Source organism: Coturnix japonica, chromosome 1 (assembly GCF_001577835.2).
Source record: "Coturnix japonica isolate 7356 chromosome 1, Coturnix japonica 2.1, whole genome shotgun sequence".
In the NCBI taxonomy this organism is placed as follows: Eukaryota; Metazoa; Chordata; class Aves; order Galliformes; family Phasianidae; genus Coturnix; species Coturnix japonica.
This window is the reverse complement of record NC_029516.1, coordinates 110,632,906-110,921,263: the sequence shown is the minus strand read 5'-3', so window position 1 is coordinate 110,921,263 and position 288,358 is coordinate 110,632,906. Positions and strand designations below refer to the sequence as shown.

General features: G+C 41.0%; 7 protein-coding genes and 1 long non-coding RNA gene across 39 annotated transcripts; 4 read left to right on the top strand and 4 right to left on the bottom strand.

Moving 5' to 3' along the window:
- Positions 1-39,442: 39,442 nt before the first annotated feature.
- On the top strand, positions 39,443-75,235 carry EGFL6 (EGF like domain multiple 6). Of its 3 annotated transcripts, XM_032441246.1 has the most exons (13): positions 39,454-39,617; positions 45,014-45,126; positions 46,180-46,272; positions 48,061-48,180; positions 51,143-51,262; positions 52,795-52,929; positions 53,935-54,057; positions 61,409-61,738; positions 66,527-66,606; positions 69,349-69,442; positions 71,377-71,463; positions 73,121-73,386; positions 74,578-75,235. In XM_032441246.1, the coding sequence occupies exons 1-13, from the start codon at positions 39,550-39,552 to the stop codon at positions 74,671-74,673; spliced, it is 1,725 nt and encodes a 574-aa protein (XP_032297137.1). In that variant the 5' UTR covers positions 39,454-39,549; the 3' UTR covers positions 74,674-75,235. The 3 variants fall into 3 exon arrangements, with proteins under 3 accessions (XP_015703675.1, XP_032297137.1, XP_032297136.1); XM_015848189.2 differs by lacking the exon at positions 66,527-66,606 and having other exon boundaries at positions 39,443-39,617; positions 69,362-69,442; XM_032441245.1 differs by lacking the exons at positions 52,795-52,929; positions 66,527-66,606 and having other exon boundaries at positions 39,457-39,617; positions 69,362-69,442.
- Positions 75,236-79,028: 3,793 nt separating this feature from the next.
- On the bottom strand, positions 79,029-79,637 carry LOC116652482. The gene is made up of 2 exons (XR_004305545.1): positions 79,380-79,637; positions 79,029-79,265 (listed from the first exon to the last, which is right to left on the bottom strand). It is a non-coding gene; the product is annotated as an uncharacterized LOC116652482 (long non-coding RNA).
- On the top strand, positions 79,471-87,835 carry TCEANC (transcription elongation factor A N-terminal and central domain containing). 13 transcript variants are annotated; one of them, XR_004305539.1, is made up of 3 exons: positions 79,471-79,542; positions 82,348-82,441; positions 84,937-84,988. XR_004305539.1 is itself a non-coding variant. In XM_015848241.2 (3 exons), the coding sequence occupies exon 3, from the start codon at positions 85,785-85,787 to the stop codon at positions 86,853-86,855; it is 1,071 nt and encodes a 356-aa protein (XP_015703727.1). In that variant the 5' UTR covers positions 79,524-79,542; positions 82,348-82,441; positions 85,777-85,784; the 3' UTR covers positions 86,856-87,835. The 13 variants fall into 13 exon arrangements, 9 of the variants coding, with proteins under 9 accessions (XP_015703727.1, XP_015703696.1, XP_015703712.1 ...); XM_015848241.2 differs by lacking the exon at positions 84,937-84,988 and adding an exon at positions 85,777-87,835 and having other exon boundaries at positions 79,524-79,542; XR_004305537.1 differs by lacking the exon at positions 79,471-79,542 and adding an exon at positions 79,658-79,763.
- A 2,932-nt stretch (positions 87,836-90,767) lies between these two features.
- On the top strand, positions 90,768-100,199 carry RAB9A (RAB9A, member RAS oncogene family). 3 transcript variants are annotated; one of them, XM_015848277.2, is made up of 3 exons: positions 90,768-90,891; positions 94,821-94,853; positions 98,049-100,199. In XM_015848277.2, exon 3 carries the CDS (start codon positions 98,083-98,085, stop codon positions 98,686-98,688), a length of 606 nt encoding a protein of 201 aa, XP_015703763.1. In that variant the 5' UTR covers positions 90,768-90,891; positions 94,821-94,853; positions 98,049-98,082; the 3' UTR covers positions 98,689-100,199. The 3 variants fall into 3 exon arrangements, with proteins under 3 accessions (XP_015703763.1, XP_032297156.1, XP_015703769.1); XM_032441265.1 differs by having other exon boundaries at positions 90,783-90,879; XM_015848283.2 differs by having other exon boundaries at positions 90,790-90,905.
- Positions 100,200-101,940: 1,741 nt separating this feature from the next.
- Positions 101,941-105,746, bottom strand: TRAPPC2 (trafficking protein particle complex 2). 4 transcript variants are annotated; one of them, XM_015848418.1, is made up of 5 exons: positions 105,629-105,746; positions 105,297-105,401; positions 104,587-104,731; positions 103,960-104,045; positions 101,941-103,301 (listed from the first exon to the last, which is right to left on the bottom strand). In XM_015848418.1, the coding sequence occupies exons 2-5, from the start codon at positions 105,387-105,389 to the stop codon at positions 103,203-103,205; spliced, it is 423 nt and encodes a 140-aa protein (XP_015703904.1). In that variant the 5' UTR covers positions 105,390-105,401; positions 105,629-105,746; the 3' UTR covers positions 101,941-103,202. The 4 variants fall into 4 exon arrangements, with proteins under 4 accessions (XP_015703904.1, XP_015703913.1, XP_015703920.1 ...); XM_015848427.1 differs by having other exon boundaries at positions 105,634-105,742; XM_015848434.1 differs by having other exon boundaries at positions 105,524-105,639.
- On the top strand, positions 105,715-134,646 carry OFD1 (OFD1 centriole and centriolar satellite protein). 5 transcript variants are annotated; one of them, XM_015848335.2, is made up of 23 exons: positions 105,799-105,846; positions 106,769-106,849; positions 107,215-107,415; positions 108,221-108,289; positions 108,375-108,402; positions 109,037-109,144; positions 109,768-109,904; positions 111,504-111,677; positions 112,222-112,328; positions 113,212-113,331; positions 115,020-115,093; positions 115,772-115,863; positions 116,002-116,191; positions 116,893-117,023; positions 117,346-117,457; positions 118,862-119,473; positions 123,060-123,192; positions 126,185-126,285; positions 129,439-129,558; positions 130,532-130,683; positions 131,678-131,839; positions 132,585-132,655; positions 133,668-134,646. In XM_015848335.2, exons 3-23 carry the CDS (start codon positions 107,248-107,250, stop codon positions 133,711-133,713), a joined length of 2,907 nt encoding a protein of 968 aa, XP_015703821.1. In that variant the 5' UTR covers positions 105,799-105,846; positions 106,769-106,849; positions 107,215-107,247; the 3' UTR covers positions 133,714-134,646. The 5 variants fall into 5 exon arrangements, with proteins under 5 accessions (XP_015703785.1, XP_015703803.1, XP_015703794.1 ...); XM_015848299.2 differs by lacking the exon at positions 106,769-106,849 and having other exon boundaries at positions 105,715-105,846; XM_015848317.2 differs by lacking the exon at positions 106,769-106,849 and having other exon boundaries at positions 105,728-105,846; positions 107,221-107,415.
- Positions 134,647-134,822: 176 nt separating this feature from the next.
- On the bottom strand, positions 134,823-234,759 carry GPM6B (glycoprotein M6B). Of its 8 annotated transcripts, none has more exons than XM_015848386.2 (8): positions 163,369-163,583; positions 156,981-157,100; positions 147,749-147,935; positions 144,013-144,169; positions 140,885-141,056; positions 139,419-139,492; positions 139,048-139,113; positions 134,823-138,454 (listed from the first exon to the last, which is right to left on the bottom strand). In XM_015848386.2, the coding sequence occupies exons 1-8, from the start codon at positions 163,427-163,429 to the stop codon at positions 138,374-138,376; spliced, it is 918 nt and encodes a 305-aa protein (XP_015703872.1). In that variant the 5' UTR covers positions 163,430-163,583; the 3' UTR covers positions 134,823-138,373. The 8 variants fall into 8 exon arrangements, with proteins under 8 accessions (XP_015703872.1, XP_032297123.1, XP_015703853.1 ...); XM_032441232.1 differs by lacking the exon at positions 163,369-163,583 and adding an exon at positions 160,252-160,285; XM_015848367.2 differs by lacking the exon at positions 163,369-163,583 and adding an exon at positions 160,252-160,285 and having other exon boundaries at positions 134,823-136,817.
- A 10,971-nt stretch (positions 234,760-245,730) lies between these two features.
- GEMIN8 (gem nuclear organelle associated protein 8) lies at positions 245,731-273,494 on the bottom strand. Of its 2 annotated transcripts, XM_015848454.2 has the most exons (5): positions 273,364-273,494; positions 272,640-272,690; positions 269,095-269,130; positions 266,181-266,604; positions 245,731-248,239 (listed from the first exon to the last, which is right to left on the bottom strand). In XM_015848454.2, exons 3-5 carry the CDS (start codon positions 269,116-269,118, stop codon positions 247,983-247,985), a joined length of 705 nt encoding a protein of 234 aa, XP_015703940.1. In that variant the 5' UTR covers positions 269,119-269,130; positions 272,640-272,690; positions 273,364-273,494; the 3' UTR covers positions 245,731-247,982. The 2 variants fall into 2 exon arrangements, with proteins under 2 accessions (XP_015703940.1, XP_015703945.1); XM_015848459.2 differs by lacking the exon at positions 272,640-272,690 and having other exon boundaries at positions 273,364-273,483.
- Positions 273,495-288,358: the final 14,864 nt, after the last annotated feature.

The window sequence follows — 288,358 nt, the reverse complement described above, 5'->3', positions numbered from 1 at the left end:
CCCCGTAGGCTGCATTTCAGGGCAAATTCTCCCAAGCAAGCAGGGAGATGTGCAAGAACAACAACAACAAATACAAAACAACAACAAAACAAAACAAACAGCATTACTTCTGGTGACTCTGAAAGCAAACGCAAAACCTTAACACCTACAGCAAGAGGGATGACTGAAAGCCCCTGCTGAGTCCTGACTTGGTCTAAGCACCCTGCAGGGGGCGTGACTTCGCCAAGTGGGGTCGACAACTCACATTGTCTATCAGCAAACTTCCATCTGCCTTCACTGCTAAGAAAGGCATTCCTTCTGCAGGGCTGCCCTAGCATCTGGGAGGGCCTCGTTACACAGCCTTTAGCAGGGCAGCAACGACCTCTCTCCTGCACGGAGGCGTCAGGCATTAAACACAGCCCGGGGTTTGCACGAAGCGGGTGGACCCGGCTCCCCCTGCTGGCCGGCGGCCGTCATGCGGACAAGTTAAGCACGGATGACTTCGAGCAGGAGCGAGGAAGATGTTTTCCGTGCATCGCACGACAAGGACACCATTTTAGTGAAACCTTTCCCTGAATCACCCAGATAATATCACTGAGATCCACCAGAGCTGCCCAGCAGTCTTGTGTTTACTTGGCGTCTTCCTCTGTTTGTCCCCAGCTCAAGACTCACCTGCATGAGGAGGTACTTACTTGCAAGCTTTTGGAGAGGGAGTGAATATTATCACTGGTGGCCTTCAGAAGAAGCACATGTTAAGATCTGAGCAGAAAATAAATGAAAAGAGACGGTGGTTATATGGTATGGTACAGGCTGTTTTATAAGGGTGACGTTTTTTTTAAGCAAGTTTGTGTGGTTACCAGTATAGAGAGCTAAGACGGTGGGTGAAAAAACATGGATTCGATTGTGATAGATTAATACAGACATACGATCACAGTCATGCAGAAGTGAGGAGAGTTGTCTTAATGCGGCTAGGTCGTCTTGTATGAATTTCGCACGCCTGGTGCCTTTGTTATACCAGGATGCCACCATGGTTGTGATGAGGTTGTGTAGAATGCATGGAGGCTCACAAATGTAGTTCATGCATGTTTCCATGCTGATAGGTATAAGGAAAGGGAAAGAAACGGAGGAAGGGGAGAGGAGAGGAGGAGAGAGGAGAGTAGGGTGGAGGGATGAGATGAGGTGGGTAGGTAAGGGAGGAGAGGAGAGAGGAGAGAGGTAGAGAGGAGAAGGAGGGGGAGAGGAGGGAGAGGAGCCGAGAGAGGAAGAGGGTAGAGGAGAGGAGAGTAGGAGAAGAGGAGAGGGAGAGAGGAGACGTAGGGAGGATTGAGGAGAGAGGAGAGGAGAGGCAGAGGAGAGAGAGAAGAGAAGAGAAGGAAGACGAAGAGAAAGAGAAAGAGAAAGAGAAGGAAGAGAAGAGAAGAGAATGAGAGAGAAGAGAAGAGAAGAGAAGAGAAGGAGAAGAAAAATGCATGCTTATTTGCTTATTTTCAACCAGCCATAATGTTTGAATTCAATGAGAGATGGGAAAAGAGCCTGTAAGTAACAAGCCTAAGAGAATGCTGTTAAAGAGAAAGCACACCACATATTGAGTGCAGACGCTGGTATCTGAAATATGTACAACCCATAATGTTAAACCAGGCATCTGTTGTGCATATTCCATGTTCCTACTTTCCCTTTTGTGCTTGTCTTGTCCCTGCATCTGGGTCTCAGAGGGTGCCTTGCACACCCACATGGGCACGCTGCATCCTTTCCTGTTCCTGGAAGGCACAGCTTGTAGCAGTGATCCTAAGCAGAGACTGCAGCTCGCTGCCAGCACTGAAATGAAGGAGGAAGGCTTGCACAGATGGGCTCCCTCCTCAGCCGGGAAGCAAACAGCCAAGAAGCAGCCACAGATCTTTTCTTAAAACCCTCCTCAGCTGTGATCTGCTGTTTGACCCACACACAGATAGTTAGCTCCAGGGTCTCTGAGAGGTCTCCAAAAGCAAGTAAAAGGGGCTTTGGGCTTTGCACAAGGGCAAAAGTGTGGACTTTATGTAGATGTAACCTCCAGAGCCTGAAGCACTGCAAAGAGCCCTATCCCACATTACGTGAATAAGTTGGAGAGTAAACCAGCAGAGCAAGAGGTTTGTATTTCATTGCTGGTTCTACCACTGACCTACTGTGAGACATTTTTCACTTTCTGTGCTACAGTTGTCTCCATCTGCAGGTTTCTATTACTATTTACCTTTTATTAGATTTAAAAATCTTTTAACTTGCATTTCAAGAACCAGACATGTGGGCAGGATTCTCTTTCTGTGGCCATGCTCTTTCCCCCATTAGAAGTACTGTAAAGTATCTAACATCACACACACTTCTCATTGTAACTTAGGTGAAATCACTACAGACATCTGCCTTCTTTTTTAGTGGAATGTTAGCTTTATCCCTGTGAAATATCAGGATATGATGGACATAAATGTATGTGTTTACAGAACCTGTGCACCAGTGCAGTACCCAGATATTATTTGCAGTAATCAGGAATCAGAAGGAACTTGTTACAGTAGAGTTTATAAAGAAATTAATCGATGTAGTTTGTAACTACAAGAAAATACTAATGTAATCTTGGAAAATACCTTCGCTTTCCTCTTTATTTGAAAGATTCAGTTAATAGCAAATACCAAAATAATTAAGTTTTAATAGATCGCCTTGATAGTATGAAGGCAGTAATTAAAACTCAGTTGTTCTTTCACTTTTTTCAGTGGTGAAGATGAATGAAGTAGAAGGAAAGACAGATGGATCTGCTCGAACTGAGAAGGTTATTGCTCACCAAACACGTTTTCACCAGAGACACATTTATGTTTCCTGGCTGAGAGTTAGAAGCAACCATAAATATATGATAAGCCAGTCAATGTTGTTCAGTGACACTTCTGTTAATTTGCATAGGGTCTGTCTAATGATGTTAGTCCATAAAACATGAAGATTATATCTCCTGAATCACACTCTGTTCTGAAGATGACTCATAGTTCCAAAAGGTTGGTTTAAACTTAAACAAAAGCAAGAAAGCACAAGAGAAATATTATGGACCTATCTGCATTATTGTTGCTTTTCATGATGTATTTATAGTGAAACTTTCGCTCCAGCAAAGTCACAGAACGTCCCCAAGGCTTTGCACAAAGCCCTGAGTCTTTGTGTCTTGACACCATGTTTAAGCTTCCAGAAATTTCTTTTGAAAACTTGATACATTTTTTTTTTCTTTTTTAATATATATATTGTAGCATTGGAATTGCATCACATTTAGTCAGGTTGTTATAAGTAAAGCAAATCCTCTGTGATTCAAAGGAAAGGCAAGATGTGTGGAGACTGTGGCAGGTCTGCTCTTATGCTTAAAGAGAAGATTAACAGAAGGCATTCAGTATGCACAGTCTGAACAGTGAACTTTTCCTCAAAGAAATCACTTTATGCACATATGCTTTTGTCACTAAGTCAGGAGCTGGAGCCAATAATACCAATATATGTATGTTAAAAATGTTTGGTATGAATATTCTTTCCCTTTGCCCTGCAGTTCTTGAAAATACATGACTCTGTTTTTAATTTGAGTATCTTCCAATGAACAGCCTCTTCTGAGTGCAGTAACAATTCATGCTCTAAGGTATGGCCACATCTTAGATCCAGTAACAACCCTATATAAGAAACACAGCACTCTTTTCCAAACCTTTTTGCCTGCTGTCTTTGCTTCTTGTTTCTGGACGGTCATTAAATGTGTGCCCTCCAAGCCCATTAGCACTGGAGACACAGGAGGCCAATTCATTGTCTGGATTCCCCAGTCTGCCACGTGCTTGCTTTGTGATGTGAACCAAGCCATGCTCAGACCCTCCAACACATGGAGGAATTTCTGCCACGTAGGAGTCTGGCACCTCACTGTATTGTAGAATCTGAGCTTCTCTATTCTTCTGTTTTCTCCCCATCCAAGTATGATCCAAAAAGAAAAATCGGAGAGCCTTCCCTCTTTCACATGGACTTGAAAAAATAAACTCACCTTAGACTGAGACACTCAAATATTGTAGTAACAGAAACCCGAAGCTGTATTAACAACAAACAGTCAAGAGGGGGAAAAAAAGTCTATGTGAAAGACCGAAGTATGGGTAAAAGGACACCTTCTAAGAGGCTTAGCAAGAATTTTGCCCCACTGGGAACATATTTATTAAAACAAAGGGCTGAGAGTAGAGTGGCCCATGCAATGGCAAATGGTGGCTACCATTTCATATGCATGCTCAAAGCTGCTTTTCCAGATTAGCTCATGCATTAACAAAGCAGTAATCACTAGGGGCTTCCTGTGGAAGAAAACTGAGATGTAGGTAATAATTTCTCTGCCCAAATCTACCACTTGGGTTATTTTTCTAAAGTAACTCCATGGATTCATTTCCTTCCTATAAGAAGAGAAAATAAAAAATATTGATCTTAGCTGATGTAGGGAGGCTGATGTAAGGCTTTACCCCACAAGTCCACTGGGAGACAAGCACTATCATCTCTAGGCAATAAACTTCTTTTGTGCACCAAGGAACTCCAATTTCTTCACTGTCAGAAGCTTGGTGAATTCATTCACTGGTCAAATGATACTTCACTTTGAGATTGATTGTGCCTCAGCATTTGACTTGACTTACACAGATGTGTTTATTTGCTTTGAAATATTGCAATTATCTACTTGAATTTCAGTCCACATGCTATATTAAACAGAACAAACTGAGCTGCACACTACTCTTAAATTGCAAATTACAGCAGTCTTACTACAGCACTGGAAACCTGAAAGTGATGCAAGAAGATAAATACCTCAAACCAGAAGAATAAAGAAGAACTCACTCATCATTAGAGGGGTTATGTTGTTTACTGGAAAGCCTCTTATGGATGCCTGGAGACTTACTTCTGAGCTGGGTATGCTAAGCACCAGCTAACACCAGTCAAAGTGGCTGCAGTTCACTCACAGGAGGGGAGACATTCAGGCACCTGGATGCCTCTGGAGGTTACAGCTCATGATAATTTATTCATTATGAAATAGTAACATACATACGCTGCAGTTGGGTGTGAATTGCACATTAAACATACTTTGGCGAATTAACCATCTCATTTAGTGCAATAGGTTTTCGTTTATCAAAAACTAAGTGCAGCCATCACCTCGGTCCTTCAGCATAAGAGAGTACAGTTATACAGTAATCATTTCTTACGGATAGTCCAGCTGAGCTTGTATTGACATCTACTAGGTACGCTGCCTTGAAAGTGGTACAAATCCATTCAGAGGTGGCATTCTGTATGTACTGGCAGAACAAAAGCAATATATATTTTGTCTGTTTTCTTAAGGTTTGTTAACACTGCTAAGTAAAAAATAAAATAAATACTAAAAAAGACAGCAACGCAAAAACAAGCAAACAAGCTGAGCAAGCTCATGGAGTGAACTTCACACTGCTTAAATATCAGCCTCCTCCCCTGCTCTGGTTTGCACCACTACAGCTAACTGAATCCAGGACGCATGCTTCAGAGGGAGCTGGCCATAAGAAGTTTGGACCAGAGCCTGCCCATGCTCTTGGTGATGGAGCTGAAGTTCATAAAACTGGTCTTACTGCGTTTAGAAATGTATGTACAGCCTTGAGCTCTCTATCATTGTTTTCCCTTATAAAGATAGAATAATAAAAGAAATAAAAATCTCCAAATTAATACCTTTGAACATTAATGGGACAAGGGAGAAAACAATGACCATCAGTCAACTGCTGGACATAGAAAACCTATAAAGAGGTTTTCTAATCTACGAAAAGTAAACTTTTGGCCTCTGGAAGTGCAAAGAAATAAACAAACAGCTGCAGTTTCAGACACGCCTTAAGGAGAGTGGTATTCCATTCCTAAGGACCCCCTAGAAAAGTGAATTCCTAGACAAAAAGCTCATGCACTGAGATCTTTCTGCTATCCAGCTCCCGAGACAAAATCTGTGCTCTCACCTCCAGGTCATCAGCCCATATGAACATTCATTCTAGTTAGAAAGTATGCTGTGTTGCTTCAGTGAGACTTTTAAAGGTCATCTTTCATCTGCAGCAATCTTATGTAAACTGTCACTTCTTCAGAGCCTTGCAAAGTGTGAATTCAAGCATGCAAGCCACTAACAGTATAGAAGGATCTTGTACCAACATAATGCAGTTGCTGCTTTAAGGTCAGGAAAGTAGTTCACTGTCATACTGTCAGAGGTACCAGACACTAGCGCACTCCCAAATAACGTGTTCATTTGGGCTGAAAAATAAAAGGACAATAAAAGAAAAGTCACTTCAATTGTAGGAGTCACCATGTGACTCTCTTACAAAATTTACATATATCCACTATATATCCAAAGTAGTAAAACACAATAAAACCTTCTGAAAATGAAACAGGTAGGGGTCTTTGTAAGCTGATTTTGTGCTAAGGTCAACAGCACATGGCAAAGCCTGTAGCACACAGCAGAAGAGAAGCCTTTCCCTCCTGCACCTCCCTGACATATAATCACATTCCCACCATTCCTAGCCACCCGCACCCCACACCTGCCAGCTCTGAGCCACCCTTTGTGCACAGAAATTCCCTGCAAGTTTGAAAGGGGCTATGGGGAGCTCAGTCAGCAGACAGAGATGCCTCTCTTTGCTGCTGGGGGCAAAGGCCAGGTGGGAAACACCACCCAGCACTGTGGGAAAAATTAGGGGTCCAAGCAGCCCCAGGGAGGGGGCACAAGATAAGTGTTGCAGACAGCAGAATGGTAGTCACGGTAGTTATTTTTGCTATAGCTTGGTAACAGCCACATTTAAATGGTAACAATGCCCTAATACAGTTCTCTATTACCCATCTCCAAATTCTCAGTTATGATGAGGATTTATTTATTCTCTGTTTGAAAATGTTTACTCAACAAGCAATAATGATTCCGTGCTGCCAACCCTCCATGTCATTTGTGACACTTTCACAGGAACCATAATTTCCTTTCATGAAAAGGAAGAATGCTGGCAGCATAGTTCAGCAAATGAGATCATCTCTTCTGTGAGGCAAACTGCCTGGGAAAGAAAATCCCCAGCTCGTAAATATATTTGAGATGTTTTTCTCTTTGAGAAACACTCACAGTTTTCAATGAAAAGAAATTAATGCAATCAAAGATGAATTTCTACCACGGTGTTGGTATACATATGAGCTTTGTGTCAGCAGTACATAGAAGGGATATAATTGGTGTGTATAGTCCTGAAAAAGAAGCTTTGCTGTTCCCCTCATAATGATTTTACAGCTCAGTGTTTAAAACCTTCAGAATGGGCACAAGAACAAGAGTTCAACTTCTTTCTCCAACATGTATTCAAATTATTTGCGTTAACTCAAATAGCTTCAACAGCAGAAGCTAATAATAATAATAATAATAATAATAATAATAATAATAATAATAATAATAATAATAATAATAATAATAAATCCAACAACAAAAAAGTACTCTTGGTGCTCACAGCAACTTTCATGGCCCTTTGCAAACTGCATCAGACTATGGTCAGGCAGGGCAGGGTTGTGGGGAGCTGGAGCCCATCCCTGCTGCATTATTGGGGTTGGGGTGAGTGGCACTGGGATGACATGGTGGCTCTGGGCATGTCAGGGAGCTTCAGCAGTGGACAGAGACAAGCCATTAGTACCTTCAAGCCATTAGTGTGCTCAGGGCACTGATAGATATTTGAAATCTTTTCTGGTTTGGCCATAGGTAAGCATGATTAATAAATGCAGACTGCTCACTGTCCTCATTACCTGGAGACTTAGATGAAGAATCATATATATTTTTAAATTTTAATGATTTCTATGAAACATATCTAGCTTGCCAGTAATTGCATTAAGGTCTCATGTTGAGATAATCATGCACTCACAGAAGAAAATGTATTGAAAGGGACCTCTGAAGATCACCATGTGCCATCTCCTATTCAAAGTAGAGCCAACCTCAGGTTAAATATGTTGTTTCAAAAAGTCCTCTGGCATGGAGTTCCCTAAGCCTCCTCAGACAGCAGTTAGACTCATTGACTTTTACCCTTATCCAGGCAAAACAATCAGTTTATCTGCTCATCAGTTTTTCTTGCATATCATATGTTCACACTTCATCAATCAATATCTTGCTGGCACCAAGGAACCGGAAGCTAGGAAACGTATTTCAAATGTATTCTCAAACATGAAATGTGAATAATCACTACCTCCAGTTTGATTGATATACTTTTACTAGCATAGTTCAGTAGATGGTTGGTCTTCATCACCACAAGGGTACAAAGCTGCCTTATGTTCAACTTGCCTGTAGCATGCTTTCCTGAAGAGCTGTTACGCCTATGGATGCAAAACACCACTCCATCACAGGTGCAGGACTTTGTTAATATTCATGATGTCTCTACCAGCCCCGTTTCTCTAGCTGTCAAAGTTTCTCCAAGCGACAGCCCAGCCCTGCAGGGTATTAACTACTCACTCCAGTTTGGTGTTGTTCATGAAAGCAAAATCCTAAGCCATCAACTAGATTGTTGAGTAAGATGTTAAAAAACAATATCTCTAGCATCATTGCTTGAAGCATGCATCTTCAGCTGGTTGCCATTTAAACTTTTAAATACTGACCTCTACACTTCAAATGAAACAATCCAGCCCTTTTTTCACGAGCTTCTTAGTCTACAATCCAGTTCATACCTCTTCTGTTCATCTACAAGAATTCCTAACAAACTAGAACAAAAATCTAGCTAGAATCAAGGTAATCTACAGGCACTATTCTTATCCATAGAGCCAATTGTCTCACCATGGAAAGTAATCAGGCTTGTCGGGCACAAGAAATCCACACTAGCACTTTCCATTTACCTTTCTTTTCTTTACGCAACTGGAAAAGGTTTACAAAAAACAATTGGATGTAGTGCTCAGGGACATGATTTAGCAGAGGGTTGTTAGTGTTAGGGTAATACGGTCAGGTTGTGGTTGGACTTGATGATCTTTAAGGTCTTTTCCAACCTGAGCAATTCTATGATTCTATGATTCTAACAAGCTGAGGTAAGACTCACCACACTTCAGTTTCCAGATCTCTTCTCCTAACACTTTTGAAGATTAGCACGACATTTCTCTTTGTCAGATTGTCAAACAACCATGTTCACCATGACCTCTGAACAATAAAAGAGAGGTACCTGTTAATGACATCTGCCAACTTCCTCAGCACTTCCAAGTGCATTAATCCCATCCAGGCCTATCAACTTCAGTGCCTCCAGTTTAAGTAGTTTCTAATTTGATTGTCCTTTACCATTTGGAACACCTCTTTCTCTCAAGCTTTGCTCCTGGGCAAAAGCAGCCTGATAAATTTGAGAGGAGACCTTGCTAGTAAAAAACAAAGCAATGAAGACACTGAACTTTTTTGTATCCTTTGGCACAAGATTGCCTATTCCATTCGAGGTCCACACTGTATACCCAGGTGATACTTCCATGTTTCTTTTTTCTAATTTAAATAGAATATCCTTGACATCTAGCCAGTTCTCCTGAGTATATTTGCCCTTCAGCCTCTCATGAGATTATTCCTGCTAATTCCCTAAAAAAGCCGACAAAACCCTAAGTTGTCAGACTGTTCCCTTCTCTTAATTTGTTCAACATCTTTTTATGGTCAGTGTAGCTAAGTCTGCTGTCAAGCTTTTTCATTCTATACCAGCTCTTACATACTCAGAAGGTCAGGTCAGTGGAGCCCTTCTGGTCAGTCTATTTACCTGAACCACAAACTTGTCCCCCAGGTACTCCAGAAATCTCATCAGCTGCCTGTTCCCTGATGTGATGTCTATCCAGTAGATGTCAGAATGGTTCAAGATTCTACTTGAGAAGCAGGGCCTATGGGACTTATTTCAATTGTTTAAGGAAAGCTATGCTCACCTTCTCTTCTTGTCTGGGCAATCAGTAGCAGAATGTCTGCTTCATGGCTTCCCTTCTGATCCCATAAACTGCTGACAGACTTGTCCTTTCCATAGCAAATCTCTTTGCATCTGAGCTGCTTTGTTATATAGAGCACAACTCATTTTAGCACTCCAGTCAGGGGAACCATTCTACAACATTGTGACTTAACTACAGAATTATTGACTACTCAAATGGTTTTCCTATGAATTTCATCTGCTTTCTAGCTCTGACTCAGTCTCTGATCAGTCTAGTAAATGAGTCTGATAGAACCATGCAGGGAGATTGCACTTTTGCTCCTTCCTCTCCTTTCACTGCTTTCACTTTTTAGATTAGCATCTCCTCCTGTAGTTCAGGAAATGGGAGATGTTCTTAGGAAGACTGGAATAAATTTTCTCATTCTATAGCTAATGGAAACCTAACTTCTCTCAGTCACTCTAAGGTTGTGAAGCAGCATTCAAAAAGAGCATCTTAATCCACTATTTGGCAGTGCAAGTTGGACCATCTGCCTCCTGTTTATCCTCTTCTTTCATGGACGTTCTCTTTCACTCTCATTTCACATTAAATTTCTGGCTGAAGATAAAGCTGAACATTTGGTTCAAGCAGCAGAACCACCTGATGTCTATTTGCAGAAAACAAAACCAAACCACTGACAAGTCAAGGACCAGATTTTTTTATGTATTCATTTAATACACAGTTATTCAAAATAGTATTGCATAATGTTTTATAAGAGTATGTAATGTAGAAAACCTCTCACAGTTTTGTCCTAAATAGACTCCCATCACTGCTATTGTACTCTAAACACTTTTAAGAACTGTACGCAAGCCTTTCCTTACAGAATAGAATCATTCAGGTTGGAAAAGACCTTAAAATCACCGAATCCAACCACAACCTAACCATACTACGCTAACTAACAATCCTCCACTAAGTCATGTCCCTGAGCATCCAAACGGTTTTTAAACACATCCAGGGGTGGTGACTCAACCACCTCCCTGAAACAACCTTTCCTTCTTCATATCCTACCAATAATAACATTCTGTATCATCCACAAAAAATAAATCTAATTTTCTATCTTACATGATATTGCACCTATACCAGCAGTGGGCATCTGCATACAATCTACAGCTTTCAAGTGGCTCCCTCATTCTAAGTACAAAGGCATATATACATGCCACAGAAAAAAAAAAAAAAAAAAAAAAAAAAAAAAAAAAAAAGGCCTTGGGAATATTTGTTCCTAGTTGCTACAGAATTCACCATAAATACATATATAATGTAAGGAAAAATGATCCAAAATTCATAATAAGTTAATACATTCAATATATAGAAGAACAAGAAACTGGAGCTTAAACTGACACGACTCTGACACTGCTCTGACAAACGCTGTTGCATTTCCCTGTACAGCAAATCCTTCAGCTATGAAGTAGAGAATGCACTCAGAAAAGCTCTTTAAGAGTGATTTTTTTTTTTTTTGTAAGGCTCAAAGATAACATGAGTACCAACATGAGAGCATGCGTTGGGTAGCTACGGTAGTTTAATAAATTAAATAGCTATCGCCATCTAGTGGCTGTATTGCAATATTAATATTTTAAGTGATTTCAAGCACAGTAAATCAAATATGCATTTTATCCATACAAACATTATGTACACTGCTAATAGAACAATTCACTGGTTCAATCTTTTCCAGTGAGAATGTTATATTTACAGTTATCACCACTTTGCAAAGTATGTCAATAAAGCAGTGTTGTATATTCACAAATTCCATATTTGGATAAAATTTGACTATTAATAAATGTAATTATTGTCCCGGTCTGTCTGTACTTGCTTCTTTTTATATACATACTGGATGTCAGATGCAGGAACCTATTTTTGAACTAAAGCACAATGGCTCCTGATCACTGGATGGGTGTAGGTGTTACAAATATTACCATATATAAGCAAGGCTACGGCCATGAACTAAGTGAAGAATACAGTAAATATATTGTATCATTTGCACTGTTAGCAATCAATGGAATTAACTAACTGCACTCAATGCCCTTCTACTTCTCCCACATCTAAGCAGCATTGAAGAACAACATGATATTCTGAAGAAAATAATTCCATTTTTGGAACACAGTTAATCACAATTGCAACAGCATTTTTTTATATAATCCAAAGCAAAATGAACAAGATGTGTTTCAGGGAATTTTGGTAAATGATAAGGAGAGGATGCTGTTAATTCTGGTTCAGCCCATGCTGTGCTAGTGAAAACAAAAGAACAATGGCGAGTGAAGAAAATCACCTTCATTCACAGCAGCACAAAATTTTTATCTCCTGCTTTGTCAGCTGATCTTTGCTATATTATCTAATGCACATCAATCTACCAGTTCAGCCAGCAGAGCACTTCTTCAAAGCTTCTAAGCAAGTTATGTGACCTAGTCATTAAAAAATCATTAATGCAGTTTGCCTAAATTTGTACCCAAACAGGTCAGAGTTCTTAGATGTATAGGCTGTATAGGTAAAGGCAGCAGCCTTTGTCTTCTGAATGATGATGGTTTGTTTTGGGAAACAGGTTTCTTGGCTCAATTTAACCAGAATCACAAGAATATGTTTGCAAACACCTTCAATTAGAGTCAGTTACACAGCGTGGATGTTCTCATTCAGTTGTGAAGTAATTTTACCTTTTGGCTTACTATGCAATAAAATGAAATCACTCTACTCCAGAAAGTAATTATCCACAGGAGAGTTTGGGAGAGTAATTTAAGTGTATTGACTTTATGCATTCAGCCAATTTCCTTGCATTTATGGATTGTTCCTGTGCACACCAGCCCTCTTCACATATGGATATGTCAGACACAGTGTAGTCAAGAAAATTTACACATTCAGCAGTAACTCATATTAGATAAACACCCTGTAAAACTTGGCAGGAGCACTCAACATTTCAAGTGGGACACATACCAGTAAATAGTCTCAAACAAATTGCTATTTCCCTTTCAGAAACGGAAAACTATTCTATCCTTCCCTCCCGTTGCCAGGATTTACTTTGAGGATTCCTACTGAAAACAGAAGTTCCTGTATTAAGAGTGCACTAAAGCCATTCAGCAGAGAATGCTTGGAAAACAAGCCGGTGATGTTAGCTTATTTTAGAAAGCATCTGTAAAAAATGTAAATGCTATCATATCCCTAAACAACTTTAGGTATTCAAACCTCCCCTGTGAGAAACTACAGCATAGGGAAGTACTGCAATACAAAATTAGTGTAGCATTACAGTTTGTCTCTTTACCAAATAAAAACTACTTTCTGGAATTCATTTGGCCACAGCTCTGCTATAGCATTTAGCTTGGCAAACAAATGTAGCAGCATCCAAAATGTTTCTTTTATGATACCAATATAACTACACCACAGGTTCACAGCAGTCTGGCTATAAAATCTTTTTGTTTTATTCTTTTCCTGTGTCCTCCTGCCTTTTGCTAACTTTTCAGAGCCATGAAAATTACATGCCATAGGCAAGTGAAGTTGAAGGTTTTTGGCAGCTGGGGAGAGGTTTAACTCCACACGAAGCATGTCAAAATACAGCATTGAATATATGAAAGATGTGGTCTTTTGTTTCAGTACAACCACGCTACAAAGAAAAGTGGGCGGAGGATAATAGTCCCTTATCTCTCCAAGAACAGATCTGAGAGCAGCCATGGGATGGCGGTCTCGATTCACACTAGTACAGCTTAAATACCAACCCACAGCAAGACTCGCATAGACACAAAGTAAGTACATCCAGCCACATGCTCTTCATCCAGATTGTACAGAAAGTTAGTTCATTTCTTCAAATTTATATTCAAATCCTCTGTGCTCTTCAAATTCCGATTTGTATACTGTTTTCTATTTTGGTTTGCTAAGTTCTCTTCTGGGTATCAACTTAAAATACAAGGTAGAACAGGTACATTCATTTGTATCTTATCAGATAGAGAAACTGAGCTGTAACATTAGCAATAGCAGTAGGCTAAAGGAAGAGAGCATTTAGAATCTTGGTGATATCACTGTGATTGCCTTATAGTTCCCAGTACATAAATCCAGTTGTGATGAGTTTAATAAATCATGAGCTAAACAGTCTTCAGGTGTGTCACAGACAGCCTGGAGCTCTATGTAAAAGCAAGAGGTCAGGCAAACACGAATCACATGAGCAAGATCATGAAAAAATAGCAAACAAACAAAGCATAGTTAAAATATTGCAAGTTTCAGATCTACATTCTAAAACCTTACCAAGTTTCTCAGATCTTTTCTTTTCTTTTCTTTTTTTTAATTAAAGTTTATTCTGTGAAAGAACAGCAGGCTTTAGAACAAGAAAATCAAATATCTGCAACTGTGTGGGGATAGGCCATCAGTCTTTAATCTGCAGCACTACAGTAGGTCATACAAACAGTGAAAAAGAACTTCATTATATACTTTCAAATAACTGACTTGAAGGAACATATCTCAGACTTACTTGATTAGCTCCTATATCCTGAGGGATATGAAAATGTTTACAATGAGACACATAAGATTAGCTTAGGACCTAGCAGACTTGAAGTCCAAAGACTTTGGTTACTCTGTATCTTTTCAGTCCTTTGGAATTTCCCTCAGCTTTCTCTGAAGATTAAAGCAAGTTAAAACAAACACTTTTATTAAGTTCTGAGACTATACTCAGCCTCAGAATTTCCCCAAGGGGGGATTTCCAACACCCAGCTCCAGCATAAAAACCCAGTAAGTAGCAGAACATATTTTCCTAATGGCCACTGGTTGCTAGCATTACATTCAGATTTTCAGAACTACACCTATGTGAAGTGTTCCTACGGAGTGGATGCAGCTAATCTTATCAAAGAACTTGTAGCATCCTACAGCTGATTTTCCCAGTCATTCCTACATGCTTAATTTTTTACTAAGCTCCCAGTTCTTCAACAAGCACTATTTTATTTATTTTATTTTATTTATTTATCTATCTATTTATTTATTTATTTATTTATTATTTGCTTTATTCACACAAGGAAGTTAAGATACAGATAAGGAAGTGTGTGAATTTGCAGTTTGTCATCTACTGTATGCTTGAAGTAGCTGTCTGTGTTTTCTAAGGTAACTTACATGATGTAGTGCTCTGTAAGTATTCAAACAGACAGATAGTGTAACGCTTGGCTGTCTGTTAACAACTCAGTCTGCTGTGAACTGATATCCACATGTGAGGAAGTCCCAAAATCTGAGAAAAATCAAGATAAGGGTACTACTGATCTGCTTGAGGATAGGAAGGCACTGTAAAGGAATTGGGATAAGCTGGATCAATGGGCCACATCCAGTTGCAGAGCATTCAAGAAAGCAAAATGCCAGATGCTGCACTTGAGTCATAGCAACCTCAGGAAGCAGTACAGAGTTAGGGCAGAGTGGCTGGAAAGCTGCTTGGCAGAAAAGGGTCAAGACATCAAGTGGGTACAGAGAAGAGTAGCAACGCTGGTGAAGGGGCTAGAAAACAAGAGCTACAAGGAGCAACCAAGGGAACTACATTTGTTTAGTCTAGAGAAGAGGAGGCTTAGGAAAGATCTCACAGCTCTCTGCAATTACCAGGCTGCTGTGAGGCAGGTGTCAGTCTCCTTTCTCAGGTGACAAGTGATGGGATAGAAGGAAATGGCCTTACACTGTGCCAGCTTAGATTGGATACCAGAAAGAATTTCTTCATGGAAAGGCTTAAGCATCATACCTTTTTAAGAACTATTTTTCTTTATTTTCAACAGCTGTCTTGTACTGAAGGTGTAAATGGTAGTTCTGAGTTCTGTAAGAACTTCTTGGCATAATGATAGCCTTTATATACCACTTCACTCTTACTCCATCACTGTGAATAATAAATTCAAATTTTCATTTGAATCAGTCACCAGTAGCTGCTACCTTTTCACCCACTAAAAGCACATGCTCCAAATCTCAAAGTGTTACATGTTTTGTAAAGTCAAAGCAGAGAAGGGGCAACGTACCAATAGAACACCAGCCACTATTCTGTGTACAAAACATTTAATGGCTTAACATTTTGTGTTCTAGATACACTCTATTTGGAGGCTCACATCTAAGCTTGAAGTTTGTTCTCCGGACAATCATATAGTAGGTTAATTATGAACAATATGTACATTGCAATAGATACACATCCCTTGCCTTTCTTCAAAGGGCATTGAAAATACATGTAGACGTACTAGACCTAACATAATAGCAAGGAGGCTCTTCCTTTCTTTGTTTTTAAGATGCTGAATAAACAACAGAGGAATGTACGCATTCTACAGCACTAAGTTGCTAAGCTGCTTGTAGAATGGTTCCTTGCTTCTCTTCCATCAGCAGAGCTATTTTTTTTCTTCGTGAAGATCTTGGCTTTTAACTTGTAAGTCCTGTAAAAGCTTCCATAATCAAAGACAATACATTTGAAGATTCTGATCCAGTATATTTACTCAAGCAAACAGTAGCACAGACCACTATCTGATATTCCATCTCTATGGTTAATCCCTACAGGTGAAATGCTTCGACATTTCAAAATCATTACACAGAAACCTGGAAAAACATTGTTTTTAGATATAAATATATATAGATATAACTGCTTGCAAAACTTATGGAAGCACACGAAAAATATTCTGTCGCAATCTTGAGCAAAAGTACAACTTTCAGTAATCATCTTTGCCATTTAAGGCAAATGGTTATACCTCAATTCAGGTATTATTTTAATAGGATGTAAAACCCTGACGATGAAAAATTATGAATGTGAAATATGATTAGTGCTTTTCCAGTTACAGTTACTTTTTTTTTCTTTTTCATCAGCACTTCCCCAAATAACAAGGAGACTAGACAAGAGAAAATACTCATTTTTGCATGTTATTATTAGATGTTCCTTGACCTCTGCATCCTGAGCAGACTGAGAGCCACACTAGATCAGTCAGTCATTATGTACAGATTTTGTCTTCTCATATTCTTAGCAAGCAAAAATAGGTAAAGAGAAAATCTTCTATTGTTCCATAGTTTATCCCTAGTAGAACGGAATAGTTTGTATCCTACTGCCTTTTTAAAATTCATTTTTCATGTGACAATGGTTGGCTGCTGCCAAGACCTTCACAGTTCAACACCAGAACAAAATGGAAGGAGATTCCCTGATACGATTCCTTGAAGCTCTCTAAAATACAAATGATCACAAGCAAATCACAGGCTACTTCTTCATCAAGGAAATGGAAGAGAAAGGAAAGGAGCAAATGTGAAAGTTACAGATAACTTGAGGGTGGGAAAGTTGTCCTACTAGAGTAAAACTGAATAACTCAGTGATTCAGGGCAGTCAAAATAGATGAAGATGAAAAAAATATATATGGGAGCACATTTCCTGACTGCAGAAAAAAGGCAGAATATAACACCTTGTACACAGAATCACAAAGGATCACAGTTCGCTACCAATGCTAATAAAAGGTGTACACAACTGAATTTAGGTGATAGAAATCTGTATCACAGTGGTGTACTCCTCTGACTTAACGCAGTCTTTAAACAAGGCAATCCTTACAAAGGCAAGCAACTTTGTATTTGCTGTGGGGTCAGCAAGTACACAGGCAGTAGCCTGTGCTGTATAGAGAACACGTCTCCTACCCGTTCATTCTCCAACTCTCTCTGTGCTCACCTCTGCCTCCTACAGCTTTATCTACAAATACGATTATACCACTGCAACAAAAGAGTACAGTTCAACAACTGCTCTGTGCAAGGCAAGAAGCCTCCAAATGGGCTGCTCTGTGTTAATGGCTAAAAGGACCCACAGTATGCGCAAAGACTTAAAACACAGCTTCAAAAAGTCGCTGGATAACAAAAGAAAAACTGAAAACCTGGATAAGTGATTGCCCTAATTGCACATCAGTTTTGTTTTGCCTTATCAGATTATCTTGCACTTGGATGTTTGATGCTGTCAACAATGATTTAAATTGAAGTAGCACAGCTTCTCTATTAACACAAGCCCTCACATTCCCTGAGACTCTTCTTATCAAAGATTCGTATCTTTGACTTCTGATCCACAAAAAAGACATCAAAAAACAGGAACATTATCTTCATAAATGATAAAGAAGTATATAAATGGAACAAATTTTAAGTAAATAAGGAAAACTGCTGTGTATTCAAGCACAGGATAATAAAAGCAAGTACAAATACAATCACTCCCTTTTTATTCCATGAGTTCAACTCACACCATGAAGATAATTTTCAACTAAGCTGATGTCATGTTCATGCCACAGAAAAATTTTCATAGTAAGATAATAAAAGTTGCATTTTCCAGTCATTAGATTAAAAAACCGACTAAATTCCATTAATCCATGATGACAAGTTTTCAGTTGCTGTGAAAAAAAAAAAATAAAAAAATTTAAAAAAAAATTAAAGCTTCTGCTCTAATCTGGTAACCTAATTATGAAATACTCTGCTTTAATATGCCTAAATCACGTTGCCTCTGGAGACTAGATAATAAACGTTATAATTGCTCTAAATATGAATTGCTCTTTTCTACTTGCCATGTTTCAGTTCTAAAAGCTTAATCCTCATATTAAAAGACCCAGTTAAGGCATCAAAAAATCTTGTCCCTGAGGCTAAAAAGCCATGTAAGAGTCCATGGAGTACAGTAAAAACAATAGTATATATAGTACGTTTTAATGCTTTATCAGATGGCCATAGCAGATGCCAGAAAAAACAAAGTAGAGTCACATATACACAGTATTATTTGAACAAAACACTTTCCAGTCAGGACACAGTTGTGAATTGTAGAAAACCCATAGTATCCTGTTTTAAAATAGATGAATTGTGCTAATAGTCCAGATTTCAGAGTTCTCAAACAGCCTGATTCAAAGCCTACTGTATACTCACATGATTATTTTGTAGTGTTTACAATAACATGTACTCTGCAATATGTTCAGAAATAGTGATATTCGACCTACACAAGGACACGTAAGTACTGCTGATGCTCCTCTTCAAGCAAAGAATTCAAGCAGTGAAGTATCAGATACTTCTTGACTCTCAAAAATGCTATTGGCATCCTATGAGGGATTATCAATAAAAAAAACAACCAAACTGATGTGAAGTAGGATGTTGGTAGAAACACTTCTTGCTTTTTCATGCATTATCTTCATTTGGGAATTCTGTAAGAAAAATAAAGACTTAAATGTACACAAAAATATGTCATATAATCAACATAAAGAGATTATTTTGTAATACTATTTTATAAGTGGTTTTAAGGACATCCTCCTTAAGAATACTACCTATAAATATATTCTAAAGCATATTTGGCTAGTGAGCAGGATCAAAGTGTTTGGAGTGAGAAGCAAGAGTTTTGCTATGCTTATGAGTTAAAAATGCCTTGTGGATACTCAAACTGACTCAGGAATTGAGAGCAGAAGATGAACAGAGACCACCCAGTGGCTCCTGCCAACCTCTCCAGTTACCTGTTTGCAGGTCTTCTTTTGCATATAGTTACTTCTTTAGGAAAGGCCATAGAAAAAAACGTGGAAGTCACTAGTGTCTTGATGGCTCATATTAAACAGGAGCTCTGCCCTATGGCCACCTGACAAGATGAGGGCTAAGGGCACCACACAAGCCACAAGAGAGGATATCATGCACCTGCATGAAGCCCTCAGTAGTTTGCAGTGAAGTTCCCATAGTTTAGGGAGGAGTGCAACACCAGGTCTGGCTTAGAACCATAGAATCATAAAGGTTGGAAAAGACCTCTAAAGATCATCAATTACAACCATCAACCCATCATGCCGGGAGCTTGTAACAGTTATTCTGAACTCAACAGGATTTTGGTGTTTTACTCCAGCTGCCTATGATCCTCGTGATAAAATTTCCACAAGGCATTGATGAATTTCAGAACCAGAAGCAATGGTAATTTCTTAATAAGGATAGTATTAATCTGGGAGAAAAATGAAATGGATTTCCCACATCCATAGCACGAAGCTCTTCCCACAGTTACCTACAACTTCTTCCTGGAACCCCTTGTCACAAAACAAGATCCCTGCCAAGATGAGTGAATGAATAGAGGCAAAGGGCAAGCAGTGTAAGCTACTCCAGCCACTGAGTTGGAAACATGGATATCAAGAGAGCCTGAGCAACAGAAGTTTGTGCAGTGAAGGCATGAACAGAGCAGGTTCTTAGTGAGCCAAGGAGCACAAATATATTTTGTTCAGTGTCAGAGAAAGAGGCTAACTGTAGCTGAAGTCATGTTGCCATGGAAGCACAGGAAAAAAACAGAGCAAATATCCCTTCTCCTCATCAAAGTGTTGGTCAAAACAGCGCTGTTCTGCTGTATTCATATAGCAGCACAGCTGAATGGCAGTTCATTTCAGAAATATTCAGAACTAGATGAGGATCTTCTGAGGTCCTTGTCAGCACATTTTTCTTTGATTTTGTGTTGGGGAATTTGAGTTTTCTGATCTCATTCTTTTTTAACTGACACCCAGGAATTTACTTACTCACTGTGCCTACTCAAGGCAATTGTAGGCTATTGAGCTCAATGGACCTTGAGAAATCCTGAGAGCTCTCATATTTGTAAAGCCACATACAGAGCTCTTCACTAGTGAAAGTCACATGTTTGCAAAGATATGAAGGAGTTAATAGTTTTGTTCCACCATATATAATGGGAGCACAGAGAGTTGAGATATAATGAAACTCTATTAACAGCAAAGCAGAATGAAGGCTGGAAATTGTTTCGGTCTACTGCAGTGAGGACTGCAAATTTTGTTATAGCAAAATCCAACAGAGCAAGTTTAGTCTGTGCTTTGTGAGCTGAGGGACGGAAAGCAAAGCAGGGGAGTCCTTTACTCTGCTCCCTTATTTAGCTGATGTATTTTTGAGTAGTTTGAGGTGTATTAGTTTACTCTCAGTTGAATTTTTTTCCAAGTCTTGTCTGTCATGCAGTGTTTTAGACACAACAATTTTCTATGTTGCTTTTGAGGGATCCTGATCCTTTTGTTACAGACATTTAAAAACTAACAAACAAATCACAAACCAGCAAGGCCTCTAAGCCCATTTCCATTTGTGTCATGTATTTCAAACAACACATCACAAAACTGAAAAAGAAATACATATATACTTGTGTCCCATAATTACTTTTCTTGATATAGAAAATGTATCCACTACCATATCTAAAACATATATTATGCATATGTTTTTAAGACAGAAAGAAGCTATTGGTATAATGGCTTACAGTGGAATTTAACTATGCATTTCTTTATTCATGACCACAATGTACTTGGTAAATTAACTACAAATATTACATGTATATCCATTCATAAAATCACCTTATCGTTCAATGCCACACACTTCCCAGCACAGGGAGAGACAGATATAAGCATTTCTGTGCTAAGAAGAGAGACTGAGAAAGAACAGACAGAAAAGTTCAACTTCATTAACTCATCTTCCATATTTTTGAAGCCACTATTACACTCAATTTAACAGTATCAATTTCCAACAAATGACCATTTCATTTAAACTGGAAACAGCTGCATAAATAGCAGAAAGAGAAACTGTGTTTTTGAAAGCTGAATTTCACATCACTGTAGATGACAGTAGTTGCTAACACTCATAACTTCCTTCTCTTCTGCTGCCCATTGTTCTGGCTTGCACAAACTTCCTGTCACAACTGTCTCTGAAATGAGCTCAACACTGTCCAACTGTTCTCATTCATCTTCTGACTGGACATTGAACTGGGCTACAGAATGACAGCACCAGGGGACGAGGAGTGACAGAACAAGGACACACAAGAGACAAGCCTGAATTTTTCTCTGTGTTAGTTTTAATCCTTCTTTTCCACTTCTCACCATTTTTATGATATTGTTCCACAATCACGATGTGTTTGTGAGCATTAGAGATTCTTGTCAATGACAAGGCCATTCCAGAATGTTATTGGCACATGGAGCACAGAGAATCATACATTTGACCCTCTCAGGCTGCCTAATTGGTATCCCAAGCCACTTTCTACTAATTAAAGAGTAAAACCATAACAGATACCAGTGGGAGCAGAGCCAGAATTCATAGCTGAATAGCAGGAATGCAAAATTAACCGTTCACATACGATTCTGAAAATATGGAGATCTGTCATTTTAGCATTTCAGTTTGAGTCAACAGTGACAGCAAGTATGAACAAAAAAAGGTAATTATAAACATGCTATTTACTATTCCACACATATACTTTTCTCTTTCTTCACCAACCAGTCCTTTCATATTTCCCTTTCTACTTCGAAATATTCTTTCCAATCCGTTCTGCCGTTAAAGCAGACTGAAAGAAGGTTGAAGGGAGAAGTGAGGAGAGGCTTTATGCCCCCCCAGTTCATATTAATTTCAATTTCTTTTAAATAACATTTTCACGGGACATGTTTGCCCCACATATGTCCCTTACATATGTGTACATATGTCCCTTACATGGCAAGTGTCATGAACATAAGAAAAGGGGAAATGTGCAAAATTGTAAGATTTTTAAGATCTTGCTTCCAGATCCAAATCAGGCCACTGGTCTGTTACAAACATTAAAAGAAATTCTTCAGAATCTAAGGAACTACCAAAAAGGAAGAAAAAAAGTAAATTGAGCAAGCAATGGAATGGAAGTATTCTTTCACAAAGCACCAACACAAACGGATGTAGTAGAAATTAAACTGACAAAAGATAAGAGGCTTTTCTTTGGGGCCCTAAGGGAATCTAATTAACTGATTTTCCTGAAATGGGATTGAAGCATCACTCTGATTTTGCTGTCACATATTTGGCTAGAAATCAAGAGTTTCAAAAGTCTTTAATGGGGAAAAATGTAACATCTGATTATGAAGCAGGCAGACTCACATAAACCAAAGGCTCCTTAATTTAAAAAATCCCGAGAACATACTGAGAGTAGACAAGTGATGGACTGCAAAATAGAGTCTGAAGTAAGTACTGATGAAATGCACCAAAAAGAGATTATCAGAAAAACAGCAATTTCCTTTCCATGTTCTAAGAGCTACTATCAGTCTGAAAAATGAGCAATAAAGCTCAGAAAATAGGTTACTGGGTTTGCTCTGACCTGCCACGTCTGCTATAGGATTCAGGCCATCAACTTATCAGCATTCTATGTAAGTACATGGAATCATTACCGGCACGTAGGCACTCCACTCATTTTCATTTATTGCTTTTCAGCCAAGGTCAAAGAAGAATTTCTGATCAAGATTCCAGTATTCCATGTGATGTTATAATTCAGGTTATACACATTCATTCATTATTTGATATTACTTTCTCACTAAAGCTCTTTTCAAAGTTGAATTTTGGTGTGTTACCTTTTATAATATTCTGCTTTTTATTACATCTCATCAGAGCCACCTTCTACACTCAGAAAAGGTAAAATAAATTTACCATATGTAACCTAAGAATGTATTGTCAAATGTGCTTTTTTTTTTTTTTTTTTTTTTAAATAAAATCATATCAGAAATGGAAGAAGGTTGGTACTGGTACTATATACATTTCTCCCATAATAATAAGCTTTCTATAAGAATGAGATTAATAAATACAAATTAAGGTGCATTAACATAACCAGATTCACAGATCTGGTTAAGTACAGACTCTTTCCAAACCTAAATAAAATGTAAATTATGCATTTAAGTTCCCTAAGTACATTAGACTTGTGGTGATTTATTCAAAAAACAAGATATGATGGAGTTACTCCATTTCTAAGCAACATATCCTGAAGAAGTATGGAAATTAATTTTTCTGTTATAAATCAGAGTTTCAGTCAGATCTGTAAACAAGAGATGATTCTCCTAATAAAACTTATGAACGACCATTGGTTTGACATTTGATGATCATTTTCATCCCTTTCCATTCAACCTGTTTCCTCCTTACTGGGTATCTCTGCTCCCTCAAAGTACACACTGCATTGGATACACAAGACAACTACAAAAAGAGAAAGCCCCCAACAGCAAAATTTCTTCTGACAGAATTATGATTACCTCTATTAGTGTAATTGCCATGCCAGGTAATTCCCTGCTCCCTTGACTCTCTCTTACATTTTGCTTTCCTGTACAGATTTCATCACACTCTCCAATGTGCCAAACTCCATCTCTGCTATTTCCATAGTCATAATGTAATAGAGGTGGTAAAAACCAAGAGAGACAATAATAGCAACTGGATTTAACCTTATCTAATTATGTGTGCGTTGTTTTTTTTATTCCCCAAGTCAGTGATAGGCATTACTCATAAGAACTAACAAATATTCCTACTTTCAACAAACATAACTCATTTTAACACATAATTTTCAAATAGCTTCATTATTTCCACCACAGCTCATAGAATTTCTGCCCCCTATTTTTAATCAGTTGTTCATGCTGCATAAAAGTTTTAGTCCTCAGAGCAACAGAATACAGAAATTATGTAAAAGATCCTCGGAGACCTACAGAGTCAGAATAACACTCAAGGACAGAACTAAATGTGCTTTTCATACTATTGTCTGTACTCAGCAAAGTAATCACTTCAAGAGAAGAGCAAAGAAGAAATACTTTCAGACAGAACCAATATGTATTTAGTTTTCGTTTCAGAAAAGCAAAGTAGGTTATAGAAATAATTATTGCTATTGGCCTCTTTAAAATGTGGAAAAAAAAAAAAAAAGAAAGAAAGAAAGAAGGAAAGAAAATCCAACTCTTACATCACAGGTCATTCCACAGCAACAACTTCTAAGATAAAGTTGATGCACATTTTACTTGCAAAGAAACAAGCCACTAACTCAGCAGGATTAAATTAGTGCAGCAGCTCTGACATAGGTGGGTGTTGTGAATGCAAGATTTCTGCCAGGCTGATTCTTGTACAACCCTGTAGCAATTTTGGCAAACTCTGACTGTACACAAAAGCTGAGGAAGAAGCGGTGAGTTTTGCTGATGAGAACTATTCTAGATTTTGAAGATTTTGAATTGCTGTTCATACCCAACACTGAGAGAAGCGGTAGAAATCACTGAATGACTTCACTTTTCTTTCTCGCATTCTACTCTGAAGACAGGTTCTTGGTAACTTGCCCAGAGTTACACCATGTCTTTTTCTCAGAGTAGGAACCAAAGACAACTTCTTGCCAATGACATCCTTAAATAACGGTCAGTTCTTTGTTTCTAAGGCAAGAAAACTGCAGTTTCAAAACCATTTAGCCTTGAGCATTCCTGGCCACACTCCTCTGCACCTGGACCTGAAAGGATGTTTGTTGTTAAAAAATACATTCTTTCCAGGCTTTAAATTTCAGGATGATGTGAATTGTGATAAAACATACGATCATGTCTGTGAGCAACTGACAACTACTAACCTTGCATCTGCAAGAGTCATACTTACAGACATGGGTGTGAAGTTGAAACATGAGTATTTCACATGTGAGAATGTATGGCACAATACTCCGTTTGCCCCTTTCTCAGGAATCCAGCCACGGTTAGGCAACAATAAAAAGGAAAGAACGGTATAATCACAGATCACCTGTAATAATGAGTCAAGATCAACTAAATTTACATAGGAGTAATTCCCTTGACTTTAATGAACTTTGGTTAGGAACATGCTGCCCAGAGAAGTTGGAGATCTCCAAGGAGGAGGCTCTGCAAGTGCTACATGGACATGGGCCTGGGCCCCCTGCTCTGGGTGCTCATGATGGGGCAGGATTTGGACAAGATGAACTCAGAGGTCCCTGCCAACTTGAGCCATACCATGATTCTGTGAATAACCCTTTAAATAGAATATAATCCAGTTCTTCAGGTCTGGTGACAATCTGCTGATTCAAAGTTCAAAAAAAGAAACATTTTAAGCTTTGTGTTCACATGGAACAGTCTCAAACATGGTATGCAGGACCACCATAATAAGGATTAATAGTAAAATCTTAGTCATCTCAATTATTTGGTGCTGTTACTTAAAACTTACTTATCAAATTTTATGCTGAGATTTCTTTCCTTAAATGTATTCACTTTCCCAATCCTGACCTTAAAAGCCAACTCTTAAAATGGAGGTGTATGACAGAAAAATTAATACACCAATGTACTGGCCCTTATGACTAGAACTGTAGCAATATTTCTGTCTCCTTACAGTTTCACATAAAGTGCTATATGTTATAAAGTGCAGTCCTTTCTAATAGTCGGTCAGATAACAATAGCTGTAAAATAGACATATTATTCAACCTTATCTGATCACTTGAGTGTCATGTCTAAAATCAGACTGCTGCACTTAGACTGCAAACAGGCCTAAAGTGCAAGTTTCTTCAGAATACCCATGTATACATTAGCTCAGCAAACTAATGGGGAAGGCAAATGAGAAGAATGAGCTAAATAAGAGATGCATTTCACAGAAAGTGCATGGTATGGTTCACAGCTGAAGCATGCTGGCAAGTACTGTGCTGAAAATACATCCTCCGTTTTTCAGAGGTACATTTTATGCTGATACTAGGCAACAATAGCCAGGCTGTATTTTTTCCAACAGATTCTAAATGTCATATTTTCCCTTCTAAAAATGTTGAGTGTTACTGACATCTCTAAGCATTTGATTTGAAATGTGAAGACACGGTTTTTGGATGTAATTTTACACTCTCATTAGAAATTTATCTTCTGCACTGAGCCTCCAAGAAAATATGGTATTGACTTAATCCTTCATCTTTCCTGGGCATTAAGCCACAGCTAAATGCCTTAAGTTAACACAAATCTAATAGATCCAAGCCTACATCTTACAACATGTGGAGCCACTCCCAAGTAAAACCAAGTAACAGGTAGCAAATATTAGCCATTTATCTCCAGAAAAGCTACTGTGAACCAACGGTCTGCTTGTACAATGGCCTTGCAGTAGTACTGGGCTGCCTCTGTACGAGTTCTTCCATTCAGTATAACTGATGTGCATGGTGTATATAAATTCAAGGAAGAAGGACCTGTCCATTACATATCTTATAAGAGTGTTTTGAGTATGCAAGTCTCAATAACATTTCTGGTATACCAAACTAGGACACACACAGGAAAAGTTAACAAAAATTTCCAAGGGTTATAAGAAAAATGGTTTTACTTTTCAGAACAGAAAAGAGGAAACCTAGACAGTATGGAGACAGAAAAGCATTGGAAGGAAGAGAAGAAGAAATGTCTAAACCCTGTTACAAAGTTAGAGAATAGATTATTGCACAGATGAGGAGAGAGAAACATGTTTTGTTTTCCAAGAATAGTCCCACAACAGGAACAACATAGTTTATGAGTTCATCTCAGGAGGACAGTCACAGAGCCAGGTCTGAAAACCTTGCTGCAAGGCCAAATTATTCCCATGCACACACACAGTTATTTCCCCCTGAGAAGACAAAACGCAACATATCACAGACTAGGATGTGATCCTTTTCTGTTCTCCAGTCTCCTGGTAGCTATTATTGGGTCAACTATAATCAGAACACCCTTTGCTATTTGTCGGTTTTTTATTTGCATGCCAGACTAGAGCTGAATCAATAGTTTTCAGTGATAACATTTCATTTCCCCTAATTTAAAAGTCTGTTGTAAATTAACCCTGATTTGGTGAAGGAAGCACAGAAAAATACAAATGCACAGACACCCTTCATCAGCATAAGAACATCACAAGAAGTAAGCATTGAACAAATGCATTGAGCTAATCTATGTGTTTCTATATTCCCAACTCAATAATACTATGAATGCATTCTTCCTGTTCTTGTGCTTAAGAGAGGATAAGCATTACCTTGAGACCAGCATTTCACCACAGAGACACAGAATTATAGACATTTGCTATTTTACACCTGGGCTAATGTGTTCATAATTACCATGAAACATGGTTTCCTTATAGCTGAGGAAAGCAGCATTCCCCTTTCCCCTCTGCTTAAAACTATGTTCATGAGATTTATTAAGAACTCTGGCAAACCCTGACTCTAACAGAGTTACTCCTCAACAGGGGAGTGCAAGGAAAGAACATAGCCATATGTCCTATTTTACGGATAGTGCGGCATGTTGCTTCACAGCAGCATTCTCCACAGGCAACTCAGCATGTGTAAAATGATTCTGACTACAACTAACAACTACAACAACTTGGCTCAGATTTGGCTTGAAATGTGTTACTCAACTGATAATACATAGCATCATGGTCAGACATTCACAATCTGTTCCAACAAAGAACAGAACACAGGATCCTTATTTTGTTTATCATCTGCAGTAATTTCAGCAATGCTTTGGACATGCTGCTGCCATGTATCCTGAAGGAAAGAATATGACTTTGAACCTGAAATATCAACTTATTTGGTTTTGACTGGTGAATTTGATTTGAGGAAGATCAACAGCTCTGAAGTCTTCAGAACTTACCGTGCTCAAACACATTATTTTATTGGCAAATACTTCAGTAATAAAATAATCTATAAAATCTCTTGTCATTCATACACAAAAAGAATCTCAAGTTTTAGTTCAAACTCAATTTTTTAAATTTATGGACACAATTCACTAACTTTAGTACATACTTACCATAAAATGCTTTAGATATTAAAAATTACGATGATTCTATTCATAGAATTTTTACTGTATTCTTTTAAAACTAAAATTGAAGTCCATAAGGTTATTTTTTGTTGGAAGCTATCCTCTTATCCTATTATGTTATCCTCTATCCTTTTCTGAAGATACTATAAAAGCAAATTTTACAACAAATGCATTCTCGTTGCCTTTCTTGAATTGAAACCAACATTATTTTAGCACTGTGAAAGGAAATAGAAAAAAGGTAACATTAGTCTATGTAGAGTTTAGACACATTAAATAGTTTTTATTCAACCATGCAATCATCAACTCTTGAACTGAAAAACAGACTGCTCATTTCTTAAAATAAGAACTTCTCTATGTGAGTCCTTACATTTCTATTTCCCCCACACAGAAGTTTCCCCCACACAGAGTAATTTCCTTATGTGGCTTTACCGGCATCATAACAGAAACAATTGGCAGATCCAGGTTCTAAAACCACAAAAATTCTGAGTTTCTGTCCAAGAGCTTTAGCAAAATACTCCACCTTTTTTTTTATTATTATTATTTTTTTTTTTCTAAAATATACATGGGTCTGAATACCCTTTCATTATAAATTCGGAGCAGATACAAAATCCATTTTCATGATCTTAGGGTTTTGATTTGGGAACATAACACATACGATCAGTTCTGCTGTGGCAGGTAACCCTAATCTGTAGGTTTCTGTACCTTAGAGATAGTCTGTTGACTATGAAATTCAACAGTTTCCACCCTATGTTTAGTTGGTACAGCCCCGTAACTCTTTCTCAAAGATAATCCATACTAAGATAAGCAATAATGTAAGAGCAGGTTTACACAAATTCTGCTAAAAGGTAGAGCATGTATTCAGCATGTAATGCCCTGGATCTAATGGAAAGATCATCTCATTTTGACAATTTCAATGTTATAACTTTGCTGTTATGAAATATCTCCAATTTTACTAAAGCAACATTTACTATATAAACTCATTTTGAAAGTGATTGCTTTTGTAGTTTTAATAATACTCTTGGCAGATTTAATGGTAATTTTCAACTCTGTTTATTCCTTTTACTGTTAATTTGAGTAGAGTATTTTTTAAAAAAGGGATGCTTTCAGCTTAGTATCTCTCAAATTTCAAGAGAATTTAGTTACAGATGGCACTTGAATAAAAACCTTAAAAAATGCATTTTGAGAGTGATGTGGAAGGAATTAGACAATAATAATTCCCCCTTTAGCAACAAAGGGAAAATAGCCTTCCATCTCTTCTCATTCTCACTCACATCTTAGTGACAGTCATTCCAGTGTCTCTCCAAAGTGAAATTAATGAGAAAGACCTATCTACTTAGAGTCTATCAAAAACACAAAAGCAAAGTTAATATATAGACATCCACCATTTTGCTAGATGACAAAAATAAAGCTGTAGTGATAGATAATTAGGGCCTTATATTTTTCTAACTGTAAGAATCTTCCATGCTGTGATTAGGGAAACAATGTAAGTGTAAAACAACACAATTTTCCTTGCACATTTAGTAGTTTTCCCTGCATCTTTTAGTAACAAAGCTGAAAGAGTCTCAATTCCAAATAATCAAATGCAAATGTTTATTTGGCTGGCTGCTTTCATATAAATATCTTTAAGAAGGAAACCTGAAAAGAAATCTCTATTGAGTTGAGACCTGAACCTGTATACAGATCAACATGGATGATTGTTGTTTCGCATGCTTCAATTGCAGCAGAAAATGATAACTTCAAGTTGACTTCATTCATTTTTGCCATCTAAACCCCATTCTGATCACCTCACTCTGTGTTACACTCAGCACAGCTGACACACCTCAGTTATCAAACTTCCAAACTGAGCTTGTACTATAAGAGCTCATTATCAGTTTACTTCAGTGGGTTTTGGTTTAATTCTAAACAAACAAAGCACAAGCAGTAATCAAACAAACAGAAAGAATGCACAAAAGAACATAGGCTTTGCAGTAGGGTGGCTGGGATTTCTCCACTTTCTGTTTCCTGTCATTTTTTTCCTCACATGGGACTATTTTATCAATTAGCAGCACACCTGTGAAATAAATTTCAGTTAAATAAATAGAACCAGTACAAACATGCACACTAAAATCTTTACAGATGCTGGCATTTATTCAGTATTATAATCCTTTTTCAGAAATGAATGAATGGGAAACATAGTTATACAGTTTTTGAGAGATTTTTCCTGAAACCACTCTTGTTTTAAACAAGAGAGACAACTTAACACTCCTAAACAGCTTTTTGGGGAGAACCAGGGCATTGTGCAATGGTTTCTGCTTCCAAGAGACATAGCACAACATTACTTCTCTGTATGTTATTAACTGCTCAGATTTATACTGTAAAAAATTATAATCTTATGAAAAGAAAACTCCACGTACAGAATCAAAACACTTTAAATAAGCTCTTACTTACTCCTTTTCTCCTTGGAGCAAGATACCAAGACTACTCTAGACAGTCAGGAGTTCTGGATAACAATTCATTTTTCCCCTTTGATTCCTTATACTTGCTGCCCTTCTGCTCTCAAAGCCCACAGTCTCTGCAGTTTCTTTATTTTGTAAAACCAGTAGTTTTATTTTGTAGGCAAATTCTAGAATTTCTTCACTTTTTCATTTCAAACTAGAATAAAAAGTTACCATTTCTTGATGTGATAATCATCAAGAAACAATGCTGTAGTGCTAACATCTTAGTAAAACAAACTTTTACCCATTTCATTAGGAACATAAGATGTATATCATATAGTTGAAACTGATATGTCATCTCACTTTGTTGCTGCAAAACTGCACTTCTCCTGGTCCTGTTCCACATCATGTACTGGCAAGGGCTGTCAAAGCCATGCAACAGAATGCTATCTTCTGCAGCTTCCTTTTCTCATGTGCTACTAGCATGCAGCAAGAGAATTTTCTTTCTACTTGCCCCTCAGTTATGTTTCCTATCCCATCCCTTAAAATCCCTTACTCATTCATGTAGCTGAGTAATTTTTCTGGTATATAATTTAAGGTTATTCTTTAATTTACTGTGTCTGTACATTGTACACTACCATAATAATTCTGGCAATCAAGTGAATCACCATTTCCTCCAGCAAACATATAAGGCCTACCTACTAAATAAAAAAAAAAAAATCTTTGTTTCTGTATCAGTTCTATATTAGCTTCTTACTTCTCTGAAAAGTCAAGAGGTCTTGACACCTATGCTATTTTAAATAAACAAAGGTGTATGGGAAACTGGTAATCACAGCCTGAACCTCCGATTAATCAGCTGAGGGAAGTGTTGGGTCAGCTGTGGGAGCACAGGTGAGGGTAATTCAGCTGTGCTCCTGGAAGGGGTGGAGCTTGACTCCACCTCTCCTAGACTTCATTTAAGGGCTGACCACCACTTTGGCAGTGTTTTTTTGAGATTGCTCCCCTGCGGAGATTGTCTTGTTGTTTTCCAGTCAGACTGAAGGTTTCTGTACTGGTGAGTCTTTTCTTGTAGATAACCTTTTGGGTATTTAACACCATCCTTATTGTATTATTATCACCTTGATATTGTTTTCACCTTACAGAAGGGTTTTTATGTTTCTCATATCCTCTATTCTGAAACTCTATCATAAAGTTTTATAGGGTTCTTCTTTGAAAATTACAATGCAATCCGTAAGATACCTCTTAGTGTATCATCTAATATATTCATAATAACTTCCTTTTTCACTGAGGAATTTTTCCTATGACCTATATTCCTCATCAGTTCTTGAACAATGGCAAGGAACAGAGCTTTTCCATTTTCTTGAATGCAAACCACACAACACTATAGTTTAAACGAAACAAAAACCTATGAAGCAGGCAGAATGGCTGGCTGCTTACAAACTTCACATAGAATGGTACTATCCATTCACATAGAATGAACTGCTTGCTGGTGGTGTGAACAAGGAAATCCTGAACTATTGTTAGTTAAAACAACAGCTATTCTTCTAACTGAAGTAATTTTCCCCTTATTGTGGTAAGCACAGCACCCAATGTTACTTGAAGCCTGAAGAGTATGTGAATGAGATATTTCAGAATGTTTAGCTTCCAGACAAGCAAAGAGGAAATATGGAAGAGCTGCTGAAAGCCTCTTTGATAGTTTATGGTGAGAAAACAACAATGCTATTCACAAAAAGAAAAAAAAAAAAAGCTGGGAGCTCCTCTTTCTCTGACAGTTGCCATGCGAAGATTAAGCATGGAAGCTTCTTAATGAGCACTGTAATTGTTTTCTACTTAACAGAGTAATCAAAAGCAGATGTTTCCAAACCTCCACCTTGAATGAAAGGAGTGGAAGGATGGGTGAGAAATGCAGTGGCTTCAGAATCCAATTGTATTCACATTTAAAAAAAGAGAAGCCACAAATTGCAGCAAAAATATTTTGTAAGAGAGAATTAAGGCATACACTTTGCTTTATATTCTGAATACTAGCAACGGATAGATGTAAAACAGATGTTTGTTGTAAAAATATCCCTATTATATCCCCAGATATATATTTAAGAAATAATTGGCTCATATACACAACTTAAAGTAGAGGAATACATGTTGGGAGAAAGAGTTCCAGGACAGACTGCTTAAGTCCGAAGATATAGATGTCTACTCAGCAATGCAGCAAGAATAAGATTAAGTACCAGTGAGGAAGAGAGTGGCATACTGTAACAGTGTGGAACAATGAAAGGTCTCTGTCTTACCAATAGAAATAAATAGTTTTGAATTCCAAGAGCCTGCCATTTCTAGCATTGGAAAAAAGTAACATAAAAATGGTAGATCAGCATTAAGTGAATAGCTTTGATTCTACGTTAAGTGATCACTGAACTCTCACTGAACCTAGACCTCAGGCTGGGACCAAGCCCAGTGATAACAGTATTAAGAGCATTGACACAACAAAGAATGAAATGTGTGTACTCATAAAGCTGCATCAACAGAATGTTCATGTGAATAGTCATTACTGAAAAACTAAGTTTTTAAAAAATTAATAGATTTCTTTTTCATAAGACTTAACTCTGCATTGCTTGTCTTTGTTGGATATTCCATAGATCTTACTAAGAATTACACAGGGGCAGAAGTCAGAGCATTTATGACAAAAAAGATAAAGGGCACTGGCAAATATTGAGGGAATTCAGAAAATCCATGTGGATAGTAAGAACATTTCCTCCAGAACGCAGATTTAACATTTCAGTATCTTGCCTTACTAGACTCTAAATTCCTGAATGATTTCTGCATGGCAGTCAGTGCCTAGACTAATAAGGCAATAAAATTCTTGTAAGGCTCTTCCTTTCCAAGCACAATTTTCATCAGGAAATGTTCGCATGCCTTTTTATCTTTTTCTGTCTCATAATTTATAGAAAATGCAGAAAATGTTGGTTACATTACAGCCAGCTTTAAAAGCATCAGAAAATGGCACAAGAAAGATCACAAATTATGTTGTAATTGAAATATTACAATTGCAGTGCTCAGGGGCTGAGAGACATCTTTACAGAAGCTCCTGGGAGCCCAGAAAATTAAGAGGTATAATTTCTTTTGTCTTGCTTAGTCTTTTCAGAAGGAGAAAGCATGCAAAGTATTAAACATTGTTTTCTGGTCTGCCTACAAGAAATAGGAACAAAGAATTGAGCACCAGTCTGAGAAATGCAGCAAAATCATCGCACAGTCATCTTTTGGCCAGATGTTTGGGATGGCTTCAGTGATATCAGCAAGAAAACAAAGACAAACAGGAACAAATTACAAGAATTTGATGCAGAAGCAGGAGATTAATATTGTAAGTATAGTGATCAGAAGCATAAATGATGTTTTCATTTAACAAGGAAAGCTATATTAAGGTTATGTTGACTGATAAGGGAAGCGAACAAAGCAAGATACCAAGTTACTTGTCATCTAGAAAAAGGCACGGTGTACTCTTTATTTTCTGAAAGACAGAGTGGAAGTAGACTAAAGGGTTCACTTACAGGCTTTTTAGAACTAAAATACATTTTCCACACACGTGGAAATTCACAGTCTGGTTCAGTAAGGAGTTCTGGGATTTTTTGGGTGTTTTTGTTGTTTGTTTTTTTTTTTTGGGGGGGGGGGGGGGGGGTTGAGAGGGGAGGAAGATGATTCTGTTTTTCAGAAATACAATGATAGATAATTTTTGAGCACAGGAAAATAAAAATCTGGAGAATAGGAAATGGTTTATGATTGGATAAGGGTAGACAGACAGGTTAAAACAACTAAGGAGTTCCATTGGAAAGATGTTCTTCAGAAAGCAAGTTATTTATTATATATATCAGTACTGTCCATAATGCATGATGCTACACTAAATGCAACACTAAATGATTTTTCTCTGAGATTCAATCAGCCAAAACAGAAGACAATTCACAAATCATTTCTTAACTCTAACCCAATTCAGAAATTCCATTAATTACTTTTGTTTTTCTAAAGACATATATGAGCAAGAACTGGATGGTTTGCTCTTATTCTTCTGTTTATTCAGTTTATTGATTGCACTGCACAAGAACTCTGCAATGATTGAATCTGAAATTACTTGGTAAAACAAATGGGAACATCAGTAACCTACAAAAAGACATAACCAGAATGACTATTATAGTGATATTTTAATCCTTAATGCTGTAACTGAGCTATTTTTTTCACCCTAGCCAAAACCTAGTGTAAATGTTCTAATTCAGATGTTTCCATTTCCACTTCATGGGTCCTTCATGACTTCTTCATGAATACTTCACAACAACTACTTAAAGATTAGATAACTGACATTTCCAACATAGGGAAAAAAAATATCTTGGAACCTACTTTGACAGGCTATTTGATAAGGTGATCTCCAGTGGTCCATTCCTATTCTTAAAATTCTGTGCTTTAAACCAAGACCTGCTTCCAATAATAAGATACAGAGAGAAACCGCAATTCGTATGTGTCTGATAACAGAAAGTCAGTCCGCAGCTAGCATTTTAACTACAGAAACCTGCCATCTGAGAAAACAAGACCTAATGCCTTTGTGATGGGAAGCCACACAGATGTTCAAAAAACTCCCAGAGCTTTGCATAGGGAAATCAGTCTCTGGTACTCTTAAACTTAACTTATCTCTCCTATAAGATAAATTTATCTCCAGAACTCTTTGGATGCTCAAACAAATTAAAAATAGTCTGTTTACTTAACAGAATTATCGCAATGGGCTAAAGGGATTTCACTGTTTAGACAGATTTAAATCATAACCCTTCCTACAGTCAAAAAGTAACTTCAGCTACAAGACAAAATACCTGCTCTAGGAACTGAGTACCTTAACATGCGGGGGGGATTGATGAATTCTGCATCCTTCTTTCTCTCTTGCAATTTAATTTTTTTTTTACAGGTATATCAAGGGTAAACAGTACTTCCTGTGCCAGAGTCCATCATGGTTTTTAAAATAAAGTGCAACTAAGATGTTAAATAATAATAACCATTACAGTTAAAGTAATACCAATCCTAAGAATGTTGTGCGTAAATTTCCAAGAAAATCTCCAGAATTTTAAAATCAAATGTGTTCACAGTTTTTAAAACATAGGTAAAATCTCAGGTCCGTGACTTTCAGCCTCTTTCCTTTCAATCAGTTCTATGAAGTTAAAACTATTATGTGGAAAGCAGACCAAGTTTCTTCCTTAAGTGAAGCGTTCTGTATTTTTACTGAGCATGATCAAGGAAACATCTTCAGGGCTCCATGTAACAGGAGTCTACTGTCATACTTCACAAAATAATCTCAGCATCAAGTCAGCAAAAGCTGTAGCACAGAAGCTGTGACAAATTCAGTCTGGCTGTATCTGGTTTAATCCTGATGCTTTTTTCTTATTTTGGAAAACACTTAAATGTTACATTTTGATTATTTGAATGTAAAGTATAAATTGTTAAAATCTAAAGCTGCAAAGCACTGAATTACAGGGCCGCTAATTAACACTTGACACTTACTTGTATGACAAAATGAAGGTAGGTGTTACATAAGATTTTCTTCCTTTTTTGTTTTTATAGTACTGCTGGAAAACTGAAAAAATAACCATTATTCAGTCAGAAAAACTAATCTGATAAATTCCCGTAGAGTACCACATTACTGTGCTACCATATGGAAAACATTATATCTGAGAGGATCAACAGAGATAGAATTATTTTGTCGCAGGCTGATACAGTCAAGCAGTGAAAGACTTGCACTTTAATATGTAGAGAAATGATATGAGAAAATTGCCAAAATCTTTTTGGCCGGAGGCCTAAAACTAAAGAAAACCACGTCAAAAGTTAGGAATCTGTACTTGTAAAAATCCTCAGTAAAAACCACATGGTGATCTCTTATTACATTCATTCACCATGCTGCTGGAAATGGCAATCCCTGATGTATGCATGTATTGCATAGGAATCAAGTAAAATAGGCCAGGTGGGAAACAAGAACTCACATGGGGGACATTATGTATCAGTACTCGTTGTTAGGTTCTTTACTTGACACTTGCAGCACTCTTTGGAGTTCAGAGTTTAATCCTATTGGTAAGGATACTTGAAGCATGGGAAATCTCTATTCTCTTGCAGTTTCAATAAGCCATCTCCCACCCCATCCTTCCATCCCTAGGAGTACAAGGTTTTCTACTCCAGAGGAAAAATCCTAATAAAGCGTGGTTCACATGGAGTCGCACCATTACACAGACTTTGTGCACTCCAGCACACCACAGAGACTCCCACCCCTTTCCTGAATGCAAGTTATAGGTGTAAACAGCACATCCTCAGTAACTGTCGCAAGGGAATTAGCAGGTAGGAAAAGAAGGAAAAATCTAAGCATTTTTCTGCAGATTCTGACCTTTTTCTTTTTTTTTTGTCCTCTGCCAGCTCAATACAATTTAGCAGGGACTGTTATCCAGAAAAATGATAATAGAGGGCTGATTTTTAGAGGGTTGGCACACTTCCCCTGTGAAGACAGGCTGAGTGTGCTGGGCTTGTTCAGTCTGGAGAAGAGAAGGCTGTGGAGTGACCTCACTGCAGCCATCCAGAACCTAAAAAGTACAAACAGGAGGGGAACCAACTCTTTGAAAGTGTAGATAATAGCAGGACAAGGGGAAATGGTTTTAAGTTGAAGAAGGAAAGGTTTAGGCTAGATGTCAGGGGTAAGTTCTTTACAGAGAGGGTGGTGAGGTGCTGGCACAGGCTGCCCAGAGAGGTTGTGGATGCCCCATGGAGGTGTTTGAGGTCAGGTTGGATGGGGCTGTGGGCAGCCTAGTCTAGTATTAGTTATAGAGGTTAGTAGCCCTGCCAGCGGCAGAGGGGTTGGAGCAAAGGCCATCATTTTACATGACTGTCAAGTGAACTACCAGGTGGATGCTCCAAAAACTTCCTATTACCCTTCTCACCCAGCAGACAGGAGTGATTACAGCCCCAGTAAATGACTCCCTGGTAAATCATTGGGAGTGGATGGAGAATCAGGTCTATTCCCATTCCAGTGGGCATTCAAGTGAAATATTATTCATTGCTTAGCAGGGACCACCAGGGCTGACAGACCATGGAAAAGAGACCATGGTGACCTTTGGGAGCAGCCCAGAAAGGGAGAGCATTGCCACAAACTTTGCTTCGTACTTTTTCTATTCTTTTGTACAGAGGGGAATGATAGGTTCTTTCAATGAAAACTGTGAGTATAAAATAAATACAGACTCACAGGTACATAACAGCAGCACTGAGAAAAAACAAAAACTTCAAACACTTCTTTCCCAGCTGAATAAGTTCTTCGCTATCTTCTCTTAGCAGTATATCCAAAGCATAGGTTGGGCGTTTTGTGGAGTGGAGCATAGGAAGTTCCGCACGGATGTGTGCAAGAACTTCTTTATGGTGAGGGTGACGGAGCACTGGAACAGGCTGCCCATGGGGGTTGTGGAGTTTCCTTCTCTGGAGATATTCAAGACCCGCCTGGACACCTACCTGTGTGACGTGGTGTAGGGAACCTGCTTTGGCAGGGGGGCTGGACTTGATCTCTAGAGGTCCCTTCCAAACCCTGTGTTTCTGAGATTGTCTGTTATTTATTCAGCTTAATTTGCTGTCACAATCTCTTAAGACTGCTGATTTTTCTTCTTTCTCTTCTGCCAGGACAATAATTTTTATACTGAGAGGAAGGAAAAAGTATCTGCAATATTAGGAAATTACATTGAGTGTTTCTGTTTTGTTTATGAATTTGAAAAAAAAAAAAAAAAAAAAAAGTAAAAAGAAAGAAAGTCTAGGTGGAGCCTTCTTATCACTTCCTAACTTAATTTCTCTGTTTCTATACACGAGGCATTAAAGGCACATAGGTGTTGGCAGTGTGGAAGGTCAACACTGGCAGCATTAGCTGGGAAGAAGGTGGAGTGATAAATCACAAATGCATTAAACTTGTTCCACCTTGTCTGAGAGTTTATCAGTGTTCTGCTCTAATGGGGTTAATGTTGCACCCAAGGGCAAGATAAAATGTCCTGACGTCCACAAGCACTTTCAAAACTGCCGACAGCACACGTGCCTGGGGTTCTCTTACCTGGAGTTGTTTTCTATTAAATTAAAAGTCACTATTGAATATTATTCCCCAAAAGGACTGAAGGCTCATCTCACTTCTGTCTTGGACAGCTGTTTTACCAGTTCCACTAGCACTGAAAAGCGTGCAGAATGTATTCCCAGTTCTCTTATACAATCCCCAACTGTTGAAGTTAAAGTAAACAAGTAAATCAATGAACTCAAGTCTGAACTTCACTAGTACATTTGGATGAACTATGATGAGAAACTCAGGTTTTTCCCATTGTCTGAACTGTTCCTTTAGGTTGGAAAATACCTCCAGGATCATCTAGTCCAACTACCAACCCATCACTATGTCCCTCAGTGCCACATCTACTCATTTCTTGAACCCCTCCAGGGATGGTGACCTCACCACTTCCTTGGGCAGCCTGTGCTGCTGCCTCACCACTCTTTCCAAGAATAAAATACCGATATCCAAACTGAACCTTCCTTGGCACGACTGGGAACACACGCGCTGGGAGGATTTAACCACCGCGCTCGCTTCGGGTCCCCCCCGCATCCTCCTCCTTCCCCCGGTTCCTCTCGCCCCGCCCGGGGGTCGCCGCCCGCCCCGTCCCGGGCCGTGTGGGCCGCGCCAAAGCGGAGACGGGTCCGCCCCTCCACGCCAGGTTGATGAGCTCCGGCTCGCTGCCCGTCGTCTTACCGCTAGCAGAGCCTGTGCTCGCCGTGTCTGCCGCCCCACCGGCCGCGGGCGGGCCATGGTGCCGGCGCCCTGGGGCTCCCTGCTCGCCTCCTTCCTCGCCGCCGCGCTGGTCGCCGCGGGCAGGTGAGCGGGGACGGACGGACGGGCGGTGCGGGAAGCGGAGCCGGGAGAGGCTCGGCAGGAGCTGCCGGGATCTAGCGTCCCCGAGGGGGTCGGATCGGGGGATGCGGGAGGGTTGAAGACACGGTGACACCAAAGCTGTGTCTCTTCCTTCGGGAGAAGCGATAGTTTGAAGACACTCCTGAGGATGATGACAATTATACCAAGCGTAGAAAGGTGTGAGCTGTTCATGCCTTTACTTTGCTGGTGTAAGTAGGTACCTCGTAAACCTGACAGAGCAGGTGTTTGGTATATACAGCAGAGAGAGGTACGAGCCAGAAATAGAATGGCATTTCGGCATGGGGCTGTGCCAGGGGAGCAGCAGCTGGGGGTCAGGGAGAGGGTCTGCATCAGAGGGCAGTGGGCATTGGGCTGCACAGGGCTGTGGGCACAGCCCCAGTTGCTGGAGTTCAAGGTGCGTCTGGACAGCGGCTCTCAGACATCGGGTTTGGTTTTGGGTGGTGCTTTATGGAGCCAGGGGTTGGACTCAGTGGTCCTCGTGGGTCCCTTCCAACTCGGGATTTGCTGTGGTTCTGTGATGCAGTGAGAAAGGATAAATAAAACTCTGTACTCCTGATGAAGCTGTTACAGAATTTCACCTTGCAATGTAGATAAACCTAATAAAAACCCACAAATACAACAGCAAATGAGCAGCCAATAAGAGGAAGATTGACATCAACAGTCTTCAAGATGCTGTGTGGCTTCATTGCTTATTGTCAAGGCTGTCAGTTGGTTTGTTTGTGATTACAAGTGTAAATGTGCTGTTCTAGCATCTTTGGTGCCAGTATGTTATCCTCTCTTCAGGAATTCCAGACCTAATTTTGAAGAAAGTACTTTTACTCCTTAAGGTGAAAACACTTCAATGTTCACGTTGATTATTTCTTGAGATGTTGTGTGTTTACATTTCATACATACTGGAAGACAAATGCTGTGTCTTCTGTTGTAAGAAAACATAACCTTTTCACACTGAGTTGGAAAATCCTATAGAAAACCCTGCATAAGTTTGCTTCACAGCCTGTTTTGGCCACCATGATGTTGTGTTATCATGGTATCACAGAGCTGAAGGAGCTGGAAGGGACTTTTGGAGATCATCAAGTCCAAATCCATGCTAGAGCTTGTTCCTTACAGTAGATCACAAAAGAAAAAGCATCAGATCTTGAGTATCTCCAGAGAAGGAAACCCCACTACCTCCCTGGGCAGATACCTCCATCTTCTACTAAGATTATGATTCCCCTTTTTGTACTGGGGGGGAAGGGAAAGAGGGAGCATTTGAAACATCTTGATAGAAGTCTTGGATGACAAGAGATTCTAATATAAGAGAACAAAGGAATCATATTCACTCTGAATAGCTAGGAAGAAGGAACAGGAAATAGTAGAAATTAGAATCAGATTGGGGAAAGAAAAGAATTAATTATGCTCATTTCTGTATCTTAGAAGGGTGTGCCTTTCACATCTGGAGTATTAACTTCCCTGCTTTGAGCGCTTCCTTTAAGGAATGTGGTGATCACATGAAGACTTACAGGAACTTCTGTGAGCCCAAGCTGAGCTTTTTTTATACATTTTGGGAGAGACTCCCAATAAAGCAGAACTGTCATGTGGAGTGCCTGAAACTGACTAAAGGGATTTCAAAGGTAGCCATTAAAAGGTAACATCTTTTGGTCCTGAATAATCTTAGTGGTCAAATTGTTAGGTTTGGTGCTAGTTGTTTGCTAGTGACAATATTCAGAATCTTTTCGAAGAAAAAAATAAATGGGTAATATCCTGTCATTATAGTTAACTGGAAGCTGCTAATAATATAACAGACTTTTTTTTCCCCTCAACAGTGGGCAGCTATTGTGTGTGCAGGAGCTGGAAAAAGGTATCCTGTAGAGATCTTGTGGAAATAGTGCACTAAATCTATTCAGCAGATGTCTCGAAGCAAAATAAATAAGTAAATAAAAGCTCATAAGTGTTCCTCTCCACAATATTAAAAATAGACAGGAGATTAATAATAGCTGAAAACAAACAACTCTATTTTAGCTCAAACAACAACTGACTGTTGTATCAGTCTTTAAAAGACTTGCTCTCTTGTCATTTGCAACTGCCATATAGTTTTGTTCAGACGGGGAATAGATCACTCATGAATGCTGGTCAGAAACCTTTTCCATTTTTGAGAGTTTTATTTCCATTTACTTCAATCATTATTATTATAATCGCTGCTAATGGGAATTACAGTCCAACACAGCTATTAGCCCAGTTACTATCATAGAATCCTAGAATGGTTTGGGTTGGAAGGGGCCTTGAAGATCACTCGGTTCCAACCCCCTGCTATAGTCAGGGACACCTCCCACTAGAACAGGTTGCTCAAAGCCCCATCCAGCCTGGCCTTTAATTGCCTCTCTGGGCAACCCATTCCTGTGTCTCACCACAATATTGAGGATATTAGTCCTACTGTATCAACTAACCCATATCAACTGAAGTTAGAATCACAGCATCATGGAATGGTTTGTGTTAGAATGGACCTCCAAAGGTCATCTGGTCCAACTCTCTGCAGTGAAGAAGGCTATCTAGAGCTGGATCAGGGTGCTCAGAGCCCCATCCAGCCTGGCCTTGAAGGCCTGGTCTGCAGGGACCAGGTATCCACCACCTCTCTAGGCAGCCTGTTCCTTCACAACCCTATTTGCAAGCGAAGACTGAGGCAAAAATGTTACTGAGTACCTCAGCCTTCTCCTTGTCCACTGTTACCAGATCAAAGTTCTTGTTAGCCACTTGGTCCACGGAGCAAGTGAACTTTCTGAACATAGAATCACAGAATCATTACGGTTGGAAAAGACCTCCAAGGTCATGAAGTCCATCCCCAATGCATCCCCATTAACCATGTCCCTCAGTGCCATATCTATGTGTTTCTTGAACACCTCCAGGGATGCAATGCTCAGTGCTTTGAAGGAAGCTGTCAGATTCTGTCTAAGCTTTTGGCCAAGTTCTTCTTATCCCCTCTGAAGCTTTCATTCTTTGTAGCTATTATCACCATGCACACCATGTGTAGTTCACTTTTCTTGAACATGAATGTAAAGAACTATGCATAATATAACCTGATACAGCAGCAGTTAAACTTTCCTATCGTTACTGCAACATCAGCTGATATACCTAAGATTCCCATCTCTTTTCTTATGGCTGTGCTAGTGGCTCACAGTGATCTACTGCTAGATAAAATGACCATCTCTTTTTTGTCACCTCAACTAATGAGGCTGTAACTATAAAAGTTCTTATAATCCAATTTGAATATACTTTGCTAGATGTCATCTTACTAGTGTCAGCAAAGTCACAGCACCATAATACCAGTTTGGCCCTCTGTATGGCTCAGTTTGTCACTTGCTACCTATTGCCACAGTGCTGTAAGTTACTGAGTCTGAGGACAGAGTAATTTAGCAGAGATGTGGAGACTGATTTTGCCAGATGATCTGCACAATTGGTCTTCAGTCTCATATTTAAGCTGCAAATTATTCAAGTCCAGGCATTGTTCTCACGCCATGTGGTCAGTGCCAAGCACAGCTCTCATTTAGACCTCTCTGCGCTCCTTATGAAATTGTACAGAAATATCGTTTAGGAAGGGATCAGACATCTCTGGTTTGTATTTCTGCTCCCAACGATGTCTGGAAAAGTCAAAGTGATGTTCATTTTATTTGCAGTATTATGGAAGATCTCCCAGTTTTAACTAAAGTTTGTACTGACATTCCGTGGATGCTGTATACTTTGTAAAGGCATTTTAATTCATCTGATCCTGAGCTGAGTTATTAAATAAAGTTCCTGAGTGAGTCTGTCTTCCCGTGGAAATGAGCATCTTCTGGAAAGTAATAAGATCCAATTTCCTCCAAGCTTCAGGCAGTTTAACCTTCCAGAGGAGTCAAAGCACTATCCAGTTGAATTCAGAGGTGGCTTGGGAATGAAAGCAGAACACTTTTACTATTACAGATAAGTTCAGGGGAGCTTTCTAGCCTATAAGCAGAACATGATAGTTAACTTGCATACTCATAGGTGATGTAAGCCAGCAGCATTTGGATGAATAAAAGGAAAGAAGATTCTTTTACTGCCAATATATCTAGAGGTAGAGTGCTGATTTCTAATAGACATCTGTACAGGAGTTGTAGCTCTTCCAACGTACGCCTTTTCTCCTGCCTCAAAATGAGGTACATGCAGCCATTTAACTATGGGGCTGGTGGCAAAAGCTGTGTGGCTTCAAGTGTGTGTATATATTCACTATTTTTAATAGTTTGCATTAATGATGTTTGCAGTAACTCTTTTAGTGAGAGTGCAACCCATACAGATAAGTTCAGGAGAATGTGTGTGAAGTTCTACTGACAGGTGTTATCACCAGCAATACCATTAATGTGCATTAAGCTGGAAAAAAAAAAAAAGCAAAAATTCCTGACTTGTTGATTTTTTGTTAACTGTGGGACTTGCTATTGCTATATATTGCCCTCTCAGCACCCCCAAACCACTTGATACGAAACCCTCACAGATAAGGTATTTTCTGAGTCAGAAACAGCACTTTGGACTATCTGAAGAAAGTATGTTTTGAGTTATTGCCTGGAAAAAGCAACATAGGTAGAGGATTTGGGTTAAAGAAGGGAATTTTCAAAGGGAGACATGCATGTGGTATAGACAAGTTAAGCATCAGCAGCTGGGAAGTGAAGAAAACCAGGGTCACTGCACCCCTTGCAGCATGGACTAAGCCTAGAAGACTTAGGCTGGTGCAGATTTCCATCAGACTTATAATTTTGACAGCTAACATCGCAGCACTTGATCTGCAGAGTAACTTTGAACCACACTGAAGTACTGAGAGACTAAAATGGCTGTATGGCCAGGGAGTTGTGTGCAGCCAGAGCACGCAGGACTCTCTGCACTTCTGTAATCAAGGCACACATTTGCATTGGCTGTGAACCTTCAGGGCAGTGAATTTATGGAGCTGACTGGATGTTTGGGAAGGTGCTTTGCTGCAGATTCAGTGGTTCATAATCCAAAGCAAAACAGCATCCTGATGCAAGCTGGAATAGCCCTGCTGACTTCACTGAGATTGAAAAAGACTCATTCTAGAAAGGGATCTGGGTCTATTTTTGTTTGCCTTTGCCATGTTTCTCATTAGAAGAGATTGATGTTGTGCAGCTGATTTATTGTAGGTGAGACGCTCTCTTTACCCCTTTTTCCAACTGAATGCAATTTCACAATCTTGTCAAGAAACGCTATTAAATGTTCCTAGGTTCGGTGAGATGAAAATGCCTGACAGTGGATAAAACATGAGGGAAATGCATGGAGGACTGTAGGGCAGAAGGGACTAAAGTGTATTTGCCTGCTGGAGCATGTCTTTATCCTTCCTCATGCAGCTCAAGAGCTCGTGGGCAGCTGGTGACTGTGAGCCAACCGGGGCTGTGTCGCTACGGTTCTAGGCTGGATTGCTGTTATGGCTGGAAAAAGAACAACAAGGGCCACTGTGAAGGTAATATGAGCACTTTATGCTTGTTTCTTCTCTGTGGCTGTGTACTTGGTACTAATAAAGGGGTTTCATGTGAGGCTCCCAGAAGTCTGAGAAGGAAAGCTTGTGTGGGATTGAAATATCTTCTTTTTTGGGGAGAGTGAAGAAAACGTGTTTGAGAGCCTATCATGTCCTTAAAGAAAGAAAAATAAAGAAATAAAATTGCAGAGCTGTAGGTAAATGGCACCATGCAATAAGATGCAGATTCACAAATTCTTAAGTCCAGAAGGGACCATCTGTTCTAACTTCCTGCATACTCAGGCTGAGACTGGAAGCAGACAGTGCCTATGCTGTTACAGCTGTCAAATAAATGCTAAACATGCAACATCTTCTGGTGCTACATATGGATGTGTAAAATCAATTGATGCCCTTTATCTTCAGAAGTGCATGGCCTTGGTGCAAGGCTCCAGAGTAAGCCCAGCCCTCTCGTATAAACTTGATGAAATTGTAAATATTGGGATGTGTGGTAAGGACAGGTGTTTGATCATTTGACAGATGTGCTCTGGATGTTCCACTGTGGGATGGTTCTCAGATGTAAGTGAGGAGATCCAAGAGTCACCCTAGGGTCATCTGACTGATTTTCTGATGGCAGGAGACTGCTTCTGTCACTTGCCTGCTTCAGCATCCAGATGTAGTAAATGGAGATGCTGGCTAGCTGCTTCCCACAGCTGGCTTTCCAAAATAGGAAATAGGGAAAAAGGGCAGAGTATAAAACTAAATGTGCGTCAGATGTATGGCAGAAAGGAGCGTTGGGGAGGGTGCTAAAAGGAGCCCCTTCTTTTCCAGGTATTTACAGACTGGGAAAATTACTCACTTATGTAAGCTGAGCCGGCATCCCTGTTCTCCAACTGAAATAAAGCACTGATTGGTAGCTGTGGTGTCTAAACTAGAGGGAGAGATCTGGAGGAGGTTGAATTTCCATAATAAATTTGTGGGCAATTAAACAGGGGAGGAGTTCTCAATTAGAATGTTTCTAACTTCCTCTTTTTCTCTCCTTTCTCTGCCTGATCCCCTCAGCTATCTGTGGACAGGGCTGCAAGTATGGCGAATGCATGGGACCAAACAAATGCAAATGTTTCCCTGGATTTACAGGAAAAACCTGTAGTCAAGGTTTGTGCACATGGAGATATTACCCCAGAAAGCAGACTGGTGATTTTCTGTCCTCTTTTCTTTTAATAGGGGTTGTCACTTTCCAAACTTTTAAAATGAGACCTTTTCTTATTTTGCATAGAAGACTTTAGAGTAGTTTGAGGCTCTTATGGGTGATGCTAGACATGCAAGATGCAAGCTCTAAGTCTCCTTCAGCAAGCAGGACTGTGAATCCTCAGCCTGAATCTCCTGCAGGCTGCAGATAGGGCCTCACAGTGGCAAAGCAGAGAGGTACAATCCCCTCCTGCTCCCTGTTGGCACCCATCTTTTGTTGCAGTCCAGGATGCTGTTGGCCTTCCAGCCTGCAAGAGCATGTTGCTGGCTCACATCCTGCTTTTCATCTATCAGGACCCCCAAGTCCTTCTCTGCAAGGCTGCTCTCACTGGGTTCTTGTCTCAGTCTGTACTCCTATTGGGGATTGCCTCAACCCAGGTACACCACCTTGCACTTGGTCGTCAGATTGTTGTGTGCTTATTTCTCAAGCATGTCCAGGTCCCTCTGGATGGTGTCTCCTCCCTTCTATTGTGTCAACTGTGCTTGCAGTACTGCTGCACTTGCAGTAGGTTCAGAGTCTGAAGCTTCGTGGAAGTAATGTATAGACCTACACATGCAAATTGCCTGTTAGCTCCCTGGGCTGTCCTATCTTCATGGCCAGGAAATGTTTAGGAAAGTGAACTAAGCTGTAACAAATAGTTCTCTGCATATATAGGTACCACAAAGTTTATGAGTGTTCTGGAGTTCTTTTTCTCTGATCTACAGGGTGCACAGATGGTTGTGAACAGCTGCTTCTCCTATTAGAACTGGAACTGCACAAGCTCAGTGCTTGGAGTGTAGCATCTCTGCTAGTTACACTGTTGGTCATTTGTGGCATTAAGTGCCAGTTGAATGGGCTGTATATGCTGATGTATTCTGTTAATAATTTCTGCCTGGTTGCAAACCATGTGCCAAAATATTAGAGACAAAGTTGTCAATTCGCAGAAGTCACAAGCACAGATTTTGTTCCTTTGTTGTAGGACAAGTAGCATTCACAGCAGTGCTGCTGGTACCACATAAATTGAACTTGTTGGGATTCTGTTTTTCTCCCTGTGGAAGATAACCATGGGAGTTTGAAATCAGCTTAGCTTCTTGCAGGGTCTTAAATCGCACATTGTGAAAAGGTGTCGGGATGCTTTTATTCTCTGGGTTTTGAGAAACTGAGTTTTCTTGTACTGTTATTCTTCACATCACGTGTTTCTTTACATATACTGTGTTCCATCTTGACTATACATCCCTGCCCTGAAAACCCTGTTGCCAGCATGGAACTCGTGAAACTTCTTTGTTTCACTTTATCTGAAGCTGATTTGCAGTTCTTAGTCTAATGTTTTAGCCTTTCTAGTACAGAGGTCATCTGGAGAGCTGAAATCTCCAACTAGAATTTGAGAAGCCTGAAAGAATAACTCCCAGGAAATATAGCAACTGCATTCTCTCCTGACCCTTTCACCTCTTTCTAATGAGCTGACCAGACGTGGCCAGAGTTTACATTAGTTTTTCAGGTGTAGAAGTGTATGTGTAGAAGTCTATATGTGATAGTTTTCCAAGCATTCTTCCAGCCAGATGGTTCGCTACATTCTCATCTTGCAAGGGTCTGGCTCATTCTCTAGGCTCTTTTACTGTGGGGAATTAAAGGCATTAAGCAGTATTGTCAGCATATATGTATTACTGTATACTTGTATGTACTCAGCACTCACTTCATTTCAATGACTTCTGCAGATCTGAATGAATGTGGACTGAAACCACGTCCCTGCGAACACAGATGCATGAATACACATGGCAGCTACAAGTGCTATTGTCTCAATGGGTACATGCTCATGCCAGATGGCACGTGTGCAAGTAAGTGACAGAGCTGACACGGTAGGCACACCAAGATCACCTAATCATATTTGATCCCAGCAACATTTCATTTTGTGATAGAAGAGTTTAGCTCATTTAGGATAGGATTTTTGCCTCAGCAATTTTAGTAATGTAAGCAGCTGACAGAAGCTTTCAGTTTGACCAAATAAATTAGGTCATAACTGTATTTCTGGGGTTCAGAGGAATTTTTGTTCTTTTAGAAGTAAAAATATTTGGTAGTGCTACCTCAAATGAAAGACATTATATAAGCTTGATGCACAGCCCTGCTGTTTCATCTGCTGAACAGATGAAGCTTTCCAAGCAGTGCGTCAATACTGAGTATAGTTGACTGTGCTGAACTTCATGCCATTACTAAATTTCTGCACACCCTGACTAATGTATTTTCTGTGAGTGCTGATGTGCTTCCCACAGTTGCTGCTGGCATCTTGCTAACATTTGTCTGCTGTGCTAAGTCTTATCTGAACTGTGCTTCTGCCTATTTTCTTTGTGGATAAGAGAGTATTCTGCTTTCTCAGCCAGACTGATTTTCAGACTTCTTATTTTTCAATGGTAGTGTTTTGTTTCTGAAAAATACTTTTTTTTTTTCCCCCTAGTAAAACCACTTCATACAGATAGTTTTGCTTTGAATTTCACAGAACTCAAGGTAGCATGGGGACAGGCCATTTTAGAGTCTGCTGGGCTGAATGCTCTGTGCAGCCACTTGAGTGAACCAAGTCAGAAAACTAGATCCAGACTGTAACTAGGCATTCTTGCTGGATTCGTTTTAAGTCTTAGTTCTGGATGGGTTTCCTGATTTAGGAAACTGTGTTTGTGCCAGATTTGCACAGAAATCAGAGTTGCGCTGTCCCTTACAAAACACTGAATTTCTCACCAATAGTGGCCAGTTCAGAATACATATGAAAAAACTGCCTGAATAGCTGTAAGCCCAGAAGCTTGTATTTCTCTTTGGCACATAAACATTATTTTCCAAACTCTGGCAGATACTGATGCAGAATGAAACTAAATTTCAGGTGAAAAAAGTGTTTTTTCAATGGATGAGAAGTCTTCATGACTGTAATTTGGGAGACCAAGACTTGTGTGTTCATCCATCCTGAGCTGCTTTAATTTAATCCGTCACCTTCCACTTTCAAAGAGATTTTGTATACTTTTAAAGCAGAAACTATGAATATTGGAATATATTAACGGAATAATTAACTGTTTATTCAAGCAGAAGTTGTTCTTGATTAGTTCTACTTGACTCCTATCTCACTTGATGCCAACTTAAGCTTGTGCTCTTATGAAATGCTGGTTTAACTCACTACTCAACTCGCTTATTTACCTAATTATCATTTTATTCAGGCAGATGTTTTGAGTAAATGTTGCTTCTTTTAAATCAAATTCTCCATGATGTTAATCTCAACAAGAGGAAGTCCACCTAGTCTGAGTGTTCGGCCTTAGCTGGGGGACCATGCCAAGTACTGTGGAACCAGATGTAGGAGGGTATCAGAAGAGTTTGGGTTTTGACCACCGGGAACCACTGCTTCATGTAGAGGGTAGGTTAGTGCCTAACACAAAGTCATCTGAAACCTGCAGGACGTACAGTGCTGAATCATAGCATTAGTTTGCCTAATATTCTGTCTTAACTTGGCCAACAATAGAAGCTTCAAACAAAAGAGGAAGAAAACAGAGAATGACCAATTGAAGAAGAATACTTAGTAAGTTTCTTTATTGTCATTTAGGATGGATAGATAGGATGGATAGTAACAAATGTCCATGTTTTTTTATCTTCCCTGCTTCTACTTTGCACATCTTCATCAATACTAAAATAGAACCCCATTTCAAATATAGTCAATTTTATCACTTATTTGCAGAGCCTAAACAAATCAGCTTAAGAAAAACAATATTAACAGCAACAGAATATGCATTGCATTAATATAATTTGGCTGTATCTATAAGTGCACCTGCTCACATCAGTGGCCTTTCTATGCACTTTGTTACACACATTTTGAATCTTCTTGCTCCTCTACCAATGGACAAGTTGCATCTTGAAATAAAATTAGTATCTTTTTCTACTTAAGTGATGAGCCAGTACTCAAGGTCTGGCAATTGCTTTTGTCTCAGATAACTTGACAACTGCTCCAGGCCTTCTAGTTAGAAAGAACCTATATAAACTTGTGTTTCCCTGGATGCAGTAAAAGTGAAGTAGTGGAAAAAAATACCTTGGCATAAATCTCCAACTATTCTAGTAAATGCTTCCAAATGCTACTTCTCTCCTTGGCATTGTAGTACTAATGCATGCAGGGTATTTTCAGAATATTAGACTTAATCTCTTTATAAACTTAGTACATTTGGTCTGCTTTTCTAGCCACTCATAACACTCTCTCAGTCAAGGTCTAAACACATTTTTCTGTTTAAAGGCTAATCAAAATCATTTCCCTAGCCAATCCCAGACAAACAAGACTTGTGTACTGACTAGTGCCTCTTCAGATTCAAGTATCTGTTCTGTAAAGGATCAAAATAAATTGTGCTTTCAAAGTCCATCAGACTAAGTAATTTTTAAGTAATTTTAGGAACGTTAAATGTTAAGAAATAAAAATGTTTCTCTTCTGTACTGCATGATAAAAGGCTGAAGTGATGAAAAATGTAAAAAGCCTTTTTTCTAGTTTGAGCAGTTCTGTCTGTATCTAAAAGATCGTAGCAAGTCAGAACAGGTAATGGAGAAAAAACAAGGAATAAGAGCAGACAGGGAAAGAATAAAATGAAGGGAAGGAGAAATTTAAGATCTGTCTCGTGAGTTTCATTGTTAATATGTTAATGTATAAACAGCTTGACTAATGATGAGTGGGATTTTGTTGTTCTAATTAATTATTTTTCTACACTCATTCAAATCTAAATTAATGATGAAGTATATGTTAGCAGCCTAAATTTTTGCTCTTTTTGTTATTTTAAAACCTGTTTTCAGGCTCTAAGACGTGTGTCGCTGCAAATTGCCAGTATGGATGTGAGGAAGTCAAAGAGGAGGTACGGTGTCTTTGTCCATCAGCTGGACTCCGTTTGGGACCAAATGGAAGGACGTGTGTTGGTATGGTTAAAGAGCTCACTCTCAGCTTCTTTTCTGTTGGATCTCCAAACTCTTGAGTTTTTGGGAAGTAATGAGTGTTTACCCTCCTCACTAGCTTTACTAATTCTGCTTGTTATTTACAGTGTGAGGTAAAGTTTGCATGTTTTTTAAATAATAATTCTTCTAATACTGGCAATATAATTCTTTGGGCTAGTTCCATCCACAGTTAATAATTAAATGTTTTGACATACACTGTAGTCATTAAGGGATTCTCTGTTTCTCTGAAACAGCTACATGTAATACAGGAGGCTGTCCCACTGACATAATGCATTATAAGGTTTGGGAGTCATGTTGGGATGTTTTTTCATGTATTGTGGTGACCCATAATAGAAACTTCTGTATTTTTCTACAGAAGCCTTGACATCATTTTACCTAGGGATCTCCAGTGATAAGGCAGCATTGCTTCCTAACACTTGGTACTGTCTGACCAGTGCTGATAACAGGGCAAGTGACAAAGTCAAGTGATAAATCAGGTCCAGTGTCTGTCCAAAGAGTCTGGTCAACAGTTGGAAGACAAGATGGGAGATAAAGCTGAAACATACATCCAGGGAGTCTGTCCAGGAGACGGATCTGCAGAAAAGCTACCAACAGAGTAGTCTTGAGGTCCAAGCAGCTCCATGTCAGATGCTACTTACCAGCACTTACTGGTTGAATGGTATCTCTATACTAAAGAATGTTTTAAATGAGAAGTTTGACATGTCAGATATAGAAAGGAGTTTCAGCTCTAATGGCCAAAACAATATCATGCTTAACATTTCAAAAAACAAATTAATGCATCATCCAAGAGGCAGTGTTACATCTAAGGGCAGGTACTATATGAACTATTCTCCTTGATGTACAGCTGTAATATCAAGTCAGGTCTGAATGTCATATAGCATGAGGCTATTTTTTTCATTTTTAGGAACTATAGAGTAAGCCCATATGGATACTTCGCTTAATTTCTAAACTGAAAACACTCTATATGAGAACATTATTTCTCTCTTTCAAATGAAATGAATTTGTAGTTGGAAATATTCAGCTTTGTAGAATCAGTAAGGCTCTCAGATTACCAGCAAGCAAGTTAATTTTTGTTTGAATTGTTTAAGAGCTACTTGAAGGTGAACGCTGTTGACATATGTTATTAAATAGAATCAAGAAGATAAGTGGTTGTGTTCCTGAATTATTCAGGCAGTTGTTTTTATTCTCTTATATTGAGTCTATTTGCATTTATCTTGTTTGCCCAAATGGATTTGGAGGAATGCTGGTACATACTGATAGAAGATATAACACTCAAAAAGGTATATCCAGTGGTTAGAAATAGCATACCCCTTCTTCCTATACAACTTGTGTTAGGTCACCCTTTTCTATCACCTGTTTTCCATCTCTGAAATGAGAGAGCAACTTCCTGCTGTAGAGCATACTAGATGTGTAAAAAGTTCTAAGATCCCAACTAGTTCCTGCTTGACCATTTTAATTTCTCTTGGATCTGACCAGCATCCCTGTTCCTGCTCTAGATATTGATGAATGCTCCACTGGCAGAGCTGTCTGCTCTTTCAATCGTAGGTGTGTCAACACATTTGGAAGCTACTATTGCAAGTGCCAGCTTGGTTATGAACTGAAATACATCAGTGGCCATTTTGACTGTGTAGGTAAGATTTAGGCAATGAAATTTACTTTTCCACTTTCATTTTTTTTTTTTCCCACATAAATGCAACTTTCCTGTCATTATTTCATATATATTGGCCTAGTCTAGAAATTCTACCTTAGTAATGTCACTAAGAACAGTTTTTATGACTCTTGGAGTTTTTGCCTTGGTTTTCTCTGTGGCTTTATTAAAAACCTGATCACTGGTACTTGCAAATTGCATTGCCTCCTTGTACAAAGTCACCTTTAAGCCCTTGCAAATGACGTACAAAAGATGGTCGTTTGCTAACAACAGTTGACGAACTCCAAGAAAGTGGTGGTTTACTTGACCTACATTATGCCTGGAGCCAATCAGCTGCTAAAAATGAGACAATGTGGGTAAAATGCTAATGGTGCAAATGTTTGTGCAATGACTTGACTCCCTCATATGGGAGAAGTCAGAAACATGTTCGTGATGTAGCGAAATAGTGATAAAGGAGAACAAAATCAGTTACTCTTTGTGTTTGTACCTCTTCTTGTCAGCTAAACATAGTATTTCCTACTGAAACTAGAATTGTACCTTTTTCATGCAGCATCATATGTATGCCTCGAACATTAGAGGTAGAGAGATGATGTCAAGATCTTGGCCTGCCCATTGTTAGTTTCAATTTCATTTCTAGAGTGAATGAGTGGGGAAGACTTGGTGAATTATTTTAATTGATACTACACATTTTGAGGTGCATTTTGTTAACAGAATACAGTGTACAACCTACAGTTTGAATCCTGTTCTAATTCAAAAGACAGCAGCATTCACTTTGCCTCTACTGGGATGCTTTGCATAAACATAGCTGTACGACGGGAGCTGAAACTAAGCATTTTCTCTTAGTGTTAATTCTTCTGCCTCCAATGGCCTCTGGACCATCTTAGCACTAGTAACTCCAGTGCTTACAGTACAGCTACAAGCAGGCTGTCATGAAGCTTGAGTGTCAGCAGAGTACTAAGAGCACTAAGGCACTTCTGTCTTTCCCTAGATGTAAATGAATGTGTGACAACCGCACACAGATGTAACCTCCACGCAGAGTGCCTCAACACAGAGGGATCCTTCAAATGCAAATGTAATCAGGGCTACCAAGGAAATGGATTTGATTGTGCTGGTGAGTACCTCTGGATGCCAGGAACGGTTCTATCTTCCTTTTCTGCAATAATTTATGGTTACAAGGAGTTTTCTAGGAAAGAACGTGCTGAAAAGTGCTGTAATAACCACCAAAGCAAACCTCTGCATGAAATTGTATATTCATTATATGTCATTGTGTAGTTAGTACAAGTATTATTAGCTCAAATAAACTTTGCCCATGAATCCCCATAGTATCACTTGAAATCTCAAGTAGAACAGAGAAGAGGGTTATCCCTGAAGAAACGGGGAAAGTAGCTTTAAACATTAACTCCTGATTTAAATTTTCACAGCTAGCCTCTTGGAGGGCTGATAAATTCCTTCCAGAAGAGATTCAAGGTAACTTAGAAATGAAGTGAGAGAAAGGAAGAAAGCCATGACTCGTGTGCTAAATAATTTTCACTTAAAATTTCACCTTTGTCTAATGAATATTAAAGACTTCCTTTAAAGATGTCATTGGCTGTTTCTAACTGCTTTTGACCCTTCAAGAAGAAAGATGGAAAAGGCTGCCTTTTATGTTTAAATGAATGTTTTTACTTAGTATCTTTGCTTAATGAAATCTATGTAATATATAAATCTCTTTTTCCTTCTCCCCCACCCCCCCACACCCCCCCACACCCCCCAAGTAATCCATGATCAGATATGTATTATTACTATCCATGAACTCTGATGTCCTGTGGGTCTGTATTATTCATGTTCCAACTCTCATCATAATGGTAGTAGAAACCTTCAATATTACATCAATGTTGACACTTGCAGCATTTGGAATATGCTTTATCTGCATGAGAGTTTATTGATCCTAATCCTTTCTGCATTTCATTTTAAATATACCCTCTCTGTATTGGCATTGGTTTGAAATCAATGGTTCTGACTCCAAAGGCGTTTGTATCCTTTGGCTCTCAGATCTGAGTTATTTTACCTTTATTTTTTTCTAATATACTTCTGTAAGAATGTATTTGGCATAGATTTGGGGCTGGTTTTTTTTTTTTTGGTTTTTTTTTTGGATAGATTAAGAATTTGGTAGCGCTTTGCCAAAACTGTATACATGCATACATACATACGTGTATATATATAGATATATGCTGCATAAGTATGTGCGTGTATGTGTGCGTTTTCTCCTATGGTATACTCCAGGAACTCATTGCATTCTTGCTGGTGTAGAAGTTTTAGCTGTTTATTCTTCATAGTTTTGTTACAACGTCTCTTAGCAATCATGCCTTGGTGCAACCCTGAAACAGTCATTAAATGTTCCACACTTTCTTTAGAGTTATGCAAATACAACTTTTAAAACCCAAAATTTATCTAAGATCTGAGATATCCCAGTGAAAAGCAAAGTGAGTAATAAGCCCAGGGTTTTATCTGTTATTATTATCTGAAGTTATTTTAGTACCTATCACTGTAAAATTGGAGCATGTTAACATATGTTAAACACAAAGCAAGCAGATGCCTTAGTAGAGCTGAATCTGTATTTGGGAAAATAAAAGAACACAGAGTTTACCTCCTAAGTTAATTTTCTGCTTCTACTTCCAGTTGACTTTTGATTAGAAGAACTAAACACAAAAAAAACCCTGGGTGTTACTGAAAGGCTTAATTTGGACCTTGGCAAAGCTGTTTGGAAGGTTTGCCACTCTCAAATTCCAGTTACGTGCCAGTTTGCTTGCCAGACTTCATCCCTTGTGATTTATCACTGCAGCTGACTACAACAAAGGAAGTAAGCAATGAGGCTTGAGACCTGGGTGAATATCAGGACAAGTTGATAATACACATCTTGATGTGGTTCTGTTAAGACAAAGTGTATCATCAATAAATGTTGAGCAAATATATTTCTGGGCAAAAGGGCTTGCATTATTCTGCTTTTTTGTTTTTAATGGGAAGCTGAAAATTTCAAAGGAAAATCTCATTTTGTCCTAGTTATTATTTCCTCAAGCAGAAACAATGCAAGAGAAATGCTTGCTTAAATGTGAACAAAGGAAATATTTTGCTTATGGAAAGGTTATCACACAGTTTTTAGTGTCTGGCCCTATTTAAAAAAATAAGTGCTGAAAATGGAGTATTCCATTTTTTTCACTGGCATTTCTATTACATTCTTCACTCTCAACACACTTCCTCATGTCCTATTTCCAATTACTGTATCCCATTTGTCGTTTAGAAGAGGAAAAGGCATTGCATTCACGAACTTAGGACATACTAAATAGAAAATGAATGTAACACAGGAAAGGATAGAGGAATAAGACACAGCAATGAGAAATCAGAGACATTGGCAGAAAGTCAAAAAGCAAGGGACCAACTACAAAGAATACAGCAATAGAGAGAAGTCAGTGGTATGCTTTTCATACATGTGAAAAGCAGCAATGCTAAAAGGAGACTGGATTCTCAAGGTGGAAGTTCCCACACAAACACTGCCTTTCTTTGAGGGAGCAGTTGATTTTCGATGTTTCAATGGTTCATTTATACTAGAGTTGTCAAAAAAAGAAGTGAGCAGTGAAACAGAGGGGGACAAGATGAGTTTTATCTGAGCAAATGTGACAAAAACACCAATTAGATACAGCAATCTACACTGAAATGAGAATTTTTCTCCATGTTATAAGACAATTGTAGAAAATCACTGAAGTCAGAGGAGGTTTTGCTGCTGGGTTTGATAGACTGAGAACACTGTCCTCAGAATGTGGGGGATCGAGGCTGTGACTGTGACTACAGCTCCTGCAGCCAATTCCAGCTCCCAGCAGATGTGCCTGGGGTTCTGCTGCACATAAAAGAAGGGCTTCTCAAATATGCCCTCAGTTCTGTGTATAATTATTCCCATGGGTTCACAGTCCCATTTCTACAAGGAACCATTAGTTTTTCATGGCAATTGTCTGAAGTACATAAGGAACTGGTTACCACGGCAGCAGTGTTAACATAACAAATGAAAAACATTTTAATATTTTAATATATAGCTTAGTTTTCAGACAATGAAATGAGAGGAACTAAGCACACTTTTTATAATGAAACTTCTATGACCGTATCTCCTCCTGCTACCAGATAACGTAATAAGTGAGATGATGTCAGATTCATCTTTGTACAGAAGGTGGGGGGATTTATGCAGCTTATATATCAACATGCTAACTCAGCAGAAAGCTGCTGAGACATCAGGCTGCAATCAGTGCTGCTAGCCTGAATATGACCGGAGGTTGTTCANTGCAGACATTTCATTTGAGAATTTATAGAAGTGCAGGCTTTCCAATGCTCCCTAAAAGGATCCTAGCCATTTCCACATTTGGCCTCTATCTTGCTGCAATCTGTTGCTTTTCTCAGGTTCATATGCTTCCTGATTTCCTATTGTGAATTGAAAAACCACATTTCCCTCACCATATGCTTCAATGTGTATTCCAGCTTTTATTTAAGAATAGGGTCCCAGAAGGTTCCATAAGCAATTAAGATTCCTTGGGAAACATGAACCTATTTTTAATTCTCTTTTCTTATAGGAAGCTGCAAAATAACAGGAAAATGCAGAACTAGCTTAAAGCCTTCACCCTTCAGGCATTGCTCTTAAAGCGTTAACAATGGCACTCCTTTTAATGCTCTGCTGCAGACAGAGGTTTCTATTCTTTGTTATGCTTTTCTTTGCTGGATATCCAAATGGCGGTACAAAGCCGTGATGACTCTCTTTGTCCCTTTCATATTACTCAGGTTCCAGTTTTGCTCTCAGGGTAAACTATAAAATCTATATATGATTCTGTTTTCCTGTTAACTTGCCAGTTCTGAGAAAAGTTTGGGTTAGAATCATGCAATTTCAAAGTCTGAAAAGCCATTCTAGTAATTTCACTTGTCAGGCCCTTATGATTCAATTAAATATGGATTCAAATGCTGCTGTAATCCCTTGACATGTAATACTTAAGATTATGATGCTTAGAAGACCATAATAGTCTAGAATCTCTGAATTAAACTATATATATTAAGAATGTCTTAGGTTTCTCTGAAATATATATCCTTCACTATGAGCTCTAGAACTTTTTAGAGTAAATTCTGAAGCTGTTGATTTAATCTGTAATCACATCCGCAGTCCTTCCAGATGCTCTAAATGGTTGTCTGTATCACTCATCCCCTCTCCCACTTTTGTATACAGAAGCTACAGAGGCAGCTACAAAAGAACTTGTAGGGCAGTCTCCAGGCTTATCACCTACTAGGTTTTCAAATCTGTTGCTAGGTGCAAGGTGAAAGCAGTGCAGTGTCTGTGGGGGCAGTGTAAGCCATCTCCTGTTGCAGCCCTCCTGCACTCAGAGCCATGCTCAGCATCAGCTGCAGTCACAAGGCACGTGTGAGGAAAACAGATTACTGCCTGACCTTCTCCTGTACCATCCCCAGAGCATTTCCTTTCACACAGTACAGCACAGAGACAGGAGGTTGGCATCTGTTCTCTATATTTTTTCCAACTCAGCTTTCACGACTTAGTCATTAAACATCTTATATTATCTGTCCATGGTCTTATAGTCCTACACAGAAATATATGTTAGAAGATTTATTTCTAGTCCTCAGCCACCATTTGCCTTTGTTTTTCCACCTCTTGCTGTAATTCCTACTGATTCAAAGGAATAAAACACCTTTGGAAGCTGAGATATTTTTCATACAGTCTGTATCTATAGACAGGAGGTCTTGATCTGCTTGTTTCCCATCAGAAGGTGCATAAAGAGGAGTTGGGATGAAATGCATCACATTTCTTTTCAGTTTCTAAAAGTCTCTGTGTAGTCACAGAGATGCATAAATGCACAAATGTGTGTGAGAAATACCTGTCTATTTATGTAAATGCAGTGGCACAAAGGATCCTGAGATATTTCTGCCTCAGCTGTGGTATCTCAGCAACACTTGTATTCATGCAAGTACATGGGCTGTGGTTTCTGCGGGACAGACTGAGTTTTAGGTATCCTATCCTTAGACTGTTTTGTTCTTACTGCAATTTATGGGTAGACATAAAAAGCCTTAAATCCACACCTCAGCCTGTTCTTTAGCTGAATACAGATTAGGAGGATACTCATAATATATCCTGAACTATGCTTGGTGTCTGGTCCCTTGTTGTCCAGGATATAAAATACAAACATGAAGATTTTCTCATTTCCACCAAACAAGACTGCAAGCATGTGGGGATTATACACTTTCATCCCTATATTTTGTCACACCTGTCAGTTGATTTTCTACACTGCTTAGTTTTGCACATACAAGAAGATTGCTTTTCTGACATCACAAAGATTATTATGTTAAGCTGTAAGAATTCTTTGTTTCACTGGGAAGAGTTCAAAGTAGGAACTGAAAGCAGATGTTCAGCTTGCCAAGCAGTCAGCCTGGTGTGAAAACTTCCATAGCCTGTTTATCAACAGCCGGCAGTTTCTTGTTACTGATTGTCAAGAGGAAATTAGTTTGGAATGAGTTCTTCCTGATAATTTTTATTGCTGCGTTCTGAGGTTAGGCTCAGAAAACCACAGCAGTTAAATTGCATATAACCTTGAGAACCTCCAAATCCTCTCTTAGCGGAGTATTGGTAGAGTTAACTTGCAACTGTCTAGCAAGCAAGACTACAAGTTTTATTCAAAGGACAATAAAGACAAAATGTTCAGTTTTTATTTATTTCATGTTTTACTGATAGTTATTTATTTTATGCCTCCAAATGCAATCTCAGAGAATCTCAGAAAATCCGAATGATCCAGTGAATTAACCAAGAGTCTGATTGTACTGGGATACTAAGTAGAAAATGTAGCTACCAACTGCTTTAAATAAAATCTGACCAATTCACTTTGATTAGGGTTATATTATCCGGCAATTCATATCAGTTCTGGGATTTTTCCTCTTTTCCTACTAGACTACAGCTTTGTTTCATTAAGTGGTGGTTTTCTTCTTTTCTCTTTACTTATGTGAAAAGAAACATACAGAAAAAAGTAACAGTGAATCATAGACTATCCCAAGCTGGAAGAGACCCATGATGATCATTGAGTTGATCTCCTGGCTCCACACGGGACCACCCAAAAGGAGCCCTTTGCACTGCTTCTGGGTTTCATTGGTGCTGGAAAATCAATTCTGCCTCCCTGCATCAATGGAATTGTATCTTCAAATGGGGTTCTATTAAAAATAGTCCCTCATTCAAGCATCCCAACATAGTTTGATGACTGTGGAGAGAATAATTGAATTTGAAAAGAAACAAAAGGCTTTTGTCTTGAGACACAATATATTAAGAAAAAAAGCATAATGTGAAAATCATGGCTGCTAAGTAAATAGAAAAATGTCCTCTTATCGCTAAGTGTTCTGAAGTTTTCTGTCTGGTTGTAGACAATATTTGACTTCATTATGCTCTATTATGGATCAAAAAATGGGGAAAACCCACACATTCAGATTTATGTCTTTTATTTTACAGATTTGAACAATCTTGGTTGACTTTTACTCCACTCGAAGTTTTTCAGTTCTGACCTATGTGTTTCTGAGCAGGATCAGAAGTTGCAAGCTACCACAAGGCTAGATATCGTTTTAGTATTTGTCAGTCAAAAGGAATCATAAAATAGTAAAAATCTTAGGAAATTGTGTATTTATGTTCTAGTCCAAGTTGCAATTTCAAGATAATATTTTGGAATTCTTGGGTACCTCTCTGAAGTTTTAGTGTTTTATCCTTTAGAACTAAATGAGATGTGATGTATTGGCTTGATATATCTCACCTCAAAATATGCTTTATTTCAGTGTTTTTCAGCCTGCAGTAAAAGGGATGTTAGGACAGAGTTCACAAAAGATGTCTAAGGAAAATTCTCACTGCTAGTAGGATGACATTTGTTTTGTAGGGAGTCACATTGTGGACAATTTTTAGTAGTCCACAAAATGACGGAAGTTATTTTTTCCCTCCGATCTCTTGTATATAAATGTTGAATATAAGCAGCTGTGTGGCCTATGTTACACATGAGGCCAGCTGAGGTTGTAAGAGAGGGTCAATTTTGTGTTTTCACTATAACTCACAGTAAATTCTTTACTAGGAGAGTGGTGAGGTGATGGCACAGCTGCCCAGGGAAGCTGCGGATGCCCCATTCCTGGAGGCACTCAAGGCCGAGTTGAGTAACCCAGTCTAATGTATCAAAGGAGCTAGAATTAAATGGTCTTTAAAGCTTTTTTACAACCCATACCATTTTGTCCTTCTACAGTTCTAAACCAGAAAGCTGTCTGTACAGCAGAGGTAAAAGCATACATAGTACAGTACAGAGGTGAACTTATGTCTCATGGTAGAGAATTTAGGTGTATGAGTCTCTGGGTATTATCAAGGGCATTTATAAACATGTTTGCTGAATGATTCATTAGGTGAATATTTACTATTTTCTTCTGGTTTCTAGCTGTCCCTGAAAAATCAGTGAAGGAAATTCCAAGAATCCCCGGAACAGCTAAGGACACGATTAAGAAACTTATTGCACATAAAAGCAGTGTGACAAAGCATAAAGCAATCAAGAATGTGATCCCAGAAGCAGCCATGACACCAGCTTCTAAGACCCACTTGCAGTCATTGGACTACGAAGGCGGTTTTGATCTTGGTGGGAGTTACACTGTGGGAGAGAAAAAAACTGAAGTTACCATAGAAGAGGAAGTTGATGAGACAAGTGAGGAAGAGAAGGAAGATTATGAGAATCAGATTGACCATGAGCAAAGCCTTAGAGGAGATGTCTTCTGTAAGTTTCTCAGTGTTTATGCTAGTTTCAGTTTAAGTATATATATAAACATGAACAAAACAGTCACCAGACATTATAGCTGTTCTATCCTAATTTACTTGTAGGAACTGAATATCAATCTAGTATACCTACTGTGGGATTAGAGCTAGTGAATCTGCCTTTTAGAGGAAACTGTCTGCAGTCAATGTTTACAGAAGAGAGTGTGTCATCCTGGCAGGCACTCTATTCTGCCACCTGTTCTTTCACGGCAGCTTACATATAGCTTTTTCCCCATTTTCTTCACAGAAGCTCCAACAAAACAGGATATTTTGCTGTTTCGTTATGCTTAAAACAAGAACTAGCTTTGATTTGTGATAGACATATTTATCACTCAAATAGTGTGTATTGTTCATAGGAAAAACATTCACTTCAGTGTCTTTGTGTTTCAAATGATACAAAACATACAATAGGTGTCACTATTTTTTTTTGTGTCATTCCATCAGAAAAATAATGTTGTGAATCACAGAGGGTTTTTATCTCTTTTGTTTAGATGAGAGAGGTTATCTGAATGGGCACTCTCTTTCTTTGATGGTATTTGAGCATGCATCCTATGTATCTCTCTTAATATCTGACATTAGCCTCTTATCAGGAAGATTGACATATATTTTCTCAGTTGGATTTCATGTTTCCTTTTAATTGCTATCTTGTATGATATTCTTTGTATGATATAAGAAGAGTATTTTGTAAACCACAAAGCTGGCCAAAATTTGATGCAGGAATACAGGTGAAATATGTATCCTCAAAAATACTTATAATTTGATAGATAGGCCTCAGGCAATCTCCTGATTAGCAGTTCAGCAATTATAATTCTATGATTTTTTTCTGTTCTTTCAACATTGCATTGCAGTGTAGTACCAAAAACAGTGCTATCTAGTGTGATGAGATCTGCATTCTAACCTCCAGGCTGTACTCAGTCTTGATGTCTTATGAAAGGTTTCTGGCTGATGGTGCCATGACTCCAAATCTGATGATCCTATATCCAGGGCACCACTCTTGCTCTGGCCAGCCACACCACATACACCCTACCTCCTTACCCATCCTTCCACTCTTGGCAAGTTTATGCAGCTTTCTATCCAGCTTCTGAAGATCCCTTCATAAATAATGTCCCCAAAAAAGGTAGCAGGGGCAGAAGATGAAGTCAAGTTGGAGCTGAATTTTTCACTGGGTAGCAATCTACTCTTGGACCAGCCTCATCATACTGGTACTGCCAAATGCATGTGAGAGGTTCAGACAAAAGAATTAGATGTCTTACCTCCATTGTCTCAAAAGAAGCAATAAAGCCTGGATCTTAACTAAATTAACTCAATACGAATAAATAATATTGTTGTAAGTTACTGATACTTTTATTCAGTACTCGGTGCCATAAAGGAATGTGGGCTATTTCACTTCCTCAGGCAAAGCAACCTGATGAAAATATCATCAAGTCAGCCCTCGTATCTCTTTCTGCCTTTCTGTGATAGATGGATTGGTGGGCTGAGGGAAGCAACTCAGATATTACATACTTGGAAAGTCCTGAAAAAATTACCAGACTTTGAGAACCTGAGTATGGTTTGGTATTTTTTTCTAAGTATTTTTTGAATACTCGCTGCCACACTGTGTGGAACGGATTCATTTCCAAGTTGCCAATGTGACTGAAGACATATCAGGAAAATCCGTTGTCCACAGCGTAATTAAAGTCAAAATAATACATAAGAGAGTTCTGTGATGATCACAGAATCACAGAATTGTAGGGGTTGGAAGGGACCTCTAGAGATCATCGAGTCCAACCCCCCTGCCAAAGCAGGCTCCCTACACCACGTCACACAGGTAGGCGTCCAGGCGGGTCTTGAATATCTCCAGAGAAGGAGACTCCACCACCTCCCTGGGCAGCCTGTTCCAGTGCTCAATGATGTTTGATGAGGTTCCTTCTCAAGGACTTTTTCAACCAAGTCAGGATATTTGAAACAACTATGAAATAGCCTTTACAATTGACAGCAATGGCTGTTGCTGTTATTGCTCGAAAATACTATAAGCATTGTGATTTCTCTGTTTTTTTTTGTTTTTTTTTTTTCCTCTGCTCTCTTTGTTTTTGTCATATTTGACTGGAATTTAACGTTAGTAATATAAGGGATTTGTTTGCTGAACATGCCAGTGAGATGTTATTCTGCTGGGGAGCTGTGGAAGAAGATTGATGTGCTTCTTCATAGAGGGACACTACTGTGTCCCAGGAGTAGTTTCATTAAGTATATGGACTTTATTTTATTTACGGCTTTCTGTTTTGATCCCCATTATGTGCATGACTTAACATGTTTTTCCATTTCCATTTTTCTTCCAAGCTGGTTTGTGCTTATTAACTGTTTCCTTCCCTTTTAAATTTCCTTGAGCTACACTTGATCCTCACTATTGTACTAAAGTGTAGTCGATCCATCCACTTAACTGGTTGAACATTTGGCTTTAAAATAACTTTCATTGTTAATGTTATTGAATGGTCTCTGGAGTATGAGATTATCTCAAATTTACAGCTGGTAATTTTACTCATCCTTTTTTCTTCCTCTTCTGCTGCTATCTATTCAGCAACAATTCCCTTACTACCACATTAAGTTCCTCTGTGTAATCCCCTGAAGTACTTGTTCTGCATCTGCCTTTTCTATTATTAATATCAGTATTGTTTGTCTTCCAGGAAAAGGAGCCAATTAGGAAAAATTGATAGGTCATGTTTTTTCAGAGATCCTAATTATTATTTTTAAATGTATGCAGTATTTTATCACAGGACCTTTACTACATCTGAAATATATGGGCAGCCACAGAGAACTGCCGTAGGGAAAAAAAGGAATTAATACATGAAGATTTAAATTATTAAAATAGGCCACATAAAATAGGTTGTTTATGAGAAATATTCATCCCAGTCTTTAAAAAATGCAATAGTTTAAGATAGCAAAAAATAAAGCCCTCAACGCTGAAGAAATGTCAAAAGTACTGTTAGTTGTTACTGTTAGCTTACTTTTCCTCCTTATCTTCTTATGCCTTGTGATACATTCTTTAATGGATTTTAATGAGTATTTTCCATGGGGCTGTTGCCTTGTTCAGTGTGAAGGAAGGATCTGTCCTGCAATGCAGGGGGTGGTTCAGTATACAGAGCTGTGTGTTATTGATTACAAAAGTTGCAGATGCACAGAAAATGAGGCAGGGACTGCAGGGTATGAGGGAAAAAATTGTTGTTTCAGGTTCTGAGTTGTGTTTATTCCTTTCCTTATTTTCTGTGTGATATGGGATCCTAAGGTCTGATTTCCAGAAGTGATAAACACCCTCAACTACAGCTGTTAACTCAGTAGGAACTGCTTTTATGCAGTGATATGAAATGCAATGGGCATTGAAATGTCAAGTCCAGATTTCATATTCTGGATATGCACACCATGGTGTTTGAACAAAACAACTACTGGACTCACTAAGAGTGACATCGAAGTTAATACATTAATATTTGTAAAGCACAAAAATATAATCTAGCCGGCCGTGTTAACTTCCAAGCTCCTTCCTTTGATAGCACCAAGAATGGTAATAAAGTTTTGGCTTCCTTGTATATTCAGCAATAATATAAGGAGACTGCTTTATGCATTCTAGACTCTTAATTCTGAGCAAGAAAACTCTCCGTTAATCAAGATGTTTGCTTTTAATATCATTATTTTCTGATAATTAGATCACTGTGTGATCAACTAATGCTCAAGCTGCAGCTCAGTCCACAGCTATAGATAAAAAGCTCCAAAGATGTTGGGCATCTGGCAGATGTAGTTCTTTCAGAGGAGGATGGATAGCAGAAACGTAGCATATTCCTTTCAGTCTGAAGGTGATCTATGGTATATACAAGAAACCACTCTGCATTTTACTCTCTCTTCTATTCTGATGGATTTCTTTTACAGTGCCCACTCTAGTTTTGGTGGTGGAAGTGGTTTCTTGGTTGTTTTCTAGAGTTTCTGTTTGTTTGCTTACAGTTTTCATTGAGCTCTTAGCGTCAGAGAGCAGTGTTAGATATGCCACAGGTTTAGACACTGTGGGATTGTATGTGTGAGAATCATTGACTGTGAGTTGCTTCTCCCAGATACGGTGTTATTTCTACATGTAGACTAATTAGGCTACTTAGGCAAAAACAAGCATAGGCGTTTCCCAGGGGATAGAAAAATTATAACAGTCATAACAAGAAACAAAAATACACCTCAGTCCCCACAGTTAACTCCTTAAAACACATGGGTGCCTGTATTCTGCTGCATAGATGTTCTTCAGGTATTGTTGTCTCAGGAAGAGCTCATTCTGATGCTGCTGGTGATTTATAAGAAATACAGACCCACTACCAAGAATACAAGAAGAAATTAAAGCTTTAAGGATAGCACATGCTTTAGTGCAGACAACTAGAAAATAACTTTCAAGCTATAATCCAAGCTGTATTTTTTCAGATAAAACGTTATTTCCAGGAGTATAAAATACAGCATATGTAATTTTAAATGCAGTAGCTGGCAAAGTAGAAAGGTGAAACCAAGTGCACATAAAGGAAAATCTATCTGCAATGGTGTTCTTTTTCTGAAGCATGCCTGTAAAATAGTACTCCACAGATCTATTCTACTCACTGGGTTTGTGGGTTTTTTGTTTTAACTTTGGGTACTTTGGTGTAGTATCTTTTCCAGATGTGCTCCTGCAGACTTTCTGTTGCTTTTGTGATTTCTTTATCCCTTATTTTACTTCTAGACTGACTTGAGATTCTATATAAATGATACTTTGCAGGTGGACCTGTGCTCACTCCAAGCAATCTGAGTGCAAGCCAGCTCCAAACAAGAAGCCATGTAGTCCAAGTTGGTAAACTGGTAAATTGGTTGTATTTGGTTATATAGGTACCTCTGAAGACTAGGGTATTAGTTTTCCTTGCCACTAATTTCTGCCTGTAAGATCAACGCATCAAACCTCATAAGAGTATACTGATGGCGCCGGCCCTTAAGCACCCTGAAGCAAAGAACTATATATATAATGGCAGATAATATAATAGATAGTGCTACATATATGCAGGTGTGTGGATGCCAGTACTGCAGAAATAAGGGGTTGACTCTGCTGCACCAGAAGTGGCCTTTATGTGAGCTTTTCTTGGAGACTGTATTCTTAAGGATCAAGAGATTAAGACTTTTGAGGAAGTTCTGTATTTCTGCAAGTACCACTGAATAGCGGAAGAGATGAAAAAAGCAAGCCTGACTCCTGCCTAATACTTAGGAGGGAACGGACTTTGTATTCTGGTTATGTCCAGTGATGGCTCAATGTCAAATGTAGGCACCTTCCAAGAAGTAAGGATTCTTTCTGTAAGCTGAAGCATAGAGTTTCTCATAAGTGGTATCTTCCAGTAAGTGGAGAACCTGGCTGTAATGTCTGACACTGAAAGCAAAAAATAGATTTGGATACAAAATTTGACCTTTTTATGTATGTGAGTCATTCACTGGAAGCATTTGCAGCATAGCTACACCTGCATTTGTATCTCTCAAGTGTAATTCAGTAACTCTGTAAATAAATCTTCCTGGCAGCTGCTATCTTCTATTAAATTTCTCCACATTTCAAGATCTTTTCACATTTTAATAGCTTTCTTCATTTTGGCAAGGGTTTTCATAGCCTGAGCCTCTTTCATAAAATATGAGGCCAAGTTTATGGCATGATGCTAAACTTAACAACTAAACTGTATTTGCCTGTTCCTAAATGTGTATATGAAGACATAGATTAATTTGGAGAAAGATCTATTAATCTTTGCCTTAAGTAAGAATATTATCCAGGTGATGTAAGCAGTGTTCTGGGTGAGGAAAAGGCTGCAAGGGCAACAAGAGGGAACAAGCTCCTGGCAGTTCATCAGAAAGCTTGTAAGATCTCAGGAGTCTCCTTTCTTGGCTCATTTGGCCCCTGTAGAACAGCCTCCAGGGCCCCTTCATTGCTGTGTGTTTTCTCTGGTGTTCATAAAGAGCAATTTTTTGACAGTTTTGAAAGACGTGAAAAATTAAGAAATGGTATATTCTTTATGGTACTTGGAGGCTCTGGTTTGCAGTGGGTTGTAGACATGTTCTTAATATTGAGCATGTGCTTGCAACTTCAAGCACACTGGAGTATTTTGATGAGAATCTGTAGGTAAGTGGAACTCGTGAAACAAACTGGATTCTGAACTCTTGTCTGGAAAAATAAAAACAACAACAGGCATACATATGAAGTTCATGACTTTTAAAATACTTGGCATCTGCAACATCCTAAAGGCATGACTAATACCAAGTAGGGAAATGTAATTTTGATTTCCGTAGCTCCTACCACCTGGCGCTGCTGAGGAGCTGCTGCCCACGTGGTGTGCCTGAAAAGTGAACTTCCTTATGCTGGGCTTTCATAAGCACTTTTTGTAAGCGGTAATCCAAAGGATCTACCCTCTCTCCTCTAAAACAGGACATCTTATCTCTTCCTTTTTCATAGGGATATATGTATATATTGAAGGTATCATCTGCATATGCTTTTGCAAAGGATAGAGTCCTCTGCCAGTGAAAGCGTGTCTTGCCATCACCTTGTTTGTGATTAGTTATTTACACGGACACCACACGAAGAATTTGAAACCATTGGCTTTTTTTAGTGTGCACTTCTCTAGGTACCACTTAGAGTAATACAAAAGAACATTAACAACTGAACTTCAAAAGTACTTAGGCTCCCGGCTGACAGTCCATGGAAAATAAGAGTTTGCAAGCTTTGTAGCTCATCAAACCTAAGAGGTTTTGCCTTCCTCTGTCAGGCTGCTGCTAAAAAATAGCACTTCTTGCATAAATACTTCCTCTAGGCCAATACTGTAGAGAATGCACCTGACGTTTATTACTACCGTACTGACTCTTCCAGTTTGGCACAGGACAAGTCAACTAGTTTTTACAAAAGAGCTTTCTATGGAGTTTCTACCAAGCCTGATGATTGAAATGTGTGGCTGTGCTCGCCAACTGTGGCAAGGAGGGTGAGGAAGAGCAGAGCAATTGCCATGCCTTTCCTTCCCAACAGGAAGACGAGTCGATGAAGCCTGCATGTGCCCAGCTGAGCTGATGAGGCCTGCAAATGCCTCAGGAGAAAGTACAGCTTCAGAAGAATAATCTCTCAGAGCTCCCATTACAGCAGCGCAAATAGCATAGTGCGGGCCTTTGATTCCTGAGATTTATGGCTTTTACAAAGCCTCACACATTACCCATGTTTTGAGCTTCCTGTTTGCTGCCAAGCATTCACATCATTGTCTTCACCATCTCTTTCAGTCCGAATACTTCAACCAGTAGCTGAAATTTTGTAAGCAAAAAAACAGGTCGTCATGCTGAAGAAAGAGCATATGCAAAGCTCTTTGACTTCGTAAAACTTGCAGCTGAATTGCCTGCATCTTAGAAGGCACAGTGCTGAGGGGAATCAGCAATTTGAACAAAGTTTTACTATTCAGAGTTAGTTAACCAGGGTTAGGAAAGTAAGTTTGATGGAGAAGTGAAGAACACATACATTGGATTTCTTAAATGAATGACTGCAATGGGTATGGAGGAATAAATTTCTGCTTTCTGTTCCTGTTATGATTTGACAAGTTGTTTTCACCAGTTCCCCAGGGTAAAGAAGCAGCTGCCTTTGGCCCTCTCCTGGCACAAAGAAGAGTTTCGGTGACAAGACAAGAGCATGAAGGTAGATTCTTTTTATTTTGTAGTGTTTATTTTATCGCATATTGCATGTTTTATTAAGAACCTGTATCTGCTTTAGCTGAACCAGTTGAAACATACAACAAAAGGTTTCTGAGCATTTAGAGATGGTATATAGCCAAATAATTTCACCAATTCCACTGTGAAAACCTGGTTTTGTGTTCTTTTCAAAACATGTTAGCTCTTGCTAAGGTGTGTAAGGAAAGCTCCCCCACATGGAAATTTAATTTGCAAATCCATTTCATTTACTTTTTTCAGAAAAAAACATGAACTCATTTTGGTCATCTATAAAATTAAACTGTTTTCGAGAAATATTGCATAGCACACAACCATATCCCAATGCCCTTTAGCCATTTGTTATTGGATCTTGTCCTGGTTTCAGTTTCCCTTGAACGTGACTGAGTAAATATTTATCCTGGATCTTTAATAGCCTGTCTATAAATTCACAATAACTCCCAATTCATCAGTAAGTCCTGTGGATATCAGAGTAAGGTGATTCTTTGTTTTTTTTCACATTGAAAACTGTTGTAAAATCAGTTGGCAGCATATGCGGCTCAAAACAAGTCAATTTATGCATACAAATTAAACTTTGGCCATGACCTAGGAAATCACTCCATACATTTCCAAATGGAAAACTGCACTGCCTTCTGGTAACTATGACAGACTGCAGTGTACATCAGGCCAGAGCAGAGTGCGTGAGCAGATCAGAGGGCACTTTCACCCTCTCTCCTGATGGGAAACAGTTCTGTGATGCAATAACTTGATTTTAAGTTGTACAGCCTTTATTAGATAGGCAAAGATAGCAAGAAACTAAAAAAAAAAAAAAGGCTTTTGAGAATTACAAGAGCCAAGGAAAAAAGCAAAATCGAAGAGGGAAAAATAGGAGGGTTCATTGAGCAAATGCGCTTAAAGAACAGCAGCATTCTTCTGTGGAGTTAACAGCTAAGTGGGCAGTGACCGAAATGTTGGGATTCACTGTATCTGAGATCCATTTTAGGACAAGGTGGGTTTCAATCAAAAGCAATGGAGAAATGCTTCCCAGTCTTAAAAAAAAAAAAAGCAAATATGATGGCCGACATGTGAGATAATGTTTTTTCTTCTCCAATTCAGAGAGTAGTAGGTTTGAAAAAAAGACTTGGATTTATATAATAATGCTCTTTAATTGCTGTGTGCCACACTTCTCTGTCCCATGATAAAGTCCTTGCAAAGAACCAGAAGGAATTCCCCTTTCTAAGGAAATTCAGATAGCTGACATATTGATCTGATCTTGCATGCTAGCATTGCTAGTATAGTTATATAATTGTATTTTCATTTACAGTCACAAAGGCTGTCATATGCTCTGGATGATACTTTTTTTTTTTGCAGTGTGCTCTAAAGGTCAATATATTTGGGTTGCTCCCAGCTCCATATAGTATGAGTATTCAGTGTGAAGCAATGGATTCCTCTCATGGGAAGCCAGCTTCTCATTTTAATGGCAAGAACTAAAGCTTGAGCATCTCAGCTGATGCAACAACAGCAGTGTAGTTGCACATTTGGAAAAGTGTAGAGCTTGAAAATTTGCAGACCCCAAACCACTTACGGTGTTCAGATTAAAAACTGACATCTCAAACTACACCTGGAAATCAGCAGGAATGCAGTATACAGAAGTCATAGCATATAAAATCATGTGCACGTGGGAGACTGGCAGTAAAAGGACACAATAGGTTTTGCTGTGAGTTAAGGAAAGAATTGCTACATAAACTCCAATGTTTTGCTTCTTTTGCAAATTAATCTAGGTCAATGCTGCCTGAATTGAAACTGTGGGCAATTTTAGAATACATAGACTTACAACTAGGTGAATAAAGGGCAAATTACTTGTATCAATACTTAAGATGCAACGCTTCTCTTATCTGTGTGTCTCTATTGCCAATTTTTTTCTAGTTGACTGCAGTTTCAGTCGAGGAGTCTGCGACTGGAAACAAGATACTAATGATGACTTTGATTGGAATCCTGCTGATCGAGACAGAGGTATTTATTTAAATATCTATCCTCTATCTCAGCTGTGATTTGATGTCCTATCCTCTCCAAAAAAAAAAGTGGGTAAGGTAGAGTAGAAAATAGAATCAAGAATTAATTAAGGCAGCAGAGAAGGCTGGGAGTGGAAGTTGCTTTTCCAGTGGCAACTGCTATTTAGCAACATATTTCAGCTCGAATCAAAAGATAAGAAAGATTTTAATAAAACTGTTAAGATTTGCAAGTTGCAAAACAATTGAAACCTTATTAGTTACGCATTGTCTCTCTCCAAGGCTGGTAGGATATCTAACCACATCTACCATTTAGATGGATGTAGGAATGTTGTCACTCACATGGCTTAGACATAGCACTATGATAACTGTGCCTGGCCTTCTACAAAAGAGCACTGATATCATCTACCTGGACTCCTGCTTGGCCTTTGACGCAGTCCCTGACAATGTTCCTATCAGTAAATTGGAGGAATGTAAGTTTGATTGACTGCTAAATGGGCAAAGAATTGGCTGGATGCCTGTGTCTGAAGACTTACAGTCAGCACTTCAGTGTCAGAATGGAAACCTGTAATGAGTTGTTTAGCCTGGAGAAGAGAAGGCTCTGGGGAGCCTTTCAGTACTTAGAAGGGGGACTGAAAGAAAGATGAGGAGGGCTTCTTATCAGGGAGTATAGAGATAGGACAAGACACAATGAATTTAAACTAAAAGATTTAGATTGGATACAAGGAAGAAATTTTTCATGATGAGGTGATGAAGCACACACAGGCTGCCCAGAAAAGCTGTGGATGTCCCATCCACAGCTGATCTAGTAAAAGGTGTCTTTCCCATGGTATGGAGGTTAGAACTAGATGATCTTAGATGGTCTCTTCCAACCCAAACCCTTCTGTGATTCTGTGGTCTTCCTTTGTGGCACAGGAAAGATTGCAGAAGATGTTCCAGTAGAACGAGTGGATAATGTAGATCACTTGTTCCAGTTGCAACATAGACGTTCTCTTCCCATTATTTCATAGTCTTTCCATCTCAGTCTTTCGTTGCTAATCCTTCCTCTCCTGCTCCTTATATTTCCTTTTCCCCAGTACCTTTCTCTTTCCTGCAGCTTTCAGGAAGCCCTTACTCAGTCCTTGTTCCATTTTCACAACTAAAGCTCTGCTGATTATGTCCATTTATGGGCCCAGTTCTTTTATCCCTTTATCTCTTTGTGTGTCATCTCTCATTTTGTTGTTCCTCCAGGATTTAAGGAATAAACTGTTGGTTCCCTTATGAGTTTGTCATCACTGCAGAGGGGAGTGCACAGAGTTTTGAGCTGGCTCAAGTGCTGGAAATGGTCTGACCAGCGAGGCACAGCACCATGTTTCAAGCTATTGCATTTGAAAAATTGAGATGATTTTGCTTTTGAAATATACAGAAAATTGCAATGCAAGGAAGAATGACTGTAATTGCCAGTGAAATATGAACTCATCTCCTTTCTAAAGTGATCTGACTTCCAATAGCGAAAGCTTATTCCTTGAAAATTACACTCCCTGCTGTTTTTCTCCAGCCTGATTTGAAATTATTCAAGTAACAGAGCTTCTACTTATTTTCTTAGTAAAACTGCTTTCAGTGTGCTAATAAGTAAGTAGCACGTGTCCATTAAAGCTGCGTTTTCCATTTTTTGTTACAAGGTGATGGGTACTACATGGCTGTTCCAGCCTTCGTGGGTCACAAAAAGGATCTGGGCCGCCTAAAACTTCTCCTGACTGACCTCAAACCAAAGAGCACCTACTGCTTGATTTTCAGTTATCGGCTTGCTGGCGAAAGAGTGGGAAAACTCCGAGTGTTTGCGGCCAACAAAAAAACTGCTCCTGTTTGGGAGCAAGACAAAGGAAAAGATGAAAGGTGGAGAACTGGAAAAATAGAAATAATGCAGGGGATTGAAACAACTAACAGTGTAAGTCTAACACAATTTATAGCCTAACTACTATACCCAACACAGTAGGTTTTTTCCTAATCCTCATTCCAACAGCTCTTTTACAGGCATCATATGCTCACAATGGAAAAGCTGTTTTGAAATGGAAGAGTACAGGTTTTAGAAGGCTGAGAAGTTATTATGTGGTTAGAGTTTCAGAATAGAATTGCTCCAGTTTGCTAGGACACTACTGCCAGATAGACCCAATCATTTTATAAGAACTTCATCAGATCTCCAATTATCACAAACTATCAGAATCTCTGCTTATTATTTTACGCAATGGGAGGCGTAAGGGTAAGCTTGGAAAAATGAAAATTATCCCTGTTTCGTAGAAAATGATGCTCTCAAGCCATACTCACGTAGATCATTAGTGCAGAAAGAGACGCCATTATAATCAAGGTTGGGCAGTCACCATAGGTGCAGGGTATGTTTGGCCAGCAGAGAACACTGTGCCCCAGTAATTCTCTGAAAACTGCCTCATTAAGGGCTTCAGCAAGTTTCTTCTTGAAATTCTAGAGCCTGATTTCCATGTATATGACTGAATATTTTAAGCGCAGGGCAAAGGGTTATATGTACAATTGAATAATGGAAGCATAAAGGAAATTGAAGTCCTTTCTGAAGTATTTTGCACTGCCAGAAAGCCATAGAGGAACTGTTGCATAAATAAGAATCAGTCTATAAAATAAAAATCCCAGACACTCTATTGATAAAAACAATCTACTATGTGTGCATAGTACTGCAACTATAATTAGTAGCCTACCATATATACAGTAGATAGAAATATATGTATTTACCAGATATATGGCCTAATACTTAGGATCCAAATAGATGGAAAATGAACAATTGTAATGTCTCCAAGAAATGGAGCGCGCTAACATCACATACAGAAGTAATGCCACAATATTATAATGGGATTTCACTCAATTTGCATTTACTTTGTACAATGAAAATAAGCAATCTTATTAAATGAATCCATTTGGTATTGTAAATCTGTACAGGGAATTATCAGCCTAGTTTAAATTATATGTATAATTCTAAAAGCTGCAGGGATTTGAGTCATTAAGTCTCTCCTGGATTATTATAAAACATTCCTCAGATATTTAACTTGAAGAGTCAGTGACTGGTTGGATAAACTACATTTTCATTGTGAATACATCTCTTTTCTTGTGACAGATCATCTTTGAATCAGAACGTGGGAAGGGCAAAACTGGAGAAATTGGAGTGGACAATGTTATACTACTTTCTGGTCTATGCCCAGAAGACACCTGAGAATGGATATTTGAGTATACTGGATTTAACCCTATTTTTAATACTTGCCTTATTAGTAGTGTTTTGTTTTTTTTTTTTAATCTTTTCATTATTAAAAAAGAATGAAAACATAAATTTAAAAACTGTGCCTTGAACTTAGTGCAGCAATGCAAACAGGAACTGACATGTGCAAGATGCAGAGCGCACTTCTTTTTTGTGAGTCAGATCTAATACAGGCTTTGAATGTAGCACTACTGTATTTTATCATTCAAGGTTCTGAGGCATTACAATATTTGTGTAGCTTTTTTACAAACTCTGTACACTTTCATTTCTTAAAGCTCTTTTCAAGGTTATTCTTAAGTCTTCCATTGCATTTCTACTTCACAAGAACTCAAAGCAGTATATAAGAGGATGCTACTACTCCTGGTGATGTAATTTTAACTTCCTACTTAGTGTGTAGATATTAATTTTATTCAAAAAAAAAGAAAAAAAAAGTTTTTTTTCTGTCTTGACGGAGCTAAATTTTAAGTGGAGTCGTATCTTTGGGGAATATTTTAATTGCTAATAAAATATGTAAAATGTCCTCTTTGTCATCGGTGTCTTTGAGTCGCACAAATCACTGTTTAGGAAGTGATCTGCTTTTTTTTTTTTTTCATAAGTATTTAATATGCATCACACAGAGGTGATGTTACCAACTAATACTGAAAAAAAGTAAAGAAACCTCATGCTCTGTACTGACCTTCAGGAGCAGACAGGATTCTGCTGAGTTACAGACCTTCTTTACTGCACAGAGACATGAAACAACCATTTTTGTTTTCCAGTAGACAGGATGGTTTAGTGGCCACACAGTAAGGCTCATTCTTACACAGTCAAGAAATATATATCTCTTTTGCAAGTCTCTTCTTGTTCTTCAGACTTCTGTTAAATGGATAGAGACTACCCACTGTCCCCAGGAACTGAGAGGGAAGCAGACTTTTCTCCCGCAAATCAGAAGCTGACATCTTGCCACTCTCATTTGCATGTTAGGAGGGTCTGGAATCTACGTCCCCCTGCTCTGAAAAGAAGCTGAAGGATTGAAGGCTGGGCAAAAGACCATTTTCTCCCTCGTTATCTCTTCTGAGGATACCTAACACCTGCATCTCAAGCAGATGGGGATGCCTGAAACTGAGAAGATTAAAGGTCTGTTTTACTAAAATCAAGTTCTGTGTCTAGCTTCAACCTGCAGTAGTTTACATGTGCACAGTGCCCTTGAAGCCAAAGAATTCTGCACTTCATTGTTTGTACACTTCATGTACAAGCATGAGAACCATTGCAGAAGCAATACAGTTAAATATGTATTTAAAGCAAACAAAATCTGACTTCAAAAACAACAGCGCAGCTAGGAATTTCTTATGTGTGCGGTTATTTGGCATGTAAAAGTGGTTTCATCCTCTATACTTGCTCTGGGATAAATTCTGCCTGTGTAAGCATAATATCGAGAGACTATTTGTTCAGTGCACAAAGAATAGAAGATGGCTTCTGCAGAAGCAACAAAACGTATTGCATTATCGGCATTCATAAAAATCTCATCAATGCAGCAGCAAACATTGACGGTATCATTTGCAGCTCCTGAGGCTGATGTTAAACTTTGGATGTAGCCCTCTGCCCGCAGGTTAGTAAAAAAAAAAACACCACCTAATTACCTATATCTATACTACGTCCTTCAAAAACTACTCTACAAATGTGAGCACTTAATCCTGAATGATACGTAACGAAAGGTTTCAATCACTTTTCTTCAACAGCCAAAACAATTAAATGGGATGATTCATTTTGTCAACCCTGAATGTATGGAATGGCCAAGGCATGTTTGTGCATGACGATTATCTTACAGCTTGCAATTGAGAAGAACCTAACATTCTGCAGCTCTCAGATGTTGTTTTGATTCATTAAATCAGGATTCCCCACTGCAATCTTTAAGGATCATAAGGATGAAGATAATAGAGAGATACTTTCAGTGACTGATGATCACTCATATTTAATTTGTAATTGCTTGAATGTTTTGGATAGAAACATAAGCCTGCTTGCACTGGACAAAAGGAAATTCATGAAATATACTAATGAAAAGATTGACAGCAAGAAAATATTGGTGATATCCATGGAAATACTGATGCGTGTTAAAGGAAATAACATTTCCCTAACCCAACTTATAGTATAGTTTCATTCTTTTTTCTTCATATGCTTCTCTTTATTTCCACACTAAGATGGTGCTTCTCCAACAACCCCAATAGTGAGCACAAGTGCTGAGTAGCTCCAGACAAGCTTTGTCATGGCCCAGCTCTAAATGCTCTCTCATATGATTCCCAGGCTGAATTTGGGAGTCACAATGTTGCAGGAGCCACCCAAAGGAGGCAGTTTGCAGATAGCAACCGTTTTGCATAGCACAAAGGAGGTGGTACATTTAATTTGCTGCTGTTCCTTCTGTACTCAGACAATAGCAAAACCAGCAGCTCCTTCAAGCACTTCACATCTTCCAAACCTGATTTTCTGACTCCCCTGCTTTCTGCTGGCTGTAGATGGAATGCTGGTGCTAAACTTGGATGCCAAAACTCTGTTGACACCTCTGGAGCTATGACAATAACGAGTGTCTGAACTTTTGCCACCTCTCATTTGACTTTTACAGTCATGCTATCAGAGGGATTTAATACAAAACTACGCTGCAGCCAATTCAACACTTTGCAAACCTACAGAGAATGCTGTAAGAAGTATTAATAATAATAAAGACTACAGTTCTCTATGTGATTAATTGTATCTTTAGTATCAATATTTGTAATTCCGTCATTTCTTGATTTTCAGTCAGGAAGCAAGGGTATTTTTTTTACCATTTACCACAACTTTGGTGCTTAAGCTTTCTGATGAAAATACGGAGACAAATTCTTAGCCATGTTTGTGTAGCTTGTGGTAGCTGTTCTCAGCCACGTTTTGTACTCTTCTGATTTCATTACAGACACTTTGCTCTACAGTACTGTTACCAAGGGCAGAACTTAAGTTAGCCTCCCCCACTAGAAGCGATTCTAGCAAGTGATCACTTACCAGTTCTCTTTCAGGTCTTCAGGAAGGATATAATCTCCCCAATTCCATTTCATTGGAAACAGCTGCTCCCATTACCTGTACGCAAGGTTTCAGAAAGTTCAAACCACAGCTTTGGAGCTTGTGTCTAGGGATTTTACAGGAAATGCCTGTCCATCAGCCCTTCTGCCAGAACACATATTGTCTGGGCTGTTCTGAAGAGTCAATTGTTACAACTCCAAGAATAGGCAATAATAAGGACAGTCTAAAGCACATCCTTTGGGAAACAAATTGAAGGAAGAAGGTTTTAAAGGAATTCATACATATTTTCTTTCAAATAATTCCACTATAAATGTTTGTTGAATGGGAGTACATCTCTGCAAAATTTCACTGCTAATGCTTGACCAATACACAACATCTTCAGAACTGTTAGAAGAAAGATTTCTATTTCATTAAAAGGAAACACATTGTTCTGTGATTCTATTATTGCACTGTTCTCAGGAACTGCAAACTCTTTCATAAATGTACATCTAAGTTAATAAACAAAGTAATCATTGTGGCAATCTTGCAAGTTTCTTGTCTGATGGCACAGATTAACTGTTCACCAATTGTCTAACCAACATTTTCCCAAATATTTCTGTGGATATTTAACAATTTATCAGCTGGCAGAGTATCTTATCTTGTTTAATAGAAGTCTATTCTTTTTAGAGAAGTAGATACTTAGCACAGCCAACATTGAAATCTCAAGGAAAGCAAGCTGTTACTGTAGCACTGATTTTATCCTGGAAAACCCTGCAAAAACACAAAGATATGTATATATACCATTACACAAGTATATGAATATAACAAGTATATCATGTTTATCCCTTGGTTTACTTAGGAGTAACTGAAAAAGCATTATTGCAGAATCATAGAATTGTAGGGGCTAGAAGAGACCTCTAGAACTTTTCTAGTCCAACCCCCCTGCCAAAGCAGGCTCCATAGATCAGGCTGCACAGGTAAGAGTCCAGGTGGGTCTTGAACATCTCCAGAGGAGAATCCACAACCTGTCTGAGCAGCCTGGTTCAGTGCTCTGTCACCCTTACTGTGAAGTTCTTACACACATTTGTACGTAACTTCCTATGTTTCAGTTTGTGACCATTTCCCCTTGTCCTATCACCACACATTGCTGATAAGAGTCTGGCCTCATCCCTTTGCCTCCCGCACCTTAGGTATTTATAGACATTGATCAGATCCCCTCTCAGTCTATTCTCAAGGCTGAACAGACCCAGGTCACTCAGCCTTTCCTCATAAGAGAGATGCTCCAGCCCCTATATTTTCTGGAACAGTGATTAATTAGACCAAACATAGTTTAATGGAGAAGGCTGTGAGTAAGGAACCTCCCTCAAATAGTGGCATCCTTTGTTCTGATCTCTGTTCCTGGGAAGACTCCTCACACAGGGCTAATCATGCTCCTTGTGTCTTCCCTGCTAAAGGAAGACTGCGCCAGTTCTGAAAAGCCATGCTGTCTTCTTCCAGTTTTTCAGCTCCTCTTCTGTACAACTTCAGACTTGTCCCACACTTTGTTGCTGCACAAAAACAAGGCAAAAAAGGAAGCCTGACTTCAACTGCGTAACCAGTTGTGTATAATACACGGAACGAGGTTGACCACTGTAAAAGCATTACGTCACTCACGTATTTACCAAAAGGGCTGTTTCTGCCTGGGAATCGTCCTTGGTAAGAGGCAGGAGCCTTTCTTGTCAGTAGAGGGCAGCATAGGCCTCATCAGTGAATAAAACCAAGCTCATTTACGTAAAAATCATACGGATTTTCACCGTAATTGCGAATAAACCCTATCATACGCCCGTAAGTTTGCCAGAAATACACATCTTTCCCAGAATCACTGTGAATACTCTGCGTACAATGCATGCGAAAGAATAAAAGGCCGTGGCATTGCTCCCCCCGGGTCCCGCCGGCACCAGGCCGCGCTGCCCCCCCCCCCTACCCGGCCCGCTCGCAGACATGGCGGAGCGCAGCGCGGCCTGGGAGGTGGGGAGGGTTGCGCCGCATTGAGGCCCAGCGCGGAGGTAACGGGGTACGGGTCCGTATTGCTGCATATTCCCCAGCGACACAGCTTTCTCTTAACCGATATTGCTCGAGGGTGAGGCCGAGGGAGGCGGTGGGGCCTGGCGCAGTGTCCGAGCACCGCGGGATGGGTGCTGGGCGGGCCCGGTTGGGGGAAGAAGAGGCGTCAGTCAGTGTGTGACAGGTGACAGGAAGAGGGGAAATGGACTTGGATGCATTTTTACTCTGTCTTGGTTTATCAGTGGAAGTTTTCTGCACTAAGGAAAAGTGGACTATGGTTTTGAATCTGTGAAGGTGTATGGCTGGAGCAAGGCACTTACCCCAAATGATTTTGGAGAGGGCAGGTTTTTTTCCCCAAGGGTTAGCTTCTTAGTTTTAAAAATGAGACAGTGGAGATTTGGGTTAGATCTGAGGAGGAAGTTTTTCACACAGAGGGTGGTGATGCACTGGAACAGGTTTCCCAAGGCGGTTGTGGATGCCCCATCCCTGGAGGCATTCAAGGCCAGGCTGGATGTGGCTCTGGGCAGCCTGGTCTGGTGGTTGATGACCCTTCACATAGCAGGGGGGTTGAAACTACATGACCATTGTGGTCCTTTTCAACCCAGGCCATTCTATCATTCTATGATTAGTTAGCAGAAAATCTCTCACACTGGTTTGTTTGTTTGTTTTTCCCCCATGCAGTGATTTTCATTTTTAAAACCTTTGGATTCAGTACAATGTTTTGGGATGACTGTATTTCAAACCTGAGGTAGTCTGTTTTATTTATTTTTTTGTTTGTTTGTTTGTTTTCTCCTTAAAAGCAAACTGACTTACTAGATTTTTATTGATCACCATTGCTAATTCTTGTACATGCAGTGACTCATTATGCCATGTGGTCAAGTGTGAGAGATGGTAATGATTTGGCAAGAAAGTACCTCAGCAGCACAGTATTACAGAGCCTAATTGAAAATGCAAACCAGTTTCTATCTTCACTTAGAATTCAGATGGATGTTCCCATACTTTGCTGAAATTAAGCAGAATGGAAATGCCTTGTGTTACTTCTTGGAACAAGGAAGACAGCAGAAAACTGCTGACTGTTTGTTCAGCAGCATTTGCCAAATAGCATTAAATCAAGTGGGGTAGTGGTAAAATTCCAAATGTTTTAAATGTCGGATGAAAAAACAGTGTATGGCACAAAGACTGGATGAGGGATTAAAACCTTCCCTCCAGTCTGTGACCAGGCACCTTTGGGCCTACAGGGTGTTTTGTTGTTGTTGTTGTTGTTTGTTTGTTTGTTTTTTGAGGGTTTATTTTGCCAAATATTATGCAAATAGGTATCTTAAAAATGTAAAATTTCCTAAAGGCCATAGGGAAATCGTTTTATCCCCAAGGCTGGGCTTTCTCATTGTGCACTATTACACAAGGCTGCATGGGTTTGCTGTACTACAGCCCCCTCAAGTGGTAAAACATTTTCCCATTTAAAACTGCAGCCAACTCCACCACCTCACTGTTGTGCCATGCTCCAGAGAGGTGAGTAAGTTTCATTGTGTAAGCTTCATAACTAATAATGGATATTTGTAGACTACCAGCAGTTGTTTTAGACTTCTGTTTTCCTATTTGCTGAATAACTTGCTTCAATCAGTGCTTTTGCATATCTGACAGCAGAAAAAACAACAACCCCTTGGCGGCATGCAGGGTGTCTGACTGTTCCCTAGATTAGAACAAGCTTACAGAATTCCATCTACAAAACAACCAAAGAAAGTATTCATGTACCTGGGAGAAGAACATAGGCTGTAGATTTTTGGTTTTGCCATTATGCTGCAAAACATCAAAGCCCTGTTACACAGCAGAAACATCAGTGTTCAACGAATGTGTGAGTAAGAAAGAAAGAAAGGCTTACTCTGCTTAGGTTCAATGTGAACTTTGGCTAGAAAATACCCTCCAGTGTTGCCACTGCATCAGTAATTCTTTGTTTCTCCCTCTAAGAACATGGAAAACATGCAGTAGACTCAGAGTATTTACTTGTATCTGGATTCTAGAAATGTTCCTTGACATACTGACTTAATATGAAATGCTCTGCAGGATTCCCTGTGTTAAACACTCTGCCTCAACCTTTGAAGGAAGCCAGAAGTTTTAAAATGTACTGGGTTTGTGCTTGTTCTCAACATCAGCCTTGGTGATTAAAATCCAATTGCCACTTGTCTTACAGAGCAGCAGTGCAAAAACAGCATTTTTAGTTTCTCATCACACTGCCTTTTAATATGGAAGCTGAGATGAAATCTGTGATTGTCTAGGTAGTGGAATACTTTATGGTTATGGGTATGTATCACTTTTCAGCTTGAAGTATTTTAAGGTCTTTTGAAAACTGGGTACACACAGCAAAGCAGTGCCGTGCTGTGTGTACAATGCTTTCTCTTCAGAAACCCTTCTTCTCATTTGTCATTGATGAAGGCATACTTATTACTTTTACTTGGTTGTTTCCCTGCTGGTTGTTTCTTGTGTTTCTACTTGCAGATAATGAATATCCCACTCCGCTGAAGATGTTAATTACAGATTTCAATTCTGGTCTTGTCATGTGTTTTGATGACTTTTTTTCCTTTCACACAGTTCTGCTGAGTAAGAGGGTCACCCAGTTCTCTTTGCTGTTTGTCATACGAGCTGAGGAAAGCACTTCCTCAGAAGTGATTGTTTGGACATAAACGTGAGTAGTTTAGTGGCTAACTGAATTTCCAAAATTAGTTTTAAACTTCTATATTTTCATGCCCACATTCTGTTATCCATTTTTGTTCAGCTGCAACCATAACCTTTACTTGAATTTGCTGTTGGATAAGCTTGAAAAAGTAAATGCACCACTATGGAGATCTTAGGATTTCTAGGAATTTAACCACTGCATTACTGTGGGAAAAAGTCTTAAGGTAGAACATATATATTATATTTATCTAATCCAAGACAGACTACTAGAAGGTGAATGTTTGGGAGATGGGGAGCTGTCCTGCTGTAACCATGGCCACCCTGCTTAAGAAAACAATTCTTTCCACTCTTACAGACTCTGTGGTTGGTTACCAGAACAAATGAGGAAGGATTTGGCTATAGGTGCTTTATTTTATTTTATTTTACAGTTTTACAAATATATTTGAAAAAGCGTATCTCTGTTTTCTCTCTGTTTCTGAAACTGCTTTAGAAAAATAATTTCTGTTATAAACATTATTTGAGCTCTCACGGGGCTTCAAAATGTCAGGCAAGAATGAGCCGTTTCAAGACAAGTGAAGTGAAAGCAGACAGCGTTTGCTATGGAGGTCAGGCTGGTCTGTCGTCTGTGCTTGTAGAAACATAATGAAAGTTGATCCTCGCTGTCTTGTCCTTCTTTTCTTTTGAGCTCCAAGGCCCTACCTAATGTTTAAACTTATTTCTGGCATGCATAGTACAACTGAAAGCTGCGAAATGTGCAAATTGTCCAGCTTTCTTTCTTCCTCTTCTTTCCCCCCTTCCTGGGAGATTTCATCATGGAAATAGTGATGGTGCAAGAAATCTACTTGTGAGTTCCTTCAAATGTGCGTGTGTGTATCTGGCCTTGCATCAGTTTCCAAGTGCAAGTGACCTTTTATAGGGTCATGATATATACAACTTCAGCCAATAATTTTTTGCACAGATACTGAAGACTAAATCATAAGGAAAGAGGACGGGTGCTTACAACACACCACTCACTGTGCCTACACATTTAGTTCTGTTCAACAGCAGGAGAATAATGTTAGTAATGTCAGAATATATGGGATCATGCAATAAGGCTCTGGCTGGAAGACAATACATGTATCAGTATTAGGATACATGTGATGTGTCTTTAACTCTTAAGGATTTGCAAAAGTAGCAATTAGGAGTTTGCAGATGTTCTCAAATCAGTTTGTAGGTGTGACTGTTTTTGGGTAGCCTTGATGATCAAATTATAACGTAATAACAGAGCTAGAAAGGGAAAGAGCGACGACAGACATGTTAAAAGTTTACCAGTCTGATGTGCGTCCCTGGTTAGCAGCTGTGAAGAGATGATTTTGGAAGAGAGAGAATGCGTGATCTCTTGCATGACAAGTGAAAGGTTTAGGTACTGGTGGAAATCATGGGTGACGTAGGAGCCAGAGTGTGATTTGGGGCTTATGATCCACTGAGTTACATTAGTATCACTCCCTTAATCATACTGCAGACTAGTTCTTAACCTTAGCTTTACAGCTCCCAATAAAATGTTTTCAGCTACTTACTGTTCCTTAATTGTAGAAATTACCCATATTAAGTTGTGGTGATACTTAAAAGTTCTTCAGAACACCTGAAAATTCTGTTATCTTCAGTAAATGCATGAAAAAATTATTTAGGTATCTTTTGTTAGATCCTGTTCCCACATTAACTCGGTAGTTTTATTCTTTTGAAGTAAGAAGACTTGAGGAAAAAGTCTGAAATGAAGAATCAGTCCTCATATATCTCATCTGTCTGCACCAGAAGTTAATGTTAATTGGAGCTTGCATGTTTTATTGAAATCAAGACAACAGATAGAACAGATAATCAGACATCTCTGTGCTTAGAACAATTTATGAAAAAGATCTTGCCAAATGAGGGTGTAGTTACTGCAATGATTGCTTTAAAGAAAAGAAAGAGGAGAAAAAAAATGTGTTTTTTTTTTTTTTCCTGATATTCTATATCACTCCAGCTTGCATATTTATTTGTAGTAGGATGCTTGGAAATAGTGAAAAGTGGAGAAAGATGTTGAGATACAGGTTCATGGAAGTTGAGATTTAGAGTCTTTTTTTTACTGAGAAAGATTTATTTTGCACGTTTTAGAAAGATGGCAGCAGAATCTTGCTTGGTTTGAGGTAAATTTTCATGTTGTGATTTGTAACATTCAGATTAAATAAGTTGTAGTGTTTACTTCTAAAAGTCTGCCCTTGGAGGCTATCAGGAAGGTAGCAGTACGGACTGTATTCAGCAGAGTGAGGACATTATGTTATTCAAATAGCTACTGCAGCAGAAGGACGGGATTTTTCATACGTTCATATTTTGTGCAATGGAAAAACGAACCTTCTTCAAAACCAACATTTTCAGTAAATTGAATCTGTTGACACTAATCCTGTAAAAACTCTGATATTTTGCTGCCTTATGCGTGAGGAGGGGATGATACGTTGCCTATAAAGCTTCCTTTTATATGTTTTGGAAAAGGTATAAATTAATCACAGAATCACAGAATTGTAGGGGTTGGAAGGGACCTCTGGAGATCATCGAGTCCAACCCCCCTGCCAAAGCAGGCTCCCTACACCACGTCACACAGGTAGGCATCCAGGCGGGTCTTGAATATCTCCAGAGAAGGAGACTCCACCCCCTCCCTGGGCAGCCTGTTCCAGTGCTCCGTCACCCTCACCATAAAGAAGTTCTTGCACACATTCGTGCAGAGCTTCCTATGCTGTAGTTTCATTCCATTACCCCTAGTCCTGTCCCCACGCACTACTGAAAAGAGACCAGCCTCACCACTATGACCCCCACACCTCAGGTATTTATAAACCTGGATCAAGTCCCCTCTCAGCCTTCTTTTCACAAGGCTAAACAGACCCAGTTCCCTAAATAGGATAGGAGATTTTATACATCAGTGAGTGTTCATCTGTTGCTTTCAGTGAAAAACACTGACTTTCAGAACTCACTGCTCCTTGGTAGTTCAGTGGTATGAGTGCTAATGCATTAAGCACCACAAAACCCACCTGTAATCTCAGCTGTCAGAATGGCTTTGTAGTTACCTGTTGCCTTGTGGTAGTTGGGACTGTCCCTTTTTACTTCTATTTTGCTGTATGTGCATAGAAAAACAAGTTTGATTAGTCATTTCTATTCTTCTGGCAGTGCCTTTCTTGGTGCAAGTGTTGGTAAAATACTGGTTTTTTTTTCCTTAAAAAGTAATTTTGAATAGTTAACTCTGTAAGAAGAACTTACAAGATGAATATAAAGAAAATGATGTAATAAATATCGTAATTGCAGAAAATTTTTTATGTTGTTTGTTTTTTTTTCTTTCAGGTTTAAAAATGTCTGACCAGAAAAATATTATATACAGAATCCATTGTATTGAAAAGCTGCTCTCTGAGAACAATTTCCAAGATATTGAGGATCATCTTAAAGAGCTTGAAGATGTCAGTATGACTGTAGAATATCTTCAGGGGACAGAAGTTGTCAAGGTTGTATACAGAATACTCAAGAGCTGCCCTTCAGTGGGGCTGAAAAAGAAAGCAAAGCAGCTATTAGCAAGATGGAAAGCACTTTACAAGAATAGCCGTCTTCAAGCAGTGCAAGTGAAGAAGTCAATTTCTGTATGTGTGAGTGAGGAAACTGAACATCTTGAGATTCCCGTGGAACAGCTGTTGCCTGAAGGACCTTGTCAGCAGGAAGTATTAGATGCTGTCACTTCTAAAAGTTTGGTCCCACCACAAACTGTTAAAAATGCAAGTAACAATGCAGAAATAGATCAGCTTTCCCCTTTTGATGAAGGGCATATTGATAATGAAGGTTCTAAACCTCTTGTTAATGAAGGAGTCTCTCAGCAGGATCACATGAGAGCTCTGAGGTGTAAATGCACAGATCTTCTTTATAAAGCTTTGACTGGTTCTGCCAAAGACAAGGAAGAAGCTGATAGATGGCTAAAGCTTTCTAAAGAAATTGAAGAACATGTTTTTGCTCTTCATTCTAAAAATGACAAAAAGTATAAAAATTGCATCAGAAGTAAAATCTCTAACTTGAAGAACCCTAAAAGCTGCAACTTAAAACATAACCTTTTTTCAGGGTCTTTGAGTCCAAAGGCTTTTGCCGAGATGACAGTGATGGAAATGGCCAGTAATGAACTGAAACAGCTCAGGGCCCTGTACACAGAGTCCTCTATTCAAGAACATCAGCTTCCACAAGTTATTAATGGCACACAGACAAACAAAATAAAGTGTAGGCGCTGTGAAAAATCTGATTGCACTGTCACTATGATTGCCAGAGGAACACTCTTTCTTCCAGGCTGGGTGCGAAACACAAATCCCGATGAACAAATGTTGACTTTTGTTATTTGCAATGAATGTGGAGAACAATGGTATCACAGCAGATGGATTTGTTTGTAATGCTCGTTCACATTAAGTCATTGAAAAACACAGATAAAAGAAGGTGCCTCTTGAAACTGTATAGTGTGAAATCGGATATTGATACTACATAGGCACAAATAAAAAATTGCAAAAACACTTTTAAAAAATGCTAAATTATTTTGAAGATCTGATTCTTTTTTAAGTGGTAAGGCTATGTGTTTAAAAAAGAAAAGTTCCAGTTTAGCAAATTTAATTTGCTAAAGTATGACAAGAACATCCATCTAGTTGACAAAGAGAAGCCATCTGATGATGTCTTTTTCAATTTCAATGAAGATTTCAATACTGTTTCTCACAGAATGCTTCCGGACAAAATGCCCAGCATACAGTTAAACAAAAACATAAAGTGATGTGTAAGCAGTTGGCTGATGGGATGGGCCCAAAGGGTTATAGTAAATAATAGTCCTGCTCTGCTCTACACTGTGTGGCTTCACCTCCTGCACTATTGGAGAGTGTCCAAAGGAGGGTAATGAAGGTGGTGTAGAGTCTGGAGGGTAAGGTGTATGAAGAGCAACTGAGATCTCCTGGTTGGCTCAACACAGAGCAGAGGAGCTGAGAGGAGGCTTCATGGTGGCTGCGCTCAATGGGAGTGGAGGACTCTGGGGACAGAGACAGGGCCTGAGGGAACAGCATGGAGCTGTGTCAGGGGACAGGAATGGGCAGCTGGGGGTTAGGGAAAGGGCCTAGACCAGAGTGCAGTGGGCATGGAACAGTCTGCTCAGGTTAATATACCAGTTTAATACTTATTATTAACTTGTATATTAATATGCCAGTTAATACTTATTAATACTTGCACCCTCAGGATTGCAAACTCACCATTTTTAAGTAGTTTCCTGTGGTAATCCAATGCCAAGCAGGCATTCCTCCATTTCCTTCTTTCTCAGTCACAATCAAACATGATTACAGTTTTTAACTGTATTTGGTACAAAGCTAGACATTAAAAGATGAGCATATGTTTGTAACTTTTGTGAAACTCTGTAATCATTAATAGAATTTCTCTTTCTGTTAGAAAAGTTGGAGTCCTCTGCTTTACAGAGGAGTTATTTGTTCTGTTTAAACTGCTATAACACAGATAGCTTCTAGGTTTCTGATACTACCTTAAAGCCAGGCACAAAATAATTCTGCTTCTTGCCTAGATTGTAATCTGGGTCAAGGCAGAGGCCTGGAAGTACTGGTGGAAAGGAAAAGAAAACATGGGGAGGCAGGGAGAATGAGGAGAGTCTGTTGTAATTAAGTTATATAAATATATAGGAAAGGAGGCCTTGCTTATTCCAGCGTTGGTGGAAAAAACTCATCTAGGTTTAGTTTCACACCTAGTTCATGCTGATAAATGTGTGAAAATCTAGCATTTAGCAGTTGGAGAAACTGAATATGAAATCACGAGTCATTTTATGACTTTCTTGATCATTTCACACCATCAGTTATTTTCACCTAACACAGTTCATGACCACTTCATTTTTTCCGTCTTTGATTGTATCCACTCCTCGTGACTGAAAAGGTTTAGTAGAAAACAGGTGTCCTGTGGTGTCATGTGCTGCTACGTATCAGTACTTTGCAGACATGCAAGTGCCAAATGTGAGCTGCAATCATTCAGGCAAGCCATGCAGACTTTGCTCTTATTTTGAAAAGGTTCAGCCTCAGTTTCACTATGCAAAGTACTGCTCCTGGCTGCAGTCTGTCAATAGGTTATGCTGTCTCTGCCTAGACTGTGTAACTGCGCAGGCTTAAAATGTTTGCCTGGATAAGATTATGTGTTTTGGCTCAAATTGGTTCTAAAGAGTCAACCTGCAACCACACAGTGTGTGCACCAGCATGAGGGTTGAGATTACTGGGGTATAGGGAATGGCAGAATTCCAAAACAAGAATAAAAAGGAAGCTTTGAAAAGCGAGGTTCTTTTAGGTTGTTGGGATCTTCTAGGTTTGTTCCTGATGGGAAAAAAATCTCTCAGCTACTTGGAGCAGGGATTATTGCTTTTCATCTGATTGTTAGCTGTATCCATGATGCTCCTCTGCAAAGGGGCATGACATTAGGGGAAATCCAAACTGACAAATACATGCAGAATAAGCATAAGATAAGATAAGATAACAATAAGGTAATAATAAGATATTATTCTGAGGATTATTCTCCCAATCAGAGTTGATGAGCAGTAGCTAATAGCTGCCTTCACAACAGCACTCCTCATTCCTGGAGATCCCCTGCAGTTGACTCTGTCCTGCTGGGGGCCTTTGGGTTTTCCCTCAGCTATTTTCCTGTAGCACGTTGCTCTACTGCCGTTTGTTGTTTAGAACTTTTCCTTCCTTTCTAAGACAAAAGGGAAACAGTGCACTTTTGTTGTTTATTTCATTTGAGACTGCCATGGTACATACAAAAGGAAAGGTTCATTTACTGTATTTTTGTTTGTTTTGTTCTATGCTAGCAAAAAGAGGTTAGCTACTCATTGTTAACTGTTGATAAGGAACAAACATGTTAAATTATGATCCTTTGAGGAGTACGCAGGGTGTAATGGCCCAGATCATTGAATGTCTGGGAAATAAGGAGCACTTTGATACTTGTTTGGGGGGCCTGGCTTGCCACAGTGTGGTATTAGCTGAGCAATAAAAGCAGCTGACTTCATATCCCCTTATTTTTTATTGCCCTGATTCAGACAGGAGGTGACAGAGTCATGTTTTATTGAAGCAAGGTCATCACTTGCCAGGATGGGACAAAGTCTCCTTGCCAATTACGGATGGTAAAAAGCAATATTCACGAGCTGTGCTGCACGGGGGCTTTGCTGATGCAGAACATTCCCTTGAATGAAAACCCCCACTGTCCTCTGCTTGCCATTCTGCTGTTGATAGATGTTGGCATAAAACCAACCCTCATTCTGCTACAGGGCTGGCAGTGCAGGGTATGTGGATGGAGACCTCAGGAAGAAGGCCCACAGCATCCAGCCAAGGCAGGCCCAGCCAGTGGATTCAGCCAGCCCACAGGGACAGGCCATGCCAAGGCCAAATCAGGGCCACAGGTCTGGGGTGGGGGCTAGGCCTGTGGTGCCATTATGGAGCGATGTTTCCATCCGGATCTGAAATCAGAGTGATTTTGGTGTGAAATGGCCACGCAACATCTCAGGTGGTAATTTCCTTCAACCTGCTGCTGAGGCGTAATTTCCTTCAACCTGCTGCTGAGGCGTGACAGGCCTGTCTTCCTTGAGTGCCATGATCACCAGCAGTGCTCCTGGGGTTCCTCAGCGTGCTACAGCAAGCACTTTTTGTACCAAACATGAATAACAGTAGCAGGGGGAGCTGAGGGGGAAAAAAAGCAGATGAAAGCAGGTCCCAGGAAACAAGTCTTTAAACGTTTTCAGAGTCCAGCTTTGTTAAGTAAGAATGCCGGTAGTGTCATCGCATTGCCTTTAGCCTGGGTGCTGCTGTCAGTGGGAGGCATTTCCCTCCGATAACACAGAGATCTTGTTTTCCATTCCTTAGTACATCTGATCCAAACCCCAGATGACTGTGCAAGCGGCAGATCCAGTCTGATTGCCTCACCCTTGTGATCGAAAGCATGTGACGGCTGCTGGGGCAAAGTGGTGTTTCAAAGGCTCATCCCTTAAGCCTATAATCACCCGTTCCTCTTCATGATGCGGGGACCTCTTCAAAATACACTTAAATACATTTCTACACGTTTCGTCATTCCTATAACACGCTGTAAGAGCGTAACAGATACTCTGTAGCCGATTTCTTTAGATTTCTTCCCTGCTGTCATGTTCTCAAACAACCACTCGACCTTCACACCGAGCTGCCCCAGTGACAGGTTCCCCCTGCTCCACCCACGGCAGCGGGCACCCCCTGGAAGGGCGGGGTCTCACCGCCCCTCCTCTCCCTTCCCCTCCCCTGTCCTGCCGGGGGCAGAGCCAAGCGGGACACACGTCACCGGCCCGCCCCCACCCCCGTCTGTTCCGCCATGTTGTTTCTCCCTTCCCTCAGCGCCCGGCGGCGCAGCTGTGTCTCGGTGCTGTGGGCAGCTCCTATCCGTGGGCAGGTAGTGGCTGTTTGGTGGGTGCGGAGGGACTCTGAGGGGAGGGCACGGTAGGGGCTGGTGTCCGGGGTGGGTGACGGCTTGTTGTGCGGATCCTGCCCCGGCAGCTTTGGGGTGCAGAGGGTCTCGCTGTTCCCCTTGTACCCGTTCGGTTGTGGCTGTACTCTGGTGAGTGCCGGGCTGAGGGCTGCGGGCTGTGCCCGGCGGCGGTGGGTGAGGGCCCGGCTCGGCGAGGACCGGGTGGTGTGAGCGGGATCCCGTGACTGCGGGCGTCTCGCCTGGGAAGCGGCCCAGCACCGACACGGCCGCTGTTGTCATTGGTCTCCCGTTTATCGGCGTGGGGTGGTTGAGAGTGATGGGCTTCTAGGGGGATTTTCTTGTGTGTCTGCTTTGTTTTGTTAGCAGCTTATGCGGTTGCCCCGTCCTTGGAGGTGTTCAAGACCAGGTTGGACGGGGCCCTGGGCATCCTGATCTAGTAAATGTGTATGTTTGGTGGCCCTGCCAGGCAGGGGGGTTGGAACTACATGATCCTTGAGGTCCCTTCCAACCCGGGTCATTCTGTGATTCTGTGGTAGTGACCGAGGCAGCTATTGCTAAGGATCTCAGAAGGAAAAGGGAGAGTCATGTACTGTCGAGAGGAGCACAGATGAGAAATAGTATTTAGCTGATTGGTAAGCTACTGACAGAGAGGGAGCAGTAACCAAGTTGGGTTGCAGGTCAGTTAATGTGATCCTGTGAATTCCTAGTGATGCTGGACCAACTTACTCTGAAGGTTGCTTTATAGCTGGCTGAAAGTCAGTGATATTATTATGACATAGTACTTAAAGTACTTAGGAGATGCTTACTTGTGAGTTTCTGAAAATTGTTCTTTTCTTTTTTTTCTTTTTCTGAATTTAATCAGTGTTGTTAAGTTTGATCATTCAGCTTGGAAGTGAGTAATGAGGTGGAAGGTGGAGGCTGGGTCCGTATGTGGTGTTTCTCCTGATATGTTTTTCTGATCCACTTTGTGGTTAGATGTAAGTTACAGTAACTAAAGAGATTCTGGCAGTAGGCCTGGGATGATTTCATGATCCAAGGGTTTTGCAGGCTGAAGGATTCCTGTTCTTGGCTGCTGCCTCTTCCATTGTCTTGTGTCATTCCAGGCAACTGCTGAACTGCACAGGAGTTACAAGTAGCCTTACAAAGAAACGAAAAATACAACTTTTTGGCATGTAAATGAGTAACGACAGCTCAATGTCAATCCATTTTGTGTTGTGTTCAATTATTAGGAATAACCTTCAATGTTATTGCAGCCTTTCAATACCTGAAGGGAACTTACTCCCAGGAGGGGAGTAAACTCTTCAAAAGGGCTGACAATAGCAGGACACGGGGAAATGGATTTAAGTTAAAAGAGGGAAGATTTAGGTTGGATGTTAGGGGGAAGTTCTTCACTAGGAGAGTGGTTAGGCCCTGGAACAGGCTGCCCTGGGAGGTTGTGGATGCCCCGTCCTTGGAGGTGTTCAAGGCCAGGTTGGACGGGGCCCTGGGTAACCTGATCTAGTAAAGGTGTATGTTTGGTGGCCCTGCCAGGCAGGGGGGTTGGAACTATATGATCCTTGAGGTCCCTTCCAACCCGGGTCATTCTGTGATTATTCTGATGTTAGATAAACTATGACCAGGCTGCAGAAGACTGGAGACAGTTTTCAGATAAGAACTTTTTTTCTTGTCATCAAGTTATCTATCTGACATAAAACATAAGCTGCCATCACACTGCAGTAGTTTGCTCATAGATAAAGGAAGGAAGACCTGCAGGGTGATTGGGATCTCGGTGGGTCGGGCCATGTGACTGGAGGGCTGCCTGCTTTGCAGAGAATTGGGCTGCTGTCAAATGTCAACAACCCCACTGTAAAGGGTATTTCTGAGCCACAGGTTTTACACGGGTATTTTTTGGAGGGGAAGGTCAGTTTGAAGGCTGTTGTGGTCAAAACTGCATTGCATTGAGAAGTGCACAGCTTGGAGGAGACTTCGTCTCTGTTCCTCTCTGAATTTTAAAGCAAAACATTTCAAGGTGAGGCAAGCTTTGTGGCCCTTTACCCACTGGAAAATTGTTCTTATACTGCTTTCTTATCTGGAGTGTAAATAAGGCAGTACTCTTTAAGTACATGGACAAGGATTCTGTAGCTAAATGAGAGAAGAGGGAGTAAGTTTGTTTCTGTTGCTTTCTTTTCAGCTTTCTGGAGACTTTTAGATCTGCAAAAGGTGATAAAACTGCTGTAGTATTTGAGGGATCGGACAAAGAACAAGTGTTAACCTAGTTTTCAGCACTTCATTCTTGATTCTGACCATGACCTTGCAGCTCTGCAAGTTTTTGTGTTGGTTTTTTATTTTATTGTAATTTTCCAGACATTTTGCAGAGAAGCAATTTGTCAGTATTTAATGAGTTATAGAATCACAGAATCACAGAATGACCCGGGTTGGAAGGGACCTCAAGGATCACGTAGCTCCAACCCCCCTGCCTGGCAGGGCCACCAAACATACACATTTACTAGATCAGGTTGCCCAGGGTCCCGTCCAACCTGGCCTTGAACACCTCCAAGGACGGGGCATCCACAACCTCCCTGGGCAGCCTGTTCCAGGGCCTAACCACTCTCCTAGTGAACTAAAACAGGAGATGGGTTTTCTTTCTATGTTAATGTGATAAATGTTGTCAGATGCTTCAAGAAGAAAACGATAGATGGAGTAAGTGTATGTTGTTACTGCAAGGCAGGTATTTTTGTCTGACATCACAATGAAGTGTTTTCTTTTTAAACCAGTAATCCTTGCTGGTTTAATACAAGAAGGTGGCTTAGCAAAGGTGATTCTGAATGGGCTTCAGTGCTGAAATGGGTATGTTGTGTATGTGTAAAGCTGAGGTTGGGATATTATGAAACACTGTCAGTGTGACTGTTACATCAGTTACAGAGGTGCTAATTTAGCCTGTCAGTATCTTAGACAGCATTTTGCCTTAGATGTTTATCAAGGATGACTTTTCTTCTCTTGGAAGACTTGGCTGAAAGTGTATGGGGCTCTAAATAGGCACGATCAGGTGGAAAAAACTTGAGTACTGTTGGCCAATATTTGACTTCAGCACTCAAATTCTTTCAGCCTTCGGCACTACTTGGTATACATAAATCCTCCCCGGTCCATTAACCTAATGTAATCTTTTGATTATAAAAATAAGTTTGAATGTTGCTGTTAGGATTTTCTAGACTCAAACCGATGACTTTTGTTTGAGTGTTGCCTCCACACCAGCGTGATCAAAGAAATAAATACACTCAAAAATAAAAGGCATTTGAGAAGTTGTTACAGTGAAATTAAGTAAACCAAGATAAAACACCATTGCCTGGTCTAATATACGTAAGCTCTGAAGGGCTAGAAATTGAGGACTTTTTGTAATGCAAACAGCTTTTGTGTTATGAAATAGCCTGTAAAGTTCTGTCTTGCCAGCAAGTGTTTGGACTGCCAGTGAAAAATCTTTCAGACGTGTAATTCAGTTTAACAGGGGGAATCTAGGAGGGGAATAACTAGATCACTTCTAAAAGAAGTGCCATTTAGTAGAAATGATTCCCTGCTTTAACAGTATTGAAGTCAGTGGTCTAAGAGCTTATGGCCTTATGAGCTGGGGGAGGAAATTCAGAGAACACATCACAGTGGGACTGCTTTTAATTTGTTTTGGACTTCTAGTTTGGCACCATGTATTGAAATAAGATGGAAAAATGGGGGACGGATCTGGTTGTAGGCTGTTGCGTGTACCAGGCTGAGACTGCTTTTACATTACAATAATTGTGCAGCACAGTACGTTGATGTTACTGGAACAAACACCTATTTGTAATTCTCTGGTGCCTCGCAGTTCGTGACGTTGGTTGAAATAATCAGATGCACATTGGAAACTAAGTTTTTTGTTTTATTTTCAGATGCTGAATCATGATTTAAACTGAACTGCTAAGGTAAGACATCTTCAGGAATGTTGTATCAGATACTGACTCCTTTCAAAAGCTGTCAAAAATCTGTTGCTCATGTAAAGTCAAAGTTTGTAATAGGAGTAATAACATTAATTCTCCACACCTCTGGATGGTTGTGTTGGTTTTTTGATGGAATGTTAGAGCCTTGTTACTTGGAAATAAGCAACAAAACAATTTAAAGCTATTTAAGAAGTCTTTAAGATGTTCAAGTGAAAAAAGTTCAGCAACCTACTGCACTGAAAGCTGCCATCTGGCTTCTGCAGATGCTTTACGTTGTGTAGTCAGCTAGTGGGGCTACATAGTAGTCCCTTACAGTGTATAAAGTAATATACTTTGAAACAGATTTTTGCTTATTTTTGATGCCGTGTAAACCTTCCAAGGAAACATAGTTAAAGTTCTCTGATTTCTGGTGTTAAATCCAAGTGATGACTGTAATGAATGCGACATCTTTGCCTTGCTGTTGTTCAGACTAAAAAGTTGGTAGAAACATTAACTGTTAAGTGTGCTGGGGTCTGGGTCTGGAAACTAGATGGTTGCTCTAGTATAGTGAATAGGACGTATAGTACGTGCATTGGTGGGAATTGTTTTGCTGTGGGTCTTTAGGGGAACTTCATCACGCAGGGAGGCGGAGTAAACTCTTCAAAAGGGCTGACAATAGCAGGAATGGGGAAATGGTTGTTGTTATATGTGTTAATACAGAAGGTTTGGTGAGATTTTACGCGTTTGGGTAATGTTAGGGGGACAGTTCTTCCTACGTCTCAGGAGAGTGAGTTAGGGCCCTGAGTGAATCAGAGGCACGCCCAGAAGGAGGTTGTGTCGATGGGCCCCCGTCCTTGGAGTGGTTCAAGGCCAGGTTGGACTCGGGCCTCTGGGACAACTTGAGTTTCTAGTAAAGTGTATGTTTAGGTGCGCTGCCCGCATTGGCGGAGGGGTTTTGGAATCTATCGATGATTCCTTCTGAGTATGGTCCCTTCCATACCCGGGTCACTTCTGTGATTCTTTGTGGTCCCAGGGAAAGCTATTTCTGTAACTTTTTCAGGTTGCAGGGAAGAAGCAGTGTATTAACTGTGAAGTGCTCCCTTCATTGAAGTGGGGAGAAGGGGAAACATTCAGTACCCTCTGTTTTCATGAATGCATTATTTATTATAAAGTTGTTACTATATAGTAGAGTAATTCAAATAACCCATTTGTTAAGTAGGGATTAGGGAGAACACCTGTGGTGTTTTAAAGCTTTCAGCGTGAATCTGGAACTTACCTGCTGGTAGTCGTGTGACTCCAAGGCTGTTCGTGTATGTAATGTGGTGTACGTTCACACCTCAAGCTGTAGTGAGTATCCCATAGATCTGTAGAAGGTAACTGAACCATCCTTTTGTAATTCTTCAGCAGTTTTAAAGTAGTTGTGATAGGAAACCTGTAAAATGCAAAGGCTTTATAAATGCTGTTTTTCGTTACACAGTGTAAGTGAATGAATTCACTTCCTCTGAAGAATTTTAATAGAAGCAGCTACCCCTCCTTATATTTGGAAGCTCCCTGCAATGAGGCTTCAGCTGCTCTCAAAACTCTAAAGGATTTCTTATGCTCCACCGTACATTGTTATACGTTCAAAGCTGGAGAGCTAAAGATGAAAGAATTCCTGACATTTCTTGTTTCTAATGCAGGCCTTGATTCTAAGGCAGCCCACAGTCATATGACTTTATACCAGCTTGTATCGGGTATTAATTCCATAATTGTGTTTTGTGGGTGATGTATATGCCAGCAACGTTAATTACAACTAGCAAGACCGCATTCCTGCCTTCAGAGGAGGAGGCAGACCAGGCTAATTGTGACCTGCTTGCATTTTTAAATAGATGCTATTTTCACAAAAGCCTGTTTTGGCTGAGTTTAAGTTCTTAAGAGTGTCAGGTTGGTACAGAAATGACAGTTCTCTTCATACTAAAACCTACATTTGGGCTCCTTGAACCAAAACTTTACCTGCAAGTAACTAAAACAATTTTTAATAGCATTAGGTGACATTAGTGTAATGTAAGAGGGTGAACCATAGGCTGGTGTAAAATACAGGTGATGTAACCACCTCAAATAAATGAATTAGCCCTTGAACGCTAAATGTCACAATAAAAGATAAAAGCTTAATTGGTGCCACTAATATATGATCCTTATGCTGACAGCCACTCTTCACTAGCACTGCCAAGGTGTTTGGTAGTTTTACCATAGAAGGTCTGCACAAACTCACTGAACTGGCACTGTAGACTTGTTCTGAGTAGCTGGCATCTGGAGCACCATTTGAAGTAGCAGCAGTGAGTTTGCTTTTCTAAGCAGCTGTAGTAGGAGTATTCCATTTAATGCCGCTGCTTTATAAGGAGAGAAATAATGAATGTTAGTGTATGAATGCTGTGATGAAAGCTAGTCACAGGTCTGCACAAATGCTGTAATTTGGTCTTAATTCATTTTGTAGACCACAGAACTCACTGTGAATCAGTTGCAAAAGTCATGCTGCAGTCTGTGGAAGAGGTGACAGTTAAACACATTGTATTCTTGAGTGTATGTTGTTATTATGAGTATCTTTGCATTGTCTGTATCACACAGCCATCCTGTCCTTGTGCATTAAGCTTGATGTTGGTGGACTTCTAATGCTTCCTGGGCTCCCCCAGTACAAAAAAGACAGGGATCTCTTGGAAAGAGTCCAGTGGAGGGCCACAAAGATGGTGAAGGGCCTGGAGCATCTCCCCTATGAAGAGAGACTTAGGGAACTGGGTCTGCTTAGCCTTGAGAAAAGAAGGCTGAGAGGGGACTTGATCCAGGTTTATAAATACGTGAGGTGTGGGGTCCATAGTGGTGAGGCTGGACTCTTTTCAGTAGTGTGTGGGGACAGGACTAGGGGTAATGGAATGAAACTGGAGCATAGGAAGTTCTGCACGAATGTGCAGAACTTCTTTACAGTGAGGGTGACGGAGCACTGGAACAGGCTGCCCAGGGAGGTGGTGGAGTCTCCTTCTCTGATATTCAAGACCCGCCTGGACGCCTACCTGTGTGACGTGGTGTAGGGAGCCTGCTTTGGCAGGGGGGTTGGACTCAATGATCTCTAGAGGTCCCTTCCAACCCCTACAATTCTGTGATTCCTAGATAAGTACAAAACTTTCTGCTCACTATTTCCCTTTTTAACAGTTTTCTTAACCTTTGCAGGTCTAGGAAACAAGGAGGATCTGTTTCCTTAACAATGGCAACAAAATCGTCACTCCTTAAAGTAATACTGCTAGGAGATGGTGGAGTTGGGAAGAGTTCCCTTATGAATAGATATGTCACCAACAAGTTTGATGCACAGCTTTTTCATACAATAGGTGTGGAATTCTTAAACAAAGAACTGGAAGTGGACGGACACTTTGTCACTCTGCAGATCTGGGACACAGCAGGTCAGGAACGTTTTAGGAGCCTGAGGACTCCTTTCTACAGAGGTTCTGACTGTTGCCTGCTTACCTTCAGTGTGGATGACTCTCAAAGCTTCCAAAACCTAAGCAACTGGAAGAAAGAATTCATTTATTACGCAGACGTCAAGGAGCCTGAAAACTTTCCATTTGTGATACTGGGTAACAAAGTCGATATAAATGAGAGGCAAGTGTCTACAGAGGAAGCCCAAGACTGGTGCAGGAATAATGGTAATCACCCCTATTTTGAAACCAGTGCAAAAGACGCCATTAACGTTGCAGCAGCCTTTGAAGAAGCTGTTAGAAGAGTTCTAGCCTCTGAAGATAGATCGGATCATTTTATTCAAACAGATACAGTAAACCTCCATCGGAAACCGAAGCCTAGTTCATCTTGTTGTTGACTTAACTTTCTTTTTCTTTCTTGCCAAATTACTTCCAACTAGCTTACTCTGAAGAGGATGGGAAAGATGTAGATAAAATAACAAATGGGTTTTACTCTACTACTGAAGTTGTAATATTCTGCTGCTTTCCTGGGGGAGCAAAACAGATTTTCATTCATGAGTGACCCGTTATTGAATTAGTGACGCTTCCTATCTAGGAAGGTGTAAAGTAAAAATGTTAACCTAAGAATGTAGTTTGCCAACTCTAAATGATAAATACTTTGAATATAATTAAAACTTGAAGTTCTAGAAGCACTACTTTGGTGAAACTGTTCTGGAATTGAGATACAAAGAAGCTTTTATATGTATATATATTTTTATGAAATTAGCATTCCATTTTGTTTCACTAGAACTCAGTTTCTTAACCATGAGAGATATTAAACTTTAATTTCACCGCATTCCTTTTGATGTGAGTGGTACTTCATCTCTAATGCATTTACTACAAGTTAACATAAATTCCTTCAAGTTTCCTGTAGTTATAATTTGTGTATGTTTTTAAGTAGGAAATGAGTTTCCTACGTATTTAATGTCCATCTTCCTTTCGTTTACTATTCTAATGCCACATGAATTTTTCCAGCAGTTCAGTGCAAAATGTGATTTATTTTTTTTTAATACATCTCCTCCTTATGTCCCATTCTGGCACGTTTCTGATTAATAGAGTAAAGAAAAAATCTGGATAAACCAAGTATTTTTCATAACTAAGAATGGTTATATGTACTTTATTCCATCAGCTTTAGTAACTCTTGGAAATTTGCCATAATGTGGATCTCTTCAAGAAAGCTTTTAGGATACAGCCTTAAAGTTCTGACCTTATTGTTCCTGTTCACCTGAGCTATGAATGTGTTTGTGATCTCTGTACTGTGAAACTAAGGATTTGCAATACATAGGGAACTCAGGAAGCTCTTGACTTAGCAGGTAGCGACAGCTTTCCACTCTAGTACGAATAGATACCTATAACGTTTGAGCCAAATTTGATGCTTATTTAATACGCCGTCGTAGGGTAGAGACTTAAACCTTGGTATTACTGTACTCATTAACTGACAGCGAACAGAAACAAGTTCCATGTTTAATGGATAATCTTTCTGTAGTGTTGCAGATGAAGCCCCAGGATGTGTATTTGAAGCTCTCCACTGCTGTCCCATGGTAGAATACTTGTATGAGAAGCTCTTGAAAGCTGACTCTCAGAGTACTCAATATCCTTTCAATAGCAAACTTGATAATGCACTATTGCTTCAATGTGTAACCTGACTACAAGCATGCCTGTTAGTGTACACATTGTAGACCTCAGAAGGAAATCAAAGGCCTACAGGACGGGCCGTGTTTTTCACTAAATTATGCAGACTCTGCTTTCTGTACTGCAACCTTTTTGTTGTAATAGAGCTTTTCTTGATAGTACAGTAACAGCAAGAGTCTTCTCTTAACGTGTTTGCTTTGTACCAGATGTTATTTAGAAGTAAAGCTTGCAAAACAAACTTCTTGTTGCTCTTATGTGCTTTTCTTCATGTTTTTTTTTTTATGCTTGTTTGAACCTGTTCGTGTTTACTCCACAGATCTGCTGTTCCTGCTGCAAGGTGATATTTTTACAGGTTCTGCATTCAAAGCCTACTTTGTTCTTAGTGTCCTGTACGTACAGCAACAGTTATGAGTTTCAGTCACTAAGCAGCTAAATACAAGCTGACCTGCTTCTGTGTGATATTTAGATTAATAGTGAGCGAAGGTAAGATGTGAGGAAAGAAAGAAGGTAGGTTAGATTGAACCTTAGTTTCCTTGAACATTAACTTTTGCAGAAGTGAGATTGAAACAAAATAGTAGATAAGTTACCACTTGAGTACTACAAATAAGACTTTCATAATAAAATCTCTAAAAGGAAATAAGGATGAGGACCAGGTGTAGTAGCTTTTCTTGTGCTTAACAGCCTATTTCTGTCTTCTCCTGTTTTTCCTACCATTTCTATGTAGTGCTATGATTATCCAGCCTCCTTATGAGAATTGGGTTTGGGAAATCAAACACAGTTTAATACAATAAGTGTGGTGTGCCATGAGAACTGCTGTACCACAACTGTGCACTCATTACAAAAGTGGTAAAGGAGGTTTACATGCTGTAGTGAGCAAGACTGCAGCCTCTGTAGAAGTTGGCTTTGGTGTGAGAGGGAGACTGCCGAGTACTTTGAGCCAGCAGTGTGCCCTTGTAGCCAAAAAAGCCAATGGCATACTGGGGTGTATTAAAAAGAGCGTGTCCAGAAGGTCGAAGGAGGTGATCCTCCCCCTCTACTCTGCCCTGGTGAGGCTTCATCTGGAATATTGTTTCCAGTTCTGGGCTCCCCAGTACAAAAAAGACAGAGATCTCTTGGAAAGAGTCCAGCGGAGGGCCACTAAGATGGTGAAGTGCCTGGAGCATCTCTCCTATGAGGAGAGAATTAGGGAACTGGGTCTGTTTAGCCTTGAAAACAGAAGGCTGAGAGGGGACTTGATCCAGGTTTATAAATACCTGAGGTGTGGGAGCCATAGTGGTGAGGCTGGTCTCTTTTCAGTAGTGTGTGGGGATAGGACTAGGGGTAATGGGATGAAAGTACAGCATAGGAAGTTCCACACAAATGTGTGGAAGAACTTCTTTACAGTGAGGGTGACGGAGCACTGGAACAGGCTGCCCAGGGAGGTGGTGGAGTTTCCTTCTCTGGAGATATTCAAGACCTGCCTGGACGCCTACCTGTGTGACGTGGTGTAGGGAGCCTGCTTTGGCAGGGGGGTTGGACTCGATGATCTCTAGAGGTCCCTTCCAACCCCTACAATTCTGTGATTCTGTGATACTTGGAAGAAGTGGCAGCTGTATGACAAGCATTATGGATTGTACCAAATTAAGCATCTTCATCATACTTAGCAACAAATACACATTTCTATGAAGGCTTCTCCCATTCATTATGAAGGCAGGCAGTTGTGGTACGTGCTTCAATTCATTTCGGATTAAGCATTAAGGGATCCTGTTAGTGTATAAAGAAGAATGCTTTGCTTCAAGTGTGTTTGTTCATTTAATGTATCTAGACAACAACTTATGTGATATTACATGATGCTGTCAAAACGCTGTATGATGCAGGTGTTACTGAACAGTTCTACCAAGACAAGTATTCCCACCTTCACTTAGTGCCCCATCAGGAGCCTTGCCACACTCATCTGCTCTTCTCTTTAAACAATTTAAAGTACAGTCAACAGGCATCCATTCTGCATTAGTCCACCTTTTATTTAAGGTAAATATCACATTCTTTATATTACAGTGTTGCTTTTCACAGGGAATATTTTACAGTGATGCTTCAGCAGTATGTATAGATTACAAAGAAATAACTGGTTATACATAAAGTGCCTGCATATGCGGTCCTTTGATACACAAACGACACAAAATGTATTTATTTATTTTTTAAATAGTGCACCACTTCCTTTGGAAATTGCTTATCAGACCTCTTATGCTGAAAGAAACAGATTTCATGAAAGATTGTGAGACCAGCCAAAATGTCAGACATGTAGACGCTGAATGACCCCTCTAAAAATCAGTAGTTTGAAATGGAGTTTTTGCAAGAAAAAGTACATAACCACGTTCTGCAATGACATTGGAGCCAAAGAGGCCCAACTAAACCCTTCTGAAATCTTACAGGAGGTTCAAAGATCCCAGTAGAAAAAAATACCCCTTTAGAAAATGTACTTCAGCACTTGCAGAGATAATGGGAAGATATGGGATTAAACACTAAGTTCAGTTGTTGGGTTTGGGTTGGTTTTTCCCCACGTGTGAAATAGTTTGGTAGTCGCTGCAGGCAGCTCATTTGATCTATTTTGTGCATTTCATTCATGCAACACTGCAGCTCTAAACATCTGCTGTGCTAAACGTGAGATATTCATAACTTTAAGCTAAAAAACAAACCTTGGAAGTTCTTTTTTTAAAGTAAGACTTGCCAAAATGCTGATAAGATCTTCCTTTTATTGAAGGCTTCATAATACATCCACTATATTAGAAGTTTAATATATATCTTATTTAATGTGAAGGGTACAGTTAGCCTGCAGAGTACATTCTCTAGCAAAAGACTAAGTAGAAAAGTACTCAACAGAATGATCTACTTAGGCCAAAAAAAGTAAAAAAAAAATACCCTTTTGCTCATATTAAATCAGCTCACAAAAGATGTCTTCAGTGTTTAGAGCAGATGTTCTCTCACACTCTCTAAGAGGCTTACATGTTGTACGTGCACTGATGTACCTCACTTTGTACCTATTCAGCCCAGACACTTAGTTTTTGTAAGACATAAACTCCTTAATATACATTTATTAACCAGAGAATCTGGCTGTTTTAGCTGTATCAACAGGAAGAAAAGTTGCTTCAGCATCCAATTTGTCAGTCTTCAGGAAGATTGGATACCCAACATGCTGAGAACTAGCAGGAACTACAGTTCAAATCAGGGAAGTGTGGAAAAGGGCTCACTCAGGAAAGTGATTTATTCAGCTCAAAAGGTGCTTCTTCCCAAGGAACTGCACTTTCCTTTCAAAGGCACTGGATCGAATTGGTGAATTGAGTTCATAAAAAGGGTTCATTGCAAACTGCGGAAAGAAGAAAATCTCATCAATAAGCACAATGCCCAGAAGTAGGAAATGTTATTTCAAATGGCAGCTAGTAGCCTTCAGCCTATTTAGTGCCCCTGAAAAGCATGGGAAGTCCTCATAGGAACTCACTGACTTTGAAGGCTGTTGCGTTCTCCCCCATATACGTGCACAACCATCTCTTAGTAAGAGCTAAGAACAAATCCAGAGTGACACTGATGGAAACCTACTGTAGAAATTAGCATCCTTCCATTCCCTGTAGGAATCTGATGGTGTCGTTATTGGCAACTACCCCATCTAGTGGCGATCCAGCTCGGGCTGTGACAACACACACTGCTACGTGTTCTGAAGTGCAAAGCACTTTGAGCAGTCTGCTGCGTAACAGTCCTTTACTTCCATTATCACCATTAATAACACAACACTGCCCAAAAATCACTGGACTGAAATGAGAAAGCAATTCTGAAGGAGCACAATCTATAGCAATTTAGAATAATCTATTATATTGTATAGAAAATGCAGCCTCCGTGTCACACATTATCAACTGGCTGATGTGGACAGTAGGGAAACTCTTCCCCTCACAAAGGTACCACCTAAGAAAACACATTAATCCAGCACATTGAGAAGTACTGCTGTGAAACTGCCTGAAATGGGTGCTTACCTTTATATACAAGTCATACACGTCGTTAAAGAAGTTCTTAATTCCATCTTCTTGCCTTACATCATGAAGCATTATAAATCTCATATGTAAAACAATTAAGGAAAATTTAACTTTCCCAATGAAAAGAGACGATCTTTAGCATATCCCAAAATAAGCACTTACACCTAATTCTGTATATACCTAAAATATTTAGCTGTACACTGACTAGAAATGAACATGCATTTAAAGAACTAACTGAAACGGTGATGTTTAGAAAGCATTATTTGGACTTCCTATTTGTGAAAGCAGAAGCTTTGGAAGATTATTCTTTTTTAAAGCTAGAAAATCTGGAACATCAGCGATATTCTCAGTATCTTTCCCATCAATCCCTGGAATTAAAATGTTACTTGTTATGTATAACAAATGTTTCACAATACGTTCTCATCGGGACCATCTGCACAATCAAGGCATTATGCTGAGATAAAATACATTTATCTCTTCTTTTAACACTACCAAAGGAATGTAAGCAGAGAATCACACAGACCTGCTCAGAGCCCCTCAAATAAGTCTGCTTTCATTCCTTTTTCCTCTACTCCTTATAAACTTAAAGGCTCAGTAGATACCCAGAAAGAGACAAGGAAAGGATATGTCCAGCTGTGACAAAAGCAGAAACAAACCATTCATTAAACTTGTCTACGGTCTTCAGGTACATGTTGTTAGAAAGCCACATGTTCTCATCTACTAGGTCAAGAGCAGCGTGGGCGATGAACTGGTTGAGATGGCGATGATCATCCTAACATTTCCAGAAGACAAAGGATTATTAATTCAGTGAAGGGAGTTAAGTACGAACAATCATTTGCTCAAGCTGGTAACCTGCTAGTACTCAAGTTACATGCAGTTCTGTCTACCCTTATTTGCTGCCACACGTACCATGCTGTAAAGAAATGAGACCAGTACATATTGTTATGACACTTGGATCCAAGGGAAAGAAAAGAGCATAAGAAAGTGGTCATCATAAAGATAGTCTTGAGAGCAGCAAAACCAGTGAAGCTTGTGGATGAATTCACATGTGGATTCTTTCCTTTACCAGTGCATATTCTCTCCCTACAAACTTATTCTACAGCAGGGGTCCTGGAAATCCTGTTTTATGAAGGGAAATCCTATTTTATGAAGAACAAGTACAATCCAGGAAATAAATATTACAAAACCTACAGACGCCAGAATCCTACTCACTGTCACAGAAAGAAAGCATTCAATACGAGGTAATAATACTTTCTACAACATGTTGGCCTCATTTCTAACACTGTGTGAGATTATCAACAGACACACAACAGGGGTTGCCACAGGAGAAGCCACACCTTGGACTCTGCTTTTCCAGGAGGCAGGAATTCCATCTCAAACACAGGGTTGTCATGATGGCCAACTATCACGAAGTAGAAGCTTCCCGACATTCTTCAGCGTACCTGAGGACAAAAAGACAAGAGAGAGATAAGCGGTGGGAGGGATAACGCCGGCGGGGGGGGACGGATGTAGACACCACACAACATAGAACGGCGGGGTGAGAGCATTGAGCACGGTGTGGCACCTCGGGCTCGCAGGACCCCTCCCCGCGAGGCTGTGGGCACAGCAAGGCGTACAGTTGGATCTCCCCCCCCACCTCCTGCTTCTAGTACAGCGTCCATCGCCTCACCCTACCCCACAACTCCTCAACGTCAAGCAGCGGCCGCCCGGAAGAGATGCTGGCTGCCCGCCCCATCCGGTGACGCCACTCTCAGGGCGGCCAGGAGACGCCGGGTTTCTCCACGGGGAGGGATGGCTGAGGGGCAGGGGAAGGTGTTATCGCAGGATGAGCTCCGGAAAAGGCTCTATCAGACCTTTAAGAGCCGAGGAGTGCTGGACGCGCTCAAGGTGTGTGTGTGTGTGTGTAGTTTGGCGGCGGGCGCTGCCCGTGATTCGCTTTAATAGTGAAAGCGACGATGTTTTGCGCTGAGTAAATCGCAGGATGATAAAATGCCCCGAATTGAACGGGACCCGTGTGTGGCCTTTCCCCTTCTTCTCCCCGGACATGGTGGTTTTGCTATGGCCTAATTGAGACCAGCGCTTTTCCTGGTGCCGGGAGCAAGTGCTTGGTAAACAGAAGCGGTGCTCTGTGTGGATTAGTCTCGGGGTGTTGGTCAGGAGGGTTAACTGCTGTAAGTAAGCACTGGTGAACTGTTCTGTTGATTTTTCTATAGTAACTAAGTAGGTTGGCGGCCCTGCCTGCAGCAGGAGGGTTGAAGCTATGATTCTATGACTGTAGTGCTGGTCAGCGTTGCAAGGATGCGTTTGCTTTCCCCAAGTAGTTCCACATGTATAATAGGGTATATATAACGCCTTACCTTGATCTTTCACACAGTTTCATTTTTTGCTGGTGTTTATTTGCTCATTGTGTTGTTTATGATGTACTGATCCTGATGTGTTTCCAGCTTTATGTCACTGCAAATTTATTTTAACTCCTATTTTTATGTCAAATTCAGTACAGTTAAAAATATTTATCAAAACCTATATTTCAAGAATGCAGCTGATAAAGACAAGAATCTCCTATTCAGGACAGCTTATTTTCTCCCTCAGTGATTTCCATAGCAAGCTTTCAATGCTTGAACCATTTCCCATCTTGGTTGACTTAACTAATAGTGATGTGCTATCTAAATCTATTTTCCTGCTTTAGTTTTCCTTGCCTAGGAGATTATTCATCCTATTAAAGTCTTCTGTGGCTTTTCTGAGCAGAAGAGCTAATGTAGTTGAGTTTCTTTAATCAAACAACTTCAGAAATGTTGTTGCTGTTGCATAGCTGCTGTTGCATAGCTGCTGTTGGGATGGAATCAGCAACTTCTTCACGTAGAACTCCATAGAGGACTAGTGAGTTTTCCAGGTATGCCTGAAGTTGTATATCAGACAGGCTTTATTTAAGACAATAGATAAGACAACAAGAAAGCAGTGATCTGAAATTAAAACAGAGGGTCCTCAAGTGGAGCTTATATATTGTTTTTTGATGGAGTACTTCTCAGCCCTACACTTGTTACATCTTAAAGGAAAGCCTAAGATTGCTTGAGCACCATTTGAGAGTGTTTTGAAGAAGGGCACTCCTCTAAGCTCTGCCAGCATTACGCTGCCCGCTTCTGTTGTGTGGTTAGTAATGTAACATACAAGTAAAGTGAGAGCCTGCAGTTTTTTGATAAGCAAAAGCTCTAATTATAATCTCAGGTTACCTGTTACTAAATGTTTTTCTTGTGTCAGACGCAGCTCCGAAAACAGCTCATCCAGGAACTTATGCATCCCATTTTAAGTGGAGAGCTTCAGCCATGGACTGTTCCAAGTGACGACTGTTCGCTTTTGATCACAGCTTCCAACAGTTTGGTGGCAGACCATCTGCAGAGATGTGGCTATGAGTATTCGCTTTCTGTTTTCTTTCCAGAAAGTGGCTTAGAGAAGAAGAAGGTATGTTTGGTGATCCACTTCCTTTAAGACTTTTGTAGGTGCTTTGCTTTCTGAGGAGTTGTTGTATTCCAGCAGAATTGACAGAAATCCCTGTTAGAGATCATCTCCGTAAAAGATTTAAATATATATATGTATGAAAACTTTAAACTCATAGTAGGCTAAATACACTGTATTAGAAAGGCATACCCTGTTAGCCACATGCTTGCTTCACCCATAGTTGTGGTTTGACATGTCAGTTCACAAGGCCGTGTTGCAGGCCACTTGGGGAACTGACCTTTATTAAAGCCAGCCTCGTTTTTGGCCATTCAGTTGCCTGAAAGCATGTTTTATGATCAGTTTCTGTTTCTAGTTACTAGTTCTGTCTGAAAAGGGCAGTTTTTGCCCTTTGTTTGTTTGTCTTCTGCAAGTAAATGATAATATGGTGAATTTTTTTCTAATTGAAAGTTTATTTCTTGAGCTGGTGAGCAGGTAGTTGTCATTTGGATTAGTGAGCTCATCTCATTAATATGGTAAATCAAGAGAAGAGGCAGGGAGGGTAGCAAGAGTGTGCATCCAGGTTGGGAGGATACAAGACCCTCTCTTCACAGCTTCAATTTGCCATAGAATTACGCACTGACTGCTGTGTATCTTTGGTATCAGAGAGAAGCAAACATGGTATTTCAACAGTAAGCTTCTGAAAATGGTTTTGCAAGGTGATAAATAGATCTTTCTCAAATGGAAAACATTCAACAACTGTAAAATGGCAGTCGTTGCATCGTTAAAGTATTTAACCTTTTCTACTTTCTCTTCTTTACTTTTCGGAAAGCTGTTGTCTGTGCAAGATCTTCTTCAGTTATTGAGGATCAGTCCAAAGTCCAGTTTGTACACATCGCTGGTAAAGTTGTTTTGATTCTGAAAGTATGTTAAACTTACAATTGTGATGATGTAGACTGGCTAAAATGCTGTCTTACTTCTTACAGACTTCGGGAACTCTGAAGGAGAAAAAAGGTAAAAGATACTTAGAAATGAATCAAACAATTGTAGTTGTGTCACCTTTGTTTTTATTAAGATGCTAGCAACAGAAACTCAGGTTTCTTGAGCTTATCTTGGTCTGGACTATTGTGGATTTAATAAAATTTTGAAACTTGTAGTACATAAGGTATTAAATATAATGATCTTTGGATGTTTTTCACTCCAAAGTTGACGAGTTTCACATCTATTAGCATTCATGTACTTCAAACACCAGTTAATGAAAGAAGAAATCATTCTTCTGTCTGCATGATGAAATGTAGCTATATGAAAAAGCCAGGAGTATCTTGATCTTCAGAAACCACTGTTCCCTAATGTCATTGTATTTACAGTGCTAACATTCTGCTCCATCAAATGACCACAAGGGTCAAAGAGACAGAGAGAAACAGAAGAAAGGAAAAGAATAAGACAGAATAGAATACACTCTTAATAAAAAATACTTCTAGTAAAAATCAGTAGCTCACTAGCATTGATTTTTATTCTGTATTCACTGTGTTCTTTCAATAAATTGGGTTCTTTTTATTTGTGTAGTGAAAATGACTTCATTAGCCACAGGCTTGAAAATTAAATTTGGTATGAACTCAGAAATAACTCATCTGTTGGATCTTGAAAGGTTTTCTCATGCGGATTTTGATGGGGCTTACGGAGCATCATCTAAGTAAAGAATGTCATGACAGAGAAACTCAGACAATCTCTGTACCTCCCTACAGAGAATCTCTTGGTAAGTGCAGCCTTTGCGAGTAAGTGTCCCCTAACATTTCCATGTTGGTAAATGATATGGGTGGTTTACGTTCATCACGTATCCAAATGCAACCTAAAGTAACATTGAATTGAAGCTGTATATTTATTACTAGTACAGGCATTTAGCTGACAGCTATCACATCTTAAATGGACTTGGTGCAGGGTGTGCTGGAATATGTTTTGGAAAACGTAATTGCAACTGCATGCATTGCTTTTCTGTATGATTGTGTTTTAGGGTTTTTTTGGCACAGATTGGGAATTCTTGAATTACAATACACACACAGTATTAATACAAAAACTGTAGAATTTACATCCAAAAGAAAACTCTTGTCCTCTGTAGGAAGGAGGATGAATGCCTAGATATGCCACAAGAAGTGCCTGAACAGCTGTGTCCGTTGTGTTGCATGTATGTTGTGTGGCGTCGAACTGATAAACGCCATTTCAGTGCTACCACTGACACAGGACTTGATATGATGGTGATATTTATGTACACTAGCGAACTTCACACAGACCCCTAGTGCCATGCAGTTTTTGGTGGGATAAGCGTGATGTCTAATTCATTTTGAAACTATGATGGTTACGTTGATTTGTTTTGTTTTCTAGCTGAGAAACTTCAGCTCATCGATGAGCAGTTTGCTGATTCCTATCCCCAGCATCATAAATATGAACCTTTAGAAGGCAAATTTCACGAATATAGGAAAGAAATAGAGAAGCAGCTTCAAGCAGAGATGTCTCAAAAGGTATCACTCTGGTGACTGAATTTCAGGGAGGAATTTGTGAATATTGACACTTTACAGACCTTTAGTATTTAAGAAAACCTGACGAAAAATGGCTGATCATGATTAACTATGAATACAAAAAGCGAAGTTAAGGTTACCAGTTCTTAATTTAATGTTAAGGTCTTTATCCTGATGTTAGTTTCATAACATGATGTTTTCTGATTTTGCTTCTTAGATTGGTCCCTTTTTTTGTTCTTTGGCTGCTTTGTTTTATTGGGAAGTGTTATTGTTTCATACTAAATGATTTATTTCCATTCCCAGGTTCAATTGTGAAGCTTAAATTTCAGTATATTGTGAGGCATGAATTGTTGCTATGTACTTTGACACAAATTAAATTGTTAACACTGATTAGAATTTATATAGTATTTCGAAACATTGCACAAAACCAAAATCATGACAGATCATAGAATCATAGAATTACTCAGGTTGGAAAAGACCTTGAAGATCATCAAGTCCAACCACAGCCTAACCATAGTACCCTAACTCTAACAACCCTCTGCTAAATCATATCCCCGAGCACCACATCCAAACGGCTCTTAAACATATCCAGGGATGGCGATTCAACCACCTCCCTGGGGAGCCTATTCCAGTACTTAACTACCCTTTCTGTAAAGAAGTGCTTCCTAATATCCAACCTAAACTTGCCCTGGTGCAACGATATACAATACTTCATTTCATAACAGATACAATTATTCCATGTTTTTTTGTTTTTTTTTTTTATTCTTGTAATTAAAGACAGAGCTCTTTTGGAGTACTTTACTTATTTTACTTCACTTAGTGAATATAAAAAGTCTGTCAGTAGTTAATACATCTGGAGAGTGGAGCAGAGAATATACTGCAATTCATTGGGCTTGTTTGTTTTTGTCAAGATCGGTAGCTTATTTCAATAGAAAAATGTATAAATGTATTCACTGAGCAATTAAAATTTTTAGGCATGGTTTAAAAGGCATTCATCTGCATATAAAGTGTTTGAGGAAACTATTTAATCAAATTGATTAAGATCGAGAAGTGGAAGGATGGAGAGTTAAAACTGAAATCTGTACATTTTATCTTCAATTTTTCCCTTAATTTTCACTTACTGGTAGGCAGTGTATTTTTGGTACGTAAAACATGCAAATTTGGGCATTAAGTTTGTTCAGTTTAAGTAAAGCAGAAGATTGGAGACTAAAGCAGATAAAAATCACTTCTCTATTCAGTTAATTACGATTCCTTAGCAGTGTGAAGTGAATTGCTGTAGGACTTTTCTAACTCACTTTGTGGATATATGTGACTGTGCTGTCTCACTGCTTTTCACAAATCCATCTCCACAGGACTGAACTCCTTGATCAGTCATTACAAGTGTGGGTTCTTTTCCCCCCTCTCTTTAACCTTGTTTCATACAGTCTTTCATTTTTTCCACTGTTTCTCTTTTGTTAATTTTGCTTATTTTTTCCCTCACGTTTTTCTTCTCATATGATTATTTTCTGTCTTCTTCAAATTTTGAAGAATTATGAGAGATCGATTGTCGCTGTTGTTTTGAAAGGGTCCCATTTAACCTTCTTTTCTTCCTTTATGTAAAAGCTACAGCGTTTTAAAGAAGTTGAAATAGCCAAGATTAAAATGGAGGAGAAAGCACAAACTCAGAAAGAAATCTCTGAGCTGCGGTATGAGTTAGAAAGGACGCATCAAGCAAAGGCTGAAGCCTTGGTTTCTCGTGAAAAGAATGCTATTGAAAGGCTTCAGAAACAACAGGAGGTAAAATTCCAAGTACTTGTTCTTCATCTGGTACAAAGTGGCTGTGAGTCAATTAAACTGTTCTTTTATCTGTGGCAAGTTTATCTTTAGTTCATACTCAGCTTATTAGTGAAAACTTGTCTTTTACTTTTGTTCTCTTAAATAGAGGAACCTATTCAGCAAATACAAGAAGGAGTATGGTTAAAGACTTAAGTAAGTTTGGCTGGTAAAGGAACAGTTCTGCAGGCTATGGTTGAGCTGTAATAAATACTTTTTAATCTGTTTTAATAACTTCATTGAATTTAGACCAGTGAGATTTTGTTACGAGTTGATACGACTGTTTGCTCTTCTATTTTCAAAACACTTTTAGTTCTACTAGAAATTCTTCCAATTGCTTAGAAGAACTCTAAACTAAATGGGATACATAGTCCACATAGTACAGATATGCAGATAGATGTCATTATATGTAGAAGTGTTTCAGTAGCCGTTGCTTTTGCTGTAAGCATCTCCTTCTTTAATGATAGATACTGTGAAGTGAAACTAATGGTAATATTTTGTGATTCAGATAGAAGCAAAGGAAGTATATGCTCAGAGACAAAGTCTACTGAAAGATATTGAAGTCATGAGGACCAGAGAGGCAGAGCTGAAGCAAAGAATTGAGGCATTTGAAATGTAAGTTGCTGAAGGGCATTTTCAATTCTAAATGCTGCTGGTCTTCCGGAAAGCACATTCCAAGATAGTAACATTTGTGAAGCCTAAACAGATTTTTATATATCCCATAAGTTGTGTTTGCATTTTGAACATTATTGTTTACTACCTCTGTTGGCTTTACTACCTCTGTTGGCTGGGGTACCTGATACAAAGAGAAGCCTTTTTTTTCCCATTCCATTTTGCAGCCAAAACACTGCAGCATCACTTTGGAGGCAAGGAGTTCTGCTTTGTAGGTCTTAAATTAAACAATAGTGGTTTTGAAGGTCTTAAGTTAAAAAATGAACAGTCAAAGCAGTATGTAACAGTCCTAACAGTTGTGATGCATGTATGTGATGCTTTGCTTTTTCAGACTTGCTTTTTTCTGCTACTAAGAAAACTTTCACTTTTCCTTGGTCAAAATGGAAAATAACTAAACTGTCTTTTGCCAGGCTTCAAATACTACCTAAGTTTATCACTCTGTCATCTCTTTTATGTGGCAAAATGAGTATCCCACAAAAAAATGTGTATTCTTTTTCTGACAATCCAGCAGAGGGTGCTGATAGTGTTGGGCATGCTGCTCCATCTCTTTTGAAGGCTTTCTGTTGCGGGAAACTGAGCTTGGGTTACCTGGAGAGAGCTGCGTAATTGATTGGTACTGGATTTTAATTAGGTCAATTTATTTTGTGTCACACCTTCTTGTTATTAATGAGTTAGAATGATAGGTTCTGATTATAACTTTAAATTGCTACAGTGTGCCAAGCATCATCCTCTAATGACTCTAAATGCTATTTTAAGAAAGAAACATATTGAAAACTCCAGGGTTTTGGCTTTGTAACTGATCATTGCATATTTATTAATCTTTCAGCACTCAGAAGCTTCAGGAAGAGAAAAATAAAACTATTGATGATGCGCTTCGACGTCGAGAAGTTGCTGTGAAGAACATAGAGGAGACTTATGACCAAAAGCTTAAGACTGAACTCTTAAAGTAATTGTTTCTTTTGTCTCTAATAGAACATGTGTTCATTATTATGAAAATAGAATTTAAAAAGTTATAGGATTTCTTTTGTGAAAAGTAACAGGCTGCCCAGGGAGGTGGTGGAGTCTCTTTCTCTGGAGATATTCAAGACCCGCCTGGACGCCTACTTGTGTGACGTGGTGTAGGGAGCCTGCTTTGGCAGGGGGTTGGACTCGATGATCTCTAGAGGTCCCTTCCAACCCCTACAATTCTGTGATTCTGTGAAGTAACAAAGGATTTGTAAGCTTTCACTCGTTCTTATTTTAATTGCCTAGAATTCTTTACATTTTTGCTTCTCCTCGCTAGCAAGACAAGATGTACTGTCAGATTCAGAAAATGCTTTCTATGGAAAATAATTCTCTTTTGATTATAGGCTGTATTATTTTTGTAGATTAAATCCTGTGTTCTTTATATGGGAAAGATATGTGAGATAAATTGTATATTTAGACAAGAGGATGTGAAGCATTAGTAACTTCCTTTGACCAAGATTAAAAGAACTGGCCCTTTTATGGACACAGGAAAGTCATGGAGGTTAAATTACAGTTAAAGGGAGGTTATAAGTTGCTTGGAATAAGAGTGAGAGAAACCCCAGCCCACACGGGCAGGTTAGTTCTTAGCTTAATACCTCCTCGTTTTTGGGATCTCTGTAGGTCACCCTCTGTTACTGACTATAATCTGCTTCAACATGATTTCAATGAACTTGCTTAGAAATGTTCATTGAAATACTCATCTGTGACCACATTTGAGATTTTGCAGTGTGAATATCTCATCTTCACTGTGCTTCCTTTGAGTGCTTTGGTCACTTGGTTTCTTGATGCTTCAGTGCAGGCAGATGATTTCAGTAGACCTAACTGGCCCACCTTTGTTCCTTCTTTTAACCAGTCAGTCAGTAATAGCTAGTTATAAGAAATACTTGTAATTCTTCTGGAGATTTCTATAACATTGAACGGTAAAGATGGATGAGTGCTGGGCTGTGAATACCTGGGCAGTGCTCAGTGTCTAACTGGTTTGTGGTGGCATACAAAGAAGCCCATGGGACAGTACTGTCTGTACCATCCAACACCTTCATCCATTATCTGGATGCTGTGTGCTCTCAGCAACTTTGAACATGAGGCTTAATTAAGGGGAATGGCTGCACAACAAATGGCAGTGTTTCAATGCAGATGGACTTTGGTATACTTGGGGACTGTGCCAACATAAACCTTAGGATTTTTACAGAGCTCAGTACACAGGACAGAGCATCATTCCACAGTGGCACAAATGGGGAGAAGGAATGGACCGAGCAGCAGCCTTTCTGAAGAGTATATGGAAGTTTCAGTAAGAGCCAGGCTGATGTGATCCACCATCATGCTCTGGCAAATAAGGCCAGCAGCACAATGGGTCACATTAGCAGCAGCACGGACAACAGGCTGAGGGGTTGTTTTCCTCCTAAGGTACTGGTGTAGGCTTCATTCTGAATATCATGCCAAGTTTTGGGCCCCTCAGTTCAACAGAGTTGTGGAGAAGCTGGAAAGAGCCTAGTAGAGGTCTGTGCAGGTAGGGATTGTGAGCTCTGAGAAGAGGTTGAGGGAACAGTTTGTTTAATCTATTGCAGACCAGGCTTGATGATCTGGTAGCATCCTGCAGCTGCTTGAAGTTTTCAATCTTTCTGCTTCTAGATATCAGCTTGAATTAAAAGAAGAATATATAGCCAGAGCCAATAAAGTTACTGAAGATGAGAAGAAAAATAAAGGTAACCATCTCTCTGTGATTAATACAGCAACTGTTGAGAGCTCTTAGTAACATGTATCAAAGCTGTACTGTTACTAAACAGTGACAGTGTTCAGTATGAGAGGTGTAACTGACAGAAAAGCCACCAACTCAGGCTTTGAAAATCATGTAGTGAGAGCCACTGGCAGGTCAGCTACTCCTTTCAGTTTAAAATGCAGTGGGAACCAGGAGCTGGTGCTTCACACAGAGGCTAAAAGATTGCTTTTTCAGTTTCCCAGTTCTTTCTGAAGTTCTCCCAGCTTGTTCATTCTCTAATTGAACTCTGATTACAGCCTGACTGAATCTTTGCCAGCTTCTGCATTTATTGTGCACAAGATGTTAAACAAAGCTTGAGAAGAGAGCTGAGATGGATAGCATGTTTAGACTTCTAAGTTGGGGTCATGTGAAAGAAATTATATATCATGTGCATATGAATTTGATTTACTTAATTCTAAAATTGTTTTACATATGCATTGTATACACTCACACAGTGATTTACATGATTTTGGAGGCGTATGTATACATACATGACACTCAGTTATTTTTAATTTTTGAATTAAATTGAATGTTGGACTTAGCAACTTAATTCTTTATTGCTGATTTTTTGTCTTTAATGTAATTGTCTATTAATTTAATTCAGCATTTGTAATCCTCCCTGCAGAGAAGGCTATGCTTTTGCGTGAAGAAGCTGATGCTGTTAACACCAAAAAGGAGGAACTCAAGCAAGCTGTGTCACGCACAAAAGAACTTGAGGTAATGATAAACATAAATTTAGACAAACTGTATTCTAATAACTGCATGTGAGCTACGTTTTAAAAAAACAAGTGATATAAAAACCAGTTTTTCTTTAGAAACATCTTCATAAGCTTCTGAATTCTTCTTTACCTGCAGCTGGATTTGGAGTCAGCAAAGGCTCAGTTTCTGTTGGTAAATAAACAGAATCAGTTGCTGACAGAAAAGCTGAAAGAGGTATCAGACTATCCTTTGCTAAAGGAGGAGAAGCTGGAGCTCCAAGTGCAGAATAAACTACTTAGGCAACAGCTGGATGAGACTCGCACTGAGAACCAACATCTTCGAGACAGTCAGTGTGAATGATTTAGTCCTTTTCTTCTTTATGTTTCCCTAATAGTATTTGTTTAGAAATACATTTTCATTGAAAATTCATTCTTTGTATTATGTATACTGTTAGTTGGCACTAACCCCCCAACTGATGAATCTAAGTCCCTGACATTGTGTTTTCTTCAATGTATTTGCATAGTAGAAATCCTGAACTAAGTGGCAGCTATAACAACGTGAATATCCCTTCCACCTCTTGAAAAGAAAAGTATATTTCCAATAGTAGCACTAATATGGTTAATAATAGTAAAAATAATATTGCATCTTGAAGATTGAGCCTGTGTGGAACCAGGAGTTGAACTCTATGATCCTTGTGGGTCCTTTCCAACTCAGAATATTCTTTGGTTTTTTTACTGCAGTTGTAAAGTGGTGATTATTTTTAATGTGCATCTGGAATGACTAGAAAGTAGAGATCTATACAGCAGTTGGGGGGGGGGGTTTGTGTTTTTCTTCTATAGCAGGACAGTGATCTCAAGCAACTATGTTAACAAAAACTTCGGTCCTTTGTAGAAGAAAGAAAAAATCTTATGTACTTGCTTCAAACGAAGCCTAATTTTAGAAGACTTTGCTATGTCCTTGAAAACGAATGAGCTTCAAAGATATATCTTATAGAGAAGCAAGCAATTACTCTATGTCTAACTGTCTGATATTTTCCTTTTGTGGAAGAACTTTCCCAGCCTTCAGCAGAGCACCTGGCCTGCCAAGCAGAGCTGAGGAAGGTGGAACATTCCAGGAGGCTGGTGATGGATGAATTTGAAAGTCATAAACAGTTTTTGGAAAAGCAGCTCCAAAGTGAGGTAAATGATTCTTTTTTTCTATCATCTTTTTAACAGTTATCTGTGTACCTGTGAAGGCTGCTCTGCAGGTTGTTAGGGCTATGCTTTGTACTTCGCTTGTTTTTATGTAAACAACTTATGAAAACAAGGAAGCAACAATAAACATAAACCAGCCAAACAACCTGAATCAGTCTTTTCAAGCCATTAAGTTGTCAATGCCATGTCAATGTCAGTGGGTTTCGCTGGACCCGAAGAGCTCTTAGAAAGAAATGAGTATTCAAACAGTTCAGATTATTCTACTTTTAAGAATTACTCTTCCTTTTTTCCTCTGGATCTGCTTAAGGTTGAACGTTCTGCCCAGTTAAAGACCCAGTTGTTGGACTCTGAAGCTACCATCAGGAAGTTAAATGTGCAGGTTGAAGATCTGAAACTACAGTTGAAACAAACACAGGCAGGTTTGTGTCTTGTGTTGAAGAAGTCCTTTGTGATGTTTGTTACCTAATCAGTGTAAGCACATCCAGATTCTGAAAAAATCCTTCAGTTGAAGTATTGCCATGGAGTATATTTCAAGTTTAAAATTCAGTTTAAAAGCCTTTTAACTGCACTTTCAGAAAGCAAACACGTAGGAGGAAGAGAAAAAAATGTTCTTCTCTGCACACTTACGTTTTTTTTATTGTCTCTGTTTCAACTCAGTATAAATACGTTCATGTCTGATGATGACATAATCACTTTTTTCTTTCCACGAGGGTGAATTGTGTTTTAATGCATTTTGATTTGGGAATGTTCACAGTAAGAATATTTGTATTCCATAGCTCACAATTTAAATCTAACTTTTAAACAATTGTTGCCTATACTAATAACTTAAGCACCTCGCACATACACTAGAAAGGTAAAGGCACTTTTTAATGCAGTTCAATCTGCTGAAGAAATGTCATTCTAAAGATGCCTGTTTAAATTGCTACTATTAAGCATGATAAATTTCATTTTTGGTACATGTGTAAATAAATTAAAAACTTGGAATTGAATTCTGCAGTGATTACATGTTACATAGAATATGTTGCACCATAGTTAAGTACGTGCAATACTTTCTGTCATTCACTAGACCAATACATATGTTTTCAGACATGATGTAACTGCCAGTACCATTCGTGATTGGAAATTCATCAGTGTCAAAATAACAAATGTTTTTTAATGTAATGAAGAAATTCTGCTTTGGAGTTCTATTTTGCAGCGTTGTTAAGGATGTTATTGAAGAGCCATTTAGGTAGAATAAAAATAAAGTGTTCATTTTGCTGAGAAAGATTGATCTTTAGTGCGAACTGAAACAAACAGGCAAAGCAGGAAGCTGACAATCCTGAAAATTCCAATGTAACTGATGATTTTTGAGGAAAATGTTTTATGTTTGTATTATTTTAATAACCTATTCATATGCGTTGGGTTAGTTTTTCCCAATTTCTTTTTGATCTAAATAGAGGCAGACTTTTAGCCTGGCTTGTGTCCACCACACTGTAATAACATGATTGGATATACTTCATCCACAGGGGTGACATTTTGTTTCCTTTTTTCAAACACAATTGAAAAAACGACAACAAAAAAACCCTGTTTAGTTAGAATATATAAGATAGAGTTTTACATGGAGGAATTACATCTAAAGTTAATTAAATTGATGATAATTTGCAGCTATGCAGCTACATAAAAAATACATTTAAGCCAGTACGCTGAATTCTTAAAATTTGAATAAATCCATTTTAAATGGATTAATAAATCCATTTTGATGAAAATGCCGTGTGTTATTACTTCTGCTTAGTTACGGATCTCTCTCTTTGTCTTAACTGTCACTCACGTTCTTGATCTGGAAGCACTGGAAAATGAAGTGTTTCGGAATCCCAAGCCTTCGCTTGTTGATCGCTCTGTCATTGACCTCGTTGATGACAGGATTGTACCTCATGATGTTTATACCGATGGCATATTCCTGAAGAATCCCGTTGTGAGTGATGTTGTCAAGGGAAATGCTGTGTCAAGAGCTGGCTATCACCAGCAGTTTCAAACACGCAGTGCTTCTCCGGATTCTGACCTGGAGTGTATGGCGCAAACCTGGGCTAGAGTAAAAGAACTAGAAAAAGAGGCCGAGTGTTTGGAAGAAGCCTACAGGAACTACCAGCGTAGGATAATGCAGGATACAGCTGCAAGCAGAACACCAAGAAAGATGGAGCCCCCTTTACTTCTCCAGTGTGCTGTTAGTAGAGTCCCCGTGACTATGCAGTATGAACTTTTGGAGGATAATCCTGGCTCCAAGCATTCCCCTCTGAGCAGTCCAAGAAGTGAAAAATACGTTGGAAGACATGGGCAACCTGATGCCTTTAAAAATCCTTCAACACCACCACACAAAGGAGTGCCTCCTTCTAAATGCCTTTCTTCTACTCCTGTTTACAAGTTGGAAAGAGTTCTCAGTAACAAGAACCGTTTGGATGGTAAGTTATGATCACTATTATGAGATCTGATTGGAGTTCTTCTTGCATGACTCAAAGAGAAAGGTTTAGCAGTGGTTATCTTTTACTCATCAGTTAATTTTCTAAGGAGCAGAACAGTCCCTTAGCAGGGATTGCCTGCTCCAGCCCATGCCCCAGCAGGACACCACACCCAGAGCAGGGTGCCAGCCCCACATGCAGGTGGCTTTTGGAGATCTCCAAGGAGGAGACTTCACAGCCTCTGGGCAGCCTGGGTTAGTGCTTTATCACCTGAACAGCAGAGAAGTGCTGCCTGGTGCCAGAGAAAGTTGGAGACAGAATGTGCTAGCTATTAGGAATATTCATTCTTTGTGGAAATGATCAGTGAAGAGAAGTTCTTTACTAGGAGGATGGTTAGGCCCTGGAACAGGCTGCCCAGGGAGGTTGTGGATGCCCCGTCCTTGGAGGTGTTCAAGGCCAGGTTGGACGGGGCCCTGGGCAACCTGATCTAGTGAATGTGTATGTTTGGTGGCCCTGCCAGGCAGGGGGTTGGAACTACGTGATCCTTGAGGTCGCTTCCAACCCGGGTCATTCTGTGATTCTGTGTACTGCTCTTAGTTCAGGTAGTTGTAAAGTAAGGCTGTTTCACCTCATTCATGACACATGCGATCCAATTATATGAAGGGACTGTTTCAAAAGTTACTATTCAGTATAACTACTTTGGAACACTACTAGATCTGGCTAATAGTGATTAATCTTCTTTCTGTATTCTTACCTTCTCATGTAGTTATTGCAGTTTCATGTGCACAGCAAAAGGCTGCATCGTTTGACTTCTGTTAGATTCTCATTTCCAACCTGAAGGGTATAGTTTCGCTTTTATTTGTTCTATTGGCTGTGACATCGTCATCAATATTCCCCAGCAGTTGTGAAGGAGAAAGGATTAGTGTTTGCTCTTGAGTTTGGAGTTTTTTAGTGTGCTATTAGTGCCTATGAACCATTCGGAAACTCTTCTCAGTATTCAGAAGAGTGAGCGAAATAGAAAACAGTTGAAGATTTTGAAGAAAACACATTCTTCTGTTTCAAATATGCAGTACATCTGCTTCTTGAATCATGCAGTTCTTGTCGCTCTGTATCAAAATGGATTTAATAGAATGAGAAAGAAATACTGACAAAAACACTAAGGACGGCTTTTGTATAAAGGAAACACGAAAAGGGCAGCTAAGTTTGGAAAAGCGTTGGCTGAGGTGAGCTGGTGGAAAACGTGGAGAGCAATGAGTGGTGTGGAAAGGGCAAAAAGGGATTGATTGATCATTGCTTCCCAGACCACAGAATCCTGCGATGTTTAAAGAAAACAGAAGGAAGTACTTCTTCGTAACATTAATAGTTTGTGGAATTTATTGCTTCTGTGGCAACAGGACTAAATGGGAAAATAAAACTTCCCTACTGGGAGGGCCTGGAAGGTGGTGGTGGCAGGGCTGTGTGGCCAGAGGCAAGATATCCCTGTTCTCATTTTCCAAACATTTAATAACAGGCACTCTTGGAAATATGCTACATCTGAACTATTGTGGCTCTCCTTGTGTTTAAACTCTTCCAGCAGTTTGAAAACAAAAAAAATATGTGGTTTCTTCAGTACATTCCTAAATTTTTCAGATAAACTTCATCAGGTCTCGGCCTTTCCAACTTTGCTAACTATATTAACTATTTTCTCTCTATGTCTATTTATTTGTTTGCTTGTTGAGCTGCTGTCTGCTTCCGGAATTAGCAGCATCCCATTTGTCATAGTGTTGTGAAGATTGAAGAAATAAGTGACTATTCATTTCCTTTCATCACGGAGGGGTGGACCTGTCTTTTCTTATTATACTATTATTACATATGTTATATTATTACAAGTTATGAAATAGCTTTTTGTTCCAGAAAGCAGGAGAATTAGTAGAGAAATAGAGATTTTTGGATGAAGTTTTCATTTTCAGGAAGAAGAAATAAATAATGGGGCAGTGGATGTAGAAGAATAAAGCTTTTAAAAAGCTAAGGGAACTGGTGACAATGTGTCTTGTGAAGATGCTGAAAGTGAAGATGAGTTGCAAGTTATTTGGCGATTTGGACAACAAACTGTCTAAATTAGAAAGTGACATTTATAGTGAGACATCAATGCAGATTGCTCCTGTAGCTCTTCAATATCTGGAAGTGCAAAAAGTAGCACAAAGGATACATGAGTGCGAATAAATATTAAAGTCATTGAGGCCCTGGAGCATGTCCAAAGAAGGGCAACAAAGCTGTGAGTGGTCTGGAGCACAGGTCTTATGGGGAGGGGCTGATGGAGCTGGGGTTGTTCAGTCTGGAGAAGAGGAGGCTCAGGAAGACCTTGTTGCTCTACAGCTGCCTGAAAGGAGGCTGTGGTGAGGTGGGATCAACCTCTTCTCCCAGGTAACAGTGATAGGATGGGAGGTGATGGCCTCAAGTTGCATCAGGGGAGGTTCAGAGTAGATGTTAGGAAAAAATTATCAGAAAGAGTGGTGATGCAGTGGCACAGGCTGCCCAGGGAGGTGGTGGAGTCACTGTCTCTGGAGGTGTTCAAGAACTGTGTGGACATGGCCCTGGGGGGCATGGTTAGTGGATGGTATTGATGGTAGGTGGACAGTTGGGCTAGATAGTCTGAGTGGACTTTTCTAACCTTAACAATTCTATTCTTATATGATTCTACCATTTGCAAGCTTTATTAAAAGCCTTTTTAAGGCATTGTTGTTGGTTTTTTTGGTTTTTTTTTTTTTTTTTTTGCCCTGGTTTCTAAGGAAGCTTGAGGCTTCCCTTGTTATATAGTCTGTGACATCCTTCCCTGATAACAACCCTTGGTAAGGGGATATGATCTTCAATATTATTCTTTCCTCTGTCATCCATTTTCATTTATCTGTAGCAAATGAATATTCCACATTGGTTCTTTATGAAGAATTGCCTTTGAGAGACCTCAAGCATTCTCTTTATCTGGCCTAGTATGCACGTTGCTAGCTTAAAATACAGATCAGCCACATCTTCACTTGATGCCCAGTAAGGGAGAAATTCTTAGGTATTTGGCAGAAAGGTTGGATTTTGTGAGGAACGGGAAAGTATTACGGGGAGCTGTTAATCATAGGCCTCATGAGCAGAAAATTTATGATAGCAAAGAATTGTGGAGGAGAATTTTACTACAGGGGGAAAAAAATTAGAAACAGGACTTGGGTAGCTGTATGCATGAGAAAATGATTATTTAAAGGTATTACTGCTTAAAAGTAATTAAGAAAATTGAAATGTTTGTTTGTCTGTGGGAGGGAGGAGAGCAGGCAGGAAGGAAGGGTGCTTTTGGGTCACCAGCAGATCTGAAATGTCAGACTCTGTTTTCCAGACAGAGTTGTTCTGCTTTTGTCAGACCCGACACTGCTGGAAATAAACAGTACGAGAAAGTTCACGTTGCTTACATAATTGGGTGTTAGCAGCCCTGCGGTGGTGGAGCATGCACAGTGCGCTTATACATGGTTTGTGTAAACCAGACTTATCTGACAAGTAGAAGGATGAATAAATGATTAATACAGTCTGTGTTTTTTTGTTTTTTTGTTTTGTTTTCTTCTTTATTCTGCAGACACCAGTGACTCGTACCTCGCCTCTTCCCAGCAGAATGTCCATCAGGTGCTTTCTCCTATTCCAAAGCCATGCATTCTTTCACGTTCTGAGTCTCTTTCTTCCTCACCATCCAGTCAAGGAGAGAAAATCAGGTAATGTCATTTACAAAGCAACATTTGAACCTGCTTTTTAAGGAAAATAAAATAAAAATTCATGGTGGTAGCTGCTTTTATACTTCAAATAAGCCATGAATTTTATGTCATAGCTTCTCTATAAAGGTGGGTAACATTTCCGTCTTTAGAATATTCTCTCTGTTTCACATTTTCCATTTAAAACTTTTCATGCATTAGTTTTCTGATTAACTTTTGAATGCTTTGGGTGCTGTTGCTCAAAACAAGGTATGGTATGGATCTTAATGTTTCAAAAACACTGTAAGATGTAAATCTATAGTGTCAGTTAGGCCTTCTGTTTGATTTCATTTCTTTGCACAGTAAACCACTTCCAGACAGCTGAACAGAAGATTTGTCGCTAATAAATTGTGAGAAACAAGTAGACGTAAGTGTTATTCTTGCGGTTTGCTCTCATGAGCTCTATTGGGATTTGACAGATTTGACTTTCCAGTGGGCTTCTGCATCATCCGTGTACATATATGATCCTGATAAGGCCAACAGTAATTTCTGCTGATGTTGCTGACTAATGTTAAAATAAACCTCGTTTCAGAAGACAGTTGACTCTTTAGAGGGGTCCAGTTCATCAAGCTGTAACGCTAACGTGTTTTTTTTCCTACTGAAATCATATTAGTGTGCCAGCATAACATTTCCTGGAATAGGAATCTGCAGTCTTCTTTGCATGTGTGTGATAAGTAGCAGAGCTTTTCTCCTGTCCTTTGTGTTTTAAGATCTTTGCTGAGTAAGTGATTGGATGTTGTGTTGAGGGATATGGTTTCGTGGGAGCTATTGGTAATAGGTGAACGGTTGGACTGGATGATCTTCTTGTTTTTTTCCAGCCTTGGTGATTCTATGATTCTGTGATTATAAATGAATAACTCTGAAAAATTAAGCCGTGCAGGAGTCTTCTGTTTTTCCTGTCTTTCTTATTTCCATATATGTATAATTCTTCTGTAACTAGTGGTTACCAGTGCCTTCACTTTCCAAGACTGAAAATCTTGATTCTTCATTAAAAGCTCAACTGTTTAGTATCTAAGGTGTCATTTCCTAGGAAAAGACACTTGAGTCAGTGTCTTGCTGGCCATCATTCCAGATTATATTACTGTAGAAAGATGGTTGTGCTAGGGCAGCTTTAGTGGTCATTCATAGGCCTCTTATATTTTCATGCTTAATATGCGTTTAGTGTAGAGACAATCTCTCTAGTTAGAATTTAGGAAGAGCTTTTATGTTTTTGGCCTTGAAAAGAAGCTATTGAGATTTTTAGGGACTGTGAGATTAATTCTGACATTGGTGTTTGCCTTCCCGTGGCTCTCCTTTGTCTGTTCATTGACATTTTCTACAGCGTGCATCAGGTTTGCTGTATTGTTGTGACAGAACTTAGAAAGGGAATGTTGAGTGGTGACCTGCGTGCTAAGGTTCTATGGGAAAATGCTCCAGTGCTGTGAGGAAATGTGCTTCTTTGAAGGGTGTTGGAGAGCCTGAACTACAAAAAGGAATAAACTGTGGGAACAGTAAAGCAGCATGACCAAGTTGTGTTGCAGAGAACAGGCGCGGGTCTGGCAGTGGGTGGTGGCTGCTTTCTTGGGTTCCTTGCGACAGATCAAGGGTGTGTGGTCCCATTAGCTTTCTTGGACTTCCTGCTTTCCCAAGACATCTTTAAAGGGAAAATGTTGTTTTGTTTAGGATTTTGAAGGGTTTTTGTGCATTGCGCTATTTACTGTTGCTTTAAGTATCTGAGAAATGCCATGTGTGGGCTTCTCCTCTGACTTACTCCCATTATTAGGCAAAAGCCACATTAGTGATGCTTACTGTGGGATTAGTTTTATGACCTGAAGATTTTAAGTGACGATGGGAACCTAAGTGGAAAGAAAAGGAAAGATGCTGTTATAACACCAGTAAACCATTAAGTTAGGCTTCTGTCAGTGGGGGAGAACAACTTCTCCTCTGATCAGGACCTTCTTGTTTATTTATATTTCAAAATATGAGCAGTATGAAGGAAACCAATAAATACAGGCAGGAAGACTGGAGTTATAAGGCAGATGAATTATCTGACCGTTCCTTTTTCATATATGGCTGAACCTAACTGAGGCTTGTTAGTGGTTTTAGGCTTAAAGTAATTTTATACACTAACAAAATAGTTCAGATGGTGGCAGTTGCTTTTTGTTTATAGTTTAATGGTCATTTTGGGCTTAACTCTTGGGATTTATTTGGTGTAAATGGAGCAGCCTACCAGCTTGTACTGAAAATGTCTCATTATGGGGGGTATGGTTTGTTCGTTCTCTGCTTTTAGCCCTATGGAAGGCCTGAACTGCTTAGAAATTCTAAGCACAAACATATTTATGGAAGGGTGAAAAGCAACAGCTGGTGTGTGGTAAGCTCCTTTATACAGCGCCACTGATGAATTGGTGACCTGCACTACTTCTGCTATTCTGATTCTGGTCAGTTTAGTAGAAAGGTCACGTGGGAGATGCCGTTCTTTCACATCATCTTTCTGATTAGATGAACGGGGATTTAGAATGAGGGCACTAACCCCATTTCTTATTGAATTTTCACCCCTCTGTTTATGTTTTGCCGGACCCATAATCCTAATACATTTCAAACGCATCTGTTAAAATGACATCGAAGTGGGAATTAGTTGAACACAGAGCCAAAAAGAGGCTTTCTATTTATTTATTTATTTTAATTTCAGTTGACTGCATGTCACACTGTTGCATTTCTGTTGTTTCAGTCCGATGCCTTTTATGTCATGTGTAGGTCTTGGGGAAAGGCTGTGGGGGGCAGTGCCTTATAGCAGAGAGTTGTCATTCGATAGAAGTTAGAGGAGTGTACTTCAATACATAACTTTGGAGGCAGAAAGCTGCAGTGTTTTGCTTGCATGAGTTTTACGTATGGTTTAGTGGGTTGCTAATCATGCAAGTAAACCTCTTTGCTTATAAGTTGTATTTTCAGATGTTTACCTTCTTCCTCCTCCTTTCAGGCTTCCGAATCAACGCATAGATAACCAAGATTTCAGTGATAATCCCAAGCCAGAGAAACTAGTATACGAAGACCTCGAAGAGCACTTTTCTTCTCTTGAATGTAAGTTTTAGTGCAATTTTAGACAGTTTATTTAACACCACAGGGCTTGAGACTTGCAAGACAGTTGCCTTGTCAGGTTAAAACTGCAGCTGGAAAGGAGAAATTCCAACTCATGCTGGAAACAAGGGAAAAGAAACTGGCTCAGGGGATGAGTTCTTTTTCTTCTTATTTGCATCTTTAGAAAAGGATACGGAGTAATAAATAGTTCCTAAAACCTAGTTGGTTCTGAAATTTGGGAACATTCTTGTTCAGAAGTCTTGCATAACCTTGTTCTGACTAATGCATGTCAGTCTCACACTTGCTTTCAGAATGCTTTAAAATTGTGAGGGTTTTTGCTTGGTGATTAGTTTTAAGCAAAGCATGCTAAGTGTGTAAACTAACTTGAGGTGTTTGCAGCGTAAGACAAAATCACAAGGAGAGTTTTTCATTGACAGTATTGGAGCAGTATTACCATGTTGTAATTCTGCAGATAGATTTTCTGGAGCCATTACTGCTCTTTCTGAGTCTTCTTTCAGTAATGGAGGCTTATGTTATGAGTTAGAAGTTACTTCTGAAGTGTGTATAAATGTGCAAAGAACACCTGAAATTATTTTTGGCATTAATCAGCATCTTAGAGTATGTTTGGAATATATGGTTAAGTTTCTGAAACACAAATTTTATCTTTTTTATTTATTTATCAGTTTAGTTTATTATTTTTATCTAAACTTTCTGGTCTACTTTGCTGGCAGGGGGGATTTTGCTGCATTGCTGTGCTTTGCTCAGAGATATGATTTAGCAGAGGGTTGTTAGAGTTAGGGTACAATAGTTAGGCTGTGGTTGGACTTGGGGATCTTTGAGGTCTTTTCCAACCTGAGTAATTCTATGATTCTATGATTCATGTTGTGTGCTGCAGGAACGTTTTCTTTTTCTATGCACTTGAGTTAAGCGTGCAGGGTCAGTTGTAGAAAATTGAGCGTGTAAGTAAGGTGCTGTAGAAAGAAGAGAATAATAAAAATTAATGTACTTTATAGCTGTTTGTGTATGAAGACATAAGTAGAAGCACAGTTATGGGTTTAGTTTCCTAGTTTCTCAGTGTTTGAAGAACCTATTAATGGTGGGCCTGAGCAGCTTTATCTCCCGTGGAAACAGGAGTTTAATTTAAGTAAAATTAGCTGTGAGGAGGATGTGAATAGTGTGCTTTAACACCTCCCTCATTTCCAAAATTCATCGTGCCTATAAAGTCTTGTCTACAATGACAGATGTCATTGGATCGTACATCATTCACAAAGTGATAGAGAAGAGCTGGTTGTTACATGGGAGACAGAGAACAACTGAGTTTCAAGAAAATATGCTTCACTGGTGTGAGTGTTTTCCTAAGTTGCTTTCATATTAGAGATTTTTAGGAATACATTTCAATTTTACTGTCACATATGTGAATGGACCGGCATTTTCTTGGCAGCTGGGCCTGAATACATGCTGTGCCCAAATAACTTATTACCACTGTATCATTTAATGACACACAGTAGTTAGTAGGAATGATATTAAGAGTTTGCAAATACCAATGATTTCTAAATTAACAGTTCTTTAGTTGAGCCAGACTGCCTCAAATCTCATGATCTAGAAGGCAAATCAAAATGGCGATAAACAGGGGGACGGTAACTCAGGAGAAGTTAGGAGGAAAGAAGAATGTAAAATCTAAGTATTCGTAGTGTAACATACGAAAGAAGAAGGAAGGAAATTGGAGAGAGTATAAAAAAACAACAGTGGAGTGAAGAAGATACCACAGAATATGGGGTCCTCAACACAAGGAGAACATGGAGCTGATGGAACAGGTCCAGAGGAGGGCCACAGAGATGATCAGAGGGCTGGAGCACCTCCGCTATGAGGACAGGCTGAGAGAGTTGAGGGGTTTTCAGCCTGGAGAAGAGAAGGCTCTGCAGGGACCTTATAGTGGCCTTCCAGGTACCTGAAGGGGGCCTACAGGAAAGCTGGGGAGGAACATTTCTGAAGGGCATTTAAGAGACAGGGTGAGAGGGAGTGGTTTTAACTGGAACAGGGTAGATTTAGACTACATATTAAGAAGAAATTTTTTACTGTGGGGGTGGTGAGACACTGGAACAGATCGCCCAGAGAGGCTGTGGATGCCCCCTCCCTGGAAGCATTCAAGGCTGGGCTGGATGGGACTTTGAGCAACCTGGTCTAAAGGGAGATGTCCTTGCCTATAGCAGGGGATTGGAACTGGGTGACTGAAAGGTCCCTTCCAGCCCAAACCATTCTGTGATTTTACAGTATAAAGGTGACAAAAGAGAATGTGGAAAGCCTTGTACTCCATTGGAGGCAGCGGGGTGACTTTCAGACATGGCGCAGGCCGCGCAGACAGTATTTATTGCAGCCTGGAAAAATATTTGAAACCTCACTAATATCTGAAAGATGAAGGATTTCTATTCTCCAGGCCTAGACCCAAAATGTAAGGAGATACATGAGGTATCTGTACTGAGTTAGATGAAATGTTTGGAATAACAGTATTGTATATTTTGGGTTGGCTGCCCACCACAAGTGGCAACGTCTGGCGTTTTGCAGTCTACTGTAATGCTGGGATAGTAGCAGTTTGTGTGTTTTGCAAATAAATCATGAAGATGGAACTGAGTATAATAGGGGAAGTACAGCAGTTGCCTTTTTTTAATCCAGAGCCATTTTCCACACGTGAAAGTATCATGCAGAGTATTTGAGTTAACATTATCCATCCCATGCCCTGAAGAAGGCAAGGATCCTAATAAAATATGGGATAAAGTAATTGAGAGTTGTTTTATGTGCGTGAAATGGATGAGTTAAGTTTGGACGCGTCATTTTTCTGTGATCCGTGTCATGATTATGTAAAGAAATGAAAACATTTTGGTTTTCTATTATATATTTATTCATGATTCTGTTTTGGCTTTGTAAACAGATGCGTTCCAACAGCTAATTTAAAACCGAACAATTCGGTAATTAAATAAGCAAGCACAGCCTGTGATAATTCTTCATCCTCAGGGACGTGGTCAAGTTGGAAGGAAAACGCTCAATTAGTGCTTATATTTATGAGCTCAAACAGAGCCATTCCCACACTTTGTGTCCCTTCCTTTGCTCCGCTATTGTGATTACAGAATAATGAAGCCATTGTTCGCATTTCTTCTCCAGATCAGGGGGACATTCCAGAGCAGTGTGAAAGTGATGTCTTGCATCCATCTGGGGACACTGTCAATGGAAACCATGTCACAGCCACTGTGCGAGCGACAGCCACTTCGCCGCAGGACTTGAGTGAGTTCTCAGCTCAGAAACAAAAGTGAATGCCCCTTTTAGATGTCAGCTGCGCAAAACAAAAAGCTAAATATTGAACGTTCTGTAGGTCTGGGTGCTGAAGTGATTGGAAGCTTTTCCCCAGAGCATTCTGCAGTAAAGGAGGAAGAGTGTTTTCTTTTGCGTTGCTCCGCGAGGATGACTTTCCTCACCCTCATTTTGGTTAAACTGGTTTTTAATTAAAGGATTTTTATACAGCCCTCCTTCCCTCCCATACACCTCTTCCTCCAGAGAGGATTTTGATTCTTTTCACCTTCTTTTTTTAGTGATTATTAAATATTGTCCCTATGTTCACAGGCTGCGTTATCACAACACTGATTTAATTCTTTGGGTGGATTGGGCTGATTTCAGTGCAGCATATGCAGCTTTTCTAATTGTTCTGCATGGCAACACGGTGATTCTCATTTAGAGAAGATCGTGCTAGCTTCTAACATTGCCCAGTTTTTAGTTTGCCCATCAAATTGCCATCTGAATGCTCTTCCACTTACGTGGATTTTCAATATACTGGTCACATAGGCAGCCTGTCTTTAAGTAATGTTAAGACATTTTTAAAGTGCTTTGCTTTATAAAGAATTAGATCCAACCACATTGCTGAGGGAAGGAATATAGCATGGGCTGTAAGGTAACAGATTTAATGAGAAAACTCAAGATTGGAATGAGAAATGCAGAGAGAGATTTGTCAGTTCTGCAGCCCCCACTCGGGCTCCCCGTTGGACTTGTGGGCAGTCATACATCAGGCTGAAATGCACTGAAGTGGAAAGAAACACTGCCAGGTATATAACTGTAGTATATGTATATATATAAAAAAATCCAGTTGTTTTTCATTTACCCTTAATGCTATCCAGGAATCTGTAACTTACTTGAATGCTACTGCAGTAGACTACAAAAGTGTATATATAAATCATATCAGAGAGGCTGAAATAATTTTTCACAGCTGTGTTGGATCGAAGAGAGACTGAAGAACAAAATACAGAAGACAAACGCTGGGAAGAGGAGAGGAAAGCCGGAGAAGAAAGGAGAGAGGGAGAACAACAGGGAACTGGGGAGAGGGAGCAAAATGAAGCAGAAGAGCTGAAGAATGAGACGGTGATTCAGTGTTTTAATCTCTATTAGTAATGGGGCTTTGTACTTCCATATTATTTTAGAAATAGATTTTATTCTTTTAATTTAGATGAAAGTAGTAGAGGCCAAGTTCTTTAATGTGTTTGTATGACTAAACAAAGGATCTTGCTAGAATCATAGAATGGCCTGGGTTGAAAAGGACCACAGTGATCATCTGGTTTCAACCCCCTGCTATGTGCAGAATCGCCAACCACCAGACCAGGCTGTCCAGAGCCACATCCAGCTTTGAATCATCCAAGCTAGAGCTTGTTACACCAAGTAACTTCTCCACTGGAAATGGATGCTTTTTATTCCATTCTTTGTATAAATGATTCGTGTCCATAGAGTTTCATGGCGAGAATGCAAATGTCACCAGACTGTAACGGAACAAGTGATACACTTGTCATCTATCTTGTCTGCACTTGCTGCTGCGTGACATCACCAGAACATCTCAATGTCCATCTGTTCATTAGCCTTCACCAGGGTAACTACCCTAACTAGGGTGATTGTGGAGAAGAAGAAGTTAAAAGGAGACTATAGGGAGTTTAAATCCTTTTGAGCTGTTGAGCACATACTGAAATAGTGTTCAGTTTTTTGCTCCCCCACCCTGCTTTCTTCTTCCTTTTCCCACACCCAAGACCTCAGTTAATTCACTTCACTAAATTACACAGCCCCTCTGTGTCAGCTCATTTTCTTTGGTCTGCATGCAGTTGCCCACCTCAACCCAGCTCTCTGGCCATAACGAGAAGCTGGGATTTCAGTCCTCACAGCATTTCAAGGCATCCAGACAGAGAGGGTTTTCTTGAACGATGCTCCTTGAATTTGACACTTCAACTTGAACTGCATGTAGCACATATAATGCAGATTACATTTGGCACATTCCACTGAGTTTAGCATTAAGCCCTGTAGGTGTTTTGGTGTCCGGGTAATTTTTGACCTGATCAGTATTTAATTTTATTTCTTTATTTTTGTCTTAAAGTTGATCCAGGACTCAATGAAAACTGATGAAGAAGAGAAGGGAGAAAAAGGCAAAAGCAATAATTCTGATGCTGAAGAAATTGTAAAGGATTCTACTCCAAACCCATTAGAAAAATACATGAAAATAATACAGCAGAGGAGAGAGCAGGAACTGGCACATGAGGTGATTATTCTTAAAAAGGGCCCTCGAAGTATTTTAATTAATTTATTTAGGTCCTGGGACTGTGTTTAAGCATAAATCTGCCTTCAGTTTTTAAAATCCTGTGTTTAAATGTGGTGTTTTGAAATCCTAATTAAAGTGCAGCAGTTCAGATCTATGAAGGTCAGTTTGTGCTCCACTACTACAGCTGGCCATATTGATCAGCATGAGGAGGAAAGGTCTAGATTGAATGTTGGGGGGAAGTTCTTTACTATGAGAGTGGTGAGGTGCTGGCACAGGCTGCCCAGAGAGGTTGTGGATACCCCATCCCTGGAGGTGTTCAAGGCCAGGTTGGATGGGGCCCTGGGCAGCCTGGTCTAGTATTAGTTATGGCGGTTGGTAGCCCTGCCTGTGGCGGGGGGGGTTGTAATTTAATGATCCTTGGGGTCCCTTCCCACCCAAACCATTCTGTGATTCTGTGACAGAATTCAGCTTGGCAGAAAGAAAAATGTGTCCTGATAGAGCAAGCACATGGGGGAACATGACTTTGATATCAAGCTGCTGCATACTTTTTTCAGTCATTATCCCAGACTGTTTTTCCAAAGCTCCATTATTCTACATGCAGCGCTTCATTGGCAGAAATGAGCTGGCTCTTTCTGGAGAGTTTTATTTTCAGTGAGGTGCCCTAAAGAGCAGGAGCAATTATTACTCCCTTAAGCTTTGATTTAAGAATCAGTTACAGAAAGTGTGTTTTCCTCTTGGCTGCCAGGATTCGAAAAAGGAAGAAATACAGGACCTGTCTTTCATGGAGGGAATCACATCTAGCGAGAAAGACGGCAGGTAAGGACCACACGTTTCTTCTAACCGCTTCTGTTCATAAATATGGTGTGAATTAGGGCTAAGAAGGCATCTACCTCTCAAAAAGCAAAATAAAAAGTAACAAACTTGTAATAAAAAGTAAAAATCTTGCAATAGCGGAGAATCCTCACAGTTTTCCTACAGGTAAGTTGTGAAGTTGAAGTCTAGGAACCTACATTCCATCATCTGTTTCAATGGCTGTTGCAATTAAAACTTTCACCTGCAACTGAGCAGCGTCTCAGTTTCTTTACGTAGAACTGAAGCCTGAGGGATTCTTCCTGGGCAGTGACCCGATGAAAGTGTGTCTGTGCTGCACCTAGCAGGTAGTCTGTCATTTGCATTGCCTTCAGCTTTGATTTATTGGAAGCATCGTGGACTTCTGACAAACTAGTTCACGCGCTGTGTCAGAGAGCTTACTGGCAGCCTGCGCATGTCCCACATTTACTGTGGGTTACCTCTGGAGATCAATAAATAAAGACATGTTGCCTTTAGTTCTTTGATAGGGGAAAAATATCTCCATGATAGGGGAGAGAAATCTCTCTTATCAGTCTGATATTTTGATTTATTTGAAGGTGTACAACTGAAAAAGTATCTAAGGAAATCTAAGGAGTGCGCTTAAAAAATTACTTCTGTTATATATACATGTTATATATCTATATATCTATATATATGATTCAGTGTTATCTGTCCCTTTGGAGTGCTGTTGTTCACTGGTTCTCCTGAGTTACACCTGGATGTTCTGGGTCAGTAATACAGAAGTATTATATGAGAGTGCCAGTGCACAGAGGAGGTGGCCCAGATCTCACTGCTAAAGGCTTGCTTACTCTCAGTTCACAGGAGCAGCACAGATGGACTTCAACTAAAGCAGTGATTATGTGCAGCCTCTTAAATTGTGTTGAACTTTTAACTTTTGCTTTAAAACAAACATATATTTAAAATAAGAAGCTACTTAAGTCTCATATCTTATTTTCCTCCCCTTCTGTCCCACATACAGTGCTGCAGGCATTTCTCACGGAGACGATGACGACAACTTCTGGTGATCAACAGCAACTGATTTGGGTCTTTGTTTTTAACTACAATAAAACGTTTTTAAAACACCTTTCTGTCTGTGAAGGAAGTCGTAGTAAGTGCTAGGCCCGCAAATTGCAGGCTGTGCAGTTATAAATGAATAAAGCTGATGCTGGAGTCCCACTGCTTCAGTCACTGCCCTCAAGATTCCTGATGCATTGGTGATGCTGGAGGAGCCCCTGTGCTTGCTGGAAGCTGTAAATTGGTGTGTCCAGGTGAATGGCCTTTGGCCTTGAATCCCTACAGCCTTCTACAGCTTTTGAGGTGCTGTTCCTCCCCTCCCACCCCCTTCCCCATCACTTGCCAACTGCAGGGCAGTGGGATAACCAAACTTTTTGTTACACTTAGGCTGTTATGTGGCTTTAGAGGCATCTGGTGGAGACCCTTGGCTTGTGCGACAGAACCACGTTAACTTGCCTGCTGCAGCAGGAAAAGTGAACACTTCTAAAGCAGCCTTATCTCACGTCTCGCTGTGTTAGTATTCAGCAGCCCAGAACGGAGAGATTCAGATAAAAATGCTATTTGACTCATCTTTATTTAAGCTTTGCATTTTGTAGGTAGAGTATAGGCAAGATCGTTAAACTTTATTTACAGCATATAATACAGTATTTTTAATAATGGAGTAATTCTGGGTGGCAGCGTATGGTGCAACCTGCAGTGTGCTGAGGCTGCTTATCTTCCCCTACCTTAGAAGAACATGAAGCCCAGTTTGACAGAAGACAGGGGCAAAACCTGAAGGTCTGCCTTGAATTCATGCAGATTCTCATAAATGAGGCAAACTTTACCTTCTGAAACTGAGATTAAAAACCGTTTACTAACTTTGTATGCTGCCAGATTTACAGGAACAGCTTCATTCTGCCTGCTGTGAGGAAGGGGACCTGGAACAAGTAGCGGTACTCCACGCTAGGAAAACTCACCGCCTTACCATGCCGAAGCACACGCCTACAGAGCAGCCTCCTGCCATACATCACCAAATGGATAGCAATGAACAGAATGTGCTTCACTTCAGATCAAGATAATAACACAGGTGCGCTAGTAGAGGGTAGCTACAGGTCTGTTTAAAATAAGCATACCACGAGTATTTGTCTATTATCTACAAATATTTATTTTTAACACTTGGATGTAACTACAGGAAGCCCTTGGCACTGATAGAAAATATTGATTCACTGTTAGGTTACAAAAATTTATACATAGCAAAATTTAATGCTCTTTACATAAAAATATTAGACTACTTAAACAAAACTTCAAAAACTCCCAGTAATAGCTACACTGAATTAGAAAAGAATTAGGCTTTAAGACACTGCCTCCATTATTACCCTTATGCAAACACTGGGCTAGAACATCACCTGCATTGCCGTAGAAATGTCTCCTTCATGCAACAGGTAAGAACATACACTAGGCTATTTGTCATATTTGCTCTACACCGACCAACTCTGCCCCCCTTTCAAACTGTCAAATCAGACTGCAATGTTTAACAGAAAAGAAATCATATTTGCAGTTAACAACCCCCCTCGTCCCCCCCCCCCCCCCCAAATGCCTCTTTTAATTCCAGCTTCAGGAAATGTTGTGCTTCCTTTGACTTACACTCAGCAAGCAGTCAAAACTATCAAACCACACGTCAGCATAACATGGGTATGACTCAGATACTCGTTTTTTCTTCCCCACCCCCCCACCTCCCCCCGCAAACAAATGATGTATTTAACTTTTCTCCCCAACATTTATATATATATTTATATATATATATATCATATAGAACAAACACCAAGTATACCATCACTAATACTCAAGATATCACTGAAAGCTTCTGAAATAAAACATTGATTAGAAGGCAGACTTCTATGGGAAATAATGACTTTAAGATGGCACCAGCTCATGTCGTCATTTTCTGACCACCATGTTTTCTCAATGTGCTAATGAATTTGTAAAAAGGAAAACACGTAAGCACTGACTATAAATTTGCTAAGCACCAAGAGAGAGAAAGGTGGACATCCTGTGTTCTGTTTTTATGGCTGTCATTGTTACTGTTGGTGTCGAACTCTGCAAGCTTTCTCATCATCTGCTCACTTGGAATAGTCACATCGGCATCATTTTAATAAGGTAACACTTTTCACTTGCAATGTAGGATAATGGTCTCCTGCCGCTATATAAATGCTAAGACATTTATAGAAAATAAATATTAAGGCAAAGCTGACATTTATTTTCAAAGAAGGGGATCATTATCCAGATCCAAGCATCTACATTCCAGTAAATAGGTAATAAAAAGAAAGATGAAGACTCGGGACAGCTGCGCAACACTCGGGTAAGCACAGGGGAGCGACTGCTGCATCGTAAAAAAGTGTGGCACAAAAGTAGATGGCTGTTCCTGTGGCCCATGTAAAGCGTGATCAGGGAGTGCCCTATTATAACTTACTTAGGAAATACTGCAACAGCTGTGCTTTCAAATGAGCGCGAGCTGCTGTCAGAAATGTCATTCAGCCACAGCTTCATATACATGGTACATAAACCAAGGTCCTAAATCACGCATCTTTCTTACATGTGCCTGTGTCTAAGAGCTGCACAAATCCCTACTGCTTGCTGGTTTGGAGCAACCGCCACAGTTTTGTGCAGGACTTCATGCTGTATGTCAAATAATAGTAAATAGCAAAAGTCTCAAAGAAGAATAATTTGGTCACTCATTGTGTGACACTCACTGTGTCAAAGTGTTGCCTTTTAAAATGCCTGGAATAAAACCTCCATTCTCTGTGTGAAAGGATGGAAGATTACCCATGGGAAGGTTTCCCTACGAACGTGTTCCAGGAGCTCGAACGTGAAGCTTTTACACTTCTCTATAATTTTGTTTGGTAGACACAGATCTGTACTGCAGAGCAGCTATTTGTTGATTTGTCAGAGCTACAGAATTCTTCTGCTGAATTACTGTGGCAACCATTTATGTGTAAGAATTCAGTTGCTCTTTTGACCGAGACTGGATATCCTGAAGCTCCTGCTCTTCTTTTGCTTTGATATCTTGGTAGGCCTGCATTTTGCTTGCATCCTTTAAGTAGGCCCAGTTAGAAGACAGTATCATGAGGAAGTGGATCTGGAAGAGAAGGGTGAGCATGATGGCTAGTGAGCATGTCAAGAGGCAAAGCAAGCTGCTAGTTAGATTAATAGACGCACCTTACGATAACGACCAAATAAAAGTTACTCTACGTTAATAAGCATTCTGTTATTAAAACAAGCACAGAGGCTATTTTCAAAGGTCTCTACAATTCTGCATGCTAATATTGAGGGTGGTTATTCACAACTGAGAGGAAGTTAGTGTCACGGTAATTAAATGAGCTACAGAGTTGTAGGGATCAATTAAAATGCAGAATGGGGGGGAAGTGAGAAAAATAAACGTTTGTTTGTATGTGGCAATTTACGTCATCTGCAAACAGGAGGTGCTCAGAAAAACTGCTTCCTAAGGCGGTGGTGCTTAGGTATGTTCAAGCCCAGATCCTGGTAATTCTTTATCCCCAACAAGCAGATGTGAACTCCACCCTCCCCCTGGAAAAAGTCTGAAGCTGTAAACAGTTTTATTCAGGTGAACAAGGCTACAGTAACACATGGAAAAGTTAAACAACAAAACGCCGCTCCAAAACTAAGCAAAAGCATGCAAGCTCTGGGTTAAGAAGTCTTGATCGTGTACCGCTACAAATACATCTTAAAACTCCCACAGTCTGACTTCAGGTGAAAACTCTTACATGTAGCAACTGGGTTGTTTTTTTTGTAATCGTGGGGATTTTTTCTACTTTGTGAACTCATCTCTTCCCAGTTTCTCTTCCCCACACTTCGTGCAACAACAAAAAATCTACATCTGAAAAACACTGATTCTCTTCTCCTTTATTCCCCCCAACAGTGTGAAAAATGCCTCTACGCTCTATGCATGGTTTTGCTTCCTGTGCAGTCATACTTACATTTTTGAGATCTGGCTACCGAGAAATCAGTTACTAAAGCGCAAGCCACACAAACAACAAAGGATTTGTATGTTATTTCTTACTAGCTTGGGGCCCAAAACCAGAGTGTGATTGTTTGACGCCGAGTTGATACAGGATGTATCGCCTTCCAGAGGGAGCCATTTGGCAATTGTTTGGAAATGAAGGAAAAGAAAATTATCAACTTAATCATCCACGCACCAGAAATACAGCTAACTAATTCATAGCACTGGAGCTTCTCATTGCTGCCAAAAGAGACTGGCATTGCTTTATTACTCTTTTTGTTCTGTATCGTGTATATTTAGCACGCTCGAGGTTTTTGAAGTTGTCGTTCATGGTGAAGAGTAAATGAGTAATTCTGTTCCAGAAAATCTGTTTTAGAGATGAGTATTGGAAAGCAAAATGGAGCCATCAAATGAAAACATCCCATCTTCAGAAGAACAATTCATGAACAGTCCTACAGTAACTGAATCCTCTCAACATGACGGAATAGCCAGATCTCATCCACATCATTGTTCATATACAAGAAGTCATTTTATTAATCTGATAAGCTAAATGAGGCTTATTGAAGCTATTTACAATTACTGTAACAAAATTCAGAAAGCTAGACTTTTAGCCTAGGGTGTCAGTGGTATTTTTTCAAGCTACGCAATGCAGCTCTTTACTGGGCTTATACAATTTAGAATTTAGTGCAGCAATCTTCCCGACTCTTAAACTTCAAAACAGCATAGTTATATGTAGTAGCCATCATGTAGATCAGCTGGTGGAAGAGAACAAAATACAGGAGAGTAAGACACAGCAAGGTGACGGCTCAAGCCCACTTGGGCAACTGTCGATACTTTTACAACAGATGCTATTTGGAGCTTCATCCGGGGTGAAGATGCAAGATAAATTGCTCGCCTTTTATCCCCTGAGTAGAATCTACAAACAGGCCTAAGGCTGTTTTGCCAAAGAACAGGGACTCTTACACCTGGACTTGGCACTGCAAGGTTGGACAGGTCAAATCGCTTGGGGCAGACATAAGAATAGCATACAAGCTACTGACTCCATAATCTACAAGAACGAAAAGAAATGGTGGACATAAAAGCACCAATACTGGATAGAAGTGGGATTTTAAAAGGACACGTGAAGAAGTTTTCTTTCTAAGCATAGGGTAGGTGGGTTAAGATGACTTCCTAAAGCAGAAGTAACTGGTAATGACCGAAGCGTAGCAGCAAATAACCAGATGGTTACAGCTCGTCCTCCTTTCTGTGCAGTATCACTATTTTAAAGATGCACAAAATTTGGCCTTAAAGCATCTTAAGCCTGAATGGAACACATTTTACAGTAAAAAAGGTAAAAATTTCTACCCACCAATGCTATGACAGTGGCACCAGCTCCAGCACAAGCCACAATGAAGAGGTGATAAGACATGTAGAACTAGGGAGAAAAAGATGTTAAAGCACTTTAATTAAAGTAACTGTGGATGGTATAAAACACATTTCAGCTATTGTAAAGAATAAAAAATATGCTGTCTCCATAGCAAAGGGTTCAAAGCTTTAAAAAAACAGAGTATTTAGAAAACACTCTTTGGATGCACAGATACAGCATACTTTCAATATTCTGTTTAAATCAATCTCTTTACTAGTATTGGTTTCCTGAAGAAGCCGCCATCAGGTTAGCTACTACCCCATGCTCCACTTAGCAACCTGGAGGCAGAAGGTGCCCACAGGGCGTCTGCTTACCTCATTCGTGTTGCAGATGTTCTCCAGGATCGGACCGCAGGCTTTGCCGGGTACAGCGTTCCATGGGATAATACCTGAAATAGTACAGGAAAAGAAATCATTAATCTTAGGAATCGGCACAAGCTTTCTGTTCCCTTCTCATCTTATCCTCCCACTTTCCAGTTGCATTCCCATTTTGGGCATCCACACATTGACCAGCACAGCTTTGAATTGGCAGGAGAAATAAACTTGTTCATACTGCGCTCTCTCTTTGTACCAAGGCTTCCTGCCAAGCTGTGTTCTCAGATGTGGCTTTCCCATATGGCAGCCAAATGGTTGGCTTATGCACTTTCAGGTCCAGTATGAGACTGGAGCTGCCTGCTCCCTGACTGGGGGCTGAAGGGAATAATCTGCATCTTAGAGAGACCTGGCACCATTCATGATATCCACCCCTTACAAGGTTAAGTTCTACTCCATCAAATAGGTAAAAAAGTAATAAGCAAGAGCTGCTACAAGAAGGTCTGGTCTGCCATAGCCTCACATACTCTTTATTACTTCTCTTACACGACTGAAAATCAGAAAAGTCAACAGGAACTTAGAAGTTTGAAATAACCTGAACTATCTCAGGACAGTGTGGCGTCTGAAAAGAAAGACTTCACGGGATTCACTTTAAAGCTACTTTCTTCCCTGCAACTGCAATATACAGTTGAAGACCTTCAGCTATGGCTGCCTCCAGAGCGGAAGGAGCAAGGAATCACAAGCAGCCAATTCTGTGAGTAATCAGAAATCAGTATAAATTTAGTACTATCTGAGGCAGACTGCTCATTGCTGGTTTACGCTTCTCAGGGAATCATGGAATCATTAGGGTTGGAAGAGGACACCAAGGTCATCTAGTCCAACCAGCAACCCATCACACCATGCCCGCTGACCACATCCATCAGTGCCACATCCACATGTTCCCTGAACACCTACAGGGGTGGCTGACTCCACCACCTCCCTGGGCAGCCTGTGCCATTGCATCACTGCTCTTTATGAGAAGAAATGTCTCCTAATATCCAATCTGAACCTCCTCTGGCACAACTTGAGGCCATTCCCTCTTGTCCTGTCTGAAAGTAACTGAAAGTAATTGTTAAAGCACAATTTTTGTTAAGAAAAAATATATACAAATAGGTTCAAGAAAACAGAATCTGGTTCTCTCTCAGCTCTGCATCTAAGCAGTTTGCTTTGAGGTCGATCTATTTTTACACCTAATATTATAGTATTGGAAACTGCCACAGAATCATTTTAGATAAATGACTTGCCAGTTCAGTTGAACTGATTGCATCTGGAAAGAGATCAATGTAATCTGAATTAATTAGAAAAGCAATAGCACATTCAGGGATACAAGATGCTTTTGCTTTTGGTTCCTTTGATGAAGCTGAAACAAAACTAGGGAAGACAGACCAAGGAGAGAGGATAAAACATTTAATCAGGATCTGAATAAGTACCGTATTGCCTGATATCCACACAGATCTGGTCTCCCGGAACCGTCATGTTTATCTGAAGAGATTTGATGACTTCGCAAGTTGACCATATGTTATAAAACATAAAGACAGGCACAGCAGAGAAGCCAAAGACCCCGAGCCAGGCCACTCCAAGCACGTAGGTGAGGAAAACAAACTGGGCAGAAAAAAAAACAAGCACTTCACATTTGCTCTTTGAAAAGAATACTTGATTTTTCCTTAAAAATGCTTCGATACAGTCTTCAAACACACTTTCAGAAATTGAGTAATAAGGTATTTAACTTCCATTAAGATACTCTCTTATTTCCACCTGTGTGAACAACCTTAGCTTCAAAATAATTTGCTGCTCTCAGCACTACTGAGGAAGTAATTCAGGCATTTCTTTTCTCATCAGGCTCCTAGAACAAACAGCGTGGCCTCCTGAGTGAGCAGCCCATTCATTTCTCAAGAGGCTCCACGAGGCAGGGATGCTGGTTGTAGGCTAGAACCAATAAGAATGCCAACAGGAGTCAGTATAAAGATTGGTTTTTGTTAGCTGTAATATACCAGCACTTCCATGCAACTTGCAAATCACAACAGTAGAGTGAATCAATGTTTACAGAGCTTTCCTCTGCTCCCTGATTTACTGGAATCAATTCTGAATGTAACAAATGAGAATACCTGTTTTGGAAAGCACACTATATTCATTACAAATCAGAAAGCTGGAGTTGATCTAATACACATTGCCAAGAAGAAAATTACTTACTTCACCTCAGAGAAGATGATGGATTTTCCCACTGAAATTTGCTGGTTTGTGTTCTCTTTTTCCAAAAAAAAAAAAAAGAAATTACCTGCATTTTCTTTGGTGAGATTACCAGGTATGGCACTCACTGCTTTGGTAATCTCCAGCTTCCTCCTCCCACTGGACCTCCTCTCTCTTCCCTCTTCTTCCATGTTAAGTTTAATGGTGAGGTACTACTCAGAACTCTGGCATCAGCTCCGAGCTTGCCCCTCCTTGAGAGAGTGGAATCAACTTGCAAAGCAGGGAAACTTTTTTACACCTTGCATACACCTTCTTGCTGTGTACTGCGAAGGCTTCACTTTGCAGTAGAACAGACGCTGTACTCCTATATGAAACCTGTATGCCAGTGCAGCAAGGATGGGAAAAGCTCTAATGCAGAGGAATTCTCTCAGCCTGGCCCCAAACTGAACAAATATCCTGCAGTGGAGGAAGTCTGCATCCTCAGAGGTGTGTCCAGCCACACCAAACAAGGCTGGAGATCCTATAGCAGTGGTTCAGCATTTGGTTGGGCTTTATAAGGAAAGAAGGTGACATGTGGGCAGCTGGAAGGACCTGAAAAACTAAGACAAACACCCCAAAAAACAAACAGCTCACCTCGAATTTACATACCGCTGAACCAAAATAACCCGCCTTGTGCCATGCACCAGATCTCTCACTGGCTTTCAGTATCAACCAAGTGGATCAGTTTAAAGGATTTCTTTAACTATGCTGTGAGCAAAATGTGGGCTTGCACTTGTGTATTTGAAATGTCCATGAGAAGGAGAACACAAAGCCTTCAACTCCTGCAATAGCTAGGAAAAAGCACAATCGACCTCGTGTGTAATAGAGATAAACTGTTGGAAACAGTTACTGTGTGCTACCACAGCCAGGAGAAACAGCTCAGTCAAGTCAGAAGTCTGTCTCCTGTAATAATCCTATGCGACTCGGAGGGGACTGCCCCCAGCTCAGTGATGTTGCTGAGGAAAACATAGAAGTTCTTGATCAAATTGGCAGAAAAACCACTGGATGCCCAAAAGCTGCTGTGTGCACCCAGCTGCAGCCACCAGACTGCGAAAATATTATTCCTGCTTGCAAACCTTGTGATTTTCTGCGTGTCACACTGGTATTTGTGTACGCAGCTGACAATCATGTGCTTACACAACTATCCGACTGCAGAAGCAATTATCCACAGTAATGGAATGCGCACATGTCTACGTTTCCACTGTATTTTGCATCTGTGGAAAACGCTGTTTTAGACATAATTTTGCTCCACGGCGAAGATACTTTCCAAGAAAAAGGAGGGGAGAATAGCTGCTTAACTGGGAAATGATCAGAAGCCTTATTTTCATTAGCTCTTGAAAAACTCAATAAGCACCCAACAGCATAGTGGAAAATTGTTAACCTTCATGAAAATAAACACGCATCTTCTTGGTATTTAGCCTGCCGAAAGCACATATTTTTTAAAGTACAGGATATAGGCTGTATATTAAAATGCAACAATCGCATCAAAAACCTCTGCTCTTCTCACCCACACTTTCCCATGGGCAATCTGTCACACTGCTTATCTTCCTCCAGAACTACGAGCCTTGAATTCAGATTTGCAGCAATAGCTTTGAAATCCCGTCTCAGAAACAGTTACGTTGCTGTTCTCGCAGAGTGCGCCCTGGGGGGCAACGTGGGTGAGAATCTGAAGTTTTATTTTTAGTTAAACTTTGTTTAAAATGTTGTGCTAATACAGAAGAATGCTGAAGAGAAGAATGGTTTGTGACTTGAAGGCTCTAAGTGTTCCAGCTTTGCAAAAAAAGGACTGATTATTATGCCTCTATCCCTTTTGCCATCTGCAAAAGCGAGATGGAAATATTTGATTCAAGTGCCGTGACGTTGTGAAGCTTCATTCATTGCTGTTTGTTTGAAGGATCCAGACATCCTCATGTAGAACAGACCGAGGAAGTCAGAGGCACTGCAGTCTGCTACTTAAATAGCTCTGCAAACCACAGCCCTTTTACAGTCTGCCCTTACCACTGTTAGTGCATGCCATGTTCAAAAGTGCAACTTTAATTCTGTCTCATATTGAGGGCTCCAAAATCAGAAGCCTCCATGAGTTATGAACAGTGAGTTCAGCTTCAGCAGGGGGGAGACCTTGGAAGCACCCCGAAAGTCAACATAAAGAGTTTGGATTTGACTGAACATCCTCAAAATTCAAAGAAGGATCAGCAGCAGGGATTGGCTCTGCCCACCCATAAGGAGTTAAAGGCAGCAGCACGACGCTGTGGTTCAAAAACACAGGAGTCAAGCCAAGCCCAATGGGTTTTAGCAAGCAATGGCAAATGTTCCCACTTCCAGCACTACTCACCATTCCACTGATGCAGCGGCCACAGGCTGTTGTTTTGAACTCTCCATGCAGCTCCTTCACAGCACTTGTTGTATAGAAGCCTTCTGCCAAGAGGATTATTCCATACAAGAAGAAAAACGATGCAATGCCATAAATTACATACTGCATTAGCTGTATTCTACAATGGAAAAGGAAATAAGACATAATTAGATCTCAGTCCTATTTAAACAAAGCAAGTCCTCCCTAATTGTAACAGGTATGAGACAATTCCTTCTTTAGAGACACAGTTCAGAGCTCTTTGATGCATTTTAAGCAAGTGGGCTGCAGGAGGCTGCTACACCAATTGCCCCACTGCCACAGGCACACCCTGCTGATGTTCATAAGTCCCATGTCTGCTCGAGTATCTCCTGTTTGTGCTGTGGTTCCTGCCCTGAGTGCTGTTAGTCATAATCACACACAGAATCACACAGAATGACCTGGGTTGGAAGGGACCTCAAGGCTCATGTAGTTCCAACCCCCCTGCCTGGCAGGGCCACCAAACATACACATTTACTAGATCAGGTTGCCCAGGGCCCCATCCAACCTGGTTTTGAACACCTCCAAGGACGGGGCATCCACAACCTCCCTGGGCAGCCTGTTCTCATAAGCTGGAGGTCTCCATTTCATGCCTCCACCATGGTGCTGTGCTTTCCTGTGATCGATGCCGGACTTGGGGAATGTCTGACAGCTCCAGCATGGGGAGAGTGCACTGAGGCAGAAAAGGATGGGGCTGCTCTGCTGGCTGATCTACTAGGCCCTGTGCTGGTTCCCTGGGCTCGGGAGAAAGAAGCAGTCCCTGAAGTTCACCACTTCCACCTGTAAAATCCAGTTAATGCATGTTTGCAGACGTCTGTACACTCAGTGACACTTGTCTGCAGTGAGTGCTCTTGAGGAAAGCTCTCCACAGCCCATGAAGGTACTTCCAAGCAAGCAGACCACTTCAGCACCTTAAGTCACACTTAAGCTCCCCTAAATGCAGGTAAATGTTAAAAAGTGAAATAAACATTCAGACAACCCTTCCATTCGAGGTACTCTAGAAATGTGCAAAGGAAGGCTACAAGGCACATGCTATAAGCACTTTCTTTGGATCTTATTGGACGAGACTCTTCATTGCCTACAAATCTACTGCCAGCAGCGACACTCTGAAGTGTTTTTATTCTGGCCGGAACAGTTAACAGAAAGAATCATCTATAATATCAGCAATCTCATCACAGATTCAGCACGTGAGCTGACTGTTTTGAAGGACCAGAACGGCAGATCTTCTATAAAACATTTCTTCTGGTCTCCAGAAATCATACTTTATCACAGAATAACTGAATCATAGAATGCTTTGGGTTGGATGAAACCTTCAAGATCACCCAGTTCCAACCCCCTGCTATAGGCAGGGACACCGCTGACTAGACCAGATTGCTCAGAGCACCATCCAGCCTGGCCTTGAACACCTCCACAGCCTCACTGGCCAACCTGTTCCAGTGTCTCACCACCCATCCAGTAAAGAGTTATCATTAGCACTAACTTCTCCACAACCTATATTCCTTATATATATATATATATATATATGTTTGTTGAGATGGCAATTTTTAATGAAGCTATTCATAGAACAGAAAGATTAACTTTATAGACCCATACTGCCTTTAATTTTTTTTTAAGGGTATATGTATGTGTGTCTTTCCTCAGATTGTTCTTCAGTTCTTACTACTCTCCCTAAACTGGCTGCCAGCACAGATACGTGTCTCTGAGGAACACCTGCATGATTTAGCTTCATTTGAAGAAAACTGATTACCACAATTTACATAGTTAAGCATTATCCAGACAGAACGCATGCCTCTTGCATCAAAACAGGATATTGATCATTTAAAATTACACGTGGGAAGTGAAGTGGCATTTATGTTTATTTTCCAAAATAACTGGATAAATCCATCGCACCTGTGCTGCAAAGCATAAAGAAATTATCTCATTTGAGGGACAACAACAGAATTCATTTCACTGCCACTAACAGTCTAAAAGACTATGCACCTCACTAAAAACAAGCAATATGAAACCTGGCTAAAAATCAGTTCCACAAATGGTGGCCTACTAGTATATTTTTCATTGAATTTACACCTCCTGGCCTTAAGTTCTTTGCCCTTTTCTGTCACCTCATCTCCCCAGCCTTTCTTATTTGCCTTCAACAGAGCCGGAGCTCTTTGGTATAAGAGTCGCACAACCCCCCAGCTGCTGAGGCCGCCTTAACAAGAAATCTTGTCAACAACTCTCCAAAACGCAAAGCTGGTGCCTGTTGTGGCTACTTTTGCAATTTCATTTGCAAATTCTAAGAACAGCTGCTCATTGTTTTGCTCTAAATTTTTATGCTAATGGCAGCGTCTCTTCGCTTCACACAACAGAGGACCCAGTGTCTAGCAGCGGGGGGGGGTGGGGGGTGCATGCGGTCACAGGGGATCCTGAATTTGGGCACTGGGAGGCAGAGAAGCCCCAAAACATTGCCTGCAGTGCTCTTAGAGGATGGGAAGAGGTGAGCTGTGGCAGTCTCAGGCTCAGTACCTGCAGATTGACAGGTCTATGTCTACCAAGAGCTAAAAGAGAGGCTATGACCAAAAAGAAGCCCCTCCTCCAGAACTGGAGAATTAAGTGCACTGGACTGGTCTCTAATACAGAAGTCTTCAATCGGTGTCCTAAAACTGGGTCTTAAGGGGAAGATGAGCAAAATCTGTGCAAAATCTTCTCAGCAAAGGGGATACATAATGCCCAGCTGGTGCTGGGAAGCACGGCATGCATCCAAACCACCAATCCATATACTCAGGTCCTTGGTGTTAAAAGGAAACATATATTTGCTTCAGCGGGGCTGGATGCTGACCACTGGCTCTAAAACAGGCTTCCCTGAGAAGCCTCAGGAACATGAAAGCCCCTAACATTTCACTGATGGTTATTTCCAAAAGTTACAGTGGCAAAGACAAACATTTAAGCTACTGGTAAGTCTTTGCACTCTCCTTTTTTCTTGCGTTTCTGTCCAGTGCACAATATCCACCCAATCCACCTTCTTCTGAGGGGTGATAGACAGAACAGCACTTCTCTGCTACTCCCGTAATCCCTTCAGACTTTGTTATCAGTGAATACTTTTTCTTCAGGTTTTATTTAGAATCATAGAATGGTTTGGATTGGATAGGACCTTTAAGATCATCTAGTTCCAACCCCTCTGCTATAGGCAGGGACACATCCCTCTAGATCAGGTTGTTCACAGCCCATATTTACTTTCATCAGAGCCAAGATTGTTCCCCCATAGTAATGATCACCCCTGCAAATAAGAACCAACAGCCTCATGATTCCAATACATTTACTTGTGGAATCTAATTCAAGTGTAGGATCTTATCCTGCCTTGTACACAAAGCAGCTTCTCCACTCTGGGCACATCACCGCCTTCTGATGGCTGACAGAAGTCAGGTGTAACTCCAGAGCAGCAGGTATAATGCACTTATTTTAGAAGTCTTTGAAATGGATGTAATGAGTATAAATGGGTTAAAGCAGTATATACACCCTGCTTCTTTGTGTGTGAACACTGCAAAGCACCAAAACAAAACCCCCCGAAGATGTTGGACAAACAAGCATACTAATGCTTGGGGATGGAGACTGAGATGAGAATCCATCTCTACCTGCTCAGCATGAGGGTGTTGCGATGAGCAATGGGTCCTCCACAAACAGTGGCAATGGGAGGCATACTTACACTTCACTCAGCAAAGCATGGTCACTGGCAGTCGTGGAGAAGTGCTGCTCAAGGATGGACACGGTGCCTGTGAGCGCCACATGGCCGCAGCCACAGAACAAGGCGACCCCCGAGAAGCAGAGAATGGTTGCCACCAGCGAAGCATATGGCACTCCTCCTAGGCACTTAATGCAACATTCAAAGCAACCTAAGGAGGAGAGAGAAAGCAAAAGAAACGTTATGAGCAAAAAGCAAATTATGAGGGAAAAGAATATTCACTCTTTGCTTGGTAAAAGCCACGGGGAATAAAAGACCCAGACACTGTCACTGCACTAAGCAAAAATCTATAGCTGGTGCAAGAAAGCATCATCCTCTGAATGCTGACCTACAGATCTGTCATAGTGAGCTCAAAGCCCAGAAATTGGGCCGAGTACTCCCAATGTTACAGGATCAAGAGGAGATCAATGAGACAGCCAGTGAAATGGAAAAGAGCCGCTTGTCTGAAGTGGTCCACTGCGATCCAGCTGCTGACACAGAGCTCGCCACATTTCAGCACCGCTGGTATTAAGGACACGAGTACCAGGTGTGTTGGCGCTACTCAGAAAGCCAGAGAAGTACTCGAGCCTGCAAAGTCTTTTGGATAAATGAAGGGTGAGTGGAACCCATGGCGCTCTGCAAAGCCTAACTACTCTCCACTCTGCCATGGCTCCTGAGTATCTTTGTCTAAGTCCATACACAGATACAGATCTACCAACAGAAAACGGGTGACAAAGAGTAGCAATTTTTACTGAGCAGTGAGATGGAGCAGAATTACACAGACAATACGTTTCCAGCTTTATAGGATGCACTGGATTTACAGTGATCCCAGAGTACAGTCTGCAGTAGCATACTCATAGTTTTAATGAAATCTATTGCCTAAACAGTCTGAGTTAACAGCACGACCCCCCAGAACTGCTGCTGGCAAACACTGCAATAAGGTCGTAGCAGCCGAATTACCAGGCTCCTCCCAGCCGTGCTGTCTAAAAGTCCATCTGCTTGCAGAGCTGGGAAATGTAAATCGGAAACAAACACAGCTTTTAACTGCGTTATAATGGTAATGGCAATCCATACCAATTCATTACTTCAGGGTGATGGCATTAAGCTGTCTCCATTAACGTACATTTCATACAACTGCGCAAAGCACAAGCCATTAGGACGCCGCTCGATGCCGTGCCTGGCGTAGCACGCCAATCCTGCCGGATAGCACAACATAAAGAAATCATGTGCAGGTATGGGACTGCTGAACCTACATGTCCTCAGAGTCCTACCCCATGTTACAAGCATAAAACTCTCCATTTTTGAATGCCAGTAGCAAGCGTCTAAGTCAAGCTAGAGCAGCTACCACCAGAGAAACAACCTATGAAATGCCACTATGCTAACTATGGGTGAGGTGTAATTGCATGGGAGCAAACATTTGTAGCTAAGTCCACAGCTGGAAGCTGCACAGCAGGAGCTGCCTCCAGGACAGAAACACAGCAGTAGCCACAGACATGGCAGTGGGGCACTCAGGGACAAGGCACAGCAAGCAGACACAGTTCAGCACTATCACAGAAAAAACATCTCCCGTATTCATCTTATCAGAGAGGTCCAGGGTTGAGCTCAGACAGCAGACCTTGCAGAGCGATCCTCAGCTGCGATGCCTGGGGGATGTGCCTGATGGCAGTCCCCAAGCCATATGTCAGGCACAAGGGGAGTCCTACACATGAGGTCGGCTCACCTCCCTCTATGCTTGCCTCCACATCAGACCCAAATCTCCAAGTGTTAACCTGGAAACTGCTGCACCTGACTTGGGATCAGCACTAAAGGCTTGCTCAGGCCTATTGGCAAAGCAAGCCAGCAGGATGTGTCTGGCAATGCAGGGCTGCAGCCTGGCACAAAATGGCCTCCCAGGTCCCACTGTGAAGGAGCAGGCAACATAACACCTGCTCGCTGGTTGGTGGGCAGGTGAATCACATCACTGATCAACTCATGGAAGGATCTCATCAGAAATGGGAAATAAAAGCAGCTGGAAGCAAAGCCAAGAGATCCTTGAGCAAACTGATGTTGGCAAGCCCCCTCTCTTCCAGGTCACTAGCAGCAGCACATAGTGTCTTTGTGGCTGTCCTCTGTGTGTCCCACCCCAACAGCTCAAATACAAAGGCACACCACAATATTTAGATGATCTTCTTTGTATCAGGTCAGATCACAGCCCTGGGAAACCCTATTTAGTCTGTAGGGTGAGGCAGAGGAAGCTGCCCAGCTCTGGAACTGCAGCAACCACTCACACCAAGCCTCAACCAGGAGGCAGAGGGGCTTCAGCTCACAGAGGTATTGCATGCAGCCAACTTCTAAGTGAACAAAAGCAGCCCAAAGCAGCCCCTTTCCATGAAACAGAATCCATATGGTTTGGGCACCCAAATCAACACCAGAGCTTCTGCACATCCTCTTGTCAGAGACTAAATTGATTCCCCACCTGGACAACAGAGCTAGTTTTAAATATATTTATAGAGAGATAGATAGATCTCCCCTGAAACAAAGGAAGCTTTCCAAACCAGCTAAAATCAAATGTTCATCAAGCACTAAGATGGTCTTACCCATATGCCCAGACTAGCACTGAAGCAAGACAGGATTTCTTCCCCAAAAGAAAGCTTCCTAGGCAACCTGCTTTATGGTCACAGTCTGCAACCCAAAGCCAGCAAGTACCCATTACAGTATGACTGCAAACCCACCATGATGGCTGCCTATTTCACAACCACTTTTAGCAATTAGCTTGATAACACACTGATGACAAATGCGGGCTGAAGGCCCATAAAATAAACCTGACCAAACTAAGAAGTTTTAGTGGAAAACTGGAACTACATTTTTTTGTTGTTGTCGTTTTAATTCCCACGCGGCCAACACGCTGAAGTTTTAAGCTGCTCATCAACTTCTAACACAGCAGAGTAAAATGATTTAAATATGAAACTGTGCAGCACAAATACCCGTCGCTGCATCTCCCCTTTCAATGGCCATTTTGTGCGAGGCATCACTAGAACCTTTTGTGCAACTCAGCAGAATAAAAACATTTTTTGTCCCCAGGCTGGTGAGCAGCAGTTGCCATGGAGGCAGGTTAATAACAGCCCAATGATTTGCCCAGGGCTGCCTGTGATCTTGGCTACAGATTTAACACACTCTCAGAAGGAGGCCAGCTAAAACAAGGACTGAGATTATTCTCTAGGGAATGAATGCTATTAAACACACACACACGCACACACACACAAGTATTCTTGCTGAAGGACTAAAAGAAAGAGAAAGGAAAAAAAGACAGGAACCAACTATTCTTTTAATCTCCTGGAAACTATCGGTCACGGGAAATTGGTAAAGGATGAACCCAGATATGTACACAAACCAGCAATTGGTTGCTTAACGTATGAAGAATAATTATATAATCTACCCAGCAGAGTACGGGCAGTAACATATATGCAGGGGCTTAGCTATTCAATTTCCCGTGTCAAACAGCAATTGTGTGGCTAAACCTTCTTTGGTACTTTAAGTACGGCTTTAAGATTTAAACACAGAAAAGCAAGGTAATGCAGAATTAATAGAAAGAGGTCTTAAAAAAACAACCACCGCGACCCAGCAATTCTTAGACTCTGACTCATCCTACTAAGGTCAAGATGGACTGGAACGACAATGTCTGTGCTAACAGAGTGACAAAATGCAGTGCATTATGATTGGTGAGGTGTCATGGGTAGTCCCAGGGCTTTCTCTAGGATGTCCACACAGCAGCTCCAAAGGCCAGGCTGGAAAAGCTGAGACAGGCACATGTTCACAGAGCCATCAAAGCAAAGCAGAGCATGGGAAGCATGATATAAAGAGTGTCCACAACTACTACATTCAGCACAGGGGTCAGGAGGTAAGCATTGAGGAACTGCTTTCACGACAAGACAGTTGTAGGAAACCCGAGGGAAGGAAAAGCACCAGATAACATCTTAAATGCAGTCAGTGCTTGTAAATTAGGTTAATTATTACGCATCCACATGAGCCCTACGATGGCAGCACTACTCTCAATTCACATAAGAGGAGAACTCAACACTTTACATTCACCTCCTCTTTCCCCAGCACTGAAGGTTACCTGATGCCAAACATGCATAATTACCACCGGAGCCTTAAACTATCATGGATCTTTGTCAAGCAATTAACTCTAAGTCAATGAACACAAATGCCAGTTTTACTTTCTGACACCTACTTCATTTCTTAAAATCTCCATTCCAAACAGCTTGTGCATGGTAGGATGTACATTTCTGTACCTTACAGCACGATTGACAGCTATGGGGGAAGCAGCGAGGGATGTGGGAATATGCCAATACCTCTGAAGAAAAAAACAGCATTTGCCTCCTTCTTCTCTGTGTGAGAATAAGACAGTATCTAGCAGTGAGATAACTTCCAGTTCTCACAGCTGTCACCCACACTGAGTGCCAAGGGTCAGTAGCAGCAGTACAATAAGATATTTAGTCTTACAAGGGGGTAAGTTTAAAGCATGTGACAAATTTCCCCGCAAGCCTTCACAGGGGCACTCAAATCAAAAGACTTTGTGTTGAATCACTTGAAAGGCTCAGTTAAAGCTCTATTCTTACCTGTTACTGCTCTTAAATATTGCTGATTTGCACAATATAACACAGAAAGCTAAAACCTTTGTTATAAATGATGAGAAATGTTCACTCGCCACTGTTGCGGATCAAGAACATCAAACAGACTAAAGTGGTAAGCTCAAGTAGAACACATCCCGTGTTTTCCTCCCACAGACTTCTTAAACCTCTTAAACAGAGAATTTCAAGTTCAACCTCTCCTACTTTCCTCTTTTTGTTCTCCTCCAATCAGAAGAATTCAGCTGTGAATTCAGTTTCTACTGAAAGCGAACTCTTCCCGGGAGCCAGAAAACTCCATGGAAGGACGTGTCAGTCTAGCTACACCAAGTTGTAAATTAATGTATTGATATGTTTTCCTAAGCAACGTGAATGCTATCGGTGATAAAGATGACATGCCCTTTGTAGACCACAAAAGGTCAGACATGAAATACAGCAAGACCATCATTCCTCATGGTGGATAGTGGTGGATGTTACTAGTGCCAGCACAGTGAGATTGGGGTGGCCATGCCCATCAAGTCAGACCGATCTCTGCTATTAAGGAGCTGTTCAAAGGACCTAAGAACTGGGTTTAAATATCCCTCTCTAAGGGTAACCAGCCTTATTTGCAACTTCTTCAGATATTCTTGATACATGTGAGCTACTCTGTTTCTGCACTGTTACATTCATGCAGCTGGTTCCCCACTACTGAGGAGTTACCTGCTGTTGCTGTCCTAGGAGTGCCATCCTTAGAACTTCATTAGATGCTTCCACACTCTCGTGCAGTAGAGAACTAAAAATCCTATTCAGCGCCAGGACAGACACACTGAATGGTCTTTTTACAGACTTCACCTAGTTTATCTTCTTCAAATTTATTGAAATACATACACTTGCCATTTATTCCATTCCCAGCCTTCAGCAAGGCTCATTAAGTTCACAGGTGTTCTGAAGGCATCATTTTCAGACAGCACAATCTATAAAATATGAATCACTACCTCCACGCTCACTGCAAGCACCCTTCCCTGGTGGTTTGCTATGTGACAGTGAGGAGCTAGACCTGCACAAGAAGGACATTATACCTCATGAGACTGTAGCACCGGAGAACTGCTCTTGCTCAGCTTTATTCCTTTGCGCAAAGGTCAGGCAAAACATTGTCAATTTTAATTCACGTCTCCTCTGTTTTACTTTTGGTCCATGAAACAACGAAAATTTCACCAGAAGAAATACATCTGATTTCTGCTATGGAAAAGGCCTTACTTCCAACTGGTACAAAAGGGACCCCTTGAGGATGGATGTTTCTTAGCTGTAAGCTACTATCGGAGAAGAAAATTAAGTAGATGCTTTTAAAAGAGACTTCTCACATAAGGAACAGCTCAAGCAGTACTGATAAAAGCTTTGGCATTATTCTTCCTGCGAACTCACTCTAGTATTCTACTATGCAAAGCAGCCCCTTGGGACTCTCGCACAGCCTGAGCATGTGGAAGGGCTCATTGATACACAGAGCTCTAAGAACAAACATATTGCATCAGCAAGGGCAGCCTCTGGTCCAAGCTGTGCTGTAACTCTCAGCTGATGGACCATCAGCTCACTGCTTAAGATGCCTGAAGACATTCTTCCTCAACCTCACCCTGACCTTCCTCCCCTCAGTTCACCTGTTCTTGCTTTCTTTGAGAAACAATCAACAGGGTCAATGTGCAAGCATTTCTGCCTCAGTAGCTGGTAGATAAGTTGATTATTGTGCACAAGCTCAAGACAAAGAGGTGAAACAGATGAGCAGAGTGGCAGAGATACTGGACATCCATGTATGCTCATTGGGAGAGGCACAAGAGCACCTAAGCACTTCAGTCCCAAGGGTCACTCCAGCATTTCTGTAATGATATCAGGTTTTTCCTGGGCAAACTCCCCTCCAATCATTTTGGATTGATGGATTTTTTTGGATTGGATTTCTAAAGCTGACTTGATTTAATCAAGGGCAAGTATCTTACCTGGAAGATGGCAGTTGTGGATCTTAGGTCCAAGGTTCTGGCAGTCATAACTGACCTCACTCTCCACCAGCCGTCAGCACATGACTTATGCCATGCTGGATTTCAGCCACTACTACCAACTGCTTCCCCAGATGCCTCCTCCCCAGCTACAAAGAAGCAAACAGAAATACAGCCTCTCTCTACATAGGGTTAAGGGGCCAAAAACACAGCGCAGGAGGCATTCTGCCAAGTGGGTCTAAGATTTGGTAAGTTAATTCTCCATTTCAGAGAAGCCTGGGGATGCCAAGATCCTCTAAGGAGGTCCATCCAAAATGGAATGAGAGAAGTTACAAGAAACCTGAATCACTACTAGATAAGTCCTCTGCCCTACAACAGCCACCACAGAGGTATTTCTCCAGCTGATGTCCCACCATGCCATCTTCAAAATTTCAGCTTGCTTCAGTAAGGGGGCAAGCTGAGAGGATGTAAGTTAAGGGGGAAAAAAAGATTCCCACAAAGCAAACAACGCCCACTTCCCCTGTAACAACTACAGCTCAGCTTACATTAAGCAGCCAGTGCTAAGTATCTTTTTCTAGAGACAGAAACGCTTCCTGGAGAAAAAAGATTGTTTTGAAAGGCTCATTAAGCTCGCAGGTGCTCTGAGGATGCCTTGGCTCAAGCACTGCATCAAATCTCACACTGATTCTACCATTATTGCTCAAGTACTTGATGAAAGCTTACATTGGCTAAAGAGAGACCGTGTCCTACATGAAGACCCTCTGACCATAGCAGACACCATGAGGATGCCTTATACGGGCTCACCTACTGATGTCCAGGCTGACATTGACAGATCAGGTGAGATAGTGACAACCCACACTGCACAGAAACTCCAAGGCGGGTTGTCAAAGCAGCTTGAGCTTGTATCTCAGCACTCCAGCCAACGTCACACAGCAGCAGAGAGCTGCATGCCAGTGCTGAAGGGAGGCGTGTTACAGCAGGTGTGTTGTGATTAAAGCCACATTTTCCCTTCAATCTAAAGGAAAGACTAATATTTTCACTGTGGCTAATTCATCACTGGCAAGTTGGTCTTACTCAAGACCTGCTCAGAACAGTCTTGCTGCTGCCTAGAAACCTTTTAATTGATTTAAGTGCAGCCACTTAAAGCACCTTTCTTTGAACTGGCCTCTGTTGTGTGGTTTGGTTTCCATCAGTAAGAACCCTTTCTTCTTTAGCCCTTCCGTGACAAGGCATCACATTTACCTACATGTTACTGTAGGAAGCTTCCCAAGGCAGCCTGCAAAGGGTTCTGCTGCCTAAACAAGGGTTTCTATCCCCATTTAGGTGCCAGACTCCCAGCTGCCATGACAGAAGGCTGCGAGTCTCCTCTGCGTCCGGCTCATCTGCGCCAGCACATACGGACGTGTCTCAGCACTGGGGACAGCTGACAGGGCACAAGGCCCTGATAACCAGGCACCTGGCCTGTTCCTTCCATGCTCTCTGCAGACCAGGAAAGCAGCGTTCATTATCTGTTATTCCTCCTTAAGCCTTTTATTCTTGTACAAAGGATCCCACAAATACAGATTTGAAGTTTTGACACATCTACAGCCAGCCGCGTGTCTGTCACTGGATCACTTACCAGAAAATAGGGCCAAAATGAATACTGATAATGAAGATGGGAGACAGAGTTGATGATTTACTACCTAAGTACTTGCAAAAGAAAAAAAAGACCTTCTGAAATATATAAACATATGAATCCTAAAGAACAAACGGATATGAACATATAATGGAGGCAAATTGGTGAATGTTTCCTGCAATTGCAGTTAAAGACTATGATATGGAAGCAGACATCTCCAGAAAACAACCTGTCATGCAGGCTTCAGTCACTCAGTTCCTCAGTTCCATGAGAGGAAGAGGACTGCTGGATGCAGATAGCTGCAAATGCTCTCTTTGAGCATTCATGCCCTTAACTTTGTTAACCCACAGTCAGGCTGGAATTTTCCAATACCATTACCCCCGTGCTTGACTTCAGGTGTCTTTCTAAGATGCTTCAAACCTAAATCGCTCCTGTTTCTCAGAACAAAGCTTCACAAAAATTAAAAAATAATAAGGAATTATAAGGATTCAGGTCAAATATTGGAAGCATGCGGAATCAGAAAACAGTTATTAAAACTTCAGCTTCTTGTCTTTAAAGATCTGACACACACTACACAAATCTTTTAAACTCTGACATGTACACTACTATTTCTAGCAAGGGAAAAATGCAGAGAAGACCACAGAATGTTGTCTAGGAAGCATATTGTTGGAAACCAATAAATCCGATGTGCTGTCCCTAATTTAGTGTCAATCAGTGCATTTGTGGCTGACCATTTGGATAGGTTTATCTTCACACAAAAAACATACTATACCATCTTGTCATTAAACAGTTCTGAAACAGGCAGCACATTTAACAGGTATCCTTCAATGCACATCACTGTCTTTCAAGCATTAACAACCAAAACTGAACGTACATCAAGTACTCATATGAAAGAACCAAACTCCTTACAGGCTTAACAAAGAAAGCAAAAAACAGAACATTTCTCTTGCATTGTTAGGACTATTGAAAAGCATTAGGTTCATGTTACCATTTCTGAACTCTCCATTTCAGTTTCACCCCGCCCTTTTATTTACCTTGAATCCCCAAAGGACTAACATTGCCTCTCACTGCTGGCACATGATGGTACCGGTGTGGCCTTGAACTCCTGTACATCCAGTGGTACCTGCCAATTTCCATTTCTGGTCTGGTGATCACTGCCAATTTTAGGTGGTAAAAAGTCAGTGTCACCAAAGTGTGTAGTTCAGTACTTTCAGTCATTTAACTTAAAAGAAAAAAATACGAGCCCATAAAAACACGTTTCTAATTACATCACTGAAATAACAAAACTTTACCAAAACAAGGAAAGGACTGGGAGGAGGGGAGGCAATCAACAGGGAAATGCTCATACAAGTACTAAGATGGGCTGAAGAGTTGAAACCCATGATGGGATTTGAATTGAACACCCAGGAAAGGTCCCTCTGTTTACAGCTTCCAGTCATTTCCCCCCCACCCTTGTTGCTCCCCCTCCTTATTCACAGCATGGGGCTCTGCTCTGGGAAGACACAGCCATGGAAAACCACATTATCCATTTTGTAAAATATTCCAGATCTGACAAAGAAAACAATCACTATGGTAAAACCATGAGCTTACTCATTACCTTCTTACATAAAGTAAGTTGTGGGCTTTATCTCATGCAGACTCTGATCATTTCCAAACATCCAAACCAAATAGGTGAAAAGAGGCCTGTTCCAAGGGTCTGCCTTTGAGGCCAGAGGTACACTCAGAAAGGACACCGCATGCACTGAAATGCAACCAACGCGTGCTCACAAGCAAAGCTTTGCAGCTGCTGAACCCCGAGGAGCCCAAGGGCAAAATGGCGCTGGACCACGCACACACCGACATTTCCTGCTGGCCTCCCTCACAGCGCTGCTGGGCTGCCAGGGCAGTACGGCCCAGCCTTTTGTTAACACGCTCCGCAGTCCCACTCAGCCACAGCTGAATGAAAAAAGTAATTCTCGTCCTTAGCCAAAATAAACTTGCCTGCACAGCACTTCAGAGAGGTTACGCCGGTAGGAAGTAGTGTATTGTGAACTATGTCCAAGGGAAGTCTCTGGTCTGTCCTTCCCTCAGGTTGCTTCACTACTTGTGTGCTGACAAGTTTGGCATGGCTGCATTTGCACATGTCAAAAGAGAAACATCTTGACCTCACATCCAAGCAGTGGATCTAGATGTTCACAAGGTGAATTTACCCATCTTCTGGTGAACTCTAGCACTAAAACAGCCTTTTGGGTTAAAACAATGTCTCTTTAAAGGAGACATTGTGTTTTGCAGCTGGTCCCCACTGTGCAACTCATACACAAAGCATGGAGTAGGAACCAGGCAGCTCATCTTTCCCAAAGAGCATGATTTGCTGGACATCAGTAACAGATTAAGATTGAAATAAATAAATAAATAAATACATAAATAAATAAATAAGATTTCAACTGCCTTGCAGCAACATTTTGACCAAATCCTTGGAAACAGAAGGGCCTCATCCTAGCAGGCCAAAGCTCACAATCTGAGACTTCTCCTGCAGCAGCTACAAAAACCACTTGCTGAAAGCAGCTGATGCCAATGCAGGCACTGCCTGCTATGGGACTAGTATAAAACCCTGATGCATGGAGCTGGCTCTCAGGGATTCTTTCAGTTGTTTCTGCATGGAATAAGACTGACAGCGTTGGTGGTGTGTCACATAGCACACACTCACTGATGGCAACTGGGTATTCAGCATTCATTTTGGATGAATCATTTCACATGCCTGCAGTAGAATTCATGGTGTCTGTGTGTTTGATGTACGGCTTTAGAGGAAATAAACAGTTTGGACTTTCATCTGCAGCAGCTGATGAAGCACCCCACAGTCCATGGGAGTGAAGAGAGGGTTGTCACTGGGGCATTATGGTCTGTATAGCCTGGTGATAAACACCAAGCCAGCAGCAGAGCTGGACAGAAAATGGGGAAAGGCAGAAGAAACTGAATAGGGATCTCCTCTCCAACCTCTTTGCTCTCTTCTCCTGCTGCAATCTATTGTCTACAGATATCGCCATCTGGGTTTCTTCCCTTGTTACCATATACCGTGACACATATGTCTAGCTTTTCTGCTTCCATGAGGTCATTCAGGCAAATACAAGTACAGACTCTGAGCATTTTTTAGCCCCTTCCTATTTAGAAACTAAATCCTATTCATTAAAACCTAAATCACTAAGCCTGCCAAATTATTATCCCCAGAATATAATGTGTCCCAGATTCTCCTCAGGCTGGACCTCTCTTCCTGCAGCTGTATCTTCAGGGACTTACACTAAAGCAGTTAATATTTTCTGATGATCTGAAGCACCAATAAACTGTTTCAAATAGGAAAAAATATGCAGCGTGCTAGAAGTCTTTAAATGGCTTGACAGCTCTGAAAGCACTGTGTGAGCCTCACGTTGGGGAATACCTTTGAAAACTTTGGCTAGTAACCATAACATGTAAAAGAGAAAGAAGATCTTCACTGAAAGTGAAATAAACATACACATTGATGTAATTCTTAAGTCACACTTCAGTGTCTCTGTTCGTACTGGCTCACACAGTTGCACAGTCGTGTTTAGGAGAAGTATTTTCTCCGTATTTTTGGCCAGCACGTATTTGTCTAGTTAGAGTTTAATACTGGAAACACAGAATTGTATAACATGAAAATAATAATCGAAGCTCACAGCCATGACAGTGCACAAGGTCGCCTTTCATCGATAGTTTCTTCCTAGGGAACAGCCAATTAAAATAAACCTTTGGCACAGCTGTTCAGGTTGGTTTTCATTATCCCTCAGTACAGCATATGCAATTTGAACATCTTATGCATCCATATAAGGAAACCATTTCCTAGTATAATGGCTTTCTTCCATATGCAATTGGTAAATTCAGCATGGCTATCCACAGCCTTTTTTGTCTGGTTGGTTCTGGTGTGTGTATATATATATATATATACACACATATATGTATTGCTTTGAAAATTTGGAGCTCAGTAATATTTTTCTTAGTGAAATGAAAAGGGAAACTTCTTGTCTCTGTTGATGTGTATCAGGATCTATATCCTTCATTGCTGATGTAGAAAGGCATTTCGTTTTTCTTATTTATTCCACCTCAGTAAATCTGCCTGCTCGGTCCTCACATTTTGATTTAATTTAATGCCTGCAAGATAAACCCTGTCATTTGTAATAATTTGTAAACCTTCATCTTTAAAATGCATCCAATCTGTCCTGCAGCCCTGTAAAGTATCTGCTAAACATTTTGTTTGAGCTTGCTCATGGTGTTCTCTGATAAGGGCCGCTGATATGCAATGCAAAGCTGACTTACTTCTTATCTCCATCAGCATGGATGTTGCTCCATTTCCAATCAAAAAACTGGGGCAGCAGCCACTCATCTGGATGCAGAGAAACAAATGCCTGATAAGAGCTGAATCCAACAGCTGGGCAGCATCATTGCCTGAATCAGGCAGGGGACTCGCAAAAATAATTATTAAAACATAAAATCAAAATTCCCATACAATTTAGAACTTCAGAAATGTAAATAAGATCAATCGTTTTCGTTTGTCAGTCAGCAAATATTCATGAAGAACATCAGCTTGTGTAAATCATCTAGATTATACTGAATTACAAAACAGAAGGCCATCCACATTTGCGGCAGGGTTGGGTAGCACAACCAGTAACAATGGGACGCCATTCTCTAACATGGCTGTATTAAATGCTAGAACTCAAGGCAGACCTGGGTTGTTCCTCCTCAGCTTCTGCGTGGTTTAGCTCCCCAGCACACCCTTTCAGAGTAAAGAAAGCCTTTTATGCAGATAGTCTGCAGTCCCATCTGTGGTTCCCCAAAGTGTTTATTTTGTATAATTGCAGTACATCATTAATGGTGCCCCCACATTAAAATCACAGCCTGGAAACCTGTTGTTTAAAACTGTGGCAGCAGAGAAAACCTCTTAGATGAAAAGATACTTGTGCTAATACCTACCTGCTGAGTCCTTCTCCAGAATTTGACAGTGCTAAGCATAGTGCATGTGAATCTAAATATCCAGCATGAAACACTCAGGATCTTTTATTGCTCAGTATCAGCAATAGTAATACCCCTCAAGCCACTATGACTTTGGTTTATTTCATCTCCTTGGACTTTGCCTTTCATTTCTGGAAGGAAGAGATAAAACACTCTGCTATAGCTCTATGAGTGCTTCAAGCTGTTATAGTTGCCTTGCAACCGGTAGATCTAGGACACTCCATACAGGACAGCCATTGCAGTAACTTCAAGTGCGATTTAAAAGGAAAAAGGTCTTGCAAACTGGAAAGCACTTTAGCCATAAAAATTTAGGACAAGAAGTCTGGACAGTAAGTGAATGCTGTTTTTGAAGAATTCAGCTGCTGTTCTTCACACCCAGAGAATGCCGAGACATTTTCTAGGACATCTTCCATTTCACATGGAGAAGAAGCTCGTTTCCACCACGTAAGCTGCTGGTAGAAGAGCCCTTTTGAAGAAGCCTGTCATGTCATATAGGAACCTGATGCTAAGCCCATCTGAAAACCTTACTGCACTATAGCATCTCAGCATGCTGGAATATCTGACCCCAAAAGCCCAACAAATCTCACCTCCTCTCTTATCATCGCCTCATGGGGACGTGAGCTACTTTGCTACTGAAAGTGGAATTGAGTGTTTCAGCTTTGTGCATTTAATTCCCTGCAAAATATGACTGGAAGTTAACTGAATGGGAAAAAAAAAGAGTATAATGTGAGAGACTGCATGTTAGTTCCAAAAATTAAGGAACTGTCAGAAGCAAAGCCTGGAAGTGTTACATAAATACACCTATGTAACATAACAAAGTATGAAATTATCACAGAAAAGCCAGGAAACGGTGATAAAATTAAGAGAGGAAGTTCCCCAGCTTGCATCCGATGAAGACAGCAGATCAACCATATTGACTTGGTAACAGATTTACTGCTCTACGTGCTGTGCTTTCGCTCTTGCCAAATCAAAGGGAAACTACCAACTCATCCTGAACACACACATTTTGTTTTGCACAGCTGCTAATGCACACAGAAATGCTGTTTGGTGTTTATTGTCACGAGTTCCAACCGTTTAAAAGAAACTCATCAATCCGCAGAGAAGAAATCAGTGCACTTCTTGCATAATTATCTATGAGCTCAAGGTGGGTTTACAGCCAAGGTATTTAGGACATTTTGTACATTAATTACTCAAAAACTACCGTGAGGTGGGTTACTGCCTACATACACTAATGGCTTTCAGAGTTTAATCTCTCATCAGTGGAACTCCTTTGGTGAAATCCCTAAGGGATTATGTAGTACTGTCTAATCACTTGACAAATTTCATTTACTTGAAACTGAAGCTAGGTTTGAATTATACAAAGTGTGTAGGAGGAATCAAATTCGAGGCAGGAAAACAGAATCTGGACAGGACCAGATTTATCATGATGCTCATATCTGAACTGTTCAACAATAAACAAAACAATTTCCCCAGAGAAACGTATCAGTTGTGTATCAGCTGCATATGCCTATGAGAAACTCAAATTGCTTACAGATGACATACAACATAGCATGAATCAGGGGGAAAAAAAGTGGAAATTTTAATAATTTTGTACCATCTAACAAAAAAAACAACACCTTATTGCTCTGATTTGTACAGGGCTGCTACACTAAAAATGAGAGTTATTTGGGATAAATTACAGGCTGCAGAAACACATAGCTGGATCTATGCTCTGAAGTTGAGCCCTGAGATCCAAAGCCATCACCTGTACCGCTGGGTGAGCGGAGCCCCACTCCTGTGCACTGCCACCTCCCTGCTGCAGAATGGCCACTGCCGGTTCCCTGTTAAATAGCAATTCTCAGTGGCTGAACACATCCTGAAGGCTAAAGCCGTGAAAGTCATGACATTATTCTCTGTTATCATTGCACAGGCAGATCTCTACATAAACAAAATCCGCCAGAAGACACCACAGAACACGAAAAGGAACTTAAAATGATGCGCAGCCCTCAGCAGCAGGCTAGCAACATGAAGGTTGTGCGCTGCTGTAATCCCCTGTGTGTTCCATAACCGAGGTGCCCTCTGCCAAGCCCTGCTACACGGCTGGTCCCAGGGAAACGCTGGGTTACGGCTCTGAGAAGGACACCCAACAAACACACAGCCCCACGCTATCTCCGCAAACCAAATTCACCAAAACCTATCGAGTACGCGGCAGCAACAAGACTTCTTGTGCAAAAAAAATCCCTTTCGCTCCACTCAGGAAAGGCTCAGAGCCACACACACACACAGAGACAGACAGACAGCCACTCCATCCGTCTCCATACAGAGTTTACAGAGGCAGTGCGGGCTGTTTCAGAGCCCTGCTCAAAAGTGACCCAACTGGCCCCATCCCCTCTCAGCGCCCTCAGCGAGCAGATTTAAACAGGCTATTGTTCGATCCCCGGGTACCTTTTTTCTCTTGGCTTTGTTCCGCGTTTTCCTCTGCTGCAGTTTCCATGGCTGGCTTCATACCATCCACCAAAAATGCCGCCCCCCGCCCCCCAGCACAGGCGCTTTCCCCTCGCCTCCCTTTCCGCTCCCTATTGACGGCAGCGGCGATGGAGCGCCTCTGTTCTCCCTCCCGCGGATCACAGCCCCTTCCACATCGCCCAGGCTCTTGTCAGCTTCGATCTCGCTCCACTCACTGGCCCGCCCGGCGCTGTGCCAGTCGCCGTTCCACTGTACGTCACCACCGGCCCCAGATATAAGAGAACCCCCGGTGCCCCTTCCCCACTGTTAGCAGCGGCGAGGGCAGAGGGGGTGAGGAAGAAAGGAGCCCCCAGACAGCATCTACAAGGAGTGCCCAGGCCGGTGAGCAGCCTTGGGGCTCACTTTCCCGTGGGAGCCAGCCGTCACACCGTGCATTTTGATTCATCCCACACACCCCCTGCCCTCGTGAGGAATGGGTTAGCAAAGCCAAATGTCAGGTTTTCCTCCCTGGCTGAGCCCTGCTCACAGAGGGCATAAGCATGTGTGTGAGAGGGATAAGAGCAAGAGCACCTATGTGTGTAAGGAAAACCTAAATTCTGACTCAAAAGCACAATGGAAAAAGGAAAACACCGAAAAAGCCCAGCAGGCTTGCATGACCTAAGATCAGTGAGCAATACTGTAAATGATAAAATGTTTAAAAGAAACCCAGCTTGGGGTTTTAAAAGGATGTCTACTGTTTAAGACCTAAAGCCAAGAATGAAAATCACGGAAGCATAGAATGGCTTGTGTTGGAAGGGTCTACCCAGCCCCAATCCCTGCTGTGGGCAGGGCTGCCCCCCACCAGCTCAGCTGCCCAGGGCTCCATCCAACCTGGCCTTGAGTACCTCCAGGGATGGGGCACCACAGCTTCTATGGACAGATGTGCCAGCGCCTCACCAACCTCTGAGTAAAGGATTTCTGTGTAACATCTAACCAAAATCTCACCTCTTTTAGTTTAAAGCCATTCCCCCTTGTCCTACCACCATCTGTGTAAGTCAGTCTCCCTCCTGTTTATAAGTTCCCTTTAATGAGGACATAACAAGGTCTTCCCAGAGCCTTCTCTTCTCCAGGCGAATAAATGCAGCTCCCTCAGCCTTTCTTCACAGGAGAGGTGCTCCAGCCCTCTGATAGCCTTTGTGGTCCTCCTCTGGACCCATCCCAGCTATTCTGTTCAGTGAGCAGATCACTGCCAACAAGGCCACGTCTGATCACTCCCCTACCTCCAGCAAAGCCAGGAGCAGCATCAGGCACTCCCCAGGCCCATGCAAGTATTATTTAACTTCCAAAACCCAAGCCAACATATTTAAGGCACCGTATTAAGGCAAATTACCTTGTCCATAACCCTGCTTGTCTCTGGCCTAATAGCAAGTCCTGCTGCACAGTGCAGACATGCCCAAGCCAACCCTTCATTGCAGACAGTGTAGTAAAGCACCCAAGGAGTAATTTGCTTTGTAATCTGGTGGTTTTCAGTGGTTCACAGCCTCTGCAGCTCAGTCTGTGGGCTGCAAAGTCTTTGGGCAGATTCAGCAAATGCTGAAGCTGTAAAACCTTCAAGCTGCATGTTCCATATAACAGATTCAACCAGGAGAGTGGGAAGAGGGAAGCAGTCCAAAAATTTTTAGCTGCAATTCAGCCTTTTCTGACTAAAGTTCCTACACCCACAATTTTGCTGCGCATTTTTATTTCTATAGATGCTGAGTGACAAGCAGAAAAAGCCTCAGACCCAGCCTTTAGAGAAAGTTCCCTTTCAGAAGAAACCAGCACACAATCTTCCTCTCTTGCCGCTGTCACCACAGCAGCAGCTGAGCAGCAACTCCCAAAGCAAAGTAATGAGCATACCATGTCCCAATCCTGCCAACAACAGGTCTTGTACTTCTCACTTATCTTAAGATTTCATAGCATAGCACCAGGACTTGATAACTATCAGGAATTTGCCTATTGCCTAAAGGAAGAGTACAGGATCACAGCTTTTGTCTCAGCAGAACTCCATACAAGCAGGATGGATTAATTTGTAGAGGAGATGAAGTTTCTTCAGGAATCCATGTGTTGGGCTTTTGCAGGTAATGAGATCAGCAGTACCAGCAGAAACCTCACTCCAGGTGCGAGGCTTAATTTTCCAGTCTCCTGCAATGCACACATAGCAGCCCATGCACAGAAAATACGTTTGGTAGGACTTTTGGTTCTGCCTTTGAAGGAAACCCATTAACAATCCCTTTTTCTCTAGGTCAGTGAGACCTACACCTTCAAACAACTATACTCCTTCCTGCTGGCAAGCAGATTTTGTTGGGCAGGCTCAAGACTTCAGAGCAGATAGGACACTATTTTCCCCTACCTTCTCCCATGATAACCTCTTCCCTTAGCAAGCAATGCAGAACAAAGTGCACAATACCAAACCTAACTTCACAAGAGCTTGAACAGAAGACTTCAGAAGTTATCAATATAGTCTATTCAGAAGCATTAATTCTCCTAAATCATCCTCTAGAGGCTTTAAGAGGTGCCTGTGTGTAACGCTCTCTCCCACTGCTGGCTGCTTTCCTGGTTGCTGGATCACACAATGGGTTTAAGGACTTATCATCTTAAGTCATTTCTTAATCTTCCTGCTTGTCTGATAACAAAGCAGATATAAAGCATACACTACTCCCTCCAGTGCAAACAGGGGTCTGAATCTCATGCATCAAGTCTTAATTTGAGCCAGCAAGTTGTCTCCACCATCACTCCATCTCTTCATCAGGTATATCCTTTTTGTGAGATCAGATTGGGAAACACCAAGCCTGAATGGCAAAAGATAATGCCACAGAGGTAGGAATTACAAAAAAAGAAGTCTTTAAAGACTGATACTTAGCAAAAACCTGCTGTACCAGCCAGGTTGATTTTAGATTGCCAGCGATCAGAAAGGTGGCTCATTACATTTCAGGAGTTCAGCCCTGCATTTCATTTGCAGATCAAAATAAAAACGCAAATGAGAAGGGCAGACCAAGAAAGGGTTCTGCTGCTAAAGAACATGGTCGTGGGGAACATCACTGAGACATGGGGGAAATAATTCAGAAGCCTGACAGACATAACCCCAGGAAGAACAGCAGTGGAGCAAATATATGAAGGCACTGCAAATCAAATGACATTTACTGCAAAATAGCATTAGAGAGATTTTACTTCATTTTATCTAGTTAAAAGGAAAATAGAAGACATTTAATCACTTTGCTCAGTCAACTAAAGCAGCACCACCTCACAAGTTTAAAATTCTGTTCCAAATCCAATTCCATTCAGATGCTAATTCTTTTGAACACCTATCTTTAATGTCGCTGAATCTACATAGTTTACATTCCTGAAGGCCAAGGAGCTCTATCATAAGCTACTGAAAATTCTTTAGAAAGTTTAAGATGAGCACATTTGCCATTTCTACAGAGACTTCACGGAGCTGTAACAGTGTTCCCACATACTTCAAGAACTGTTTGAGATCATTCTATGAGATATGAGACTCTAAAGGTAAAATGCAAGGCCTGTCCCTCAGACAAGACTGGTGTACTCCAAACGACTTATTTTAAAGGCAACTCGTAGCATATATGTTTTAGAAAGCATTTAAAATATTCAAGGGAAGGAACAAACACACAAGCAGTCACTTGGCGTGTCTCAGTGTAACTACCTGTGTTCAAACCTGATTCTTTTTTTTTTTTTCCAAGGGGAAATGGTTTTTAATTGAAGGAGAGAAGAATTAGGTTGGATGTCAGGGGGGGGAAGTTCTTTACTATGAGAGTGATGAGGTGCTGGAACAGGCTGTTGAGAGAGGCTGTGGATGCCCCATCCCTGGAGGTGTTCAAAGCCAGGTTGGATGGGGCCCTGGGCAGCCTGGTTTGCTATTAGATTTGGAGGTTAGCAGCCCTGCCTGCAGCAGAGGGGTTGGATTTTCATGATCCTTGAGGTCCCTTCCAACCCAAGCCATTCTATGATTCTGTGATTTTCTGTGTTTTAGAGCAGTTAACCTTGGTTTGGTTATAAAACCAACTCTCAGTGCTTACACAAAAGCAATCAAATTTTTCACATGGATAAAATTAAAGCACAGCAACAGGCTTGCAGTTGTACAGTAGTCATGTACCTAGCAACTACTTAAAGAGAAATAATCTGGGACCCATTCTTCAGCCATGTTAAATTACTAGGAAAATAAAATCCTAATTAATGATCTCATAAACAAATAACAGTGGAAAGAAACAACTAACAGTGGAAAGTGACACCTGCACTTTTACCAAAGCATAAAATACAGGCCACTAAAAAATATGAGTTCGCGCTGCAGTTAGGAATTGCGGTCTTGGATTTCTGGACAAAGGCAAAACTAAATGCTTAAGCCTGGAGAGTTATCTTTTCAAGCAAAGGAAATTGCTGAGTTCACAGATGCAGGTAGTCCAGGAGGGTGAACAGAGCTTAGCAGTGTGAGGGTGCCAGTCCTACAACCCCTTTCCTCCAGCCACATTGAAAACAGCAGTGACTTTGCCAAGCAAAACACCTGGCAGCAGGCCTGCAAATATGACGTTTTGTTGTTGCGTTTCATCCATTTCTCTGGCTGGCCTGCTACCATCCAGCTGGATCGCGGCTTCGGTCCACTGCAGTTGTCACCACTGGAGAGAATCATAGGCAGTAAACAGCCTGAATTTGGAACAGAGGCAGATGGCTTTATTTGTAACAAAAAGAAAAAAGGAAACCTTACAGATTGAATAGGTAGTTCTATGTAGATTTTCCAATATCTAAGCTTCAAGTCCTAGTCTCAAAAAATGATCAAGTGGCAGAGATGTGAAAGCTACCAAAGATAAAATCCCAAGAGCCATAATCAAGGTTAAAATGAAAGCAAAAGTAGATGAAATTCTCAAGAAGATGGAAAATCCATTTCTGCTTATGAAAAGCAAGCAACAGTACATAAGTAATCAAAGAAAAAAAGCTACATACTATTTCTTTAGCCGAAGTAATAGCTTAAGGTGGGGTATTTTTGTATAGGAATCATTTGAAAACAGACTGGGGAAGAAAAATTCAGAGCCCTGATAGAGAAAACACAGGAACACCAACCACACTGAGAAGGACCACATTTGAAATTAATCTGGAGTAGCATCACATCCTGCATCACTCTGGTGCAAGGAAGCAGCACCAGGGAAAAGTCAGAACCACGTTGACTAATTGGAGCAATTTGTCAACCACGTTGATAAATACTGCAGTTGAAGGAGCTCAGGAACAAAGAAATAGAAATGAAATGAAAGCGTTAAGTGAAAGTAGTAGACGTAAATAGAGTATAAATAAATATCAAGAAGAGAAAACCTACTTTAACATAATAAAAAGAAGATGCCGTTGAAAGGGAAAACTGACTGAATTTCAGGCAAACTTCCCGGTATCAAACAAGCCTCTAAGGGAAGCAATGAAATCTTCTCTCCCCTGGGACTTCTAAAACCAGCAGACAGAAATGTAATGGATATTCTGAAGAGCTGAGAGACTCCTGCAGTACGCACTGCTTGCTGTAACAGATATCCAAACTGTATTATGGGCTGAGCAAAAATCACCTCATAGCCACTCACATCCCTTGTCGAGTGAAAACAAGCGCAGTCACATCCTCACACTTACACACTGACAAGGCTTAGCAGACACCACCTGGCTATGACAAAGACTATGAAAAAAACAAAAGCAAAGATAACCCAGTATCTCCCCCAGTAGCAGCTGTCACTCAGCAAGCAGCACACAGAGCACCAGCCCTGACAGTTGTCGTCATCTTCCCCAGCTCAACAACTTAATGGCAGTACACAGAATTTACTGCAAATGTAATGTGTAGCGGGATTCAAATCCTTTAAATTTATAATTAAGCAGCCAAAGCAGGGTTTGAGTTATCCAGTTGTCTATGCATTTGTCATTTGCACAGCAGCAATATCCTTACATACATGACTATGTATGAAGCCTTCCAATAGTCCTTCAAGCAGTCCTCCATCATTTTAAGGCCTAGGTTCTTCATTTTGGCACACACTCCACCTTCTTTTTTGTGCTGTCACTTTCATGACAGAGGAGATTCTCAGCTGTCATTCTTGCTTCTCCATCCCTTTGCCTTGAGCACTGATTTCATAAGCAGGAACGCTGCAGTGCAGAAGGAAACTGATAATGCTCTCACTTTTTGTCTTCATTCTATACCCTGAAGACAGCCCAATGTACTTTGCTTTTGCTATGAATCACCTCCTCCAATATTGCTAGCAAATCCTGCTGCCATTAAAGAATACTTAAAATAATTTCTTAATTGTTGGACGCACTGAAATAGCATCCTAGGTGCTTTTGTCACACTAGCTTAGCACATCTACATCAATGTCTCACAGAATGATCTGGGTTAGAAGGGACCTCAAGGATCATGAAGTTCCAACCCCCTGCCTATAGAAGAGTTCCTTCTACTACAGTTGTGTGAGGCAGCACAAGTGTGTCATTATAATGCACTCCTGACTGTATGGCTGCTTAGTCTCAAAACACGCAGAAGTTTGAGACAGGATCCATACCAAGCAGCTATAAATTCAATTTTTCTTTCATTTTCTATCTATAAATCTAAACTTCACCGAGTTTAGTCTTGACAAAAAACTTACTCTTCTGTTACACAGAGCTGGATTTAATCAGACAATCCTGTGTTAACTTCACATCCAGTTCTGATTTTGAAAACTGCCCTCCCACTCTTCGCATAGACTTCAGCATCCCACCTACAATCTCTCATCTATTCAGTGCTCGTTTTGTTCTTCAGTCCTGGCCTCAGTCCAGCCTTTTCAAAAAGCATGGAAAAAGCAGAGAAGTATAAAGAAGCACAAAACCCGCCTGCTCCCCAAGAAGAAACAAGAGGCACTCGTTATTAAAGGTACCCCATGTTGGAGGGGCTTGGGGAGAGATGGGGAAGAAGATGCCTCCTGAATTTCCTGAGGGATCCTGTGCATGAACCCTATGTACATGTATATGCAGAAAGCTTACATGTGAGTATACACACACACAGGAAGAAAACACACATATGATTATGCATCTGTATAGTGAGCAGAAAACCTTATCAGTGTAACTGGAATCACAGCATAGGCTAAAAACTGATTTAGACGGCCATGCTGTAGGTATTATACCTAGACAGTGAACATACCGCTGAGAATCATCACACTTCTCCAGTCTCTTCCAGTTAAAGGCTTCAGACCACTGATGGAAGTCCCCATTCCCCCTTGCACTGCCTTGCTTTTGTTGCTTCAGAAAGAGGGAGAGAAGCAGAGGGGACTGAGTAACCACAAATCTGTCTGAAGTTCACAGAGAGCTGAAGCAAGCAGTGAGGGCACTGTGTCTGAGCCCCTCACCTCAGCATACCGTCCCACTAACACCTGTCTAAGTTGCTTGCGGCTTCAAGACTTACTCATGGATTGTGTAGCAGCTGTGTGACAACATTTTAGGAAAGCTGATCCAGCTGACTGCTGATCCAGCAGTCAGTCATAATGTTGACATAAAAGAGAGCATTCAAATAATGACTGGTACAAGATATTGAAATTCAGTGTCTAATGTTTCAGTGCTCTGTAAGTTACCATTACTGTAGCTATCCCACTGCTACTGAAAACTCCTATTCCAATGTAATTAAACTGTACTTTGGGAAAGATCCTGGCCTGGTTATGTTTGCAGCCACGGACAGCCTGCTGAATTGCAAATATGCTTTCTGTTCACATACAAGATGCTGGTCATGAAACCCTCAGTTAAGACACCAACTAAAGGGCTCCCAATTAATGCCCATATTCTTTCCAAGCGCAGATATCCTCATTAGGAAAGCGGCAGGATGTTAACAAGTTCCACTTCGAGAGCACCCAATTAACTCGTCTGCTAAATATGTGCCAGGCAACCCCAACCATCTCAGCCTTCCCAGTCTCCTCTTTCTAGCAGCACCAACTGGGAGCCTAGTCATGTACAAAGCAAGGCCTCTTTCTGTGCTCCACAATGCCTTTGAGATGGCTGCTGGTGGGCAACAAACAGCAGCCTCTCAAGTGTTTAACAGGCCTCTCGCCGGCGCGCACAGAAAGTTAAGTGCGTACCCAGGGAGCTCAGCATAATTAAAAAAACCCACCCTCCACTTCATAAACAGCGAAGGACTTAACCTGCCAACAAGGAGCATGTTTGGGGCTCTGTCTGGATCATGTCACGCCTCCATTTTGCTGAATCGCAGCAGTGGGTGATCCTGCATACAAAACGAGCTCCAAGACAAAAGTGCTATAGGGTGAGCTAAGGACAAAGTAGCAGCTTTCAGCCCGAATTCCCAGAGAGGCTGTCAAGCAAAACCCCTTTGCCAAGGCAGGATTATTCCCTACAGTATACATTTCTAACACTTTGTCTCACCCGGCTTTTTGAGCGCGGTGAGCTTGGAGTCTTGGGGTGGCTCAGCAGCAGAGCCATCCTGCGGCCCTGACTGTGGGATGCTGGAAAGCTCACCCCAAAGGAGGTCTGCCACCAACACCAGCCAGCAATGGCCACACACACCCATGCTCCCTCTGTGGACCACAGAGAAGTAGCTTCTCCAGAATCAGCCAGAGCTGGATCCCTGCCTCCCAGTCCTTCTGTTCCACTGCATCAGGCCCTTCCAAAAGCCACACAGTTTCTTCTAAGTGATCCTAACCTGACATTAACACCCTTGTTTTCCAGTTTCTTTCCAAACATGACATTCACTTGTTTTAAAACAGCTCAAAGTCATCACTTCCACAGGTTGTCACACACGAGAAAGACAACCACCATCTAGCTTTCTTGACCTGTTTCTAGCATCATTTCCAACTCACTTTATTCTCCTTCTCTAGGCTTCAGCACATCTGTAAAACAGTCTCTCTGCACTTAGCGCTTCTGAAGTGTAAACACTAAGCATCATCATCACACGCCTGCTCTGGAGACCTCTGCGCTCATGATACAAAATGTCACTTGAGTATTTTTCCTCTCAACAGTACTACAAAGACACTGCATGTCTCACTGTCACCACTCCTGTTTCCCAAAGCACTGCCATTTTGCCCACTGCTCTGCACCAGTTGGAGAAGTAAAGGATGGGAGCTATGGAACCAGGCAAATGGAGATGGGATAGGTATATTGAAAAAAAGATGGAGAAAAGCACAAGACAGAAGCAATACACAAGCCTAGAGGTAAGATGCAATCATCGCTCTATAGGATGAAGAACTGTGTATCAAATAATGTGCTATAAGTGTGTTTGTTGACCATCCTGCAGGTGACTGAAGGTAGGTTGCTTGACATGGGGCAGAGGTCTCCACACTGCAGGTCACAGACTTGCCCACAGCCTGCTGATAAAGATCTCCACTTCTCAAGCCTAACCGAAATCCTCTATTCCCACCTACCTGTTCACAAGTAGTACACAAGAAGACCAACCACTGCATTAAAAGTATTTCTGTGGAAACAATTCCAGCTATGGTCCCCAGTAATATTTAAACTAATCGTGTCTTTGATTGGAGTAGATACTTCTACTGCAAATGGAACATCACCAGATTGCAAATGCAATCAAACCCCCATTTTCTTAGTTTAATTCACCATTAGTATACGGAAGGTTTCTAGAGCCAAACAAACAGCTAGAGCTAAAATCTCATTGCCATTTCAAACCGTCTCCAAGCAAATATCATAGCAACACCACCAGAACCTCAAGATCATTTAATCCCAAGCTCTCCACAATAAACCGACACCAACGCCTGTCAGAAAGAAAACAGAAAATGTGGTCTTTCTGGGTAAAGTGAGCATCCCTCCAGATCCAGACCAACAGGGTCAGACTCCTGAGCCAAGACGTGAGACTCAAAGCTCTCGTAACAACTTGAACGAGGAGGAAAAAGGAAAAGCCAGGTTTTCACATAAATCATGAAGTGTTTTAAATGAGCAATGCCTGTATGTTTTCCACATAGGCCAAACAGTGATGGATGCATTTCTCTTCACATGAGCAGGCGAGGCTGCCTGGCAGGGCAGGGCAGGGCAGGGGGCAGTCAGCGCCCATGGGAACCTGGCCGGCCCCTGGGCTGCGGGCCTTCACGGGTGACTGGGCTCGTCAGCCCCATTGAGCCCCACACACAATGAGGTACGGCCATGCGCCCGCAGCGCAGGCCTCCCCTGACCCCCCCTTTCTAACCCCCCCTGCTTTTATCGTCTTTCATATCTCGGTGATGACACGGCTGAAAGGGCTTCTAATGGGAAATGTGCTTCGAATTAGCATATTTCCCCCTCCATACAATGGAGGCATTAAGCTGCTGCGTTTTGAAAGTCTAAACAAAAGCAGCCCAGGCTGTTTTTAGCAGCGCTGTTTGAAGTCCTGTCCCCTCCTCCTTCCCTGGTTCGCAAGCACATTTAACAAATTTTCACTTTCTGAAAAGAAGGGACTGCAGAGGATAAAATCTTTTAAACAAGTATAGAATATTCTTCAGTGGAAAAAAAAGACCAACATCTTCTCCATGCAGTGCTTTCACCAATGCATGTGCTGGAGGGATCCTACAGGAGTGTTTGCTTGGCTGCCCCAAGTGCTGCCATAGAACCTGCTGTCAAGGATCTCAAGGCCAACAAACACGAATGCAGCCCAACATAAAGCCACACGAGCTCCTGCACCCACGGTACAATTCCCCTTGTAGCACAGCAGACTGGGATTATCCTTTGGTTCAGTGTGAGGTTCATAGACAGCAGACCCGAATCGCAATACAGAAACCCCTTTACAAACTGGCTTCAAATTAGAAAATCAATACTCGTCTACAAGGAGAAGCAGGGCGGGGAGAAGGAGATGAAAATGACACTAATTCAGCACAGGGCAAAGTGCTCAGGTATCAAAACGTCTTTGAGAGACAACTTCCAAGAGAAGAGATTGACCTCAGCTCCCTGTGTTGGGCTGTAATTGCTCATTAGAACAGCTGGGCAAATAGGCAGCCAGTCAGTGGCTTTCATGGTAAAGAAGAGGTATGGCCGCCTCCTTCCTCTCCTAAGTTAAACAGAATATTCTCTAGGAGGAAGACATAAAATTACGGATTACATGGATTTCTTTTTTCCCTAAGATTTCCAAGGTATTTATGTAATCTTCTATATATGGCACTGCTAAGAACAAGAATCACGCTCCCTAACAACATGAGATTACAGCAGAAAAGCAGAACGCCACTGTGATCCTAGGCAGCTTGCAAGTGAGGTGGATCTGAAAATTGTTCAGAGAAAATCACAGAATCACAGAATCACAGAATGACCCGGGTTGGAAGGGACCTCAAGGATCATGTAGTTCCAACCCCCCTGCCTAGCAGGGCCACCAAACATACACCTTTACTAGATCAGGTTGCCCAGGGCCCCGTCCAACCTGGCCTTGAACACCTCCAAGGACGGGGCATCCACAACCTCACTGGGCAGCCTGTTCCAGGACCTGACCACTCTTCTAGTAAAGAACTTTCCCCTAACATCCAACCTAAATCTTCCCTCCTTCAACTTAAAACCATTTCCCCTAGTCCTGCTATTATCAGCCCTTTCGAAGAGTTTACTCCCTTCCTGGGAGTAAGTTCCCTTCAGGTACTGAAAGGCTGCAATGAGGTCACCCCGCAACCTTCTCTTCTCCAGGCTGAATAAACCCAACTCCCTCAGCCTGTCCTCATAGGGGAGGTGCTCCAGCCCCCTGATCATCTTTGTGGCCCTCCTCTGGACCCTTTCCAAAATCTCCATATCTTTTTTGTACTGAGGGCTCCACACCTGGACACAGTACTCCAGATGGGGCCTCACAAGAGCAGAGTAGAGAGGGACGATCACCTCCCTATCCCTGCTGACCACCCCTCTCCTGATGGAGCCCAGGAGAAAAGAGCCTGAAGTCTTTAGAAAGGGTCTTGTAGAAAAAATACCTGCTTTGTTCATACCCCTACCCTGTCCTTTGGTCAGGATCATCTGTACTCCTTGCTTCCTTCAGTGGCAACACTCAAGACACTCTAGATGAGCAGCTCCTTCTCAGGGATCCATGTGCCAAAGGGACTCAGAGTACTGTGCTCCCTCCAGTTGGGTGCCAACACAGGGGCTTCATCAAGCCCCTCATTGCCTGGTAGGAGAGGCATTTCCATCTCTTAATTCCAGCAGAAGAAAACAGAGCTTTTGTGTTACCTCTAATAGATGCACATTTGCTTTAAACAACATTTGCCTCTAAATGCTGGAAACACTTTTTTCCACAGCTTGGTATCAAAATGGTGGACCAGACCGCCTCAGTTTGCCACAGAAAGGCCTCATATCAAAGCAAAAGGAGGGAAGATTTATGATAGCTTTTAGAGGCCTTTATTCAGTCATTAACAGATGCATTACAGTAGTAAAGCAATCTATGCAGGAAAATTATTGGGTTTTCTCACTCATACAAAGAGGAGCACATCTTTACTTTGTAAGCACTCTTTTTGAGATGGATCCTCTCGAAGTGTTGTTCAATCAACTGCTGTGATAGCTTGGCACAGAGTTAAATAAAAAGAGATTTCAGCTGTGTTTACAAATGGATGTACCTGCACTACAACAATTATTGCGGGTCACAAAAAGGCAGCAAGAGAAGCACCTGCTAAGAAATCCAGTGCACTCAGAAACAGGATTTTAGGCTTCTTAGGGATAGGGTGTATTAACTGAAACCTTAGGAAAAACATTCTCTTAACTTGGAATTCAGATCAAGAAAAGAAAAGGTTGAGAAACAAAAATTAAGTCCAGTGACTGGAAGACATTAAATGTTGGAGAAGAAAATGGAGAGAAGTGAAAGGAGTCATAACAGGGTAAAACAGTACATTTTGTGTTGCAAATGCTCCAAAGGGACTTGACCACAATCCCACAATCCTTACCAACCAAGGATATATATTCTTGAATTCCAGTTTTACTTCATACTCGCTAGATCCAGGCACATGATAAATGTACCGCACATGCTGCCATCTGCTGTGGCATGCTGGCACCGGACAGCACCCTACAAACAATGGCACTACTCTTCCTTTCAGAAAGCCCCAGAAAGAGCGCTCTGTATTCTCATGTGATGGGATGGGATTTGACAGGTCAGATCACTACAGGCTATTGAACCCTGATACCACCGCTACCAAAGGTTCGCTTGCTTTTCCTCGGACCTCAACAGGTATGATATCTAAGCTAAAATAAAACCACACTCACTGCATTCACTTCAGCATAATGAGTCACTATCTTGCAAAACTATCTTCTCACCTCCACATTGAGTAAGTGCTATTAACTTTTGCAGTATCCCACCTACTGCTATTTTCTTCTGTGCAAGTGAACAACATCCAAGTATCTCAGAATATGCTTCACGCTTCAGCTTGCAGTGAGAAGAGAAAGCCATAGAAAATGTTCAGGACATGCTATGCCTGCTTCTCTAAGCAGAAATAGTTTCTGGTTTTCTATATTAATGTCATATAAAAGCAACCCCCCTGAATACTGGGAATCAAAAAAGACTGATTTGCCACAAAGTGACATGAGTCCCTCATGTAAAATTGACTTCCTAAATTGTTACTATTTTTTACTGCCTTCTAAACAGTTTCCTAACTGGGGGAATCAGACTGAAGGTATCAAGTTAAGACAGAGGTGATCTTGAGTCTTTTCAGGACATGGTAGAAATTTGTTAGTCTGAAATTTCTGCTACGAATGCCAGAGCCCCATTACTCAGACAGACTCATACCTGTATCTGCAAATATACTGGACTTCTCAAGGCTATTCAGGGACATTGGTCCCAGCTGCAGAAGCTGATCCCAAACTGGAGAGGGGCGAAATATCCTGTGCCCTACTATAGAGTGCCTTCCTTATAGAAACGTGGCTCTGAGGTTTAAGAACTCTAGAAACATTCAAGTGCCTGCATGCTGAAAGCATACAAACCCTTCTCTCTCCAAAAAGCTACACTCTATTTCCTACCTATAATATAACCATACTGTCACGTTACCACAGATGCTGATTAACTTTCAATCGAACTTCCAATTATTTCAAAGAAAAATGGCTCCAGAGTTTCTATGTACTGACACACATGCACACAAAACCATTAATCCAAGATACAACAACCAAAGAGGTAAGGCCCAAAAGACCTGAAGTCAACTGTAATTCTACCCCAGTTTTGAAGAATTTGGTATAATGTTAGACATGCTAGTCCGTAATGGTAGCTGTTGTTCAAGATTTTTCCTGAGGACCCAAAAGACATATTTTAACAACACATAGAGCATCCCCACTTTCCACCTCTACAAGCCAGTATAAATATCACTGAAATATCATGTGCAAATAAGTCCTCTGTAATCTTACAGAATAAAACCCTGCACACTGAAAGGTAAGCAGATAAGCAAAATTGCTACAGAGAGAGAAAAGAAAGCAGTTATTTTATTCCCACCTGATTTTTTTGTGTAATTTCTACTACCCAACTTGTCATTTTCTTTTCGAAAAGCCTTTGGTTCTCAGTGCAGGTGTAAACCCTAAAATTAGAGATGTGGGGGAAGAAGTTCTATACCTCAACAGTAGGCACTGGAGAAGGAATTTCTGCCTCCATCTCTACTTTGGACCACATTTCTGCCTGAATTTTAAACTTTTAGTTCTATCTAAAATAGATTATATGCATCTCAGTGATGGAGATTATAAAGGAAAGCACGTTTTAGCTCAGAAACATACTATTACAACAGAGTGCTGCAAAATGAAGTACATAAACCAAATAGACTGTCTTTTTGTGTTTGCTGAGACACTTCACAAATGTAAAACAGGTGTATTTTTAATTCAAAAACCAGGCCAGAATGTTTTCTTTCACAGGCGATGAAACTACTTTATTGATATTTTGCAGTGTGTGCCTAGATTTCTGAATGACTCTTTAAGCTACAGAGGTCAATTGATATAACAGATCTTTGAACATACCGAATTACCTGTATAATCCACCTTGGTTTGGAGTGATAGTGCAATTTAGGAAGCAGGGATAGGTATCCTGGAATGAGCATAGGGATGCTGCTAGGCTGTGTAGGGATGGGATCAGGAAGGTCAGTGCCCAACTAGAACTGAACTTGGCAAGGGGTGCCAAGAGGAATAAGACCTCTACAAGAACATCAACCATAAAAGCTAAGTCCAAGAAGGTATAGATCCCCCCAGTGAGTAACTAAAGCAGGCTAGTAACAGCAGACAAAGAAAAGGCTGAAGTACTCGACATCATTTTTGCCTCAGTCTTAACTGACAACTGCTTTTCACACACTCCGTGAGCAGATGGGTCAGAAGGAGGGACTGAGAAAGCATTGCCCTCTCCCACTGTAAGTGAGGACCAGGTTCATGACAGCCTGAGGAATCTGAACATCCACAAGTTTATGGGTTCTGATAAGGAGCATCCCACAGTCCTGAGGGAATTGGCTGCTGGAGTCACCAAGCCACTCTTGATGATATCTGAAAAGTCACGGTAGTCAGGTGAAGTCCCTGGTGACTGGAAAAAAGGCCCTGTCACATTTTTAAGAAGGGTAGAAAAAACAACCCAGGAACTAATGACCTGTCAGCCTCACCTCTGTGCGGGGGAAATCACAGAACAGATCTTCCTGGAAGCTAAGCTACGGCACATGGAACAGAGGGAGTTGATAAAAGACAACCAGCATGGCTTCACCAAGGGCAGGTCCTGTCCGACCAAACTAGTGGCCTTCTTGGACGGCATAACTACATCTGTGGACTAGGGAAGAATCACTAATGTCATCTATCCGGACTTCAGGAAGGCCTTTGACACAGTCCATGCAACATCCTTCTCTCCCAATTAGAAAAATAAAGATTTGATGGGTAGATCATTAGATGGAGAAGGAGCCGGTTGTAAGATCATACCCAGATAGCAATGATCAGTGGCTCAATGTCCAGTTGGAGATTAGTGACGAGTGACATCCCTCAGGGGTCAGTACTGGAACAGATGCACTTCAGTAACCTCAGCATGATATTACATTTGAACATAGGTACTTACCAAATACTTATTCATTAGTGTCTTTCTGGAATTCTGCTCAAGTTTTGTGGGTTATTTTTGCCTTCAAAACACCAAAGATCTGCTATTATATGATGTGCCCTAAACTCACTATGACAAGTTCTACTGACACAGTCTTTTTCCCACTTAGATTTTCACATAGCTTGAATGCACACATTGTGAGAATCCTTTGCAACCACCTTCCCCGTGCCATATTACACAGCGTCCATTTGTTTCAGATAATACAAAGTGTTAGTGGGTTCTGAAGCCACTGAAAGAAAAGGTAACCAGCATACGAAAGCAACGGGAAAATTCATCTACCATGTGAAATGATTCCCAGCTTCAGAGATAAGTGATAAACAGGAGACAAGCTTTAAATATTAAGGTTGTAGGATAAGCTGGATTTTTCTTTCAAGTTAGACAGAAGAACTGAGGTCACTGCCCTTGCAGAAAACCACAAGAAACCTGATGAGAAGTTTTTTGTTGGCTTTTTCTTCCCTTTTTTTTTTTTTTTTTTGGAAATAAGCAGATGGCCCCAGCTTCAAATATAGATCTACCCACATGAAATATAGGTGCTGGCACGTTATATGTGGGTAGAAGGATTTTTCTCAATAATTTCCAGGGAATTAGTACATCCAAGCTATGAAACAGCAGGATAAGAGAGGGAAATAAAGAAAAGGAAAAAGAAAAGCGCCATACACAGAAGATATGGTAACAGCATTCTAGTCCAGAGAATACAAAAGCATAACTTTCTGAGCAGATGGTGTATGCAGAAGATACCTCAACGTGGGGACTCAGGTTACCATACTGATTACTATTTCTGAACAGTAAATTAATGACTAAAACAAGCACGAGATGTTGAGCAATGAAGCAGTTTTGGGGAGTGGCCAAGCTCTGACAGACTTCCCATACAAAACTCCAAGCCCTGCAAGCCAGCAGTCATATTCAATCCGTAGCAGGTTTCTACCTTTTTAATGGGACCACCTCAGGCACCAAAACAGGAGTCTTTTCCACCAAAGCGCCATCTATTAGCGGTCTTCTCTTGCTGATGGCCTTCCCCTCCCGAAGGCCACAGCCTGCCCTGTGCCTTGTCTGCCTTTCTTTTGTCTCCCTCCCAGATAGTTCCTCCTGCTTCCAGCTCCTACTTAATGTTCCAGGAAACCTTGCTCTCCCAAGAAGAAGAGTGCTTCTGTGCATAATCCCCAGACAGCAGCTGTGACCCTGGCACCCAGAAAGGGGATCATTGTGCTAAGCCTCAGCACTAGGGCTGAACTTCCCTTCTCCCCCTATCCATGCAGGGCACACTGGAAGCGGGCTGACAGCTTATGCACACGTGCTGCCAGCAACTGTGGGGACCTTGTCCCTTCTCCCTCCTTGCAGGCAACCCTCCAAATCCCCATGCTCACATACTTTATTATTTTTATGTTGCGTTTCAAAGGACTGAACTTAGCACCTGCCAACAGAAGGAGCACTTGTTTTGGCATTCAGTCCTCAAGGCTATGGCAGTATCTGTGAAAAGTCACTTCGTCCACTTTAAATATGCAGAAATTCAAAACAGCTGTGATTTCTCATAGTCCTTTTGTGTAAGTGTGGCTCGATGACAATATTACATTCAAAGCAGCTAAGCCTAGGATCTGAACTGCCTGAAAAAAAAAAAAAAAAGAAAGCATTTTTATTTTTTTTCTATTTATTTAGTACACTTTTCCCTAGTAGACACAATCTTACCAGCAGTGAAGCAACAGGTGTTAATGCAGAAGAATGTCAACAGTGTGATCCTTTGTGGCAGGTTTATCAGCCTTTTAGCACATTCAGCTTCTATTATTCCGACACAAGATAACCTTGCGTAACAGAACAGAACGTACTAATTCACAGAATAATGACATGGATGTCAACTCCAGGGCATCACACAAACTTGTTTCAGACAGTGGCTATTGTCCATACTCCTAGAAAGGCATGTGCTGTGCCAACACTTTCAAAAGCATCATGAGGTATTCAATATATTTAGAGAAGCTCAAGTACACTGGAAAAGTTAACAAAAGTGCTTCAGCACAAAAGCAAAGGACTAAACCTGCAACGATACTAAGACAACTAAAAAAATCTGATTCTTGCTGCAGTATATGAGAAAAGCCCACTTGTGGAATACATGTGGAATATAGAGCTGGCTGCAGCTGTTTATGAGGGTGGATAGTGATAGGACAAGGGGGAATGGTTTTCAACTGAGATGGGGGAGGTTTAGGTTAGATATGAGGAGGAAGTTTTTCACACAGAGGGCGCTGACACACTGGAACAGGTTGCCCAGGGAGGTCGTGGATGCCCCATCCCTGCAGGCATTCAAGGCCAGGCTGGATGTGGCTCTGGGCAGCCTGGTCTGGTGGCTGGCAACCCTGCACATAGCAGGGAGTTGAATCCAGATGATCACTGTGGTACTTTTCAACCCCTCCCCTGGCACAGCTCCATGCCATTCCCTCAGGCCCTGTTGCTGTCACACAGAGCGAAGCTCAGCGCTGCCCCTCCACTTCCTGTGAGGAGCTGCAGCCGCCATCAGGCCTCTCCTCAGCTCCTCTGTTCTGCACTGAAGGAACCAAGGAACCTCAGCCATTCCTCGTACACTTTGCCCTCCAGACCCTTCATCATCTCCAGAGTCCTCCTTTGGACATAATCTAATAGTTATATATTCTTTTACTGGCACTTATACCCTCACCCGGTGCATGAGGTGAGACCACACAGCGCAGAGCAGAGTGGGACAATCCCATCCATCACCCAGCATTGCTGGGTCTGGTATACCCAGGGTATGGCTGGCTATCTGGGCTTGACAGGGCACTCTGCTGACCACATTGAACTAGCCAGAATCCTTAGAACCCTTTCCATGGTGCTGCTTTCCAGCCTCTTGTCCTCCAGTCTGTCCACACGCTCAGGGTTACCCCACTCCAAGTACAGAATCCAGCACTTGCTTTTGTTAAACTTTATGCAGTTGGTGATTGCCCAGCCCTAGATCTCCCTGCAAGGCCTCTCTATCCTCAAGTCAACAGCCCCTCCCAGTTTAGGTCACCATTCAACCTTACTAAAATGGATTATAGCAAAACCGTGTTTTCTTTGCTCTGGTCTTTCTAAGTGTCTCTCACTGACTCCTTGGACTACTGTTGATATTGAAGCCCTCAAGCAAAAAGGAAAGCAAAAAAAAAGTATTCACAGTGCTTTCTCAAAGGCTAAGACAAACAGATTTCCAGAAGAGATACCATGCTGGCCTATTATCTTCCCATTTCACACAGAGGTACATGTACACACATATTCCCATTGGCTTTGGCATACAACTTTAGGATGAGTGGATCTTTAAGGATAAACACTTGTTTATACACTATTTGTCCCATCAATGCTGGACTCAGAGGCTGGTCTTCAGCACTCAAGCCTTAATAAAGATTTTCAATGGATCAGGTGCCTCTGGACAGCGGGCAGCCCCATCTCAGAGGGACAAAATGCTTCTAAGCAGAAATGGGCTGAAAATGTTCACATACCATTAAATCTATTGTAGTATCACTAGACAACAGCAGCACTACATCAGACAACTTCAGGTGGCTGGCACTGAGGCTGCCTTCCTCATCATGTGCTCTGCAGTAAGTAGATCTGAGACAGATCCAGAAGCACTGCAGATGCTGTTTGCCTGGCTTCATGTCTACACAAGTGAACATATGGCCTCCTAGCACAAGGCCAGATTATGAAGTCACTAATTACACATAATTTCAGCCTGTTCAAAGTATCTGATACAAAAATCTGTGTGCTAGCAGGAAGATCATAATTCAGCAGAAACCTCTTTGAACTTTTTCATTAGATGAGGAAGAGTTAATTATTTTGCCTGTAAGAGAATAAATTTCTGTTTTCTGCAAATGCACGGGTAGCAGCATAAACGTACCCAGACTTCCCACTGGGTTTCATCTCACTGTCTTTGGTAAGCAAGTTGCCTTGCTACCAGCAGAAAATGGGCTCCCTCTGGCAAGCAGTAGGTAAAGACATTCTCCGAAAGCACCCTCACAGACCAACAGTGCATTGCAATGTCAGCAATTCATTAGTGCTGGCAGATATCAGAGAACCATTCACCAAACTCGAAGGAAGTGCAGCAGCACAGTAGTGATCGTCTCATATGCACACACGCGTCATGCCACTCCATATGAAAGTGTACTTAGTGAATCATTGGAGACTGTTTTTAAATGAACAACCAGAAGGAGGGCTGATTAAAGCTACAGCCTTAGAAAAGTCAGTGTGGAAAACACATGGTCAGATTTCATCTTCCTCACTTTCTCACACAGCAGCACTAAGCAGCATAAGGCACAGAGCGTCACTTTAAGATGCCACTCAGGTAAATGGAGTGTACAAGCACCTTACTGCCAGATGTGCTGTAAGATGCCATAATATAATGAGAAATACCTGACCTACAGGCAGTTTGAAGTCAGCAGGCAAGACCTCCCATGTGAAATGTGGGGAATCTTCAGCAAAGCAGAGCAGGAACATTACAGGAAGTTATAAAAATTTAATAGCAACAACAACAAGAAAAAAAATTGAGGGATATCATCCAATTCAATTACTCTTATTTGATGATACCAAACTATTCCTGAATAACTGTTAAAGTACTTCTTAAGCTCTCTTAGTAGCTCTTGATTAAACAGGAGTTATAGAACAAAAAGCCCCCCTGCAATAGCAGCTCTTTAAAACAAAGTGATGGCTAGAGGTGCTTTCCTATGGAAGCAGATGGGCAGTAAGATATCTCCTTTAGAAGCAAGCTGGTCCATCGGTTTCCCCTTGAACCCAGTAATGTTTGCATATGCTTATTTTTAGCTGAGCAAATGAATGTATTTAAAAGTGCACTGAACCCCTCTTTCATGTCAACCCTCTCAGCTTTACTGAATTGTTTTGTTAGGGATAACAGTCTCTCACAGAGCTAAGTAGTCTTGAATTACATATATCTACTAATTATTATGAGAGGAAATTAATTCCAAATGCATTGTTGTGCTTAATCACAACAGCCTCTTTTCTAAAACTGAATTCAGGCAAATCCAAGTATTACTAGAAATGTTATATTTTAAACATCTATGGTATACAGATAATGCTGTTCTTATGTTCTTCTCAACTCCTGTTATTCAGTTACTTTTTCTTTGCTGTTTCTCTACCCCTTTCTCAAAAAACAGTTGTAAAGAGTGATGGCATTGGGTTGGTAATGAAGAACCTCTGAACCTGGCTGATACCCACATGGAAGGCTTTGAAGGAAGAACTCAATCTGCTCTAATAAGCTGGAAGCAAATCACTGAACTGTTCTATTTCAACTGTGTCGGGAGGCCAGGGTGTTACAAGATAGGTAGTGGAACAAGAGTGCCAGCAACTTCAGAAGATTTACTTTCTTTTGGTCAGTCGAGACCAAACCAGACAGCAGGAATACAAAATACACTGATTTCCTATCTCTAACTTAAAGCAGTACCTTGAAGAATCCAGAGAAAGTCACTTGCAAGCAGTAACACATACAGCTTCAGATAAATCAGAACTGCCAATAGAAGATACTACATAATTTAGCAAGCCTCTTCTAACTTCTGCTCTTTGGAAGATTTTAAGTGCATGTGAAAAGCAAACAAAATCTAACCATTCCCTTCCCTCTATGCAGGTTACTAACCTGGATTTTTTTATTCTGTATTTTCTTGCATTTCCTCTGATGTCCAAACAAATACTCTGCTAAAACAGATTATAAACTACATCATCCATTACTGCAGTGAGAAGACTACGAAGCAAGCCCACATACCCTTCCACTGCCAAAACCACTTAGGCTTTTTGGCAACCTAAGATACATTCTTTATGTTAACTGGCAGCTACTGTCTGACAGCTGTTCAGCAGCCTATCTGAAAAAAAAACCTGATGGCCTCACTCCAGTTCCTGACAGACTTATTCCAGATCACAAAGCTTTCAGATTATTATAGCCCACAAGTCTTCACCCAGTTAGTCCTGTGTCTCGCTGTCTTCTACTTTTGCTACAGAGCTATATCATTTCTTCCAGAAAAAGACAACCCATTTGATGTCTTTAAAGGCTTCACCAGATGGGGAACCTACCAAATTAATTCTGTAGTTCTTTCATAAATTAATAATCAGCATAATAAAGAATGGGCTACGAAGGACTACAAAGAATTGGGCTATGAAGCTGGTGAGGGGTCTGGTGAGGGGTCTGGAGCACAGGCCTTATGAGGAGTGGCTGAGGGAGCTGGGATTGTTCAGCCTGGAGAAGAGGAGGCTCAGGGGAGACCTTATAGCTCTCTATAACTTCCTGAAGGGGGGTTGTAGTGAGCTGGGGGTTGGCCTCTTCTCTCGTGTAATCGGTGATAGAACTAGAGGGAATGGTTTTAAGCTGCGCCAGGGGAGATTCAGGCTGGACATTAGGAAGTATTACTTCTCGGAAAGGGTAGTCAGGCATTGGAATGCACTGCCCAGGGAGGTGGTGGAGTCACCGACCATGGGAGTGTTCAAGAAACGCTTGGATGTGGTGTTGATGAATATGATTTAGCTGGGAAGTATTGGTAATGGTTGGACTAGATGATCTTCTAGGTCTTTTCCAACCTTGATAATTCTGTGATTCTGTGAATATTACTAAATACTAGCATGTGTTTCATGTTCAACTTCCCAACAGCAAATTTTGTTATGCCACTGCCTTCTGAATCAAATCTGTCCTCCCTCAGAAGTACGAATTAATGTAACAACATCTTAACCTTCTCTTGGAACCATGCAAAATCTCATTCTCTCACAACTTTTCTAGACCTGCTGTTCTCCTTGCAGCTATTTTCAACCCATCTCTCTCACACAGATCTGAATTTCCAGCACTCTGTATCCATGGATCAGCTGTGTTCTGAGCAGCTACTGAGTACGCTACACTGTGAGCTTGTGTTTCATTATCCATTACAAATCATACGTGCTTTTCAAATAGTAGTTCTTCTCCTCTTGAACTGTAATCTATACTTGATTTCTAGACAGGCTCTTTTTCAGCTGTATAAATACTTTATCTTCATCACTTCTGCCTGGCTGAATTAATTAGAAAAGATAATACTCCTCTCTCTCATCTACCCCCAGAAAAAAACATCTACTTGAAGCTCACTGGATTTTTATCAAGCCATTTTATGTTGTGCAATAAACTGTATCATTTACTCTCAATAGCATTTCTTTACCAAGAATTTTTTTAAAATGAATTTCTATTTCTTTATTAGGAAATAAGAATCTTACCCTTAATTAGACACCTTGGACTATGCAGCCCAAATGCTCCAGGGAATGTTTATGTTAAATAATTTCTTTTGCATGTCTAGGAGTGACCAGAGGGAGGAAAATACCCAGGTATTGCTTTCTGAATTACAGCTACAGAACCTTTCAACTCGACTCAATTGCGTGGCAGCTTTAAATGGCTTCTGCAGCTCTGCACATTACAGAAGATAGGTCTCAACAATACTTGGGTGAGTCCTTCCCAGACAAAATGAAATGATCTTCAAAAAGTATCTCAAGACATACTGCCTTGCAGTGAATGCTGCCTAATAAATCATAAGATCTGTATTCTTCCTCAAGTGCACTTGAAAGAATACTCACTTTAAAAAATAAGCGTAAGGAGACCAATGAGTGTCTTAGGAAACCAAGCTCTCTTACCTATTCTCCTTCCAGTCTGGACCACACACCTAATTACTGCAGAACCTCTTTGGCATTGGTGGCCTAGAACTTCCATGTACCTGCAACAGAATAGTACTTGCGGGTATGCATTTAGAACTAAGATATCTTAAGACACGCATTTAAGAAATTCCTTCAAAACTGCAAAGGAGAAAACATCTAGAATACAGACCGCAGCATTCGCTGGAAGGCATTATTATTCCTGCTGAAACACTTAAAAATCAGTTCATTCCATGGAATTTTCCCTTTCTCATCTATTGGGTTACAGAGCATGTACAATATGGCGCCTTTTCACTCATCTTAAATATCTGTGGCGAAGGGCAATCACTATCCTTTCCAACAAATGTAAAGCAAGTCAGAAGGTTTACAGAGGATTAAAACTGGATATCCCTGCTACTTTGTGTGTTTATCTAAAGCCGTGTGAAAATTCAACATTTTAAAATGTTTTTATGTAAGTACTTAGAAAAAGACCTGGAGTTTTGCTGAGAGGAGACAGGTGTTTGAAATTACAACTATTTGCTTTTCTCAGCATTCAGGGAGTACTGAGATTCTTCAGGGAGACTGGATTTTTCTAAACCAGTTCTGGCAAAAGGTACATAACCAAGGAAACTAAAGTTATACAATATTTTAAATGCACTATTTTCATTCACCAGCGTATTCTCATGCACATTATTAAAATCAGTCCTGGGAGTACCTCTTCACAGCCACTTAGAACATGATAGTGCTCAGTCCGCCCGAATGTGCGCAAGAACTTCTTTACAGTGAGGGTGACGGAGCACTGGAACAGGCTGCCCAGGGAGGTGGTGGAGTCTCCTTCTCTGGAGATACTCAAGACCCACCTGGACGCCTACCTGTGTGACGTGGTGTAGGGAGCCTGCTTTGGCAGGGGGGTTGGACTTGATGATCTCTAAAGGTCCCTTCCAACCCCTACAGTTCTGTGATTCAGTTGCCAAAGAGCAATGTACACATAATGTGCTTCATTTCAAGACTACAGGGTAATGCATCCTGCAGCAACTTTCAGTACTACCAAACCACTACATTTCTGATCTCTATACTAAGAATACCCCTCTACATTTCTTTTCAGCAGTCAGCAATCATAGAGAAAGTACAACCATAGAACATAATCATGAAATGCCAAATATATGGCATGCATAGTGAAAATTCACATAATCATAGAATAACTTAGGTTAAAAGGGATCACTGGTAGCTTCTAATCCAGCACCCTGACCAAAGCAGGGCCAAACACAGTGAATGATGGTTCATTACTTTGTCCAGTTCATATATGAACATTTCCAAAGATGGAATGTCCATAACCTCCCTGAGCAACCTGTCCCACTCTCAAAGGGAAAAAAAGAGGGAAAGATTTAGGTTGGATGTTAGGGGGAAGTTCTTCACTAGGAGAGTGGTTAGGTCCTGGAACAGGCTGCCCAGGGAGGTTGTGGATGCCCCGTCCATGGAGGTGTTCAAGACCAGGTTGGACGGGGCCCTGGGCAACCTGATCTAGTAAATGTGTATGTTTGGTGGCCCTGCCAGGCAGGGGGGTTGGAACTGCATGATCCTTGAGGTCCCTTCCAACCCGGGTCATTCTGTGATTCTGTGAAAAGACTTCCTTGGAACTCACCAGAAATTCCCACATTTCAGTTTGAATACAGTGGCTTCTCATCTCAACACCATACACCTTCAAGAGGAGCTTGGCTTCTCCAAAACCTCTCATAAATGTTTGAAGACTAATGAACATGAAAAAAAAAAAGAATATTCTCAACTAATTCCATCGTTTGGTAGGTTTTAGCCTCATACAAAACTGATACGATCAAAGCATTCTGGAATTTCACAGAGCTATTATGAAAAAGCTGAAAATATTTGTTAAAAAAAATCAACCCACCACTTTGAGAGGATGCTTCAGTCAGAGCCCTGTTAAAGACCTTATTCTGTGCATTCACAGATTTGAAAAGAAAACTGACTACTCAGTATTGAAGAAAAAGCAGACGAGAGGGAGGAAAATTTCCTTCGCTAGTGCCAAAATCTTCAACTCTTTCAAAAAAAGTAAATCACATCCTGTAGTTCTAAAAGCTGCTGCAAGAATCAACACAGTATTTTTTCTTCCAGGAAGAAGAAAGTTAGTTTCCCATCAGGCGATCATGGTTAAAACAATTCATCCGCATTGTGATTAAATGAAACTTTAAAAAAAAAATGTACTCAAAAGCTACATTCATGCCTGTAAGGAAGAATGACCTCCCTCATAATGAACTCTGAGGCTGGCAGCCAGTGTACAGAGGTTTTATAATGACTAGTTTTGGCTTTGGAGTAGCTGGTAGCTTCATTTTGCGTGTAGCGTAGCAGATTTGGGAACCCGCTGAGACACTGAAGAAACTGGACTTAAATGTCTGTAATCGAGGTTGGAAAATGTTATCTTTACATATAGTATACTATAAACCTCAAACTTTGTATTTATTTCAATTTTTTAATATTCAGTAAGCACTAGAACTAGATAACTTCAGGCAATCTTGAGTGCTAGATTTTAACCAAGTGTGACACAAGAAGAAAGCTTTTTACATAACGAAAAGGAGTTAGATCACGGGATAGACAACACTCCTAAATACAGATTGCCTACTAAAATCCTAATCCATGTATGTGCTGAAAAACATTCAACTTGCACTGGAGCCAAAGGTTATCTGCGTAGGAAAGCTGAGGAGGAGCTAAGACCACAAGTCTGTAGGCTCACACGGTTCTGCTGCAGAACAGATCCAGTAGGCAAGGTGCACAACAAGGACAGGCTGAGAGGGCTGGGGTTGTTCAGCATGGAGAAGAGAAGGCTCCAAGGTGATGTGAGAGCCATCTTTAAATATCTACAGGGGCACTACAGGAAAGAAGCAGTGAGATTTTAGCAGAGTCTGTGGTGATAGAAGAAGGGGAAATAGCTTCAAGCTCAAAAAGGGTAGATTTAGGTTGGATCCTTGTTCATTTTGGGGAGTTGGACTAGATGACCTTTAAAGGTCCCTTTCAACTCTTTCATTCTGGCCTAGACAGAGAACTGGGACAGCTTTTAGGTGTCTGGCTGGATTTCAGTACTTTGAGCTACTGGTAGTAAGGTTCTACAGAAGGTAAGATGCATGTCTATAGGCTAGCAGCCAAGTTGTGAGAAAAAAGCATACTACAAAAATAGTTAGATGTTAAGAGATCATTCTCCAGTAGTGTTTTTCCTACAAATGGAAGCACAAAAGCTGGCAAAGCTGGTGAAGCAGTCTGCCAATGACTCTCTGAACCATATCTCTGTCCCTTTCCTTGCAACTTAAAACCCCCAAAATAGCATGACTGTTTGGATAAAGCACAGAACAGCATCATCCTGGTCTGAATTGTGTGAAGAGTTCCAGTAAGTGCATCTAATGTTTACCATCGGATCTGAAATTTAGTTGGGTCATTAGTGCTGACAACAGCATTCATGAAAGAAGAAACATTCATGCTTCAATGGTATTTGTGATCTTGGTCCAAGAATTCACTGACTCAAGTCCTCCCCAGAACACAGCAACAAAATAATGCTTGAGATCTTTCTTCTTTTCTGACTTTCTCTCCATACTGAGTTCTTTTCACTCCAGTCTGTCTCATGCCCAGAGCCCGGCAACAGTCAAGAGTCAGAGAAGGATACCTGAATGCAGGCTGGATGATGCTCTGCCCAGCTACTGAAACCTAACTAGGTAAGAACTAATTGTGGTAATCAAACCCGGACTGCTAAGGTAGGGCTTAGATGGAATGGAATGGAAGAAAAGCAGACAGAATATACAGAAAAATGTAGGCCCTTCAGAAGTCATTAATGAAGAAGAATTTGATGTGCTCTCTTCATAAGAAATACTCTTAAACTGGTATCTCATAGTGCCTGGCAAGCTTACACAAATGCACACTTCCCAGAATGACACTTTGGATATCCAGAACAGAATAAATAGTGTCATTCCGTCAGTACAGATAAGTTAAATTAAGCAGGATAATTCAAGGGGAATAAGGAGAGAGGGAATATAAATAAAAACAAGCTGTACTACTAAAGCTGCCACAGTTCAAACTAACAACTGTCTTCAAGAGACCCCCTTAAAAAATACACCTGTTCAATGAATTAACTGAAAAGAAGGCATTCTATTAATTCAGGAATAAATATTTGCTAGTATTCTAATAGTCAACATTTATTTTTTTTGTGGGACTTCTGCCTAGTGTAAAATAAAATATATAGTCTAAAATAGTCAAGCAAACAATATTAAACAAAAAAAGCAAAGCAGAGAGGAGACAACTGCAAGAATTCACAATGACCTGGACATCTTTCATACATTTTTCTCTAGTCCAAGTTATTGCCAGAAGTGTGATGGCAGCACAGGAAGATGTGCCCAAATTAGGCTCTCTCTAGCCATCGTTATTAACTACAGGCTATGTCACAAGGAAACAGACGCGAGGACAAGTTGTACGAATTCAAGTAGATTGGCATTTCATCTAAAACAAAGGGAAAATGCCAATTTCATTAGAGCTCCCATGAAACTGAACCTATTTATAGAGTCCGAGTATGGTTTGGGCTGGAAGGAACCTTTAGACATCATCTGGAAGACATAAAGTTAAGGAATACTTGAGCAGTCTGGACATTCACAATTCCACAGGCCCTGACAGGATGCACCTACGTGTGCTGAGGGAGCTGACAGATGGTCACTGTGAGGCCACTCTCTACAATTTACAATCTACATAGGAACAGAAAGGGGTATCCAAAGACCAAAGGAAAGCAAATGTCACTTGCCTTCAAGACCAGCAAGACAGAGGAAACTGGGAATTAGTGAGGCCACACCTTAGTACTGGATACAATTTGGGCTCCCTCAGTACAAAAAAGAACTGGTTATTCTAAACGGAGAACAGCAGAGAGCCACCAAGATCATTGAGGGACTGGAGCACCTCTCTTACGAGGTGCTGAGTGGTCTGGGACTGCTTAACCTAGAAAAACGAAGGCTCAAGGAGGCTCTCAACAATGTATATAAATACCTGAAGGGAGAACTGTTGTAATGAAGGCAGAGGTAGGCTCACTGGTACTGTGCTGATGATGGAACACTGGCACAGGCTGCCCAGAGAAGCTATGGAATCTCCTCCTTGAAGATCTTCAAAAGCCACTTGGATGTAGGCCTGGCACCCTGCTCTGGGTATCCTTGCTTGAGTACGGTTTGGAACAGGTGGACCCAGAGGTCCCTGCCAGCCTCAGGCATTCTATAAGTTTGTGATCTAGTTCTGATTCTCCTGCCATAGTCTAGCACAAACGCCTGGGGCCCCATCTAAACCACCTCAAACACCTCCAGGGATGGGGTACTCACAGTTTCTCTAGGCAGCCTGTGCCAGTGCTTAACCACCCTCATAGCAAAGAATTACTGTGATAAATACAGCTTGACACCCTTCAGGCTAGCCTGCATTTTCTCTGCAGTCCTATCCAGCAACAGCACTTCAGGCACGTAGACCTTTTCTCCCGTTGTCCCCTATCTGCATCTGTTTTGCTATTGCTTGCAGCACTTTAATAGAGACAAGCAAAATATAGGCCATTTTCCTTACTACATTATTCCAATCTATTTTCTGGCTGCTGCAGTAAATGTACTTTAAACACATAAGTACTGTAAAAGCCCTAAGATTGAACTGATGAACTCAAGACTGTGATTCTGTATTAGCACAAAGTACACTATACAATTACAATGACTACAAATATTTTATGAGGACTTATTGGCAAACCTCTACTGGGCTTGTAATCCTTAGCACAATTTCCTGTTCTCTTATTAAAGGAAGATAACCTTTTGGCAATTGTTTTTATAAGATGGCTGTAATGGCTCATAACAGAGTCCTTAATTAGTGAAAGATAAAGGATTTATGAAGAAAGCTAGAACTGCGAAGAACGCCTTTTACTGTCAATTTTTATAATAGTTTACAAAACCGAATAAATCTTATATTTTAAAGGAACACGAGAAATTAATTTAACAAAACATAACATGGCTATTGCAAAAACACTTTCTATCCAGCTGCAAATAGCTGGGCAACAGCAAACATATCTGACTTTCCCTTGGGTCCTTTGCGGCTTTCGTTTTGGAAATGGTATAAATTGTGATATACACAGACCTCTAATGAAATGCTGCAATGGGGTTCTCTGTGTGACTGGGACGCTTCATAACCGCATGCTTCATTTTACTCATTAAAGAAGTCTGAGGAATTTTAATTAAACGCAGTACAAGCACTGCAACACACAGTAGGTCAAAAGTAATCTTGGACATCTAGCCTTAAGTAAGGCAACTGTCATCTTAAAAAGCTATTGGTTTCTAGCTTTGGTTCACAGGAACCTGAAGTCCCATAGCATGCAGGAAACAGCAAGGCACAGAAACAGAAGGATGAAGCACGAAGATAAGGATAGGCAACAACTACTGGGTGCCTGTAGGTGCTCGTAGTTGCCACAGCAACACAAGAGAGGCTGCGGGAAGCAGGAAGATGCAATGCGATATCCAGGACTGCTCTGCTCACACTCTCCCATCCTGCAGCTCTTTCACACTGCATAACAGTGGTAGTTCTGAGTCACCTAAAACTAAAAATTCCAGTGCAAAGACCTCAAAGAAATATGCAGATAGACCAAAAAAAAGTCCACCACATACTAAGTAGATTTTGCATTACCTTAAGTTTTGTAAATACTAGATCTTAGGTCTATTTCTAGATACTTCTACCCACAGAAAGCAAAACACAGGCTTTGGAAGCAGAGAATTCAACAGTATGCCTAGGCCAGCAGTTCAGCTTGCATGCCAGGTTAGGAAGCATTAGCTCTAGGATTAAGCAGAAAGAAACAAAAGAACCACCCTGACCATCTGGATGTAGGGAAAAATTTAAGAAGGAAAACACCATTCAGGACAAGAGAGAAAGGCAGAGCAGCAAAAGGTTAACTTGTCCCCAGTCAGGAGATGACTTGTGTGAGAACTCTCCACAGCCACTGGCTATCTGCAGGGCTGGCAAAGAGAACATCAGTCTGAGAAGGGAAAGCACCAAAATTCTGGGAATCGGGGTAAAAAATATGCAGCTGAGATCTGTTTTTATTTATTTAGGTACTGAATTGGCAGGGCGTGAAAGCAGAAGAAATGACTATAGACCCTTAGGACACTTGGATAAGGCATATGCATTAGATCTCATCAGCGTTTCATTTCAGCACTCATTTTGTGCAACACTCAGTCGCAAATAGAAACAGCACTATATTCACTATGCATCACCTTTCTGATGCGCATGAATACATCCCAGACACACGTTGGTGTGATAGCAGATGCAGACCAAAGTCCCTGTATAGGTCCCAGCACGAAGACAGCACATTCCTGAGCAGCTCTGCCACCAGACACCCAGAGGAGAGCTGGGATGCTCTCCAGTGAGCATCTGAGTAGAGTGCAGCAAACATCCTGGTCCCGGTATTTGGCGGCACGCAGGGTTTACATCTGTCTCTGCCTAAAGGGAATAAGTATTTAATGGAAGTATTTTCTCCAGATGTAAAATTAGTTTCAAAAGCCAAGTGGAACCCGGAAACATAGTTCTTTTCTTGGCCTGGCCTCAGAGCCTAATGTGAGCCACTCACAGCAAATCTGCACTGTGTCAATGTCTGAATGTGGAGCTTTTTGCTCCTCTCTGCAGTGATGGGCTTGAGAGGTTCACATCGATGATTCTTACAATGCTTGGATATGTAGAAAGAAACAAGAAAACCAGGTTTTAGGGCAATTAGAGAAGGTGGTGTAATTATCTTCATCTCATTCCTTCTTCCACAGAGTCATCAGGTCTCTGAGATGAGGTAATGAACTAACAGTGCAACACAGAAGCCTTACAACAATGAGCATTCTAAACAGCACACCTGAAGGACCCACTTCAACCTAATGAGGTTCAGCATAGCAAAATATAAGGTTTTGCACTTGGATCGGAGTAATCTCAAATATGCACACAGGAAAAGAACTCCTTGAGATCAGTGCTGCTGAGAAGGACCCAGGGATCCCGGTGGATGAAAAACCTTAACATGAGACAGCAGCGTGCTGTCTCAGTTCAGAATGCCAATGGTATCCTGGGCTCCATCAGAAGAGGGGTGGCCAGCAGGGACAAGGAGGTGATTGTCTTTTACTCTGCCTTCGTGTGGCCCCATCTGGAGTACTGCATTGAGGTCTGGGGGCCCCAGTACATGAAAGATGTGGAAGTGTTGGAGAGAGTCCACAGGAGGGCCACAAAGATTATGAGAGGGATGCAGCACCTCACCTATGAAGACAGGCTGAGGGATCTGGGCTTGTTCATTTGGAGAAGAGAAGACTGTGAGGGGACCTCATTGAAGCCTTCCAGTATTTAAAATGGGACTAATAAAAGGAGGGGAATCAACTTTTTACAGGACAAGGGGAAATGGTTTTAAGCTCAAGGAGGGAAGGTTTGGGTTGGATGTCAGGGGGGAGGTTCTGGAAGGTATTGGAACAGGCTGCCCAGAGGGGCTGTGGATGCCCCATCCCTGGAGGTGTTAAAGACCAGGTTGGATGGGGGCCTGGGCAGCCTGGTATAATACCAGATTTGGAGGTTGGTGGCCCTACCTGTGGAAGGGGGAGGTTGGAGCTTCATGATCCTTGGGGTCCCTTCCAACTCAAGCCATTCTATGATTCTGTGGGCAAAATCCCAGTCCAGGTGAGCTCTTCAAGACTGCTAGCTCATTTTGCCTATCTGCAAGAAACTTGAAGCCCTAACAAGATTTTGACCTATGAACAGTTGAACAGATCCCATTCATCTCTGCATGCTGTTAATCAGTAAGGAGGGGCACTCACAAGGAGGAGAGTACAGCACATGTGTGCATCTAATCTTTATTCAGATGCTTTCTTCTAATTAAATGTGTATTTGTGTTCATTGGAGACTGTCCAGGAAACAGGTCACAGTTAAGCGTAAGTATTAGAAACCACAAGAACAAGACACTTCGGAAATTCAGGATAAACATTTTGAGGCCATGTTGTTGCAAATGCACAAATGTATGCATACATGGAAAACTAATTTTGTTCAGGGAATCAGAAGCTCACCAGAAGCAGCAATTAATACCAACTCAGAGCATAGCTAGGCCAAGTGTTTTCAATTTCTCCTTCCCTCTCCCTCCAGTCAATTCACTGATAGGCATCCCAGTTCAAAGGGCTCTCTCCATCTTAACGGATCCCTAAGCACTGCCCTTGAATTAGATGCGCAAAAACTCTTTTCAGACCCAGAGGCACAGCACTCGGCTCATGACATCAACATCCTTGGTCTGCACGTGGCGCTCAGCACATCAGATGGCTAACATATGGCCCCAACATGAGAATGCGGTAATGCAGAAATGACTCGCACCATCTCCTACGCACCTAAGGAATTTGCAAATGGGGGTCCCATGCCTGCCCTCCTCTGACAGGAGCTTTGAGACATAGCTACAGTAGGTTGCACAGAGACTGTTTCACAAGACCCTGCTTGCCTAATTGGAAACAGGAGTGTATTTTTCTTAGCAACTGACATCTCATGAGACTGGCTGCTTTCTCAAGTACAAAGCATGTGTGCAGGGAAATACAAGGTCTGTCATATGACCTCCGTGTCTTTTATAATCATTCTGGGAAGAAAAAAAAAAAAGCATCAGTCTGTGGCACACCAGGTGTCCTCTTTACTGACTAAAATGCAACATCTGTTTTATTTTCTTTCAACAAATGAAAAACATCGCCTTTCCAAGAAAATGGTAGCATAACAACACAAGGACTGCTCCAAAAGTAATGCCTCCTACTTTATTTTGTTGGCCCACAACATCAGAGACACAAGTTGGTGGTGTGACAGCAGAGACAGAACCTTCCAGCCAATTTCTTACCAAATTTTGTTGCCATGAAACAGATGGCACTGAGGGGCACTTTGACAACACAGCACCTGACATGGAAACACGGATGAAGTAAAGGTGTATCACTGATATCCTTCATACGGAAAAAAAAGGCACCCACTGATATTCATCAACACCTTGTTGAACATTCCTGAAGACAAAACAGTGGATATGAGCATAGTGAGGCAGCAGATGGTGTATTTCAGCAGTGGTTGCACTGACATGAAAGACAAGTCATGTTCTTGATGGATGACCATGCAGATTTTTACTAGCACGGCATGCAGGCTCTTTTTCATTGCTGGCAAAAATGCGCAGTTGATGGTGGTGACTGTGTTGAAACAGTGTTTTGAAGCTGAGAATTTGCTCCATCAAATAGTGTTATTGTGTTCTTTGCATCTGTTGTAGTTTCTCTGGAAATAAATAGGAGGCATTACTTTCAGAGTGACCTATGTATATTTCAGAGTCTTTGTCGCTTGTGTCTTAAGTTTCTTGTGAGGTAAAGCAATGGCAAGTAAACCTACGTGACTATTAAATTCATTGGCATTTACTGTGGCTCAAAATCACTTAAGTGCTTCTAGAAAAATCTCACCCAAAATTTTCATCTGGTTGTTTAGGCAATCATTCACCAAGACAAGCTATCACAAACATGCACCTCTACCTCAAACCCTCTCAGGAGCACTTCAGAAGACCAGACTCACCAGAAAGCTTATGAAGAGGGGAAACTTAAGCTGAGAAGTACCACAAAGTTGGCCTGCCTATGAAGTAACTGAGTACTACTTACATTTGTTCTTTTCCCCACTGTTCCTTGCCTGTTCCCTAAGACCAATAGATGCTGCAATGTCTTCACCAATGCAGACAACTGGGTTGAGAGCTATAAACTTATTCATAGGTAAATGTGGTGTGAAAGGTCTTTGCATCCAAGTGATACCTGTGCGCACAGATCTATGTGCACCCGAACGCTGTGGCATGGCTGTAGAGGACATTTGGTTGTTGTAACCATAAGGAAGACTTGTCACCGTTCTCCCATGCATTCATCAAGTTAAGAGAGGAGGAGGTGAGCTATCTTCACTTTCCTTACATTAACTTAGCACTTCTATACTGCAGCAAGTCAGTACAGGACACAGAATGTTACCATGTGCAAATGTGGCTCACACTGTTGAGTAATACCGCTATTTTAAACCTCCTGCTGCTAAGCAACGCTGACAATCTGGTTAGAACATTTTGGAAATACTGCATGCTTCAGCTCTTCCCCCCCTACCCATACAAAAGCAGTTCCTGCACTCTACAGCAATCCAGAAGCTATTCAAAAATGGGGGTTCAGTGTTAGCACAGTAGGAGTCTCCTAAGGGATACTCAAATCTAGCTCCTTGAGGCATATGTAGGTACCCCAAAGACACTGCTCTTGGGAGGGCTTCACAGTCAGCTGCTTGGTCGGACACTCACAGCTAGCAAATAAGCAAGATTTCAGCCCACTGAAACTCAGGCATCTAAAACAACACAGGCTTGGATGGCCTCCCAATTCCACGCTTACCTGAGCTGTCCAAAACAAGCATGAGTTTATCCTAATAAGAACCAGGAGGCTACATTTGACAAACACTGCAACTAAGGGAGTAATTACTGACTGCTAATGTGATAAATTTCCAACCCTTGTGGAGCAACAGGACAGAAGACAGCAAGGGGAAAGCACAGCACAACACTGGAGAAGCCAGACAAGATAAGGGAGAACTTTATTGTAACTCACCTTGCTACGCTGAGGGACATTTCTATTTGTCTACACTTCAGTAGAAGGCACAAAACCAAAGCTAACTCACCACACACAGAGCTCTCACACTCCACTCCTTATGCTGGGCACAGTGTGGACTGGTGTTTATTAACTTACTTCCTGCTGGGTAGACCATCTCACAAGGTTTATCTGTGCTCATGATACACCTTACTAAGAAACATCCAATTTTGGCAGAACAAACTTTTCATAAGCTTACCCCTCTTTACTGTTAGTCCAGCTTATTCAGGCATAATTAATTTTGCAACAGACATCAGTGAGGTTACAAATACTCATTTCACTCCAAGCATTAATTTTATAGCATCTTTCGCCTCATCATATATTTACTTGTCTATTAACTTCCATGGGTGATTTCACGGCTAATAATTTCTACTAACACCCTTTCAGACATTTGTGACATCAGCACTGAAACTGTAGTTAGCTAGAAAGACTTGCCTTCCTCCTCCTCCTGCTGTCTAAAATTAAAACGATGCGACCAGGACAGTGTGCCTCACACATCCTATACTTCTTTGACAGATAGCACAGGTCTAGACCCAATTCCCACTCAAGGAGTGAATCACTGAAGGCAAGGAAAACCTCCTGAACAAGCACACTACAGCCCCCTGCAGCAAGAATGCCACAAGATAGATGTAAGAGCCAAATTTGGGTATTATAAGGTTATTGTTACATAAGATGCAGTGAAAGAAAAGCTCATCTTTCAGTTGACTGATTTTTACTTGAATAGACCCAAATAATTTGGTAAGAAGAAAACTATATAGTACTGTGTGATTACACCATGGCTGCAAAAAGTGTTTAAGACAGACGTCCATTTGGACCATACTCTTACTATTGCAATTAAATAAATAAATAAATAAATAGAGGTGCAGCAGCCCACTCTCCATAATTAAGAGGGCTTGGTAATCCTCATCCTATCATATATTTCTTCCTGACCTGCCATATAATCTTGATCATCAACTCTTGTAGAAGACATCATTGCTCCAACACAGCGGCCTTCAGTCTGTGGTATTTAAAATCCCTCTTCGTCTATCAATAGGCAACGCTCTTCCCTCTTTTCATCATGACTCACAGAAAAACAAGAGACTATAGCATGACTAATGAGTCCCTGAATTCCCATCTGCCAACACAAGTCAGTCACTATTTCACCAGCTTGCACCCCACTGCTGAGCGCTGCTCCTGATCTCCCTCAAAATGGGATCACTGAGAACCACAGCACACGCTATGCTATAAAAACGTTCCCGACAAGGCGCTGGGCACTTCTTTGAAAAAAATTTAGGAGAATGAAGGAATGGCAGTAGGCTGTAATGCACTAAGTAGTGTCTTGTCCAAATTCACCAAGAAATTGCTAAGTCTTCCCTGAAGAGTTCTCCATTGCCGTCTGCCCTTAGCAGTGTCTAAAATTTAGTAGAAGAAAAAGAGGGGAATAAAAATGAAGAAGCTGTACCTCCCAAATCAGGAAAAATCCCAGACAGCTTGCCCAAAAGATCAAGCAATCTGAAATAACATTAGTCACATTGCTTTCTTTCCCCACAGATCTACATGATCCATCATCCTCTCTTCACCAAAATTAAGAGATAAACAAAAACCTTTCTAGCTTTTTTAAACTGCTAATTTCACGTAGGGTGCAGACGCAGAGCACATAGTCAGGACTGACACACTGTTTATGACTTACCTTTTCAAAGCCCAGAAATAAATATTGACAAACCTGTATTTGAAAAAGATACATAGACACATAGCTCTGCCTGATCGATGCGTGATTTCAATCTACAGAGAATAAACGAGGACAAAGCCAATTTTACTGTAAGCAGGCATTCCTGGAGACTCAAGCTAAGCGACCACAGAACAGCTATGGCCCAAGCATGTAGCAGCCATTGTGACCAGCAGCACGTTCTTTCTGAAGCATTTCCTGCAGAATTTAAATGTCAGGATGAAAAATTGAGCGATTAATTTAGACATGCTTAAAGCAATATACTTTCAAGGTCCAAACTATTGAAGGAGAGAGACAGTGCAACCAAGGGAGCTCCTTCTCCTCTGTCTATCTCATTCAGCGACTCAGTCTGCAAGCCCAGTAAGTCAAAAGGATCCTCACCTCCTCCACATCCTTTCCTTCAGTCCACCAACAGTGGGTCTGGATAAACTGGAAAGCAAACACTGCTATAGCTTAGCTGACAGAAAAAAATAGAGCACCGACACCAGGTGAATAAAGGTAGCATGGAAGGGTGATCACAGCCATTTTGGTTCAAGTTTACTCCATCTTGTGTAATGAAGAAACACAAACTGACCTGCTCAGTGTACCTTGCCAGTAAGGGTATTGGTATTTTGCCGAGATGCAGCCATATGTTGTAAGCTGTCACTATCAGCAAAAGCATTTCTGCATTAGCACCTATGAGGCCCAATTAGGGAGAATGCTCCTGCTGTGCTAGGCATGTCAGAAATGAGGAGAGCAGACTGCTGTAATCCCAGACTGAATTCTCTGGTATATTAGACAAGTTGCAGGAGCTAAACAAAAGAAACAGATGGGAGGGAATACCCTTTAACTAAAAGGGTAAAGTAACAGTAAAATTAGGACACGCTTTATCTGAGGATTCAATCAAATGTTAGAGATCCTGGACAGCCTGTTATTATCAAGGCAGATGCACGCTGGAAAGGCTTGAGAAGGATAAGCATCACCTCCCCAGACAGGGAAGTTCTTTCCACAGGCATGTGGCAGCACAGCAAAGAACCCAAAAGTGCATGCAAAACAACATGATGAAAGTCAACAGAGCTGTTTGAGCAAGCTTCTGCATCAAGATCTGGTCATTGGCAGAGTACTTTGCATGTGCACACACAGAAAAAATAAAAGAAAATAAAAAAGGAAAAACTTTTAATCCTTTTTTTTGTGCTTTTGGTTATGGACTTTTGTAGTAATCCTCCAGCACCAGGTTATCTCAGAGCTGGAGAAAGCCGGCGTCCTACTACCATGCATGGTTTGCAAATCTGACTAGTACATCTATAGGATAACGCAACCAGGAAAGGGGCTGTTCTTGCTTACAAGAATGCAAAGATCAAATGTGGATTAAACAAGTAGCAACTGCTGAGTGATGTCAGAGCAGAAGTCACTGGGCGCACACCAGTCATACTGTCACAAAGGCGCAAAGGACAGCAGAAGGACAACAGCGGCCATTCATTTTTCTAAATGACGTGTTGCACCAAGACTCTGAGGCAGCACTTCTCTCAACAGAAAGCAGAAAACATGATTGCATGCCTACCCCCCTACCCTCCCCTTCTCACTTCATTTTCCAAAGAGGAAAAAGAACAAATGTTAAGACGGCGTCACCTCTCCTTTACTCTTCCAAAAACTTCCAGAGCACCTAGTTATAGAGAAGGAAGCCTGGCCTATCAATTGCTGATGCATCATAAGCAAAACTGTCACAGAGAAAGAAAATATTCCTCCTATGATGTTGGGAACAATTTGTTTCCATGGCAGCACAGACAGTGATGAGCAGCTCTGGTAAATAGCTTGAGAATTATTAGGAGCACAACATGGATCAGATGATTTACATGTAACATAAATAGTGCAGGAGGTGACAAGAGTATGAAATAGCCTTTGAAGTAGGAGAATTAGACAGACAGTCACCAGATCTAGACCTCTGTCTTTTCCTTTTATCCCTCTGCAGTCAAGAGAAAACTGTCAGTGCAGATGGATAAACAGTGATGCGAAAGATACAATGGCATTTCTGAATCATAATCCCAAAGTGGGACTGTAACAGCCAACACCTGTGCTAAAACAGCAGTAATTTTAACAATTTTTTTAAAGCGAGGTGTAAACTTTGTTTAATCTGCACTTTGCAACACGCTGTCAGCTGTTGCCTGAAGAAGTCTGACAGATATCGTACTATGCTGTTTGTGGAAGGTAGTTGTACACGTAAAAACAGCATCCATCTCAAAATCCTCCTCAGAAATAAGCATCATCCATCCTCAGTTTTGAGCAAACTGGCACAGACATTCAAGCTCACACAGACTCCTGATGAGAACCTAACTCAGACTCCACATCATCTGTCATAAGTGCAGGATCTTCCTTCCTCCACCCATCTGTCCAGCAATACCCTGAATTATTAGAGGATTCCACCTTGATATCGTTACCTCAGCCCTTCATAATCTTGAACTACAATTCTGGTTCCCAAACTAATGGAACTATACACAGTGACCACCAAATGCAACAGTTTCTTCAACAGCACGCACACACAAAAACCCACAAAACAACCAGGCCACCATAACATACAAGGAATTGCACAACAGCTAAAAGCTTCTACACACCGTGAGAGAAAACTAAGCTCCCTAAGGTCTTCTACATGGATTAGCCTCCCTTTGTTTATCATTTAAACTGAAGATGGCTGTCAGGCGTATTTGGAGAATATTGCTAAGGCCGTTATGACACTGTAACCCTGAAGGCACCTTGAAGACTGAGTAGCATCACAGTTACGGCAGGGCTAATCCACTTTAAAAAAAATCAAGATGAAATTCCTAGCTTGACATTCTGGGAGCAGGCTGAGAAAGTTCTATAAAGCCTATCACTGAACACTAAGAACCATAAAGTTTTCAACAGAAAATAAATCCAGTCCCCAGCCTGGATTATACCCATACATATCGATTACATATTTGCATCAAAAGAGCATTTCTTCTGTATGCGGCAATATAATATTCTGCTTGTCCCCTTCGCCTTCCTGTTTGGGGAATAATCTTTTGCAGCCATCAAGCAGTCTTGAAATAATAATGTGGGAAGATAAGCACTATGAAGGGGCATCCATCCCCAAGGAATAGAACAAAACACATCCATGTATATACAGAGAGAAAAGCTCTGACTTTTCTATGCTTTTTTTTCTTTCTTCCCACTTACAGAAGTAATATATATAGCTTGATGCCTGTGGGAACATGGGAACAAGAATTTCACGTTGCTTAAAAATACAAGTAATGATGCCCAGCTGTGTCAGAGTAATAGCCATCCAGTCTAGTATTCTGAGTATGACAAAAGCAGATGCTGTGAGTCTGGCAATCTTTATTTTTCGCAGTCATTTCTCCTGATACTCCCTGAGGGTAGAGAATTGCTGTGTTAAAGAAGGTAGTGGGTACTTGGAACTTAATACTGACATTTTCCCTGAAATCGTGAAACCTTTCCTACTACCTGTAAATTATAGCCTTCCAAAAGTAACCCTCACTGTGGCAGACGCTGCAGAGCTTTATTAATAGCAGCACACAGATTTCAGCGACGTGGAAAAGGTTTAAAACAAGACAGAGGCGGGTCTCTTCAACTCATTAACATACATAATTATATTTTCTTTTTCATTATCTGCATATTCCAAAGTCTTCTTCCGAGTTAGTTCAATTTCTATTTGTTTATCTGGGAGCAGCTCAAAGCTGAATTCTATTTAAAAAGAAATCACCAAAGCCAAGCCAACAGCCACCATGGATCCTGGGAGAAAACATTAGTGATTCCTACTATCCTTTCTAAAGGACAGAAAAGCCCTTTCCAGGAAAGAACCTGATTACATGTCACTGAGCTGTTTCAACCTACCATCTTTCTAATTGTTCCTTATGAGCTCATGCTCTCAGATTATGTTTTATCACTTGCACAGTACCACGAGGAAATCCAAATAGCAGTCCATGAGCCTCACAGATCTACTTAGATTTGTAAGAATTTAGAAGTAGTAGAATACTGAAAGGGAGTGAGCTGATGCCACCATCATACCACACAGAGGCTGGCTCAGTCACCTGAGTTTACCACAGCTGCGAAGCAGCTGCTATCACCATGTTCAGCCCCAGACAAGATCCAATAACAAAACTCATGCCTTATTCTCTTAAGCTCATTCATATGAGATTGTTTTTCTATGCAAAAAAAAAGTCACATATTAAATTCCCACCCTTGCAGCCCATGGAAAGGGTTGCCCACACAGCAAGCAAACCATTCAAAAGCTTCTCTCTGAGCCAGTTTGGTTTGCTGTCTAGCCAGGAAATGCTTCTGCCTCCCTCTGCTCAAAGGACATCAGTGTTATTCAAGTTTAGGGAGAGCAGCCATTATTCTGGCTGAAAGCAACAAAACGTCATCCTTTGAGTACATCAACTGCAGGAAAGCTTTGGGATGAGAACAAAAGCCTACGGCAAAAACAAGTACATAAAGGGAATAGTTACCCTTACATCTATGAAGCAAGATTTTGCTCAGGACCAGATCCTAGTTAAAGGGGCACATTAAGTATGCTGATACCTTTTCTAAGCTAGATTTGGAAGTACTGACACGTTATAATAGTGCTGTCAGACCAAGATAATCAAGAAACATAGAACAGTAGCTTCTCAGAAACCTCTCCTGGTGTCAAGTGTTTGCCGAGTTTTAATGTACCTAACAAGTCCATGGAAACCAGACCTCAAATATTTAGACCTCACAGACTGAAGATGAAGGATCACTTGAAAGTATCAGAGAAAGCTCTTCAGTTGTTGTTAGGTCAATGATACCCTCACCACTGCAATGGGTTGAATTAAATTGAAGCACATCAGTTGAGAGTCCAGTCCCTTCAAACTGTCTCGATGATCCGCACTGCCAGGGCATGCCCGGCATTGGCTGCCTTTTCCAAAGCATCTCCAATGACTTCCTTGCTCCTACCTTCCATCCTTAGCTGCAGAGAAAGCATGGATGGGCCAGCCTCCTCAGCTATGCATCTAAAGTTAGCTGGTAACATAGAAACGCATTCTCACTACCCACATCTCCAGATGTCAAGTTCATTTAAACACATTTAGCCATATTCAAAAACTATGTGTTGCCAGCAAAACAAGCATATGAATTTGTGCCTGTGACAACTTCATTTGACAAATCCAGATCAAATCATGTAAATGATAAACAGGTTAGATAGTGGAAATAATCATGTATTTAGCCTTGGCTGTTATTTGTCAATATACAGCTTTTAGCAAGCAAAAAGCATTAGCGCAGAGACCTACAAAATGAAGCACTGCCAAAAAGATCAGCTGCTAGTAGCAACACTGCCATCTCATGATTTTACTTCAAGTCTCATGACATTCAATGCTTTTCTCAGTGCTTCAGCACTTCAACTGTTAAAACTCAGATGCAAGTTGTTCAAAACAAAAAACAAACTCCCTAGCTTTCATGTATTCCTTAGAAGAAAACAAAAACAAAACCTGAGAATGTAGCCTTTAACAATTAACAGACAGGCAAAATGAGGAATCCAAAGCACAACATTTAAAAACAAATGATGTGGTTTTGGATCACGGCTTTCCAAGAGCCTGAATATCCAAACTGGACCATCATCCTCATGAGGTAGGTATGTGTAGCTGGAAACTCAACAGATGTCCTCAGTGATTCGTCTGAGAAGGTTTTACTCAATGCTCTACCAGCTCCAGAGATGAACTTTGGGGATAAGACAGGAAAAAAATAAACAGAAGGGCCCACATCTTCCTTACACTGTAACAACTGCCCGGAGGGAACAGCACGTCCCAGACTTGTGTTAAATTTCTACTTCCTAGCAGAAACTAAACACACTGAAAGGACAAGCCACCCACATACCCCCTTGACCCCTCTGGCAATTTACTGGCAAAAAAAAATGTTTTACAAATTTTGTTGTTCAAAGCACGGTGTTTTGCAGCTGAAAAGAATGGAAGCGGAGACTAAAATGTGATTCATGGCCATAACACCTTCCACCCCCCACCTGCAGCTTCTTCACGCTCTCTCTAGCATACAAGCCCACCTTCTCACCCAACAGGAATGCAGTTACTTAGTCAACAGCTCAAGATATTTCCCTATTTTATCCAGTTTACTTAATTCAAGGCAGCTGAAAGGCTTCCTAGCACCTCCAACTTGAACTATTTCAGAAGGGCTGGAGAAGGTTAAGCTAGTCAGCAGATAAAGCTCCTACTTTACTCCCAACCTGAAGCATCTGGCTTCACCAACAAGCAGACCAGACCACAGACAGGAGCTGCGGGTGGTCATGGGTGCTTGCAGGGGTGGCTCTTGCATTGCATCTACCACGGCCATGTCCAGTAGCACAAAGCTCATGGGACCTGCACCAAGTCTGGGAGTTCCAGAAGAGTTTCTCACAGGCCACATCTACTCATGAAGGCCATAAAATTGCTCTGTGTAACAGAATAATACAAGTGACTTTGAGAGTCCTGCTCTTGATTTCAAGACTAGATTCCAAGTGCTCCGCAAAATGGTGAATGCTCTTGAAGAAATTTTTCCCATAAACCTCACTCACAACAGACAGATTTTCTGCCCAGTTAAGGTTCTGAGAAGAGCAAACTCAAAAAAATCACAGATTGCTTTTCCTGGCACAGGAGTACCAGTAGAGGCCACCACAAACCCAATGGAGCAGGTTTTTAACTGAACAGATGCGTGTTTACGATCCACCCATATTAAGCAAAAAAGAGACTGGGATTAGGGTTTAACTTCACGTAGACCAGTATTTCAATGTGGCATGAAAGTTGGCGTCACCACAGACAGCTGGCTGAAGCTCTTTATGCATTATTCACAATTTTGTTTTTCATTTCCTTCTTCAGTTTGAAGTTCATTACAACACTGAAAAAGCACAAGGAAAAAGGAGGGAAATATACAACATTTCTTGTACATCATAGAAAGTGTCATGGCATTTAGCAAGGAGAAATCCCACTGCATCTCTACCAAGAGAGGCTGGGGTTAAATTATCACCCCTAGAGAGTCTTGTGATTCACAATAAAGCCTCATCTACTGATTTTTAAGTATTTTTCTATAGGAGAAATCAGACTAGGCTAGTAATTTTTCCTCTCCATTTTCTCTAATTAGTTAAGTAATCATCTCGAACTCCCGTGTATATAAAGGCTCCCTTCCCTTTTCCTGCTAAACTCATAGGAACAGCTACTGCTACACAGAAATACACAAGGGCTTGTTGCTCCCATCTGTACCACCAAACAAGTTTGCTTCAATGCAACAGTTATAAACCATCACTGGACTAACTTATAAATGCAGTGTGATCAGGCCATTTCAAGCCAAGGCTTATACATTAGTCTGGAAAGCAAGCTCATTCTAGCTGGTCATCAACTATATGTTCCTGTAGGCAAGCATTTGTGGTTATGAGATACACTCAAATGGGTTGTATTTTTAGCTGAGGCTTTTGGATGGATTCTGTAAGCTTCTAAAAAACAAAAACAAACCAACCAACCAATCAACCAAACAAAAAAAAAAAGCCCACAAAGCCAAAATAAAAAGAAGGCGGCCTACATTTCAAAGTAGCTACAAATGTGGTGATCTGGTCCTTGTTATTACACAAATACTGCAGAAATATCAGTTTCAAGTTCTGCAAGTATTTCATCTCTCACATTTTTTCTGCCTACTTGCACTTCAGTCTCGCAGAATGGGGGAGTATTTACAGATGAGCAACATGCTTGTGAGTTAACCTAGACTATTTTACCACAACACCTGAAGACTAATCCTTTTTAGTCTTTAGGTAGTCACTAGTACCAACAGTCCCTCTTAATCCAAAGCAGTAGAAAAACAACTTTTTGCCTTTTCCACTCTTCAAAAGTGAGAACAGCAGCCACCAGATGAGGCCAGATCCCTTGCTCTGGGTTAAGCAAGAGGGATATGTCACCAGAATTTCTGAGGAAAATGATAGAGATCAGGAGTTTCTGAGGCCCAGGCTGGCTGTGCATCAGAGATCCATGAAACACAGTCACAAAGCAAATGCACCTCTCCAGTTCACCCACAGGACCCAGCAGGCAAGTATAAATCAATAACTGTAACTAATGACTGCTACCTGATATTTCTAAGTCATTCCTCAGTGTCTAGTTATGCATTACTGAGCGCTTCGTTAATTGAGCATTATAAATTAAAGCCACAAAAGTCACAGTTAGGGTGATAAAAAGGAAAAAAGCATATATGTTCCTTTTCTCATCTGCTTTCCTTATTGATTGTTGAGCACACCCATGGCTTCACATATATATATACTTTTTTTTTTTCTTATTCAGACCTCCATCTGCCATTAGACCAACAGTGTATAAAGAAAGGAAGCATGACAAACATTTTGAAGGTTTCTGCAAACCGGAGGAGAACATATCATCCTCCATATTCACCAGGGACAGATAGACAGACAGGACAGCTGGCTTAAACTGATGATAAAACATAGTTCAGACTGTTTATTAAGAAACTGGGAGGAGCAGATGGTTGAAAGAAGAGGAATAATGTGAAAAACTAAGAGACTTAGCTGTGAGGAGCATCACCCACCACCCAGAGATGCCCAAAGTTTCTGACTTTGGAGGCTTTTCAGAGTAGGTACGAAATGTATCCTGAGAATTGCATGAATACTGCATGGAGCTGGAGGAGAACAAACTCAGTGATACATCAGCATGCTTTCCTACAGCATCAAGATTACCGGATTTAATTCACTTTCTTTCAGAGACCTCTTACCAACAGCCACGTGGTACCTATTAAAGATCTTCAGGAGATACTACCAAGAGGAACTGCACCAACTGGAGGTGAATGCCAATCAACAGCTTAGAAAAATGGTTTAAAGGAAGGCACAGAGGCTCCTACTCTAAAAGTTCACCGCTGACTGGTCTTATGACTTTAAGCTATTCCCTTGACAATGCCTGCTGTGTTTCAAAGCAATACAACGACCCATCGGAGGCCATTTTACAGGCTTTTAGGAAATGGGACATTGCAGTTTCCTTTTAAAGCCAAGGACTGTGAGGGAATAAAATTTATTTCACCAACTTTAGGTATCCATTTGTCTTTCAGTGGATGATTGGCGACCAAAGAAAACCCTCAAACATTTTGTATTTTGCTGTTCAGTTATGAAGACCAATATTTTGAAAGCATAACAACTATTTCTCCAAGTCAGAGCAAGGAATTTGATCATACTATTTCTTAAAATTATTTTCTTTTAATGGACTAAAGGACCGTACAACTAAGCTATTTTTCTTCCCTCCTTCTACTCATATATATATATATATATTAATCCTGTAAAATGAACTTTTGAAGAAGTCACTTTTCTTTGTTTAAATAAATAAGTAGTTAAATAAATGGTCCCGCAATGCTCTGGATAACACATAACAGCTTTTATCCACAGACTTTTGGCAGTTGTGTCCTTAAGGTTGTCACAGACAGCAACAGAAAATCTGAACATAATACTAGCAATTCTTGAAAGTCTTTTATAGTTCATTAGTGACCAGACCTTTCCACTATCTCCTAAGGCTTATGCAGTTCTTTCCACTGACTGGTATTGGCTGCACTCCAGTGCAACTATACTTAATGCAACCATTCAACATATGTATTAGCTGTGTTTGGCCATATGCTTTCTAGAAGAAATCTTTCCATTGAGGAAAAAAAATCCAGTTATGAAACTACAATTCAATAACCTTAACCACATTAGTGGTTATGATTCAGTGACAAATTGCCCCAAAAATACCAGATGTATTTTAAGACTCATGTTTACAAGGAGTTAAAACCCAGTATCAAAGGTCCAGAATAATCAGTGGCTCTCTTCAGTGTCAGAAAACACTTATATGAGTGTCTAAGGAAACACTTCAGAGATCTGCACTGCTTTTAATCCATTGATTTAGAATATTAATTTCAAACACCCTATTTGCACCTGTAAAAGAATTTATGTTGTACACTTGCACTCGTTTATGGAAGTAATCATAGAGTTGGCAAACCCTAGGGTTACATGCACAGCCTTCACTGAGCACAGAGGACTGGGCTACATCCTCAGCTCTCTGGTCTCCCTCCTTCTTAGAAAGCTAATATGTTTAAAGAGAGATGAAGGCAGCAATGACAACTGTGATATTAGGGAGTATGGTCCTGAATTACCACAAATCCTCGGTACAACAAGAATATAGAAAAAGGTATGTGATTGAGTAGGGGTAAATTCTCAGCTCCCAACCATATTTCTTGACTCTTGAACAGCACTGTAATAGGCAGTCTGTCAGAGCATTTTGGTTTTTGTTTCTAATGGAAACACAAAATAGTAACTGATTATTCAAAGCAACAAAAAACTAAAATTTTCTTAACTTAAAATGATTGTTTTTCCAAGCTGGAGAAAGTGCGCAATTAACTGTCCACATTATTTATACTGGCTTCACTGTGTGGTGATCCGATCCTTCAACAAAGACAGTAACAAATGAATCAAGTAATTGATTAACGTACAGGGAAATTATTAAAATTCCAACTCTTTAAAATAAATGTTTGCTATTTCAAGTTGAAAAGGGAAAATTGTCTTGTTGACTCATGCCACTTTTATCTCCTGGGATTAATTAGCCTTTAAAGTTACTTGGACTCCATATTATGCAGAGCTTAACTACAGTCAACCATGAATCCTCATAAAATGGCCTGACTCATTAAATGATGCTTAAACAGCACACATACTAAATCTTCCACCGATTAAATATTCAGAAGATGCTGGGCATCAATAAAAAGAGTAACAGGCTGTAAGACTACATGATTGGGGTGGAAGGGCAGACAAACTGGTATTAAATCAGCGTTGAAACCTGACCTCATTGCAAAACTTCCAGCTCCAAGGAGGATATTGTGAAAAGGGCCACATGACACTACATGGCCAAAACTAGCTCCTAACAGCTATAGGAACACATTCCCACTGACATTTAATATATATTTCAGATATTGCTTGGATCTTTTTAACATAGAAAATTGTGACACATCGTAGATGAGTTTCCCATTAAGTTGGGCAGTAGTTTGAAGGACCAGTTGTCCGACAAGAACTCAACTAAAACAGATAACAAGCATATAAATCTTATTTCCCATAGTTATACAATGAAGTTTCTCTAGAAAGAAGCAAGGGATGACACAAGACCACACACCCCATTAAGATTTGCTATGAACTGTGCAAATTAAGTCAGTGATAAAATAATTTCATTTGGAAGGAATCTCTGGAGGTAAACTAGCTTCTTTCCAGCAGGTCAGCCCCAACCTATATTGACACATGGTTATTCCTCCCCAAGAGTAGGACTCCCCATGCTTGCCCATGTTGAACCTCATCAGGTTCCTCTCTGCCCAACTCCCCAGGCTGTCCAGGTCTCACTGAATGGCAGCACAGTCTTCTGGTGTGCCAGTCACTCCTCCCAGCTTCGTATCATCAGCAAACTTGCTTGGGTGCACTCTATCCCATCATCCAGGTCACCAATGAAGATGTTGAACAAGACTGAACCTAGCATGGACCCTTCAAGAACACCGCTAGTTACAGGCCTCCAACTGATCACAAACCTTTGAGCTCTGCCAGTCAGACAGTTCTTGATCCACCTCAGCATCCACTCAACTACCTCACATTTTCTAAGTTTCACTTGAGAAGAATCAACACTCGATGAAAGTCTTCAACCACAACAAAACAAAACGTAATTGCACTATAAGAATATTTAAGGTACACCAAGACAGCATCTGGAAAAAAATCAAACTTCCTGGCCAGTAAAAGTGTAGGACTTTCAATGATGAGCTGTAACAGAATCCCAGCAAGTTTAACAGGAATTTCTATCAAATATTCCAGCAAACCTACATATTTCATCTGATGGAAAGAAGGAGGATTACCTACTAGGTAAACACTGTGATCACGCAGTAAAGTTTCTGTTGTTTATCTATCAATTTATAATTAACCCACATTTAAGTATTTTCACTGTCTTCCAAGAAGGAAAACAAAAGGAAGTCTGCGTTCTGACTGACACGTAAGAGTGGTGGCCTCCTGCAAATGGAAATACAACATAACAGTCCAAGCTCTGACTAAGGTCCATAGAGCACTCTGAGAAATGGCATTCTGCCTACCTCCCAATAAACAAAGCGTAACTTTCCACATTGGTGTAGCACTCTTTCAGCTCAAAACAACAAATAAATTATTTCAAGAGCACTTCTCATCACAAAAGCTACCTCCCCATCAGGAGCTTGCAGGAAGTGTGAGGCTTCAAACTGATCTATATCAAATGAAAATCTTCTAAGAGTCATTCATGGTATTTTCTTATTTGTTTTTAAGAATGTGGGTGATTTATATAGAAAGTGCATTTTAATCACTTTCAGTGGGCTGTATACACAGAAGATACGTAAGCTTTTATAATGCTAAAGATATAACAGTGAATGCACGTGTGAGGAAAAAATGCTTGCACAACAGTAATAACTTTTACAACTAACAAGAAGTTGGCCAATAGATTACGCTGCAGTGATAAATGACCAATAAATAAATAAGAGATACACAGCTTTCTTCACAGAGAGCCCGATCAGTTTTGCTCATGGGGGCACAAAGCAAGTATGCCAGTGCTTCCACTTCAAACATCCATCTTCCAAATGGTACTATCAAAAGTGGTTTGGTGGCTTCTACTGTGCTGGAACTGAAAGAGCTATTTTTCAAAGCCATTTTAGAAAATAGAATGTAATGGAGATGGTTTTTAGAGGAGACTATAGATTAATGGCAGCAAGCTTCCCTTCTGCATCCCAAATGAGGACTAATAATATTATTGTGCAACAATCCAGGTGAAATGGCAAGGAGCAAGTCAACATCAGATATACTTCCCGTTATCTCTCTGTCTAACAGTCTTGTATTAAGTTTTAACTGGTCCTGTACTGTCAGTGTATCATCACGAGTTGTGAAAACTGAGCTTTGCAAAATCTAAGCATCACTGAGATCCGTGCCAGATTAGTAGCTATCTTCACATACATCTCCTCTGGAAGTTAGCCTTATTAATTAAATCACATTCAAGTGCAGTTCTATAGAAAATGATCTAATTTTGCTCACCCGTAATCAATTCCTAGTTCTCCCTGCTAGTGGAAGTCCCTCTTTCTAGTCTGGAGTAGCTGTATTTCACAGAGTACTGAAATGGACTGCAAAAGCATTTGTTCATGTATACAAGTCGCGAGTTGCTGATACTTAGCAGCAAAAGTTTGATTTTCTGCTCAATTCGTACCAATGCCAAAAGGTATGCAATTCTGTAGCACACATTTATACACCAGTTTGTTGCTTTAATTATATGTTCTGTATCTTTAGTTTTGGTTATGATTATATATCTAGCAAGAACCTTCCCATAAATCACTTTCGCAAAGTAGTCACAAAGAAAGCATTTATCTTAAGCTGAGTAATTTAGTTTAGCTCTGGTTTGCTTTCCAGCTGAAATTTAAACTCTAACACCGAAAGGAATGTACTAAACCTGCTCCAGAACGACCAGATGTGCACAATCAACCACCATTCACACCACTCTGATGAACAGCTGCAGCCAAGTTGTGACAAAGGCAACACTGCAGTTTAGCACTGACAGGCAACATCATCTGAATTATAACCAAAGTATGTGCTCTGGTTAAAAAAACAAAACAAAAAACAACCATAAAGCAAAAAACACTACGGAAATGGCAGGAGTACTTTCAAAATCCAGGGAACACTAATACAAGCCATGTGACCCCATTGGCCCCACAGCAGGCACCAGGCAAGAGGACTTGAGGAGATGCTAAAGACTGCACAACATGGTCATAGAAAACAGAGGGGTGAGACGAGGCCAGGCCCTGGTGCCTATAGCCCACCTACAGAAAGGAGCACGTCAGTGACCATGCTATGAGTGGCAAAACACCCAGCTCCTGTGCTCCACAACCTTCTCATCAAGACTTGCATCAACCCAAGCGTGGACTGTTGGCAGTGTGTGGGGAGATCATATGCAGGATTAAAATACAACACATGTGTAGTCAAGAGTGATATGATGCCACGACTTATACTTACGAGCTACACATATGCTTCAATTTTTAAGGCAAGTTTGACATGACGTATTGACCTTTGTTTAGTCAACTAACAAAAAGCGAAGGTGGTGGCAAGCATTAAAAGGATGTTCTCTTTGTTCAAAACACTTCTGACTTATAATTTATTTACTGTTTAAAAATATCCATCCATTACCTTATAATAAATTAAGAAACTCAAATTAAGCATCTTCTTAACACAGAGATGCTAATCACATGTCTAACATAACCATGCCCAAATGTAGCCCAAAGGCTATCTATATCTATAGCTCAGTCAACATGTTGTGAGCAGTTATTGGAAAGCTAACTGAGAAATAAATTTGCAAAGCAATACTGACAGACTTGTTGCTGCTGAGGCCTCAGTCTCTACAGAACACACACTTCTCCCTGTGAAGACAGGAGGGAAGGTCACGCCAATACAGCCTCAGTCTAAGCCCAAGAACCGTGCAGCCCCACATAGCATGAACTTGATAGATGCCCTCTTAGAGCACACGCTTCAGACTGCAATTCCTTCAGATGAAACTGTACTATGAGCTACCAGCCTGCTCTGAGATTGGAACCAAAGCACAGTGTGTGAAGATCAAAAATAAAACACAAATGCAGAAACGCATGCAATCTGCTACATCCATTTAGTTCACTATGGATTTCCCTTCATGCTTTAAATTTAAAGTGTTTGGGCTTATTCTCTTCCCTGATACATTTCCACTGTGAAATAGTTTTGCCTGCAGTTCAGGAGAATTACAATAATTCCCTCCAGTTTTTCCCCCCTCTCATTTTCCAGCTTTGTGTAGTGACTCAAGCTGCTACCAGCAGGGCACAGCTGGAGAGAGCATGGGGACTTCTCTGGATTTGCCTCTCTTATTAAAGCATTAGGTTATTTGCACGCTTATTCACAGCACACTCTTAGGAATGCAGTACCAGGTGCAGCCACTGCAAGACAGTTCACTTTAGGAATATACCGCCATCTATATCAGAGCTCTTGCTCTGTAGGTAGACTGAAACAGTGCCTCGCGTGACGTGTAGCAGATGGAACACTTTTCAGATGGGCTGCTGCACCTTAATGGTGATCCATAATCAATCACAGTTTGACCTATCCACAAAGAGGGTGGCCAGGAGATCTTTGCCTGCTGACTCCTCAATATGAGGATCTTAACCAACAGTAGGGCGGCACTTTCCTTCACAGGTTACTGCTTTCAGGTCAGAAGATATATTTTCACAGATCTCTGTTTAAAGGAGAATAATCCTTTCAGCGTGACGCTCCCATTAATCCTTTGACAAATTTAAAAAAAAAAAAAAGAAAGAAAAAAGCAGTGCAACCATTAACACTTAATAGAAAACAGTCATAACGTGCACCTTAAAGTAAGTCAAAGCTTTATTTAGCTGCCACGCTCAATAATAATCTATCTTCTTTCACTGCAGCACAGCTCACACACACACAAAAGAAGGAAGCATCAGGTAGTGACGAATATTCACATACTCATGCACAGGTTCAAAGCTGTGGTAAACGAGCATTCAAATATTCTGCTGCAAATCGAAACTCAAAAGTAGCATTTCACCTACAATAGGCACAATTTAAGGAGAGAAAAAAGTAGCTTTATACATCTGTAATCGGACACTCAGGAGTGTGACTAACTTGAATATTACATCCAGATCTTTTGACACATTTGACAGCTGCTCTGGAATAAATCTTTTCTCCTCTTTTCAACTCTTCCTTCTTCTCCCCCCTCCCCTGCCCTTCCCCCCCCCCCCCCCCAAACAGATGCTTTTATACTGGTTTGGGGTTTTTTGTTGTTGTTGTTGTTTCTCCTCCTCTCTTCAGTTACAGAGTCGGGGGGAGAGAGGGAGGGAGGGAGGAAGCGTAGGGTGCTAATGCACAAAGCGGTGCTTGTTAAAAACTGAACATATCCAGGCAATTCGCCAGATTTAATTCCAAAGATCCTGCTTGTGATTCTATGCTAAAATGGAATATAGCATTGTTCTGTTTGTGGGACACTGTGTCTTCTATGGAAGAAGGGTTAAAAACAAAAGGACAAAAACCAGCTTGACGCTCCCCCCTGCTCCAAATGCATGCTTCATTCCAGAAAATGCCATATTCATAGGCCTCCAGCCTTGTTAGAAATAAATCAAGCAGCAAAAAACCAGCATTACCTCTCAAACATCATGAGAAAACATCATTGAAGTTCACTGTGGTCTCAGTAAGAGCCAAATCAGGGTCACATTCTGCTGCATTTAACGTTTGGATTTGGACCTTGCTGCAGCAAAAGCCATTCATTAAGAAAGGATATCGGGATCTCGCCTGAAAACATTCTGTCCTTGAAAAATACTAAATATTGACAAACTCGTTTAGTTTGGACTCACTTCTATACTGTGAGAGTGACAGAGCCACAGAAAAGGCTGCCCAGAGAGGCAGTAGAGTCTCCTCTGGAGATATTCACGACCCCTCTGAATGCCTTCCTGCTGTAGGGAACCTACACATAGCCTGATACGGGCAAACAGATATTAAACAGCTTATAAGAATATAAGCAATGGGAGCAATTACTAAATTGTAAAAGTGAGCACTATAGAACTTGAAACTGGAAATGACTTATGCTTTGTTTAGCATTAGATACACAACACATAACACATATACTGACACGCAAAGTAAAAATACACTGTTACACAAGCACGTTGCATGCAGTGACTTATCAATACCGCACTGACTTGGTCCAAAACATAAATTTGACTATGCTTCCCATTTAGACCCCTTTTCATTTTCGACTCACACACAAGAAGTTATTTTCCCACGACTTCCCACTTTTCCCATGTACAGCCTTTCCCATCTCTACTGCCATCCCTTTGCTCGCTGTCTGCCCCCTCTCCCCTTCTGCCAAGTTCCCCGGAGCCCACAGTTGCACAGGGATTAGCACCTCATGATGGCTTACAGCAGATGTTCCTCTTCCCCATTCCAGATGTGGGGTCCCTGCTGTCACCTGAATTACCATTAACGGGGCACAGCTAACTTCACTTGCAGAGCAGAAGGGAGAATTCATTTCCAACAATGCGTAGGCAAAGCAAGAAGGGATTGCACGTCTCAGGGCCAAGGAAGGTTGAAGAGCTTCTCCATTTAAGACCCTCCAAGCACATACACTCTAGGAAATGCAATTAGTCTTCCCAAAACCCTAAACAATGTCAGCCAGATCTTTCTCAGTCACGTAACAGAGGTCCTTCCATCACTTAGATTAAGGTGCAACTCAGCCAACCCACGTAATTACAGAAAGCAATAATGGGCTGGGTTGCAGCCAGGACATATTTCTTCTTCAGATGGAGCACACGAAGCAATCAGATGAATCTGAAACATTAACACGAATTTGGGTCTTGTTAGCTTTCCCCCTATTCCAAGGGTTTGTTTTTGTGGTGTGCCTTCTCTTCCTTCCTTCCTTCCTGCCTTCTCTTCCTTCTCTTCCTTCCTTCCTTCCTTCCTTCCTTCCTTCCTTCCTTCCTTCCTTCCTTCCTTCCTTCCTTCCTTCCTTCCTTCCTTCCTTCCTTCCTTCCTTCCTTCCTTCCTTTCCTTCCTTCCTTCCTTTTCCTTCCTTCCAGGACATATTTCTTCTTCAAGATGGAGCACACGAAGCAATCAGATGAATCTGAAACATTAACAGCGAAATTTGGGTCTTGTTAGCTTTCCCCCTATTCAAGGGTTTGTTTTTGTGGTGTGCCTTCTCTTCCTTCCTTCCTTCCTGCCTTCTCTTCCTTCTCTTCCTTCTCTTCCTTCTCTTCCTTCTCTTCCTTCTCTTCCTTCTCTTCTTCTCTTCCTTCTCTTCCTTCTCTTCCTTCTCTTCCTTCCCCATTCCTTCTCTCCCTTCTTCCTTCCTTCCTTCCTCCTTCCTTCCTTCCTTCCTTCCTTCCTTCCTTCCTTCCTTCCTTCCTTCCTTCCTTCCTTCCTCTTTCCTTTCTTTCTTTTTTTTTTTTCTTTTCTTTCTTTTTTCTTTTTTTAAGTGATGAAAAAACTTTGAAGTTTATTATTTAGACAAACTTACACAGAAAGACAGACAGACAAGAGATAACGTGCCAAACTCCTTCCTCAGCCACAGCCTGCTTCCTCTTCCAACTTTCAGCTTTATGGTTGCAACAAGAGATGCTAAAGGGATAGGATTTATGAGCCTTTTCAGGCACTATGTTTTGTGAGCGTTTGGATACACACAGTAACTGAGAATACTAAGAACAAGCACAAATTAAACCTGCAAAACTAAGTAGTATTTTTTCCACAGAGAAACCTCTTCAGCGTCACCTTCCATTCAGGCCCCACAGCATCCTAAGATAATTCAGACCCTATAAGTATTCTGAACACACAAGTAAAAGAAACAGAAGTGAGCCAGAAGAATTCAACCCATTTGCTCAAAGCCACAAAATCAAAAAAACAGGTACAGATATGATTAAAAGTTTATGTAAATCACAGGACATTTGCCGCTACGACATACTGCCTTAATGAATTGCTTCGTATTCTGCCAACTCAATATGCTCGATCCTGTAAAAATGCACTTGGGGAATTCTCAACAACGTTTTCATTAGACTGCACTTTCTGTGGTCAAAAGCACAATGTTACCTCTGGCTAAAATACACATAATTTGTATTAAAAAGCAAGACCAACTGAGAGGGGTTGTACAGTAACCCTTCGAACTCTTCAACTGCTATACATGATTTCTGTTCAACAATCAGTACTTGCAAGATCCACTTAACCTCCTCCATTGCGTTTTAGGACACCTTGCTCTTCATAATTTTAGCTGCTAGGAAATCTTATGTGTTGTCTTCTGACTAATAAATTCCACTGTCCTATTCAGTCTTATATATAATTAAGTTTAAACATTTCAATAAATGTTCCAAATTCCCACAGAGATGGTCACCCAGGGTAATTTTTTGGTAATTCAAGTGTTAAGAGAGCTGTTGTGTATAGTTGGTTATTTCCCCCCCCCCCGACCTCCTTTCTTCTAGGAAGGGACATTAAGTTCTACCTTCTCAAGCACTTTTTAAAACAATTTTGCAACAAAGCATTTCTTTCCCAACCTACCACACAAAACAACTCGCTCCTTCTTCACTAACCCTACTGCACTCCTCTTAAAACAAATTAAGTTGTGTAACTTTGATAAGATGGTGCATTCAGAAGTACTTTTTATGTCGCTGACACAGCGCAAGTTGCTTGCAGATTGCTCACTCAGACTAAAGAATCTGCTGCAATGACGGGAGGCTGAGCAGAGCGAGGCCTTTCATGAGCTTCTGACCCAGTGTGTTACGCAGAAGAAACACTCAGCATGAGTGAGCAACCATTTCCTATAAACCGTTTTTGCTGCTTTCTAACACTTCCTTTAATCAGAGCATGTGAATTTCTTTGCATCATCATTATGTCAGTGATTGAAGCACACACCATGAGCCCCTTACTTTCACAAGGAAGCAACGGTTATCACCCTAACTGCCTTAATGTGCAGGTCCAGTAGTTGCCAGCTCTAGTGATGGATCATAGTGATGCAAACCCGTCAAGAGGTCTCTGCTTCCAGCTTTTCATATCCTAAGCACAAAGTGGGATCAGCCAGATATAATATTTATATTTTACAAAAATATATATGTATATTTATATATTCTTAGAGGACAGACATGAAGCAGAAGAATATTTCTGACCACTTAGGTGCTCAGCAAAAGTATGTCTCCAAGAAAACAGAAGAATCACAGAATGGCCTGGGTTGAAAAGGACCTCAAAGATCATCCAGTTTCAACCCCCTGCTATGTGCAGGGTCAACAACCACCAAACCAGGCTGCCCAGAGCCACATCCAGCCTGGCTCTGAATGCCTCCAGGGATGGGGCAAAAGAAAGTTGCCTACTTCTCTCTTCTCAAAGGATATGTTTCATATTAAAGATAAAAATCTTTCTTTTAAAGAAACCTGGCAGTCACCGTAAAGCAACACTGCTGTGTTTACAGCGTTGCTTTGCTTTTAAAAGGCACAGTTTCTGCCACCTAGCTGTTAAATGTAGGCTTATGTTCACCTGAACCGACAGGAGGCTCAGCATTTTAGAGATGAAACCTTATTCACAGTATGACACCGTTTTGAAATTACGTATGAAAGCATGACTTCATACTGCTAAGTGCACGTGTAAGGGGAGCTTCCTACTAAGACAAATCACCTCAGAAGGCTGCAGTAAAAGCACTTGTTAGCACTTCATTTCTGAAAAATTAACAAGCGTTTGGGGTTTTCTTTGGATTTTCATGGAAGACTGAAAAATGCAACTCAGAAAAGCACCGCCTCCATATTCCCCTGCAGTCCCGAGGATCAATTTATCACCTCAGAACAACCCATCATCTGGGAGAAGCACTGGTTTCAATTAAGTATAAGCAAGTTTAATGTATTTTGCAACCATGAAACTATATATACTTGCAATCATACTTGCAACTATGGAATAACACCATTTATATCACAGAACAAACCTTTACTTACTAGAGTGAATTTGATTGCTAAATGGAAAACAGTGGTAACAAAACCAACAAAAAGAAAGTTTAATGTTACCCTGGAAAGAAAAAAAGTTCCAGCTTAAAGCTTCTATGCACGTTAGCTTCCTAGCTCAAACCATTAGGAGCCAGTCATCACGCTTTCATGTATCATTTCTACACATAAGCTTAACTGTTTGTATCTATGTTACATCATTTCCATGAGAGCTATCTCCTGCCACGGGAATGATCTTCAATCACAATTTCCAAGAGTGTTTGTAGCATGAAATATAATTTGTAGACGTTCCTATTTGATAACGTACAGAAACTTTTGATTATAGTAGTATGTATTTCTGTAGTTGCTTACCTGAAAGATAAAGCTAAGGAAATATTTCACTTGGTCTTTAATGGACTGTGACAGCCAAACTGAAAATACTGCAAGCCATGCTTTATGAACCATTTCAAACCATTTTCCTTCATTCTGACACATGATTTTTCCTATTTGTTAAAACAAGCATTTGGAATGGTAATAGCAACATTGCTGCAAAGTACCGTATCAATAAAATCCTACATACCACGCATGGTTATTTTCCTGTGTTTCTTTTTAACACAAGCACGCACATACAGACCCCAGTCTCCTATGGGGTCAGACTACTGCATGTGCTACAATCAAGTAGTACAGAAGGCTCCTTCTTAGGGTGTCTGGGGACAGACTCACATATTACTACATTTACATTACTACTCATGGCCTCAAGTTGCGCCAGGGCAAGTTTAGGTTGGATATTAGGAAGCATCTCTTTACAGAAAGGGTAGTTAAGTACTGGAATAGGCTCCCCAAGGAGGTGGTTGAATCACCATCCCTGGTTGTGTTTAAAAGCTGTTTGGATGTGGTGCTCAGGGATATGATTTAGCAGAGGGTGGTTAGAGTTAGGTTCTATGGTTAGGCTGCGGTTGGACTTGATGATCTTCAAGGTCTTTTCCAACCTGGGTAATTCTATGATTCTGTGATTTCTGAATTGGAATAAAACTTTCTATCAGCAAGCCTGTGCCACACCCCCCCCCCCCCCAAAAAAAACAACAAAAAAACAAACAACTGCAAACCAAGACACATTGTGAGAATTAATTATTGAAATAAAAAAGCATTTGGTTTCACATTTTAGCCCACTTTTTCATATAGGCACTTTACACTTCCATTTGCACTCTCTCCCTGCAGCTTGCCGTGTAATTGGGGAAGGAAGAGGTCAGCATGGAACACAATCAGTTTGAGATGTTCAGAGCCTTCTCCACAGCTATCCCCATTATTTTTACAAGTACTTGTATTTGGAAATTTCAGGAGAGCATTACCCACCGAAGGAACACTTTGAAGAAGTCAACTCTTCTAGAAACAATTAATGCTTTGATTTTTTAAGCTCTTCACATAAAACAAAACAAAACCAAGTTAACTCTCCTACTGAAACACTGCGGCAACATCACCTGCCTCTGGGTCCTCCTGTTTCTAATGGAAGACAGTGCCTGCACTAAACTGCTTCAGAGCTTAAAAAAAAGATAATTGCCAATTTTTTTTAATCTTAGGCTCATTTAGGGCAGCCATCAATAAATATCTAGTAAATGGTTACTTTCTAGCTTGAAATACACCACTGACTCGGCCTGCTTCAGATAAAAAGTTGAATAAACTCCTCGTGTTAATTGGAAGAGGTTCAGCTGAATCATCTTCAAATTAAAGATGCCTGTATCTGATGTCCACTGAGGCTCTTTTACTGAAATGGACTTTTTTTTTCTTAAATGAAATTTGCCTGCATGGAGCTTATTGTCAAAAGAAAAAAAAAGAAAAAAAAGAAAAAAAAGAAAAGAAAAAAAACAGACCTATATCAAGGCAAATTGAAACATACCAGAATAGCCCAATTAACACACACTGCCTACAGTAGACAGTATGTAAGCCATTTAGTGTTGAGAATCCGCAGCCTCCAGCATTTCTGCCATCACGTTAATTACATTTGCTAGGGGCTGAGCAGGTGGCAGCAGTAAGATTTGAAAAGACAATTCCTTAATGCCGAGGAGTATAACACCTACAGAAGCTGTACGGAGGAAAAAAGATCTATGCAATTATTTCCCAGCACTGTAAATTAACTGCATGTCTAATTTTAGGCACAGGGCTTTTCTGGGGCCTTACACCTTGTCTTAAAAGGACTGCAGGAGACAGGAAAGGAAACTCACTGCTTCTTCCAAAGGGAGAGGGTAGGCCTGCATGGGAGCTGCTGGGAGCAGGCCTTGGTGGTGGGTGGTGAAGGCGGAGATCCCCATGTGGTTCATGCCATGTATGGTCCAGTCAAACACACATTTTTACTTCATAGAATCATTAAGTTTTGAAAGACCACTAGGATCATCTAGCTCAGCCATCAATCTATCACCACCACACAGCTAAATCACATCACTATGTCAAGCCACGTTGTTATGGCTTTGAGGAAGGAAAACAGTGCTTGTATGCAGAGCACAGCGTTGATTAACAAGCGCTAACTTTTGGCTGAACAGGACCCAGTTCAGCCCCTTGGGCCTATCTGACCCACTAACCACTGCTTCCTAACTACTCTGCTATGGCAAAGTCTGACTGAAAAATGCAGAGCTTGCAAAGCAGAAATATATGACGCTTACGTCAGTTTTACAAGGATTTCCTTAACAACGTTATTGTGAAACGCCCTGCTTTCCCCACCCTCAAATTTATTGGTTTTAGATTAAACGTTTGTAACAAGGATGTAGCAACTAATGGAGCCTCTTTAGTGACTGTACAGGGAATGCGTGGAAGTATCGGACAGACCTATTGCATTGCTCAAACGCCAGCAATTATTTTATAGCAATTTCTCATTTCTCTAAAGGGAAAAGGCAGGGAAGAAGCAGAGGGTATTTGGAAAAAAAATGCAAAAAAATGCTGAATCTCTGTGATGTTGGGAGAAAACACTTTTCTTCCAGATACTCTGTCTGTCCAAGAAAGCATCTCCTTCCAAAAAGATGATCCCCATTTCTTCCCAAGAGGTTTGCTTCAGATGCGCTCCCCTACAACACTAATATTTCACATGTGCTTGAAGTCTGAGCAGATTTTGTGCTTTCCTATGGACTTGTGACAGCAAACCCTATACCAAAGATAAAAGTGTAAAAAGCAGAGGCAGATGATTTGGAACAGTTAGTATTCTTTCCAAAGCAAAAGCAAAGGTGCCAGTATCACCTAGGAAAAGAGTTACGCCTTGCCTCTTACCGTGCTGTCACTGAGGCCTGATGCTGGCCTGAAGACCTAAAGTAAGAAGGAAAAATTGCAACTTTTCAAGATCAAAACAACAATAACAACAACAAAAAAAAAAAAACCACCACACACGCAGAAGATGTAAAACTTCAAATAAGTACCAGCCACTAAGTGGTCAGAAACCAAACAGTAAACAAAAGCCTCCAAAATAATAGCAGGTCTTGTGACTTTCTGAGCATTCAAGGACTACAACAGACAATGGCTGGATAGGAGCTACAAGAGACACTGAAGATTTTGTGGTGCCTAAGAACAATACACCCACAGCCCTCCGGAAGGATGCTAATCAGCATCCAGCATAGAAAGCAAGGAGACAAGAGGGGAGACCCTCTCTAAAGATTGTGAAACAGCTCTTGGGTAGTAGAGGTTAACGGTATCTTTGAAAAACCTACTCTTGAAAAGGGAAATAAGACAGGCATGCTGAGAGGTTATCAACACTCCATCATTTCACAGGACTGAAGAAAATTACACTCTGTGACCTCTAATTTCTGTTGCTTTCCACAGTAAGTTAGAAACAGACAAGAAAAAACCAACAACAAAAACCCACAAAACAAAACAACCAAACCAAACAACAGCAAAAAGCAACAAAAAGCAACAAAAACAGCTTGGTCTAAACCACACCATCTATGTACAGCTCACACATTTGCTTTCACTTCCAATAGCTTCCAAAATGGGGGAATATCCAATACGAGTCTTGAAACTAAGGACTGTTTTCATTTCACTACAGAGACAGCTCTTTCAGAGGAAAAGAAATAAGTCATGTTACAATGCATATTTCAAAGCTGCTTTTTCAATGAAGGATGGTTTCAATTTCTTAGAAGAGAAAGACATTTCTAATATAAGTATTTTGCTTGTCTGGATTAATGAGAACAACAAAAAAAGATTCCTGCTATTTTTTGTTCTTCTGACATCAACTTCTTAACCACTGTAAAAACAGCAGGGGAAAAAGAAGACAATCTGATCCAACAGCAGATGGCACACCTATGGAGGGCACCACACAAGGCAGGGCCATTGGGGTAGCCAGGCCACTATCTTGGAGATGAATTTCAAAAACCACTTCAGCAGTTTTCAGTGGCTCCTGCCTGAAGAATGCTTTGGAAAACACACTCTACAGCTTCAGCATGATGGACATTGATGCCACCATTGAGCCCAGCAGCTTGTACCACTGCCCTGACAGCATCTCACCAAGGTGCACGGTACAGGTTCGCCAAACCCCTCCTGTCTCTACAGAGATGAATGACCTCAGTCAGGTGCTAGCAGGTGCTACCTAGGGGATACTACTGAAGGGAAGGGAAAGATTTCACCAAGAAAAAAAATTCCTAGAGTCAATAACCATGCCCTAATTCAAACCAGGCTCTTCTAAATCCGTTCAGGTTAATTTTAATTACTGTACAGCTCTTTCTGGGCACAAGCCAAAGGGGTTCACAGCAGAAACGCAGCAATCACTTAGGAGGCAGGAAACTGCTGTGCTGATTCTGTGAGCATCATGACCTGAATTAATTAGTATGTAGTGCCACACGTTTACTTAAATCATCTCTAGGTTCTGCAGTCCTTATCTCACATTGAAGGTCACCACAGCTTTGAGGGAGAGATAGGGCAGTGATAAAACCTCCCCTTGAACCGAGGGAAGTTCAGCATTGTTGTATAAACCATAAGAGAAAAGAAGCTACTCAGCAACACAACACCTGACATCCCACAGTGAGTAACTCTTGCCCCACTGGGTATATAGTTGTTGTGACTGACTTCAATGCAAAGCCACCTCCTTATGGGGCTTTTTATAAGTGTAGGGCATGTCAGGATCTCAATCTCAAGGAAGATCGCTTTATCTCGTGTTACTGTTTGGCCAAAAAAAAGAGTTCCTTTCATTGCATCTGGGCAATAGTAGTCATAATGCAGACACTAGAAGAAAATCTAGCCTTATTTCACACTCAGTCCAGAAGGGATATATAGAAGGACCAACCTCCAAACCCCAGATGCTCAATAAGCTTTGTATGTTGTTGAACCCCAAGAGCCCTTGGTCACACACATCAGAGATGCCAGCAGGGTGTACATGGCTAAAGATGGCTGTAATCCTGCTGTCTTCTCATCCTTCATGTTTTGTATATCATTCACTTCAGCGCTTAAGAGAAACACAGCTGTCTTGGCAGGTCATGGTCTAGGAAGAAAGGAGGTTTTGAAGATAATAAGAGCAAAATCTCCTTAAAAGCCTTGATGACCTAGGGGAAGGATTTAAAATTAATTACCAGCATCCCCTGGCAGGAAGCACCAGCACAGTATGTCCTGCATGCCCTGGAATACAGGCTGCTTTCAGTGGGGTGCTCCCCCCAGCTGTCCTCTGCAGGACAGACACAGGTACACAGCAGCTGTCCTGCCTGATGGCTACAAGCATCACAGCTTTGGCTTCCACCAGAAGAGGAAGGACTCTGACGGAAGTTCACTTGTGACTACAGAAGTCATGTGAGAGCCCGTGAACCAAATCCTGCACATCTTCAGACTCCATGTAGAAGTTACGATTAACTCAGATTTGGGATACTGCTATGATGTCAGAAAGTTATCCCGATGCCAAGAAAATACTACCAACGTGGAAAATAAAGGCAATCATTTTTGTCTGCTGAAACTTGACTGAGAAGAAAACTCTCCATAAAGACATAACAGTCTGATGTGAATGCTAAGCACAAGTGCTGGAGCAATGAAACATATGCAGTGAAAAGCCAGACATATTTTCTGAGCAAGGCAACAGAAAAGACTTCATTTACAAGGTATGTGTCCCAACAGAAGGGATGTTTCACACATACAGAAGGAGGCAGACTACTGACCATGTGGAAAGTGGGCACAGTAGTCACACTTTTCCTGATGAAAGCAAAAAGGCGTGTTTTCCTCCTACTACCCTTGCATCCTCTTCCCTAAAAAAACAAAGAGTTAAGGATCAAATATTCTCACGAGGATGACAGTAGATGAGAACTCTGCAGGCATTGATGGTGTTTTCTGAATTTCCAAACCTGCACTATAACAGGGGGAGGAACAGTTCAGGATTTCACACGGTGGCTGCTAACAACTTCTCACCGTCTGCATGTCCTTTCTCCTTGGGGGGAGTTCTGAACAGGGACTCATTTAGCACACCAGAGCAAAAAGCAGCAGAGATACTACGTTTCCAAGCAGCTGTTGGGTGGTCTTTTTAATTATTACTACTGATTTGGTTGTTGTTTGTTTCTTTTAAAAACAGAAACTCAGGGTTTGTTTCTATTCCCATCCCTCAGTCAAACTGTGAAATCATGGAGTCATAAAATTTTTTGAGTTGGAAGGGACCTTTAAAAGTCATCTAGTCCAACTCCCCTGTTTTCAACCATGTTGAAAAAGAAGGAATATTCCAAATTCTGAAATTCATTTGAACAGAATTCTTTCTAAGGAGTGAGGCAGACTTCAGGAAGTTGACTACCATTAATGTGGGGGGTCCTTCTATATGCGAGAAACAGCAATATTACCTGAGATCAACTAATAGAATATCAAAAAAAAGGAAAAAAGAAGTTCTGTCAACCAGAAGCATTTCATCAGAGAAAGAAAGACAGAGCTGAGTACAGTAGTACATTCCTTGTTTCTTTTCTTTGTATGCTCTTATAACAACAGAAAAGATTCAGCATACGGTAATTAACATATTTATACACTAGGCTTTAACAACAGCTGGAGCATTCCCATTAGCCTCACAAACACACTTAATATTCCATGTGTACCATGCCCTCCAGTTACTGTGGCGAGAGAAACATAGGCCCTCAATGGCCCTCCAGGAAACCCCTTCATTTTGATTTAAGAGAGCATCTTCTGACATTCTGTTTATTTTACAACTGTTTCTCCCAACCTTCCCACTGTTTTCTTTCTCCAACAGGGGTACAGCGCATGCTTTGAAGCAGATGACAGCTAGCAGCTATCACAGAGAGATGTCATCCACAGAAAGCACATCTGCACGTGCCAAGCGCATCGCCTGCCTGCGCCACAGCAGCTCTCACCTACTGCTCATGTCACGTGCCTGTGGACACAGCGAGTGCTTTGGCCATCAGTCCGCTGAGAGAGCATTCAATGGAGGATCGAGTGTCAACACAAAAAGGCAGGAGGAGACAGAACAGATAAAATCTGCCACCATGCGAGGAAAAACAACGAGGAAAACAAAACTATGGAATTACTACACAGGGGAGTACGCTTACTCACACTGCAACTAAGGGATCGGTATGAGCCAGAAGGAGAAACAAAGAAAAACAGTGGTCTCTGGGAAAGGAGCATTTAAGAGTACCTATAAAAAAGAAGGGATAACAGGGGCTGAGAACAGCTTACCCACAGATGTGCACCCTGCATGCAAATCTCAGAAGAGAAGCAAATCAGAAGGGAAGAACAAGACTTGGCCGTGAGGTCCAATGCTTCCTCCTCTGTGAGAAACAGCCTAAACCAAGCCAGGGAGCTGACTGTAACAGGGAACACATGTGACTGTTCGCAAGACAACTGCCATGGGAAGCCCCAGAAAATCCAGAAATAAAGTTTCACAAGAAATAAATAAATATATATATATATAAATTTTAATGAAATCTACAGACTATTTGAAGCTGAAGTAATTCCAGTCTTGATGAATCAAGTTGCTACCTCATTCGTGCTTTCTTTTACTTCCCACCCACTCCTCACTTAAATAGCTATCTTCAGTCTGTCACGGCTGCTCTAAATTATTAGCGCTTTCAAGTGACTTTTCTGCTTCCTGATTCTCTTCTGCCTTTCTTAGAGGAATAAGAGGAATCCAATATGTGGTAGATTACCATGACTTCTCAAATGTAGTGTTGCAAGCATATTAGCGGTAGATAGGACCAAGAAAAACACGTAGCAGAATTTGAGGAGGAAGTTAAAGACAAAATATCTATTATAGGCATTCTATAGCTCAAGTTTGAGGAGAAAAACAGGTATTTTTCAAACTGTTCAAAAATAATTTAAGGGGGGAACTAAAAATAACAGGCTGTAGAAACAAAATTACTTACCCGGCTATTTTTCATGCCAAGTCATTAAGGTTTCTAGACGCTAGCTGAAACGTGGGATTTTCATCATACAATTACCGTGCATGAGAAATTGCCATTTTAATTTCAGTCTGGAATGGGTAGCCCTGGCCAAATCAGTCAAGTATAGCAAAGCCCTCTCATTGTACTTGCTTACATCAAATTCTGGTTTAATGGAACATTTATCAGCTTTAGCACCTAGTAACTTCATTGGCTGGGGAGCAGGCAATAACAGATTATGCAATGGGTTTTGTTATATTCCCCTGGTGTGGTATGAGAAATATCTCAGAGATTTGCAGAGTCCTGGCTTTTGCACCAGCCCCCGTCACAAAGCCGGAGCAGATGTTGTAGGAAGTGTTGTTATTTGGGCCACCTTGCAAATCGTGGGCTCTTGACAGATGTGTTGGAGCAACTCCCTGCGTCTGCACCATGAGTTCTCGGCTTCGTGTACTCCCACTAGTCAGCTCTTACTCCCAAAGTTTTGGCTTCTTTCTGTAACGCATGCCTAAGCAGCTCAAGAAAACTGTTTGATTTCCCACAAGGGAAGTTCTATGTGGCAAACTTATTTTCAGCTGTGTAACTAGCAAATACAGCAACACTTCTTACACTTTAGTTTGGGAAAGAGTGTGACATTTACGTCAACACAGTTTGGGCAATATAAGCATTGGTCTACATGTAAATAGCAATCAACTGAAGTCTCTGGAAACTACTTAAAAAGAAAAAAAGAAAGAAAAAAAAACCAAAAAAACAAAACCAAAAAAACCAACAACACATGGCCTTTTAATATAAAGCACTGAAGATCCAGGCCGTTGTTCTAGTTCATACTTGCATGGTATTTGTAGGCATGATGTGATCAGGACTTTCCTATAACAGATCCCAAGTGAAGCTGCTAGAACCTAGGATTTAAACAGCTGTAAAAAGGCATCTTAACTTGAACAAAGCACAATCCTCAGCTGCAAAATCATAGAATTGCTGAATCTCTGTGTTGGAAGTGACTTTGAAACTCACCCAGCCCCAACCCCTCCTATGGGCAGGGCTGCCCCACACCTGCTCAGTCTGTCCAGAGCCCCATCCAACCTGGCTCTGAGCTCCTCCAGGGATGGGGCACCACAGCTCTTAACACCCTCTGAGTCAATGATTTCCTCTTAACACCTAACCAAAATCTCCCCTCTTTCAGTTTAAAGCCATTTCTCCTCACCCTATCACTACCTGCCTGTGTAAAAAGTCAGTCTCCCTCCTGCTTATGAGCCCTCTTCAAGAACTGGAAGGCCACAATAAGGTCTCCCCCGAGCCTTCTCTTCTCCAGGCTCAACAAGCCCAGTTCCCTCAACCTTTCTTCACAGGAGAGGTGCTCCAGCCCTCTGATCATCTTCATGGCTTCCTCTGGACTCACTCCAAAACCCTGCATCCTTCTGGTGCTGGAGACCCCAGGCCTGGACACAGTACTTCAGGTGAGGCCTCACAAAGGCAGAGCAAAGGGGAACAATTGCCTCCCTCTCCCAGCTGCCACCCTTCTTATGATGGAACCCAGGACGCACTTGGCCTCCCAGTCCTGAAGCACACACTCCAGGCTCACATCAAGCTTTTAGTCAACCGAAGAAACAATTGTGGTGCACCAGAAAGCAAAACACGAATAAACCTAGAGAATTTAAAATCTCAGTGCAAAATCTCTCTTGAAAAGAAGCCAAATTTCAAGACCACCAGGCCTCCCTTGGCAGCTTTGTTCCCACTTGCACTGCAGTTTATCTTGTGCACACTCCCTGCATCTTAGGATTAGAAACCTCAACGAATTTTCTAGTTTGCAAGCTGACAAAAACGTACATTACAAGGTAGAGTGAAAAATATATCAGAGAGCTCAAGTTAGCTCCCACTTGCTGGCAGGATGAGGAAAGCAGATTCTTCCTTGATTAGCCCATCAGCAGTGGGCTCCACAGCTCCAGCCCAGCAAACACTGATAAGCTCAAATGTATGTTTCCAATATTAACAATACCAGCATGCTACTCAAAACATAATCCTCCTCTGGCCGCACTCCCACCATTTACTCTGTTTCACAGATCTCTCTGGACACCATTCCAGTGGTACTCTTAACATCAGGTGTGCTCCCTAACCAGCAGCGCCCAAACTAGCAGCAGAAAGGCAATGATTTTTCTATGCTCTCAAAATTTCCAAGCACCACTTGCATTCAAGGATCAAAGAGAAAAACAAACACACACAAATGGCACACAGTGAATCTGCATCACTCAGTGGCTCCAATTCAAGCACATCTTTCTATTAATGAAACATAAGCTCCATTCACATTTTGAAATCACTGCTAGACAAACAGCTCAAAAAACACACACACATATAAATAAATAAAGGAGAACAAAAGATCTGGAATTCTCAAAGTTCTCTGCACGGCTTGTAAATGTTTCCCAAGCCACAATTCTAGTGCAACCTTTTGAGCCTAAAACCCAAGAGACAAGTAATTGCGGAGGAGACTGCCAAAGCACTAAAACAGCATGGCAATAGAAAGCAGCAGAGCAGTGAGCGCTAAGCAGCGTGCACGATGCGATCTGTTACAATGAGCAGTCAACCTCCCCTCGTACCCACTGATTTTTGCTGTGCTTACATGGGATGGTAATGGGATATGCTGAAGGGCACAGCTTAGCCAAGGCCACCCCACCACAGCTTCACATCTAATTGCAGAAGAAAGGCAAGGAGAGGTACAGGAGATTGGGATCCACCCCAGGCACTGTCACTTGGAGTCAGCTCCCTCCAGGCCACGCTGTGTTGCCTATAACCAGGATGATGCCACCACAGTGGAGTGGCACAGCTCTTTGGGTCATCCTTCACCCTCTCTGGATATTTACATTGCGATCTTCCCACTGCCAGCTTCTGGATCGGCACAGAGTGCAGCAGGCTCAGCTATGACCTATTATACCATATAAAAAAACAAGGATGCTTGCAACATCACAACTACTGGCAGAAGAGCACAGGAGTCAACCTGAGAAAAGATACCTGGCTGGAGAGAAATAATGCAGTGCTTTAAGTGCTTTAAACACTGCATGTGACACATAGGTTTCGCCTGGTTGAAGAAGGTCTAGAGGTCCACTGAAGGCAATGGATAATCAAAGCACTCCCACTGCTCAGCTCTCCAGGGGGTGAAATCCTTAACCAGGAGTGTATCTTTGAAATGAAATGTTTCCTGATCCATCTTGTGTATCACCATTCACAGAGGGGACAGCAGACGTCCCGTATCACTGAACCATGCACTTAGAAAGAGAGTAAGGGAGAACCTGTAAACAGGGTGAAACCTCAAACTGTTTAGGACACTGAGAAACAGCTTAAACGCACAATGTTTTCTTCTCCATCTCCTCCTCAGACAGGAAAGTTTACATCGAGAAAGCAAATTTAAGCACTTGTCAATAATCTTAAACGGGTCTCGCAGAGAGAGGGAAAGGATGGCAGTATAAAATTTTACACTTCTCCAGTGAAATATATTTAAGAGGTGCAAGATTTAATAGAATATGGACTACAAGACCTTGAAATTGAAATCTAGCCACCCTTAATGACCGATACTAATCAGATTTTATTATTACCAGGACACACAGAAAACTTCGGCTCTTGCCTGGACAAAGTCAATAGCTGACAGAAAGCACGAGGGCTGATTTTCTCTCAGGATTTGTCCCCAGCTGTTTATAATAAGAAAGCCTACGCTTGTGGAATATCAAACTTCCTGTGAAGACTCTTCACAGCAAGGTGAGGACTTGATTCCACAGGTGCAAAGAGCATGTAAGGTGCTCCTGAAATTGACAGGGATGGTCCAGATGGGGCACGGGCCATTGCTGGGATAGGGGAGCATCATTCCACGCTGCTGGAGCCCTGGGACCCCACCATGGTGGTTAGTAATGACAACCTCAGTGAGTTGTCATTAGTCAACTCAGAGTCAATGTGAACCATAAACGTCGGTAACTACAACAAGCCTAACTTTCCAAAGCGCAGAGTGAGCCAATTGCCCAATGCATTCCATGGTAGCAACTCCAAAAAGGAAAAGAAATCAGTCACGGCAGGCCAGCCTAACACAAAAGTTTTGCACAAGTAAGGACAATTCAAAGGGTCCTAATTAGGAACAGCCAAACACATCCTCGTGATTGGGTCAGGAAGCCGCACACCAGCTCTGGTCCCACAGTCCCAGCCATGGTGAGGCTGTTACACAACACCCCAACAAGGCACTGCATTCACTGTGGACCAGTTCACTGCTACAAAGGCTACATTGCTGCGAGCTCTGTTTGCAGCATCCCATCTGAAGATGTCCCCGCACCCAGTGGGTCACAGCACAGCCACCCATGGGCTCAATGCTGCTAAGCCAAGAAGCGGGCAGGCACGGGACTCTGGGCCACCATCACTAGCAACAGGTTCAATATGTGCTTCCTTCTTTCCAGTCCTTTTTTCTCAGCTGTTCTCTGAAGGACAACACACCCATTGGGACACAACCTGTACATTGCCTGCATGACTTGTGAGGCTGTGTTGGGGTACTTTTGAGATGTCAGCATGATAATACAGGTTGGCTTCTTCAAGATGAGCCACCTTGAAGACCAGCTTTTTGGTTTTGAACCCTGAGTCATTCACGGGCCGTAAGCTGCACAGACAAAGCTGCCTAACAAAATACGTACTCTCACAACTCAAAGAAGATGCTGGGATCCAGCGAAGGCTCCTCTTCCCTTAACAACACATTGCAAAACTTTTCTCCCCCTCTCCTCCCCTCCCATCCCCATCCTGAGATCCCTCTGATATCAATCCACAGCAGCAAAGCGAGAACCTACATTAAGAGAAGGGCAACAGATGCGGGAGTGGCTGTAACTTCACAGCTTCATTTAATATCCATTTCAGAAGTTCATACGGTGGAAACGTGCTATGAAGTGACTACGGGAATGGACGCACCAAACCCACTCTTGTCAGTGCACACAGATAATTCAGCCATTCGCTGTATCTCCGCTGAGCAGCGGGAAGAATCGGTGCTGTAACACAAACATCTAAAGGGTGTAGGAAACTTAGGCAGAGCTCAGTAACGGGGGAGGGGGGACACAGTGCCGCAGGAACCAGAGCCCAAACCGGTTAATAAGCAGTTAGAAAATACAGAATGAGGTGATGCGAATTAATTTAACTAAGTAGCAACCGTAGGAATTCTGTCAGCTTCCCTCGGCTGGGCAATTAAATTCTCTTTTATTCCTTCTCTCTTAATTAAAAGCCGGAGGCAGAGCTGTTACACAGAGACGAGCTGAGCGCTGCGCACCGTGCCCGCACAACTTCCCTACGCTCCGATTCATTGCCGCTCTGAGGGAGAGCAGGGACGTCTCCCTCCCTCCTGCACGAAGAAGCCTCCGAACCCCCCGCCCGACCCTCCACGCGGGGTTGAGCCGGGGACGACACCGCTTCCCAGGACCCCCCTCACCTGCCCCCTCCTCCAGCCCGGTTCGCTTACCCATGGCTGGCTCCGGTCTCCCGAGCCGTGCGGGGCGCTGAGGTGAACAGGCGGAGGTTCGCCGTGCCGGGCTGGGCTGAGCCGGGCTGGACCGGGAGGGAGGCGAGGCGGAGAGCAGCGGCCGCAGCTCACACACTGCCGGGCTTCACTCGCCTCGGGCGGCTGCTGCACGGCCGGAGGGGCGGAGACGGCCCCGCCTGCACCGCCCGGGGGCCCGGCCCGGCTCGTAGCGGCTCGGCCCGGGGCAGGGAGGCGGAGCGCCGCCCCGCGACAGCGCCGGGCAGTGCTGATAGTACCGCACAAATGGGGTCTTAGTTCCTCTCTCTGGGAAATGAGACGACAGCCTTAAGAACCAACGGGGTGGGTCGGAGGTGGCTGTGGGCACGTGAAACCCTTCCACGGTCAGATGCGATGGAGGCAGAAGTCGCGTCGCTCAGCTCTGCCCCATGCCAACAGGTGTGTGGCAGAGCAGCAAAGTCAGAGCTCCTCCCTGCCGTGCTGATGTTCTGGGTTTGGCTTCCACCACATTCCACCATTACATTCAGGGGAGGTTCAGGTTGGATATTAGGAGACATTTCTTCTTATAAAGAGCGGTGTTGCAGTAGCACAGGCTGCCCATGGAGGTGGTGGAGGCACCGTCCCTGGAGGTGTTCAAGAAACATGTGGATGTGGCACTGAGGGACGTGGTTAGTGAGCATGGTGTGATGGGTTGGTGGTTGGACTAGAGGACCCTAGTTGCCTTGTCTGACCTTAATGACTCTATGATCTGGTGAATAAGCACCTTTGTCATGTCCTTTTCATTGTATTCTGCACAGCTGTGCCCAAGGTAGGCCTGTATGCAGAATAACTAAATCACAGAATGGTTTGAGTCAAAAAGGGACCCTTAGAGGGTCAAGGATGGCGCATCCACTACTTCTCTGGGCAACTTGTTCCAGTGCCTTACAACCCTTATTGTAAAAAAGCTTATGTCCAATCTAAATCTTCCCTCTTTTAGTAAGGAACCATCTTCCCTTGTCCTGCTTGGAGCTCCTTGACCTAAAGGAAGGGACAGCACTCAGCAAGGCCAGGAAGACAGGACCACAGGAACACTTGGCTGGAGCTTCTGCAGGACAGCACATCAGAACTGTGATGCCTGCAGAAATAGCTACAGGTCACACAGACTGTGCTCCACACCCTCACGCTTCTACCCAGTGCTTAAAGGAGAGGAGAGGCAGGCAGAGGTGCGCAGCTTCTCAGCAAGCCCTGGTGGCCATACAGTTCTTCTGTGGGAAGTTATGCTGGAAGCCAGGCTGATCCTGCTCTCTGGGCACTGAGGATGCGGTGCTGTTGCAAGCTGGGTCTGTAAAAAGAAGGTGAAGGCTGCAATTCTGCATTGATTGATGTAATTTATTGCCTATGTTGCGTGCTTGAAACCTTTCCCATAGCCTGGGTAACAAACTGCAAACATTTCTGTGTTTGCTAACAGTGGACTCAGTGGTTACTCATGAATATTTCTTCTGACTACAGCACCAGTGGTGCCAATGGGCAGCAGTCATTTCCAATTTCCAGGGGTTGGAGTATATAGGGATCCTCTCTTACACTTGATTTTACAAAACCGCTGCAAATCTCTAAAACCATGTAAAACCAGGGGCTTATGAGCCAGCCTCCCTTTTAATGCTAACACCGGTGTATTTTGAGTCTAAGGGAAGCAGAAGTGCTAACATCTGATTTTAGCTCTCTGTGTTCTCTGTGGCCTTCCTCCATGGGTTTGGCACTCTTCTCTCTCCTGAGCTCCTGAGATTCCCCACTCAGCCAAGGCCAGCTGGGGCCTTTCTCTCCCATGTGATCTCCTGCTCACAGCGGTGCTACAGAAGCCATGGATGTTAAAGAGAAACAAGACGACAATTGGATCCCTTCACACTGTCATCTGCGTGCAATGGAGCCGTGACCTTTCCATGCTTTGAACTCAGCATCTCAGTGCAGATTAAGGAGAATGACTCACGCTCTCCTGTGTCATTCTTACCTTTTATGTGAAGTTGATCTGCTTTAGACTCTGGCTGCTGCTACCAAAGCCCCTTCTCAGTGCTCACTACACAGAGCTGCTTGGGAAGTTCATATAGCAAAATGCTGAGCAAAATGGTTCAGTTGTTGGCCCTTTGTAGTCTGGGGAAAAAAGAGGGGAAAAGGAAGATGAAAAAGCAAGAATTGGTTCAGTAGTTTAGCCAGCACGTAGATGTCTTCCCCTGGAAATTAACATTCATGTACAATAGCATATGGAATAGATATTCTTCAAAAACAAAACTGTTTCTTATTACCAAGTAGGTCACATTTTCAGCAACCGTTCCTCAATATGTAAGTATCGGCAGTGATTGCTTTGGAATAGATATAATTATATATTCAACAGAATGCATAATTTTTCCCAATGAACCGCAGTTAATTTTATCTGAAAATTAGTGATTACCACTTTGGTGTTAATTACAGAGTGCTAAATACATCCTTAGTGTTAAAGGATAGACTTCTCTCTGTTTCATACAGCCCAAGTCGATTGTGAAATGACTAATGTCACATAGTGATTTTAAAGGCAAAGAAAATGAATAGAAAGTTTTGTAAATGAAGGACAGTGCTTTGATCAAGACGTCTGGCAACTCAGGAGTCAACTTTCACTTGAAGACTCCGTGTGCTGGCCCTTACTTGCTTTGTATTTTGCTCTTATGTGCATGGGTGTTCTATGGCACAGACTGCCCGGTGGGGGTGGTGAAGTCACCGTCCCTGGAGGTGTTTGAGCATCGTGTGGATGTAGCACTGAGGGACGTGGTCAGTGGTCATGGTGTGATGGGATGGTGACTGAACTAGGTGATCTTAGAGGGCTTTTCCAACCTTAATGGTTCTGTGACTCTACGAGAGATCTTAGTTTAGAGAGAGCAGCAGAAAGAGGACAGAAGAATCAACCACAGTATTTCTTATTCTGAATGCACATACTTGCTTCTACACCTTCGCCTTCCTGTGCTTTGTAGCTGGTAGGGAGCCATGAAGGAGGTGAAGTGAGGTTTGAAAGTGGGTGGATGGTCTCAGTAAAGCATTACATGGAGTGGGAAGCTTGTGAGTGAAAAGACCTCTGAAGACTGAAGTCTGTTATACAGAACAAACACAAGCTGGTGTGAATTTCCTCCGAAGTGAAGCCCACCTGCTTTCATCCTCCTCATATGAATCTGCAAAACGTGGATGGAAAACCCTGACAACCCCTCCTCCAAAGGAGGAGAGAAAAATCTGGTCTCCTCACAGTAAAATGATCCCAGTAAAGGCATCCTTCCACAGGCTTCATTTTAAAACCTTTAGCTTCAGAAATGCACTTGAGTTTGGCCAAAGATGTCGGCTTTGGTCTAACAGGCTTGTGTGTAAACATTGATTGGAGTGCTTTGCCACGTTACTGTTGTGTTGAAGAAAGGATCCTATGGGCTGGAGAGGCCGCTCTACTGTCTTTAGGAGGAGCTGACCCAGATGTATGAATTATCCAACACTTTGATTAGTACCAGAGGGGAGATCTGAACGCGAAATAGTTTGCAAATGGAAAAACCAGATGGGGGCAATATGCATACCCATACAACATTAGCATTCAACTTCAGAGCAACTTCTGTGTGAGCATACATGTGCTCATTGCAATATCCTGAAAATAATTGCATACATATGTACAGCAGCCCCACCCTCCAGCAGTATCAATAGACTTAACCTAAGCTTTATGTTGAGTCGCAAATTAACGGAATAGACTTTACTTCAGGAGTGTTGAACACATGGCTGCCATCCAACAACTTCAGCGTGGCACCCACCCAAGAAATCGCTCTAAGGCAGCCCTAATCAGGACAGGACTCCTGGCAAAAGCACATTGTGAGACAAGGCTCTCTCTCTTTTTCCAAAGTAGAAAACTCCTTTGATGGCACTTACAGTGAGAGAAGCATTTAAGAACATTCTCAGGTGCCTTTTTTTTCCCCCCCTTTTTCTTCTCAAACTGACTCAAAGAGCATGGGAGGAAAATTGCAGGACTCATTTTAACGCTTCTCTTGGATCCAGTTGGACAGTAAAGGTTGAGTAACAGCCAGCTGATTTCATCTTACTTCTCATTTTTTTCCCACTTCTGTCAGTAGGGAAAAGCTCATAACTTACAACAGAAGGTTTTAATTCTGCTCTGTAAACATCAGTGGTGCCGTAGACCTAACCGGTGTCAGAAAGCTGAGTTAAATTCTCTCGTAGTGGGCTACCCAGCTTTAGTTTTTCACTATCATACATTTCAAAATGGGTTTTTGTAATTGTTTTATATTTTTTATTTTCCCCCACTTCCGTACTACTCTTCTTGCTTTGCACAGCAGAAGTCTTGCAAATGGCTGCTCTCAGAGCTGTGGTTTGTAATGTGCAGGAGAAAAGATGGGAGTGATTTGGTAACCCAACGGTAGCAGTACTACTGACTGAGCGTGCCCAACAGCACAGCGCAAAGGGACTGCAGGGGATGGATGGCCTGGGCTGCTGCAGTCTTGCAGATTCTTCACCAGTTGTTAACAAACGGGAATGAGATGCAAGCTCATAGAATCATAGAATGGCTTGGGTTGGAAGGGACCTTAAAGCCCATCCAGTTCTATTCCCCTACCACCTAGTAGATCAGGCTGCCTAGGGCCCCATCCAATCCGGCCTTCTATGCCAGACCCATGAAGTGTGGTTTTAGAAAGAAAGTGTGGTTTCAGGTCTGCTGACATAATGGAAACACTTAGCCTCCTTCTGACTTCACAGCCAGCAAAACACCTTAAAATTGCCAGAAATGTGGCATTCAGAAATAAATAAATAAATAGTAAAATTAAAACGCAATTCTGGTCAGATGAACAAAAGCCCTCAAAGAAAGCTCAACAAGGATGAGAGTGCAATAGGAGAACTTGAAAAATAACAGGACCCTTGTTAACTGATTCCTATTATCTTATATATCACATACAGTGAGAAGAAAAACAACACAACTCCAAGAGAGGAATGTAATAAAACATTTAATTAGAGCTATATTAAACATGGGCTACTGTCATACAGGGGTTAGGATTCTTCCTTCTTGTACACATTATTGTAAATTCAGTTCAGGCTAAACTGGAAAGTTTCTAAACCATCAGCCTACGACATTAGCTCTGGCCTCCCATACTCAAAGCTAATAGCTTAGAATCACAGAATCATAGAATCTTTTGAGTTGAAAGGACCCTTAAAGGACATCTGGTCCAACACCCCTGCAATGAACAAAGATATCCCCAGCTCAGAGTGCTCAGAGCCCCATCCAGCCTGACCTTGAGTGTCTCCAGGGATGGCCACCTCTCTGGGCAACCTGTGCCAGTGCCTCACCACCCTTATTGTAAAAAAAATCTTCCTTATATCCTATCGAAATCTCTCCTCTTTTAGTTTGGAGCCATTTCCCCTTGTCCTATCGCAACAGAGGCAGCAGAAATGGACAAAAATGGTCTTACTGCAGCAGTTATCATGGCACCAGCTGCTGCTAAACCTGCAGCCCATGTGTCCATATCTCTGTTCTGACTAGGGCCAAGCTCAGAGCTGGTGGCCTTCCCTTTCCCCACCAGTTCTGCAGCCTTGGGGCTCCATGTTGCAGAGCATACAAATCCCAGCAGCAGAGCTAGAAAGCTGTATCCATTAGAATAAAGTGAGATACCCAGACAGCAAGTGCTGCTGCTATGTAAAGAATTTATTAGCGGCAGGAACAGACACCCATATCAGCACTTCACCAGTGGATAAATCAGTGAGTTCGCTAATGATGTTTCAGTTCTCTTGACTGAATTGGATTTGTAAGACAGAAATGCAGCTGCAGACTGAATATGCCAAGAGAATAATGACTAACCAATCCTGACCACCCAGAGCTTCTCTATGTACAGGATTATTTAGCTTCTGTTATTATTTTATGTGGAAGCAAAATTATCAATGTCTCTATCTAATCACTTTTTGGATTGCATTTATTCCTTTTTGCGTGAGAGAAACTTCTCATTTTAGCTGGAGTTAACACTAAATCTTATTCCTGCTGCAGCTTGTGGGAGTGTTGTTATATTACGGATGTGACCTATTCAGAGGATACCCGAACAGCAAATCTTGGAATTGCCCACGGTTATGAGTGGTATTGAGATAGATCACATTGCCTTATGCTATTATCTGCGTGTTACATGTGCCGCCTTTGGCATATTTGGTGTTTCCTTCACATGCATGTCAGGTTCCTTTAACAGTAGCATTTCAGAGATGATCTGGCCAAGTGCCCTCATTTACCTCTTCCCTGGTTGCTCTCTGGGGCTCCAGCCAGTAAATCCCCATGGGTTTTAAGCTCTAAATAGGCTGCTGCTCCCTCTCCTCGGGATCATGCTGAGCTGAAGTGGTGCCTGCTGGAAAAGTAGAAAACAGGATGCCAGCTGGCAAAGAGGGCTGAAAAGAGGGAAGAAAAGAGATAAAATGATTCTCAAATTGAGAAACTGCCTTAGCAACATCCTCATTTGCGGGGTGGGAATAGATCACAGTTGCCTGGTTGGCCTTTGAAATGGCTGAGCTCTTAAATCACGGCTATGCCTTTCCGCTGGAGAGATGGAGCTGACAGAGATGTACTGTTGAGACACACTATAAATTGAACAGATGGATTGTGAAGCCCAGGCTCTGTATCCAGCAGTTCCTCCCACAAAGGGAAAAGCCTTTCAAAAGCTTCCCCGGTGCTCAACAGGATCTTGGTGGCTTCATTGCACTGCTACTTTAGAAAGGCTTTGGTCAGTAGTTTAAACAAGCAGGGTTATTTACTGGAGGTGGTTGACTGAAGCCTGCCCAGAGAGGAGTTGGCAGTGATCCTCTTCTCACCACTGGCTCAGCAGGGAGGAAGCTTTGCAGTTTGACTGAGAAAAGAAGAGAGAGCGATCCTTCCTCCTTTGGCCAGCTCTGGGATGGAGCTGCTAAGAGGTACCAAAGGCAACACTGTGGTAAGGGACCTGCCACCTTCCGCTGGCAGCACTGATGCTGCTGGAGGCACCAGCTCTTTTCTGGGTATCTAGATTAGAACTTCTCATTTACTCTGCTGGCTAGCAAGCGTCTGGGTAACATTTCATCCTTGAAGTGCAGGAGACAGATAGGAGTGTAGGAGCTAAGAAAAGAGAAAGCACAATGAGGCTGCTGAGAGTGTGTGTTGGGGTGGAGGGAGATCCCAAGTGAGCTGGGATCAAAGATAAACATAGAATAGTTTGGGTTGGAAGGGACCTAGTTCCAGTCCCCTGCTAAAGGCAGGGACGCTTCCCACTAGACCAGGTTGGCCAAAGCCCCATCCAGCCTCGCCCTGAATGCCTCCATGGAAGGGGCATCCACAACCTCACCGGGCAACCTGTTCCAGTGTCTCACCACTCTCACAGTCAACTGTTTTTTCCTGTTATCTAGTCTACACCTACCCTCTTCCAGTCTGAAACGATTTCCCCTCATCCTGTCGCTACATGCCCTTATTAAAGTCCCCCCCCAGCTTTCCTAGGCCCTCTTCAGGTACTGGAAGGCCTCTACAACATCCCCGCTGCCTTAGTGTAGTTTGGTGCCTTCAATAGCTCTTTTAGTCTCAGTGTTACCTGCATTATGCAAGACTAGCAAACTTAAATCCATCACTACAGCACGTCTATAGTTAAAGCTATTTTCTTGATGAATACACTGATAACAATGAACTGCACTGGTGGCTTGTGTTAACAATGTGTGAATTGTTATTCCACGCATAGACTGCAGTGTGATAGTTCCCACCGGTGTAAAAGAATTGCTCCCTTCCACCTGAGAAGCTATCGCATCCTACTGGAATAATACATGCCAATAGTTCATAGTGTTGAAACTTTAAATCATATTGAAGAGTGGCGATGGAACGATTTCATTTAGATAGCTTAACTTCCTCCATGCCAGGGTTTTGAAGTGGGAAATGATGTAAAACCACCATAATGCTAGGGAAGGGAAAGCAGAACGTCACGAACAATGTAGCTTCCTTTCTCTAAGCGTCCATCATGCTTTGGATCTCCGAGCACCCAACTCACCAGTTTCCAGAGTTTCTCTCATTTTCAGGTCATTTTCAGGTCACCCATGTTCTCTTCCTCTTTCCTTTGTTTCACAAAGCTTCTCTCAGGTCCAGAGGAGGACCGGGAAGATGATCAGAGGGCTGGAGAACCTCCCCTACTAGGGCATGGACAGTTTCTTTCTGGGTGCTTGTACATGGCTAACCCGAAAGTGTTGTGTGATTGTATCTTGCTTGGGCCTATGATTCCTGCAGTGGTTTACATTGAACCGATGGGGATAAACCTCAACCATGTAAACATGCTCCTTGGCACAGTCTGCAAGCCTGTTAAGTTGTAACTAATACACATAAAGTAGCAATGTAGAAAATAATTAGAAATCCTAGGATAAAGCTTTCTGTGGTTTTGCCAATCTTTTACATTCAGCATGGAAAAAACTGCACATTCTCCTATATGAGAAAAATATTCAGGAGACAGATAGCTCAACATGTCTGATGAAAGTAGTGCAAGAGGAGTGCGCCAAGGAGGAATAGTTCATGCATGCTGTAAGAGTATTCATGTACGCTCCTCTAGTGATGGCAAAATTAATCTACAAACGCATGCATCTGTGGAGTTTGTCACCTCCACAGATCCGCTCATCTGATTGCACAAGCGAGTGTTTCCTGTAAACCTATAGATAAGCTGTAAACAGCTTAGCAGAAGGGCTCTTACGACTGAGCTTTTTACTTAGGGAGTGATCAGACAACTGAGAGCTGCTGGCAGATCCAGGTGGCAGAATGGTTGGGTGGAGCTGAGCCACTGGGATGACTTCTGTAGCTACAAAACAGATGTACGGGACAGCTGAAAAAGGAACCTCAGGACTGGTGTTTCACTCTCCTTCTTCAGTATAAGAAGCACACACAAAACTCCGTAAATAGCCACAAAGAGATCAGATCTCCTAGATAACCATCCAATGGCAGCTGTGTAGATGACAGTATAAGGAAAGCCCACAAATAAAACTATTTTTTATCCCTACCCAGCATCTAATAAGGAGTAGCTTAAGGAGACCTGGGGACAGTGGTTCAATTCCATGTTTAACAGCCCTTTGTAGACTTTTTTGAACCCAGATTTTGGTAAACTGTTAAGTTTATTCAAAACTATGCTTACCAATCAAAAGGAGGACATATTAGGACCTCTACTTGGAAAGCAGTTCTATCAACCCTTCCTGCTCTTCTTTTCCTTTCCTCCCCACAATGGTATTTCTTTAGGACGTGTGTAAACAGCAGTCATGGCGACAGTAACATAAAATCCCGCCCTGCCGGAACTGACAGCTGAAGTTGAGGCACGTTCACTCATCTACTTCAAAGAATGGACTGAGCCCAGCCAGTTCTACAACAGCCAGGTCCCCAAGAGAATACCTGGATACCAAAGTCACAGTCCATCACCTACTCAAAGCTCCACTGCACATCTCCTATGCAACAGCTCAGCAATTCCGGCCATGTCAGAACAGAAAAAGGGTTGAGGAGCTTCATAATTTAAGCCTAATCACCCTTCAGGAGTGACTGAGACTCCTTTAGGGGCTGCCATTCTACATAAGAGAAAGTCCAGGATATTTTATTCCTTTGGACCCACCAGGCATGATTGTAGGAGACAAGACAGCAGGTTATACAGAATTTCTTCACAGCAAAAATGTATTATTTATCAAGCAGTATATTTTCCAGTTAACTCATACTTTTAAGAAAACAGAAGGAAAATAAGAGTTCGTGATGCTTCCTTTAGATAGACTGCATTTTACATTTTGGTCAGTAATCTTGGCACTCTGTAATTCTTTAGGACCAATATTCACACCATAGAGTCACAGAATCACTGAGGTTGGAAAAGACCTAAAAGATCATCCAGTCCAACTGTTCACCTATTACTAATAGCTCCCACTAAACCATGTCCCTCAACACAACATCCAGTCTTTCCTTGAACACCCCCAGGGTTGGTGACTCCACCACCTCCCTGGGCAGTGCATTCCAGTGCCTGACCACCCTTTCTGAGAAGTAATACTTCCTAATGTCCAGCTTGAATCTCTCCTGCCGTAGCTTGAAACCATTCCCTCTGGTCCTATCACTAATGACATGAGAGAAGAGGCCAACCCCCAGCTCACTACAACCTCCCTTCAGGAAATTATAGAGAGCAACGAGATCAATACCAGCATGCCAAAACATTACTTAGAAACCCAGGATTAAGCAGCTGAATTAAGGTGTGTTGCTTTTCTCAATTTCTATCCAATGAGTTGTGATCTGGTCAATGTAGCAACAGATGAAAATGTCAGTATCTGAAATTATTTCATATAATGACTGAGAAGTTTCTGCAAAAAGCTATAAGAAAGAATAAACCCACTGTGCACTATGTAAGTATCTATCCTTCATTAAAGCTGTTACAGAAATTCAAGCTGCTCTACATTGTAGATCCTCCTGTGATACTTGCAGCTAACCATTGAACAGGATGACTAATAACAAAGGTGAATCCTTACCAATAATTCTGATGAAAAGTTGTTTTGGTCAAAATTGTTTAATCTCCTCTGTTTGCCTGTATACGCACGCATACTAAACCACCAGCTGCTTTATGGGGAAATAATTCTACAAGGACAGGCGTCCTTGACAATGTCACCACCGTATAAGTGTAAGTGGTTTTTCTTTTGAAAGGAAACATAGCGGTCATTGCTGCATTTCAATGTTAAATTTATACTGTGCCAGTTCTGAAAGTTTTTCTTTTAAGAATGCGTGCAGTACAAGAGATCTATTCCCATTTCTCTTCAAAAGCATCTTCAACCAGCCACAAGCTTCTGAAGAGGAGGCAGTTTGCATATTTGCATGCAGCACATGGTCTTAGTTTTAGATGCTTGTTTCCCAGAGAACTTTGCTTGTAATTGCAAGATGCGTGGTTTATTTTTTTCCTCTTTTAGAGCTGAGAAAAGCTCAAGACAACTATTACTACCAGTAAATGAAGAACTTCCTTTCAGAAGGACCATACAAGCAGTTGGCTTAAATGAAAGTAACATTGTGACATTCTGGAGAAGAATCAAGTCTGCGGCATCACTGCTGCATTCTATTCATGAGGTTGACATACCATCATCATTGGGGAATAGAATAAAATAAGCAGTACATAGCCTGGCAGTTGAGGATTTCAGCATCATACATTCACGCAGGAGAGAAGAGCGGTACAGGCATTACGCATTTTTGAGTTGCAATTACCTTGCTTCCATGACGATGCTTTTTTGAAATACTTCTTAGAAGTCTAAAATGACACAGGAGATGGAATAAACTGTAACACAAAATCTCCAGGTTCTACTGAATAACGGGCAAAATAGAGCTCACCAGCAACTGCCTGTCTCCTGAAATCTGAGGGCACTGAAGAGATTATTTGGCACCATCTCCAACAGTGGATTCCTCTCACTCAATCTTAGTGCAAAGTTCTTAGGAAACATTTTATCCAGATCTCTTTACTTCCAACCTCACAGCACATATTAGAAACCTCTTAGAAACAGTTACAGAAAACAAAGGCAGAAAAATGTCTTGTATATTTTATCTGAAGTGAAAAAGGAATTCAATGTTTGTCTTGTATGGGGTCTTATCTCCTAACTACTTTAGGAGATAAGGATTTCAGCTTCTGCTAGCAGAACCAGTTGGATCCAGAAACATCCATGGTAAGAACTGGGTTGAAATCAAGAACTGCCCAGTCCTAAGCATCCTTTCATTCTTTAGTGAACTGTGCAGGGGAGACATCACCACCACAATGGAAACAGAGAATACTGTGCATAGGATTGGGCTCTCCTGCCCATTTTGTACCATATTCTGTGGTATGGTACTGACTGGCATTCCTTTGAAAGTCCTGTCAACACTCTTTGTGCTTCTTACTATGTTAAAACTGTGACTAGTTTTAATGCAACTCTCTCTAACCAATACAGCAGCAAAGAGACGGCTTTAGATCTGAGAACTGGAGTGCAGAATTTTTGTTTGTTTTCATTTTAAACCAATTACAATACGTCATTAAGAACATTTATTGGTCAACAAGGAAGTCCATACAAAATACTAGATTTCTGACAAAATCCAACAAAAAACAAGAGTGAAGACAAATGTGGGGCTGTAATTCAGAACATGCCTCCCTCATGTGTCAAGCGTGACTTATTCATATCATCAATCACATCCCTAACAAGTCTTGAACATCGGTGGATTTTAATTTCAGTGTTTAACTCCATCTCTTCACACCTAATGAAGAGTGAAGGAGGCAGAACTGAACTCAAAACACTGATTTAAAAAGCATGGTTAACTACTAGTGAAAACCAAGTCTCCAAACTGCACCTCAGATTTGGTTTGGAGCAGCTGACTGCAGCAGAGAAAACCAAACACAATGGCATGAGAAGTTAATTTCAGCTGTGACTTTCTCTGCTGTGGAGAAAAGGCACACAAATGTTTGTCGTAAGTAAAACAGCGTGCTGATCCTTTGCTCTGCCATGGTAATAGTGCTTAAAACAAACTACAGAACTTCAGCACGCAGCAGTATGTAGCAACAGTTCTTCACAGTTAAAGACTGATACATCTTCCTTCAAGCTTCAAATCAATAAGACGTTTCTATTAGAATGGCAAAAATAATTGTTGGCATTGGCTCAAAAAGCATTTTGTCCTTTTAGGGATCTCTTTTGCTAGAAATATCTCTAACAGACAGGACCGCATCAAGCTCTTCCCCCAAACTCCCCACCTTCTTCATTAAAACATTTTCCTATCTAATTTTCTGTTAGAGCTGAACTCCTGCCAGGCAAGTATCAGTCTTGAAGAAAAACTTCCTGCTTTATTATGAGCCTTTGAAAAAGGAATTCCAATGGCCAGGCTACAGTAATCTGATATGTTGTGTCTTGACCACTGGGCTCCTGGCTCTCAAAGAGAAAAAAATCAAAAGATTAGGAGACACAACACTTCAAGCTGTGTTGCGTTAAGCTGGATCCAAATGCTGCTATATTAAATAAGACTAAAGAATAAGACGACTTAGTTTCCTAAATGGAATGAGCTGACAATTTGTATAGCCTTTTTCACTTTGTAATTGCTGTTAATTTCTTCCAGTTCATTAGATGTTGTCACATTTCTCACCTGCATGGTCAAGCCAGGATGACATCAAATGAGTGAAACAAACTTCAGACAGTTACAGTGCTATCTCTCCCCTTTACTAATTGGCAATGGTATGTATGTAAATGAACTGACCATCACTACAGATGATGTAAAAGGAATAGAGAGAGAAAAAAAATCACCCTGTCCTTGCTGGATCCTCCCCTAAAACCAATCCAAAACTAGCATGAGCAGTTTATTCTTTCAGTAGCACAGCTTGAGGCAACTGTCCCTACAGCTATATGCCAGGTCAGAGCACAGTCCAGGTACTCACAACTTGAGAGGAATAATTGGCCAGTATTTGGGCTGTTTTTTGTCACAATTTCTATCAAAGATAAGCTGCATGGCAGTCTCCATAGCAAGGATTTTGGCAGCTTCATCACCGTACAGTTTCTCCATTTCTGCCATTCTTCTCTCCCCAGGCCTTTCTGCAGGTGGCTCCACAGAACGCTTCGTGTTTCTGTAAAGGTCTTGATCAGCTTCCACATACATTTCTTGCTGCTCAGCTTCCAGCTGCTGCTGTCTCCCTACACAACAGAAACACAAGACACGTACATTACTGATCTATCACCCAATCACATTTCATTTTAACTTCTGAAGTAGTACATATTCAAATCTGTGGTGGGTCTAGATAGCCCAGATTCACTCATTTAGGGTGCTGCCAACTTCTTCAAGGGAAGAAGATCCTGGAAAACACAGAAAACCTCTCTGTTAGTAATAAAAAGTAGTAACTAGAGTTGCTTCAGTTCTTCCCTAATGTACACAAGTCCTGAAGAGAAAAAAACAACTGTGAGAGTTGGCTTCCAAAGTAATTACTTAGCAGCTGAGATAATGAAACAATGCATAGGACAGTGCAACTTTAGCTGAACCACAGCCAAGGGAAAATGTAATCAGTTTCTGCTCTCTGAAAATGAACGAACCGGTCTGTCACGCAAGTGTCAACCATCAAATGTAACCAATGAAACACAGCTGTAAGCATTGTGTTTAGACAAACCAGCCAACCTCATCCATTTTGCACGACCTGCAAAGTTCAAAACTGACAGCCTTACTGTCATTGCTTTAAAGGCAGGACAAAACAACAGCTAACACATATCCTTGCACCACATCTTTTAAAGAGGATTCAAACTGGTTCAGAGAGGTGAAACACTGGAACCGATCTGCCAAAAATCCTCCTTGCTAAGGCCAGTTTTGAAGCAAGAAATTGGTTTTGCATGCACATAAGGATACCCTCACTTCATGAATGCTACTCTGAGGGAATAAACAATGCTCTATGCAATTAAAACAAAGCATGTATAGGACTCGTCTCTAATGGGAGACATTTATACAAGATGAAGAAAATCACCAGGCAGGTACTGAACTTCTTCACCTACCAATAACAAATGATGGTTCCCAAAACTTCATCATAGGAATGGTACGCTGTTAATGTGAACACTTTTAAAACAAACAAACAATAGGGACTGAGTTCACTGGTCAGGATGCAGTAATCACATACAGGACATGCTTCTCAGTCTTTGGTGCTATGGACCCCTTCTCCCCTTCCTCAGAGAGATAATTTAGCTTCTACCAAACACACAACATCTGCAAACCCTAACCCAAAGCTAAGTACCCTGACATATCCATGTCAAACATTTGCAGTTTATTGTTACGCTGCAAAGCCCTGTATGCAGCAGCCAACTGACTGTCAGACTTAATAACAGAATTACCCCCTGTACCTCATTCACAGAAAACAGGCATTTTCAACAATGTAAGAAGAAACTTCAGTTCTGGTATCTGTTTGTTAAGAGAGGGACAGGGAAAGCTTTTGTTCTTCCATTTCCACCATTTTGTGTCGACAGAGGAAGGGCAGCAGTGCTCAAGGGGCTACCAGAATCATAGAGGTTGGAAGGGACCTCTGGAGACCATTGAGCTCAATCCCCTTGTAATCTACTCCAAAGAGATGCTTCAGTTTCAGTGCTGCTTCCCCAGAGTGTGCTGCATTGCCAGAACTCATGAGGAAACCTACATTAGAGGTCCATGTGTATTTCTGGAAGAGTCAGATCTAATTAAAACTATTAACACCACGTACAGAGGGCCCAGCATCATGAGAACGGGCTTAGAGCTCAGGTGGCACAGGTCACTTAGACTGCATTGAAGCAAACTTTGTGGGACACCAAGCTGCCCACAACAACGTAACATGCTTAAGGACAAACCTGCTGCAAATTATGCAACTGAATATTCCTTGACAAACCCCAAAAATCTATGCTGGAAAAACATCTCCTGCTGCAGGTTACAGAGCAAAACTCTGGCAGGGCAATGAACTGTACCCACATTTATTGACAACAATTTGTTCACAAAGACAATTCCTTCTACTTCTATATTGTCCAAATTTGTTACTCATTACTTCTATAGCTACATACTAGAAACAGCTGCTTCCTCACATGCCTGAGAATATCTCTGATAGTTCACTGCACACAGTAACACTTAACAATTAATTTCTCTGGAGATATATAATGAATCCTTCTCTTTGGAAATTAAATACGTTTCTAGCAGAAGCTTTATGACAGATGAGTGGATTACAGTTTAGTGTGCATCAATCTCTATTTGAAGCACAGAGTGGTTCATAAACCCACAGATCCTGATATTAACAATCAAAATAATAATGTGAATTTTGATTCTACTCTCTGAATTACCTCATGAACCTCTGAAGCACATATTTTACATTGCACTTTATTAATCACACGTAACACCATTAACTTTCCAACCTAACTAACTATTCCACATCAACTGGCTAAAAAATTCCCAGATCGACAATATTACATAGTTCTAGATCTAAGAATGAGCTTTAGACAGTCTGAACGTAGGCAGCGGACAGAAGCCTGTCACCCACAGCTTTTAATTGCAGAGGCTGAATTTGAGTACAGAATATGGTATCTGTAGCTAGTAATGCTACAGTAGCTGCATGCAAGATGTAGTTTCCCATCAGTTATTTGTGGAGAGGTACCACTGTGAGAAGTGACAGTGCTGGCACCATTCGGCATCGTGGCAATCATGTAAAGAGAAGCCATAGCATAAAATGGGTATGTAGGCTACTGCTTTTATCAAAGCAGTTCATCATCATCATCGTATCATAGTCTTGTGCAGGTTGGAAGGGACCTTAGAGATCATCGAGTCCAACCCCTGGGATTTGAGCCTCCTGTGTAGCAGAGCGGCACTTCTACCACTTGCGCCACAGGGAGATTCAATCCTGGGCCCTGGTGTTGCAAAGCGGCACCACTGCGCCACTGTGGCACACATTATCATTTCCAACCAAATACTGAGATAAGAAAGAAGATGGCTGAGAAAGTTCTATCCTGTTGAGAAGCACACTAATTACCTTTGGTGGACAGTGAAGCACAACTCCCCTAACGTAGTCAGTGCGGGTTCTGTTACCTCCAGATTTACTGCGCAATAAATGTGAAACAAATATACGTATATTTTTACACAATTCTGAGAAGTTTCTCCTTTTACTTCACACAAGCAGGAATAAACCCTAGTGCTTTCCTCTATAGCATGCAGTTTCAACTTCTGGCAAGCTTCACTTCCCCCTGTTGTGAAAAAGCACTCTGCAGATGGTCAAAAGGCAGGCACACCGCAGCAGCAGTGTTTGGTTGTCATACCAAGGATAAGCATTGCTGACATTTTCTTGACTGGCCAGTTCTGTTTGTTCCCAAACATTCTCCTCTCCCTCAAAACAATTTCCAGAAGTAACTTATCCCTTCTAAGTCCATTTCTGTGAAGCCATAGCTAAAAACTGGCCAAAAGCAGTTCAGACACCTTTGTCCAAGTGTAGTAAGTAATCTTTTCTTCATCTCTCAGGAATACCAAGATCTCTACCCAAGTCATACTGCATTCTGGGACATCAACAATTATTCTAGGTTTTCTGAAAGAAGGTTTTTTTCCTCCCACTTTTTCTTGCCTGCTACGGATATTGGCTTTTAATTTTGGATATACCAGGTGAAAGAAATGTGAATGAATGCAGGCAATGACCTTCATCCTTGGGCTGCCAAAAGCAGGATAAACAGTAAAAAAATCTTGGCTAGTCACTGCATTTGTGGTTTCATATGCACACAAATACCATTCTGCACGCTTTCTGTGGAGCTCTGACCAAAGCTCTTCAAGATGTAAGTAATTTCCCCTATAGGCTCTCAGAAACTCAGAGGTCTTGTTCCTTCTATTTTATAAGAAGAAGAAGGTCGTATACTGCTTAGTCTGATTTACGTTGTTGTTCTTTGTTTGTAGTATTCTGTGAGAAGATTAAGAAGCAAACAGAAAACATCTCCGGAATTCACCCTTTTCTTATTAAAACAAAAAAATAAAGAAAAAAAACCTCAAAACCAAAATGCAAGAAAACCCTCATATTTGGAGACAAGTCTTCATGAAGAGATTTTTCAACACAAATAAAAGCAAGGACAGTAACTATCTACGCTGAATTTTCACTGAAGGCAGTGGAAAAACTAACACCCAGCATCCTATCATGTCTTGTACCATTTTTAGCTCTTTGTAGTTATACGCCTGGCCCTTAGCTTGTTGTAGCCCAGTGATCACACACCAGCTGATAGCATTTATCACAATGCAGATTTCCCTGTTCCCACTCCTCTGGGTGCACATCACCTGCAGCTGGCTGTGCTACTGGATGCTGATCTGCACCACGGCAGCTATGCCATGAGACCAAGGTTCTTCTTGCCCTATATGTCACACAGCCTCCACTGACTTCCAGTTTCTTGCCTATCTAGCACATTATTCTTGAAGAAATTACTTTACTTTTCCTAGTCTCGATTCTGCTTTTTCTTTTCCATGCTTTCAGATCAACCTATACCCCTGTTCACATATTCGTCTGCTTATTTCAAGTGATTAATGAATCTGTTACTGCTGCATGTGCACTTTCTGAGCTTTCTCATCCTATCTTAAATGCTACCTGAGCTGAGCTTGAGCAGCCCACGCTGACAGCGTTAAAAACACTTCCCTTTTCTACTGATTAAAGCCTCCTAGTTCCCTGCCTTTGAATGCCACTTCCCACAAGCCTATCTGCTGTGTTAAATATTCTGCCCACACAGGCTTCTCAATGCAAAATGCCAGATTCTTCAGCTCCCCCGGAAAACTAAACAGCTCTACATGAAGTTACATGGTTTCTCTGAAGCGACAGCACCAGACCATTTTATTACACCAGTACTTGTATAAACCAGGCATACCATGTAGAAAATCCCAATCTTCACCTAAAGGAATTCTAACAAAATAAGGATTTCAATTTAAAGATTTGCCAATACTCAAGGTTGAGAAGGGAAGGAGTTAAAAGAAATAGAATATTTCACCATGCATGTCTACAAGCAATGCAATGTTCTGAAGAAAAAAAAAAGAAGGAAAGAAAATGCTCTGTTGCAGGCTTTGAAGTAAGAGCAGATGTGATTCCTTGGCAGGCTGAAACTGTGGTTCCACAGACATTCTTCTTTTCCCAGCTACAAAACTAGCTTATGCAGTTCTTGCTTCTCTCTTTCTCCCCTTAGCTACATGTTCCAGCTCACAAGCCCCTCAAGATGCTGGTATAACTGTCCCAGGGGCACTACACTGCATCCCACAAAGAAGTTATATTTAGTCTTGGTACAGTTTAGTGTCTTGGCACCACGAGCTGAACTAAAGTGGCAGCATGGAAGCAGAAATGAATGGGCTGGGAAGAAAAACAACCTAACCTGGCTTTGGCACTAAGAAATATTCGCTGAACCACAGTCTGACTGAAAACTTAAGGGTAAAAGCAGGAAATAGTCTAAGAAACATGAGTGTCTCCCTAAGAAAGATGAAGTAGCAACAGGCTGTCAGAGCAGACAGGAAACGGATTTTGCAAATCTAAAGTACTCAGTTTGATAGCTTCGTTATTATAACAGACTGCTACAAATATCAAAGAAGAAACTCCTGTAGAAACAGGGCCAGATCGCTTACTAAGACAACAAGTGACTGGATGTTATCTTTGAAACCGAGGTGAACATACAGCCAGGAAGCAAGGTTAGAGCCACAGCGTTCCACTCTCTGGTTTGCTACTGAATAGTACTTTACCACTCTCATTAATTATCCACATCACGATTCAGTGTAATTGCTCTACAAAAGGAGTCTAATGCTTTCCTACCTGATAATTATGAAGAATTAATTATCTCACGCAATTTTGAAATTTTTGGAGTAAGTAACTGGATTAAAGCCGCACAGTTAATTGGAGATTAAAAAAGCTGATTTCTGTTCCACAAATAGGATTAAAAACCAAGTAGGGCTGTCTTGTAGTCTCCAAAACAAACTGCCCAGGCTCCTAGATAGAAACAATACAAGCCTTCATGTCCATGTTTACACTAGTAGTAGGCTACACTGGTTACCATCCAGCTAAACAACCATTAACTTTTGTTTTATTTCCTCCTACTACCTTCCACAACAGAGCCCTTAAGAAGGGATATTCTTATCTCCAGCAGAGAATAAATTGAAGCAAAACCCATCAACACGAGTTAACCAGCTGGCTCCATGGCACTCCAAGTGGAAGCCTGCTCTAGAAAGTGGAACAGTCTGAATGTAGCTCTTCATCATATATCCCATAGCCACACAGAGAACACAAAACACACATGCACACTCAAGGTAACTAACGAGAGCACTGTATCACACAAACCAGAGATACAAAGACATCCCGACTGTACATTTGCACCACCTAAAAGAATTAAAAAGCTAGGAGGCTGCTGACCACCATACAGAAATTAATACAGGATCAGGCACTGGCAGCTGCCTCTAGTACGGATCAAGCCTACAGAAATAAGATTAAATACAGACCAGCTGACTCTGCACTCCCATCCCCCAAACGACTCCAATCTGTCGTTGATGGCAACAGTGCTGACGCCAGACAAAGACACCAGCGCTAGAGTAAACAGACGGATTACTTAAACCTATATATAACTGTATCCATATATACACACACGCATATATGGCACAGCCGGAGTAGATCGAACAAAGAAATACACAGAATTAGAAGCGCTTCTTTAAAAGCAAACCAAAACAATGAGGAAACATGAGTTTCACTACCAGCTTTGTATGTGTCCTGAATAGAAAGTAGGCACGCGCATTCGGAAGACAGCATTCTGAGGTGTACAGAGTGCTTGATGGCTAAACAAAACTGAATGTTTGGTGCTTCCATGGGAACAAAAAAGAGTAGCCTGTATGAGCCTTTTAAAATGAACTCATACATTAGAATTTCACTTAAATTTTCTCCTTGATTCTAGCCACAAACTATACCGCTGACTTCCAGCTTGTTCTATGACAAAGCAACTCAGCAGGGAAATCTGCTAAGTTACCAAAGCAAAGACTTTTGAAAGCAACCTATGCCCACATCACCAATTTTTTGAGCAAAAGCACCGACTATGAACAGACCTTTCCGTTAACCAGCAGGTCCAGAAGTTAGTGTCACTGTAGCCATGTGGAACTAACAATCACTAATCCATAAAATTGAGATAAAATTAATCTCAGCAGGAAATATACATTTTTTTTCCATGCTGCTAGTACACTAAACACAAAACCCTACAGTGTGTTGCCTGACCAACAATTTTGTAAGAGACATCTGGAACTAAAGAAAACAGCACATAAAACAAAACTTAGAAAAGAAAGGGCTGAGGGGTAACTTTGGAAATTAACTTTCCTTCTTAAGTTTCTCATTGCTACTATGCTAAGAAAAACAACCCACATAACAAATTAGGACTTCAAAGCCACTGCAATAGTTTAAGAGCAATGCCAGGATGCATACAAACAAAACACAAAATAAACGCTTAGTTCTGTTTCTAATCTTGTCTTTCGCCTAGCATCATTTCATTGCTCTAGCAAATTAGATGAGATTTACTTAAACGCATAAGGTTAAATAGTTGTGCCTAGTATGGAAAAACACAACAACAGTAACAAGATGAAAACCTGCAGATGTGTGCCTATCATACCTTCTGCAAAAGGGAAATGCTTGACACTAGAAATAATTCAAGAGCCCCTTGCTGGAACAGAGCTCTGAGCACTGTCTCATTTCAACAAGGCAGCTTTCAGCACCCTGGCTTCTACAAAGTTAACACTCGTCAAGTAGGAGCTTTATGTCTCCCTTCTGTGACTTCAGCGGTGCAATTCTCAAGTGAAAGAAACACTGAAGAGACTTGATGAAGATTTCACATGAGGAGAGCCATCAGAATAAAATCCTAAAGGACAAAGGAGGGCCCATGGAACTACTGGCCAGCAAGCTTCATTTCTGTGCCAGTGGAAAGACCACGGAATAGATCTTCCTAGAAGATATGTTAAGGCACATGAAGGATGAGAAGATGACCCAAGACAGCCATCGTGGCTTCACTAAGGGAAGGTAATGCCACTCTGTTGGCCTTCTGTGATGCAGTGAGGTCAGTGGTGGACAAGGAGAAGGTGACTGATGCCATCTACCCAGACTTGTGCGAAGCCTTTGACATGGTCCCTCACCACATCCTTATCCCTACATTAGAGACTTGAGTGGTGGACTATTCAGTGGATAAAGAATTGGCTGGAAGGCTGTAGAACGAGGCTTGTGGTGAATGGCATTATGCCCAGGTGGAAGCCAGTGAAAAGTGGTGCCCCTCAGGGATCTGGCTTGGGACTGGTGCTCTTCAACATCTTCATCAACAACACTGATGATGGGCTCGAGTGCACCCTCAACAAGTTTGCTGACGACACCAAACTGAGCGGTGCAGTTGACAAATTAGAAGGAAGAGATGCCATCCAGAGCAACGCTGACAAACTCCAAAGGTGGGCCCATGTGAACCTAATGAAGTTCATCATAGAAAAGTGCAAGGTTTTGCACGTGGGTTGGAGTAATCCCAAATACGTATACAGACTGAGAGAAGAAGAACTTGAAAGTAGGCCTGCTGAGAAAGACCTGGGGGACCTGGTGGATGAAAATCTGAACATGAGCCAGCAGTGTGCTCTTGCAGCTTGAAAAGCAAGAGGTATCCTAGGCTCCATCAGAAGAGGGGTGGCCAGCAGGGACAGGGAGGTGATTGTCCTTTACTCAGCCCTTGTGAGGCCCCATCTGGAGTACTGCATCCAGGCCTGGGAATCCAGTACAGGAAAGATGTGGAGCTGCTGGAGAGGGTCCAGAGAGGCTGCTGATGCTCTGTTCATAAAGGTGATCAAGACCAGGTTGGATGGGGCCCTGGGCTGCGTGGTCTAGTACCAGATCAGGAAGTTGGTGGCCCTGCCTCAGGCAGGGGGTTTGGAGCTTCATGATCATTGGGGTCACTTCCAACCCAAGTCATTCTATGATTCAAACTCCACAGCATGTTCTCAACAAAAGTCAGTAGCTAACACGAATGGAGGAACACAAAAGCAGGAAAACGCAAGTAATCAGCGATCACCAGCTTTACCTACTGAGAAATAGAAAGATCAGAAAAAAAGTAGATGCTTCTTCCCCATACACCACCAAAGCCAATCAGATAATTTGCTAACTGCCACCTCAGCACCTCCTCCTCTCTAACACATTACCATGATGACATCTCATGCTCTGGACCCTTCCGCAGTTTCTCAGACTCCTCCTCACCACACCACTGGCCAAAAATCCCAGAGCAGTGACAACTGATGAATTTGAAATCTTTGGTGTCCCTTCTAATCAGCAACCACATGAAAAACTGCAGATCTAGAAATAAAGATACACAAGGCATGTGTAGAGTAAGATCAGAAGAATAGTGGTTTCATAGTATTTGAACAACTATATTAAAATAAAGGTCTAACATTCTTTTAGGAAAACTATGTTCCTTTGCAAAGTTTCCCTAATTTCTACATGAATATAGAGCTGATTTTTAAAGCAACAACCACAGCTTTGGCAATTATAAATGAATTTAAACCCAAGAGACTCTTATCCAGCTAAATGTGGCCAATAACAATCACCAGTATAGCACACATGCTGTTTAATTTCCGTACATACACACTTTCAGTACAAATAGCCACTTAAGATTTATTCATTTTACATTGTCTCCATGACTTCAGTGTATGGCAGAACGTTTTGACAACTTAAATGTATGTCTTTGAAAATATCAAGGGAAAGCTCTGACATCAGATAAACAGGTTTTTGTACTTTGGAGGCAAATAACAAATATAACACTAATGAACAGCTGGATCAATCCATGCTGAGCACTTCATATGCTTGCAGTACAACTTCTTTTTAAGTGCACTGACATATCAACAAACTTCTCTATGTTTCTGAGAGACAGGATAGTACCTCTGTGCCCCTGTACTAAAATCCAAAACAGGGAATCTGGACACAAACTCCTAGAGCAGAAGATCACTTAAATTCTTGGAATGGATGGGCTTCGTAGAAGACCATATCATAACATATCACAGGTGTTCAGCTCTGCCACTGGAAGAGACAGAATGACAGTGTTTCATTGCACACAGGAGTTTAAGATGCATCTTCTTTTGGATACGATTTTTAACTGGAAAGTATGGATGGGGAAAGGAAGATTATTACTTTGGATATTAAATTTCATCCATTTTGATAGATTTGTGGATGCAGTCCCAAATGACATGTCCAAGACCATGATGGCATTCTATAAAGGCTGTCTGAGTCTGAGACTGGTAGCCTCTGTATCTCTCAATTTTGAGCATGCAAAGAAGTAAGTTTCTACAAGAGCCAGGCAAAAGGAAGTCTTTCAACTTGCAAGTTTCTATCCACGCAGCACCCACAGCCCCTAATTACACTGGGCAAGAATTCCATCTGGATGTTTCTGATAAAACTGAGGAACAGTGAAAGATGTTGATAAGAAAATGGTTCCTCTGAAATTCTGGCTTTAGCAACATCACATTAAAATTTGCAGAGCTAAGTTACATCTCCAAGCAAATCCATACAAGACGTTTGCTTTCTAAGAGTGATCTAAAATGTTAAATGCTCCAAGTATTGTTGCACCATACTCTGTTGTAGATTCTGAGCACATTTTGGAAATAAAGAGCATAAAAAATGTGCACCGTGGTTACATTCATTTCTAACCTTGGTCCTTGCAAATGCATTCCCTCCAGTACTATAAGCCTTAACACTTTAAATGTCCATGCTACAGCAGCTCCCCTAAGCAGACACAAAAAAAGACTGGGTTAGAAAATACTTAATTCATAGCCACTGCCCAGTTACAGGGTTATGAGCACTACATTAAAGATGGATGAATTCAGATTTATCATCACAAAACTGAGTCAGAGCTCTCTCCTAATTGCAAGCATTTAGACGTCCACAAGTGCCACATGTGGCACCCAGACGGAACCACTAATCCAGGCATTTTAAGAGCAATAGGAAAGTGCATAACGGAGTGTCTGAGTCCAGTGATTAGCACTGAATGACTTTTACACCACTTCCCTAGAGCTATCAGCGTGGTCTCACCTGCTCTTTTCCACTGCAGCTGCAGCTGCTTTCACAGGCTCCCCTGCAGGGACAAAGAATGAAGACAAGACTAGGGGAACCACACAGAGCAGCTGCAGATGCTTACAGCATAAGCAAGCAGACAGACGTTACTTCAGAAAATTACCAGCACAAGTTCTCAGCTTAAGTAGATTCTATGTGTTCACTCACCTAACCTTCTGAAAGTTGTTCTTGCTCTAACAAGAAGACAGGGAAGGGATTCCTTGGGGTCTTCTGGGTGGCTCTTTATTAGAGCTTTGTAGAACCCAGGTACAATACTGCAGTATACTTTCATACTTTGGAAACTGCATGGACACAAAACAGGTGATGACACTCCACTTGTCTGACATAAAACTGAATTGCCAATTTATTTGTACAGAGAAAGTTCCAATAGCTGACCTGTCAAAGCTACAGAAGTGACCACGTACACAACTGCAAACTATGGAGCAGTTTTCACTGGATCCTTCCGAGACCACCAACTATCAAGGCTTCACAGCAGACCTACATGCAGATGGTAAGGGGCAAAGGCAGCTGGGAGGAGCAGTGATGTCTGTCCCATGCATCTTATCCTCACAACCACAAGAAAAATACTCAGTTAAGGAGGAATTTTACCACAGCAATGATTTACGAAGAGCAGTAACAATACAAGGTTACCATACTCCACTGATTCACAACTTAGGAACAAAAGCTCTCTGGGAGAAAAGGAGTTGAAATTTTGCGCTCATTCAGTAAAGGTGATGTCAGTAGGATGTATACAGAAGTACTGAGATGTCAGGTATCTCCATTTTTTCTTTCATTTAATGGAAGTGAAGAATGCTTCAATAGCTGTCTTAGTCTGAAAATACGTATTAAACTTCGGAAACCCATGGTTAAAATCTCACCCTTTATTTTTCTGTCTCCTCATAAAGGTGGTGAAAAATTGTGGATTTTTTCTTTGTTTCTGCAGCAAGGAGGCATTCTTCTACCACTGATTTCCAAATAATACCAACCTCTATTTTGATTGCACCAGCCTGTGTACTTGAGAATCATAGAATCACCAAGGTCGGAAACGACCTAAAAGATCCTCCAGACCAACCGTTCCCATATTACTAATAGCTTCCACTAAACCATGGCTCTCAACACAACATCCAGTTGTTCCTTGAACACCCCCAGGGTCAGTGATTCCACCAGCTCCCTGGGCAGTGCATTCCAGTGCCTGATTACCCTTTCAGAGAAGTAATATTTCCTAATGTCCAGCCTGAATCTCCCCTGTTGTAGCTTGAAACCATTCCCTCTGGTCCTATCACTAATGACACGAGAGAAGAGGCCAACCCCCAGCTCACTACAACCTCCCTTCAGGTACTTATAGAAAACAATGAGGTCTCCCCTGAGCCTCCTCTTCTCCAGGCTGAACAATCCCAGCTCCTTCTGCCTCTCCTAAGGCCTGTGCTCCAGACCCCTCACCAGCTTTGTTGCCCTCCTCTGAACACGTTCCAGGGCCTTAATGTCTTTCTTGCAGTGAGGGGCCCAAAACTGGACACAGGGGCCCAAAATTGGACACAGAAGGCTCTACTGCTGCAGGATAAAGGTTCAGTCATTAAAAGAAGGCATTTATCCTTCCATTAAATAAAATAAACAAACAAACCACCCTATGCCTCCAAAAGGCATACCTTTGAGATATCTCAAGCACCCACATGTATTGTGGAGAGCACTCAATTTCACAAGTTCTTCTCAAAAACTTCAGCAATCCGGCTTACAAAGACAGTGGTAAAAATCTGTATGATGGCAAGGCTGACAAGCCAAGGAGTCAAACAGACATTTATAGTGTCACCATGCACACTGTTTTGACAGTCCAGGATAGGGAAAACGAAGCATAAAGATGCTGGTCATCTAGAGAACTAAAGTCTCACAGAGCAAAATGAGTAACAGAAAGAAACATTTATTTCTTTCACTTTTGGTAAAGCATGGTAACAAACATGAGCATAAAAGCCCGTATTTTCCAAAGTACAAAGGCTTTAAACAAAACCCCAAACTTCATGGATCTGGTATTATTCAGACAAGTTTAAAAAACATGGAAAATTCCTTTAGTTCCTTGTCACGGAAGAGGCAGTGGCAACTGTCATCTTCCTCTGAAACCCAAGGGAAAAAACCTACAAATTGCAGATTTGAAACAAACATCTTCATTCAGCATTTCCTTTCAATTCCTTCTTCTTCTTCTTTTTTTTTTTTTTTTTTTTTTTTTTTTTTTTTTTTTTTTAAAGGCTTTCCATCTGGCACAAAAATTTTAAGTTGAGACAACATTATTTTGGGAACAGCTGGAGGGTCTATGTGGGCAATACAAACAGAGGCTTTAATGGAAAATAAGAGTCGTAGCATTAACAACTGACAGCCCATTATCTTACAGTAATGAACTGACATGACAGTACTTTCCTTTGCTTTTGTTTTTAAATAAAAGACACTGTTTCATTGCCTGCTGGCTGCCACAGAATGGTTCTCAATGTATTTGCAATGCTGTATTTACTCAATTACAGCAGTCATCTTCTCTTGTATGTAAAAAGGGAACAAAGAAAAACTGCGTAACAACAAACTACATATCAAAGGCTAAATTTGGAAGTGCAATAAATAAAATACATGCAATTAGACAGTTCACTGAATTGTTAGGCTTATGAATCACAGAATTGTAGGAGTTGGAAGGGACCTCTAGAGATCATCGAGTCCAAACCCGCTGCCAAAGCAGGCTTCATACACCACATCGCACAGGTAGGCGTCCAGGCGGGTCTTGAATATCTCCAGAGAAGGAGACTCCACCACCTCCCTGGGCAGCCTGTTCCAGTGCTCCATCACCCTCACTGTAAAGAAGTTCTTCTGCACATTCATGCGGAACTTCCTATGCTGTACTTTCATCCCATTACCCCTAGTCCTGTCCCCACGCACTACTGAAAAGAGACCAGCCTCACCACTATGGCCCCCACACCTCAGGCATTTATAAACCCAGATCAAATCCCGTCTCAGCCTTCTTTTCTCAAGGCTAAACAATCTGAATCTTACTTTCTTATTTGTGTCCCTTTAAGTTTTGCAAATGTAAGAAGACAATGTATTCAGCTCTTCATATCTAGGACACTTGGAGAATTAAGTACACTACCTAGGTCTGACAGGTGTCATAACTTAGAACAATGATTTCATGCTTTTTAACAGCCTTAGTGAAGACTTAAATGCTAGTACAAACATCCCCGGGAAGCACAGGGTACTAGGATCATCAGTTAAGATGAAGGACAAAACCCCTTAGAACAGATACGCTCAATAATTGTGATTGCATATGAAGGTAAACAACTGAAAAGAAATCAAAACTGCATGAAAGGAATTCTATCCAAATGTACAGGATATCTAGAATATGGAAGAAGTTTATGGTGCATTAATGTGTCTGAGCTCATACAGACTCAGCAGAACTCTGCTCTCAATTACTCTGGGGCATTCCAGGAACACATAACTTGACTGCAACACATGACAAGAATATAAAAACTATGAGGAATTTGATATGAATTCAAAAACAAAAAAAAGATTGTTTGCGAACAACTGTATCCCTGCTAAGTGTTAAATCATGCAGCGAGACTTAGAACTTGCCAGCTTTAAAGGCTTTACTGTACAAGTCAGCCAACAACTGAAAAAAAAATGCTGAAGAATAGGCATAGTCCTGTAAATCCGTGCTAGTTACTGAAAGCTGGAGTAAACCTGAAGTTCTTTTCTGTGGCTAGTTTAAAATGATAGCTTCCTTCTCTTTGAAATTCCTTTGCAATTAGTATTGACTTGCATTTTACCACCCAGACATATGCTGTTCCCACCCACACCTCAGGCCTACTTAAGTCTTCCAATTAAAGTTTGCAAGATGTTCTCTTCTAAGGTCTGTGACTCCTGTTACCTCCAGCGGACTCTTTAACCGGCACTAGAAGTGAGAGTCTGATCATTTCAGTCTATTTGATTACTCTTTCACATGTTGATGAGACATGGGTCATGGCTGAGAACCAGCTGTATTTAACTTGGTAAATCAAAGCTCTCATCCTACACACGTCCAAATTACGTCTGTGTACTATTTCCTAATTTTGCAGGTCTTGAAAAACAGACCTGGTGGTCATCCATTACAAAACTAAACTAATTCTCCATGCTCTATACTTACATAATCCTCCCATAGGAGCCCCAATCCCCTCTTTGGCCCTTTGCTCTTCTCCCATGTGTCTCACACTTGAGCAAAATGCCCATAAACATATATCAAACTCATGCACAGCACTCATTTCAAAAGAAGAGTGAGCCAGATGTTTGCTTGCAAGAGCATATCAAGGCGGATGGTTTAAAGGCTGTGAACTCCACCTGGACCCACTTACTTACATCAGAGGAAGAAAACTCGAGACACAGCTTTCCCTTAATGCTCTGACACTTCACCTGATTGCCAAGGTCCCTACTGATAATTCTCCTTTGACATGCCCAGTTTAAAGAGAATTTAAAATTCTCACCTCAACACTAAAAGTGGCTCTCACAGAGATGGTGCCTAAATAGCAGGCGTTACTGAGCTTTATAATGCCTACGTTTCTCTAGAGATCTGTTCCTGAAGGTGGTGAGACAGCCCATGACATAAAGTCTGGGATTAAAATGAAAAGCTATCAGAGGGGAAATAAGTAAGCATAGGTTTGCTTTGTGCATTTGTATTTTCTCAGTTTTCTTGAGTATCAATACGGAACTACAGGGATTCTTCAGCACACTACGGAAGACAGAATGTGGTAGTGTAACGGACTGCACCTTAATGAGCTTCTAACTTTTATTTCATCTTGTTCTGGAAAGGAATCCAAGAAAGCACAGGAACAGGCTGCCCAGGGAGGTGGTGGAGTCTCCTTCTCTGGAGATATTCAAGACCTGCCTGGACGCCTACCTGTGTGACGTGGTGTAGGGAACCTGCTTTGGCAGGGGGTTGGACTCGATGATCTCTAGAGGTCTCTTCCAACCTCTACAATTCTGTGATTCTGTGAAAGGGAATAACACTACCTCACTGTGTGATACTGCCTTAAACAGTCTCCATATCAGCTCATTTCCATACAATGAGGGAAACAAAGATTTTCTCCTCTTCCCGCTACTTATGCTACATGAGAAACTTCAACAGGAAAAAAAATGCATTTTACTTTTCTTTCTCCCCCCTGCAAGAAAAAAAATATTCTTCTGAACAAGCTTATACAATAGTTTTAATTATTCGTAAAATTAGCATTTAGATAGCACCAGACACCCAAGAGTTCTGTAACACTTCTATATTTTAATTAAATCTAGCCCTTGTTTACTTTTTCATCCCTTGAATAATTACATGCAACTATTACCTTCACTTTATCATACCACAAAGAAACTTCAATTTACAAAAAAACTGAGGCACGCAGTAGCTCAAGGCCAGATTCTGCTTAACTTTGGACAAAGATTATCTCACTGAATAAAGTGAAGTCACGCTTACCCACAAATAGGCTAGTATATGGCACAGAGCAGAAACCTAAACATTCCAAAAAGACTCCTAGTATCTCTGTGGTGGAAGGAACAGAAGTCAAATCTGTATTCTGAGTCACAAGCCACTTCCTGATTCACTTGCTCATCATAAAGGATCAAATCATATTTTTAGCAAGAGTGGTCAGTAGAGGGGTCAGGAATAGACTGAACAGCTATACCAAGGTCATACAGGATATTTGTGATATCTGTGACAAAGAGCATCTGTAAGCCCAGATTTTCCAATTTCCAGGACAGCACTTTAATCACTCACACACCTTTAAACACCATTAATCATATACACATATATATATATATATATATAATATAATATATAATAAATAATAATAATATAATATATTATATTAATAATATAATAATATAATATTATATATATAATATATATATATATAAAAGAAAGTACTGCATTTCTAGAATTAGCCAAGCATCTTAGAGTACCCTGTACCTCATTAAAAGAATGTTTCAGAAGAAAACATCAAACTGATGCTGAAAAACCATGGAGAGAAAGGGGTGGTACATCACACACTACCACTTGAGCTCTTTGGCTCATGTTTCTTTGCTAACTACAGAAACAGTGCACCATACTGACAGGAAGCACAAAGTTAAAGCTGAGGAGTCTCAGCTCACTGGATACCTCAGATCAAAGACCTTATAATAACATGACTTCTATTTTTCCCTCCCAATCACTGCTTTTATTATCCTTTTTTTTTTTTTTTTTTTTCTTTTAGAATATTTCCCTCTTTCGATATGCAAAGAAAGCTCTATTAAACATTTATTCTGAGTATTTCCTATTTGAATTAAGGGGAACAGTTGTTCTCATCATACTACTACTTAAAAACAGATCGTTAATCTCCCTGCAATATTTGTATATGAAATAAACTACCAATAAACTTTTTTTTTTTTTAAACAAAGGAATTGCACAGAAAAAAAAGACGATGATCAAGATCTGACATAAATAGTAAATCTTTGGCTTACATTTCCTGCCTAATGACTTGGCTCCAGATCAAGATGCAAAATAAAGAGAAACTTCTGGTATAGTATAGAATGAAGAGTACCTTAGGGATGCAGAGACAAGAGAAAGGTCTTGGAATTTTACTGTTGGGTTAGCCAAGAAAGAACAAACAAAATGGCTCCTCCATATTATAGAACACATTGAGGTTCACCCTAGGGTTCAGTGATGCAGCAAAGCACTTCCTCTGGGTTCCCCGCTCAGACATACAGCATGTTATCTATATTTAAACTTCAGTTTCAAGAACTCCGAAATTTTTAAGAATACTATCTCCAAGACAAAGCACGTTATTCTCCTCCTTGCAGTCATAATTCTCTCTCTTTCTCACAGAAGGTGTTTGAATATTTTTCTACCAGTTATTTATGAGCCGAACTCAACAGCACCCACTGGTTTTGCCTGATTTGATCTGCTTGACTTGTCTACCTACAGTGTCTGCTTATTTGTGTAACTGCTATAAAGTCTGTAAACTCTGAAGCTGTCCATGACTCAACGGCATGGTCACGAAGCACAAGAAAACACAAAACAAGAACAGACTTACGTAGTTCTTCCCGATGCCTCTCTGTTTGGGCAAAAAACTGGCGAAGTTCCTCTGTGATTTCCATGTTACTCAGGTCATATTCAAACTCCCCTTCAGACTCTGAGTCTTCCTCCACTTCAGAGTCTTCCTCTTCCTCCTCCCTGTCATCATGCTCCTTCCTTGGCTGGGCATCCATGCGCCGCTGAGCTCTGCCATGTGGGCCATAGTTGAAAAAATGGTTGTGGGTACACGAGGGGTCATCCCCATCCCAATCTGAGTAGCGGCTACTTGGAGAAGCTGCATAAGGTGGCCATGGTACGTGACAAAGGGACTCCATGGCTTTCCTGTAGGCTTCCTGGTGCCTACGCATCCAGCGCATAGCTAAATCATAGTGCTTCCAATATCTTGCATACATTTTCTGAAAATACCATGGCTCAGTTTCTTCCTGCATCCGAATGGTGGGGAGATGCACATGGAAGAGAAAACAAGCAGTAATTGAGAGATAAAACACTGAGTAAGAGTAAGTCCTACATTCGTATTTTAATCATTGACTGCTCTTTTCCTATGAAAAAAAAATATATCTGAAAAAAAAGGGTAACTGTTAACACAGTACAAATGCATTACACTTCATTACTCTTACAAGAGATTGTTTTTTCATCATCATATCTACCAAGGAAGAATTAACAGCTCACTGTTGTAGTGTCCAGGAGGTGTTTTCCATACAAGTGTTAGTACTTTTAAGGTGAAAGTCAGTGTTTTTTTTTAGGGAAAACACTGTGTTGGTATATTCCACATCTCCTTTAACCACTCACATGAGTTTTAAGAACAGAGTCATTCCAAGGTGTATGTATTACAACTGACACCTGATTTCCAAATCCGCAGGCGGAAAACACAAGAGATTAAAATTCCTCCATATTAAACAAAGGCATTCATTTTATCCAGTAACTTATTTCCTCCATCTGCCTGCCAAAATAAGTTTCTCAGGAAAGGTCAAATGGCAATTCAGCCAAGTTCATATAGCCATCGTGGCCTTGATCAAAAACAAGTCTGTATTTAGCCAACTGCCAGCTGCCAGTAAATTTCCCTTTTGTACTCATCAGCAACCAGCACATGAGAAAGGGTAACAAAGTACCACTGATAAAGCACATGGAAAAATAATTCTATAGAGGGAAATGTATTGCAACAACACCTTCTCTTGTCCTACATCTGATCTTAGTTTCCCTGAAAAAGCTCAGTTTCACTCTGTTCACATTCCAGTAGCAACTGAAAAGCCCTGCAGTCCTTCTACTCCCGAGCCCCTTCATACAGGCCGTTTCAACTCTATCCTCACTCTACTCTCAAAATCAGGAGATAACAGAGGATCTTAAAAGAAAGCCACAGAGTAGTAACCTAAAATCTAGAACAAACAAAACATATAGCCATTCTCCCTCCCTCCTGTCCCATCTTGATTTCTATAGAAAGTCTTTTATCTAGGCAAAACAGAACACCCATTAAATGAGAAGACTTTAATTAAACCACCTTTTGGCAAACACTCAATCCATGGCAAGATTAGCCAAGGTTTTCAGAGATGAATGTGACGTTTACAGCCCTTTATTAGTATTCTTTCCATTTTATTCTTTTTTTAGTGGCATATAAGAAAAAACTCAACTGCTACGTCTTCCTTCTTTCTACAAAGCTGAGCACACTACTCCGTAAGGGATCTATACTATAAACGCTCCCTTTCTAGGTAACTGCTATGTGCTTTCAGAAATAAAGGATCCCCAGCCATGAGTCCATTATAAAAAAAAAAACAACAAAACACAATAAAACAAACTTGCATTCCTTAATAACTTCTGATTAAAATAGCACCCTAATGGTGAAGAGCTACAGGGCTCAGCAATCTGATTTAAAAGCCCAGATAACAATTCATGGATGTTAAACTTCATAGCATTGATGCTTGTTTTAGTCCAAAACTGTGTTGCTACAAGACCTATCATTTGAGATTTATTCCTCAAATGAGTAGGTGCAAGAGAAGCATCTGCCTTCCATATGGAGTTTCTTCATTCTTAATCATCCAGTGACCTAAAAGCTACAATATACAATGTTTTTTTCATTTATTTATTGTTCTTGCTTTGCTAAAGAATGTCACAGTGACTCCTCATCCTTCAACAGATGAGAACGTTCTGTTGTCAAATTTGATACATTCACAGGTTACTTACAGAACATTTTATTATTCCCACTACTTAAAAATCCAGTTTTGAAACATTATGCAGCTTGACAAAAGCAGAGATCTCCTACATTCTATATATTTACTAAAACGACAATATATTCTTTTAAAGCTCAAAAAATATCTCCGGTTCGTCTCAAATGTTTCTAAAAGAGCCCTTACTCTAAGCTCTGGAATCCAGCTGGTTGACTGGCTCCAGTTGTTAATTTAGGAGAAAGGAAGACAAAAAGCCAGTTCATGGAGACAGGACTGTGATGCTGGTGCCTGTCCAAGAACTTTTTATGGCTTTTCTGCTGAAAATGACCCTTAAAACCCCCCATTTTACATTTGAATTTTAAAAATCCATCTGTTAAAAAAGAAATTACAGACATGTTTTACACTGGTGTGGAAAGAGGAAGGGAACACTTTAAAGTCTATCTTAGTTCTATGTCTGTGCTTTTTCAGCTGCAGAATAAATGGAAATAAGAGATTTCCTCAAGAAAACAAAGGCTATAAATCTAAGGCAAATGATCAGAGTCCTCTGTTATTTTCCTGTTATGACTCTGGAGCCTCCCCAGGAGTAGACAAATCACTCGCTGTTGTAATCTGAATTCTGTCTCATAGCCATTTAGATACTTTCACATCTAATTTTTACATGTCTGTGTTGACAACTCAATAAAAGTGTTTATATGCATTTTGTATATAAAATGCGACTAAGCAATCCCATCGACAACAATAAAGACTGCTTACCATCTCTTGTGGAGTTTGCTCCATGATCACAGTGAACTAGAAAACAAAATAGCAGCTTTTAATTCGTATGAATATGCATTAGGATGGTCACAAGTAATCAACATATTTTTTATAAACTTGAGTACCATGACCTATAGATATTGAATACCCTTTCTCTGTTGTGGCTTGCTGAAGTCTCTTATTAGTAGTTTTTTATTAGTCAGTACAAAACCCACTCCTTAGAATTCTTCTCTACAATACTCAGGTTAAAAGGGAGCCATCTACTACTATACAGCCTAAAATGCTGGGACTAAATGATTTCCACATTACTATCTTCCATGTTATCCCACATATTATACTTATACAATCTTTACCTTCTAAAGAAAACACATAACAAGCAAACATCAAAGAAATCAAACACAGTGTCCTTGCTTTTTAGCAGCATCTGCACAGAGACACCCATAAAAGTTGTAACACAAAATGTTTAAAGTCATCTTAACTTCACTTTTGTAAATCTTCTGATTAAACTTAGAGAGCACTTTTAAGTGCATAAAACCCTTTCTTCTGATTTACTGATCTTTTTGTCCAGACAGCCAATCCTATCTCCTGCAAAGAAAACATACACCAACACAGGATGCAATAACATTTTTGAATGTGAGGAAAAAGAGAGAGGAATTGGGGCAATGGGAGAGGAGAAAGAGAAGAAGGGAAGGGAAGGGAAGGGAAGGGAAGGGAAGGGAAGGGAAGGGAAGGGAAGGGAAGGGAAGGGAAGGGAAGGGAAGGGAAGGGAAGGGAAGGGAAGGAGCAAGAGCATGAACAAGATTACCGTAACCACAAGGTTTTCTGCCCAGAGAAGTTGCGAATGCCCCATCCCTGGAGATGTTTCAAGGTCAGGTTGGATATAGCCCTAGGCAGCCTAGTTGGTAACCCCACTTATGGCAGGGGACTGGAGCTTTTAAGATCCCTTCCAACTCAAGTCAACTCTATGATTCTTAGGCTGGATTTGTATTTGCCATCATTTTCAGTGTGATCTTCCAGCATGAATCACTGAGAAATATTCCAACTGACCTCCCTACCTGACAATTATTTTATTACAACATTAGTTGCTTCACCCACCTACTTCCTCCCAGTACTGTCATTCAAAACTTAATGTACATGATGCCTGTGAAAGGTAACAGGAACCCAGCACACTAAACCACCACCGCTACCCATAAAACATAGTCAAAGGCTCTTCCCGGCAATGCTGGAATACAGCCAGGACAGCACTTACTTACAACTGTTGTAGATTTAAACCAGCATAAAACTAGGATTTTTCACAATGCATGTGAATACAGGACAAATACCACTTGTGCTCTGCCTCCCATTTAATACTCCCAATTAAACAGCAATTTTTTGCCTCTTAAGACAAAATATACCGAGTGAAAGAATAAGGATGAGCCACATTCAAAGAAAATGCAAATCGTGAAGCTACCACAAAGGCAGATTATTGCCCTTCGTATGGCACACACCAAGCTCAAACCCATAAATCCTTTGTCAGATCAACAGGAGCCCTACGTACACAAGCAGTCCATTGCAATCAATGGGATGACACATAAGTGAGTAAAAGAACTGCATCATTAGGCAAACCAACTGATGAATTCACTGTATTCCCCCCTGCCTGCTTAAAGGAGGGAGACTAAAACCCAGAACTGAGATCACTGAAAACCACTGCAGTGACTTGTAACATTTGCCATCCACACCTACATAGAAGCCTCATGGGCTATCCCCCTGCACACTTCAAACATCTCATTTCCCATGCTACCCCTTGTCAAAACTTTTAGCTCCGTTCTCATGAATTACGTGTGTACTTTCCGTCTCTTTCCCATACACATCTGGACACTGTCAAGGTCACTGTGTCTTTTCCTTATATTTAAAAATCGAAGCTCATGGTAGCCAACTCTTCAATTTCCACTTCAGAAATAAAAATTAGGTACATTTCACATTCATTATCCCCCTAATTCCTCCTACGTGACACAAGGTTCTTTGAACTAGCTTCAGCATAAATAGAAATCAGGTTCAGAGCCTGATGTAAATGTACTTTATAAAGCAGTAACTAGTGAAGTTTGATACTTTATTATTAATACACACACGTACATGTGTTCTCTAATGAGGAAGGGAGAAAACTTGGTGAAACTATTCAACTCTATTAAGTGTACCAAATATGAAAGAAAATAATGAATGAAAGCTTTTTCTTTGGTAAGTTGTACTGCTTCATTTTCTCTGTTTTAGAATATTTCTCCATAGATAATTAAGTATGTGTTTAACCAAAACATGCTTGTTTCTTTATCAGCACCAGGCATGTAAACATTAATGAAAGTAAATATATCTGATCAAAGCAATGACAGCACTCAATTTGTTAGGAGTCAAATGAAGTTAAGACCAACTGTTGCATTTTAAGACTTGGTAATACAGTACGGGAACAAAACCATCTTCTGGTATTAGATATAGTGCTGTCACATGGCTGCCATACTAGAGGCTACAGGTACAGCTCAAAAGGCCTATTAATGCAGGATGCAGGATCAAAGAGATTCTGACTTTATTTAGAACACTGATGACTGCAAAATAAATCAGGCTGTGGTACTGAGATAAGAACACAAGATATTATTAAAGAAAGGTGAACTCCTGAGAAATTCAACAGAGTTCTTCTCCAAAACATTTATACAAAGCTTTCCTGAAAAACTAATCTACATTTGTATAAGAAATGCCCCAAACAACAGATAGAGAACCACAAACATTACTGCTAATGCTTCTTCTCTTTGAGTAGGATCAGATAGTTCAGAGACTTTCTGAGCTACCAAGTGGTTTTGGCATTCAAAGCCGAACTGTGTCCCCTCTGTGAACCCTTTTTTCCACAGCATCCCATGGCTGTAAGTAATTTAAGGTGCTAAACATCAATCCACACTGGGTACCTTCACACTCTCCCACTTAAAGCTCTTAAATAATAATCCAAAAGTTTAGTAAGATAACACAAGCCATCATATATCAATAGTGTGCACTACATCAATATTGTACACCTTCTGACAAATGCCCACTGCATTATTTGTTTATTTATTTCTGCTTCTAATGCAGAATTACCAGGAGAGTGAACTGTCCGAAGAGTGCTTTGATTATATGCTTTAGATTAAATATCTGGTGCTTGATGTTAACTTTAATACCAAAGTGCCCTAGTTACAGATAGGAAGACATTTCCACTCTGTGACTGCTAAAACAGTTGGCTATACCAGTATATCCCTTAAAAAGAAAGAAAAAGAGGAAAAATTCCCAACCGTATAGACTGCATTCTTCTCTAAGAATGGCCATAAATAGAAGATCTGCCTGGGACTCAGGGGTCAATCACAGCTGGCCATTAGGTTGTGGATGCCCCGTCCTTGGAGGTGTTCAAGACCAGGTTGGACGGGGCCCTGGGCAACCTGATCTAGTAAAGGTGTAAGTTTGGTGGCCCTGCCAGGCAGGGGGGTTGGAACTTCATGATCCTTGAGGTCCCTTCCGACCCAGGTCATTCTGTGAAGTACAGGGGGAAGACTTACCTATTGCTACAATGTCTTCGTACTAATCTCATTCACCAACAGTGCTAATTCCTGCAAACAAATTGCATGTAAGTCACAATCATGATCACTGTAGGGGCTTAAATAACACAGTTGCAAACCAGGCATGCTGATCAAACTTCAGAGTGTGTCAGGACCAAACCAAGCAGAGCCTGAGGGCAGTAACCTTGTGCTGCTGCTGAAAAGAGGGTAATTAAGATCCAGGACATAAACCCACTTGAACCCAAAGCTGAGGCCGATGGTGCAGTGCAATGACCAGCAGCCCCAGTCAGCTTTTACCTCGTTGGACCTCATCGCTTCAGTCATTAGCTTGGAAAAGAACGAAACTTCAGAGCTTTGAAGGCAAAACCAACTTCCTGCTCTCACATACGTGGTGCCCAAACTCTGATTAGAGCTCTGTAACTCAGGCCACGGGCCGATAGACACATGCTCCCATGGAGGTCTGTGTGCAGCACACACGGGGCCTCGCCCCCAGTGCACCGACGATTTGCGGAGGAAAGGACGGCAGAAGCCTCGACTCCTTAAGCCGATTTGCGTGCCATAAACGCTGTTTATCCGCCCCCACCAGGCGCCCAAGCTCTGAAAGCACAACTAACTCCCCACAAACTGCTCGTTTTCCCGCTAACGCCGCCGCCTTCCCCGGCCCGTCCCTCCCGCAGCATTCTCGGCGTAAGGGAGAGGCCTCGGCCGCAGCCTAAATACCCACCCAGGCAACCCGAGCAGCCGGCGGCGAAGGGAACCGAGAAGAACCGGCCCTGGCGCTCCGTCGCTCCCTTCCGGCGTGCACACAGAGCGGCACGGCCACAGGGGCTTCCTCCGCTGCTTCCGCCTGATCCTGACTGGAGCTGCGGCGCCATCTTGTGGGAAGCCGGGCCACAGCACAGAATCAATCACAGAATCACAGAATGACCCGGGTTGGAAGGGACCTCAAGGATCATGTAGTTCCAACCCCCCTGCCTGGCAGGGCCACCAAACATACACCTTTACTAGATCAGGTTGCCCAGGGCCCCTTCCAACCTGGTCTTGAACACCTCCAAGGACGGGGCATCCACAACCTCCCTGGGCAGCCTGTTCCAGGGCCCAACCACTCTCCTAGTGAAGAACTTCCCCCTAACATCCAACCTAAATCTTCCCTCTTTTAACTTAAATCCATTTCCCCTAGTCCTGCTATTGTCAGCCCTTTCGAAGAGTTAACTCCCCTCCTGGGTGTAAGTTCCCTTCATGTATTGAAGGGAACTTCCACTTCGTAGGAAAGATGGTCCAGTTCCTTCATCATCTTTGTGACCCTCTATTGGATTCTTTCCTGCATGTCCATGTCTCACATGTACTACATACTTCTAGAATTAGACTCAGAACTCCAGGCGTGGCCTCACCGCTGATGAGTAGAGAGGAAGGTTCACTTCTCTTGACCTGCTGTTGATGCTTTGCCCAGTGCAAAGTGGGACCTCAAAGCCCACCCAGTTCTAACTCCCTGCCATGGGCACAGTTGCCAACCAGTAGATCAACCTGTGCAGGTCCCTGTTCAATCTGGCCTTGAGTGCTTCTACAGATGGAACCTCCACAAGTTCTTAGCCTTCCTCATGGCGACAGCCCATTTCTTGGCTCATATTCAGCTTGGTGTTCACCAGGATTCCCAGATCTTTTTCTAGCTAGGTGGCCCAGGTTTGGAACCAGAAGCATTACAGGGAAGGTTTGCTGTTACCAGTTTTATGAATGGTAACCTATAATGCAGCAGGACCCTCTTAAACTTTCTTCCATGAGGCTGTATACCTTTCAGTTTTTAGGGCTGCTTCAATGACTGAACACTAGTCAAGAGCCAGGCAGAAAGTTAGGATACCACTGCCTGGGCAGAGATTGAAATGCTGGAGTAGAATAGCTGCGAGAGCAGAGAAGTTTCCTTATAAGCAGTTGTCAAGTCTTGACATCTCAGAGAACATTTATCAACTACTCAGACTGATTAATTGACCAATTAATTAGCTTGTACTTTAAGAAATGATGAGTCCAGTCACTGGGGATTTGTAGAAATGTAAGTAGCAAGAGCACCGTTGACAAGGTATTGACAGGATAGACGTTTCCATCACATGCTGGTTCTAATAGAAAGTAGGAAATTAGATTCTGACCTCTGTTTCTTGCATTGATGTTCAAGAATTGTATATCTGTAACATTTAAATGTGTGGTTCTGTTAAACTGATGCAAAATTGTATGTAGAAAATTATTTTGCAAATGTGTTATTTTTGTGTTGCTCTACTGATTTAGAGATAATCCAAAATAAATCAACTCTAGAGCTGCTGGCTAATTATTAACCATTTACAGAATCACAGAATTATCAGGGTTGGAAAAGACCTAGAAGATCATCTAGTCCAACCATTACCAGTACTTCCCAGTTAAATCATATTCATCAACACAACATCCAAGTGTTTCTTGAACACTCCCATGGTCGGTGACTCCACCACCTCCCTGGGCAGTGCATTCCAATGCCTGACTACCCTTTCCGAGAAGTAATACTTCCTAATGTCCGTTTTCCCTTTGATAAGATATAATCATATTAAACATTATATAATTTGTAGTGGTTTTTCAACTATAATTCAAGATCTATCTTTGGATTAAAACAAATCCTGCTTCAGTTTAGTTCTTGTATAATCTGAATCCAAAATTCCTAACATTTCTAGGAAAATTTGATGCCCCTTTCTGATTTGTGTATGTGTGCAGGAAACAACATGTGGGATTTCTTTTACTTAAGCTTTCTGTGGCAGGAAATGACAGGCTATGAAGGCAAAGCAGAGAGAGAGAGCTAGAAACATCTTAAACTGCCAGAGACAATTTATACTTGAGCTGGACTTCTGGAATAAATGTTATCACTCATACAGATTTAGATGTAGTTAATCCCCTTCTTTAGTTCCTGTTGCCTCATTGTGTGTGAATACAAGAAAATCATAGAATCATAGAATCACTAAGCCAAAAGATGGCAGCATTGTTAAATGGTAATACACAACGTTCTGATTCAAGCAGCAGTGCTGGTATCTCAACTGTTTTCTCTGATGGAGTAAAAGATTTGCCAAGTAGGCAGGTGTGTAGCTTTGTCTTGCTAAAATATGCTGTCTTCTCTTAGCTCTCAGATGGCACTAGGTCCCTCTTTTTCTCACAGGCTAGCAAAGGGACCTGTGCCATCCAGATTTTCAGAGCCTGAAACCAAAAATGAACAGAGCACTTTGTTCTTAAATTTCTATTGCTGGAGGCTTAACGCTGGAACATTTGGCATAGCAGCTTCTGATGGTTTAGATCAGAATTTTACATGTTAATTTTATGCACACAATAAAACATCGTAATGATACATCTTATTGTTGATTGATTTAAATTTTATCCTGATGGTCTTTCGTTATTGGGTCTCTTTTATGTGTGTCTTTGTTAATCTTGCCATTATTTTACAGCAGCAGCGTATAAAGATTTTAATTAGGAAGAGCAGATGACATTGTACTGTTTCTTCTGTACAGAAAAAAAAGGAGAAGATATTATTTCATATATCAACAGTTACTTTTCATTCAGAAAACCCTCTGGTAATGTCAGATGTTTTAAATGTCCAATCAGTGCCTTAATTGGATCAGGGCAGGGTTGTACAGCTGGATGGCTGTGACTACAGCAGTGAGGGAGGGTACTGAATCTGCCATATGGTTTTAAACTGAAAGAGAGTACATTTAGACTAAGTATAGGGAAGACATTGCTTATGATGAGGGCAAAGAGACACTGGAACAGTCTGCCCATAGAAGCTTTGAACGCTGCATCTCTGCAGCTTTGGGGACATGGTTTGTTGGACTAGACCTTCTTAGTAGTCTTTCCAACCTTAACAATTCAGTGGTGCTATAAAATAATGACTGTATAACATTCAGCATTTTAATGTAGGGTTTGTTTGTTTTCCCTGCTTTGACAAATATTGCATAATAGAGATACAGATAACTTTTAAAATTACATTTATGTTCTCGTTGTTTTTATTTGTGTGTTGAATTCCTTTATTGGTCACTGAATTATGATGAACTGCCTAAGAGGTATGGGTACAAAAATACTACCAGAATTAAAGGGTTCTGTGTTTGGAAGGAGTTGTGCAAATCTTGTGGGATCAGGTTTATTTACAAATTTTGATTTCTGTCTAAGCTTAATAATTAACTTTTGAATAGTCCAACTTTGACTGAATGAAGGTTAGTGACAGAATTGTTGAATAACACTTGAAATTCAGTAAAAAACACTCAGTTACTTTGTCAGACCATGCAGCTGCTTGATTTGTTATTGTTGCCCTACCTAATCTTTCTTCTTTTCTTCACTGATGATGTTTTGAATGACCTTTTGAATTTCCGCAGCTACAGACGGTTGTTGTGCCCAACACAGTAGGTGAAAATAATAATGCCAATAGCAGTGCCTATATCCCGAGGCAGACCATAGAAAATATTGGCTGATTTTTCTACTGGAAGATGGCTTTGAGGAAGCAAAAGTCTTTCTCTGTGTTCTCTCTGTCCCCTGTTACAAAAGCTTTAGTCACAATTTCTTTGAACTGAGGCTAGAAGTGCACTGAGGAGCAGTGTAGAATATAGAACAGGTGTGTACTTATGTTGACCTGTCCCAAACAACAGGAGTCTGCCTGATCCTTCAAATGCATTGCTTTGTCTCCATATGACTGAGAATTGTGAGAGAAGGGCTGAAGAAAGTTCTATGTGCAAAGGCAAGAGATGGCAATGGCTTTGCTCTGGGTCACAGCTGAGCTAGGTGCACAAATGGATTAACCCCAATGAAGCTGAAAAGTCAGTCTCACTTGCTTCTTTCTGCAGTCGAGAATGTAGACACCCCTCCGGCTGTGGGACCAGTACAAAGCTGCTGTCAGAGGTCTGGTTTTGATGGCAGGGCCACATCTGGACTACTTACAAGTCTCTAATGGTTCAGGTGCTACATGTGGCTTTTAAGTTCCTTAGGGGTTAAAACAAAAGTTTGTGAAACTCATGACTGACTCAGAGCTGGACTAATAGGGTGGAAAAGAAGGTGGTGGAAAAGGATGTAAGTTCATGACTCTTAGATGCTTAATCCACAAGACAGGATCTGAAGCTGAAAGTTGTGTTTGGGGTTTTCTGTTCAACTCAGGAAGGCATTTGAGTGCTCCAGAATGGTTATCTGAAAATATTTGTACTGGCGCATGTGTTCGTTTTACCAACTTTATGCTTCCAGATGAAGAGCCCGTTCTTCTATTAGGCTCAGTTAAAAACATGCAAGCTCTCTGAAAATGGCTGCCTCCATTAACATTAGATACCAGATACAATCTTAGGTATTTCTGCTATGTATTCAAGGGTAGGCAAAAAGAGGAGTCGTAATGTGACATCTTTACCTGTAGCTATTCTGTCTGAAAATGATGCAAGTCTTTCTTATTTTAGGTGGGAATGAAAAGCCATGATGAATGTGCTCCCTTTGATTGACTTGAAACTTAGAGAGACAAATAACATCTTTGATGCAGTAGGAATGAGTAATTGTGAAAATAGTATTAGGAGGGTCCATACATTTTGAGTATTTCCAGCATCAACAGCTTGTCTTATTTTATTTGTCTGATGATGAATTAGTCCCAGTTTCTCCGTTTTTACCACTATCATATTCATTCAATGATAATGCTCTTTGGGACTGAAGTTTTCATGGAAACATTTGCTCTTGTTCTCACTATTGTTTGTTCCCCATGGGGGCAGAAGAAGGGAAGCAACTTTCCTCAATAAAGTTTATGTGAAGTCTGAGGGAGGTGTCATGTAGCCTTTGCCTTTAGTGTATTCTCAGCTCTCACCAATGGGATCTGGCTGATTAACCAGAAGCTGATTTCTGCTTCCTGGGCATGAGAGGTAAAATTTGAGTCTCCAAAATGTCAGAAAGATGTGTGTGTACATTGTATGGTAAATACAGAGCTAGGTCTGTGCAACTGAGAAAGGTACAACCTACTGCTAATGAGGATTTCCTCATGTAGAGAAAAACCAATACATCTTGGAGATGGCTGGTCTCTTTTCAGTAGTGCATGGGGACAGGACTAGAGGTAATGGGATGAAAGTACAGCATAGGAAGTTCCGCACGAATGTGCGCAAGAACTTCTTTACAGTGAGGGTGACGGAGCACTGGAACAGGCTGCACAGGGAGGTGGTGGAGTCTCCTTCTCTGGAGATATTCAAGACCCGCCTGGATGCCTTCCTGTGTGACGTGGTGTAGGGAGCCTGCTTTGGCAGGGGGGTTGGACTCGATGATCTCTAGAGGTCCCTTCCAACCACTACAATTCTGTGATTCTGTGAGACGGGAGATTTTACTTCTACATCATACATACTACTTCCCCAGCAGCCCTCTGGTTCTGGAACTTGCAGAACAGGTACTGTTGTGTTGTGTTGAGTTGAGCACAGACAACAAAGCCTCTGGAACATTCTCCCATATGTCAGTGCAGAAATCCCACATGAACAGATGTAATCCTAGGATCTCCTTAACAGAGAATACTCAAATCAGAAAAAAAAAAAGAGTTCTTCAGAAGAACCCAGCAGCATGTAAACCCAGAAAAATGGCCTGCATACGGCATGTACTGCTGGTTTAGGAGACAGAAATTCCTACAGAGCATCAAATTGTGAAAACTTCACTATTTTTTCTTCTCAGTCCTGAATAACAACCAGATATAAGTTGAATAAAAACTTTTGAATATGGCAAACATCAATAGAGGCTACTACTGGAAACTCAAAATTTTGTTTGTAAATACAAATAAAAAATTAAATTGAATTTAAATGAATCAATATTAGTACAGAAACATTTTTACATTATTGAAAGCAAATATTTTCCTTTGACAGTTCATTAATTGTTGCTTCTTGTTATTGTTAGGTTACACTTGACTGAGATACTCTAGCTGGAAGTTCCAGCTAAATTCTGAGAATCCTGAAAGCTGCAAAGATGTCATCTTTGAATCAAGGTTTTTAAAGAGGCTGGGCACATGTCCTGCTGAGTTGGCTCCTTCGGATCCTGTGTGCTTTTAAGCTTTTTGCCACCTGAATAATATTGGTGTTGTTTCCTTGCTGTCTTTGATAAACTTCTTACACAGAAGCTGGGCTTCTCTCAGGAATAGGGCTTTAGGGCCCAGAAGCCTTGACATACCCAGAAGTGATGCTGATCCTGAGCATTCTTTGAATGCCAGTTCTCACCCTTTCCCAGGTCTCAGACTCTGAGCTTATAATGGCTTTGTAAGAGGTATGTGGAAGGCAAAGCATGCAGATGCAGATTTGGTAAGTGTTACAGAAATTAGAAGCAATGTGAATTCATGTACACTCATGCTCCAGTTATGTTCTTACTTTGGACCTGTCCTTGAGCTTGAGGTGCCCAGAGCTCTCCTCCTGAAGCAAGGATGTTCCTCTGCCAACAGGGTCTCTATTCTGTCCACTATTCTCTGCCTGCTTTCTTACCTTTGCTTTCTCCTTAGATAGAACTTCTCTGTGTATATTAAACATTTCATCATCCTTGACAGATGATCCAAGTTCCTACTAGGTGATCTCCTTCTCAGTTACTTCCTCTTCAAATTTAGGTTTAGGAAACAGCTGGCCAGTATGATAATGAACACTTTGTCCTATGATATTTCAAAGTGTTGGAAGACAAAAACAAATAAATAAATAAATAAATAAATACTGTAAGAGGGCAGCTTCTGGTGCATCTGGACTCCCTCTTTCCTAAAGGTAGCCCGGATATGGAGTGAAAGCCTTAAGTGAGCTGGGCAAATTGCACTGGTATTTCACCTGTTCCTTGCTAATTCTGTCCTGAAGACTCAGCTGTTTTTTCCATCACAAGGCCACAGTATTTATTCCAGCTGACATGCTCAGCACCTTTTTGCTGTGGCTGGAGATGTGCACACGAAGTCCTTTAGGAGACTTGGTATGTGTGTGCATAGTCCTACCACGTGGCCAGACATGATGTGCACACAATGACCATCAGAGAGGGAGGCCCTTGTGCTCTTAAGTGATGTATGTGTGTAGTTATATGGGTGAGAAAGGTAGTTGTCAGTAGCTGCTGAATGTCTTTGTAACAGGTTATGTGACGTGTAGTCAGGTAGTCAGGCATTGGAATGCACTGCCCAGGGAGGTGGTGGAGTCACCGACCATGGGAGTGTTTAAGAAACGTTTGGATGTTGTGTTGATGAAGATGATTTAGCTGGGAAGTATTGGTAATGGCTGGACTAGATGATCTTCTAGGTCTTTTCCAACCTTGATAATTCTGTGATTCTGTGTACTGTCACAAAGATTGCATCCCTGCACTATTGTTGACCCCGAATCGCCACTGGGACTAAGAATTTCAGTCCAGCAGAAAGCAAGGAAAGAACACAACCAGCAGAGAGAGAAAATAGACGTTCTTTGTATGTGAATTGAAGACACAGTATTTATAAATTAAAAACAAATTCATAGCATCAATCTGTTTTTAAGCTGTTTATGGAGAGATTCCACAAAGCGTCGCACAGTCCCTTTCAGCCAGTCAAGCTGAATTCGTAGGCACAAGCTTCGACAGTTGTTTTTCTTTTCCTCTTTTTTTTTTTCCCCCTCAAGATGATAAGCATTTAGTTTATTACTGATGTCATCCTTTGCACAATTTTTAGCTGAGATGTCAGTGCAGGACTAAACACCCGACCTTATCGGTCATACTGGAATGGACTGGGCCAGCGTTCAGTAATGACCCTTAAAAGACAGTAAAAGGCTTTACAAGCACATGTACTGCCTTTGCAAACACTTGATGATAAATTGAGGTGGCATTCATTCCCAAGTCATTAATTATGAATTGCTCATCCATTCTCTGTTAATTTAAATGTTCTTTGTGGTTTTCATCTTACCAGTTTGGTATCCTATGATTTACAACCGTAGCATCTCAGTGTTCAGCGAGAGCTTGCTATTTCCAGGGAGACTCCCACTGAATGAATAATGAAGCACTTTTTATTAAATGATTCTGAAAAGCAAAATCTCACTACTGCTATTTCCTGGAGGGTTTATCTTACAGGGAGTTGCACGTGGAGTTGAACCAGCATGGCAGGAAATCTTCAGGAGTAGAGATGATAATCTGCCTTCACAAAATGAGAGAAATTCTGGTGTGGTAAATAATATTCACTTGGAAAATCAAATGTGATATTTACCTGATGAATTTCCCAGGCGTGTGTACACACACAACATGGCCAGACAAACCAGCAATCACTTCTGTATTATTTTGTATTATACTTACTATATGTTGTTCTCTGAGACATAGGACAAGCTGTGATATTCACTGTACTGGTACCAGATACAGAAATCAACCAATTTGCTAGCATAGAACTGAATACGAATGCAGTCCTATTGTGGGGAAGGAGACGGAGATTGTTGTTTGCATTGTAAGTAGCTGGAAGGTGTTCAAATGCTCTTGTAATGAATACAATGCAACATAATTGGATAGATACAGGGGTGGTTCCAGAGATTTATTCCTGAGAACATAATTCCTTTCTTATACATCAGTATTTTGTGACACACTTAACGACGACAACAAAAAAGCTTGTACATCTCCATTGTTCTTTTAGGGGTTTATGAGGACACTAAGATGCTTTAGTAGAGATCTTCTTGCTATATTTGGAATACTACTCCTAAGAAGCAACAATTAATTTATAAGAATAAACACTGAAAATCCTTCTCAGAATACTTCTGGCTGGCTAAGCTTGTACAGATTTACTAAGATTTGTAATATTACTATTTATTTAATGGTGTTAGGTTTGCAGAATTGGTTCTCATGAACTATTTGCTAGTTTTTATCCTTTCTTCTGAATGGCTGTGACCTGTCATTACTGTGAACGATGAGAAAACGGTCCTCATCCGAGATCATTATAGTTTCCACAGAGTCTTATGGTACTGTGTTTGGCTCTGGCTGAGACAGCAGCTAGGTATCCTGAACTTAGACCAATTACCTTAGTGGAAATACTCTCACTACCTTCAGAAAGTGTCTGTTCAAGCAAGCACTGAGGTTCAGGCAAGAAACAGCAAGAGGAGAGAGATGTGTTACTTGCAAGAGAATTACAGGAGGAAGCAGTATTTGTAGGGAGACAGCTACACTTGGTGCATGTGGCTCCAAGATCTCAACTGTGTGTCAATGGTCTGAGTTATCTGAGTGAGGGGATAATCTCTGGAGTAGTTTGCTTTACCACATGCAGTTGCTGGCTTGAGCATAAATAATTTTTGTTCCATCACTCTAGTGCCAGCCCTGTGGGTTGTTAATGGAATGTTGTCTGCTCTACAAACTTTCATTAACTTTGCATCCAGAGGTTTCAGGAGTTGTGCATCCTTAGGGCACCTCTAATTGCTTTGTTACCTAGAGGAAAGACTGCCATTTGGTGCACGTCCACACTATGACCAAGGGTTCCAGGATGCTGCCCTGACTGCTTACTAGGTGCTTTCTTCCTCCCCTTCCCTGTTGTTATTGTGGCTTGCTTTTATAACTAAAAAAGTGCTGTACTGCTCACAGTAACATCTTCACAGAATTACTTAAAGGGAAAGTAAACAATCAAAGCAGTCGTGGGGAGGGAGCCAAAGGGAGAAATAAAAATGTGCAAATCCCAGAAAAAAAAAAAAAGAAAAAGAAAAAGCTTTTAAAACCACCACCAACAAAAAACTGCAGGTGAAAGCTTTGTATCGTAAAGATATAAAAACCCATCTCCTATCCCTTTCATTTCTTTCCCGTCGTTTATCTCATTACCATCCTCATTTCTCAGGATTTTACAGAAATCTGTAATTGGATATTTTTCATTTTGATGTAGGGCTCCTTGCCATTTCTTGGCATCAAAATACTATTCAAAATTCATTGTGTTAGATTGTCTGGGTATTGCTCATAGAACGTTACATTTTTCAAACTCTCAAGACATTTAGATCTCAAATATTTTAGTTTAGATTAATTTTGGCTCATTTTAATTTCCTAGAATAGATTTAACGGAGATCTCAATGCCTTCATTATCTCTTAATGGTTATAGAAGTCTTTCCTTAGCACATTTATACAAGTTAAAGCCTTTGGCACGTTTAGAAGGTTGTCAGCTAACGAGATGTGGTTTTCACATGTGTTCTACTGGGCCTCATCCCTCAGCTTTCATTAAACAAGGAAAATGGAACACAAAACTCTCTGGCCTGTACTAGAGCAGAGTCAAAACTTTAGCTTAGTATTTTCTCCACTGCTGTAGGAATTTTTATGACAGATTGAAAGATAGTTTTATAAAGTATTTTAAATCAGTGAGCATTTTGAAATCATTGTGAATACCATATTTAAATAAATAGAAAATGGAACAATCTTTTCAGAAACAGTTGTTCCAGTGAGATTGATCCATATGGATTTATATGGGATATTACTGGATAATGCTGCACATTTAGTCAAAAGACCCAGCCTAACAGGCAATTGCTGGGGTGGGATAGTGTGCAGAATGTATTTCCCATGTATAAAAGATATTGGTAAAATGTGGTCTTAGACTTTTCTTTCCCTCATTTCTCTCATCACCAGAAATTTGAGCATTGCCCACTCAGTACTACCTGGGAAAGAGTAATTTTGGGGATGACCTGGTCAGACATGTAGGGAAGCAGATACTGTGGTTTGGCAAGGCAAGGTGCAGGCAGGCTGAAGTGCTGGCTGGGATGCAGAGCTGGTATTGACGGCTGGTGTGGCTTAGGCTGCAAGGATGTCTCTGGAAAAACAGAAGTCAAGGGCTGAAGGTAACCATGTTTATAAAGGAGATGGGAGCAGAAGGGTAGACAAACTTTTACAAGAAAAGAGGAATGTTACCCTGATTTAAAATATTAGATAACGTTGGAAGAATTGTTGCCAACTACTGAATGCTCTTGCTATTTCTATAGAAATAAAAGCTTTCTAAGTGCTCATCACATCTTTTCTTGCTGCAGATTTTCACAACAACTGAACTTATACAGTGGTTTAATCTCTTTAGGTTTGTCTTCTCACCACTGATTGTATTTTTCTAAAAATACATACTGTAGGCTATTAAATGTGAAAGCCAAAACATCTGACAACTCACAGGGATGAGAGAAAATTTTCAGCTTTGATGGTAATTCACACAAATTATTGCATGACCCTGAAGTAAGAATAGCCATAAGATATTTCAGCTGTTTGCAGAGCTTTCACAAGAACAACAGAATTTTCATTACCATGCTCTGTAACATGACAAATGAGCCGAACTGGAACCACAAGGAATAATGACATCAGAGAAGGATGGCTGTAGGAAATTCTTTCTTTTCTAAAGCCTAATAACATTTAACCTTCTACTAAACTGTTAGAAAACTTTGTGATGTGTAGCTAACACTGCAATAGCCGTCACCTGAGCCTTTTCTAGGAAGAGACACAGTATGCCTTTCTGTGTCAAATTCTCTCACAAAGAGAAAGAAAAGAATCAAGGCAATTTTGCACCTAGCTACTTAGTGGGAAAGTTTCATAGAATATCTGTGGGAACAGCTTTCAGTCTGGTTAATGGGAGGAAGACATTTATGCAATTGTCATTTTATTCCTTCTGTATCATGCCTTCTGGCTTCTAAGGGTTGTTTCTTTTTTCTCCAGTAAGGATATTACTGAGGCAGAATCAATAAAGTCTGTTTCAGAACAAACACTGGGAATTTCTCCCATAAAAGTGTTTTTTTATTTTTTTTTTTAATTTCTTTTTCAGTAATGGTATTCAGATTAAAATGGTGTGATTCCTTTTTGTAGATAAAAACCCATAGCAATTAGATTTTTTTAGATGATTATGGTTGCTGGCAAAGAAATACAGTGTTTTTTTGTGTTTTTTGTTTTTCTCATATTTCAGTCAGGTGTAATCAGGCACTGCAGCAAACACTTGCATGATAGTCTGCTCTAGAGAGGTAAGATGAGGTAGGAATCTCCCCATCAGAATACTGAGCAACACAACCTGCTTTACCGCTGTTGCCTACGGTAATGGCTACAGCTCATTTAGAAATGCAGTTTGGAAGAGGAGCTTCAGTAGATATAAAATGCTGGAAAACCCTGTGTTATTTCCAAATATTGCAGTGCAGACTAATTCCTCTGGCTATGATGTGTCAAGGTCTGTTTTTTACTTTTGTTTATAACGAGTCATTGTTTAAAAGAAAATTGATTCTACATAAGCACACCACAGCTCCTGAAAAGATAATTTTTCCCACCCAAGGAGGTGATCTTCTTTGTAAATATTTGACTTACTTTGGCAAACATTTAAACGGCAATCCCTCTATATCTGCAGCATCTATAAAAAGTGCAGCAACTCAGGGCTCATTTTTATCTTATGTCCCCTCCTGGATCTATCCTACTTTTTTATCTGTTCCTGCCTTGCTTCTCTTAGTAATAATCGCTGGCTCCCCAGAAAATCAGGCTTATTCTGTAGATGCCTCTCCCTACTCATTAAAGGAGGAGGAGAGGGAAAGAGAGAGCACAGTCCAGCACAATATATAGCATCCTCCTGAGCAAACTGTCTCAAGCACAATCTGTCCCCTGCAGTATGGTGATGCTTGAGAACAGAGATGCTGATGAAAAAGAGCACAGCTCATGTGGGAGTAGAAACACTGAAAAGAGTCAAGATCATGCTCTAGGAGGGAATATAGCTAGTGCCCACAAGTAACTAAGTCCCCACTTTTGAATCCTGTGTTGCCAAGTGAAGGATGTATAATGCTTCAGGGTACTGACTTTCTTCTTACTAGTACTGGTGGAGATGTGGAAATCAGTCAGATCTTTATTATATTAACATACCAGATGTGTTAATTACAGTAAGATGAAGATGGTGGGAAGATTTGCCAGAAGTGTTTTTCTCCCTCTCTTTTTCTCCTTCTCTTTATTCAGCACATTTCTGCAGATATATCACACTACATGGTGAATGTTAAACACCCAAGGAAGGGCATATTTAGCATGGGAAATATCAATATAACAGTATTTCTGTGGCAGGGTAATATATAACTGTTCAATAAACACTTAACCACAGGTCCTGGCTCTATGTGCCAGAGGGATGTAGGTAGAGTAACTTAAACTTCAAAAATCAAAAAGACCCTCTGAAGGCCTTAAAGCACATTTTGAAAGCCAAGAAGTATTTTTTTTTTTCCCCAGCTCTCCATGAGAACTTTGAGAATAGTATTAACCTTAATAAAGCATTCCTCTAAAAATGCAATTTGAGAGAGAATGCGAGGAGCTGTGCTTACCCACTGTGCATTTATTTTAATAGTGTTTTACTTCTCCCATGAGTACTGAAGTAAATGATTCTTCCTAGTGTTGGATTTCATTTTGTCTACAAGAGGGAGTTAAATTTTGTCTTAATCACATTCTGACTGGAGGACTTCATATGGAGCCCGAAGTACTACGTGTTCTTAAGAGCTAATGTGAAATCCAAGTCGGCTAAACGAAATAAAAAATGGCTGTACAAATATTCCTGTTTGTATTTTTGATTGTTTGTTTGTTTTTACTTCATTTCTTGTATTAGGTCTGACTGAATTGTCAGAACTGCATGACTCAGGCCAAGCACCAAATGCAGCGAGTGTCTTGTGCTGTCAGCTGCCAGCACGAGTCTACAAAACTCAGCAATTTCCTGCCCTGTGCATGGCTCTTTCTCTTGTACATCCAAATCCCAGTTCACTAGTTCTATTCTACATCGGTAACTTTCTTAGAGATTGTGGAAGTAAGAAAATAATACTTCCTCTATGTCTTTTAAAGCATCTTCATGACATACTTATGGAGTCCCTCTTTGATTCACCAACAGTATCTTAGTTTCCAATGTATGTGAACGCTACAAAACTCACCTCTTCTCTGGTGATGGGAAGGCTGAAGGAAACATGTTTATGCTATCGTTTGTTAGAAACATCTTTTATTTAGGCTATCATTTGTTACCACTGATGAGGCCCATCCAGAATGCAGGATGAGTTCCCTCTTAGAACTTTAAATAAATAATTGCACTCAGTGGCCCATCATTGTTAAAAATTCTTCATAGCAGGTCATGAACTCCATACTGGCCTCATTAGAGCTGTGAAAATTCCATCAGTGCTATGTTTCTGTGTAATGATTTAATTGAATTTTCTTATTGCTGGAGCTTGTCATTATGCCAATGATTTTCATGCTGGCCTTCTAAACTCACAGCATTTTTGCTCAAATCTAAATAATCCAAAATTGTTTTTATCAGTGTGCAGTCTGCTGCCAATGCACAAGGCCCAAATGAGCAAGTTCTTAATTGGAGGACTGGGGAATTGTCTTAGTTTTGTCTTCTTGCTTAAGAACTTAATTTTCAGCTCCTCTTTTTCCTTTTTTATTTATTTATTTTTTTCATTTAAATGGAATACACAGTAGACTTTCCAACCTGCCAACATAAGCCTTAGGAACCTCCTTCTGTGTAAACAGGAGTGTATATTCATTATTATGTACTAGGTAAAGTTGAATTTAATTTTGCCAAAAAAGAAAAGAAAAGAAAAAAAAAAAAAAAAAAAAAGAAAAGAAGACCAGAAGTGACAAGAAGCTGGGCTATGTGGAAGCGTTAAGCTCTAATCTAACATTGTTCTGGGTAGGCACAAACCTATTCAAGACACAATAACTCTTCTACATTAATGCAAGATTGTGGCTGAGAATTTAAATGCTGTAAAGCCTGTGGAATTCCCACAACAATCATATCTCAAGCCTCTGTGGTACTAAAGATTAATTGTAGTCTGGGCAATGTTTTTGCA

Excerpts from the sequence above, each read along its gene's own strand:
- EGFL6 (XM_032441246.1), top strand. The coding sequence starts at position 39,550 with ATGGTGCCGGCGCCCTGGGGCTCCCTGCTCGCCTCCTTCCTCGCCGCC. Across the intron at positions 45,127-46,179 it reads CAACAAGGGCCACTGTGAAG|CTATCTGTGGACAGGGCTGC; the intron begins GTAATATGAGCA and ends TGATCCCCTCAG. Across the intron at positions 51,263-52,794 it reads AAATGGAAGGACGTGTGTTG|ATATTGATGAATGCTCCACT; the intron begins GTATGGTTAAAG and ends TTCCTGCTCTAG.
- TCEANC (XM_015848241.2), top strand. The coding sequence starts at position 85,785 with ATGTCTGACCAGAAAAATATTATATACAGAATCCATTGTATTGAAAAG.
- RAB9A (XM_015848277.2), top strand. The coding sequence starts at position 98,083 with ATGGCAACAAAATCGTCACTCCTTAAAGTAATACTGCTAGGAGATGGT.
- TRAPPC2 (XM_015848418.1), bottom strand. The coding sequence starts at position 105,389 with ATGTCGGGAAGCTTCTACTTCGTGATAGTTGGCCATCATGACAACCCT. Across the intron at positions 104,732-105,296 it reads CTGGAAAAGCAGAGTCCAAG|GATGATCATCGCCATCTCAA; the intron begins GTGTGGCTTCTC and ends TGGAAATGTTAG. Across the intron at positions 104,046-104,586 it reads TGCTTTTGTCACAGCTGGAC|ATATGAGATTTATAATGCTT; the intron begins ATATCCTTTCCT and ends TAATTGTTTTAC.
- OFD1 (XM_015848299.2), top strand. The coding sequence starts at position 105,751 with ATGGCTGAGGGGCAGGGGAAGGTGTTATCGCAGGATGAGCTCCGGAAA. Across the intron at positions 123,193-126,184 it reads AGTCAAGGAGAGAAAATCAG|GCTTCCGAATCAACGCATAG; the intron begins GTAATGTCATTT and ends TCCTCCTTTCAG. Across the intron at positions 130,684-131,677 it reads AAGAGCTGAAGAATGAGACG|TTGATCCAGGACTCAATGAA; the intron begins GTGATTCAGTGT and ends TTTGTCTTAAAG.
- GPM6B (XM_015848358.2), bottom strand. The coding sequence starts at position 163,429 with ATGAAGCCAGCCATGGAAACTGCAGCAGAGGAAAACGCGGAACAAAGC. Across the intron at positions 141,057-144,012 it reads GCCGCTGCATCAGTGGAATG|TTTGTTTTCCTCACCTACGT; the intron begins GTGAGTAGTGCT and ends TTTTCTGCCCAG. Across the intron at positions 139,114-139,418 it reads ACATCTGCAACACGAATGAG|TTCTACATGTCTTATCACCT; the intron begins GTAAGCAGACGC and ends TTTTCTCCCTAG.
- GEMIN8 (XM_015848454.2), bottom strand. The coding sequence starts at position 269,118 with ATGGAGCAAACTCCACAAGAGATG. Across the intron at positions 266,605-269,094 it reads AGCAAACTCCACAAGAGATG|GAAGAAACTGAGCCATGGTA; the intron begins GTAAGCAGTCTT and ends ATTCGGATGCAG. Across the intron at positions 248,240-266,180 it reads GAGGCATCGGGAAGAACTAC|GGAGACAGCAGCAGCTGGAA; the intron begins GTAAGTCTGTTC and ends TCTGTTGTGTAG.